This window comes from Rhodamnia argentea, chromosome 4 (genome assembly GCF_020921035.1).
Source record: "Rhodamnia argentea isolate NSW1041297 chromosome 4, ASM2092103v1, whole genome shotgun sequence".
Lineage (NCBI taxonomy): Eukaryota > Viridiplantae > Streptophyta > Magnoliopsida > Myrtales > Myrtaceae > Rhodamnia > Rhodamnia argentea.
The window spans coordinates 23,656,246-23,941,877 of record NC_063153.1 but is presented as its reverse complement, the minus strand read 5'-3'; the positions used below and the strand labels follow the sequence as shown (position 1 = coordinate 23,941,877).

General features: G+C 41.2%; 16 protein-coding genes, 5 long non-coding RNA genes, 2 other non-coding genes and 2 pseudogenes across 44 annotated transcripts; 10 read left to right on the top strand and 15 right to left on the bottom strand.

Annotated features, from left to right (window-relative positions):
- The first annotated feature begins 2,375 nt into the window (after nucleotides 1–2,375).
- LOC115728145 lies at nucleotides 2,376–7,072 on the top strand (annotated as a pseudogene).
- A 9,889-nt stretch (nucleotides 7,073–16,961) lies between these two features.
- Nucleotides 16,962–26,948, bottom strand: LOC125314585. Its single transcript, XR_007198059.1, has 3 exons — nucleotides 26,936–26,948; nucleotides 25,072–25,075; nucleotides 16,962–17,181 (listed from the first exon to the last, which is right to left on the bottom strand). It is a non-coding gene; the product is annotated as an uncharacterized LOC125314585 (long non-coding RNA).
- LOC115732646 lies at nucleotides 19,552–19,812 on the bottom strand. The gene is made up of 2 exons (XR_004014407.2): nucleotides 19,760–19,812; nucleotides 19,552–19,653 (listed from the first exon to the last, which is right to left on the bottom strand). It is a non-coding gene; the product is annotated as an uncharacterized LOC115732646 (long non-coding RNA).
- Nucleotides 26,949–29,097: 2,149 nt separating the features above from the next.
- On the top strand, nucleotides 29,098–33,860 carry LOC115728144 (annotated as a pseudogene).
- A 51,903-nt stretch (nucleotides 33,861–85,763) lies between these two features.
- On the bottom strand, nucleotides 85,764–88,700 carry LOC115740708. 3 transcript variants are annotated; one of them, XM_030674275.2, is made up of 3 exons: nucleotides 88,120–88,700; nucleotides 86,724–86,768; nucleotides 85,764–86,116 (listed from the first exon to the last, which is right to left on the bottom strand). In XM_030674275.2, exon 1 carries the CDS (start codon nucleotides 88,595–88,597, stop codon nucleotides 88,121–88,123), a length of 477 nt encoding a protein of 158 aa, XP_030530135.1. In that variant the 5' UTR covers nucleotides 88,598–88,700; the 3' UTR covers nucleotides 85,764–86,116; nucleotides 86,724–86,768; nucleotide 88,120. The 3 variants fall into 3 exon arrangements, with proteins under 3 accessions (XP_030530135.1, XP_030530134.1, XP_048133141.1); XM_030674274.2 differs by lacking the exon at nucleotides 86,724–86,768 and having other exon boundaries at nucleotides 88,120–88,698; XM_048277184.1 differs by lacking the exons at nucleotides 85,764–86,116; nucleotides 86,724–86,768 and adding an exon at nucleotides 86,161–86,701.
- Nucleotides 88,701–100,201: 11,501 nt separating this feature from the next.
- On the bottom strand, nucleotides 100,202–102,379 carry LOC115740697 (protein SODIUM POTASSIUM ROOT DEFECTIVE 2-like). 2 transcript variants are annotated; one of them, XM_048277566.1, is made up of 5 exons: nucleotides 101,988–102,379; nucleotides 101,604–101,788; nucleotides 101,080–101,359; nucleotides 100,864–100,939; nucleotides 100,202–100,635 (listed from the first exon to the last, which is right to left on the bottom strand). In XM_048277566.1, exons 3-5 carry the CDS (start codon nucleotides 101,305–101,307, stop codon nucleotides 100,502–100,504), a joined length of 438 nt encoding a protein of 145 aa, XP_048133523.1. In that variant the 5' UTR covers nucleotides 101,308–101,359; nucleotides 101,604–101,788; nucleotides 101,988–102,379; the 3' UTR covers nucleotides 100,202–100,501. The 2 variants fall into 2 exon arrangements, with proteins under 2 accessions (XP_048133523.1, XP_048133524.1); XM_048277567.1 differs by having other exon boundaries at nucleotides 101,630–101,788.
- A 10,683-nt stretch (nucleotides 102,380–113,062) lies between these two features.
- On the top strand, nucleotides 113,063–120,175 carry LOC115740628 (probable ADP-ribosylation factor GTPase-activating protein AGD14). 4 transcript variants are annotated; one of them, XM_048277265.1, is made up of 15 exons: nucleotides 113,063–113,265; nucleotides 113,718–113,766; nucleotides 113,859–113,966; nucleotides 114,676–114,737; nucleotides 114,960–115,047; nucleotides 115,127–115,188; nucleotides 115,302–115,395; nucleotides 115,583–115,993; nucleotides 116,296–116,907; nucleotides 116,995–117,153; nucleotides 117,238–117,339; nucleotides 117,446–117,526; nucleotides 118,144–118,282; nucleotides 119,116–119,161; nucleotides 119,570–120,175. In XM_048277265.1, the coding sequence occupies exons 3-15, from the start codon at nucleotides 113,868–113,870 to the stop codon at nucleotides 119,706–119,708; spliced, it is 2,094 nt and encodes a 697-aa protein (XP_048133222.1). In that variant the 5' UTR covers nucleotides 113,063–113,265; nucleotides 113,718–113,766; nucleotides 113,859–113,867; the 3' UTR covers nucleotides 119,709–120,175. The 4 variants fall into 4 exon arrangements, 3 of the variants coding, with proteins under 3 accessions (XP_048133222.1, XP_048133221.1, XP_048133220.1); XM_048277263.1 differs by lacking the exon at nucleotides 113,718–113,766 and having other exon boundaries at nucleotides 113,081–113,163; nucleotides 113,199–113,265; XM_048277264.1 differs by lacking the exon at nucleotides 113,718–113,766 and having other exon boundaries at nucleotides 113,064–113,265.
- An 87-nt stretch (nucleotides 120,176–120,262) lies between these two features.
- LOC115740627 (probable serine incorporator) lies at nucleotides 120,263–125,230 on the bottom strand. 6 transcript variants are annotated; one of them, XR_007198075.1, is made up of 13 exons: nucleotides 124,890–125,229; nucleotides 123,628–123,892; nucleotides 123,374–123,447; nucleotides 123,072–123,231; nucleotides 122,962–122,986; nucleotides 122,764–122,853; nucleotides 122,156–122,327; nucleotides 121,998–122,071; nucleotides 121,854–121,923; nucleotides 121,365–121,436; nucleotides 121,157–121,285; nucleotides 120,802–120,875; nucleotides 120,263–120,640 (listed from the first exon to the last, which is right to left on the bottom strand). XR_007198075.1 is itself a non-coding variant. In XM_030674148.2 (13 exons), exons 2-13 carry the CDS (start codon nucleotides 123,830–123,832, stop codon nucleotides 120,591–120,593), a joined length of 1,200 nt encoding a protein of 399 aa, XP_030530008.1. In that variant the 5' UTR covers nucleotides 123,833–123,892; nucleotides 124,890–125,226; the 3' UTR covers nucleotides 120,263–120,590. The 6 variants fall into 6 exon arrangements, 4 of the variants coding, with proteins under 4 accessions (XP_030530008.1, XP_048133225.1, XP_048133226.1 ...); XM_030674148.2 differs by having other exon boundaries at nucleotides 121,157–121,290; nucleotides 124,890–125,226; XM_048277268.1 differs by lacking the exon at nucleotides 124,890–125,229 and adding an exon at nucleotides 124,168–124,495 and having other exon boundaries at nucleotides 121,157–121,290; nucleotides 123,628–123,894.
- Nucleotides 125,231–131,370: 6,140 nt separating this feature from the next.
- LOC125314601 lies at nucleotides 131,371–133,194 on the top strand. Its single transcript, XR_007198079.1, has 2 exons — nucleotides 131,371–131,553; nucleotides 131,590–133,194. It is a non-coding gene; the product is annotated as an uncharacterized LOC125314601 (long non-coding RNA).
- Nucleotides 133,195–133,300: 106 nt separating this feature from the next.
- On the bottom strand, nucleotides 133,301–136,169 carry LOC115740714 (leucine-rich repeat extensin-like protein 4). 2 transcript variants are annotated; one of them, XM_048277331.1, is made up of 2 exons: nucleotides 134,269–136,169; nucleotides 133,301–134,223 (listed from the first exon to the last, which is right to left on the bottom strand). In XM_048277331.1, exons 1-2 carry the CDS (start codon nucleotides 135,779–135,781, stop codon nucleotides 133,514–133,516), a joined length of 2,223 nt encoding a protein of 740 aa, XP_048133288.1. In that variant the 5' UTR covers nucleotides 135,782–136,169; the 3' UTR covers nucleotides 133,301–133,513. The 2 variants fall into 2 exon arrangements, with proteins under 2 accessions (XP_048133288.1, XP_030530144.2); XM_030674284.2 differs by having other exon boundaries at nucleotides 133,301–135,845; nucleotides 135,883–136,169.
- A 15,109-nt stretch (nucleotides 136,170–151,278) lies between these two features.
- Nucleotides 151,279–157,254, bottom strand: LOC115740716 (WD repeat-containing protein 74). 4 transcript variants are annotated; one of them, XM_030674286.2, is made up of 12 exons: nucleotides 156,949–157,254; nucleotides 156,722–156,837; nucleotides 155,805–155,834; nucleotides 155,567–155,697; nucleotides 155,118–155,300; nucleotides 154,876–154,939; nucleotides 154,686–154,793; nucleotides 154,021–154,174; nucleotides 153,591–153,680; nucleotides 153,283–153,338; nucleotides 152,027–152,084; nucleotides 151,279–151,663 (listed from the first exon to the last, which is right to left on the bottom strand). In XM_030674286.2, the coding sequence occupies exons 1-12, from the start codon at nucleotides 157,028–157,030 to the stop codon at nucleotides 151,425–151,427; spliced, it is 1,311 nt and encodes a 436-aa protein (XP_030530146.1). In that variant the 5' UTR covers nucleotides 157,031–157,254; the 3' UTR covers nucleotides 151,279–151,424. The 4 variants fall into 4 exon arrangements, with proteins under 4 accessions (XP_030530146.1, XP_030530147.1, XP_048133879.1 ...); XM_030674287.2 differs by having other exon boundaries at nucleotides 155,118–155,297; XM_048277922.1 differs by having other exon boundaries at nucleotides 155,118–155,303; nucleotides 155,570–155,697.
- A 1,230-nt stretch (nucleotides 157,255–158,484) lies between these two features.
- Nucleotides 158,485–159,540, bottom strand: LOC115740584 (glycine-rich cell wall structural protein 1-like). The gene has a single exon (XM_030674088.1). The coding sequence runs from the start codon at nucleotides 159,538–159,540 to the stop codon at nucleotides 158,485–158,487; it is 1,056 nt and encodes a 351-aa protein (XP_030529948.1).
- Nucleotides 159,541–168,622: 9,082 nt separating this feature from the next.
- On the top strand, nucleotides 168,623–171,705 carry LOC115740717 (trihelix transcription factor ASIL2-like). 4 transcript variants are annotated; one of them, XM_048277259.1, is made up of 2 exons: nucleotides 168,623–169,939; nucleotides 171,685–171,705. In XM_048277259.1, the coding sequence occupies exon 1, from the start codon at nucleotides 168,884–168,886 to the stop codon at nucleotides 169,931–169,933; it is 1,050 nt and encodes a 349-aa protein (XP_048133216.1). In that variant the 5' UTR covers nucleotides 168,623–168,883; the 3' UTR covers nucleotides 169,934–169,939; nucleotides 171,685–171,705. The 4 variants fall into 4 exon arrangements, with proteins under 4 accessions (XP_048133216.1, XP_048133217.1, XP_048133215.1 ...); XM_048277260.1 differs by lacking the exon at nucleotides 171,685–171,705 and adding an exon at nucleotides 171,612–171,627; XM_048277258.1 differs by lacking the exon at nucleotides 171,685–171,705 and adding an exon at nucleotides 171,306–171,542.
- Nucleotides 171,706–172,460: 755 nt separating this feature from the next.
- LOC115740718 (multiprotein-bridging factor 1c) lies at nucleotides 172,461–173,169 on the top strand. Its single transcript, XM_030674291.2, has one exon. It carries the CDS (start codon nucleotides 172,537–172,539, stop codon nucleotides 172,972–172,974), a length of 438 nt encoding a protein of 145 aa, XP_030530151.1. The 5' UTR covers nucleotides 172,461–172,536; the 3' UTR covers nucleotides 172,975–173,169.
- A 327-nt stretch (nucleotides 173,170–173,496) lies between these two features.
- Nucleotides 173,497–176,518, bottom strand: LOC115740715 (FRIGIDA-like protein 4a). Its single transcript, XM_030674285.2, has 3 exons — nucleotides 175,601–176,518; nucleotides 174,438–174,613; nucleotides 173,497–174,259 (listed from the first exon to the last, which is right to left on the bottom strand). Exons 1-3 carry the CDS (start codon nucleotides 176,481–176,483, stop codon nucleotides 173,630–173,632), a joined length of 1,689 nt encoding a protein of 562 aa, XP_030530145.1. The 5' UTR covers nucleotides 176,484–176,518; the 3' UTR covers nucleotides 173,497–173,629.
- Nucleotides 176,519–184,989: 8,471 nt separating this feature from the next.
- LOC115740720 lies at nucleotides 184,990–185,530 on the bottom strand. Its single transcript, XR_004015390.1, has 2 exons — nucleotides 185,390–185,530; nucleotides 184,990–185,259 (listed from the first exon to the last, which is right to left on the bottom strand). It is a non-coding gene; the product is annotated as an uncharacterized LOC115740720 (long non-coding RNA).
- A 7,861-nt stretch (nucleotides 185,531–193,391) lies between these two features.
- On the top strand, nucleotides 193,392–197,791 carry LOC115740707 (ras-related protein RHN1-like). 4 transcript variants are annotated; one of them, XM_048277773.1, is made up of 8 exons: nucleotides 193,392–193,572; nucleotides 194,146–194,223; nucleotides 194,298–194,465; nucleotides 194,867–194,915; nucleotides 195,602–195,675; nucleotides 196,665–196,758; nucleotides 197,174–197,286; nucleotides 197,576–197,791. In XM_048277773.1, the coding sequence occupies exons 1-7, from the start codon at nucleotides 193,534–193,536 to the stop codon at nucleotides 197,266–197,268; spliced, it is 597 nt and encodes a 198-aa protein (XP_048133730.1). In that variant the 5' UTR covers nucleotides 193,392–193,533; the 3' UTR covers nucleotides 197,269–197,286; nucleotides 197,576–197,791. The 4 variants fall into 4 exon arrangements, with proteins under 4 accessions (XP_048133730.1, XP_048133728.1, XP_048133729.1 ...); XM_048277771.1 differs by having other exon boundaries at nucleotides 195,599–195,675; XM_048277772.1 differs by having other exon boundaries at nucleotides 195,599–195,675; nucleotides 197,573–197,791.
- A 7,077-nt stretch (nucleotides 197,792–204,868) lies between these two features.
- On the bottom strand, nucleotides 204,869–206,423 carry LOC115740631. The gene is made up of 2 exons (XM_048277302.1): nucleotides 206,082–206,423; nucleotides 204,869–206,049 (listed from the first exon to the last, which is right to left on the bottom strand). The coding sequence occupies exon 2, from the start codon at nucleotides 205,994–205,996 to the stop codon at nucleotides 205,217–205,219; it is 780 nt and encodes a 259-aa protein (XP_048133259.1). The 5' UTR covers nucleotides 205,997–206,049; nucleotides 206,082–206,423; the 3' UTR covers nucleotides 204,869–205,216.
- Nucleotides 206,424–206,535: 112 nt separating this feature from the next.
- On the bottom strand, nucleotides 206,536–210,832 carry LOC115740629. Its single transcript, XM_030674153.2, has 6 exons — nucleotides 210,682–210,832; nucleotides 210,398–210,530; nucleotides 209,823–209,926; nucleotides 208,806–208,950; nucleotides 208,583–208,723; nucleotides 206,536–208,466 (listed from the first exon to the last, which is right to left on the bottom strand). The coding sequence occupies exons 1-6, from the start codon at nucleotides 210,720–210,722 to the stop codon at nucleotides 206,952–206,954; spliced, it is 2,079 nt and encodes a 692-aa protein (XP_030530013.1). The 5' UTR covers nucleotides 210,723–210,832; the 3' UTR covers nucleotides 206,536–206,951.
- A 55-nt stretch (nucleotides 210,833–210,887) lies between these two features.
- Nucleotides 210,888–234,528, top strand: LOC115740630 (heat stress transcription factor C-1). The gene is made up of 3 exons (XM_030674155.2): nucleotides 210,888–210,914; nucleotides 233,237–233,489; nucleotides 233,674–234,528. Exons 2-3 carry the CDS (start codon nucleotides 233,253–233,255, stop codon nucleotides 234,418–234,420), a joined length of 984 nt encoding a protein of 327 aa, XP_030530015.1. The 5' UTR covers nucleotides 210,888–210,914; nucleotides 233,237–233,252; the 3' UTR covers nucleotides 234,421–234,528.
- On the bottom strand, nucleotides 217,722–218,433 carry LOC115740632. Its single transcript, XR_007198078.1, has 2 exons — nucleotides 218,188–218,433; nucleotides 217,722–217,961 (listed from the first exon to the last, which is right to left on the bottom strand). It is a non-coding gene; the product is annotated as an uncharacterized LOC115740632 (long non-coding RNA).
- TRNAL-AAG lies at nucleotides 219,998–220,078 on the bottom strand. Its single transcript has one exon. It is a non-coding gene; the product is annotated as a tRNA-Leu (tRNA).
- A 13,855-nt stretch (nucleotides 234,529–248,383) lies between the features above and the next one.
- On the top strand, nucleotides 248,384–248,502 carry LOC115740750. Its single transcript, XR_004015396.1, has one exon. It is a non-coding gene; the product is annotated as a 5S ribosomal RNA (ribosomal RNA).
- A 4,063-nt stretch (nucleotides 248,503–252,565) lies between these two features.
- LOC115740654 (indole-3-pyruvate monooxygenase YUCCA2) lies at nucleotides 252,566–255,305 on the top strand. Its single transcript, XM_030674190.2, has 4 exons — nucleotides 252,566–253,444; nucleotides 253,913–254,161; nucleotides 254,310–254,432; nucleotides 254,608–255,305. Exons 1-4 carry the CDS (start codon nucleotides 252,746–252,748, stop codon nucleotides 254,830–254,832), a joined length of 1,296 nt encoding a protein of 431 aa, XP_030530050.1. The 5' UTR covers nucleotides 252,566–252,745; the 3' UTR covers nucleotides 254,833–255,305.
- Nucleotides 255,306–272,308: 17,003 nt separating this feature from the next.
- LOC115740739 lies at nucleotides 272,309–273,706 on the bottom strand. The gene has a single exon (XM_030674321.2). It carries the CDS (start codon nucleotides 273,248–273,250, stop codon nucleotides 272,555–272,557), a length of 696 nt encoding a protein of 231 aa, XP_030530181.1. The 5' UTR covers nucleotides 273,251–273,706; the 3' UTR covers nucleotides 272,309–272,554.
- Nucleotides 273,707–285,632: the final 11,926 nt, after the last annotated feature.

Here is a 285,632-nt window from a genome sequence, read left to right as displayed (position 1 = left end):
CTCGGGAACGAATGGCGTAGTATACGTAAGCTAAAATATAACTATATACATATTGCATTACACACAAATTTGGGCATTCAAATTCCCCTTTTTGCTCAATATTATTTGAGTGAAACAAACTTTCACACCGCCGTTGATTTAAGAAAAATGATCGTGTGTGCTATTATTTATATCTGCTCAAGGCTAGTTTTATCTAGTTCACATAGTACCACATACAAAGAAATATCTTGACCTAATATATGGATGGAGAGAAACAAAAGAAGAAAATCTCTTGTTTGATCGAATGTTCTATCATTACTTTTCCAATCGTTATATTTCCTATACTTCCTTCTAATTTGACTGAATTTCATATTTTGGGCTCATTGACGTGATTTACCGGATCTTCAATATCCAATTTAAGATTGGATTGTAACCGTAACTACATTTGGTTGTTCCAGATTCAAGTCGGAATATGCTTGGATATGATTGAATAAGAAATTCAAGGATTTTATCATATCCTACTGTTTGGTGAACTGCGGATATAAGACATTTTGGGGATAAACAGGTGGAGGTTACTTTTTTCAGTTTTTCTCCATACCTTATATGGAGGATGCATTGCCAATCAATCTAAGCCGAACCCGATCAGACCTCTGCTTTCATACTAGTACAACTACCATCCAATTCCAGTATTCATTTTCAATGAAAACTGATCTTGATCTTCAATCTTTGTTCTGTTTTCCGAAAAAGGACATGCCGAACTATCCCGGTATATTCTCTTTTGTGGAAAATTAAAAATCTCGAAAGTTTCTTCTGTTCTGTTCATTTAATGGACACATATTTTGTTATTCCCTGATCTCCATCAGCACACTGTTCACACTCACCTCAGGGCTTCTCTTACCCATCTCTCTTTCTCACATTATATCTAGATGGTGACGCCAAATTCACTGATGAATTTCATCGAAAGGGCTCCGCACTGCTCGATCACTGGGTCGAAGCCTCGCCGGGGAAAAAAAAGGGGTGAAGAAGGTTTAAAGTGGACCATCGCGAACGTGGTCTCTCTCTAGCTGGGTGACCATCCTCGACTCACCATCTGTGATTGTGAATGTGCTTCTTGCCTGCCATGGGACGTTCGGGTGCCTCACCGTGGGAGAGCAACAAACATGGCACGCGGGGTATCGATTGTGTGCAAGTAATTGCCATGAGAATTACACGACGAAGGCGGCCTTTCTGACGTATTATATTCACAATCAGAAAAAGATTTTCCTTGTACTTTCACATTAAGAAAAGATTTTGCGTTGAAAACCCATTGACCTGGGCTGTACTGGTCATTCTTCCTAGAGAGTACGAACAGGTTTCGCTAGTTCATCACGCAGTGGCGTTTTTGTATTCGGATACTAGAAGTGGATTCATCTGTGCGGTCGAAAGCTCCCGGAGCAATGCCGGCGATGCTGGCAGTTACCTTGGAACATGTCCCGGATGAATATTTCGGCCAGGTATGTTCGCTCGCTCTTCCTCCTGTTTTTTTTTGCGGTTGATCCTTTGTTGTTTTGGGTTGTTCTATGATCAACATACGCCTGCATGTGCTTTGGGATCTAGATTTTAGCCCTTTTTTTATCCTCTTGCTGCCGCTGCTGTCTGATGTTCATCTCGATAAGTCCTCTTCCCAAGGCTTGTGCTTGCAGTGAATTTCATGTCCAAATGTTTGTCGATCCAACTTCATCGGCTGTTTCCTAAGTGATTCTTCTGATATTGCTTCCTCTGGATAGCTGCCTCGTTCCAATGCGATCTCGCCAATTTCATGGGCTCTATTATTTGAGTCACTGCCCTGTTCACGGGAGTCTGTTTTTGAGTCTGCTCCCTCCAATGTGTTCAGCTTAGCATTATATTTAGCAGATGATTGGTTGAAATGTTTGCTCAATGTTCCTCTCAAAATATTTGAATTGGATTGTCTTATTTGTCTATTTTTCACATCAGAAAAATTACACCTTTCGTTAAAAAAAAATATTAATCTTTTTCATTGCAAGAGTCGGACGTGAATCCGTCCTAAGCAAGAATTACACCTTGAAGAGTTCAGTTATGAAATGAAACGACTCTGGTTAAAGGGATGATAGATCTGAACAGTGCAATTTCTTGGATACTGTTTATATTATTGTTCCCAGGAGCACGTACCAGTTGATGTGGTTTTCAAACTACTGCAATCTTCAAGAGAGGGTCTGTCGACTGAAGAAGCACGGAGGAGGTTCCAAATTTTAGGGGGAACCAAGCTATTTGAGGAGGAGGTATCTCTTCTTACATGAAGCACATCTTCTCCCTTTTGGAAAAATTATGACTTCTTTTGCCAGAAAACGACTGACTCTGATTCGTTGCTCTTCACTTGAAAGGAAAGTAAGGTGCTGAAATTCTTAGGATTCATGTGGAATCCAATTTCTTGGGTCATTGAAAATTTGAAATGGCTGCCATCATGGCTATTGTTTTGACCAGTGGAGAGGTAACTTCTATCCCTGCTAACTTCTACTGGCAAAACACGCACAAACACACGCGTGCACATCATCCATAAACAATGACTGAACACAAAGAAAAGATGCACATGACTGAAATCGATGTCATGCAGGGTCAACTACCAGATTGGCAGGATTTTACAGGCATAATAGCCTTGCTTATCATCAATTCCACTATCAGCTTCATTGAGGAAAATAATGCAGGCAATGCTATAGCAGCACTAACAGCAAGCCTAACTCCCAAAACAAAGGTCACTCACTACCTATAAGTTGCTCAGCCCAATGCTTAGTGAGCTTAAATGTATAGGGAGCATATCGAAACTGAATCTTTTTGTTTGCTTAACTAAATTTTGAAGGTTCTTAGAGATGGAAAATGGAGCGTGCAAGAAGCAGAAATTCTGCTTCCTGGAGATGTAATCAGTATCAAGCTTGGAGATATCATCCCAGCAGATGCCTGTCTCTTGGAGGGCGACCCTCTTAAAATTGACGAATCTGCTCTAACGGGTGAACTACTGCCGGTAACCAAGATGCCTGGAGATAAAGTTTTCTCTGGGTCGACCTGCGTGCAAGGGGAACTAGAGGCTGTCGTCCTTGCTACCGGGGTTTATAACTTCTTCAGCGAGACTGATCGCCATGATGATCGCACCGACCAAGTGAGGCGTCACCAGGTTGATAGCACCAACCAAGTGGGGCACGTCCGAGAGGTACTTGTTTGAGAGTTAGTAATGTCTTGACTGAGCCAGCCACGATGTAAACATGATAAACATTAAACTATAACGACCATGCCATAATGAGTGATAAAAAGTGCTAGTTGTGAAGGGATTGCACAGAATGTTGCATGATCTTTTAAAATTAAAGTGCGCTTTGCTCATTGTCTTTCTTTTTTAGATTGTAAGAAATCAGGATGATGACTCCCATAATACTAGATTCTGGAGGCAAAGTCATGACTACATCGTTATCATAGGCCATGACCAATTAAGAAGCACATCATTTTTCAAATTTTCCATTTCTGACGTGTGACCAATGTTGACAATTTAAATCAGGTACTGGTGGCCATCGGGAACTTTTGCATATGTTCAATTGCTTTGGGAATAATTGTAGAGATATTCGTCATGTACCCAATTCAGGGCCGCAAGTACAGGGATGGCATTGACAACCTGTTGGTTCTCCTTATTGGAGGAATTCCAATTGCCATGCCAACAGTCTTGTCAGTGACAATGGCTATTGGATCACGCCGGCTGTCTGAACAAGGTGCCATTCCCAAGAGGACGACAGCCATCGAAGAGATGGGTGGGATGGATGTCCTCTGCAGTGCCAAGACTGGGACTCTAACACTCAACAAGCTTATGGTGGACAAGAACCTGATTGAGGTTAGTACTGGAAACAGAAGCTATGATAATTGAACAGACTGCAAATATCCGATATTCAGCACCGATCCTTGAGTTACAAATGTGAGGTTCGAGATACTGAGTGATTCTTAAGCTCTTGTTATTTTACATTGATTATGAAAATCAACCATCAGGTGTTTGCAATGGATGTAGACAAGGACGGGTTAATATTGCTCACTGCTAGAGCTTCCAGGGTTGAGAATCAGGATGCAATTGATGCCTGTATTATTGGAATGTTAGCTGACCCCAAGAAGGTATTTAACTTTACGGATATAAGCTTATCAAACTTTGCTTTGCATTGCTAGAGCTCATCAGACATGTCGGTGTCCTGTCATCATTTCAATGATCTTCTGGCCTAGGCAAAAAGGAAATCGAAAAAATTCATAGATTTGGCTTATCTTATTGAAAATAGCAAGGGAAACGAAAAATTTCAGCGACGGGCCTGATTATATTGGTATTGAGTGATTAAACCAGCATACTGTTTTGGACAAAAGGATCAACTGCATATAGAAGTATCCCATCTTTGAAAGGATTCATCTCAGTTTTAAAAAATGGGTAGCAAATATTACTTTCCTTGTTCCAGATTACTGAAGTGTCTCTCAGTATCTATTCTAATTTTGACATGAGATAAGTGCTCTTGTTGGTCATGAATGCTTGTGCTTGACACAGGCTAGAGCTGATATCACTGAGGTCCATTTCTTACCTTTTAATCCTGTGGACAAGCGTACTGCAATAACATACGTGGACTCTGATGGTAACTGGCATCGAATCAGCAAAGGTGCACCTGAGAAGGTATAACATTTTGCTAGCTAGGCTTCTTTCTTGTTCTGAGCCAAAATCCTACTTAAGCTTTTTATTGTATCTGCTCTTCCCACTATAAATCGCCTTTTCTGGCAACTTTTTTTTGCATATTCATGATTTAAACCTGTTTTCAAACTTCTACCAGATCATGGACCTCTGCAAGGTTGGCAAAGATGTAAAGAAGAAAGTCCATGATATCATTGATAATTTTGCGGACCGTGGTCTTCGCTCCCTAGCAGTCGCTGAACAAGTGAGATTCAAGTTTACCCAAGGGATAGCTTTTAATACTATAACTATCAGTGCATGCACTTCATGGTAATAATTCTTTTTGTACGCAGACTGTGCCAGATAAAAGCAAGGATAGCACTGGAGGACCGTGGCAATTTTTAGGCCTGTTACCTCTTTTTGATCCCATAAGGCACGATAGTGCAGAGACCATCAGGCAAGCACTTAATCTTGGAGTCAATGTGAAGATGATCACTGGAGATCAGTTAGCAATAGGCAAGGAGACAGGTCGCCGCCTAGGAATGGGGCCTAACATGTACCCCTCCTCCTCACTCCTACGCCAGCACAAGGATGAATCAATTGCTGCCCTCCCTATTGATGAGCTAATTGAGAAGGCTGATGGCTTTGCTGGCGTCTTTCCTGGTTTGAACTTGTCATATAGCACTTACTTTTGCCTGACTGACTCACATATAGAATATAATGATATAGCCGTAGGCTCCAACTTGCATGCGACTTTATATGGAAGCTCTTATCTCGTTTGATGTAACTTTCTTATCGATGTGGCTTGAAGATACTAACTGTGCTGTGCGAAATGGACAGAGCACAAGTACGAGATTGTGAATAGGCTACAAGAAAGGAAGCACATATGCGGGATGGCTGGTGATGGTGTGAATGATGCACGAGCTTTAAAGAAGGCAGACATTGGAATTGCTGCAGCGGGTGCAACTGATGCTGCCCAGGACGCGTCTGACATAGTACTCACCAAGCCAGGGCTGAGTGTGATTGTCAATGCTATCTTAACAAGCAGAGCAATCTTCCGGAGAATGAAAAGCTACACCATTTATGCAGTCTCAATTACAATCCGCATTGTGCTAGGTTTTCTGTTGCTTGCTCTTATATGGAAGTATGATTTTTCTCCTTTCATGGTGTTAATCATTGCCATATTGAATGATGGGACTATCATGACCATTTCTAAACATAGGGTGAAGCCATCTCCCATACCTGACTCCTGGAAGCTCAGGGAGATTTTGGCTACCGGCATTGTCCTTGGAACCTGCTTAGCTGTCACGACAGTCGTTTTCTTCTGGGCCGCACATAAAACGAACTTCTTCTCGGTAAGCTTATATGCCAAATCGGAAATATAATTACCAAAGGAGTCCGGCGGGACAGATGCTTCCTTTTAGACTGCGTATGTAAATTACTTGCAGCTTGGCATTTCTGCTTTGGATCAATGTTTTAACTCGTTACTTGACTACACAGGACAAATTTGGAGTGAGGTCAATTAATGACAATCCCCACGAGCTTACAGCAGCTGTCTACCTCCAAGTGAGTATTGTGAGCCAGGCACTCATCTTTGTTACTCGATCTCACGGCTGGTCATATGTTGAACGCCCAGGTCTCCTGCTTATGTCAGCCTTCGTTGTTGCACAGCTGGTAAGGAATGAAAATGTGATGGTGATAACTGATATATTATCATTGAAGAGTAACAAGTTCATGACTCATCAATCTGGTTTATGCTTATCAGATTGCGACTCTCCTAGCTGTTTATGCAAATTCGGGTTTTGCGAGGATACATGGCATCGGCTGGGGATGGGCTGGTGTTATATGGCTCTACAGCATAATCTCTTATATCCCTTTAGATATTCTTAAGTTCATGATCCGGAATGCCCTGAGTGGGCTAGGGATAATTTCCCTCAGAATAAGGTACCCTCTGCATCCGGCTTTTGATTTATAAGAAGTAAGTTGGCAAATATGAACTGGTTGGCACAGAGCTGCATACAGTTTGCCTCTCTTGCAGTCTGCAATTCGTATCGTGCTTATCACTGCATACTGTTTCCCTTCCCATGCAGACGGCTTTCACAACAAAGAAAGACTGCGGAGGAGGAGAGAGACAGGCTCAACAGGCAAGGGAACACCGCATGCTGCACGGACTCCAGCCACCTGAAATATCCAGGGCTTTCGAAAATTGCAGAATATAAGGAAATGGGCTGGCGTTGCAAGGTAGGGACCGGAAAAACCAAATTGCATTCAACATTTTGTTTATCAGCAAATCCTGATTCCTTTTCGTTTCTGTACTTGCGCAGATTTAAAGAGCTTCAAACCCTCAAGGGGCATGTTGAATCGATGGTCTAACTTAAGGGGCTCCATATCGTGACAATTCGACAGCACTACACTGTTTGATTGAGGCTGGCGAAGTTTTAGCAGATGACTGAATTTTTGTAATAGGAATTGACCATAGAGATAGAAAGGGGAACTATATGGATTGTGCTATATCCATTCTGTTTTTTTACACTAGATGCCATTAAGGTACAGGACATCAAGAAATTGCCTCAGGGTAGATCAAGGGAGAGAATTATGATGTTCTGCCAGAATGGAGTGCTGATATATTCTTCTTCTAATTTTCCTCTCGTTCCCTCGCCTTTAAATATCAATTTCTCCCCAGAATCGAGCAGAGATATTCACCTCTCATCTGTGCATGATTTTTCGCTCCGTGGTTATACCATATCTGTCAATCGGTATCCAGGTTTTTCCTAACCAGCAGGAGCTACTGATTTTGTAGTGTTTTCTTACATTGATAAAATCGAAAACAATCTACTAGAGCATCCTTCAATAACGCCAACCCACCTTGTGGACATGGTACCTAACTAATTAATCACATACGGTATTTTCTGGGATTTTAAATGCGTGATAGGTAGAGTCGGATGTTATCATTCTGTGGAATCTGCATTTCTTGAAACATGAGTATGTATATTAGTATATAGCTCGTTATCAAACTAGTTTAGAACCATTCTAATCTTCTAATCAAAAGTAGAGGCGAAGCAGGGTTGGGGTTCCGTGCCTAGCCGTAGAATGTCCGACATCTAGTCATATTTTGGAGAATGATTTTTCTGATTTTTTAAAGAGGTCATTCTCCTAAATTTAAGCATAAGATTTCCATTGACCAATTTTTTAAGCGATTCAAATGCCGAAATAAGAAAAATGTTTTCTCGGGATGAATCTTGGCTCGCGCTATTTCCAACTCTGTCTCCTAATAGTCTTGGCTCGCGCTATTTCCAACTCTTGCTCCTAACACCCCCTGTTACATTGAATTGACTACATTACGGGTCGCACTCTTGATTCAAAATTATTTCTTTCATTTTTTTTTAATTTTACTGGTAGACAAAACTTCTTACATTCCTTTCAAATAACTTTTTTCACCCTAGACGCTTCTGCTACATTCATTGCATTTCTCCATTTCCTTCATGTTTGTCTTCTTTTGAACTTATTCTCCATTATTGTAATCTGAGCAAGTGTTAGGATTGGTGTACAATAACACGAAGTAAAGATTAAAAGCAAAGAAAGAGAAATCGAGATACAAGATTTTATCTTGGTTCATTCTTAAACTAGGGTTATGTCCAGCAGAAAATTTCACTATAATTAGCACCATTCACCTCTCTTTATATTACTCAATTACAAGTGAAAAAGAGTATATTTAGTAATAGTTATTTATGAGCCCAATCCCAAACTACTAATAAAAAAAATATAGGCTTAAATTGTAAAAGCTCTTTGGTGTCCAAGAGGCACTACCCGCTTGAATCCCCCCCGCAGAGGCTTCCCTGGACCCCCGCCCGCTCGTAGTGGAGCAGGACCCATATGCTTTCTTGTCAAAGAGGAGTATGAACCACACTCTAACAACAAACACTAAATATATTAAAGTAAAGAAATGTTATTTTTATCTATAAATTATTTACTTTATTTCCTTAGATTGTCCTCATAGTGGTGAATTTTTTGACTTCGATATTGTAGTTGTATGCATTACACACAATTTACTCAATTTTAAGGTGTGGTCTCGTGTCAAGTTACCTGTCAATATCGATGCTACTTAGATTACGATTGGTTAGGAATTTTTTTAGTAATTCTCTTGTAATTTAATTATAAAAAGCTAGGGATGCATCACACAAGTGGATAATGATGTAGATGATCTTCATGTTGTAATTAATCGATTCAGTAAAAGAATCCTATCTTAAATATGTACGAGTAATTGTTTATATTAGAGCATGAGGTGCTGATGTCAAATTTTTCGCGACTCCCTATTTATCTCTTCTCTTATTATATATTTCCACCGAGTGCTTGTCCATGGGCACTCCACAATTCACCTTACTGTTTCAAATAGGTATTTTCTATTGACCCCGGAGTAAAAGCTTTGTTGATTTCATTAAAATGCACCTACTAAGAGTCCGTTTGTTGTACAGAAAACATTTTTCTCATTCTTTGGCATTCAGATCACTTAGAAAAATGAATCAACGGATAATGATTTCCTATCAAAGCTCAAATTTAGGAAAAAGATTTCTTCTTTAAAAACTCCGGTAATCATTTCCCAGGCTTGGGCCAAAAACTCTTCACTTGGGCAAGGAAATTGCAACGCTCGAGACACTTGGAAATTACCCCGTTGTTGTTAACTATTTTTCAGGCCCTTAGGCGTGGAGAGCTCGAAGTGAGCATGGATCATTGTTAAATATACAGAGTAGTGTTAACCCCTAAACTTGACCTGATATTTTTGAGGATTGTAGAAAGTGACTCTGAGGTAAGGCTTATAAGTATGTACTTTCCAGTATTAATAGTAAATAAATAAAAATGATTGTATTTGATGCGATTTCCTACTTTACTATCCCTATTGGTTTTTTTTTTTTTTGTATTTGTCTGGGAGTTGCACATTCCCCATGCGCTTAATAATAAGATAAAAATAATGGGTTCGATGACGTACATGGGATGTCGTCCTTTTTGACTCGAGACGTTTTGGCAGAGTTGTTGAGGGCCCGAAGATCGGGGCGTGACAAGACCGATTCGATGCACTAAGTTTCGAGATAACATCATTGGCAACCACCGAAAATAATAATGTACTCAACCTGTATATAGCGCACACAGTATAGTTGTACAATAGAATATGATAGAACCAGACACAAAAAAAATCCCTTTTTTTTCTTAATATTATTTGAAAGAAACAAACTTTCACACCACCATCAATTTAAGTAAAACGATCGTGTGCGCTATTATTTATGTATGTTGAGGCAAGATTCTTTTATTTAATTCATATAGTAACACCCGTAAAGAAATATCTTGACCTGATATATGGATGCAGACAAAAAAAAAAAGTCTTCTTATTTGATAGGATAGAAAAATAAAAAAAACAAGGTGGGCGAAGTAGATAGTAGAAAAGGAAAATGTGACCGTAAAGCAAAGGGGCGATTATAAGAGATAGGAGGAGGGGAAGGGGAAGGGGAAGGAAACGTTATAATAAGATAATTATTTGTTACTTAATGGGAAAAAGCCACCAAAAAGCCATAAACTATGCCCGCTGTGACACATTTATCCCAAACTTTTCTTTGTGACACAAAAAACCCTAAACTTATATGCATGTAACACATTTATCCCAAACTTGTGCTCGTGTGACACATTTATTCCAAACTTTTTGTTGTGACACTAAAAACTCCAAACTTATATTCGTGTGACACATTTACCTCAAATTTTTGAGGTAAATGTGTCACACGAATATAAGTTTAGGATTTTTGATATCACAAAAAATATTTTGGGGTAAATATGTCACACGGATATAAGTTTAGGTTTTCAATATCATAAGAAAAAGTTTGGAGTAAATGTGTGACATGAGTAAAAGTTTGGGATTTTTGGTGTCACAAAAAAAAGTTTAGGGTAAATGCGTCACGGTTGGCATAGTTCAAGGTTTTTGGTAGTTTTTTCCCTTACTTAATTGATGATTGACGGCGTAAAGATGTTCACGGCACTCTAAGGCTCCATTTGTTTCGAAAAAAATAACTTCTCGAAAAATATTTTCTGGATATTCCAGTGTTTGGGGGTGGAAAATAAGCTAATCTCGGAAAATATTTTTCCCTATGGAAAAAACTCCTTTAAAAATGAGGAAAATAGTTTCTTCTTTTTGGTCATCTTCCTTTCCATCACTCTTTCACATCTTCTTTCTTTTTAATTATTTTGTTCTTTTTTTTTATTTTCTATTTATTTTTTCAAAATTCAAATTGTCGCCAGCCTCGGTCGAGGCTAGGCTAGGTAAACCGTCACCGGCCTCGATCGAGGCTTGGCTAGACGTCGCTGGCCTAGTGCAAGGCGAGGCGAGGTGTTGCTTGCGGCCATTCGCCAGCTATCATCGTGGCCGACGGCCGAGCAAAATAGTCGTAGAAAAAAAAAAGAAATAAGGAAAAAGAAAAATATAATTAATTAAAATATAAAAAAAATAATAGTGTGCATGAAATTTTCCTCGCGTCTGGAGACTTGCACGACGACCCTCGAGATCGGGGAGTCGATATTCCTTCCGACATGCGATGGCAACGCAAAGGCCCAAGCTTTTAGCAATATTTTCTCTTTATACCTTGTCGTAATAGCGTCACATCAGCGGATACTGTCGTAATAGCATCACATCAGCGGATAGTCTCGTGATAGGGTCCCAGCTGCGGATGGTGTCGGATAATCAAAGTACCACATTTTCAAAGTATCACATTATGAAAGTCTCTTCTCCTCCAGATTCATCAAAAGAGAGGTGCGGTATTCATCAACGGTAGACCCGAAACTTCAAAAAGTCAAAGGATTGCTGACGTGGCATTTTCGCGGCATGTTCTCACGATCATATATGCATGGCGGTATGAGGCCGTGGTGCGCATGGTCTCTATGGCCATTTCTTTTGTTTTGCCCCAATTTCCCTCTCGACAGAATATATTCATCGCTGAGAGAAAATCTGCTCTGAGGTAACGTCGAACACCTTATCCCCTGTTTCCATTCGAGTAAAGCCGTGCTCTTTGACGCTACAGAGATAGAGAGAGAGCCGAACATTTTCCGTGCCGTTGCTGCGACGAATCTCGTATAAACCAGGTAATCCTCGAACCCCTTGAGGTCTGATTCATATGAGCTTGGATGGTGATCATTGGAAGGAAATAGCTTTTTTTTTTTTTTTTTTTTTTTTTGGTAAAGGGGAAGGAAATAGCTTTGTTTTTCACTTAGTCAATAAACTTTCGTGAATGGGTTTCCTGAAGGAGGAGACCCATCTTCTTGTGAAGCTCTATGTTATCCCAAAGATGAGCTTCATATCTAGCAGTCCTTCTATGCCTAAATTTTGCAGTTCAAGAAATGACAAGAATCACTCAAAAGCTTCAGATTTGACAAAAATCTAGATCTTGCCCACGAGAATGGAAGTGATCTTTGCAAAAGGGTATTTGCAAGATGAGCGCGAAATTTGTGAAAGTTATTCATGATTGACCTGGTGACTCCTCTGTAAATGAGAAGTCCTCTGTCCAAAAGTGTCGATGGACTTCTTGTGAACAGCCTGCTTGTTCTGGCAATTACTTGGCCTCTTCTTGGTCATCTCCATACCCACACACTCATTCTCAGTAGGTGAAATCTGCCATGTCGGGACTGTGACACAGCTCGATGTTGAGCTCGTGCTCATGGACAAGCTCTATGTTTTCCTGATGCATCACCTTTAGGTTCATCTCTTTTATCTTGCCAGGAGAATATTTGCTGAAAGCTTATTGCCTACAATAATCATGTGAGAGTAGACTTGCACGGTTTATTTGTACGCGAAGACGGAGGATACTCTAATCATATTAGGTTGTCATCACTCAAGAAGGCTGACCACTCTTGGCTTAGGGGTGCAAGGGCTGGTCCTTAAATTGAGATGCACGGTCTTGGCATTAAAATGCTTTGGATATACCACTTTTCATCCTGCTCAAAAAGTCAGAGGTTCCATCAAATTGAACTTTAGGAAGTAATTTTTGTGTCGTCTTAAAGTATTGAATAATGAATATGCATTCTCAGCATATTCATTTCTGTAGGTAATGAAAAATGCCTGTAAGCGAACCATGAGAAAATGCATTTGAACACCATTAAATCGATTAGGCGACTGTTGATTACGTCATTCTTCACCTGATGGATATGATGAAATCGTCCCTTCAACCTGTGATGCTAATTTGATCCTCCAATTTCTGCAGGGATCATGGTCAACTTCAACCCATTCGCCAAGACGACTCTGATTGAGAACAGGCACAATGTGGCAATCATAGTTTCACTAGCCACAGCAACACACGTGCTTTTGGACAAGCGAATCCCCCCGGGCAAGACTATCAGCGTTTGCCTGGGCAGAATCCCAGCAGCTATGCAGGTGTCCTTCCGAGCCAGGGTGATCACCGAATTGAATCTGAACAATGTTACGCACTTGGACGTCGAGCTGCTATCGACAAGCTCGAAGATCGTCTTAGGATGGGCTGAGCAGGGAGTGTTTGTTGTCCAAACCAGCAGGGCAAATCAGTTCAACAGGATGCGGTACATTAATTTTCGGTTATAGGTCTTTGTGATCATTTCTGATTTCTGATTTTTCTGATTTCTCGATGTAGGGCGATAGTGGAGGTTAAGGAAGTGGTGAGAAGGCTAGGCGACGAGTTTCGTGGCATGCGCATTCAAACGAACGGAGATGAGTGAAAGGTTCGGCAATCGCGATTCCATTCAATGTGTGCATGTAAAAATGCTAGGCTTTTTCTTCTGTTGAGTTTCCAGAATGAAATAAGTGTGAAAATTCATCGGCATTGTCGAAACTTAAGCTTTCACGCGCGTAACAATGGTGATTTCCATGCACAATCCAAAAGGCGTGATCTGTTTTGTTCTCGCAATCTCTTCTCCTTCGCAGTTTTCTTTTGCGCTGACTGTTTTGGTCTTCCTTGAATCAATTCCTTCTTCATTCCATTGTTTTATTCAATCTCTCCGCGAATTACACTTGATGTGTTTTATTATGGAACTTTGAATTGTAGGACGAGATTGAGTTGCTGTGCCCGTGCTGCATTTGTTTTGCTGGACTGGCGAATCTCGCGGTGGATCTGGTGAAGCTCCCCATCGAAGTGCTCAGTTGTTTCATCGATCATTTTTTTTCCCCCCAGTTGTTGATTTGGTTGAGGACCACAGACAACCTTCTTTCTTTTTCCAGCATTTTGAAGTTTTAGATGTTTCCCACGTTCATTGAGGGGTCTACAGATGATGAGTTGCAGTTCTGAATTTGTCTGAACACGAGTATTTCGGGCTTCATTAGCAAACAATGAAAGAGTCGATCTTGATTAGTTCGCATACGATGAAATATCATGATTCCTGATCCCTTCCGAATTTCTATGGTGAATGAGGCGTATCGTTCTTTCGGCTGAAGATTGACATAGCCTCAGTCCTCGAGATGAGTCTTCCCATCATTCCGGCTTTGTTCTCATTCCCTCGCTAATCATTTTGTTGAGTTACCGCGCGTTGTGATGCCATTTCGCTTCTCGTTCCTACAAATGTTTTCAGTATTTGTGGATGCTCTGTTTTATGTGAATGTGTCGATTGGTCAGATTACTTTTTTTTTCTGTTGACCACGTTCCTCTTGTCACTGATGGAGACCAAGGGCTTGCGCTTCCAATAAATTTCGGTGTGGTTCTGTCAGTCCACTCTCCTGCATCATATAGATATGGCAACGCCGCGAGCTCATTCAGACTCCTTTGAGAGCGACATCTTCCACTTATATGTCACTTCACTTCACTAAGTATATATTAGTTGGAAAATGTTAGATTTTCATCGACTAACCGTCCTGATGGCTCCATGAAAATGATTTCTATGCTTCAATCAGTATGTATGGGCATTGAGCTATTTACCTCACCAAGTTCGGCTACTCTTTTGCGTAACCTTTACGAGCATATGCGTGTATTGTTAAAACGATAAGATGTTTGATCATATGAACATAAAACGAAACTGATGGATATAACACACCCAAATCAAAGGAAGCTATTGTCGATCTGATGGGAGAGAATGGCCTTCATGGGTATTGATATTAACCACTCTCCTCTACAATAATTATGATGAATGTGTATTTTTTTTCTCTCTATAATTTTGTGGGAGAAGCGGAAGCGTAAGGAAAGCGTTAGCCATTCTCCACAAAAGAGGGAGTGATGAGACCAATCCTAGAGCTGCCTAATTTTAACCGTCCATCAAAGTTTAAAAATAATGATTCTTGAAGCCCAATTGAATGTAACAAATATATAATAAATATGTGCCCGTAATATATTTAATTAAATAATTAACCTGGTAGGCCGCATATTTAAGTGGATCTCGTCAAATCCAACATGTACTAGTCACCTATGAAACTAGCAGAGCTCCGGCATATATTGCTTACACCGGAATACCCCATCACATCTATACATAAATATTCTTACCGCAATCATCAGACTCCTTAAGGAGCTGGAAGAGAGAGTTGTCGCGGTCAAACATCCTGAGATAGGTACGGGTCACGAAGCGTTATTCCAATGCCCGCCTCACTCCTCAAAAGTACTATGAAAGAAAGACTCCAAATTCTAAGAAGGTATATGGTAATACAAGAGCGGGGCAAAACTCGACCACCCAAAGGGCTGATGCCATGTGGAGCGTATTCATGTAGCTAAAGTTTAACATGATGGAGAATCGAATCAAACTTCCTTTGTCTCCGTTCGCCAAAAGCGCTAGATTCAATGTATTTAAAAACAGATCCCACTGCAAGAAATTTCAAAACAGTTTGATGGTCCGCAATTTTTTTTCTAATAAACAATTAGTCCTTTGGGGAAAATTTTAACTTATGTAGTTCTTGCTTTTCCATTATCTTATCCCTTGTTTCTTTTTCTGGTCGATTGATGAGAAATTTGTAAAGAGGCCGGTAGCCAATTTTGTCCTAAACTTTTGAATTTGGCCAATTCGGTCCTAAACCATTTTAAGGTTTTTTCATGTACTCCTTCCGGACAATTGTTGCTGAAAATTCCTGAATTGGTGGTTCGGTTAGCATAGCCATTTACATGGCACAAGAAGACCGATGTGAACGATTTTATTAAATTTTTAAAAGTTTCTAAATTATTTTTTTTTCTTTTCTTGCTTTTCATTTCCTTTTCTCCCTTTTCTTTTTGCTTTCGCTTGTGGTCAGTCGCCCATTTCGCCTATGTTCGTCGACTAGGCATAGGTGAGGATTGCCCTCGCCCGGGTGAGGGAGTCGCGGCACTCGTTGACCACCCCTTACCCTTCCCACGATCGGCTAGGATTGACCACAGACGAAAAGAAAACTAAAAGGAAAAAAATATTCAAAAAATTACAAAAATCGTTCATCGCAGTGTCGACCGTGCCACGTAAGACAACCAGTGTTCACGTGTGATTTTCGACTAAAATTAGCAGGAGAGATTGTATTGGAGAATCGATAAGAGGTTTAAAACTAAATTGGCTAAATTAAAATGCTTATGAATGAATTGGTCACCATATAAAAGGTTTGGGACTTTTAGAACAATTTCCTAGGAAGCGGCCATCAATGGAAGAAAAGGAAACTTTAGTTCTCGAGCGGAATTAATATATCAAAACTTTCAACTTAAAGTTAACTACGTACCATTACTTTATTAAAGACAAAAAATGGAAATGCCATTCACCGACCGACAAATGCCTGAAGTAGTTGAAGCCTTAAAGTGGCTATTATTTTGTTTGGCTCATCAATTATCCTAACATTAATCCATCGCTTCAAAGGAACCGAAGTTTTATTGCTAGATATGTCCTTCCGAAGTAAATTTTTTCACTTCTCAAAGGCCCTTTTGGACTTGCACGTCGCTGCTGCTACAGTAACTTCTTATCGCCAAATCAACGGAGAAAATATTAGGTGCTCCGGAAGCAGAGATGGATTGGTGTTCCAGTCCATTCAACGAACGCCACGTGGCAAAACGGATCCACTGTCAGAAATTTTTCAAAACCCTCCGGCCGTTTGCTCTCCGTTATTTTTTTCCTCCGTCACTGCCTCTTTGCCCAATTTCTCTCTCTCTCTCTCTCAAATCCCTCCCCTTCACGAAAGAACGCCTCTGCTCACAAAAAATGTACTCTGCTCTCTCTCTCATCTTTGCGTCTTCCCGAAATCCTCCTCATCCGTATCCTCCGGCGTTGCCTCCGAGCCCATCGACAGTCACCGTGCTGAGTCCGTTCGTCAGTTACCGCGCCGAGTATCATTCGGCAGTCTGCCTCCGAGTCCATCAGGAAGAGAAGAGGAGAGAGAGAGAAAAGGGGGAGGGAGGCAGTAACGAAGGAGAAAAGGGGGGAAGGAGGCAGTCACGCGCCGAGTGCGTAATTTCTTGTTTTCCCTTGCTGGGTGTTTGGTTCTTCTTTTTCTGAGTAGTGATGTGGTTTCGGGAGGGATGATAGCTTCTTCTTTTTGGGCTTTCGTTGTTCTTCGTGTGTTTGCATTTAAGTTTGTTTTGGGACAATGGTGGTGCTTGCTGAGTATTCTACGTTACATTGCTTCTCCAAATTGTAAGCTTTTTTGTTTCCGGAGTACTTCATACCACTTGCATACAACCTGTTCGACAGACTGCCCGAATCAATCGTAGATAGTTAGTTCCTGTTGCATTCTATTTAGAAACGTTTTGAAGTCCAAATTGAAGTTGCATTGTTTGCGTCTTACTGTGTTTCCTGTATATGCGAACAAACTTGGACGTAAAGGGATACTGTGTGGCTGGCTGTTTATGTGTGCTTGATGATGTCAATTGGTGGTCATGTGCATTTGTTGTTCGCTGTTTCCTGTGTTTGTTTGCCCATCTGATGTTAAGCTCGCTTGGGAAAGTGTAGATGGTATCACTTGTCTAAACTGCTGGACGTGAGAAGTTCTGGTTCGAATGTAGTATGTATGTTGTAATATACGTAGTCCTTGAGGTGCACAAACATGTATAGTGAGATGGACCCGAATAATGCTTTGTGGATTTTGATTTTCCTCATCAAATTGTCATCTTTTCGAGCCTTGAACATAACAACGGCGCAATGTGAGGATTTTGATCTCATTGCGATAGTGTTCTAGTCATGTGAACATATAGACAGATGCTGCATTGATGTCAATTTTTTTTTTCATCAGATTGGGGCGTTTCAAGGCTTGAAACACCAAAAGAAACAGTTTAGGATTCCATATTGCCCACTTTCGAGCCAATTAAATTGGTAGTTGTTGGTGTTACTTATGCATTACTTGGACCTCCTCAGCTTGTATATCTACGTAAGAAAGTAACGCTTTGCATTCATTGTCGTGGGTAGTTCGTATATTTTCATGGGCGGCAAATGTTTTCCTCGATTTATTCATTTTTCGTGAATCGAATGCCGAAAAGTCAAGAAGACATTTTTTTCGAAGTTGTTTTTCGCAAAAAGAACAAAGCATAAGTTCTTTATATTGAAACAAATTCAGGGAATGCAAATCTGTTATCCCATGTCGGGATCCCATCTTATGTCAAAACATATTCAAGTAAACATACCATACGTTGCAAAGATTTTTAGAAACCAACCAAATTAAGACACTACACAAAGCCATCCTAGCTTTTTAGTTAGGTAATTTTTGTGCTTTACTGAATTGACCTTTGGGATTTGCAACAGGCTAATCAATGAAGCTACGTACATAATCCAATGCAAATCCTGTTATTACATTTTTACCATCATTTTTTTCCAGGTGAAGAGGGGGCAGCCATCCTGCCACCCCTGGTCCATCAGATCCCCCCATTATCAGGGTTTTTTTTCCCAAACTTAAAGAACTTTCGTAAAATTGCAAGAAATTGCAAGTGGGTTCTCCACAAATATCATTCAAAATAACAACTTTCGTAACACTTCACATTTAACTTAGAAGGGGTTTTCTTCAGTTGGGAAAGCAAAATTGCAAGAAATTGCAAGTGGGTTCTCGTCAAATATCATTCAAAGTAACAACTTTCGTAGCACTTCACATTCAACTCATAAGGGGTTTTCTTCAGTTGGGAAAGCAAAATTGCAAGAAATTGCAAGTGGGTTTTGGTAATAGGTGTATCCATCTTTGAATATGGGGAGGAATTCCAGGGGCAAGAGGCTCTTGCCAAAACTCTTGTCCTTGTCCTGCGAGAAGTCCGAGCCGTCCGGCGGTTCGAGTGCATGGGACGAATTCACAGGCTCCAACAGCGAGTCCGAATCAAACACGTCGCTCTTGGCCGAACTCGCGTCCTCTTGCTTTATGATCGTGGCATCCATGTTCGAAACATTCTCAAGAGTTGAGGGGATGTTAGCAGTTATCTGATGACCTACATGACAATTGGATGATTCAGGGAAGTGACACATCTCCATCAGGAATAGGGAGACAAAAAATGAACACAAAATTGCACAAGAGAATTGGGGAAATCAAGCATCTATCATGTACCCCAGCCGTTTACCGCTCGATTTCAGGGTACTGAGAAAATTAAAAACATGTCGGAGCAAATTAGAGGGTTCGCGGGGTAATGAGGGAAAAAAGTACTGAAAGCATTCTCTTTCAGATGATCATACAAACAAAAAGCTTTGAAAAGCAATCAGGCTAAACAGGTCGGCTACAACTAGATGGACAAGTTCAACACATGACAAGAATTTTCTTTCCCATGGACATTGAAGCAAGCAGATGTGAGCATCAAAGAAAACAACAAGAGTCTACAAGAACCCACAAAAAACTTGAGGTCAGAACCTTAATTGCAAAGACTGCCACCCATCAAAGAGACTTACTCATGCATTGTCGACATATTGGCACCTCATAGTAGGAGAAACCATATTAACAGTCAAACACATTCCCAAACTGGTAATGAAACCCCGAACAGGAAATCATGGTTGGTCCTTAGGGACCAACTTACCTCCTCTGTAACTTTAGGAAGTAGTTGGAGCCACTTCTCCTCAAATTTTCGGAGCAATGTCTTGGCCATGACATGAATATCGCCCTTTCAACCAGAGCACACCTGCACAAAGCCATCCATCAAACAATGACTATGAGAGAATGCTCCAGTAAATGAATAGCTTTTTTTTTTTCAAATTAGGGGCAAACAATGGAAGGATAGTTTGAACCATGAATGATACTCGGCACGGTGACTGACGAATGGACTCGGCGTGGTGACTGCCGCTGGGCTCGGAACGCCGGAGGATATGGCGGAGGCGGGTTTCGGGAAGACACAAAGACGAGAGAAAGCAGAGCAAGTTTTTCGTGAAGGGAAGGGATTTGAGAGAGGACCAGAGATGTGGGGAGGGATTTGAGAGAGAGAGAGAGGGCGAGCAGAGCTGGATTTGAAAGTGGCGCGGAGTCTTTTCCCCCCAGACCAGAGCAATCATCGGGAAGAGAAGAGGAGAGAGAGAAATGGGGGAAGAGGCAGTAACGGAGAGCAAACGGCCGGAGGGTTTTGAAAAATTTCTGACAGTGGGCCCTTTTGCCACGTGGAGTTCGTTGAATGGACTGGAGCACCACTGGAGCACCAATCCATCTATGTCCGGGAGCACCTAATATTTTCTCCTCTAGTGACAGCCTAATGATGACACTGTCGCTCCTTTGAGCTGAAAATTCATGGGTTACTGACGTGTCATGAACAATTGCATGGCTCGTTCTTCAGGTCAAAACATAGCGAGAATGAAGATCATCAGGAGTCTCCTCTACCACCTTTTATTTTGTTTGGCCCCGGTTTCCCTCTCGACAGAATATATTCATCGCTGAGAGAAAATCTGCTCTGAGGTATGGTCGACATCCCCCTGTTTTGATTCACTCTCCGTGTCAGCAGAACTTCATTTGGTTAGTTTCCATTCGAGTAAAGCAGTGCTTGTTGATGCTACAGAGATAGAGAGAGAGCCGAACATTTTCCGTGCCGTTGCTGCGACGAATCTGGTATAAACCAGGTAATCTTCGAACCCCTTGAGGTCTGATTCATAAGAGAATGGAAGTGATCTTGCAAAGGGGCATTTTCAAAATTCGAATCGTCGTCAGCGTCGGTCGAGGCCAGGCTAGGTGAACCGTCACCGGCCTAGATCGAGGCTCGGCCAGACGTCGCCGGCCTAGTGCAAGGCGAGGCAAGGCGTAGCTTGCGGCCATTCGCCGGCCATCGTCGTGGCCGATGACCGAGCAAAACAGTCATAGAAAAAAAAAAGAAATAAGAAAAAATAAAAATATAAGTAATTAAAATATTAAAAAAAATAATAGTGTGCATGAAGGAAAATCAATGTTGTCGTCTAAGTTCGTATAAACAGAAAAATAAGATTGAAAGACTAACATTTAGCCAATGAAAAAACGAGTATGTAGAAGATTGATCCGAGCCCAACGAATGTTGCTGTCTCCTTAAGACAAATTTGTCCCCTCAATTTAGACAAATTTCGTACCCGAGGACGTTGGACAATTGTCTCCCAGGATAGAACGGATCGCGTTCCTCCGAAGCGGTACTTATTCAAAAAACTCCAACGAATGTAACTTTGCGGGATTATCGCACGGAATGTATGAGGGGAAAACATGTATGCAAGATTTTGAGGAAACCGAAATGTATGATCAGAAAAAAGAAAAACGTGTCCCAAAATGGCCTATTCGAGGACTATTTATTTTTGGAAGAACGAAAAGCCACGAAGAGTCACGAAGCTTGAATTCGGGCGGTAGTTTTTCATAACCGACCGACTCCTTATGAACAATTGTATTTGTTCGTTATTCTCCGAACAATTGCAACTGTTCGTTCACGGACGAATGTCCAGAAATTTCCGAACAATTGTTCGGCAAGTGTCTATTCGGCAAAAAATAAAAGTCCGATGGGCAAAAAATAAAAATATAAAAAATGGAATATATAAACTCATCTCCCCAGCAGGCGGCGGCGACGCGCGTGTGGGGGCTAACCTAGCTTTGCATAGGTTCTCTTCCTTCCACAAAAGTGGGGTGCCCCTTGGGGCCCAAACCCATTTGCAAAGTTCCAATATATAAACTCATCTCTCATCTATCTCTTATATTATATGGGACTCCCATACTTTTCATTCACACTTAAAGGACTTAAGGGATAACATCCCCAACAATCAAATCTAATTTTCCCCGCGTGTGGATACTTGAACCCTGGAGATCAGGGAGTCGATCCTCGTTCCAGCAACGATGGCGACGCGAAGACTAAAACTTTTAGGTTGGCAACTTTTTTTTTTTTTTTTTTTTGGTGGTCATGTTGGTTTGGCAACTAGAGCCGATAGTGACACTGTCCCTTTTTTTGAGCTGCAAAAGTTAATAGGATTGGTAACGAGTCGCGACAATTGCATGGTGACGTAAGGGCGGCGTGTGCGTTCTTGCGGTCAAAACATAAGAGGGCGAGAATGATGGTCATTCTGTAGTCTCCCCTACCACCTTTTATTCATCGCTGAGAGAAAATCTGCTCTGAGGTAACGTCGAACACCTTATCCCCTGTTTTGATTCACTCTCCGTGTCAGCAGAACTTCATTTGGTTAGTTTCCATTCGAGTAAAGCCGTGCTCATTGATGCTATAGAGATAGAGAGAGCCGAACATTTTCCGTGCCGTTGCTGCGACGAATCTCGTATAAACCAGGTAATCTTCAAGGTCTGATTCATATGAGCTTGGATGGTGATGAAATAGCTTTTTTGTTTCGGGTGAAGGGGAAGGAAATAGCTTTGTTTGTCACTTAGTCAATAAACTTTCGTGAATGGGTTTCCTGAAGGAAGAGACCATCTTCTTGTGAAGCTCTATGTTTTCCCAAAGATGAGCTTCATAGCTGCCAGTCCTTCTATGCCTAAATTTTGCAGTTCAAGAAATGACAAGAATCACTCAGAAGCTTCAGATTTGACAAAAATCAAGGTCTTACCCACGAGAATGGAAGTGATCTTTGCAAAAGGGTATTTGGAAGATGAGCGCGAAATTTGTGAAAGTTATTCATGATTGACCTGGTGACTCCTCTGTAACTGAGAAGTCCTCTGTCCAAAAGTGTCGATGGACTTCCTGTGAACAGTCTGCTTGTTCTGGCAATTACTTGGCCTCTTCTTGGTCATCTCCATACCCTCACACTCATTCTCAGTAGGTGAAATCTGCCTTGTTGGGACTGTGACACAGCTCGATGTTGAGCTCGGGCTCATGGACAAGCTCTATGTTTTCCTGATGAAAGCCTATTGCCTGCAATAATCATGTGGGCGTAGACTTGCACGGTTTATTTGTAGGCGAAGACGGAGGATACTCTAATCATATTAAGTTGTCATCACTCAAGAAGACTGGCCACTCTTGGCTTACGGGTGCAAGGGCTGGTCCCAAATTGAGATGCATGGTCTTGGCATTAAAATGCTTTGGATATACCATTTTTCATCCTGCTCAAAAAGTTAGAGGTTCCATCAAATTGAACTTTAGGAATTAATTTTTGTGTCGTCTTAAAGTATTGAATAATGAATATGCATTCTCAGCATATTCATTTCTGTAGGTAATGAAAAATGCCTGTAAATGAACCATGAGAAAATGCATTTTAACACCATTGAATCTACTTGGCGACTGTTGATTACGCATTCTTCACCGGATGGATATGATGAAATCGTCCCTTCAACCTGTGATGCTAATTTGATCCTCCAGCAGGGGATCATGGTCAACTTCAACCCATTCGCCAAGACGACTCTGATTGAGAACAGGCACAATGTGGCAATCATAGTTTCGCTAGCCACAGCGACACGCGTGCTTCTGGACAAGCGAATCCCCCAGGCAAGACGATCAGCGTTTGCCCGGGCAGAATCACAGCAGCTATGCAGGTGTCCTTCCGAGCCAGGGTGGTCACCGAATTGAATCTGAACAATGTTACACACTTGGACGTCGAGCTGCTATCGACAAGCTCGAAGATCGTCTTAGGATGGGCTGAGCAGGGAATGTTTGTTGTCCAAACCAGCAGGGCAAATCAGTTCAACAGGATGCGGTACATTAATTTTCAGTTAAAGTTAGGTCACTATGATCATTTTTGATTTCTGATTTTTCTGATTTCTCGATGTAGGGCGATAGTGGAGATTAAGGAAGTGGTGAGAAGGCTACGCGACGAGTTTCATGGCATGCGCATTCAACCGCATGGAGATGAGTGAAAGGTTCGGTGATCACGATTCCATTCAATGTGTGCATGTAAAAATGCTAGGCTTTTTCTTCTGTTGAGTTTCTAGAATGAAATAAGCGTGAAAATTCATCGGCATTGTCGAAACTTTCGTCAAGCTTTCACGTGCGTAACAATGGTGATTTCCATGCACAATCAAAAGGCGTGATCTGTTTTGATATGGCAATCTCTTCTCCTTCGCAGTTTTCTTCTGCGCTTGACGGTTTTGGTCTGCCCTGAATCAATTCCTTCTTCATCCCATTGTTTTATTCAATCTCTCCGTGAATTACACTTGATGTGTTTTATTATGGAACTTTGAATTGTAGGGCGATATTGAGTTGCTGTGCCCGCGCTGCATATGTTTTGCTGGACCTGATGAAGCGCCCGCTCAAAGTGCTAAGTTGTTTCACCGATCTTTCTTTTTTTTTTTTTTCCCATTGTTGATTTGGTTTAGGACCACGGACAACCTTCTTTTTTTTCCAGCATTTTGAAGTTTTAGATATTTCCCACGTTCATCGAGGGGTGTACAGATGATTAGTATTTTGTGCTACGTTAGCAAACAATGAAAGAATAGATCTCGATTAGTTCGCATACGACGAAATATCATAATTTCCAATCCCTTCTGAATTTCTATCGTGAATGAAGCGTATCGTTTTTTCGGGTGAAGATTGACATAGCTTCAGTCCTTGAGATGAGTTTTCCCATCATTCCGGCGTTGTTCTCATTCCGTCGCTAATCATTTTGTTGATTTACCGCGCGTTCCTGCAAATGTTTTCACTCTTTGTGGATGCTCAGTTTTATGTGAATGGGTCGATTGGACAGATTACTTTTTTTTTCTCTGTTGGCCACGTTCCTCTTTTCACTGATGGGAGACCAAAGACTTGGGCTTCCAATAAATTTTGGAGAGGTTCTGTCAGTCCACTCTCCTGCATCACATAGATAATGGCAACGCCACGACCTCATTCACATTCTTTTGAGAGCGACATCTTCCACTTATATGTCACTTCACTTCACTAAGTATATATTAGTTGGAAAATGTTAGATTTTCATCGACTAACCGTCCTGATGGCTCCATGAAAATGATTTCTATGCTTCAAACAGTATGTATGGGCATTGAGGTATTTACCTCACTAAGTTCGACTACTCTTTTGGGTAACCTTTACGAGCATATGCGTGTACTGTTAAAACGATAAGATCTTTGATCATATGAATATAAAACGAAACTGATGGATATAATACACCCGAATCAAAGGAAGCTATTGTCGATCCGATGGGAGAGAATGACTTTCATGGGTATTGATATTAACCACTCTCCTCTACAATAATTGCGATGAATGTGTATTTTTTTTTTCTCTCTGTAATTTTGTGGGAGAAGCGGAAGCGTAAGGAAAACGTTAGCCATTCTCCACAAAAGAGGGAGTGACCAATCCTAGAGCTGCCTAATTTCAACCGTCCATCAAAGTTTAAAGATAAGGATTCTTGAAATCCAATTGGATGTAACAAATATATAATAAATATGTATCTGTAATATATTTAATTAAATAATTAACTCGATAGGCCGCATATTTGAGTGGATCTTGTCAAATCCAACATGTACCAGTCACCTGTGAAACTAGCAGAGCTCCGGCATACCTTGCTTACATCGGAATACCCCATCACATCTATACACAAATATTCTTACCACAATCATCAAACTCCATAAGGGGCTGAAAGAGAGAGCTGTCGCGGTCGAACATCCTAAGATAGGTATCGGTCACGAAGCGTTATTCCAATGCCCGCCTCACTCCTCAAAAGTAATATGAAAGAAAGACTCCAAATTCTAAGAAGGTATATGGTAATGCAAGAGCGGGACAAAACTCGACCACCCAAAGGGCTGATGCCATGTGGAGCTTATTCATGTAGCTTAAGTTTAACATGATGGAGAATCGAATCAAACCTCCTTTGTATCCGTTTACCAAAAGCACTAGATTCAATGTATTTAAAAACAGATCCGACTGCATGAAATTTCAAAACAGTTTGATGGTCCGCAATTTTTTTTTCTAATAAACAATTAGTCCTTTGAGGAAAATTTTAACTTATGTAGTTCTTGCTTTTCCATTATCTTATCCCTTGTTTCTTTTTCTGGTCCATTGATGAGAAATTTGTAAAGAGGCCAGTAGCCAATTTTGTTCTAAACTTTTGAATTTGACCGATTCAGTCCTAAATCTTTTAAGGTTCTCTCGCTCTCTCTCTCTCTCTCTCTCTCTCTCTCTCTCTCTCTCTCTCTCTCTCTCTCTCTCTCTCTCTCTCTCTCTCTCTCTCCTATCAAGTGGTTCAATGTTCCTTTTGCTTTTCAATTCATTTGACCATATTTTTGGTTGAAATTTTATCTGGCCATTTAGACATGTATATTGTTAGACATGCGAAATGCCTGTGGCATTGCATGACACGACATACATGCCATGACAATCTCATTTGATCCAATCATCTGATACACCAATTGCATTCATACAATGAATTAATTTTTGCAAACTTCTATGTGTGGTAATTTCTGACGTATGTACGGTTAACCTCAACAATAATTTAATGAACTTTGTCAATAATTGAGTTTATGTGAAAAGCCATGCAAGCTCGGTGGGAATCATGTGATTATGAATATGTAGTAGAGTTATAGTAACTCGGGATCGAATGGTTTAGTATACATAAGCTAAAATATAACTATATACATATTGCATTACACACAAATTTGGGCATTCAAATTCCCTTTTTTACTCAATATTATTTGAGTGAAACAAACTTTCACACCACCGTCAATTTAAGATAAATGATTATGTGTGCTATTATTTATATCTGCTCAAGGCTAGTTTTATCTAGTTCACATAGTACCACATATAAAGAAATATCTTGACCTAATATATGGATGGAGAGAAACAAAAGAAGAAAATCTCTTGTTATTTGATAGGAAAAGAAAAATGGAAAACAAGGAGGGGGAAGTACATAGTAGAAAAGGAAAATGTGACCATATAACAAAGTGGCGATTTGAGCAGTTTAATTATGTAATGGATTAAGGCTATTTAAATCTCATTCTTTTCAAACCACAAAGCCCCCAAGAAAATTTAAAAAAAAATTCAAGAATATATAATATTTTGACCGAATGTTCTATCATTACTTTTCCAATCGTTATATTTCCTATACTTCCTTCTAATTTGACTAAATTTCATATTTTGAGCTCATTGACGTGAGTTACCGGATCTTCAATATCCAATTTAAGATTGGATTGTAACCGTAACTAGATTTGGTCCTTCCGGATTCGAGTCAGAATATGATTGGATATGATTGAATAAGAAATTCAAAGATTTTATTATATCATACTGTTTGGTGAACCGCAGATATAAGACATCTTGGGGATGAACAGGCGGAGGTTACTTTTTTCAGTTTTTCTCCATACCATATGTGGAGGATGCATTACAAATCAATCTCAGCCGAACCCGATCAGACCTCTGCTTTCATACTAGTACAACTACCATCCAATTCCAGTATTCATTTTCAATGAAAACTGATCTTGATCTTCAATCTTTGTTCTGTTTTCCGAAAAAGGACATGCCGAACTATCCTGGTATATTCTCTTTTGTGGAAAATTAAAAATCTCAAAAGTTTCTTTCTGTTCTGTTCATTTAATGGACACATATTTTGTTATTCCCTGATCTCCATTAGCACACTGTTCACACTCACCTCAGGGCTTCTCTTACCCATCTCTCTTTCTCACATTAATTATATCTAGATGGTGACGCCAAATTCACTGATGAATTTCATCGAAAGGGCTCCGCACTGCTCGATCACTGGGTCGAAGCCTCACCGGGGGAAAAAAAAAGGGGTGAAGAAGGTTTAAAGTGGACCATCGCGAACGTGGTCTCTCTCTATTTCTGAGCGGCGGATCTGGGTGACCATCCTCGACTCACCATCTGTGATTGTGAATGTGCTTCTTGCCTGCCATGGGACGTTCGGGTGCCTCACCGTGGGAGAGCAACAAACATGGCACGCGGGGTATCGATTGTGTGCAAGTAATTGCCATGAGAATTACACGACGAAGGCGGCCTTTCTGACGTATTATATTCACAATCAGAAAAAGATTTTCCTTGTACTTTCACATTAAGAAAAGATTTTGCGTTGAAAACCCATTGACCTGGGCTACGCAGCCCAGAAATTACAGTTCATTCTTCCTAGATAACGCGCATCAGAGTTCAGCTATAAGAGGGAAGGAGAGAGAGGAAGTCGAAAGAGAATACGAACAGGTTTCGCTAGTTCATCGCGCAGTCGCGTTTTTTATATTCGGATACTAGAAGTGGATTTATCTGTGCGGTCGAAATCTCCCGGGGCAATGCCGGCGATGCTGGCAGTCACCTTGGAACATGTCCCGGATGAATATTTCGGCCAGGTATGTTCGCTCGCTCTTCCTCCTGTTTTTTTCTTTTCTTTTCTTTTGCGGTTGATCCTTTGTTGTTTTGGATTGTTCTATGATCAACATACGCCTGCATGTGCTTTTGGATCTAGATTTTAGCCCTTTTGTTTTTATCCTCTTGCTGCCGCTGCTGTCTGATGTTCATCTCGATAAGTCCTCTTCCCAAGGCTTGTGCTTGCAGTGAATTTCATGTCCAAATGTTTGTCGCTCCAACTTCATCGGCTGTTTCCTAAGTGATTCTTCTGATATTGCTTCCCCTGGATAGCTGCCTCGTTCCAATGCGATCTCGCCAATTTCATGGGCTTTATTATTTGAGTCACTGCCCTGTTCACGGGAGTCTGTTTTTGAGTCTGCTCCCTCCAATGTGTTCAGCTTAGCATTATATTTAGCACATGATTGGTTGAATTGTTTGCACAATGTTCCTCTCAAAATATTTGAATTGGATAGTCTTATTTGTCTATTTTTCACATCAGAAAAATTACACCTTTCGTTAAAATATATATATTAATCTTTTTCATTGCAAGAGTCAGACGTGAATCCGTCCTAAGCAAGGATTACACCTTGAAGAGTTCAGTTATGAAATGAAACGACTCTGGTTAAAGGGATGATAGATCTGAACAGTGCAATTTCTTGGATACTGTTTATATTATCGTTCCCAGGAGCACGTACCAGTTGATGTAGTTTTCAAACTACTGCAATCTTCAAGAGAGGGTCTGTCGACTGAAGAAGCACGGAGGAGGTTCCAAATTTTAGGGCCAACCAAGCTATTTGAGGAGGAGGTATCTCTTCTTACATGAAGCACATCTTCTCCCTTTTGGAAAAATTATGACTTCTTTTGCCAGAAAACGACTGACTCTTATTCGTTGCTCTTCACCTGAAACAGGAAAGTAAGGTGCTGAAATTCTTAGGATTCATGTGGAATCCAATTTCTTGGGTCATTGAAATGGCTGCCATCATGGCTGTTGTTTTGACCAGTGGAGAGGTAACTTCTATCCCTGCTAACTTCTACTGGCAAAACACGCACAAACACACGCGTGCACATCATCCATAAACAATGACTGAAAATAAAGAAAAGATGCACATGACTGAAATCGATGTCATGCAGGGTCAACTACCAGATTGGCAGGATTTTACAGGCATAATAGCCTTGCTTATCATCAATTCCACTATCAGCTTCATTGAGGAAAATAATGCAGGCAATGCTATAGCAGCACTAACGGCAAGCCTAACACCCAAAACAAAGGTCACTCACTACCTATAAGTTGCTCAGTCCAATGTTTAGTGAGCTTAAATGTATAGGGAGCATATCGAAACTGAATCTTTTTGTTTGCTTAACTAAATTTTGAAGGTTCTTAGAGATGGAAAATGGAGCGTGCAAGAAGCAGAAATTCTGCTTCCTGGAGATGTAATCAGTATCAAGCTTGGAGATATCATCCCAGCAGATGCCTGTCTCTTGGAGGGCGACCCTCTTAAAATTGACGAATCTGCTCTAACGGGTGAACTACTGCCGGTAACCAAGATGCCTGGAGATAAAGTTTTCTCTGGGTCGACCTGCGTGCAAGGGGAACTAGAGGCTGTCGTCCTTGCTACCGGAGTTTATAACTTCTTCAGCGAGACTGATCGCCATGATGATCGCACCGACCAAGTGAGGCGTCACCAGGTTGATAGCACCAACCAAGTGGGGCACGTCCGAGAGGTACTTGTCTGAGAGTTAGTAATATCTTGACTGAGTGAGCCACGATGTAAACATGACAAACATTAAAATATAACGATCATGCCATAATGAGTGATAAAAAGTGCTAGTTGTGAAGGGATTGCACAGAATGTTGCATGATCTTTTAAAATTAAAGTGCTCTTTGCTCATTGTCTTTGTTTTTTAGATTGTATGAAATTGGGATGATGACTCCCATAATACTAGATTCTGGAGGCAAAGTCATGACTACAACGTTATCATAGGCCATGACCAATTAAGAAGCACATCATGTTTCAAATTTTCCATTTCTGACGTGTGACCAATGGTGACAATTTAAATCAGGTACTGATGGCCATCGGGAACTTTTGCATATGTTCAATTGCTTTGGGAATAATTGTAGAGATATTCGTCATGTACCCAATTCAGGGCCGCAAGTACAGGGATGGCATTGACAACCTGTTGGTTCTCCTTATTGGAGGAATTCCGATTGCCATGCCAACAGTCTTGTCAGTGACAATGGCTATTGGATCACGCCGGCTGTCTGAACAAGGTGCCATTACCAAGAGGACGACAGCCATCGAAGAGATGGCTGGGATGGATGTCCTCTGCAGTGCCAAGACTGGGACTCTAACACTCAACAAGCTTACGGTGGACAAGAATCTGATTGAGGTTAGTACTGGAAACAGAAGCTATGATAATTGAACAGACTGCAAATATCCGATATTCAGCACCGATCCTTGAGTTACAAATGTGAGGTTCGAGATACTGAGTGATTCTCAAGCTCTTGTTATTTTACATTTGTTATGAAAATCAACCATCAGGTGTTTGCAGAGGATGTAGACAAGGACGGGTTAATATTGCTCGCCGCTAGAGCTTCGCGGGTTGAGAATCAGGATGCAATTGATGCCTGTATTGTTGGAATGTTAGCTGATCCCAAGAAGGTATTTAACTTTACGGATATAAGCTTATCAAACTTTGCTTTGCATTGCCAGAGCTCATCAGACATGTCGGTGTCCTGTCATCATTTCAATGATCTTCTGCCACATGGTCTAGATCTGCTTTTCCCGGAGCATCGTGTGATCTTTTGCATCATGAGAATTCCCAAAAGCCAAAGAAGAGCAAAAAGGAAATCGAAAAAATTCATAGATTTGGCTTATTTTATTGAAAATAGCAAGGGAAACGAAAAATTTCAGCTACGTGCCTGATTATATTGGTATTGAGTGATTAAACCAACATACTGTTTTGGACAAAAGGATCAACTGCGTATAGTAGTATCCCATCTTGGAATGGATTCATCTCAGTTTGAAAAAATTGGTAGCAAATATTACTTTCGTTGTTCCAGATTACTGAAGTGCGTCTCAGTGTCTATTCTAGTTTTGACATGAGATAAGTGCTCTTGTTGGTCATGAATGCTTGTGCTTGACACAGGCTAGAGCTGATATCACTGAGGTCCATTTCTTACCTTTTAATCCTGTGGACAAGCGCAGTGCTATAACATACGTGGACTCCGATGGTAACTGGCATCGAATCAGCAAAGGTGCACCTGAGAAGGTATAACATTTTGCTAGCTAGGCTTCTTTATTGTTCTGAGCCAAAATCCTACTTAAGCTTTTTATTGTATCTGCTCTTCCCACTATAAATCGCCTTTTCTGGCGACTTTTTTTTGCATATTCATGATTTAAACCTGTTTTCAAACTTCTACCAGATCATAGACCTCTGCAAGGTTGGCAAAGATGTAAAGAAGAAAGTCCATGATATCATTGATAATTTTGCGGATCGTGGTCTTCGCTCCCTAGCAGTCGCTAAACAAGTGAGATTCAAGTTTACCCAAGGGATTTCTTTTAATACTATAACTATCAGTGCATGTACTTCATGGTAATAATTCTTTTTGTACGCAGACTGTGCCAGAGAAAAGCAAGGATAGCACTGGAGGACCGTGGCAATTTTTAGGCCTGTTACCTCTTTTTGATCCCATAAGGCACGATAGTGCAGAGACCATCAGGCAAGCACTTAATCTTGGAGTCAATGTGAAGATGATTACTGGAGATCAGTTAGCTATAGGCAAGGAGACAGGTCGCCGCCTAGGAATGGGGCCTAACATGTACCCCTCCTCCTCACTGCTACGCCAGCACAAGGATGAATCAATTGCTGCCCTCCCTATTGATGAGCTAATTGAGAAGGCTGATGGCTTTGCTGGCGTCTTTCCTGGTTTGAACTTGTCATATAGCACTTACTTTTGCCTGACTGACTCACATATAGAATATAATGATATAGCCGTAGGCTCCAACTTGCAAGCGACTTTATATGGAAGCTCTTATCTCGTTTGATGTAACTTTCTTATCGAAGTGGCTTGAAGATACTAACTGCGCTGTGCCAAATGGACAGAGCACAAGTACGAGATTGTGAATAGGCTACAAGAAAGGAAGCACATATGCGGGATGACTGGTGATGGCGTGAATGATGCACGAGCATTAAAGAAGGCAGACATATTGGAATTGCTGTAGCTGGTGCAACTGATGCTGCCCAGGATGCGTCTGACATAGTACTCACCAAGCCAGGGCTGAGTGTGATTGTCAATGCTATCTTAACAAGCAGAGCAATCTTCCAGAGAATGAAAAGCTACACCATTTATGCAGTCTCAATTACAATCCGCATTGTGCTAGGTTTTCTGTTGCTTGCTCTTATATGGAAGTATGATTTTTCACCTTTCATGGTGTTAATCATTGCCATATTGAATGATGGAACTATCATGACCATTTCTAAAGATAGGGTGAAGCCATCTCCCGTACCTGACTCCTGGAAGCTCCGGGAGATTTTGGCTACCGGCATTGTCCTTGGAACCTACTTAGCTGTCACGACTGTCGTTTTCTTCTGGGCTGCACATAAAACGAACTTCTTCTCGGTAAGCTTATATGCCAAATTGGAAATATAATTGCCAAAGGAGTCCGGGGGGACAGATGCTTCCTTTTAGACTGCGTATGTAAATGACTTGCAGCTTGGCATTTCTGCTTTGGATCGATGTTTTAACTCGTTACTTGACTTCACAGGACAAATTTGGCGTGAGGTCAATTAATGACAATCCCCACGAGCTTACAGCAGCTGTCTACCTCCAAGTGAGTATTGTGAGCCAGGCACTCATCTTTGTTACTCGATCTCATGGCTGGTCATATGTTGAACGCCCAGGTCTCCTGCTTATGTCGGCCTTCGTTGTTGCACAGCTGGTAAGGAATGAAAATGTGATGGTGATAACTGATATATTATCATTGAAGAGTAACAAGTTCATGACTCATCAATCTGGTTTGTGCTTATCAGATTGCGACTCTCCTAGCTGTTTATGCAAATTGGGGTTTTGCGAGGATACATGGCATCGGCTGGGGATGAGCTGGTGTTATATGGCTCTACAGCATAATCTCTTATATCCCTGTAGATATTCTTAAGTTCATGATCCGGAATGCACTGAGTGGGCTAGGGATAATTTCCCTCAGAATAAGGTACCCTCTTCATCCGGCTTTTGATTTATAAGAAGTAAGTTGGCAAAAATGAACTGGTTTGCACAGAGCCGCATACAGTTTGCCTCTCTTGCAGTCTGCTATTCATATCGTGCTCATCACTGCATACTGTTTGCCTTCCCATGCAGACGGCTTTCACAACAAAGAAAGACCGCGGAGGAGGAGAGAGACAGGCTCAACAGGCAAGGGAACAGCGCACGCTGCACGAACTCCAGCCACCTGAAATATCCAGGGCTTTCGAAAATTGCAGAATATAAGGAAATGGGCTGGCGTTGCAAGGTAGGGACCGGAAAAACCAAATTGCATTCAACATTTTGTTTATCAGCAAATCCTGATTCCTTTTCTTTTCTGTACTTGCGCAGATTTAAAGAGCTTCAAACCCTCAAGGGGCATGTTGAATCAATGGTCTAACTTAAGGGGCTCGATATGATGACAATTCAACAACACTACACTGTTTGATTGAGGCTGGCGAAGTTTTAGCGGATGACTGAATTTTTGTAATAGGAATTGACCATAGAGATGGAAAAGGGAACTATATGGATTGTGCTATTTCCATTCTATTTTTTTACACTAGAGGCCATTAAGGTACAGGACATCAAGAAATTGCGTCAGGGTAGATCAAGGGAGAGAATTATGATGTTCTGCCAGAATGGAGTGCTGATATATTCTTCTTCTAATTTCCTCTCGTTCCCTCGCCTTTAAATATCAATTTCTCTCCAGAATCGAGCAGAGATATTCACCTCTCATCTGTGCATGATTTTTTGCTCCGTGTTTATACCATATCTGTCAATCGGTATCCAGATTTTTCCTAACCAGCAGGAGCTACTGATTTTGTAGTGTTTTCTTACATGTGATAGAATCTAAAACATCCTTCAATAACGCCAACCCACCTTGCGGACATGGTACCTAACTAATTAATCACATACGGTATTTTCTGGGATTTTAAATGCGTGATAGGTAGAGTCGGATGTTATCAATCTGTGGATTGTGCATTTCTTGAAACATGAGTATGTATAGCTCGTTATCAGACTAGTTTAGAACCATTCTAATCTTCTAATCAAAAGTAGAGGCGAAGCAGGGTTGGGGTTCCGTACCTTGCCGCAGAATATCCGACATCTAGTCATATTTTGGAGAATGATTTTTTCGATTTTTTGAAGAGGTCATTCTCCTAAATTTAAGGATAAGATTTCCATTGACCAATTTTTTTAAGCGATTCAAATGCCAAAATAAGAAAAATGTTTTCTCGGGATGAATCTTGGCTCACGCTATTTTGAACTCCGGCTCCTAACAGTCTTGGCTCACGCTGTTTCCAACTCTAGCTCCTAACACCCCCTGTCACATTGAATTGACTACATTACGGGTTGCACTCTTGATTCAAAATTATTTCTTTCATTTTTTTTAAATTTTACTGGTAGACAAAACTTCTCACATTCCTTTCAAATAACTTTTTTCACCCTAGACGCTTCTGCTACATTCATTGCATTTCTCCATTTCCTTCATGTTTGTCTTCTTCTGAACTTATTCTCCATTATTGTAATCTGAGCAAGTGTTAGGATCGGCGCACAATAACACGAAGTAAAGATTAAAAGCAAATAAAGAGAAATCGAGATACAAGATTTTATCTTGGTTCATCATTAAACTATGGCTATGTCCAGTAGAAAATTTCACTATAATTAGCACTCCTCACCTCTCTTTACATTACTTAATTACAAGTGAAAAATAATATATTTAACAATAGTTATTTATGAGCCCAAGCCCAAACTACTAATAAAAAAAAATATAGGCTTAAATTGTAAAAGCCCTCTGGTGTCCAAGAGGCACTACCCGCTTGAATCCCCCACTAGAGAGGCTTCCTCGGACCTCTGCCCGCTCAACGTGGAGCAAGACCCACATGCTTTCTTGTCAAAGAGGAGTATGAACCACACTCTAACAACAAACACTAAATATATTAAAGTAAAGAAATGTTATTTTTATCTATAAATTATTTACTTTATTTCCTTAGATTATCCTCATAGTGGTGAATTTTTCGACTTCGATATTGTAGTTGTCCGCATTATACACAATTTACTCAATTTTAAGGTGTCGTCTCGTGTCAAGTTACCTATCAATATCGATGCTACTTAGATTACGATTGGTTAGGAATTTTTTTAGTAATTCTCTTGTAATTTAATTATAAAAAGCTAGGGATGCATCACACAAGTGGATAATGATGTAGATGATCTTCATGTTGTAATTAATCGATTTAGTAAAAGAATCCAATCTTAAATATGTACAAGTAATTGTTTATATTAGAGCATGAGGTACTGATATCAAATTTTTCGCAACTCCCTATTTATCTCTTCTCTTATTATATATTTCCAACGAGTGCTTGCCCACAGGCGCTCCACAATTCACCTTAGTGTTTCAAATAGATTGTATTTTCTAATGACCCTGGAGTAAAAGCTTTGTTGCTACATAAAACATTTTTCTCATTCTTTGGCATTCGGATCACTTAGAAAAATGAATCAACGGATAATGATTTCCTATCAAAGCTTAAATTCAGGAAAAAGATCTCTTCTTTAAAAACTCCGAAAATCATTTCACAGGCTTGGGCCAAAAACGCCAAAAACTCATCACTTGGGCACGGGAATTGCAACGCTCGAGACACTTGGCAATAGAGCCAGGTCCCTAATGCCTAGGCCTAGGTCCAATGAGGCCAGACCCGCGACTCCTTTAGCTCAAGTCCATCTAAATCACTCTTGAGACCTCAGCTGCGGCATTGAGGTCCATCAAGGCTGGTCTTTTGACAACAGCCCGTGCTCGGGATGCCAAGCTCGGTAATAGTGAGGCTGAGTCTCGGGTCCTCAGCGCCCATGCCTACATCCATCGGGGCCAATTTTTTCTTTTTAAATTTTTTTTCTTTTACTTTTTCCTTCTTCCTTCATTCGTCGCCAGGTCTCGGTGACCAGCCACAATTGCTGGCTAACAAGCTTGAGGCTCGCCAGGCCTCGACGACGACCATCGACAGACTGCAGATGCAAGCCGGTGAGCTTGAGGCTTAAGCTCGTCTGTGGCCGTTGTCGGCTAGTCACGACAGAGGAGGAAGGAAGAAAGAAAAAGAAAAAGAAAGAAAAGAAATATAGAGTAAAATAAATTAAAAACTTATTAAAAAAAAGTCAATTTTAAAAAAAAATTACAAAAATTGTCCATGTTAGCCTAGCCGTGCGACGGTCGACTTTCATATTAGCAATTTTCAGCCGTCCAACACGGAAAATCAAATTAGATTCTCCTTACCGAACCTTGGAAAAGATTTTCCAATTTATTTTGAGGTCTCAACCGGACACTAAAGAAATATTGTCCTAACACAGAAGGTGCGCTCGGAAAGTGGATTAGTGCTTGTCCAGCGGAGATATATGTAGTTGAAGCCTTCAATGTGTGGCAGAACCACAAATACTATAGCTTTATGAATGATGCTAGTCATATTAAGGCTAATAAAGTTTAAATGTTATGCTATATATGTTTTGCAGTGCTAGCGATTTATGGCGTGTCTACCGCATTTCATTTTACTATTTGTAAAATAAAAATTAGATCACAATGTACATCTCAGAATACATGCGTTACTCATCCTGTAAATCTGTTTATGTCCATCCATAGCATGTTATGCAACGGATCGGTCCCTCGAGAGATCGTGGAAATCCTCTTCCCAGCCAAACTGCAGTCCCACCTCATGAGTTCAACTTATGGAAGCGACAATGAATTTTGTTTCTCTGTTGACATCTCTCTATTAAACTAAGCGAGGACGCATTGGAGCTATATCGCAAATTATTCATATCCGCAGTCATCGGTTAAGTCGAAATCGGCATGCAGTGGCAGCCGAAAGTCTAAGATGAATTCATTGGTATTGGTCTTCTGTTCTTCCCAGTCCAGGTATGCTCTTCAAAACCACCAATTTAGACAAAAATGAGCCGGCCGATGTAATTGTAAGATATCCGAAAATGGAATTAGCTACATATACAAGTGGATCAGGCTCTATTTAATGTAAATGCTGATCTCGAAATAGGTTATCATTGTACAGACATGCGTGCATTTATCTTTCACCTATGGAAATCGCCAAGAGCCAATGAGTTATGGGTCAATTAGGATATATTACTTGCTCCACACCACATCAATTCTCCGATATGAGACTTAGTTAATACAACTCACATATGTATCCTAACGATTACCTCATCTAAAGAATCAAATTCATCAAGATTTGTCCTTCCCCGTATCAACGGTACTTCTTATCGCTCTCATCACAATGGTAGCTGCTCAGGCATCAAGGCTTGAAGTTGGTTCGCCCATGAAAATTATGGACCGGTTGGTGACAAGCTCAACCGCAATGCTTAACCTTTTCTGTTTGCTCCACTATTGACACTCTCATTTTGCCAATAAGAAATTAAAAATTATAACTTTAAAAAAAAAAGGAAAAGGAAAAGGAATCCCCCGCGAGCCCATTTCTTTATACGTATTTTTGGACTGATTTTTTTCTTCAAAGTTCTCATTTCATTTTGGGCCTTTTTTGAGACAGGCTCGGATCCCCCTCTTTTGACATTCTCGTGGAGCCCACGGCCCAGACGATTATTAATGGCCCGGCCGGATACACCTTCTTTGGAGAAGCCTGGCCCGATTCATTTCTTTTTAACCCGGCCCGAAAGAGCACCTCTCCTCCTCGCTCGTCGAAGCAGAAACATCGAGGGAGCTGAAACGCCAAGCTGAGCTGGAACGCCAACAGAATCTGTTTTGGATAGAGATGAGCCTGGAGAGAAGAAGGGGGAATCAGTTACGGATCTGCAAGAAACTCCAAGCTGCAACGCTCACGGAATTTGTTTTGGATAGAGATATGATCAAAGAAAAATTTTCCAGCGAGAGAAGGGGGCGAATCCGTTACACATGCCTGTAGTTTTTGAACTCGAGAGGTTCAGTTGGAGGTTCTTTAAATAGAAAATTTTCCAGCAAGAGAACGAGAGAAAAAAACTGAGAGAAGAAGTAGAGGCTTCGAGAGCTCACGCCTTGATCGCCAGAGACCGTTGCCGATTCTCGCCGTCGATTGTAGATTGTTCCTCCATCTTCTCGATCAGGTAGGCTCTTCCGAAACTACGCGTTTACTTTGTTCTGCCAAACTGAGAACTCAGAACGTTGTGTTCAATCAACTGATTTGGGGACTACTTACATGGAATTATAGTAGATCGTTAATGAATAAGGTCGAACTAAATCTCTGCACGTAGTCCTGGATCAATAGTCATCGAAAAATTGGATTTAGAGTTCCTGCCCTGAGTTGCATATTGACTGATCGACGAAATTCCTGAGGGAAAAATTGAATCTATTTTCCTATGCAATTGCTGTTTCGAAATGAGTTGCTTGATAGTTGTTTTCGATTGAAGAACTGTGTCTGACTTTGCATTGTTCTTCGTTCTTGTGTATATTCCGGCGATGATCATGGACCACTGTATGAGCTGGAGATACCATTTTCCTTGCTGGTGATGCTAAGACTGAGTCAGATCTCTATAACTTTCGCTTAGTTTATGATTGATTGATTGACTGATGTTCATAGTAATCCGACTGTTTAGATTAGTTGTTGATTGATATAGAATGTCAGTAAATGGTTGCTCGAATTTTGTTTTGGTCGCCGAAGTTGGTTTTGTGAATCAGAGGTTCGGTGATGATCAGATCGCGATGGAAGTAGACCAATGGTTGTTGTTATCATCGACGAGGAGATGGTCGATGGCCGGAGGTGGGCGGACACATTCGGTGAAGTCTGGAAGTGGCTTTGTTCCGTGAACTTCTCAAGGAAGAAGACGATCTAGAGAAAATAGAAAAAAGGAAAGAATTAAAAAATAAAATGTAGAAAAAGAAATTAAAATAAAATGGAGTCGGGCCGAGTCAAATGGATGTCGGATCGGTGGGTAAAATGGATGTCGGATTGGTTCAGTTAGGAGTCGGGCCGGAACAAGTCCTATCAGGTCAATGAGGAGCCGGACCGGGCCTTAAGACCAGTTCAGGTTTTTGTACAACCTGGGCCTTTAGGGCCCGGGTAAAAAATCCTTTGAAAAATGGGTCGGGTCCTCTAACCTGATCCGGATAATATTCCATGAAAAAAAAAATTTAAAAATTTAAAAAAATTCCAAAAAATTCTGGAAATTAAAAAAAAAACAGAATTAAGTGTGATTAGTTTAAAAAACCAAAGTGCACTAGGGTCTACTTAATGCAGATGCCCACCTTGAAATTGATTATCATTTTACGACATTGCGATCCAAAAGGATCTTCATATATTTCTCTTCCACCTTGGGTCCTAGGATCAACTGCGATTAGTTCAAAAAACCAAAGTTATGTTCTTTGCCAACATACTGGCCTCATTGAAAGATTCATATACATCACTTGGATGATGAATCATGCATACTGTTATCTTTCCCTTATCAACGGTACTTTTGGATGTTACAAAATTCCGAATACCATGTCAGCCACTTCTTCATTTATTCTGAAAGGAGGACCAGGGTTCAGGGGACTTCCAAAGCAAATAATGCCAGTACTCTCTGTATTCCAATGATAAAGGCCATACCTCATGATATGATAAACCCACCAAAGGTTAGCATGATTTTTTGACCTATCAAATGTGGTCCTCAGCTCCTCTTCCTTTGCTCTTCCCACGTGAAATGACTTGAAGGCCTCAACCGTGACTTGCTCTTTAGACTCTCTCTCTCTCTCTCTAGACTCGCCCTCTCGATAGGTATGTGAACGGGGTATATATACTCTTCGATCTCCCTCTCCTCTCTCTCGAAATTGGCTTTTGATTACTCCAGGAGTAGGTTGTCACTTAGGAGATGGAAAATTGCAATGTAAAGAAATTTCATCATGGATGTGCAAATTTCGCGGCCCCTTACCAAGTATGAAGAGGAGGTGTTGTTTTTACTTACTACTGCCTATACATGCGAGTAAATTGAATGATGTGTTCGTGATTATGAAAATGAAACAGTTATTTATGGGATTATATAACTACCCACTATCCAAATTATGTTTCATTAAGTATTTGGGATTTATGACAGATAATAGAATAATATATCACGGAATGGGCAGTGGTGATTTGTGGGGAGAAAAATAAAGAAGAAATCATTTTCCACAAATATGTAATGGCTACCCTTGAAAAGGAGATATCCAAAATTGATGAGGTTTGAACAAACACTTCTATTGAGTTTAGCGTTGATCAAAAAATCCCGTCAGAGTTGAATGAGAACTCCGATTTTTCGTCTCTAGATGCTGTCTAGTGGCTTCTATCACCTTGATTTTGCTTGGTTTCGGTCAAATTCCCTCTCCTTCTCTCTATCATGGAATACTCACGTAATGATAATAAGATTTTCTTATGTGTTTATTTTTTATTAATTTTGGTAGAAATTGTAGTGCTGAGCGAGAAACAATGCATGTCTACCATTAAGAAGGGCCAAAAGATATATGATGAGGATGTTGAGCTCATGGCATTGATCTTCCACGTGATAGCACTCATCGGATGTTGACCTCTGCCAACACCGATTCGATGAGTCCAACCACATGGAGGATCAACGTGATGAGCTCAACATGCTCATCAGATGTCTTTTGGTCCGATAGCCATTGTCTCGCTCAGTACTCCAATTTCTACCAAAATAAATAAAAAAAATAAACACATAAGAAAATCTTGTTATCATCACACGAGTATTTCATCATAGAGAGAAAGAGGGAGAATTTGACCTAAACCAAGCAGGATCAAGGTGATGGAGGCCACCATACAGCATCTAAAGACAAAAATGTTTGGGCGTGAATTCTCCGGACAATCGAAATTCACCGGAGGATCGGAGTTCTCATTCAACTCCGATTGGATATTCCGACCAATGCTAGACTCAATAAAAGCGTCTATTGATACCTCTTTAGTCTCGGGTTTCTCAAAAGGGTAGCCATTATTCGGTGCTATATTACTCTTATAAATCTCGAAAACTGAAAGAAACATAATTTTGATAGGCATAATGTGTAGTTATATAATTTCATAAATAACTGTTTCATTTTCATAATCACGAACGCAACATTCAAAATGACTAAAGCCATGTTGAGTGCCTTTCATGGATTTATTGGATAGCAATATAGCTCAATCGTGCAAAATGACTAGAGCGGCACACTTGAAAAAAAAATTAAGAACGCAAGCAAGATATTTTTGGAAAAAAATCCCACAAGAGCTATCAGAAGGGGGAGGGAGATGGAAGCATCGATAAAGAATATATATCCATCCGCATACCTATCGAGAGGGTGAATCTAAAGAGAGAGTCGAGATAAAAGGCCTTGGCCACCTGGACAAACAAAATTTGTTTCACTACTCTTCCCTCAAGTCCTTGCCCAGCCCTCTTCTTCGTCAACTACCAATGTTCCACAATGTAATATGTTAGTTCAGAAATTTCACCATTCCTCTTAGAAAAGTTGTTTTCGAACATGAAGTATGTGCGGTTGACAAATGAAAAAGTTTGCCAAACAATTGCCTCACACCTACTTCCTGTCGATAGTCAAGACATTTGAAGCCCGTAGATTCGAAAAATTCAACATTGCGTTCACGCAAGGAAAGTGCATTTAGAGGACCAACCGGCATTTCACTGGACCAATTAAATCAGTAAAAGAAAGTGTAATTTGTGACCAATGTGCGTCAAATTTAACCATCGCATAAAAGAATAACATCCATGCGGTTTTTTTCCGGTAGGAACACTTCTCTTTTGTCCTCCAGAAATGACCCTTGTCATTGCATTTCCTACCATAGTATCGGCGCAAACTTCAAGTCCTAAAATCTGGGAGAAATCAATGCATGGATCAGTGCAAGGTGGGAAATATACGATCTATATAGTTCAAATTGTTTTACCCTGAGAACATAATCAGTAACTATGTTTCCTGGTGTTCCTTTAAAACCGATGTCTGTACCCCAACAAATTCTCAGCATAAGAACCTTTCGCAAGAATACAAGGAAAAACTGAAGGAGAATGTCCCCGAGTGAAGTAAGAAATGTTTTGGAAAAAAAAAACAGTAAGATATGTCTACCTTCATCGGAGCATCGATTTAAGGATCTGGCTTAATTTTCAAAAACTTCTCGCTTCTTAGAAGTTATGTAAGCATGTCTGCAGGTCGTGCATATGGTGGAATTCATGAAGGTGTCGATTCTCCATTCTATTATTTGGAAATTTTTACTTACCGTAGCTAGAACCAACTCCTTGACATTTTGCAGAGGAGGCCAATTTTAACTTACCATAGCTAAAACCGACTCCTTTCCCGCTCGAACTCATTTTGTGGCCATTGTATGTAACTTCTCCTGAAAACAACAAATCCGCTCCAGTACGGATGTCTATCCTCCTCTTGATCTTCTGCGGGTACTCTTCGTTGCTATCAGCATTTTTCAGAAACTTATCCAGTAAACCTTTCCTATCCTCAAACCTGAGTTTCATGAGGTCTGTTTCTTTAAGATCTCCCATAACTCCATGCAGAACCACTTTCCGCACTATCTGATATGTCCGCAGATGCTGAAGAGCAGCCCATTTGAGAGCTTCTTCATCGTCTTCTTGATTCCTACAACTAATATGAATCCTATGTGCATTTGAATAAGTCCTAGAGGCGCCTAGCTCCATTGGCTGCTTCACGAGTTATCTGTGCCGATCAAATCTCGTCTCATCACCAATATTGTCAGTTGTGGTCTTGTCTGTATAACACGTATGTGCGTCACGGTCCAGAGGTTTCCATGCTCGAAGGACCGTGATTCAAGAAGGACTACTGTCTGTCTCTTGAGTTCTCTAGAATATTCCTTGAGGCAAGCAATATTGTAAATGAAGATGTAGTCTCAGCACATTGTTTCTGAAAAAATAGATCAAAAACAAGCATTATCCTTAATTAAGGGTGAGACGTTCCCGGTCCGATCTAGTTTCCGAACGTGAAAATGGAATCAGTAAATTGTCCAATAACCGAGGAAAAGAACACGCAACAAGATCACCGATGGTGTGAAGGAACACAACATTCAACTCTACCTTTAACAGAAGTGGCACAGAACATAGCGCAGGAGAGAGTGACCACACACTTGTCGCGACCTAAAAATTATTAAATTCCTAGGCTAATGTAAGAGTTCGGAGACTTGATTACGCTAGATCACTTTAACCCCATTTCGGTACCATTTTATTTCATGAAAAAGTCATTTGAAAAGGCAACATTAATTGATTTTAACCTAAGTCACTAACAAAGGTTATCAAGTAGGTGTACAATCAACTAATTGAACAACTAGAAATCAATATAATTAAGGGAGCATGCGTCACACAAAATATATATATTTTTTCGGGTTTTTACATGAATGCATGAAAGATTATACTATATGCAATGCATGAAATTATTCTAGGATGTGATGACATGAATTAAATGCAAGACTAATCTAAACATGCACATAAAAAGTAACTCCATGACATGCAAATTAATTAAATGAATGTACAAGTGAGACCAATGGTTTAATTAAATTATCTACGTGACATGTAAATTAATTAAAACCTAGACATGCAATCTAATAAGCGATTTAAGCTAACATGCAACGTAATATGACATGACAAGAAATGATGACATGAAAAATATGACATGGCATGGATGACGTGGCAAGAATGACATGTCATGGATGACGTGGCAAGGATGACATTGCATAGATGATGCGGCAAAGATGACATGGCATAGATGAATGACCTTTTCTTATTTTCGGATGAATTTATTTCCTAAAACAGAACTATGTCAAAACAATTTTTATCTTGCATATTTTAGAGTTTAAATTGACATAAATCCTAATATATTAAAGATAAATTATTTTAAACATAAAATTCCATTTAAACATGCAATTTCTATCCTAAAATGCAATCTAACCTAAATATTTTACAAAAAAGATTGGATATGTGATTATGTATATTATGCTATTTTTAAAAGATATGCAATTTTCAAATACGGAAAGTGAACGAGTGCAAACTTTTTTAGAATTTCCAAGATTACATCACGCGACGGATATATTCTAAAAAAAAAATATGACAATCAAGCAATTCAAAACAAATTAGGAAATTGAATACGCCAATCAATTCAATAAAAAAAGTGGATATATCAATCAAGTTTTGAAAAATATTTCATGAATATTTGAATCCAATCTTTCATTGGTAATTTTACGATTAACGATTGAACTTAAATCCTTACCTAATCTAGTATTCCATCAATAACCTTCAAGATGGACTTTTTTGATCGTATAGCAAGTTGCAGGTTAGGAAAATTTTATAATCAACCTATATTTTGAAAAATATCCACTTTTATGTAAGATATGCAAATAAATGATGAAAAAAAGAAAATAATATTAAATTTAGAATAGGTAATTATACTCAAAGATCGTCTTTCCGAATTTGATTTTTTGCTCCAATCTTGTGGACCAAGCTTTGTGGATCACGTTGGCTCGGAGGATTGGATCGGCAGGGCTCACATGCACACGGATGATCATGGCGGAGGGACTTTCGAGCAGACTCGTGCATAGCCTCGGTGGTGCTCGACCAAAGAGAGTAGCTCGACCATAGCTGCGACTTTAGAGACTTCCACATTGCTCGCACCATACCAGAGATTTCTCTTTCCTTTACACATTCTCAACATTGATCAGAGAGAAAAAGAAACAGAACAAATCTCACTTCTTGGACTCACGAATCACAATTGCACAAGACAAAACAATTCTTTTTATTGTACCAATAACTCTCCAGCAAATAAAGCACCAAGAGATCTCTGGCGTAGCTTCTGATCGTGCACTCCATGGCCATGAATGTGAAGTGTGTGGACTCTCTCTCTTCTACTTTTCTCCATCTTTTTCCTTTTGTGTATTTTGCGGCTACCTCCTCTTAATGTCGCCCTCAAGAATCTTCTATCACTCTCCGTTGCCTTGAATGAATGAACCGTCTCGGCTGGTTCGTTCGATAAAAACCTGCAAAAGTAGATGGGATGCGGCGAGGACAGAGAGGCGCTGATGCTGTTGGTTGCTCATCGATTTATGGAGGAGATGCCCATGCGCATGCTGAGGCGAGAGCTACTAGTTTGGTCACCGATGTTGCGAGCTCTGCGGAGAGTCGCTGGGAAAGTGGACGCGTAGGAGGGAGCATCAGAGGGCTGGATATGTGGTGACCCAGCGAGGAAGCTTCAGTGTAGATAGCATGAATTCTTTCTTCTATAGTCGTGTACTCCCTCTCATCCATGCATGTCAGAATGGGGAGCCCCTTCTTCAAAACCTTGAGTTCTCTGAACGGAGGACCTGAAGGAAAAAAGACAGGAAGCTCTCTCCCCCGATTCTCTCTCTGCCATTCTTTCAATATTGTGCCGTGTATTGTAATTCCGAATGGTCTCCCCACTCTTCGAGAATTGCAAGCCCTCTATTTATATTCACTAATCTAGGGTTGTCTTGCAAGATCTCAAAAAATCTTATTTCCAATTTTGAATCAAAGAAAATCTTGATAATATCAAAACAATTTCTTCATTTATCCTTTAAGATTTGAATGATAATATCAAGATTGATTGATCTTAACATTTTCCAATTGGGCATTGCAATTTTCGAATGTTTAACATGCGCAATGGGCTTGGCCGAATATGTACTCTCGTGGGCTCAGTCCATATAATTCAATTAAGCTTTAGAACCTTGAATTAAATACATCCACCGCCGGTTTGATTTAAACGCAATATGCAATGCATGCTAAACTAAATTAAATACGCTATGCATGAAAACTAATTAATTATTTTTTAGTGAGAACTAAAACTAATTCTCATTTTTTATGCAGGATAAATGATTTAAAGAAAAATCAAAATTTAGGTGTTAATAATACTTCAAATTGAAACATGCACCATTCCTTCCCCAGTAAGACAGCTCGACAAGGGCTAAACTACATATGCAAAATTGGAATGGTAATAAATATATATTCAACGCTAAGCGATGACAATGACATTGATGACGAGGTCTTAACACCACTAACGTGCCAACTAGGGAAGTTATTTCCGTTGCAAAGGGCTTTCAGAACACAAAGAACGATTGCGGAAGAGCAGAGAGACAGGCTCAATGGCAAAGGGAGCGGAAAGGGCGCTGGCAGGAACGCGTGATGGGCCGACTCAAGAAGAATTTACAGGCTAGGATGATGGAATTGCAGGTAGGGACTGGGAGAAACAAATTGCACTCAACATTTTATGTACCCGAAAATGCTGATTTCATTCTCTTTCTATACTTGCCCAAGTTTAATAGATGCTGAGGTCACACGCTAGAAATAGTTTTTCTAGCCTTTGAGATTCAGACACTTGGTGCAAATAAGCTCACCTAATTCCCGTATGACATCGATCGAAAATGCTCTTCTGAGTTCCAATGCTTCTCTTTTCTTCGGAGAGACTCGCAATGCCCCGATCCCTTTTTTCACGGGCAATTGTGCGAGTTATCTATGGAATTGGCAAAGAGCAGATATAGGATCGGTGTGATGCAACACTGATCTCTTCTCGTCGTGAGAGTTTTCTAATGATTCGTCTGTTATGAATGTATTTTGCATGTCAGAGTCGACGTTCATGTATAGATCCCATTTAATTTGCGCAGTAAGAATATTATAAAGCAGTCAATTCTTGACCAACCTGCTCTTTACGCAAGTAGTATAGTTGCAAGATCAAGCCCGAGTGGCGCTTCAGAATATAAGCAATATGGCGTTAGATACAGTAGATCTGAGCAACCATATGTTGTAATCTAGTTATAATGCAGAATTTTTATAGAAATGGATGAGTCAAATAATCCAAATGGAATAATCAACAAATCGAATAGAATAGGATCAAGAATTTGCGAGATTACAGCCCATGGGTTTAATTACTTTGCAGGGGAGGGATGCGGACGAACTCATAAGGCCGGTGATAATTTCTGTTTTTTGTAGAAATTGTCAGTCAAAAGGGAAGGTGAGAATCAACATTTTCTATTGTCAACCCTAATTCTCTAAACAAAACTCCTAACTTGAGCTTTAATATCATTTTTTTTCTACAAAATCCTGCTCAACTTTCACTACAGTCCCGTATCTGCCTACGCATCCAAAAATCTCCGATAGTTTCTTCAAAAGCATTAACATCAAGATAAGTCAAAGATCCATTTTCAGAACTCGGATCTTCATCAGTACCCCCACTTTTAAATGCAAGAATAGCAACTTCCTGGTATTGATAATCTTAAAAAAAAAAAAAAAAAAACTAATGGCAAATTTGGAAGCATGGCTAGATTTGTGATGTAGAACAACTAGTGTATGATTTTTTGGAAAAATGTAATCGTCAGAAATCGGGTAGATTTCACCGATTTGAGGCTGGCGGGCTTGGATTGCGCTCAAATTTGGTCGATTGAAGTGAAACAATCTTCTGATCAATAACCACTGCTTTGTTGTGACGTACGATGGATTTTCGCATTTCGGAGTCTTTAGATAGGTTTTTGGGCAGTTTTTAATTTTAGGAAACTTAGCGAATAGATAATCACAATATTTGATTTGAATTCCGTTTGATTAGATTAGATTTCATTCGTTTAATATTATCTTTGAGTAATTTTAATTCCTAAACGTGTCCTAACTATATAATGGACGTCCGCCGTATGTAATCTTTACGTTATCATTCTATCAAATTCAGTTTATCCTTTGAAAAGAATTTCCTGTTATCTCTTCCGCTGCGTCAATTTGGGACTAGAGTGAAATTTGAGGATTTTTTTAGATCAAAAAAGTTCAGGACATAATTAGGATTGGACTTAAAATTGGGATTTCTTAGAGAATTAGCCCTCTAAAAGTGCAATGTATGGCTCATCGGAGACACATTATGATCCCAAGCTCGCGTTGATTAAGATGCAAACCAGGATGTCAAAATTTATAAGTTTCTTTTTGTAACAATTTACTTTAGTTGTTGAGATCGAGGTGTAATACACCAATTAATATAGCATCATAATCGGAAGATCTTGCTTTTTATATTGGAGATTTTTCTTTAGATTTATCATTGAGTTTCGACGTATATTATTAGGCGTTGATGCGTAGCTGCCAATCAAAGGTCGTGGGCCTGCTCCTCCGGTGTATCCTCGATCTCGAAAATCTTAGGTGATTTGCGAAGGACGGGCTCGAGCTTAAGTGAATCACTGGCCTTGATTTCCCTACTCGCATCATGTTAGGGCAAGGGTAATGTGCTAGTCCAGTGGGTAGTCGTGTACTGGATCTGCAGTCTTAAACTAAGCTTTCTTCTGAGGCTGCTTTTGAGGGAGAGAGATGGACCTCTCCCTCCCCCCTCCTCACTTTTCTTTCTTGTTTTCCTCCTCTTTTTTAAGTTTTCATTTTGTTTGTGATAATAAATTCTACTGCTGATCTTGAGTGAATTTTGAGATTAGTTCAGCCATCCATCTAGTCGATAGTCACCGATAAGGATGTTCATGACGTGGCTCCATAACATCTCCAAGATTATGTCACTCTTCTCTCCCAATTTAAATTTAGGTCAAGATTTGAGGATTTTACTCTCCCAAACTATATCTAGATAGAGATCTAAGAGTTTCCTACAGGTATTAGATCTGTGCTCTTTTAACATATTGATGTTGATGTCTCCGTATAGCGATAATGATAAGGACGTCGAACCTAGACGTGCACTGTAAGCCGGCATAAATGGAGTAGGAGATCTCAGCATGTACTCATCATTGAATCTAGTGATTGGCCATTGAAGTTTTACATTGACATATTTGTTTTGGAGTGATGAAAGTGTGCTTCTAGCTGTAGATTATGCTTTGTTATTCACTTTTTGACTTTTGTTTTGTTTAGAAGTTGTTTGGAATTTGCTAGACTTGAAAGATTGTAATTCTCGAACTATTATTATAATATGAATGCCACAAAAAAAAAAAATATTTCTTCTGCAAGTGATCTAATCCAATTTAAGGTTGAAATATCTTAATTTGTGTCTTTGCTGTAACAACAAAGGACATACACATACCTTTGTGATTGAAATATTTTATCATGAAGAGTTATCTTCTAATTTTGAAAGTAAAATGTTGAAACTTTGAAGTCTTTTGAAGCTTAAATTCTTAAGCACTCGTTTGTAAACGGAAAAATGATATGTGCACCAGAAGTCCTAAAATTTATCTCGAAATTGTAATTGAGTCCTAAAATTTTCAGAAATAACAATAAATTTTCACGAGTTTAAAGAAAAATAATGAGATTTAATGACCGTTATTATATGGGGTATATATTTTTACACTTTGTGGCTCTGTATGCTTCCTTTTTAGTTAATTGACAAAAATTTCTCTCTTCTATTCAATTTTCACCATTTAAAAAGTTAAGCAATCAATAATCTAATATTTTCTCGCTTTTGTCCTTACTGTTACATCTTGTATTCCTCCTCTTTTTATTATTTTCCCTGGACAAAAGCTTCTTGCCATTTTCACTATAAACGAACTTCTTATTAAAGTCTAACCTGGGTGGTAGAAAACAATCAATAATCCCATAAGTTCAACATGATGGAGAATCGAACCAAACTTCCTTCGTGTCCATTCACCAAAAGCGCTAGATTTAACTTATTTAAAAAGAGATCCAAATGATTTTCACGCATGAAATTTCAAAACAATTTGATGATCCGCCTTTTCTTTTGAATAATTAGGCTTTGTTTATTTCACGGAAAATATTTTCCCCAATTTTCGGTGCTTGGGAGGGGGGGCGAAAAATGAGTGATCAACGAAAATATTTTTCGATCAACAGAAAAAACCTTCTAAAACTGAGCAAAATGATAAATATTTTTTTTTGTAAAAAAAAAAGATAAATAATTAAACATTTTGAATTTTAAAAATATTTACAATATAAAAAAATTATTGTGAGGAAAATCAAATCCAATTTTCCATATTAAACGACGGAAAATATTATTTTCCAAACACTTATGTATATTTCGTGAAACAAACGGAGCCTTTGTGTAATAAGGAAAATTCTAATTACTGTGCTGGAAATAATTGCGATTAACAAAAAGAAATCAGAGAAAGTGTGGGGCTATGCTAACAAAGTGCAGTACAAATCCAATCAATACAACCAATGCTAGCAACAAGAAGTTGTATCTGAAGCCGAAATAATCCCTCAGATACTCCGCTACGGTCTCCTCTGAGTCACGCTTACTACGCATATCACCATATTGTGCAGTCACCATGCCATATGAACTCCAAGCGACCAGGAATATCCCCGTATATCACCTCCACCACGCCAGCAATTCTCTCCCGGTGAAATTAAAGTGAAATTAACCGGTGCGATCCTCGCCAAAATCAAATCTGCAAAGCAAGGTGCGAAGGCAAATTGGCAAAACTATACCATCCTGGGAATCCCAATGCCCGAGAAGGGAGTCCATATTGTGTAGAACATGCCAGTAGATGTCGCGGGAATCACTTGGTTAGGACTAACTGCTATGATCATCATTCCGAATTTCAGAAAGTATCAGATGGAGATGTAAGAACAGGTTTAAGAAGAACCAGGTTCATATCCCGTCATCGGGAATGTCATGGACCCGTAAATAACCACCTGAATAACGTATATGTAATCTCAATTGCAACCTATAAATCAACAAGGATCATTCGTGAACATTGTAAGGGATGGATCACATTCAGAGTACTCATGCCTGAGCTCATTGTGCTGTCCTGCACAATGAATCTCATTCATGGTTGCTCAATAAACAAAAACGCGATGAGATGACCGTTTAGGATTTTTTTTATGTATCATAACTTTTGGAACCAAGATCCCCTGACACGGTGAAGAGAAATCACCAATTTGGACAAAAAAGAGTCTACCGATGTAATTATAAGGTATCTGATAATGGAATTAACTACATATGTAAGTGGATCAAGCCCTATTTAATGCAAATGCCCACCTTGAAATATCATATCATTGCACGACATTGCGGTCCTAAAGGATCTACGTATATTTCTCTTCCACCTCGGATTAATAGGATCAATCGTGATTAGTTCAAAAAAAGAAAGTGATATTCTTCGCCAAAAAACATACTGAAAGAAAGCATGTTTAACGTTGATATTACCTTATCGAAAGATTTAAATATGTTGAGAATTGGGAGATGAATCGTGCATACTACTATCCTTTGGCTCTCCTCACAATGGCAGTTGCTTAGGCATCAAGGCCTGAAGTTGACTCGTCCATGAAAATCATCGACGGTTCGTGACAATCTCAACCCCAATGCTTAGCCTTTTTCGTTGCTCCACTATTGACACACGCATTTTGCCAATAAGGAATTACATATTATAAAAAAAAGTCATTTTGGGCTTTTTTATTGATGGCCCGGCTCGATACACCTTCTTTGGATAAGCCCGGCCTGTTTTGTTTCTTTTAACCCGGCCCGAAAGAGGACCTCTCCTCCTCGCTCGTCGAAGCAGGAACATGGAGAAAGCCGAAACTCCAAGATGAGCTGGGACGCAAACAGAATCTGTTTTGGATGGAGATAAGATCAATGAAAGCGAGAAGAAGGGGGAATTAGTTACAGATCTAAGAGGAACTCCAAGCTGCAACGCTCACAGAATCTGTTTTGGATAGAGATAAGATCAAATAAAATTTTCCAGCGAGAAAAGGGGGAATTAGTTACACACGCCTGGAGTTTTAAGCTCGAGAGGTTTAATTGAAATTTCTCTAAAAAGGAAAATTTCCAGCGAGAGAACGAGAGAGAAAACTGAGAGAGAAAGGGAGGAGGAAGGAGAGGTTTCGAGAGCTCACGCCTTGATCGGCAGAGATCGTTGCCAATTCTTGCCGCCGATTATCGATTGTTCCTCCATTTTTTCGATCGGGTAGGCTCTCCCAAAACTATGCGTTTACTTTGTTCTGCCAAATCGAGAACGTTGAGTTCAATCAATTGATTTAGGAATTAATCGTATGGAATTATAGTTGATCGTCGATGAATTTGGTCGAACTAAATCTTTGCACGTAGTGCTGAATCAAGAGTCGTGGTAAGATCGGATTTAGAGTTCCCGCCCTTAGTTGCATATTGACTGTTCGACGAGATTCCTTAGAGAAAAATTGAATCTATTTTTCTATGCAATCGCCGTTTCGAAATGAGTTTGATGCTTGATAGTCATTTTTGATTGAAGAACTGTGTTTGACTTTGCATTCTTCTTCATTCTCGTGTATATTCCGGCAATGATCATGGACCAATATACGAGATGGAGATACCGTTTGCCTTGCCAATCATGCTTAAAATTGAGTCAAATCTCTATAACCTTCGCTTAGTTTATGATTGATTGACTGATGTTCATAGTAATCCGACTGTTTATATTAGTTGTTGATTGATAAAACAATGCCATTCGATAATAAAATGGTTGCTGAAATTTCGTTTTGGTCGCTGGCATTGGTTTTGGGAATCAGAGGTGATGATCAGCCGGCGGGAGAAGTAAACCGGTGGTGGTTGTTATCGTCGAAGGTCGATGGTCGGAGGTGGCGGTCTGACAGAGGTCTGGAAAAGAAGATGAAAGAAATTAAAATAAAATGGAGTCAGACCGAGTCAAATGAATGTCGGATAAGCGGGTCAAATGGATGTGGGATTTGGTCAGTTAGGAGTCGGGCTGGAAGCCTGGAACAAATCCAATCGGTTCAATGAGGAGTCGGACCGGGCCTTAAGACCAGTCCAAGATTTTGTACAACCTGGGCCTTTAGGGCCTGGGTTTTCTTTGAAGAATGGGTCGGGTCTTCTGACCCGATCCGGATAATATTCCAGGAATAAAAAAATAAAATAAAATCTAAAAAATATTTAAAAAATTGAAAATTTCTAGAAAATACAAAAAAAAAAAAAAAAAAAAGAATTTAATGTGATTGGTTCAAAAAAACCAAAGTGGATCAGGCTATATTTAATGGTAATGCCATCTTGAAAAAGGTTATCATTGTACGACATTACAAGCCCAAAAGACCCACGGATATTTCTCTTCCACCTAGGGTTGTAGGATCAACTGTGATTAGTTCAAAAGACCGAAGTTATGTCCTTTGCCGACATATTGAAAGAGAGCATGTTTAATGTCTTTGATGTTACCTCATTGAAAGATTCATATATGTCGAGACTTGGACGATGAATCGTTCATACTACTATCCTCTCATCATAATGGCAGCTGCTTGGGTATCAAGGCCCGAAGTTGGCTCGTCCATGTATCGACGGGTTGGTGACAAGCTCAACCCTAATGCTTAACCTTTTCCGTTGCTCCGCCGAAAGTCCATTAGTATTATGCCCAATTAAGTCCATCACCTCCTCTATGACAAGCTGCATCGTTCACACATATACAACAGTTATTATCATCATGTGGGATTATGCAATTTAACACACAAAATTAGAGACCCCTCTTGCACCCAAACATTTTCGTCTTAAGAAGCTGTCAGAATCAAGAACCCCGGCATACCTGCAACTTGGCGAGCTCATCCACAAACTCACGTGGAAATAGGTCGGACCTTGTAGAAGATAACTAAGGAAGCACAGTCTTTCATCGCCTTTTTTTTTTTTTTTCTGAGATTCGAATGTCAATTAGCACCTCAGAATAGAAAATAGAAATACCAACAGGTGCATCAAGCATCCAAAAAGCATAAAACCCACCTGCTTGTCTTCCGAAATCCCTTCAAATAAGTCCATTGCGCATTGTCAAGCAACACGCGAACACGCAGAGATACCTGTTAATGACCTTGAGGATTAATGACAGCTCCCCCTCTCTCTCTCACTAGTTCCTTCAAACTCGCCTTCAGAGCTCCTCTCAAGACTCAAGAGTTCCTTCGGACTCGCCTTTAGAGCTTCCCCTCTTTATCTCGTTTTCAGACTCGCAACTTTCTTCGGACTCACTTTCAGAGCTCCCCCCTCTCCTCTCTCTCTCTCTCTCATTTTTAGAATCGCGACTTCCTTCAAACTCACTTTTAGAGCTCCACTCTCTCTCTCTCTCACCTTCACCCCCTCTCTCTCGCCTTTAGACTAGTGAGTTCCTTCAGACTCGCCCTCCCTCTCTCCCTCTCTATCTCTCTTGCCTTCAGACTCACGAGTTCCTTCCGACTCGCCCTCGTTGTCGCTTTGTTTCTCTTATATTGGTATCTCGATGGCTATATAAACTCTCGATATCTCACTTCTATCCTTAATTTTTTTTTTTTACTGCAATAGCTAGCCAAGAGAGGAACTCCACGTAGACCCATACTAGGTAACGAAACCGAATAGAAGGTATTTGATACTAAAGAAGAGGAGGTATTGTTTCAGGATTTTATATATTTAGATAGCCTATTTAAAAATATAAAACCCCGAAAACAATAGCTCCTCTTCTTCGATGTCGCATACCTCCTTTTCAGTATGATGGGTCAGCGTCGAGTCGCTTTCTTGGCTAGATATTACAGTAAAAAAAAATTAAGGATAGAAGTGAGATATCGAGATTTTATATAGTCGTCGGGATACCGAGTTCAATAGAGACAGCGTGATTATGAAGACGAGTATGAAGGAACTCGCGAGTCCGAAGGTGAGAGAGATAGAGGGGGAGAGAGGAGGGCGAGTCTGAAGGAGATATGAAAGAGAGAAAGAGGGGGTTGAAAGCGAGAGAGAATGGGGGTGCTTTGAAAGCAAGTTTGAAGGAACTCACGAGTCTGAAGACAAGAGAGAGGGGGAGCTCCGAAGGCGAGTCCGAAGGAGATCGCAAGTCTCGAGGGGTAGCTCTGAAAGCGAGTCTAAAGGAGCTCGCGAGTCTCGAGGGTGAGCTCTGAAGGCGAGCTTGAAGAAGCTCGCAAGGGAGAGAGGGGGAGCTGTCATAAATCCTCATCAAAACTCTCAAGGTCATTAACAGGTATTTGTGTGTGTCCACGTGTTGCTTGACAATGCACAATGGAGGATTTCGAAAGACAAGTAGGTGTGTTTTAAGCGTTTTAGATGCTTGATGCAACCGTTGGTACTTCTATTTTCTATTTTGAGGTGCTAATTGACATTCGCAACTCAGAAAAATAGGCGACGAAATACTACTTCCTGGCTGCGGGAGCGTGTGTTGTAGCTCGGTCCTACTTTCATTAAACTTGGTCAGCTAGGGGTGCATGAAATCCATCTAGAAACAAAATTTATGTTCCAAACCTATTTCTAGAATAGAAACTTGTTTGGTAACGTAATTCTATTTTTCTACTTTTGAAATAAAAAGTTGTTTCAGAAATAGATTTGAAGAAGAAATGTAAAACAAAAATTTTCTACTTTTCCGAGAAACAGAAATAGAAATCTCATTTTTTCTCAAATACCCACCGCCGCCAACCACCACCCGCCCGCCGCAGCCGGTTGCCGCAGTCGTCGGCCACCTCCGCCACCGGTTGCCGCTGCCCGGCCGCCGGCCGGTTGCCCTCTCGCCCGCCGGCCCCCGCCCGCCGGTCGCCGCATGCCAACCACCGCCGCAGCCGGTCACGCGGTCCCGGGTCGGCCGCCGCCGCCGGCCGTCGTCGGTCTCCATAGCCACCTCTCGCCGTCGGCCGACCGACACATTTTTCAGAAGTAGAAATTTTATGTCGTTATCAAACACATTTTTTTACTTAGAAACTTATCCAGAAATAGAAATTAAAAAAACTATTTATAGCCAGAAATCTATTTCTGAAACAGAATTGTTATCATTCACCCCTTTAGATGTCCGATCTATTTCCACACGAATTTGTGGATGAGCTCGCCAAGTTGCAAGTATGTCGTGGTTCTTGATTCTGATAGCTTCTTAAGTCGAAAATGTTGGGGCGCGAATTCTCCAGAGGATCAGAGTTCTCAGGTCGACACTAGACTCAACAAGGGTAGCCATTACTCATTTGAGCAAAGTGATTTCCTTTTTATTTTTTCCCCCACAAATCACCACTGCCCATTCCGTGCTATATTCCTCTATTATCTGTCATAAATCCTGAATACTTAATGAAATATAATTTAGTGTGTAGTTACATAATCACATGAATAACTGTTCTATTTTCGTAATCACGGACACATCATTCAATTCACTCGGTTATATAGGCAGTAGTAAGTAAAAACAACACCTCCTCTTCATCTCGGTCAGGAGCCGCGTTGAGTCTCTCTCACGGAGTTCTTGGGTAGCCATAGCTCAATTGTGCAAAATGACTTGAAAAAAAAATTAAGAACGAAAGCGGGATATATTTGGCAAGAAGTCCCAGAGAAGCTATTGGAAGTGAGATGTTGACAGAAAGAGGGGAGCCGAGATGTCGAGAGAGAGGGGAGGGAGATCAAAGCATCTATAGAGAATATATATCCGTCCGCATACCTAAGAGGGCGAGTAGAGAGAGAGAGAGAGAGAGTGAGAGTGAGAGCTTCGGGGAACTGTGGAATACGTGTTAGTTCAGAAATTTCACCATTCCTCTTAGAAATGCTCTTCTTCGAACATGAAGCATGAGCGGTTGACAATTGAAAAAGATTGCCAAACAATTGGCTTGTGATGAACTAAGCTAGCAATACCGCGTAAATGACACTTACGCAATTACATCACACCTACTTCCTGTAGATAGTCAAGCAAAGCCTTTTCTGTCAGGACATATGAAGCCCATCAACATCGCGTTCCTGCAAGCCCTGGTACGATTTGTCCTTTCGAGAGGAGTATAAAAGGTCATTGAAGAGCTCATAAGTTTCCGGAGGTGGCTGGAGAAATGAGACGAGAGCAGTCTTGTTAAGTATGTGGATGACTTGCCAAATAGAATTTACTCTCTGAAAGGTGGTCGTACTGTCGATACCATTTGATATATTGCACATGAAAGTCATTTAGAGGACCAACTAGCATTTTCCCTGGAGCAATTAAATCAGAAAAAGAAGGTGTAATGGCAACCAATGCGCATCAAATTTAGCCATCTCATAAAAGAATAACATCCATGTGGTTTTGTAACAGCGGTAACACTTTTCTTTTGTCCTCCAGAAATGACCCTCGTCATTGCATTTCCTATTAGGGATAAGTACAATGTGAGTGTCATAACTTGTGTACGATATTCACTTGAGTGCCATAACTTTTTTTTCGCTTATTGAGTGCCATAAATTTGAAAAAAAGATCACTTAAGTGCCATTGCCAATTTGCCCCGTTGGAAATCCTACATGTACATCAAAAAATCTGATGTGGCATCATCGGAGTAATTTTTTTGAATTTTTTAATATAAATGTGGATCTTTATTTCATTCTTTTAGTGACTTTGATTTTTTTTTTTACGTTTGCCCCTCTTGGCCCGCAAGGGTCACGGTGAGGGCCCTTGCTAGCCACCGTCGGCTAGCCCGGGGGTGAAGGCCGACTCACCCTCGGCCCGGGGGGGGAGCACATGGCAATGGCCCCGGGCGACAGCAATCGCGGCCCTCGCCCCCGGGTTAGCCAACTAAGGGAAACCGAAGGGCTTTTTTTTTTTTCCAGAAAATATTAAATAAGTAAAATAAAAATATCAAAATAACTAAAAATTTAAAAAAATTCCATAAAATATATAAAAAAAATGTAAAAAAAATCCACATGTCACTGAAAAATAAATAAATAAATTATAAAAAGTCCGCGTAAGATGATTTGCCAAAAATAGCACTCAAGTAAATGTGTTTACTCCGATATGGCACTCAAGTGAACGTCGTACAAAAGTTATGGCACTCACTATGTACTTATCCCTTTTCTATCATAGTATCGGTTCAAACTTCAAGTCCTAAAATATGGGAGAAATCAATGCATGGATCAGTGCAATGAGTGAAATATACGATCTATATAGTTCAAAAATGGTTTGTTTTACCCTGAGAGCATAATTAGTAACTATGTTTCTTCTTTCTTTTATGACTTAGGAGCTGTGCGAGATGAAAGTCTTGTTGCTTCAAAACCAATGTCTGTACCAAAACAAATTCTCAACTTAAGAAACTTTTTGCAAGAATACAAGAAAAAACTGAACGAGAATGTCCCTGAGTAAAGTAAGATATGTCTACCTTCATCAGAGCATTGATGTAAGGTTCCGGCTTAATTTTCAATGACTTCTCCCTTCTTAGAAGTTCTATGAGCATGTCTGCAGGTCGTGGATATGGTAGCATTCATAAAGATGCCGATTCTCGGTGTCTAATAGCTCTATTATTTGGAAATTTTAACTTACTGTAGCTAGAACCGACTCCCTGACAATTGCAGAGGAGGCCAATGTTTCTCTTAACCGTCGTCTAGGGAATGTGGATGTCGTACTGGCTAATGTAAGTGGCTGTCCTTTCCGGAATGAACTTGTGCATTTTGTGGCAGTTGTATGTAACTTTTCCTGAAAACTACAGTTCACAAGGAAGTTATGAGATGATTGAAGACTGGCGGAAATCCTGTATGCCATAAGAACTACAATGTTCTGGAAGATAAATTCTAGAAGAAGGTTGTTATACGTTCAGTTCCCGATCTAGCTTTCTTGTCAAAGCTTCAAGTGAGGTGGTTTTGCGAGAGCCAAGTGGTCCTAGCAGGAAGGTCATTCTGCAAACAATTTAATAAGTGTGCAATCATAACTGAAGAAGTTAGCCAAGTGATTAATCGAAATCAGGTACCTTCCAGCCTTATTATACCACCGACATCGCAAAGAACAGCAAACCTTCTCTTATGACACGGAAGGAGATGAAGTTAATTTTCTACATCCTTTAAGACAAAACAGACAATCTCTATGAAAGCCTCAAGAATGACAACACTAATAATAGAAAAAGAGATAAAAAAAAAACTCAAAATTGAATTTGCATTCCAGTCCCAAAGGAGTACCTCTAGCCAGTTGATAAACGAGTTAAGTACTGCCGGTAAAGCTGTATCGCCCACGTAAGCTTCTGCCTCGACATTAAGATACTGGAATCGAACCTCAATCGTCGGTAAATTGAGACTAACCCTGTTCTTCGAAAAATATCAATAAAACATAAATACTTGATAAACAAATAGGGCAGGAATTTGCTTATGATTTTTTCGACTTGCAATATCATCTGTTTAAACTTTGCAAAAGGAACCATCTTGAACTCTCAGCAAAGGATGAATTAGCGTCATCTCATTCTTCTAATACTAGTACACCTAACCTGTCTATCCTCCTCTTGAGCTTCTGCTGTTACTCTTCATTTACATCAGCATTCTTCAGAACTTATCCAGTAAATCTTTCCTCTCCTCAAATGCGGGTTTCGTGAGGTCTGTTTCTTTAAGATCTCCCATTACTCCATGCAGAACCACTTGCACACTATCTGATATGTCAGCAGATGATGAAGAGCAGAACATTTGAGAGCTTTTTCATCGTCTTCTCGATTCCTACTACTACTATGAATGCTATGTGCATTTGAATACGTCCTAGTGGGGCCTAGCTCCATCGGCTGCTTCACAGTCTACGGATTCAGGAATTTAGAAGACCTCAAATCATGCTTCTTGGCTTCCATTCATTTTAGTTTCTGACGTTCCAAGATAGCAGGTAGGAAACAACATTGTTTTATTTTAGTTTCTTAATGAGGCATGACTGAAAATCTTAATTGTAGTGGATACTCTGTCAGCTTTTGCATTGAATAACTTCATAAATAATTGTAATCTTGGAAAGTGAATGATGTATTTATGTTGGTAGCACCGTCCTTAAGTGGAAGTTTATCAATGTTGCTCACCACTTCATCTCCAGGGCCTTGATCAAAGTGTGTGTGGCTCTGAGGATTAGTATGTTCTGGTCGGGCTTCAAGTTCAATACAATTAGGTGCCGATTTTTACATGAGTCAGGTTTACCCTTCAGTAAATTAGTACCCTATCCCCAGGGGAAGTCAAATCTCCGCAGCCACCTTGAAAGAGAGATGTCCTGAGCCACTAGAAGATGGGGGCATACTTGCCGCTCCCAAGATTTTTTTGAAAATGTCTTTCAAATTTTGAGTTTTTTTGTGAAACAAACGCACCCTAAGAATTAGTTCTTTTATGCTAAGACCCGTAAGAAAAAGGTAATATCAAAACGCTACTACCATGGCCCCATCACACGTCTTGGATCGATAACATTCGTTCACAGAGCATAATGCTTCATTAACATCACTCAAGGAAAGGTATAAATGCAACCACGCAGCAAAAAGAGTTAATCAGCTGAGTAAAAAGTCCCACACCCGTTACGAATCCCTTTGACGGAAAGATTGGTGGTGTTTGATAAAAACTATTCTATAGCGCTTTCTACCCAAATTCTGTCCTTTTTAGAGTTCTAAAGTCTAAAGTCGCTGCCTGGTTACTTTCACTCAAATTCCAAATGTAGTGATTTGCTCCCAATCTCTTAGTACGCAAAAGCTCTTATAGAATCTCATTTATGTCACGACACCACAAGAATCAGTGAAAATCAAAATGGTAAGTTTTGTTTATAATGAAATTAATCATCTTAGCGACTCATTAATTTCGCAATTAACAGTAATTTTTTTCTTTATTCTGGCTACACGCCGTTCAAGTACCAAATAATAACAAAATTTTAAAATCCCTTTATCTGAGTCTCGCGAAATATCTAAGGAGCACGGTGAAGGATTTCCCTGGAGATTTAGAAAAATAGGAAAAGAATTAGACTCCCTAATCACAAGAGAAATCGGTCATCAAAGCCTACGATCAGAAGTTTCACGAATCATAAATGTTCTTAAAGAAGCACATAATGAATTAACAAGTATTTAGATAACAAGCTCTTTTTTGTTCTGTGTTGCAGCGGTGAGGCAATTTTCGAGCAATAATACATCACCATATATATTATCTTAGAACAAAGGTCAGATGTTATTTGAAACAAATCCAAGTGATGGGAATTGGTAGCAAATCGAACACGATCGAACTGCACACGCTCCGTATTTAACACTACCTTGTTAGCATGAAGGACAATAAAAATGTTGCGATCTAGCAATATGCATCAAACACTTGATGATGGATATACCATAGATTTATCTAGCAATATCCATCCTAGCACTTTGGAACCATTAAGCTTCCTGCTCCACCTGCTTACTATAAACTAATTTAGGAAATTAAACTTCACTACTAAGAATTAACAAGTGAAAAATAGTAAGTTATTTCAGAGTTTGACCTCACCAGCCCTCACCTCTGGCCACTCGCCAAGGTCCGACGATCGGCGAGCGGTCAATTTTGGTTGAAAATCGCTGGCATGTATATCGACGTGTCACGTAAGTACAATCAGCAACGACATAGACAATTTTAAATATTTTTCTAATTTTCTAATTTTTTTTTCTTTACTTTTTTGTCTTCCCTTGCACTTAGGACAGTGAAAGGTTGCCAGCCCTAAGTGCAGGGGAAGAAAAAAAGGTAAAAAAATAAAATAAATAAATAAAAATATCAAAATATTATTAAAAAGGTTCACATCATCGCTGGTCGTGCCATGTAAGACGGCCGACGTCCATATTAGTGATTTTTAGTCAAAATTAGCCGGTTAGACTAAATTTGCATAAATGCAAGAGGTTTAAGACTAAATTGGTCAAAAAAAAATTTAAGACTCAATTGGTACAATTGCGATAAGTTTAGGACTTTTTTTTGGTAATTCTCCCCTTTTTTGTCATATTGGTGGAGTGTATAATGTATTGACTAGTATTTAACCCTCATCGCATGTGGCGATCCTCATAGTGGTACGAATTTGTGACTTTTTGAAAGCAGCCTCAAGGAAATTACGGTAGATGAGGATCAAACTTGGGACCTCTCTCTCGTTGAGGCGAAATGGCCGGGGCGCCTAACTATTCGTTCCAACCCACGAGCAATTTGTGCACTAATCGCTCATTCACGCACAAGGAATAAAAACACTTCTTAAATCTAAAATGTACCCATACTTCTTAAATCTAAAATGCACCCCTACTAATAAGTCGACACTGTGCATTGAAATTGCATTTCGTCATTAGAAAGAGCATGAAGCAAAGAATTTCACTAAACTTATTAAAACATAATTTACAAAACAATCCATAAAGTCGAGTGATATACTGTTATCATACATCAAATATAAACGACTCATGATCTCAGCACCCAAGAGCAATTTGTGCGGTAATCACTCACTCATGGACAAGGAATAAAAACACTTCTTAGTTCTAAAATGCACCCGTACTAATAAGTCGACTCTATGCATTGAAATTGCATTTCATCATTAGAAAGAGCATGAAGCAAAGAATTTTACTAAATTCATTAAAACCCAATTAACAAAACAATCCATAAATAACACATGTGCTCCCCAAGGTGACGCATTGGGGCGGACAAATCCCTTATCCAGGAACTCATGCAGCTGCACCTTCAGCTCCTTTAGTTCCGACAACGCCATCCTACACGGAGCTTTAGAAATAGGCTCTGTTCCCGGAATTAGCTCCATCACAAACTTGATCTCCACATCCGGTGGTAGACCAAGCAACTCCCGTGGAAAAACATCGGGAAACTCACACACCACGGCGATGTCTTCCATCCTTAGCTCGTCAACGGATGTGTTAACTACGGTTGTCGGATATCCTTGACAGCCACTTTACAACAGACAAGTCGCTTCTAGCAACGAGATCAACATGGTCGATGTTCCACCTCGACTTCCGATAAACTCAAAACTAACCCCATTCAATGTGTTAAACCGAATTGCCTTACGATAGCAATCCATCATGGCTCTCCGCCATGTAAGCCAATCCATACCAACGATCACATCGAAATCATACATTTCCAATACTATCAAATCTATTCTTCCCTCACGACCACCTATTATCAACTTACAATCGGGACAACCTACTGCAGATACCGAACTATCTTTTAGCGGCGTAGATATCTTAAAAACAGTTTCCAGTGGCTCCGGACTCATCCCAATTAATTTAATGAACTGCTCAGCAACAAAAGAATGTGTGGCTCAAGGGTCAAACAACGCATATGCTACATGATCATGCAAAAAGACTGAACCCGTAATGGTCGATGAATCTTTCGCCTCTTCTCGGGTGATTGCATACACCCTTTCTTGTGCTAAGGATCGGTTCCGGTAATTCTACAGCGCATTCCCACGCGGCTGTCCTCCCTACTGCAATGACACCGGAGCTCTTCTTTACCTTTGCGGGCAATCTCTCACCCGGTGGTTCATCCGACCACAACCGAAACAGGCTCCTCCTCGAAAAGGGCACAGAGCATTTCCATGCCTCTGGTTACACAATCGAAAAACTCCGCCGAGGTTGCGCGCTAGTTTCCCCACAGCATTCCTCCAATTAGGTGGGATGGTTGGTCTTTCTCTAGACATTGGCCTCTTGCCAAACCTATGTTCATTTCTGCCAAGGTGCACAAATTGAGATCCAGATGCGACATCTCTTTCAATTCTATTTCTTTCTTTCGATCAATTGACCCTTTTCGTATAGCTCATTGTAGTCTTTCAAGCTCAACAAGCACTGCTAATCTTTTAACACGGGCTTTAGCCCATTTCTAAACCTTCTTGCCCTATATACATGGTCTTTTGCCATTCCGGATGCATACCTCTACAACTCAGAAAACTTACCTTTGTACTAGTCTACCGACATCCGGTTCTAGCATAAACGCATGAATTGAACCAATTTCTGTTCTCGAGCACGATCAGAGAAATACTTGCCATATAAAGCTTCCTCGAAGACATCCCACACCGAGACCATACCCTCGGGAAAGATCCTTCCTCGCGAGGCTTCTCACCGGGTAATGGCATTCCCCGTAACGGATACACAGCCCGGGTCACCTTATCTTCCTCATTGCATCTCAACAAGGTAAAAGCCTTCTCCAGCTCCTTAATTCACGGGGTGGCAGCCTCCGGATCACCTACTCTAGAAAACTTTGGGCGCTTAAGTTTCAAGAACTGTTCTACCAGCTTATGTATTCTTCTATTCTCATTTCCAGCCAACGGGTCTTCCTATTGAACGGCAATAGCAGCAACTTGATTCCTAACTTGCTGCCCAACGATATCACCCGAAACTTTCAATGCTTGTAGGATCCCATCCACTATGGGATCCCCTTGAGCTACTCTTCCTCTAGGAATTATGGGATTACGGTTGCTCATCTTATATGTCAATTACGGAGCCCGATTCATCCCAAGCAACACGTAATGAGAACTCGGGCGTACAACCTTAAAACCTTAAGTAACAAACACACACACACACACAGAATTCTAATCCTACCGACTATCCTATATCCCAATACTTCTTATTACTCCGGACCATGACCATATGGATAAGGCCGACATTGCTCTGATACCACCTTGAGCTAGGTTGTCACGCCCGATCCTCGGGCCAAAGAACAATCCTACCAAATCGCCTCAGGTCATTAAAGGACGACGTCCCAGGTACGTCATCGACCCATTATTTGTATTTTATTATTAAGCGCATGCAGAACGTACAACTCCCGGACATTTATAAGATCAATAGGATAGAAAAGTAGGAAATCACATCGATCGGCTCAAGAAAAGACTATTATTAACAGCGATAGATACTTCTTAACCCCGGGAGACTACGGTATACACAAGCCCACTCTTTCTAGGGCAGCTCTACGTGACCGGCAAAAAGATACGAGATCGACGGGGTTAACTCACCAACTACTCCAACTAGAGGGGTCAACATCACCCTTAGTAACTCCAATAAAAGGGGTTTCCAACAAAAGGTCGGCTCTACGACTCACATTCTATGAAATGGTCAGGGGAACCTAGGTCTTCGTCCGGGTCACAATCGGGATCCTCAACCTCCCCGTCGGGAGTATCTATGTCCATTGGGTTCCACACCTCGACCCTTGTGGTCGCAGTAGAAGGTCCATCAAACCCGCGGATAAGCCCGTAGATGAGGTTACCATGGTGGATGAACTAGGCTTTGAAGATATGACGAACCAAAAAGCTTAGCCCTTCCTCGACTCAAATGGTCGTCACATGGTGCTCCCATATCCGATCCGATCCGGGAATCAAATAGTGCATGACATTAAAGGACCGGCCTACAAGAACTACGAACCTTACAGGACGAACAACTAGCATTACGAATCCGAAAATATTCAACAAGAATAAGGGTGAAATATAAAATCTCGGTGAGTCAACGCCAAAGTTCAAACAGGACAATAACTCGCTCAAGGCAGCCTAAGTATGCGGGACAAAGTCGATGGTAGATCAATAGCGTGCGACTCTCGCAATGCTGTAGCTATCACATAACCAGGCTCAATCCAACAATCAACCACCAAATGCATGCAAGCTTATCTCGCCTTGGTTCATACATTAAACCATTCATATTATGACCATCAAAAGCATGCAAATCAAGGCACACAACCAAAGCACTCAGCACAATCCCATGCACAATGCATTACACATATTCCAATTATTAGAAGCCATTCGGCTTGGTACACTAAACAGTTGGTGTTCTTCCGGCAAGACCAGGCATCGTTCCATTACTTCGGCAACGGCGACTATTAAGACGGATGATTTCGATCGACACAACAAAGCAAACAGGCATTCATGTAAGGAGCGTCAGTCCCTCATGAGCCGCGACCGACATCCGATCAGTCCGGCGACACCGACCGTCGTGCATCTGATAAGTCGTGTTATTTCGGATAACACGGCATGAGTATATCAGGTATTCATTGCATGACCACACAAGCACCCCAAACAATCAAGTCATTTTATAACTTCGCATTAATCCAATGCATACATGATCGTGCTCAGAATTAGACTTAAGGCCATTTTCATGCTTAAAATTCAGTCCACAAGTGGCCATATGAACACACATATTATTCATTAGACTTTACATCTATAAACAGGGTAATCGGTTGTCACATCCACATGTGGATATACACAATCATGGCATATAGCAACCAGCAGATAATCACCCAACAAGAATTAATTAACAAATAAATAATTATCCCGACCACAATTAATTAATTAATCCAACAACGGTTAGTCGAAAAGTAATTACGCTTAAATTAAAGTAACTACAGTTAATCTAGTTTAACCGTGATTAACTTAAAGTAACCATGATCAAATTAAAGTAACAACGGTTACTATATCTCAACTAAGGTTAATTTAATCTAACCGTAATCGCTAAACTAACCTAACCTCGCCTACTTAATCAAACCCACGCTTAACGATAATTCACCTAAATCTTGAGCGCTTAACGCCCTAATCAAAGTTTAGGGGTTAACTCACAAACTAATCGACATTCGGCGACGACTCGAGCGCGTCTGCGACGACCACAACAACGAATGGCGTGATACGGGCATGCGACTCACGTCAATGGCGCGGTCGGTTCGAGTCGGGTCGGCATCAACTGTTTCGGGTCGAGTCGGCGGTGCATTTCGCAACGTCGGGGGTTCGAGTCGGGGGTGGTACGGCTCGGGTCGGGTCACGGGTATCTTGGATCACTCGGGCATGACCTTCAAGTAGAGGCTTGGCCGGGCTATCGCCGTAGCTAACGATGGCGGGACGCTACACCGGGGACCGGACAGAGGAGACTAGAGCTAGGGGTGAGTCGTGGGTGGCCGGTGAGGGCGACGAGCGCAGACATTTGTCCGGGGGTTTGGCCTGCCGAGTAGCTCGGGTCGACAGGTGCTCGACCGGAACGGTGGCAAGGGCGGGCGAAGCGATGACCGGAACGACGCGGCGTTGAGCTCAACGGAGGTGGTGCGGGTCGCCGGAGTTGGAAGCTAGACACGGCGTCAAGGCGAAGCACGGTGGCACGGGCCGCGTTGGCTCTCGGCTCCGTCGGGTGCAAGGGGCTTGGCCCGTAATAGGCGGCTAACGAGCGATCGACGCAGCGATTAGGCGGTGGCAAGAGCAGACGGAGGTGACGGATGGTGGTGTGTAGCCGGCGAAGGCAATGGTCGAGTGGAGGGGGGCCAAACAACAAAAGAAAAATAAAGAAGAAAGAAGTAAGAAGAGGAATAGTAGAGAGGGGGTCTTCATGGGGCAACATGAGGGGGAGAGAGAGAGAGAGAGAGAAAATTTAAAAAAAAAAAAAGGAAAACTTGAGGAGGGGACAGCCGACTGATTGGATGGGGATAAGGGGGGCCCACAAAAAAAATTTCAAGTCAACGTAATTTGACAAATGAGTTTTTGTTTTACATGCATAAAATCCAAGGGCAAAATGGTAATTTGACAAATGAGTTCCGGTGGGTCATTTGGCTCAACCGATCGAAAGCTAATTTGGGATGAGGATTCGGTCGGGGCTAGGTTCAAGAACGAATGGTCTTGGTAACGACTTAACTATTCTAGGTTGACTTTCTCTGATCGACGTCTCAAAATTATCCAATTATTGTCTCTTAAATCCTCAAAAATCCAAATTTATTTTCCATACTGGAATTCACAATTTTTCTTACGTACATCAAAACTTCAAAGCGTCACAAAAATCCTCCCACATGGCAACCATAGCTACAACTACACATCTTCTTCCCCAACAACACGAACAGCACTCGCATCCGTTGTAACCCGCCGCTCATTCCACTGCCGATTCACCTCCAATAGCCCACATCCAACAAAAATAAATGGTGGGCTTCAAAGACCTCATCGGTGCGACCATATAGGTCCAAGAATCGACAAAAATAGTGAAGAATTTTGTCCGGAATCTAGCAATAACCTCTTGAATGCAAAATCCCGAACGTCGCAAACTTCATTCACTTAATTCGCCTCCGGCAAACAACCAAATCGCCAGACTCCTTAGGGCTTTTGTTCGCCATGGAAAGAGGGCACTACTCTACCGAAAGAGGGTCGTGACTTGCAAGAATTTGGTCGAAATCGAACAAAAACTCTCATGGCCAGAATACCCCAAAATCGATTTACCCAAAAATTCTCACGAAAATCGCTCCTAATTCAATAATTCAACGCAAATCATACATTAACCACCAAGGCAGGGATTATACATGCACCGATACCAAATGTAAGACTAAACACTAGAGAAACCGACGATCACAATTCCTCAATTCATGAACGAAACTCATGAATATGGGAACGAATGTGGAAACATGGATAATAAACGAACATACCTCTTGCCATTGATGAAGGCAACAATCACGACTATGTGCGTTAAACGTCTAGTGAAAATGGGTTCTTTCTAGCCAATTGGCTCCTTTAATACTGATGGTGTGTGTGTTTCCTATCTTCTCTATTAGTATATTGTTCCCAATGTACGTTGTTCTTAAATAAGAGAAACCGACGACGAAAAACGTCGTCATATAACTGACGTAGAGGGTTTGGCTTAGATGACCCATTTAAACCGACGTCAGCCCCTTATAGATAACTATCTCCCATCAAGACGATTATTGGGCGAGACGGTTATCACGTAAAATTAATGTGTGTAATATAGCGTTGATGTAATTCAAATGTCGATATTTCATTAATGTGGGATCATAATCAATTAATTATGACATTTTTTGTAACAATTTACTTGAGTTGTTGAAATTGAGGTGTAACACATCAATTAATATAGCATGATAATTGGACGATCCTGCTTTTTATTTTGGAGATTCTTCTTTAGATTTATCATTGAGTTTCGGACGAGTATTATTAGGCGCTAATGCGTAGCTGCCAATCGAAGGTCGCGGGCTCGCTTCTCCGATGTAGCCTCGATCTCAAAAAATCTTAGGTAATTTGCAAGGGACGGGCTCAAGCTTAAGTGTATCACTGGTCTTGAGTTCCCTACTCGCATCTTGGTAGGGCAAGGGCAATATGTTAGTCCAGTGGGTAGTGTACTGGATCTGCAGTCTTAAAATAAGCTTTCTTCTAGAAAAGCAGGCGCCAGTCTGCCTTTGAGGGAGAAAGAGGGACCTCTCCCTCCCCCCTCCTCACTTTCCTTTCTTGTTTTCCTCTTCTCTTTTTGAAGTTTTCATTTTATTTGGGTGAATAAATTTCTACAGCTGATCTTAAGTAAACGTGGAGACTAATTCGGCCATCCATCCAGTCAACAGCCGCCGAGGAACACACCGAGGAGGATGTTCATCTCGTAACTCCATAAAATCTCCGAGATTAGGCCGCTTTTCTCTCCCGATTTAAATTTAGGTCAAGATTTGAGGATTTTACTCTCCCAAACTAGATCTAGATAGAGATCCGAGAGTTTCCTACACGTATTAGATTTGTGCTCTTTTAACAACCGATGTTGGTGTTTCTGCACAGCAATGGTGATGAGGACGTCGAATCTAGATGCGTATCGCAAGTCATTGCAAGTTGAGTAGAAGATCTCATCGTATACTCATCACTAAATCTAGTGATTGGCCGCCGAAGTTTTAAATTGACAGATTTATTTTGAAGTGATGAAAATGTATTTCTAGCTGCAGATTGTGCTTTGTTATCCGATTTCTTGCTTTTGTTTTGTTTAGAAGTTGTTTTGAATTTACTAGATTTGGAAGATTGTAATTTTCAAACTATTATTATAATATGAATAGCATCTTTCTTTCAACAACAAAAAAATAATAATAATAATAAGCTTTCTTCTGCATGTGATCTATCCAATTTAAGGTTGAAATATCTTAATTTGTGTCTTTGCTGTAATACCCGAGGACATACATATACCTTTGTGATTGAAATATTTTACCACAAAAAGTTGATATCTTCTAATTTCGAAAGTAAAATGTTGGAACTTTGAAGTCTTTTGAAGCTTAAATCCTTAAGCACTTCTTTGTTATATAGAAAAGGGATATGTGTACTAGAAGTCTTATAATTTATCTCAAAAGTACAATTAAGTCCTAAAACTTTCAAAAAGTGCAATAAACTTTCACGAGTCTAAAGAAAAAAAAGGGATTTAATGACGGTTATCATATGAAGTAGATATTTTTACACTCTGTGGCTCTGTACGCATCCTTTTTAGTTAATTGACAAAAACGTCTCTCTTAAATTCAATTTTCTCCATTTAAAAAGTTAAACAATCAATCATCCAATATTTTCTCGCTTATGTCCTTACCATTGCATCTTGTATTCCTCCTTTTTTTATTATTTTCCCTTGACAAAAGCTTCTTGCCATTTTCACTACAAACGAAGGGACTTCTTATTAAAGTCTAACCTGGGTGGTAGAAAAAAACCAATAATCCAATAAGTTCAACATGATGGAGAAAAAGCAAACTTCCTTCGTGTCCATTCACCAAAAGCGCTAGATTTGATGTATTTAAAAAGAGATCCAAATGATTTTCGCGCGTGAAATTTCAAAACAATTTGATGATCCGCCTTTCCTTTTGAATAATTAGCGTAATAAGGAAAATTCTAATTAATATGTCGGAAATAATCGCGATTAACAAAAAGCAATTAGAAAGTGTCGGGCTATGCTAACAAAGAGCAGTACAAAATCCAATCAATGCGACCGATGCCAGCCACAAGAAGTCGTACCTGAAGCCGAAATAATCCCTCAGCTCTGATGCTCCGCAGCCGTCTCCTCCGAGTCAAGCTTACTATGCATATCACCATGTATTGCAGTGACCATGCCACATGAAGTCCAAGCAACCAGGCATATCCGCTTATACCACCTCCACCACACCAGCAATTCTCTCCTGGTGAAATTAACCGGTGCGATCCCCATCAAAATCAAACCTGCAAAGCAAGGTGCGAAGGCAAATCGGCAAAACTATACCGTCCTAGGAATCACAATGCCTGAGAAGAGAGTCCATATCGTGCAGAACATGCCAGTGGATGTTGCGGCGATCACTTGCTTAGGACTGATTGCTATGACCATCATCCCGAAGTTCAGAAAGTATAAGATGGAGGTGAACAAGAACAGGTTTAAGAAGAACCAAGTTCATATCCCGTCATCGGGAATGTCATGGACCCGTAAATAACAACTTGAAGTAACGTATATGGAATCTCAATTGCAACCTGTAAATCAACAAGGATCATTCATGAACATTGTAAGGGATGGATCACATTCAGAGTACTCATGCCTAGGCTCATTGTGCTGTCCTGCACAATGAATCTCATTCATGGTTGCTCAATAAACAACAACACGATGAGATGACCGTTTAGGTTTTTTTTATGTATCATACCTTTTGGAATCGAGATCCCCTGACACGGTGAAGAGAAACCACCAATTTGGACAAAAATGAGTTGGCCGATGTAATTATGAGGTATCTGATGATGGAATTAACTGCATATATAAGTGGATAAAGCTCTATTTAACGCAAATGCCCACCTTGAAATAGGTTGTCCTTGTACGACATTGCGGTCCCAAAGGATCCACGTATATTTCTCTTCCACCTCGAGTTAATAGGATCAACTGTGATTAGTTCAAAAAACCAAAGTTATATTCTTTGCCAAAAAACATACCGAAGGAAAGCATATTTAACATTGATATTACCTCATCGAAAGATTTAAATACGTTGAGAATTGGGAGATGAATCGTGCATACTACTATCCTTCGGCTCTCATCACAATGACAGTTGCTCAGGCATCAAGGCCTGAAGTTGACTCGTCAATGAAAATCATCGACGGTTCGTGACATTATCAACCCCAATGCTTAGCCTTTTCCGTTAATCCATTGTTGACACTCACATTTTGCCAATAAGAAATTAAATTTCAGAAAAACCAAAAAAAAAGTCATTTTGGGCTTTTCTTTTAGACAGGCCGAGATCGCCCTCTTTTGACATTCTCGTAGAGCCCAGGGCCCAGACCATTATTAATGGCCCGGCCCGATACACCGTCTTTGGATGAGCCCGGCCCCGAAAGAGGACCTCTCTTCCTCGCTCGTTGAAGCAGGAGCATGGGGAAAGTGGAAACTCCAAGCTAAGCTGGGATGCTAACAGAATCTGTTTTGGATAGAGATAAGATCAATGAAAGCGCCCAGAGAGAAGAAGGGGGAATCAGTTACAGATCTAAGAGAAACTCCAAGCTGCAACGCTCACAGAATCTGTTTTGGATAGAGATAAGATCAAATAAAATTTTCCAGCGAGGAAAAGGGGAATCAGTTACACACGCCTGGAGTTTTAAGCTCGAGAGGTCCGTTGAAATTTCTCTAAAAAAAAATTTCAGCGACAGAACGAGAGAGAAAACTGAGAGAGAAAGGGAGGAAGAAGAACGAGAGGTTTCGAGAGCTCACGCCTTGATCGCCAGAGATCGTTGCCGATTATAGATTGTTCCTCCATCTTTTCGATCAGGTAGGCTCTCCCGAAACTATGCGTTTACTTTGTTTTGCCAAACCGAGAACGGTGAGTTCAATCAATTGATTTAGGAATTAATCGTATGAATTATAGTTGATCGTTGATGAATTAGGTCGAACTATATCTCTGCACATAGTGTTGAATCAAGAGTCATCGTAAGATCGGATTTAGAGTTCCTTCCCTCGGTTGCATATTGACTGTTCGACAAGCTTCCTTAGAGAAAAATTGAATCTATTTTTCTATGCAATTGTCGTTTCGAAATGAGTTTGATGCTTGATAGTCGTTTTCGATTGAAGAATTGTGTCCGACTTTGCATTCTTCTTCGTTCGTGTGTATATACCAACGATGATCACGGACCAATGCACACTCTGGAGATACCGTTTGCCTTGCCGGTCATGCTTAAAACTGAGTCAGATCTCTATAACCTTCGCTTAGTTCATGATTGATTGACTAATGTTCATAGTAATCTAACTGTTTAGATTAGTTGTTGATTGATAAAACAATGTCATTCATTGATAAAAATGGTTGCTGAAATTTTGTTTTGGCCGCTGGCATTGGTTTTGGGGATCAGAGGTTCGGTGACGATCGACCGGCAGTGGAAGTAGACTGGTGGTTGTTGTTATTGTCGAAGGTTGATGGTCGGAGGTTGCGGTCCGGCGGAGGTCTAGAAAAGAAGATGAAAGAAATTAAAATAAAATGGAGTTGGGCCGAGTCAAATGAATGTCGGATCAGCGGGTCAAATGGATGTCGGATTGGGTCAGTTAGGAGTCGGGCTGGAACAAATCCAATTCATTCAAAGAGGAGCCGGACCGGGCCTTAAGACCAGTCTTGGGTTTTGTACAACCTGGGCCTTTAGGACCCGGGTCAAAAATTCCTTGAAGAATGGGTCGGGTCCTCTGACCCGATCCGGATAATATTCTAGGAATAAAAAATAAAAAATAAAATCTAAAAAATCTAAAAGAAAATCGAAAAATTCTAGAAATAAGTGGGCTAGACTCTATTTAATGCAAATGCCCACCTCGAAATAGGCTATCATTGTACAATCCAAAAGGACCTTCATATATTTCTTTTCTACCTCGGGCCATAGGATATCAACTGCGATTAGTTCCAAATTTATGTTCTTTGCCGACATATTGACCTCATTGAAACATTCATATACATCACTTGGATGATGAATCATGCATGCTACTGTCCTTCCCTTATCAACGATGCTTCTTATAGCTCTCATCACAATGGCAGCTGCTTGGGCATCAAGGTCTGAAGTTGGCTCGTCCATGAAAATTATGGTTGGGTTGGTGAGCTCAACCCCAGTGCTCAACTTTTTCCGTTGCTCCACCGAAAGTCCATTAAGATTCGAAACTCGAATGAGAGCATTTCTTAACGGCGTCAGCTCAATCTCGTCCATCACCTCCTCTATGACAAGCTGCATCGTTCCCACATATGCAGCAGTTATTACCATGAGGCAAAAGCTCATGTGGGATTATGCAGTTTAACACACAGAATTAGATACACCTCCCGTGTCTCCGAGTCTGTCTCAATCGGAGCCATGCAGAATAGAGAAGGGACTCGATATGTTGATCTTTCGTTCTATGTATCGGCTGATCTTCCTACCAGCCAATAGATCGAGTAATGTAGTCTTTCCAGCACCACTAACTCCCATGAGTGCCGTCAAAACTCCTGGTCTGAAAGCTCCACTAACACCATTCAGATGTGTTAAGTCGATTCTGCTGAGGAATTTCGAATCCCTGCAAGTTCAAATTTTGCGGATAACCGTTGAACTTGGGACCAACAATTCATGTTCTTAAGGCACTGAGTCCCAAACAAAAGCATGAGTATCTCTGGGATATCAACAGGATATGGGACATTCTCCTAGGTGATGGACAACGGAGTAAACGGGAGAAGCGTTCTTTTTCTGCCTTCTCTTTCTGCCTTCTCTTTCTGCCTTCTCCATCTTCTCTAGTTTTGTGTTTTGCCTTTTGAGACTTCTTCCATCAGAACGGCCTGCAATTTCCCATATTCTGCGGGAAAAGTTCAGTGTGCTTAGAATCGCCAACTGTGAAACTTTGACCAAACCAGTAGCTCAGCTCCTAATGATTTTAGCTAGCGGTTGAGATAAGAAAGTGCTTGAGCGCTGACAACATTTAACAGATCAATGAAAAGCTCGAGTTTAAAATTGTTATTAGAAGATAAAATATGGGGACACATTTGATCATTACTCAAGATTTTGGTCGACACTTCTTTGAGTAATGGTAGATCAAGAGATCGGTGGGTCAGAGAGTTCAAAAAAGAAAGAAGAGCAATGGCTTCTTCATGCAATTGTCGTTCACAAAAGAGAAGGAAATTTTGTGGGCCCAGCGATGGTGGATGAAAGGAATAAAAGAAGAAAAAGGTAGGGTTTGCTTCCCCCCTTTTTTATGTTGAACCTGCAGAAGCCTTCGCACAAGAGAAGAAGGAAGGGGTTTTCTCATATATAATAATGAGCACCCAAAAGAAGAGTGAAAGTGAGCCGCACAAAGAAGAGAAGAACAAGCGAGAAGTAGCCGCGCGAAAAGAAAGCAAGAGACGTTTTGGTTTCTTGGTCGTGCGCAGCCGTTGCTGGGCTTGAACAGCGGACGGATTTGTGCTTCGTGAGTTATATTTTGTTATATCCAATTAAGTTGTTTATTTGTGAACACTTTGGGTTTGGGTATAATCTAGGTGCGAAAAGGTATTGAGCGATTGTAATTCGATTCTCGATTATAGTGGATTGTTCTTCTGGCTCTCCCTGGATGTAGGTACCGATATTCCGAACCACGTAATTCTAGTGTCATTTATCGTTCCTTGTTATTTCTGTGGCTTTTCGCATTGACTTATTTGCAAGATCCGGTTAGCTTCCGCACGTTATATTTACAACAATTGGTATCGAGTTTTGTTTGGGCTTTTGCTTGTCGATTATTATCTGGATATTTTGTGATTGCAATTATGTGAGTGAAAGCTGAAATTGAGAAGTTTAACGGGAGGAACAACTTTGGGTTATGGAGTCTCAAGATGGAGGCGATATTGACAACTCAAGGTTTAGCGAAAAAAGTTGATTGGCGATGACAGACTGAAAAGGATGTGGTAATGAGGAAAGCTAGAAGTTTAATCTGTTAAATTTATCGGATGAAGTGTTAATAGAGGTTGGTGAGGAGAAGGATACCGCCAATGTGGGCAAAACTCTCTATTAAGAAGGGTTTGAACAATCGCTTATACATGTTGAAAAGGATGTTCCGATTCGGATATCTTTCGTCTATCGAACCCATCTAGATGAATTTAATAAACTCATGATGGATTTGAAGAACGTCGGTAAGACACTTGATGATGAAGAAGCAGGCATGATGTTGTTAGCTTCCCTACCGAGTCATGGGAGCACTTTGCGATTATTTACGATTACCTCGGAAGAGGTAAAGTCCTCTTATTTTCTAAAGAGTGGCGAGAAAAGTTGCAAGATGACGATCTAGCGCGGGTAGGACTAGTGATTCGGGGTAGAGAGCAACAACGAGGGTCCAAGCAAAATAAGCGCCACCATAGAAAGTCCAAGGGACGCGTGAAGGCTTTGAGTGTCACGAGGAAGGGCACATCGGGAGAGATTGTCCTAAGTTGAGAAACGAAAGCGAGAAAGCCACAACTAGTGTGGCGAGTTTTGAAAGAGCACTAGTGATGCGAGAGGCTGCCGACCGCGGGTTCATCGGGAGATGAATGGGTGCTAGATTCGGGGTGTTCTTATCATATGACGCCTCATAAGAACTGGTTTACTACTTACAATGGTGGAAGATAATTGGAAGACGATGGGAAAACTCGATTACGAGGAGCATGAGAGGAGCTCAAGAAGAACCTTATTTCTCCGGGGACACTCGATGATATCGGGTGTAAGTACACCGGAAGGTGGAGTTGAAGATCTCTCGAGTGCTAATGAAAGGGAAAAAGAGTTCTCTCTATCATCTCTGGGAGAAACGTGACAGAGCTTCATCGGTGAGTCGGTTCTGAACCTCGTTTATGGCATATGCGTCTAGGGCACATGAGTGAGGCGGGTATGACGATCTTGAGTGATAGAGGGTTGTTAAAGGGTCGGAAGACAAGTAAGTTAGACTTATGTGAGCACCGTATCTTTGGGAAGCGGGATTAAGTTTGCTACGGTATTCATTCGACCAAGCAACCGGTAGAATATATTCATTCGGACGTCAGGGCCCGTCTCCGGTTCCTTGAAAGGAGGTGCTCGTTATATGCTGACATTTATCGACGACTATTCCGAAAGTATGGGTATACTTAAGCACAAATCGATGTGTTTGATCGGTTCAAGAAATTTAAGGCATTGATTGAAAGCGGTCGGATAAACAGATCAAGTGCACGAGAACCGATAACGGCATGGAGTTACGTGGTAAAGATTTTACCGAGTTCGAGAGAGAAGGGATTGTGAGACACGCACGCGGGACACCACGAGGAATGGCGTGGCGAACGGAAGAACGAGAACTTTACTTGAGCGGGCTCGGAGCATGCTTTCGCATTTGGAATAAACAAGGAATTTTGGGCGAAACATGGCATGTTACGATTAATCGATCTCCATCATCGTTGTCAGTGGAAGACTCCGGAGGAAGTATGGTCGGGGAAACCTTGATTACTCCGGATTACGAATATTCGGATGTCCGTAGCTCATGCGAGTGATGGTAAGCTTGAGCCGAGGTCGAAAAGTGCATATTTAAGGTTATGCACATGGGGTGAAAGGCTACGGGCGTGGTGCACGTCCCGGATCACCCGATTTTCTAATCGCCGAGAGATGTGATCTTGACGAGACCGCAATGCTCGACGAGAGGAGTTCGAGACACAACCAGCGAGCGACGGATCATGGTGTTAGTAGTGAGGTGGAGCTTGTGGAGACTCGGAGACCTCGGAGATAACAGATGTTCGAAGCAGAAGCAGCCGCCAAGTCGGTGATAGTGAACAACCGATACGGCCCGCAAAAAAAAAACGGCGAGACAAAAAGAGAAGGCAAATAAACCACGGACGTTATGCTTATACAGATTTTGCTTATGCTTTGATGTAGGTGATGAGGTGGAGACAGATGAGCCTTCGTCTTACTGAGGCGATGGCTAGTTCGAGTCGTCGCGGTGGCTAGGGGCTATGAGTGAAGAGATGGAATCACTCCATCGAAATCGAGACATGGGAGCTAGTTAAAGTACCCAAGAGCCGAAGATTGTCGGAAGTAAATGGGTCTACAAACGGAAAGAGGGCATTCTAGTGTCGAGGCAGCGAGATATAAGGCGAGACTTGTTGCGAAGGGGTATACCTAGCGGGAAGGCATTGACTACAATGAGGTGTTTTCTCCGTGGTAAGGCATACTTCTATTCGTGTTTTACTTGCCTTAGTTCTGCACGGGATCTCGAGTTGGAGCGGCTTGATGTGAAACGGCGTTTCTTCACGGTGAGTTGGAGGAGCAGATTTACATGAGGCGAGAGGGATTTGCTATTCGGGTAAGGAAGATCATGTTTGCTTGTTAAAGAAATCTTTATATGAGAAACAATCTCTAGACAGTGGTATAAGCGGTTTGACGCTTTCATGGCTAATCGGGACTATTCAAAGAGTCGAGATGGATAGTGTGTTTATTTCGGGAATTGGAGGACGGGTCTTTGATATATCTACCATTATATGTTGATGATATGTTGATAGCAGCGAAAAATATGTGATATTGATGTCTTGAAGAGCGATAGTCTGAGTTTGAGATGAAAGATTTAGGTCGAAAAAATATTGGGTATGGAGATTTTGCGTGACGAATAGATTATTACGTGTCCAAAAAATATATTGAGAAAATTGTTGCACGTTTTAATATGCAATCGCGAAGTACGTGAGTACGCCATTAGCGAAGCATTTTAAACTTTCGGTTAAGTTATCGCCAGAGAGGAGGAAGAGGAACATATGTCTCGTGTTCCTTATTCTAGTGCCGTGGGTAGTATTATGTATGCTATGGTATGCACTAGGCACGATATTTCACAAGTGTCGGTGTAGTTAGTCGTTATATGAAACGTCCGGGTAAAACTCATTGGGAAGGCAAAATGGATCCTCGAATATTTAAAGGGGACATCGAAGTTGGTATAGTATACCGGAGGGACAATGATGAAAGACCACAGTATGTGGATTCGATCATGCGGTGACTTGGATGAGTGCATGTCTTTAGCCGGGTGTTACGCTTGGTGCGGTTAGTTGGAAGGCGTCCTACGGGACCAACTTGGCGAGGCGGATACATGGCCTACCTTTGTAGCGAAAGAGGCGATATGGTTGCAAGGTTTGCTCATGGACTTTGGGTTAGAACAGAAAAGTGTTTATATACATGTGATAACAAGGTGCGATTTATCGACATATAATCCGGTTTATCACGAGCGAACGAAGCATATCAATATCGTACCACTTCATCCGAGATGTCTTAGCGAAGGGTAAGGTTGTTGTGAAAAAATTGCTACAAAGAAGAACCCGCGGACATGATGACTAAGCTCCTTTAGCAAGCTCAAGCTTGCTGAGCATATTAGCTCGCAGAAGGAGCGCCGTGGGGCGTTGGGAGAGCAAATGGATGATGAGCATTATTAACTTGGCTTCAAACATCGAGCCAAGGTGGAGAATTGTTAAATATGTCTCGAGTTTAAAATTGTTATTGGCACCACAAGATAAAATATGGGGACCACTTACTCAAGATTTTGGTCCGACACTTCTTTCTTGAGTAATGGTAGATCAAGAGATCACGGTGGGTCCCGAGAGTTCAAAAAAAGAAAGAAGAGCACATGGCTTCTTCATGCAATTGTCGTTCACAAAGAGAAGGAAATTTTGTGGGCCCAGCGATGGTGGATGAAAGGAATAAAAGAAGAAAAAGGTAGGGTTTGCTTCCCCCTTTTTTATGTTGAACCTGCAGAAGCCTTCGCACAAGAGAAGAAGGAAGGGGTTTTCTCATATATAATAATGAGCACCCAAAAGAAGAGTGAAAGTGAGCCGCACAAAGAAGAAGAACAAGCAGAGAAGTAGCCGCGCGAAAAGAAAGCAAAGAGACGTTTTGGTTTCTTGGTCGTGCGCGAGCTGTTGCTTGGGCTTGAACTCTGCGGACGGTTTGTGCTTCGTGAGTTATATTTTGTTATATCCAATTAAGTTGTTTATTTGTGAACACTTTGGGTTTGGGTATAATCTAGGTGCGGGAAACACGAGCGTATTGAGCGATTGTAATTCCGATTCTCCGATTATAGTGGATTGTTCTTGCTGGCTCTCCCGTGGATGTAGGTACCGATATTCGGACCGAACCACGTAATTCCTGGTGTCATTTATCGTTCCTTGTTATTTCTCGTGGCTTTTCGCATTGACTTATTTGCAAGATCCGGTTAGCTTCCGCACGTTATATTACAACAAAGCCGATCAATGCACCAAGGCTGATCCAATACCAACTTGGATCCGTGAGCAAGCCATGTGATCCGATAACAACTTGGACCTATATTGATTTCCTCGATCAATTATGCACTTTTCACAAAATTTCACAGGAGAAACTGCATATTCTTACTGTAAAAACAGTTGATGGCGTACATGACTCCAAGATTCAACAAGAATTTAATTTACTGGGGATGACGGTTTGCCTGTATATTAGCGGAGACATCCCGAATCCCATGTCAGTCACTTCTTCATTTATTCTGAAAGGAGGACCAGGGTTCATGGGGCTTCCAAAGCAAATAAAACCAATACTCTCTGTATTCCAATGATAAAGGCCACACCTCGTGATAAGATAAACCCACCGAAGGTTAGCATGATTTTTTGACCTATCAAATGGGGTCCTCAACTCCTCTTCCTTTGCTCTTCCCACGTGAAATGACTTGAAGGCCTCAACCGTGACTTGCTCTTTAGACTCTCTCTCCCTCGATCTCTCGATCTCGATCTCGATCACCCGAATCGCGCTCTCTTTCTCTCTCTCTCTCTAGACTCGCTTGCTCTCTAGACTCGCCCTCTCGATGGGTATGCGAACAGGTATGTATTCTTCGATCTCCCTCCCCTCTCTCTCGAAATTGGCTTTTGATTACTCTAAGAGCAGGTTGTTGCTTTGGAGAAGGAAAATTGCAACCTGAAGAAATTTCACCATGGATGTACAAATTTCACGGCCCCTGACCGAGTATGAAGAGGAGGTATTGTTTTTACTTACTACTGCCTATATATGCGAGTAAATTGAATGATGTGTTCGTGATTATGAAAATAAAACAATTACTTATGAGATTATATAACTACACACTATCCAAATTATGTTTCATTAAGTGTTCGAGATTTAGGATAGATAATAGAATAATATATCACGGAATGGGCAACGGTGATTTGTGGGGAGAAAAATAAAGAAGAAATCATTTTCCACAAATGAGTAATGGCTACCCTTGAAAAGGAGATATCCAAGATTGAAGAGTATGAACAAACACTTCTATTGAGTTTAGCGTTGATTAAAATATCCCATCAGAGTTGAATGAAAACTTCGATCCTCTAGTGAATTTTGATCCTCGGGAGAATTCGGGCCCAAACATTTTCGTGTTAAGACGCTGTCCAGTGGCCTCCATCACCTCGATCCTCCTTGGTTTCGGTTAGATTCAAAGAGAGAGAATCTAATCAAAACCAAGCAGGATCGAGGTGATCGAGGCCAGCAGACAACATCTTAATATGAAAATGTTTGGGCGCGAATTCTCTCGAGGATCGGAATTCACTAGAGGATCGAAGTTTTCATTCAAATCCGACGGGGATATTTTGATCAACGCTACTCAATAGAAGTGTCTGTTGATAGATACCTCGTCAATCTCGGATATCTCCTTGAAAAGGTAGCCATTATTCATTTGTGCAAAATGATTACTCTATTATCTGTTATAAATACCAAAAACTTAAAGAAACATAATTTGGATATGCATAATGTGTAGTTATATAATTTCATAAACAACTGTTTCATTTTCATAATCACGAACACATCATTCAAAATGACTATAGCCCTGTTGAGTCCCTCTCATGGATTTATTGGATAGCAATAGCTCGATTGTGCAAAATGAGTAGAGCGGCACACTTAGAAAAAAAATTAAGAATGCAAGCGAGATATATTTGGAAAGAAATCCCACAAGAGCTATCAGAAGGGGGGAGGGAGATGGAAACATCGATAAAGAATATATATCCGTCCCCATACCTATCGAGAGGGTGAATCTAAAGAGAGAGTCGAGAGAAAAGGCCTCAGCCAACTGGACAAACAAAATTTGTTTCGCTACTCTTCACTCAAGTCCTCGCCCAGCCCTCTTCTTCTTCAACTACTAATGTTCCGCCATGGAACACATGTTAGTCCAGAGATTTCACCATTCCTCATAGAAAAGTTTTTTCGAACATGAAGTAAGTATGTGCGGCTGACAATTGAAAAAGTTTGCCAAACAACTGCCTCACCTTCCTGGAGAGATTCAAGCAAAGCCTTTTCTTTGAAGCCCATGGATTCAAAAAATTCAACATCGCGTTCACGCCGGCCTTGTTACACGACTTGTCCTTCCGAGAGGAGTGTAGGGTCATCGAAGAGCTCATAAGTTTCCGGAGGTGGCTGGAGAAGTCAAACGAGAGCAATCTTGTTAAATATGTGGATGGCTTGCCAAATAGGATTTATTATCCGAAAGTTTGTCTAACTTTCGAGACCAGTTGATATATTGCGCATGAAGAGTGTATTTAGAGGACCAACCAGCATTTCCCCTGGACCAAACAAATTTATCTCATAAAGAATAATATCCATGCGTCTTTTTACCAGTAGTAACACTTTTCTTTTGTCCTTCAGGAATGTCCCTCTCATTGCATTTATCAGTGATTGGATCAGTACAAGGTGTGAAATATACGATCTATATAGTTCAAGAAAGGTTTGTTTTACCCTGAGAACATAATCAGTAACTATGTTTCCTTGTGTTCCTTTAAAATCGATGTCTGTACCACAACAAATTCTCAGCATAAGAACCTTTTCGCAAAAATACAAGGAGAATGTCCCCGAGTAAAGTAAGATATGTTTCAAACAAAACAAAACAAAAAAGTAAGTTATGTCTATCTTCATCAGAGCATTGATGTAAGGATCTGGCTTAATTTTCAATAACTTCTCCCTTCTCAGAAGTTATGTAAGCATGTCTGCCACTCGTGGATATGGTCGAATTCATGAAGACGCCATTTCCCCATGTCTAACAGCTCTAACATTTGGAAATTTTAACTTACCATAGCTAGAACCGAGTACTGACTCCTTGACATTTTCAGAGAAGGCCAGTTTTAACTTACCGCAGCTAAAATCAACTCCTTTCCAGCACGAACTCGTGCATTTTGTGGCCGTTGTATGTAACTTCTCCTGATAATTACAATTCACAAGGAAGTTATGAGATAATTGAAAACTGGCGCAAATCCTGTATACCATAAAATTTCAATGTTCTGGAAGATAAATCCTAGATGAAGGTTGTTATCCATTCAGTTCTGGATCTAGCTTTCCTATCAAAGCTTTGAGTGAGGTGGTTTTGCCAGAGCCAGGTGGTCCCTGCAGTAAGGTCATTCTGCAAACAATTTAATAAGTGTGCAATATTAATATTGTGAACTTGAAAGGGTTAAAAAAACTGAAGAATTTAGCCAAGTGATTAATCGAAATCAGGTACCTTCCAGGTCTTATTATACCACTGACATCGCAAAGAACAGCAAACCTTCTCTTATGACTCGGAAGGAGATGCAGATTTAAGACAGAAAAGACAATCTCTATGAAAGCCTCAAGAATGACAACACTGATAAGAGAAAAAGAGAAAAAAAAAACTCAAAATTGAATTTGCATTCCAATTCCAAAGGAGTACCTCCAGCCTGTTGATAAATGAGTTGAGTACTGCCAGTAAAGCTCTATCGCCCATGTAAGCTTCTGCCTCGACAATGAGATACTCGAATCGAACCTCAATTGCCAGTAATTTGAGACCAACCTTGTTCTTCGAGAGAAAAAAACATAAATACTTGATAAAAAAAATAGGGGAGGAATTTGCTCATGATTTTTCGACTTGCCATATCATCTGTTTAAACTTATTGCAAAAGAACCATCTTGAACTGTCAACAAAGAATTAGTGTCATCTCATTCTTCTAATACTGGTACACCTAACATGTCTATCCTCCTCTTGATCTTCTGCAGGTACTCTTCATTGCTATCAGCATTCTTCAGAAACTTATCCAGTGAACCTTTCCTCTCCTCAAACCCGAGTTTCATGAGGTCTGTTTCTTTAAGATCTCCCATAACTCCATGCAGAACCCCTTTCCGCACTGTCTAATATGTTGGTAGATGCAGAAGAGCAGCCCATTTGAGAGCTGCTTCATCGTCTTCTCGATTCCTACTACTACTATGAATGCTATATGCATTGGAATAAGTATTAGTGCGGCCTAGCTCCACGACTGCTTCACGGTCTACAGATTCAGGAACGTAGAACACCCCAAATCATGCATATTGGCTTCCATTCATATAGCTTCTGACGTTCCAAGATAGCAAGTAAGGAAAGAACATGGTCTTAGTTTAGTTTCTTAATGAGGCATATCTGAGAATCTTAATTGTAGTGGACAATCTGTCAGATTTTGTCTTGAATTTCATAAATAATTTTAGTCTTGGAAAGTCAATGATGTGTTTATGTTGACAGCATCGTCCTTAAGCGGAAGTTTACCGACATTGCTCACCGCTTTATCTCCAGGGCCAGGATCAAAGTGTCTGTGGTTCCGAGGATTGGTATGTTCTGGTCAGGCTTCCAGTTCAATATAACTAGGTGTCGATTTCCAAATGGGAGTCAGGTTTACACTTCAATAAACAGCCGCTCCCGGGATTTTTTGAAAACATATTTTTCAAATCTTGAATTTTCCATGAAACAAAGGCACCTTAAGAATTAGTTCTTTTGTGCTAAAAGACGTGTAAGGAAAAGGTAATATCAGAATGCTAGTACCATAGACCAACCACATGTATGGGGTCGATAACATTCGTTCACAAAGCATAATGCTCCATTCACATAAGTCTGCGAGGGTGCTCTCTGCTCTCTGAAGCCTGGAATAATGGCTTTTTTCCACCAGCTGTCACGAGAATTTTTATCCGCAACCCCAACAAAGGTAAACCAAGGACTCTTCTGGCAGTTGGCATGGGACGAGATTCTAACAGCCAAGAGCATACACCAAGTATCTAAATACCCAAGAACTGTACTTGATAGCAAAATCGACGTGGCTCTGCAGATTTACATACCCGACAACAGAACTCGACACTAATCCAAGATTCCATTACATGCTTCTCGATGCTACAGTTCAGTGACCTGTTACACATTGCCATGAACGAGCACTCCACGCCTCAAGCTGTATCGTTGCCAAAGTCACTTTATCAGCAACAGCACCCGCGTTGCGTCCCCCAAGGCGGTAATAATATCAGAGAAAGCGTCTGACTCACCAGTCAGCCTGGCCTACTTCTAGGCTATTTCCGCACCTTCGTTCGACCCGGTCAAGCAACATACACGGATCCCCTCAACCCCTTTTTTAAAGGGTCCTATCTTACCAGTCACCCTGGCCTCTGGTCAGACTTTTCCTTCATGTGACCGAACTTGCGCTTTCCAAAGGGGAAAGAAGAAGAAGCAGAAGACTCTAGTTCTCCAGTTGGTGGTGGCGCATCTATAGAGCATCCTTCAACAACAGGAACCCACCTTGCAGACATGGAACCTAAGTAATCAAGCATATATGGCATTTGCAGGGATTTTGAATGCGAAGAAGTCCAAGCGTGGTAGGAAGACTCGGATGTTATCATTCTGTGAATGCTCTATTTCTTGAAACATGAGTATGTATAACTTTGTTATCAAACTAGCTTAAAACCATCCTAATCAAAAGTAGAGGCGAAGTAATTGTGGCTTTACGCTCCTAGAGAAATAGAAAAATGACTCCGATTATCTTTACCAAATGTTAGCGCCATTGGAACAAGCCTCAGGGTTGGTTGAGGGCTAGAAGCAACATCAACGAACGCCGGCAGGACCAAGGAACAAAGCATTGTGAAACTGATAATTTACGCAACAAAGCAGTGTAACTTTCCCATATTGAATACATATTCTTAAGCTGCGACACATCAAAGCTGAGTAAGGCAGCTTCCCAAAAGCTACAGTAACTTTTGAAATGCTAAAAGTAGAGAGGTCTTTGCCAAACACTTCATAAAAGATGCAAAACCTCTTTCCACAGCTGAAACTGCTGCGCCCAAACCGTACCTCCATCCCATATGGCTTCTTAATAAGAAAGGACAAAAGAGAAACCAGAAATCATCAACTAAAGATCAATATCGAATTTGGTTCACATTTAGAACTATGTGAATTATGAAGAGCCATAGACACAAAAATAATAAGATTTTGTGAGGCAAATTGCATGGCCACTACATATTGCACGCGCCATATTGACGCAAAGTAATCTTCTACAACCGAATTTACAGAGTAGTCGTTATCTTATTATCTATACTAGCAAAAAGTTCATCAAAATATACATACCAGCATTTTTATCTCTTTTACCTGCATCAACGTGATGAAGCATCCCCAGATAAGAGGAGATAGTCAATAACATGAACCTAATAAAACATACGTCTACTACATAAATCTTGTTGGCCAATTTCTCTCAATCTCTGCTACAGGCTTCTCGACAGTCCATACACAGACCACCCGAACCGTGGAGTTTAGAGTACCACACAGCTGCAAAACATAGAAGCAAAAAAGGTCACGGTCCCGCGTCACACCTCACACAATACGAGAAAAAGAATAATTCCTATGCAATCCTCAGCCATAGAAAAATGAAGGCCCAAGGGAATTATGGTCGAAGTTTTAAATGAGTAAAAGCAGATATAAGGTCGAGAGAATGCTATTAAGGACTTTCAGCAATAAGGTAAAAGAACATGAATGGGCATCTTTCTAACAGTGCATCTCTTCTTAAGGTGATAGCCCATGATGGAGCAGACTTATGTTCTGGTGTTGAAAAATGAAGTGGAAGGAAGTGAAAGGATTTGATAAGAAGGGACTACAGAAAAATAAAGTCAAACATGAGCAAGACTTTGTAAGGCTAAAGACCACAAGTAGAGAGGAGACACACTCAAAACCTAAGGGAGACTTGAGACATGCTAAGGCTGCAACAGATAACAGCTGATTCTTTGCAAAAACATGCGCACAAGCCGATGATAGCATATTGCATTCAGCAAAAGTTTAAAAAATCAGACCATGTGAAAGCCATATGACATTCCTAGCCATAAGATTTTCTCACTCCAAATGTCATGCTGATATTAACTGTGAAGAAAAAGTTCCTTACATCGGCTTTTTTCTCTGCAGCAGGTTTTCAGCAAGAGATTCATCTCTACAGAGAGCAGATGTAGTTACGTCAAAAAGTAGAATTTATATTCAATTAGTCCATTTACCAGACAATTTACACTTACCTAACAAACTTTGTAAGGCCAGGATCTTACTACGACAAGTATTTTATAATTTACGTTTACCTAACAAACTTTGTAAGGCCAACATATGGCACTTGCAAAAGACACAGCAAGATGACCAGCTTTTGGCCAAAGCTACTCTAAAATACTGTTACACAGGCAGAAAATATCTACATTACAGGTGGGTCCAGACTTTCTTCTTACAGGTTGGTCAATTTGAAAGATAAGTAACATAAGTCCCACTCTCCATAAAGCTCATTAAAAATAACATAGGCTACAAAGGTAGACAGCTCTTATGCCTAATATTCTATAAACAATGTTTCTTTCCATTAGTTGACAATGAAAATCATAAAGAATCATATACCATCCGTATCAAGCATATACAGGAACCAATAAAGGCTAATCCCCCCCAACAGCAACAAGACAACCCTATAACTTAAACCCGAACTGGGTATCAGGTTTGACCGCAAGGTGTAATGATCAAAGTCAGCACAATGAAGGCCAATAGAACACACCTGATAACAAACCACCAAGAAGATATTCAGAGCTCATCGCGAATGCACTCACCCGTTAATGTGGCGCATGATAGCCAATGCCAACATGCCGCCACTGAACACAGTGGAATCCATGTCCAGAGTCACAAGATTAGTCAGGAAAGATCCAGCGTGTTGTCATTGACTATCGCACACCATGTGCAGCTAACATCATGGTGCGTGACAACCGCTGAATATTTTTCTCCAGTAATTAATGATGAACTCTGTTCAAAGAAACTCAACAGCCGCAACATGCCACCAGTCAACCAACATGTGCAATCTAAAATGGATTTTGATGTGAATATATAACCGTGTTTGACGGTAAAAGGGAAAAACAGAGGACGGAGGCGCACCCTGATAATTCAGCAAAGACTATGTAGAACAAAACAAAGAAACATACTTCTCGTCCTACCCACGCAAAAAAAAAATCCTTCACGGACTGTAGAAATCACCGACAGTCTGATGTTAAGAATTTGAACCCATTATTATTATCATCTCGCAAAGTACAATTTACTCACAAAATCCCATTTATAAATATCTCTGTCTTTTCTTCATTACTACTGAATTAACCAGCTTCACAGAACGGAATGGTTCATATCAAGTCACCAACTAATTAAAACAATCGAAGCAATCAAGTCGCAGCGAAGAATCTCTAAACCATCCAATCGAACTAACAAAACGAAGCGGCCCATCTTCCATCCACAAAAATTGCCAGATTAAAAACAAGAATCGAAACCCTACCCTCAAGAAGAAGCTCGCTTTCCTCCTCCGCAAGCAGGGATCTCGTCGAAATTGTTGGAGGGATACTTGGCGCTGACGCCGCCGACCTCAAAGACCAAGTTCTCGCCGCTCGACTTAATCCCGGTGATCGACCACCACCTGAAGAAGGCCCTGACCCGGATCCCCTCCAGCTTGGCGATCCGGCCCCTCACGATCTTCCCCGTGATCTTCTCCGAATAGGTGGCCAAGTAGTTGTCGGGAGGGAGCGTGAGCCTGCACGGGCCGTGGAGGTCGACGTAGAAGTCGCCGGACGTGGCGTTGATGGAGTAGGCCCGGACGTCGGCGGGCAGGAGGCCGATCGGGAAGCCGTAGGTGGTTAGCTCCGCGTGGGCCCTGGAGACGGGTCGAGTCAGGTTAGTGAGGTCGGACGACTGGGACGAGGGAGAGAGGAGGAGGAGGAGGAGAGAGAGGAGGAGGAGGAGAGGGAGAGAGGTTGTCATCGTGGTTTCTTGCTCGCGGTTTGGTTTGAGTGCGAAGCCTTCAAAAGTGTTGGCTTGAAAAACTTGCTCCTGCTCCTCTGCCAGGTCGTCTTCCTCTGGTTAAGGTGGGCTTAAAGAGGAGGAGAAGTTTCCCGGTTTGACCTGGGAATGTAGTGACGTGGCATGCATGCAAAACGGCGGCATCGCACACTGATTGCCACTTGCTATAGAGCCTCGTTTGACCCGACACAGGAACTAACGATATCTGCTATGCCCATCAGGCTAAAATTATAAATAAATAAAAAATGTCGTAAATATATAATATTTGTGGTGATTTAGCCTTAAATATTTTAATTGATTATAATTTTTAAAATGTTTAAATATTTATCGATATAGCTCATTCAATCAATTTTAGCTTGAAATCCTCAATGTGGACAATTGTCGTGGCACAACTATGGTTAACATGAATAATTTTTCATAATTTTTGCTATTTTTCTGAAATTTTTATATATTTATATTATTATTATTTTCTTTTTTTCATTCTTTCTTCACCTGTCGCCGGACCTCGGCGATGGCCAATGACTAGCCAAAGTCGATGATCTACGAGGGTCACCCCTCGCCAGAGGCCAATGTGGGCCAACCTCGTCGGTCATGGCCTTCAGCCGAGTCCATCACCAAGGAGGAAGAAGACAAGAATGATTAAAAAAAATGTAATAAAAATCTAAAAAATAACATAAATTTTAGAAATTACCCATGTTAGTACCGGTCGTTGTCCACGTTAGTGATTCCGATAAAAATTGGCTAAATGGACTAAAATGGTAAATTGTCAAAAGCTATAAAACTAATTGGCCAAATTAAAAATTTTAAGACTAAAATGGTGTACGTGTAATAGGTTTATTACTTTTTGGGGTAATTTTTATACGATGACAGGCACCTTGATTGTCAGTCAATTTTTAACTTGTCAACAAATTCATGTGTTGATCCAAACCGTCAATAACATGATACCACTTCGACCAAAAAAAAAAAAAAAACGTGATACCACTTTCTGCGTCAAAAACTGCGATTTTACCAACAAGATGGAATTTTTATATTGAAAAAATAGGAAGGGAACATGAAGTATTATTCTGATGCTTGGACCAATCCTCAATAGACTCGAATGAAAGCCTCCAAATTCTTAGGTTTCTCGGGGGATCAACTGCAAAGATTCTCTTGTCTCCGACCGGCAAGTTTGAGAGTGCAAAAAGGAACAACGCTCTGACGATCCAAGCGAAATTTTCGAATACATTTGTTCGGGCACCCCATTCTGTTGCTACGTATATAGGGTCGTTTTCTACCTCGCAATACCATTATCCACACAGAACCGCTCGAACTTGTTCGAACAGAATTCACCTCCGTTATCCGTACGAAGTACCTTGATTTTCTTGCTCAATTGGTTTTCAACCAAAACCTAAAATTCTCGAAATTTTTCAAATACATATGATTTGCTTTTAATAAAATAAATCCAGCTATATCTCGAAAAATCATCTATGAACGATACATAGTACCTGGATCCTCCAATGGATGGAATCGGAGTAAGCTCGAAAACATCACTGTGCATCGGCTCCAGAATATCTTCCGCTCTCGTATCGGTGTGTTGGAAACTAATTCGGTTCCGTTTTCTGTGAAGACAGTGTTCACAAAACCCGAAACCCATAAAGTAATCTGGTACTCCCTCTAACATTTGACTCGAAGCTAGGGTAGACAGTCCATTTTTCACTAATATGCCCTAGCCTCTGATACCACAATATGGATGTATCAAATCCATCTTCCTTTGCCTTTTCAAAGATGAACTCGCTACCAACAATCGTCGTTTCCCTGAGTAGCTTGTACAACGTTCCGTGACGGACTCATCGTGCAATCACAATAGAATCCCAAGTTATTTTGCACGAATCCTTATCACAACCAAAAGTAACCCCCGAATCAGCCATCGTACCGAGTAACAATAGGTTTCTACTCATCAAGGGTATGTGCATCACGTCCGGAAGAGTCTTCATTGTACCATTACTCATCTTTAGCTTCACCCCGCCACAACCGACAATTTGAACTGCAGTATCATCTACGAGGATGACATCTCCACCATTATATTGCTCATATTCACAAAACCGGTGTTTATGAGGCATCATGTGGTATGAAGCACCGATGTCGACGAACAAAATATCCTTGTTTAACCGTGCTATATATGCAGCAACCACATACATATGTGATGTCTCGACCTCCTTCTTCCCCTAGGATGATTCAACTTCTTTCTTAGAAACGGGCTTGTTTTTACAATATCACTTCACATGGCCCCACTCTTCACATCTCCAACACTGTACCCTCCCGTCCATACTTTTCGATCGCCCACGAGATTTGGATTTGGACCCTCTCCGATTTTGAGCATTCTCTGCTGGCCTACCTCTAGCAATCAACGCCTCTTTATCGGAATTTACTGACCCCTTTCTTTGTGTCTCCTCTAATAACAAAGCCGGATACGCACTCTCATACGACAATTCCTTGTCCCCACCATTGATTACCATAATCGGGTTATCCAATGAATCCGGCAGTGAACAAAGTAGTGTTATCGCCTTATCATCATCTTGGAACTTAGCACCGCTTGATACGAGTTGACTTATCAATGTGTTAAAGTTATACGGATGTGACGAAAACGAATTGCCCTCGTGCATCCGAAGATTATATAGTTTTTTCCTTAAGAACAACTTATTAACGAAGGACTTACTTTGGTATAGTGATTCTAATTTCAGCCTTAAATCCCTAGATGTAGATTCGCTCATCACATTCGACGGAATGGAGTCTTTGAGATAAAGCCGGATCAAACCCTTTGCTTTCGGATCGATCCGGTCCCATTCGTCAATGTCCTTTAGATCCGGCTGTTTGGAAGTTAAATCCCCTTCGTTGCCTACTTCCCCGCCTATCACTACCCCAAATGATCGCAAGAATTAGCATTTCCTTAACAATTGCCGACCAAATATCTCGATCACAAAGAAGATCCTCCATCTTCATCTTCCACAGATTGAACCGCGTCCCATCAAATTTTTCTATCCCAATTCGTGACCCTCTTAACATCTCGGATAAAACCTAATTAAAGCCGCACGACTTGTTACGATGATCTCTCGTACAAGCACAATATATATGACCTAAAAATGGATCCAAAACTTAAACCTATCCAAATCTCTTTGATCTCACAACAAACGGTCCAACTTAAATACAAGCCCAAACTCGTTGTTATTTCGAGGCGCGCGCCCTCAACCCTCACCCTCTCACCGGCGAGCGGGGAAGCCATCCGCTCACCAGGGAGCGGAACCCCCACCCACTCACGGGGCGGTGGGACCCCATTACAGGGGCGCTATCCTCGAACCCCCGCATTCCATGCGTATGGGTCACATGTCTTCGGATCATACTTCAATTTTCCTAAGCTCATGTAGGCGTGCCCGATATGAGAAACAAGGTCCCCAAAGTGTTCGTCGCCTCCAACAACGATTTCTTCTCTCAAACTTGGTAGTTGTTCAAGCACTAACCGCACTAACTGTGAAACCAGCTAGAGCCCTTAAGCATTTAATAATTGTTGTAAACCGGAACCTCAAAACTCTTTATTCCGTCGTTAAGAAACTAAAGAGCTGTGTCTCATCTCATTCTCATATGGAGTCCCCCTCCGAAATGTTTGGAGATCAGCAAATGCACTAGGTAGAGAGCACGAGGAAGAGATTTCGTCACGTCAAGCTCAATAGAGACGACGGGCGTCCGGAGGGTGGGAGGATTGATCTGCCTAGGTTGTGGCAACCCGACCAAGAAGGAGTGCATGCACTCCTGCTGCCGGACCTGCTACAAAAGTGGCGGGTTCAAGTGTCCAACTCATGTAAGGAACACGTACATTTCCACGAGGGAGCGGCGGGAACATCTGCTGCAGCGGCTTCACCGCAAGGCACCGAAACGGCAGAGGCAAGATCCCGAGAAGCCTAACAGCTCAAGCCAAGGTATATCCATACGAGCCTTCTTTTTTTTTTTTTTTTACGGTAATGCTTCGAATTAATACATAGTATGAACATAATATAAGTTATTGTTTATCTATCCGGCTTTGGATATAGTGTTTCAACGGGATATGTTCGATAAAGCCGAATATAACATAGCTAACGGGTAAATTTAAACACAAGCCTAAACTCGTTGTTGTTTTGGGGGCGTTGCCCACGAACCCTTGCCCACTCACTAACATTTAGGGTAGCCGTCCACTCACCGGGGAACGGAACCCCGATTTCGGGGGCGCCGCCCTCGAGCCCCGTCATTTCGTACGTAGGGGTCACATGTCATCGAATCATGCTTCAGTTTCCCTATACTCATGTAGGCATTCTCAATATGAGAAATAAGGGTTCCTGAAGTATCCGCCATCACCAACAATAATTTCTTCTCTTGAACTTGGTAGTTGCTCGAGCACTAACCGCACTAACTACAAAACCAACTAGAGCCCTTAAGTACCGAATAACCGTTATAAACCCGAACCTCAAAATTCTTTATTCCGTTGTTGAGAAATTAAAGAGCAGTGTCTCTCATCTAATTCTCATAAGAAGTCCCCCTCCGAAATGCCTAGAGATCGAGCGGATGTACCGGTGGAGAGCTCGGGAGGAGGCTTCGCCACGTCAAGATCGGCATAGTCGACAAGCTTCCGGAGGGTGGGAGGGGTGATTTTCCTGGGCTATGGCAACCCGGCCCAAAAGGAGTGCATGTATTCTCGCTGCCAAAACTGCTGCAAGAGCGAGGTGTTCAAGTGCCCGACCCACGTGAGGAGCTTGTACATCTCCACAATGGAGCGACGGGAGCAGTGGCTACTGCAACTTCATGGCGAGGTATCGAAATCGCAGAGACAAGTTCCCGAGAAGCCTAATAGCTTAAGCCCGGGTATATCTATACGCGCCCTCTTTTTTTTTCTTTAAAGCAATGGTCCGGATTAATACATAGTATGAACATAATATAAGTTATTGTCTATCCATCCGGCTTTTGATGTAGTGTTCTAATGTGATATGTTTGACAAAGCCGAATATAACCTAGCTAACGGGCCAACTTAAATACAAGCTCAAACTTGTTATTGTTTCAGGGGCGCCCCTCAAACCCCCGCCCGTTCACCGGCATGCGAGGCAACCATCCGCTCATCGAGGAGCGGAACCCCGATCCGCTAACCGGGCTGCGGGATCCTCGTTTCGGGAGCGCTACCTCGAGCCACCGCATTCCATGCGCATGGGTCACATGTCGTCAGATCATACTTCGCTTCCCTAAACTCATGTAGGCATGCCCGATATGAGAAACAAGGGTCCCGAAGTATTCGCTAACTCCAACAACAATTTTTTCTCTCGAACTTGATAGTTGCTCGAGCACTAACCGTAAAACCAGTTAAGGCCCTTCAGATCTGGATAACTATTATAAATCAGAACATCAAACTCTTTGTTCCGTCGTTGAGAAACTAAGGAGTTGTATCTCATCTCATTCTCATAGGAAGTCCCCCTCCGACATGTTTGGAGATTAGGCGATGCACCACGTGAAGAGCTCGAGAAGAGGCTTCGCCATGTCAACCTCGGCGGAGATGACAGGCGTCCGTAGGGTTGGAGAGGTGATCCGCCTAAGTTGTGGCAACTCAGCCAAGAAGGAGTGCATGCACTTCCACCGCCGGACCTGTTGGAAGAGCGGCGGGTTCGACGACCCTACCCACGTAAGGAGCATGTACATCTCCACGAGGGAGCAGCGGGAGCAGATACTACAGCGGCTTCACGATGAGGCACACAAACGGCAGAGGCAAGATCTTGAGAGGCCTAACGGCCTAGGTCCAGGAATATCTGTACGCGCCCTCTTTTTTTTTTTTAAAAGCAATACTTCGAATTAATACAGAGTATGAACATAATATAAGGTATTATCTATCTATCCGACTTTGATGTAGTGTTCCAATGGAATATGTTTGATAAAATCGAATATAACATAGCCAACGGGCCAATTTAAAAACAAGCCCAAGATTTCTTCTCTCGAACTTGGTAGTTTCTCGAGCACTAATCGTGGCACCAGCTAAAGCCCTCAAGTCTTGGATAATTGTTATAAACCAAAACCTCAAAACTTTTTGCTTCATCGTTGAGAAACTAAGGAGCTATGTCTCATCTCATTTTCATAAGGAATCTCCCCCGAAATGTCCGGAGATCAACGGATGCACCGGGTGGAGAGCTCCGAAGGAGGTTTCGCCACGTCGAGCTCGGCCAAGACGATAGGTATCCGAAGGGCAGTAGGGTGATCTACCTAGGCATTGGCAACCCGGCCAAAAGGAGTGCATGTACTCACGCAGCCGAAACCGCTGCAAGAGCGGCGGGTTCGAGTGCCCAATCTACGTGAGGAGCATGTACACCTCCACGAGATAGCGTAGGGAGCAGCTGCTGCAGCAGCTTTACGGTGATGCATCGAAACAGAAAAAGCAAGATCCCGAGAAGCCTAACAACTAAGGCACAAGTATATATATACACGCACTATTTATTTTTTTAAAGCAATGCTTAGGATTAATACATAGTGTGAACATAATATAATTTGTTGTTTATCTATCTGGCTATTGATGTAGTGTTCTAATGGGATATGTTCAATAAAACCGAATCTAACTTGGCTAACGAGCCAACTTAAACACAAGCCCAAACGCGTTATTATTTTGGGAGCGCTGCTCTCGAACCCCAGCCCACTCACCGAGTTACTGGGCAGCTACCTCATTGGGGAGCGGAACCCGCACCCGCTGACCGGGCAACGGGACCACCATTTCGGGAGTACTGCCCCCGAGCCCGCTCATTCAATACGCAAGGATCACATGTCGTCATATCATACTTCAATTTTCCTAAGCTCATGTAGGCATGCCCGATATGAGAAACAAGGATTCCCCGAGTACTCGCCGACTCCAAGAACGATTTCTTCTCCCGAACTTGGTAGTTGCTCGAGCACTAACCGCACTAACTATGAACCAGCTAGAGCCCTTAAGCATTTGATAACCGTTATAAAGCGGAACCTCAAAACTCCTTGTTCCGTTGTTAAGAAACTAAAGAGTTGTGTCTCATCTCATTCTCATATGGAGTCTCCCTCCGAAATGTCCGGAGATTAGCGGATGCACTAGGTAGAGAGCGGGAGGAGGAGGTTTCGTCACGTCAAGCATGGTAGAGACGACGGGCGTTCGAAGGGTGGTAGGGGTAATCTGCACGGGATGTAGCAACTCGGCCAAGAAAGAGTGCATGTACTTCTACTGCCGGACCTACTGCAAGAGCGGCGGATTCGAGTGCTCGACCTACGTGAGGAACACGTACATCTCCGGGAGGGAGCGGCGAGAGCAACCGCTGCAGCGGCTTCACCACGAGGCACCGAAACTGCAGAGGCAAGATCTTGAGAAGCCTAACAGCTCGGGCTAAAGTATATCCGTACGAGCCCTCTTTTTTTTTTTTTACAGCAATGCTTTGGATTAATACGTAGTATGAACATAATATAAGTTATTATCTATCTATCCGGTTTTGGATGTAGTGTTCCAACGGGATATGTTCGATAAAGCCGAATATAACCTGCTAACGGGTAAACTTAAACACAAGCTCAAATCCATTGTTGTTTCGGGAGCGCTGCCCTCGAACCCGTGCCCGCTCATCGATGTGCGGGGTAGCCGTTCGCTCACCGGGGAGCAGAACCCCCGAGCCCCCTCATTCCGTGCACAGGGGTCACATGTCATCGGATCATACTTCGCTTTCCCTAGGCTTATGTGAGGTTTCCCGATATAAGAAATAAGGATCTTCGAAATATTCACCAACTCCAATAACGATTTCTTCTCTCGAACTTGGTAGTTGCTCGAGCATTAACTGCATTAACTACAAAATCAGCTAGAGCCCTTATATACTGAATAACCGTTATAAACCATAACCTCAAAATTCTTTGTTCCGTAGTTGAGAAACTAAAGAGCTGCGTCTCATCTAATTCTCATAGGGAGTCCCCCTCCAAAATTTCTGGAGATCAGCAGATGCACCGGGTGGAGAGCTCGGGATGAGGCTTCACCTCGTCAAGATTGCGAGAGTCAACAAGCGTCCGAAGGGTGGGAGGGGTGATTTGCCCGGGCTGTGGCAAACCGACCCGGAAGGAGTGCATGTATTCCCGCTACCGAAACCGCTCCAAGAGCGAGGTGTTCGAGTGTTCAACCTACGTGAGGAGCACATATATCTTCACGAGGGAGCGACGGAAGCAATTGCTGCAACAACTTCACGACGAGGTACCAAAACGGCAAAAGTAAGATCTTGAGAGGCCTAATAGCTCGGGCTCGGGTATATCCGTATGCGTCTTTTTTTTTTTTAAAGCAATTCTCCGGATTAATACAAAGTATGAACATAATATAAGTTATTGTCTATCCATCCGACTTTTTATGTAGTGTTACAATGTCGGCCGAATATAACCAAGCTAACGGGCCTACTTAAACACAAGCCCAAACCCATTGTTGTTTCAGGGGCACACCCTCGAACCCTCACCTGCTCACCGGTGTGCGGGGCAACCATCCTCTTACGGAGAAACGGAACCCCCCTCGGCTAACCGAGCAACGGGACCCCCATTTTGGGAGTGCTGTCCCAAGCCATCGCATTTCATGCGAAAGGGTCACTTATCATCAAATCATACTTCAGTTTCCCTAAACTCATGTAGGCATGCCCAATATGAGAAACAAAGGTCCCCGAAGTATTCGCTAACTCCAACAACGATTTCTTCTCTCGAACTTGATAGTTGCTCGAGCACTAACTACGAAACTAGTTAGAGCCCTTCGATATTGGATAACCGTTATAAACCGTAACCTCAAAACTCTTTGTTCCGTCGTTAAGAAACTAAGGAGCTGTGTCTCATCTCATTCTCATAAGGAGCGCCCTCCAAAATGTTTGGAGATCAGCCGATGCACCAGGTGGAGAGCTCGGGAGGAGACTTTGACTCATCAACCTTGGCAGAGATGACAAGCGTCCGGAGGATTGGAGGGGTGATCTGCCTAAGCCGTGGCAACCTAGCCAAGAACGAATACATGCACTCCCGCTACCGAACCAGCTGGAAAATCAGCAGGTTCGACAGCTCTACCCACGTAAGGAGCATGTACATCTACACGAGAGAGCGGCGGGAGTAGCTGCTGCAGCAGCTTCACCGTAAGGCACGCAAACCGCAGAGACAAGATCTTCGTAGGCCTAACAGCTCGGGTCCAGGTATATCCGTACGTGCCCTCTTTTTCTTTTTTTAAAGCAATGCTCCGAATTAATATAGAGTATGAACATAATATAAGGTATTGTCTATCTATCCGACTTTTGATGTAGTGTTCCAATGGGATATGTTTGATAAAATCGAATATAACCTAAACAACGGGCCAATTTAAACATAAGCCCAAATCCGTTATTGTTTTGGGGGGCTGCCCTCGAAGCACCGCCCGCTCACCGGCGTGCGGAGCGCTTGTCCTCTCACCGAGGTGCGGAACTCCCGTTCGCTCACGGGGCAACGGAACCCCCATTTTGGGGGCACTGTCCCCGAGCCCCGCATTCCATGTACAAGGATCACATGTCGTTGGATCATAATTCAGTTTCCCTAAACCTCACGTGAGTGTGCCCGATAAAAGAAACGAGGATCCTCAAAGTATTCGCCAACTCCAACAACAATGTCTTCTCTCGAACTTGATAGTTTCTCGAGCACTAACCGCACTAACTGCGAAAGGTTCCTTCTCTCACGACAGTTATTCTATTACCACGTGTGTATGAGTTAAAATAAATGAGAAAATCATCACGATCTAATAGAATTAATCGAGCATTCTAAAAATTTTAAACAGCCATTGCCAATAAAAAGAAATGAGCGCTCCATCTAATTTCACGAAGAATAATCGTGAATGTAGTAAGACCGATTTATCGAATTGGCTTACTAACGATGAAAAAAAATCGGACTTTTTATCTTTGTATGTGAACCACTTTTTCAAATGCTTATTTGTTGCTTGTTATGTTATCTTGGAAATCAATTTCGATAGGTCAAGTGCTGTTCCCTATTCATAAAAGGCAGACGGACCCGCTATTAGCAAATGCGGGTCCAACCGCCTCTTCTTTTTTCTGCTCTTTTTTAAATCCGTCTTTCTCAAGATTGGTTTTCTTGCATTAAGGAAATCATATTTTGTTTAATCGTCCGGAAATTAACCCCCCAAAAAAAAAACTTTTTGGTTAATCCTTTACATTTCCATAGCAAAAGTCTAGGGGATGTTGAGAATTTGAGATATGTTCCGTTTGTTACGCCGAAAAATATGACATTCTTGGAGAATTGTTCACCGAAAAATCATTTTTCAAGAAAATAATAATATTTTTCGATGTTTAGCTAAAATTTAAAAATTACTATTTATCATTTGGAAAAGAAAACCTGATTTTAGTTTCCTAAATAGGCATGCACTGTCATGCCTTGATGGACTCGGGCTCGGTCTAGGCCTCTAGACGTGGGACGTCAAAGAACCCTAGGACGGCCGATGTGGTTCTTGCGCCCAGAATGCAAAGTCTTTGGCCCAAGCGTCAATGTCTAGTCATATTATTAAAAATGATTTTCAATTTTCGAAAGAGAAATTAATTTTCTAAATTTAAAAATACGCTTTCTGTTGGGCAGGAAATGTTTTTCATTGAGCCTAAAATGAGGAAAAGTAAAAAAAAATTGCAAAACAAACGGATTTTTTAAGTACGATAAATTGGGATAAGTACATCATAAATGCCATAACTTGTGTACGGCGTTCACTTGAGTGACATAACTTTCAAAATATTCACTTAAGTGTCATAACTTTTAAAAATTGTTCACTTGAGTGCCATATCGGAACAAAATTGTTCACTTGAGTGCTACAACAACTTTTCCGGTGTGCCACGTCGGCTTTCCGAGCGTGCAGCGTCATCTTTCCGGAGAGCCACATCGGCTTTTCGGTGTGCCACGTCGCCTTTCCAGCATCCACATCAACATGGTACTCAAGTGAACGATTTTTGAAAATTATGGCACTTAAGTGAACGTTTTGAAAGTTATGACACTCAAGTGAACACCGTACAAAAGTTATAATATTTCTAGTGTACTTTTCCCCGATAAATTTTATAGTATGAAGTTTGGTAGTCTTTTTACGAGTTACTCTGCACCTCATTCGGTGCAATAGGATGGACTCGTTATCAAATCGTTGTCTACACAAGAGCTCCCATTAATACGAAACATCCAATGCTCCTCGCACGAGGACGCTTGTTTTCTCTCACCAAGCAGTAGACCGACTTTTAAGATTTCTCGACATGCGAAAGTGAAACTTTTCGAAGACGGCATCTGTATCGGACTCTGTTTTTGTGATTGATAGTTCAAAATGGTAGGACGGACAAGGCAGATGAGTGACTGATGAGGATTTGGATTTGGGACCGTGCGCGAACTCGATAGCCTTGAGGGCTGGCATCGGGAGAGTCCGGACCGTTTGCTTGCCGATGAGACTCCTCCCTTGGAGTGGATCCTCCTCATCCCCGAACACCAGAAGAGCACCCGCAAGAGTTGAGCCATCACCTTATCAAGGGTGATTCCAATTTTCATAATACATATGATTTCAAGTCTGTGTGATAGAGCAATCAATCTTGCCGATCATTGTTTATTTACATCAGTACAATACCGAACACAAGAACATAAAGCCACATGAAAAGATTGGAGCAGCTTGGATTACCGAGGGAGCGCCCTACTTGCTCTGCTGCCACATTCCTCCGATACCTGTTTGTGCTCATTCCAACTGTAATATTCGTCCATGATCGCTTGTAAAGATCTCTTTTTTCTTTGTTGTGGAGCTAAAGCTCTCTGAAGATCTCAGCCGCGAATGGGTGAATCTATTGGAGCGCTTGATTTTTTTTCCATCATTTTCTGCTGTTAGCTTTCAGTTTCGGCACTCCATAACTCTGCATACTTGACCTTGGAGACACTTTCAAGAACTTCGAAAGGGATTATATCTCCAATCACCACCACCATCTTGCTGTCTAGGTCTATTTTGTAAGAGGTCACTCCTGTCATTTTTTGCCAATTAAATACTGAAAGTGAAAACCATACCAATTCGTGGTTCATCAAAAGGATTTTTCTCTCTTTTTCTCAGGGGGAGCAGAATGAAGAAACCTCAAAGTTTGTGGATATTGGTAACTCATTTGCAGTTTTGTTCATGTAGAGAGAGAGGGACAGAGAGAGCTTGAAGCTCTGAAATGAGGAAGAAATTAGGAAAAAGTAGTAAGCATCATTACCATCCATCTTTGAGATATGCTTCTCCACTCTTCTTGCACACCCATGGCAATGGATGGCCACCCTCAAAGTCACCACCTACGAAGTGTTTCACTCTTAGAAAGTCTTCAGAAACCCAGACTCAGAACCTGAGCTAAACCCTTGTTGCAAAACTCGAAGAGGAGCTCACCTACTTGCAATATTCATTAAACAAATGAAATCTGAAAGAAAGAACTGACCTTGGGCTTCAGCTGAAACGCCAGAGTCTGATGAGTCCCACCAATCAAGTCCTTGAGCCTCGTCATCTGCTTGTTGTCGCTTGTGATCAGCGGCTTGCTCTCAATGTCCTGGCCATGGACTTCCAATTGATCATCCGTGGAGCTCATGCAGAAACAAGAGCATGACCCACCGGGTGAAGAGAGGCTGAAACACTCCAAAATCTTGCCAAAACTCACCATCTTCCCCATCTCCCCCGAAAAGACAAATACCCAGAACACAAACCTGGAAGCTCGATTGATGGGTCTGTTTCAACAATTGAAAAGAACAGATCTATGGAGTGACATTAAATTTGCGTTAGGTGGTGTCAAGGCAGAACGACAGAAGAGCCGTATAGTGGAGCTGAAGGTCAAAGTTTGCTCTTGGGAAGGCCAAACGAAAAGCTGAGCAGAAGTTTGCAAAATCCAATGAAAGTCGAGAGAAGTATCAAAAACAAATCGGCTCGGTTACCTATGTAGATCAGCCGGGACAGAGGGAAGAAAAAAATACGTATAAGAACAGCTCAGATACCTAACTCAGAAGAAAAACATGGCACTGCAACCTATCAATGATTAAGTGTGGAGCTAGATTTCGTCCTGTCACGAACTGCTACAACCACTACTGCCGCCGCGAAGCAGAGTTAAGAATTCAGAAACCACCCTTGTTCTTTTAATAAGCTCGACGAAGATGAAGCTCAACAAATGGAGGAAATTTTTTCATGGGCGGGTGCCTTTTCGAGACATGTCATGTGGCGGCATGACATGATGTATGTGTGGATTGGACAAATCGAGCATGCATCGCGAACGCAGCCATTGGAAATTGAACGATTTTGCATGAGAAATAAATGGCTGTCGATCATGGAGTATCATCAAGCATGAGCATGCCGCTTCACAAACCGTCACTGTCCAAGCCACTGATAAGCTGTCAGTTGATTAACCCCGTGAATGTCCACTTATAGAAAAGATGTGCGAGGCACTACATTAGTGGACCGGATCTGACCTGCCGGTTCAATCTGGTTACGCCTCGGTCTCGCGATCCTATTTTTCTTTTTTGATCAGGAAAACGCCAATTCAAGATCAATCTCTTCGAGGAAATGGGAGCGGAGGAGGGTTTCTTGGGCGCATTAAAAGATAGAGGGAAGCTCCACGAACATTTTAGTTTATGAATCTGGTTTTGGACATTTCTGGTTTTTGGGTTAGTGGAGCACACGATGTGTGCCAAAGGGGGCGTCACTAGCAGTGTCTCAATCTTACATATGAATGGTCGGAATTAGATTATTCATCTGCAGAAACCTAAAGGACTCTTGTCCTTGCTCCCATGGAAAATTAAATTGTCATGGAGGGCTCACGAGGGATTTGCATTATTGGAACTCGTGAGCTCACTGCACAGCTTCGAATGGTGGCATGATTGATGAATTATTAAAGATGATTGTTCATCAGTGAGTTGCGTCTACGTCGACGCCACCAGAGAGAGTACGGGTCGGCGCATGTGGCGGTATGGTGAGCGGAGGGACAGACATGAACAGCTTCGGAATCTAGTGCGGGAGAATGAAGTCGAGCCAAGCACGTGCCGGGCACGTGACCTCGCTCCGGCGCGCAATGAGTCCCCCATGATGCTTCCTTTTCGTCAAAGAGGTTTATTTGATGAATGAGAGGAAATTGATGATACAATGGTTTTTGGGTAATTATTATGCCAAAGTCTGTTTTGAGCGACTACTACAAAAAAAATAAGGATTTAGCCATGGAAAATTAGCGACGAATTATTTTCGTCGATAATTTGCGACTAAACTAGCAACGAAAAAAACATTCGTCGTAATTTGTGATGAAAATAGCGACTAAAAAATTCGTCGCTAAAAAATCCAAATTCGTCGCTAAATTTTAGTGACGAAAACACATTTCGTCGCTAAATTTAGCGATGAAATTTCTTTCATCACAAAAATTTAGCGACGAAAATCTGATTCACTCACTAAATTTAGCGATAAACTTAGCTACAAAATCTCTTTTCGTCGGTAAATTTAGCGACGAAAATTCAAATTTTCATCTCTAAATTTTGCGATGCCGAATTAGCGACAAATTTTTTTTCGTGGCAAAATTCGTCTCTAAAATGTCATTTTTTTTTTTAGTGATGCACCAAAAAAAAATATTATTGTGTGGTTTGCACTTTTAAGAATATGTGGCTCATAATTATTCTCACAATTAACCAAAGACTGTTATGACAGCAAAGTCCTAAATGAAAAAGACCCCGAAGTTGATTTCAAAAGGATTAATCAAGTGGCCTTGAATTTTTAGAGCTGTGACAAATTATTTGTGACATATACTATAGTCATTCAAGGACTAGGTTGGTGGCTTTTGAGGTGAAAAAAGAAGCTCTATAACAAGCTGGGGCTTTTGCATTACGTTAGACGGGAAAAAGAAAATGCCTAACCAAACTTCCACGTGTGGAAAGTAAGTGAATAAAGATGGGCTCTATTGGATTTCGAGCCTGGTCCTAGCCCTCAAACGGTAAATGCAAGAGAGCGCTCAAGCCCGTGCTACGTCGCGTGCATAATTAATCTCTTTCGAAGATGCGAACATTCCATTCGAAGTGGCGAGACCAATCTCTCCTCGTTATGTTCGTGAACGGTGGAAGTTGAGGATCGATAGAGAGACCAAGCGCATGCCACTGAAAACACAGTAAGATTTTATTTTCACTTTTTATTTGTTCGGTATAAGAGTGAGGGGAGCCGATCAGCGTTGACGACTCAACTTTCTGAGGGGGTTAACTTACAGTAAAGTCCCTCGTGTCCGCTACTCTACTTATTTGTTTCGGTAAGAGCATCTGTAGCAAGGTGCTTAGGTAGGTTTCCGGCTATATATCAGATGATCCGGAATGTTCTGATTTGCCTTGGCATTGATCTTTCTTTTCGGAATGCAGAAGTAGCTTCCATGGCTTCTGTCTGTGTGGAAGATGAACGAGAGAATTTTGTATTGCGAATTGTTAATATTGTGAGTTATCTTGATAGTCCGGAGGGAAAAAAGAAATGAATAATCTAATTTTCTTCTCTTCATCTGTTTAAGTTGTAAATAAAATCCCTCGTGAAAGGCATTAGTCCGTGTTTCCTGTCGTCGAAAACTGGACGGTAACACGAAAGACAGCTAAAGAGAGACACCCATGTAGGGTTTGGGTCCAACAGCTCGCAGTTCTATGTAATTTGCACTCCCTCGCAGGGTGAAAATAATAGTAATTAATTTGATTGGTAAATTCCACGGATGACGTCATTGAACGGGTAATGACGTTAGATAAACAAAATATATACTAAGTTCAATAACTCGAATCAATTAATCGAATCGGTAAATGAAAGCGTGATTTGATACTTGAATACTTTAATGTTAAGTACCGGAAAAAAGAGCGCATCACATGAGAGTGAAAAAAGTCACAAAGTTATAGGGAGGAAGTTAGTGAAGTCGATGAAGATCCAAATCCAAAATTAACATTCGGATTTCGTGTTCGAGAGATTTATGGGATCATACGATAATTATCTTAAGAATTTCAGTGCAAAAAAAATTTTATATCATGAATATGGGCTTTGTTGCAATTCAGTAAAAATTTGAGATAGAAATCCTACTCTGAATTTACATTATGACATAGAGTGATAAATTAATTGGTCATTTACTTATATGATATAGAGAGATCTTTGCACACGTCACTATTGGATGAAAATTAATTGGCATGCATGATGCACAAGATAACTCTTCGATGTGACGGTCGAGTCATTGCCACACCCGTAGAAACGTCGACAATTCTGGAAATAAAATTATCTTCGGCATGCCCCGTCGAACATTAATGGGTCGTTTCACGGGTAAAAACGATTGAGATCTTGTGACTCAATAAGCCCAAGGCCTTTGGCCAATGGGTTTTGGTTCTGAGCTCTCTCGATTTCACGAACTACAGGACTTCCACGTATTCTCCGTTCCTTTCGACGCGAACGGCAACTTATGCAAGATTCATATTCATACAACGTTAGTTTCTCTTTGGTGTTCGAGCAAGGATATGATACCTGCCAATGGCAATTTGCTCCATCTTCATCGATCCAAAGGTCCATCCCCATTTTCAGGAGCACCTAAGACAAAGGTTGGTGGCGCGGTCAAGAAGTCTTGGGCCTTTTAGTTGTACGGGGTTAGCAAAATCTCTACTTCTCTCCATCGGGGTCTAAGGCGAGCTAGGCGTTACTTCTGAGCTGAAAAATCCTATTCCGTTCGACCACTTAACCCCGATTTGCAAAGTCTTTTCCTTCTCCCAATTCGCAGCAATATGTTGCATTCACATCCCGGTGCGATGAGATGGGAGTCGTAAATCGGTGCACGAGCAAAAGGTCTTACTTTCGAACTCCCTTCTTCTGTGAAATTAATCGACGTGAATTCCAGTAAAGCGATCCTTCAAGCCCGAATAGTCTCGTTATAAGAATGACATGTTAGCATGCACGTTATGCCGGCCGGACCGGGCTTGGGATCGCGGGCGGCTGCCATTTTGGTTCATGGCCTTCCGCATCGCCGGGATCATTCTCGTGATAGACCGAGTCATGGTGCGGAAATATGGCCGTGGCATTGTTAGTCCAGTTCATTTTCGCCGGTGACCGAGAGGGTAGGCCAATGAAGGAGAAGGCTAAAAAATTCCATCAATTGCAGCACAAATAAGGCATGGCAATACTTACCGATTGCAGCACAAAGATGCGTTGCATAATGGGCGCGGGATGATGAGACTGGCCGTCGTACGTACAGGTTGTACAGAACCGCAGAAACAGAAGCCGCGTGTACAAATTGATGCGGTGTCGTGTCCTCTCGCGGCATTATATCGTGGGTCCGTTCCACCTGTGTACGAAGCTGCATATGATGACGCGATCGTATATCCCAAATTGGTCGGTCCCACGGCGAACTGCATTTCGACTTCAAGATACAAATGGAATGCAAACCGCCTTTTTTTTTTTTTTTTCCTTTTTTTCAAAGAGCACATCATCAAATTAAGATAAATTACATGCAACTTCAAAATAGAACAAGTTTAAGTTATAACAGAAATCATCAAAATGAGGTTATAGGTCGCATACTCAAAAAACATACTAATCGAAATTTTTAGTAATAAACACGTATCGAGAACTCCATCTAAATGCAAACCGAGTTAGACAATGAAAATTTACTTCTTCTTTTTTTCCTTCTCTGGACAGCTCCAATTTGTTTTTTTTTTTCACGCTGGATGGGTCAAGCTCCTCCAACATAAAATTGGTCAGTTTTCCGAAGAGATCGATGGGCGCGCTCGAATTTCTTTGCCAAAGTAGGATGCAGAAAAAGGCCGGATCTATTCATTTGGGATTTTCCCGATTCTGATTTAGGATGGTCTGAACGTTATGTTCAAGAATGGAAACGAGTAGGGTATAACAGGGTGTCGGATTAGTCCAAATTCGACTTTTACGAGTTGTGAGTTTGGGAAGCGGGACACGTTTGAGTGTCAAAAACCCTATGGCTGCATTAGCATTTTTTTGTCGGGTAATGGTTTGAAATTTGTAATATCTAGTAGTGTACTTAAGAGATGTCTGAATATAATAGGGATATTATTATCCAAGAGTGCTTTGCCGAGAAAAGTAAAAAAAAGGGTCATAAATCTATTGCATTGATATATCATAAATTATTCAATTATAATTATTTTACCTTAATTGTTTTTCACATTTTTCTAATTGAGCTAATCAAAAATAATTTAAGTCGAAAATTGTTGACGTGGACATCAATCGTCCTATGTAGCACGACTGGTTAAAACATAAAGAATGCAAGTCCAGGGTGAATGATTGAATAACTAACTTGAGTTTACATTTTACAGGAACATGTAAGCGGTAAAGGAGAGGAGAGGACTCTCCCTCATGTGGGTAGCTTTCACCATTTTCGAGATTGCTCAAGAGCACCCATTTCTTTTTCGACATCATATGTGCAACCGCACTCCCACAGCGGCACATATATGGACGTTTAACATGATATTGGCCAGCGCCTGCTCCCCACGTGAACGGACCAGAAACGCCCACTTCCTTTGATGGCAACCGCATCAGTCTCATCGCAGTTCTGTCCCTTTCCGTTCCCTGTCGCGTTCAACGACTCCAGCTACGTGCTGAGCCAGGCCAAAGCTCGTATAGATAGAAGGTTCTTGCCTTCGAATGCATGTCTTGGCTTCAGCTGAGCTATCGTCTGGTTGATGCAGCGCCACCTTCTTGAGTCATGGGGAAGAGCAGCGGGCGAAGCTCTTGGTTCAGTGCCTCGAAGAGGATTTGCTGGAGGAGAGAAGAATTTGAGGAAGAAGACGGAGAAGACAAGATACATGTCCAGAGCTCGGACGAAGCAATTTGAGGACTTAGGTCGGTCTTCCCTTCATTTTTCTAGGCAACCGTTCTTGCGATCCCCAAACTCAACAGAGGTGCAGCCAAATGCGCCAAAGGCCTAGTGGGTAGAGAACTAATTGCCAGAAAACAGTACACAACACTGTACATCTTAACACTGCTTCCCCAAAAAGGTTCAGTGCAATATTTCAACGTGTTCGAGAACGGAGCAGGATAAAATAAACCGCGGGGAGCGCATGCCCTAATTTCACCACTTCGAAAAATTTAATCGCATTTATTATCTGTCGACGACAAAGAACCCGACTGCGCAAGCCGTCGAAGATGGAGGACTGTATTTAACAAAAAGAAGTAGCCAGGGGACCGAATCTCGTAGAAACCCGTAGTTTAACTATTAATGAAAAGGGAAAATTGTCACAAAAATCATAAATCTGTAGTAATTATGTCAGTTCAGTCACAATTTTTTTTTTTCAATTCACTCATAAATCTTTTATATTTGTGTCAACTCTATCCATCCCGCCAATTTTTGCCCCAAATTACCGACATTGATGTCGTCCGTCCTATGTAACACAACCGACCCGACGTGTACAATTTTTAATAGTACTTTAATATTTTTTGCAATTTTTTTCTTTTTTTCTTCTTTTTCCTTTCCTTCTTTTTCTTTTTTTTTTTCCTCCAACCAGTCATTGGACCTCGACGAGGCACATTGTCGAGTGGTCGGCAGGGGCAAGCTTCGCTCGAGGCCGGCAAGGTCGACCTGTCCGACCCTTGATTCTAGATGATCGTCGAGGTCTAGTAACTGGCTAGAAGAAGAAGAGAATAGCAGAAGGAAAAAAATAAAAATAAAAAATAATTATATAAGAAAATAAAGAATTCAAAAAAAAATATCAAAATATTATTAAAAAGTTCACGTAGCGACACGTAGGACGGCCGTCACTTATGTTAGCGATTTTAAGGTCAAAATTGATCTAATTGATTGAATTGGCACAAATATAAAAAATTTATGACTCAATCAAAAAAATATTTAAGAATGAATTAGCGCAATTGTAATAGCTTTGGAACTATTTTAATAATTCTCCCTTAAGGAAAAGATAGAGAACCATTTATGGTGAAAGCTACGTGACCCTATCAACACTAGTGTTCTCTTGTGCAGTGAAGCTAATGGGAGGTTTGTGACCGGGTAATAGCCATTATGGTTAGGTGCCTAACAAACAAAAGTTAGGACAATGACTAGCATCGATAGCATGTCTTGATGGCTACATGTTTCTTTATTCCTATGCATGTGCATAAGGTCGTAACATGGAAAACTCCATAGTCGATGCTTGGTTGAGTTTAAATATGAGAGTTTGAGCTCCGATCCTGTGGATATTTAACAAGCTCGAGACTGCAGACGTGGTTCGATCCTACTTTGATTGTGACATTTTATGAAACCGTTACTAAAAATTTAAGTCGTTAGATAAATGAATTGATTGATGCTTACATATTTTTAACACTCCCTCATAAGTAGGGTGGATTTTTGGCTTAAATTCAAATCTTGGCAATACTCAATAAGGAAGGCAAATAGAGGATTGAAGAATACTTGAACTCAACACCTCTTGTTCCGATATCATGTAAAATTTTCGTAAGGCCATTACCAACCGTTCGAAAAGTCAACTAATTAGACGAAAAAAGCGACTTTAGTATTCAACTATTTTAACACGGTAGATAAAAAATTTAGGGAAAAATTCAAAAAAGGGCCCGAAGTCCTCATGTTTTTTCAAATAAGGGCTCCAAGTGAACAACGATTCAAAAAAGGGCCCGAAGTCCTCATAGTTTCTCAAATAGGGGCCTCAAGTGAATACTGTTTCAAACAAGGGTTTGAAATGACCTTAAAATCTCAAAAAAGGGCCTGATTCAAGGGTATTTTAGTCTTTTTACTTATTTAATTTTTTCTTTTTTATTATAATTTTTGTTATCTGTTTCCACAAAAAAAAAAAAAAAGAAAGAGATAGGAAGAAGTTTACGTTCACAAGGGAGGGTCGCCCTCCCCGCCCGTGGCCGCCGCCACCACCGCCGGTGGGGGGTCGGCAGGCGCGGCGAGGCCGGCGGGGTCGCCGGGCGACCCCGCGGCCCCGCCGGTCGAGGCGAGGGCCTCCGGCCCTCTCCCGGATCTGGGTGAGGCCGGCGGTCCCCGCCCGGATCGGGGTCGGCGACCCGCCCGGGCCCCGGCGACGGCCGGCGACCCCCGGATCCGGGCGGGGACCGCCGGCCTCACCCAGATCCGGGAGAGGGCCAGAGGCCTCGCCTCGGCGGCGGGGCAGCCGGGTCGCCGGGCGGCCACAAAGGGGAGGGGCACCTCCCTTTGTGCATACTTTTTTTTTTTTTTTTTTTACAATCAAGAAAAAGAAAAAAAAAATAAAAAATTAAAATGTGAAATAACGAAAATACCCTTCAAGCCAGACCCTTTTTTGAAACATTATAATCACTTCGGGCCCTCAATTGAAACGTACTATATTACTTCAGACCATTATTTGAAACATAATTCACTTTGGGCCCTTATTTGAAAAATCAAGAGGACTTCATGCCCTTTTTTGAATTTTTCCCAAAAATTTATGAGTTTAATTGGAGTACAGCTTACATTCAAAGTTTGAACGTGCGTCGAGATTAAAAAGGATTATAAATATGTTAGGAAGAGAGAAAAATCAAGGGTTGGATTTTCTTTTAAACCAAGAGAAATATGAAATAGATGTACCCATTAGATGGATCAAGCTGACCCAAAAAAAAATAAAACAAACAAAAGATGGATCAGGTTATGCCATGCAATTACTAGGGAGCTTTGGCTTCATAAGACTGAGCCAAACTTTATAACCAAGGCTTCATTTTATTCGCGATATATAAATTGATTTGATTGTGTCTACGAAAATATTTAGATACAAGTTGTAATAGTTAAATTACTAATTATGTCTTGCGATATAAGCGATGATTTTTTTTAATAGTTTTTAAATTATTCATTTTTAGAGAAATTAATGGAGTTCAATTGTCATTTTAAATCCTATCGAAGATAAAGGCCGGATCAATTTCTACCGAGCCAAACTTAGATCGTGCGGTCCTCCGTTAGACACGTGGTCAAATCAGGGCAACTCGAGGCGAAATAGGAATACAAGGGAACGAAGTCCTTGGGGCCCACTAAAATTCATTTTTTTTTTCCTGATCTTGTGAATTAATTGCACCGCACGTTATATTCAGCAACTCAAATCACCAAATTCTTCCACCAAAAAAAAAAAATAAATTCCAACTAATCCCACCCGTTCTGCCCTTGAATAATCAATTGAAAATTCAAAGTACCACATTTGAAAATAACCTCAATTTGCAATCTTTTTCCATTTCAACATTTCGGCAAAATTACATGACATGATAGTTTGGAAGCGGAGTCAAAGCGCCGCTAAAACTCTATGGACGCCAAATTATGATTTCTAGTCGCCTATTGCGATCATCATAATCGCACCCATCTAAGGAAAATAAAATTTAAAATAAATATAAAATGAAAAATAAAAAAATTAAATGAATAAAAGCGAAAAATGAAAAAAAAACAAGAAAATAGACCAGACCAAATGAGAGCCCGTCAAAAGAGAGGGTTACACGCACGTTATGATACCGTAGCAAGATGTGCTCGATAACACCTTAACATCACCCCCTCTCTAAAAGTAAATACGAAAGCATTTTCCTATTCTCTTTCTCTCTCCATCTGGAAGGATAGAATAAAATAGACTTTTGACTGAGCTCAAAGCGGTAGTTATCCAATCCTATTGCCATATCCATTTGCAAATTCTCGAGCGAAGTTCGCATACACACTCGCGTCGCTGTGGGATCACTCTCGTGTTCTCTCTCTTTTTCGTTTGGGCGTCATCGATTTTGTATGTTACAAAGGCTACATAATCTCGTCTGTGCTCGAGATGATATATAATTTCGATTAAAATTATGTCTTTAAGAAAGATGTAATTTCTGTTTGTTTGTAAGGTGATATATGGGTAAAAGAAGCAACAAGAAGTCATTTCTGATTTCGGCTTTCTTTGTTAGGGGCGATAGCTGGATAAATGAAGTCACGATAAGATTAGGGAATAAGTTGCAGTGCAGCGGACCTATGCGCATCCAACACAAGGAGGTGGATGAATCCGAAGGAGATATGCCCTCGTAGAGAAAGAAAGAGTTTGAGAAAAAGTTTTAGAAGAGAATATGTTTCTATTGCAAGCGATGAATGATTATAAGTAAGGGGAGAGCTATCCCATTTATACACGAGGCCTATTAATTTCTATTGTCGAGTGTCTTCGATTAGATGGCGCAAATCTATCCTCTCCAACTACCGTCTACCCCTATTTCATGCAAGACTACCATCTATTTCATTAAGCACAACAATATTTTGGGCGTACAATTTCCATACCGTCCGTAAGAATCTTCTAGAATGCTCATGAGTTTGCACCTTCTAAAATTCGTTCTTCCCAAATCATGTGAAGAAGTAGCACGTGCGGTTATAGTAAACAACTCAAATCACCAAATTCTTTGAACCAAAAAAATAAAAATAAAAATCAACCCATTTCTTTTATCTAGAAACGTGGGTTGCATAGTCAATTGAAAATTCAAAGTGTGATTTTTTCATAAAAGCATGCTCTATTTTTTTTTTTACCATTCTCTCTTTTTCTCCAAAGCCGAAATTGACTTTCTGCATTTCACGATCAATCAACGCTTCCCCTTAATAAAGATGGAAAAAATAATCTTCTCTGACTCTATTTCTCTAATCCGCAATTTTTTTTGTTATCATGTCCTTATTTTCCCACAGTAAAATCCCTCCCCCAAATAATTTACAATCTTGGCATTTTGACATTTCCACGAAATTGCGGGACGAGCTAGTTTGTAATCGAGGGAGAAGTGTCAAAAAAGTCATAAATTTATTGTATTGGTGTCAATTCAATCCTAAACCTTTTTTTGGTGCCAATCTAGTCCTAGACATCTTACATTGTTGCTAATTGAGTCCTAGACCAATGAATTGAATTAGCACAAATGTAAAAGGTTTAGGACTAAATTGATACAAATGCAAAATGTTTAAGATTAAATTGACACCAAGAAAAGATTTATGACTCAATTGACATTAATATAAAATGTTTAAGACTGAACTGACACAAAAAAAAAGTTTAGAACTGAATTGGTACTAATGCAATAGGTTTATGACTTTTTTTTATACTTTTCCTTGTAAGCGGAGGTGATGTCAAAGTGCTGCTAAAATTCTTCCGATGCCAAGTTATAATTTTTGCTAAAAAATTTAATTAGGCAGAAAATAATTAAAATAAAAATCGTCGCGTGGCAAACTCAATTATTGCCACAAGCTAGGAATAATTAATGAGCCGCCATATGCGACCGTCATAATTACGCCCATCCAAGGAAAAAGAATAAAAAATTGAAAAACAGGAAAAGTGAAAATAAAAAAAATTATTAATATAAAAGCAAAAACACAGAAAGTAAAACCGGACCAGACAAGAGGCCGTCAAAAGTGGAGGGCACCATCCATGTTAGGACAGCAGACCACGCTGTGTGCGATAACACCGTAACATAACCCTCTCTAAAGATAAATGGAAAAGCCTTTTTCGTACTCTCCCTCTGTACATTTTGAGGAAGAGAAAAAAGGAGAGACTTTGGTGGAGAGCTCTGAGCTGGAGTTACCAAACCCTGTCGCGATTTCTGTGCAAATCCTCCGAGGAAGTTCGCATACACAGTTGGATTGGATCCTTCCCCGTGTTCTCTCTCCGTCGCTCGGGCGTGATCGATACTGTCTGCTGCAAAGGCTGCGCAAGTACGCACCAACTGACTAACTCTCTCTCTCTGCGCTCGAGTTTTGGTGGGTTCGTCGCGGTTTCTGATTCTTCTCGGGATCGAAGCCGGTGCGAGTTCTAATCCTCTGTTCTCGTCGGCGCTCGAACGAGTCTCGATTTCTCAGATCCGTCGTTCCCCGGACTGGATTTTGACTGGATTTTCTCGACTATTTTGATCTCGTGCTGGCTGTGTGGAGAATTCTTTGGTCTTCGTTTGCGCCCGTTTGGTGAATGGTTTGCAGGGGAGTGGTGGGGTTAGAGATCCCGGGTTGTGCGTTTGGATGTGTTATTTGCTTCAAATGAGCGGAAAAGACTCTAGCGACTAGCATTTCTGTTCCCCTGCTAGTTGTTCTATCGTCTTGAAACGTCGTTTTACTTGGTCAAAATAGTTTCTTTTTCCCGTTAGAATGCTATCCAAATTGTTGGTCCGCAGGATTGGCTGATTTGGATTCGTGTGGGAAGCCCACTTAGTTGAACAATTGGTTTGCCGGAATGAATTACTGCGTCTTCTAGTGGATTGACTTGTATTCTTGCCCTTTTTAACCGGTTGATTCTTGGATTTGGGTGCCTGTAGCTTCTAGCAATGGCAAACCGGATCAAGGAAGACGAGAAAAATGAGCGAATTATACGTGGCCTTCTCAAGCTCCCTGAGAATAGAAGATGTATTAATTGCAATAGCCTGGTATGCAGCGCATTGCTTGCTTTTGCGTTCCAGCTTTATGCCGCAATTGTCTAAGCTCATAATTTAATTCATGATCTCTGTGTTAAGACTTAAACAGAGGTTATCTTACTCTTATTAAATTGTTTTTTAAATCTCTGACTTGAACTGAGTCAGCTGCAACGTCATGAAGTAAACAAGCACACTGAAGATTATTTACCATGCGTAGTATATGGATTGAATTACTAAGCTGCCATGATCAGTTATATCTCTTATCCTTTTTTGTTGTTAACTGCGAAGCTTGCATATTTGGCTTGAAATAATTGAAAAATCTTTTTCATCATTGTATATTTACCAATCCATTGTTGGTACCTTTCTTCTTCCTGTGTTAGTTTAGATTCCAGGGTCAAGTCTGTCAATCCAGTAGACTATAATAGCACCATTACTTATGATCTTTGCAAATGATGCAGGCATCTAAACCATGACATGAATGTGATATCAGTGCTTTGCTTCGTGCTAATAATTTTTATGCCTAACTGTATTTCATTGATGCCATGAAAAAATTATTCTTCTGAAGCTATGTTGTTCGCAGATTCTTTCATAAACATGTAAACAATAGGGATGTGGTGCTACTCCATGTTAATTTGGGATTGATCATGCATATTGGAGTTTGAAATCTTATCCTGATCAAACAATGTAAAATTTATTATGGATATTCTATTTCTGCAAACAGGGACCACAGTATGTTTGCACCGGTTTCTGGACATTTGTGTGCACAACGTGTAGTGGAATACAGTAAGAGCTGATAACCTTTTTACCTTGTTGTACATTTGTCAATATTTAGCTGTTGGTTTGGAAGATTCAAACTAGTTGTGAAGAACAAACATGAATATGGTCCATGGACACATCTTGAGGCAAGAGTAAGCAAAAGATGATTCCGATAGGGGATGAATATGTTCTTACATGCATTTCACTTTCATTTGCTTAATCTGAGCTGACCACTGGCAATTACTTCAGCCGAGAGTTCACACATCGTGTAAAGTCTATATCAATGGCTAAATTCACATCGCAAGAAGTTAGTGCCCTCCAAGGAGGTGGAAATCAGGTACGTAAACATTCCTTATGCTGGACATGCAATAATGTTGCTAAGCTGTTGACATGACCGCTGCAAAATTGCCTTCCAGCGTGCGAAGGAAATCTATCTCAAGGAATGGGATCCACAGCGTAATTCTCTGCCTGATGGCAGGTATGGTATACAACCAGAAAACATATTATTCTTCTGATAAGTAGAAGGCCATGCATCCTATGGATTTGTTTTTAAGAATCTCAGTTTCCTGATTTGGGTCTCTATTTTCCCAGTAATGTCGACAGGTTGCGAGATTTTATTAAGCATGTTTATGTGGACAAAAGATACTCAGGTGATAGGAGTTATGATAAACCTCCAAGGGTGAAGGTAGGTGCAATGCTAGTTAACCTCTTGAGATATATTGATTAGGCTATTTTGATCTTGAGCTAAGTTTCTTAACTGTTTCTCCTATGAGAGCAGTTTGAATGAACCCAAACTTGTATCTACGAAGTTGTTCATCAATTGTTAACAGTACTTGATATTCTTCCCTCGTCCAAATGTGTACAATGTGCAGAGTGACAAAGAAGACTCATACCTAGGAGGTTCTCGAAGTCCTCCATATGAGGAGACGTATGATCGGCGATACAGTGATAGGTCAAGCTCCGGTGGAAGAAGTCCAGCATATGATCAAGAAAGCAGACAGTATAGTGATTACAAGAGAAGTCCTTCTCGTCCAGATATAGTCAATGATTGGCGTCGAGAAGACAGATTTGGAAATGGAAAGAAATTGGATGATCGCCGAACTTCTGATGGAGAATCAAAGATAGGAGGATCACCTGAACGACCAAAAGATCTAGATACATCTAGTCCACCTATGGTGCGACCAGTTAGGGAAATACTGGGAGATAATGTTTTGCCTCTTCGGATAGCAGAACCTCCTAAAGCCAATGGTACCAGGGCCACTGATGGCTTGGTGCAGACACAGGTGTGGCCTCTTATTATGTCTAAAAGATAAATTCTGTAGTGTTCCTGAGTCCATGACCATGGTGGATCCATAGGTGGCAAATTAACTAGAAAGCTAATAATTCGAGTCCAGAACTGAATCAAATTTTAATTTGTCCGATGCATTGCACGATCAATTCAGATGCATACCTCTAGAGAAGCCATACGTGTTTCTTTCCATTTCCTTTCTTGAATGCTCGATAATAATCTTTTAAATTTAACATACCTTCATTGTCTCGTCTTCATAGCAAAAAAGAAAAAAGTCATTATCTTGTCTGATTGCAGAGGACTGCATCTTCCAGTAGCTTGGGTTCAACAAACGGGAATGTAGCAGAAGTTAAGCCCGAGAAAGCAGTTAGCTTAATTGATTTTGATGCTGATCCTCAACCTCCTACTACAGCCGCCACACAGCCGCATCCACCTACCATGAGTCAAGCCATTTCTCCGCCGATGGCTTCTACTAGTCAGGATAATTGGGCCTCTTTTGATGTCACACCTGCAACAATTGCATCACAGCCTCCAAACGCAAGTCCCCTGGATTCTGTCATATCTCAGTTGACGACTCCAGCTCCTGCACCTGGTCAACAATCAGGAGGCCCTGGGTTAGGGGGGGCATTTGTTGTACCTGGAGGCAGCTCAGCAGTGTTACCACTGGTTGGTAGTTCAATCACTGCACCTGTAGGTAACACTCCTGTGTTGCCCTTGACTGCAGTTGCTTCCACAGTTGTGCCAGCAGGAGGTGCTTCAGTCATTGCCCCAGGATTGGTGTCAACTTCTGCTGTAAGTGGTGGCCCTGCTTTCAGTACTCCACCTCAGCAACCTACCCTATTCTCAGCAGCTGGTATGCAGACCACTCAACCATCTTCAATGCACACTCATGGAGCATCTAGCAATCAGGTTGGCTATGCTATCCGCATGAATGTTAATGTAGTTTGTTTTCAAATGCGCCACATAACCTGTTTGTCTTAATAATCATTTTCATAGTCCTGGAGTGCGTCACCTCCTGCAATGCAAGGACCTTTTAGCATGGTTTCGTCTCAAGCAATTCATGCGTCAAAACCTCCTGAACAGGTGGCTTCTGGTGTGCCTTCACAAATTGTCTCTGCTGAAGTAAAATCAAGTTCAAGAAAAGAGTTGCCTGCGGTAATTCTGCCTAAGATGGTTTATGATGCCACTTTGCTGAGTCTGCTGATTTATTTCTCACAACTAATACTGAGTTATTTTTAGGATCTTTTCACTGCAACTTATCCATCCTTTCCAGCACCAGTTATGGGGTGGCAAACTGGTCCACCTTATGCGATGGGATATATGCAATATAACACTGTCATGGTATCACAATATTTGAATATGCCTCCCAGCTTTTAAATGCCATTTCTTTTTCTTGTGTTAACATATTTCAAAAGTCTTAAAGGCACCATTTACTTTGCTGTTACAGACAATGCAAGCTTTGCCTCAGCAATCAAAATCACTGAACCCATTTGATACGAGTGAACCTTCTCGAGTTCAGACTTCAATGGTTTGTGAAACATCCAATTTACGAGTCAGTCTTTTACTGATGTTTCAAGTGAATGTCAAGGAATCTTGATGTCATAAAATAGAACATGTATTGGTGCGCTGTTTGATATTCGTGATCTTTACTTCTGAACTTTATTTGTGCTGTCTTCCTATTCATTTTCATGGAATTGTAGGGTCTGAATTGTAAATAGAAGTATGCTTGCACTATGCAGAATCATGAACATGAAAACATTACAACTTGGATGGTTTAGGGTTTTAGGGCAATTTGGTGTTCTCTCCACTATTAATTAGTATTGTTATTTTTTGGGTGGTTTTGGGGTTGAGGTAGGGTTTTAGGCCAATTTGGTTTTCTCTCCACTATTAATTAGTATTGTTATTTTTTGTGTGGTTTTGGGGTTGAGGGGGGGGCGTGTTTTGAGAAAAGAGAGGAAAGAGAGGCATTATTGCCTGTGGATGTTGCTGGTGAAGATGAAGGGTAAGCAGATTGACATGTAGCTGTTTATCACTATTAGTGCCTGACTACACTTTTTGAACCCCTTGGAATTGTTAGTCGAGATATATTGCAAAGCATTAGGTGATTTTTTTACATTTTGCTTTTTCTTGTCCTTTTCTATGCAGTTTCCCTCCATGGCACCCTTGCAGGGTGCCTTACCAAATGTCCCACCCTCTTCCAGCCTCATGCGTGCGCCCAGTCTTGGTACTCCCACGCCATCATGGATACCCCCTCCAGGAACCTATGCATCAGCATTGCCTCCAAGTAAGCGATGAAAGCAACCCCACTGGTGTAAAATTACTGACAATAAAAGGACAAGACAAGATGAGTTATGGTCTGTGTTTTCGGCAGAAGGACACTAGTAGTGTCTATTTGTGTACTGCGTTCACTTTAGTGCCAATATATATATATATATATATATATATATTTGTAACTTAAGTGCCAATTTTTTTTTAAAAATGATTATTTCAGTGCCAATTCTGATGAGTTTTGCTGGAAATCTAACATGACATTTACATGCCTCGCTGTAGCTGGACCTCGCAGAACTGGGTGAGGTTGAGCCTCGCCTAGATCTACGAGGCCGAGGCCCCACCTTGCGCCCGTGGTTGGCGGCGGTCGCTAGCCACCCCCCACCGTCGTCGGGCATTGCCGGCAATGGTCAGTGGCGGCGGCGGCGAGGGTTTGGAAGCCCTCACCGCTGCAACAGACAAATTTCCTTTTTTTATTTTTATATTTTTTAGTTATTTAGTTAATTTTTAAATTAAATTAAATTTTTTAAAAATATTTTAGCTTATTTTGTAGAAAGATATTACATGTGGCGTCGACGTGGACGCCATGTGGATTGACTTTTTTTAAAAAATCCACATAATATTAAAAAAATTAATAAAAAATGCCACGTGTGCTGTGTGGCCGGAATTGGCATTAAAGTGATCATTTTTGGCTGGAATTGGTATTCAAATGATTGTTTTTTCTTTGATTTGGCACTTAAAAGATCAAAAAAAAAAAATATTGGCACTAAAATGAGCGTCATACATTGGCACTCCTAGTGTCCTTTCTCCCAGTATTTCTGTCTGCTGATTTTTTATGTGAATCTTCAGGTGCCTACATGGGACAGCAAATGCATGGTAACGTGCCTCCTTCCAGGTGAATATCACTGATTATAGTTTTCATTGGACGCGGTTTACTTTGGTGAGATATCTATATAGTCAGGGTGTGGACCAAAATAATTCATGTGCTTTGCATGTGGTTTCTGTCATGCTTTGCCCATTCACATAGAACTGGCAATATTGCAGCATCGAAAATGGTGTGCACCTGTTTATTCTTGTGTGCTCAAGCTTATGTCACTGTTTAGTCTCTTGAGAAGCAAGTATTTTGTATGACCCCTATTGTGTTCATGGTGGGTTTAACCCCACTTGGTCAAATGCAAAATATTGTTTCATGATGCTTTGTTCCCCTAAAGCATAAAATACCTGGGAAGATTTCCCAAAAGTGTTTTAGTGGCGTGCCTTTATTAGGCTGAGTAGCTTCCACTCACTGCTTTGCTTTTGTTAGGTATCAAGGAGTAGGGGGATTTGGCATGGAGGGGGCTTCCTATGGCCCCTTGAATACGCATCAGTTAGGAACTGCCGGTTTTCAAGCACCCCATACACCGAATTCTTCGGCACCAGTCGGAGGGAACCCTTTTGGCTAGATGCAAAGAGCAAAGCTCCCTGACTTCACTCGGGCATCTCCTTGCTGCTCCTCTTCGTCTTGTCTAGTGAAAAGTTTTGGTTTCTTATTCTAATAGAGAGGCAGCTAGAGAGATATTCATTTGCATCCATTATTTTGGGGCAGCCGTCAACACAACGGATTAGTGGATGAAAAAGTCACTTGAACTTCAGCTGAAATCACGCAGGCTCAAGACGTCGCCTCCTTGATCCAAGTTTTATCTTCTTTTATGCAGCAAAGGTGTCAAATCTGTTTGTAGATTCTCGTTAGGTATTTGATGGTCCAACTCGCTTTGCTTCGGTTGTAAAATCCCTTCCTTTTCAATTTAGTTACGAGATTGTTTTCGTAAGCATCACTACGTTCTGTCGGATAACGTTCATGACACGAAGCTTGTAATGATGTATTGTGGGTTGTGTATATGTTGATATTATTGAATGATGAGTTTTGTAACCATACTGTCAAGTGTACTTCTGTCACCTACGTATTACTTCTCACCTAACCTGAAAGCACTGAGAATCTGAAAGAGACGGCGTTATGATTCAAAAGAACTTTCGATTGCGAACCCATGAATGCAATCTACGTCATCATGAATGAATCACAGATGTGAATCGTGATGCGGCTTATCATGTGTCCTTTCCATTCTTGCTTAATTCGAAACAGCAGAAAGCTTCTACAGTAACCGAAGTAGTTGGCTTCCTCACTATCACATCAGCGAATGTGAAAGCCAGGAGGCGTCTGTGGCTAACCAACTGCAGGAACGATTCAAGTCTTCTAACTCTTTCCATACGCTGCCTGAACCGTTCAGAGATGCTTCCTACACTATCCACCGAGTCATCTGGCTGCGGATTCAATTTACTCATGTGGTTCAGCTCGCTTGCCTGCTCTTCCACACGACTGGTGCTACGAGCATCCATACTGCACAAGGACAATCACTTTCCATCACTACTACTCTTTCGTGCTACTTCTTTCGCGAGATCAAGACTACAAAAGAGCTTCTGATTAAGCTGGCAATACCAACTTGGTACAACATTAGCTGATTACAAGACAGGAAGGAGCTTTCTGTATCGAGCACATACCAAAAACGCAGACTGCGACCCACTCGTTGACGATTCTGACCCAAGTGCTCGTCCATCCCACGTCAATCGTCCACCTGCATAAGAATGAGCAGAGAGAAAACATTCACTATAGTGTGATGTACCTGAAATTGCCTGTCCCCATTCAGTACTCAAATGAACTTCAGCTCTAAATGAGCATTTCGAAGACTATCATGCTTGATTTGGTTATGTCTTTTTGCCTATCAAAACTGTGTTTCCTTGGAGTAAACCATGTAGTATTTACTAAAACAGCTATTTGAAACTTTAGGGCAGAAAAACTTAAGTTTCTGTAATAGGAAAAGTAATGTCAATCTCTAGGAGGCAGCAAGGCATGTACTTCTTTATTGGGTAGTGACTGTTCCAGCCAATAAACAGCATTCCGAAGTACATCGCTCCTGTGGCAAAAACAAAATGGAAGAAGCCGTAGCCATATGGGACATCGCCGGCAGCTCTCACTTGAGTCTTCCTGAACTGCAGTTACTTAAAAATGTCATTTTGCTGAATGTTCTAGTCACGGAGATGTTTCCGCTCGTTGAAGCACAAACCTGAAAGCATTGGGAGTCGATTCCGGTTGAAAAGGTAGCAATGACAATGGCGAGGATCGCTACAATGAAGCTCTGTAGTACATAGAAGGCAGTAAGCATAGTCCTTTCATTACTCTAGACTGTAAGGGAACACAAGCTAAAAATATGGTAGAATGCACAATATTTCAGAGTCAAAGGATTCATTCATGGGTAAATCAATCATGCTACTGAAGTGCATATGATCAGTGAACTCGGCCTTTTGACAAAACAATTAGTAGGAAAACTCGATCATGTATCGAGACTGTAATGAGCATGCTGAAAAAGAAGCACAGGAGACCCCAGATAAACTGGGAAGGGTACCCAGCTCCAGGTTTTCGGAGTTCGTAACAATTGCGATGAACCTTTTCCAGGTAGCATGTAATCAAATAGATTTAGCCCCGACGTTTCTTGAGGATGTTGTTGGGTAATTAGATGCAAAAAATAGAAAAATGTCAAGAATCCTTGTATTACTATGATTGTGAGCCAGTCAGTACTGTGGGAAGCTTCAGCTTTCCTGTTGCAACTTTCTCCTGCCGGTTCACTGGAACGCAAAAGATTAGTATGGCTGTTGGCCAAAGGCAATTTAGCATGGCAGCGAAGACATGAGAATAGTACCTTCGAAGGGCACACCAGCAGATAAACACAACATAGAGTCCCATGAGACCAGGAATCAAGAAGCCAGCGTTGACCTGTTTTCACAACCAATATTAACTAATTACCTGTCTCAACATGACTATTGTTGGTGGATTTGGAAAGCGTAAGAACTGACTCACTTTAGGGTGAAGGGAGACACTGGTCATTAGTTGCAGGAGCACCAGAGTCCAAGTGATGAAGAAAATGTTAAGTAGGCAAGACCTCTCCGGTGCATACCAGATGTACATTAAAACGATCCCCACAATGCAAACAACATATGCAGTAGCCGCAAGTAATATCGCCTGGATGTGGCTGCAGGAGAAGTTTCTTAGAATAGATTGCCAGCGACACTTCACTACTCCGTTGAGCCCTTCGATTACACAACAGATATGTTCTTGATGCACACGTTAGTTAAATGCATAGGCATCCATTAGTGAAATTACCATAAAAGTTTCAAATAAACCAAGAAGCTGAGCACTTCTGCTCATGCTGCCAATGTTCGCTAGTTATGAAAAGAATTTTGCTGCCTTTGTACTCTGGCTGCAATAACAGTTCTTTGACTAGTTACTAAAGCTAAGAACCACACTTGAAGTGAGCTTTGCGTCATCTAGGATGTTTGGTAAAAAAATTTCACTTGACGCAACGTGCGCAGGAATAGGATCAGATGAAATTTTCGATCAGATGAAATTTTCGGTCAGATGCAGAAGGGTGAATTTCCCATATGCAGAGATGAATAGGACAGTCTTACCACTTCCCCGGATCTTTATCAGACTGGCAGCAACCGTTCAGCCACATGATGAAACTGATTATACTTATAAGCTGAACGAGAAGAAAAACCCTGAAAATCATGTCAGAAATCAATGAGAAAACTCCCACAGTTTTTGGCTTTAGCTCAATTGTTCTAGTATGATGTAGAGATCGTTAGTAATCCAATGACGAACAATACCCGGCACCAAAATGTGCAACCTCTCCTGCCAAATCAGAGAAACTGTGTCACCACCCTGAATGCCATAAGTTGGAGCCTTAATTAAAGGCGAGATATGCAAAGATAATCACCATAGAGCTGGATAAAGGCTGAAGGAACCAGAAAAGGGACGATAATCAAGGTAATCAAGAGGACAGTCTTGACTGACCACCACCCGGAATGCCATACATTTCTAGGCTCTTGCAACTTTGACGTGCGGACTGTTGAAAGGAACATTGTGAAGTAGAAGGTCTATTGCAGGATTAAGGAGGCAGCAATCCATGCAAACAAAGCTGGAAGACACATAAAAGATAGGAAGAAGGAGCGCCATGAAACTGTCGGCCCAATCCTAGTATGAAAGCCAACGAATGATGTGCTCATGTGTAAAGGATATGAAGCATCCCAAACTGACCCGCAAGACTCCTTCTGCGCCCAAACAATCTTGTGCACCACGGCATCCTTCTAATCCTGCAATGGTCGAAGCCTCGTTGAGCACCATTCCTCAATTATTTGAGGGCAACTACCTTGTTAGTTCTGAAAAATAGTAGCCCTGTGTTCATGTGGATGTGCTCCATCTGGTGCATGTACTTGTGCTAATCATAGAAGTATAAAGAACTTACAAATCAAAGACTACCATGGAGATCTTACTCTGCATTTCTTTGAGGGCACCGTGGCCATAATCCCGAGCAACCCAAGCCAGTATATTACAAACTAGAAACATCAAAGCATACAAATATCTGGCCATCCAAGGGTTAGAGCCATTTTGGAACTGGCCACAGCAAGACTCGGTTTTGGAATTCAAGATGGCATTCTCGGTCTCATTGCCACTGCTTCTACTCGCACTGCTATCCATATCTCCTTCACCAACGCAATGAACATCCAGAGCAATGCATACCCACTAATATCTCAGCATCTGCAGTTCAAGCACGTTAGGATTGTTTGTCAAGGGTGATCAGAAGAAACAGAATGTTCTATTAAGAGTCCACAACAAGGTCATGCCTACAGGTAGTTTTTTTCTGATTCACCCCAATTCTAAAGGGCTTAAAGATTGTCGTGAAATCGTTTCATTACCTAGCTCTCTCTTACTGCTGTGCCTAGCTGAGCACTTAGCAGTTCCCTGCGCGGCCAGTCTACATTTAATGGAATTATCAACCTTGCTAGCGGAGATTTGTCTAAAGAACCATAAATTGCCCTACAGAAAGATGAACCATCCTCCACACTCCCGGAAAGACAAACAATTAATTACCTTCCTTCCCAACCCGAGTTGTTGGAACGAACCGACTTTCTGAGTTATCCACCCAAACTAGCCAACACATACATAGTCCTCTGGACCTTGCCTAGGAAGAAGATACTTAACCGTTGTGATTTCGACGCTAATATCCTGAGAGCATCTCAACTTTTCGCACCCTCTTTCCTTGGGCTGACAGGCTATGAGATATTACATACGAGGTTTTAGTGTCTGCACCCAAAATGCAAGGACACGCAGACGTATCTTCAAAACAAAAGCAACTTCTACATTTGGGGAGGACAAAAGAGAGGAGAAGAGAAACGTAGAATGCACGGCAGGAACTTTGACAAATGGATTTGCTTAATGAATAAATCCACCAACTTTTCCTTTTTGTTCGGTATAACAGCAATCAGCAAAAGATCTTGTACCTCCAAATCCACAATGCAACATTTCATGTTTTCGTATCAGTTCCCCCTATAGAACCCATTGAAAAGAAAATCCAGAGACAATGCAATGTCACCATTTACATCATTTGCGGTGATTACAGAACAGAGAATTCCAACTGGGAACAAAAGAAAAAAGGAAAGTAGCTGAGCAAAGCAGCGAAGACGATCTGTTCTCATCCAATGTCAAACAGATTGAAAAGAACAAAATTTCGGGTCTCGAAGAAATCAAACAGTACCTGATGGTTTAAGACATTTTCGTGAAGCTTTCAAAAGATGCTGTAGAAGAAGTCCACACTCGCCTCCGGTTTCTGCAGGACAAGAACAGAGTGGCACATTTCATGTCTCTGCCATTGCTATTTGTAAAGATAGCACAAGTCCAAAGACCCCCTCAATCGTGGTTGAATGTTTGACATATGAGAGAGAGATTGAGAGAGAGACACTTTTGGATTTTTCATTTGCCCTACTTTTTTCATGCCGTCCTACTTTTTTGATGCCGTACGCATTCTGTCTTTTTGCTTTCATTTTTCCTATTCTTGGTTTCGACATCAGGTCGTGGCTCTCAAGAAGATCGCATGCAGTGTCAAACGGATTATTCTTCTTGTGAACTGAGATCTCGAGATGAACACGAGAATACTTCGATCTTCACTGAATCAGAAAGCGACTGTTTGCTTTGGCGTCACTCAAAAACTGTATAATAAGGCAAAGAGGGACTACAAGCAAAGCACATTCGATAGTCTATGGCTATCGTGATCTATAGTACTCAGGTTGACTCGTGGGTGGCACATGAGCAAGCTTTTCATTTCCTCCGTAGCTCCAGTGCTGTGATCATTCCAATAAATCCAAGAAACATCTAAATGAATCGAGTTTGACCCTCAACAGTGCTATATTCTCGCAATTCGACGAATTATGGTACGAGTTTTGGTTGTGACCTGACAAAATGAGTAGACCCGACAAATATGGAACCGGAAATACGAAAACCATCGATCAAGGATGACCGCAGTAATGATTCATGACTCAAAAGCAGAGGAAGAAAAAGTTCCCTGAGAAAAGGAACCTTCCACTCAAGTTGAGGAGCTCTACTTATATACGTAGCTCTTTGCTTTTGGCTGAGCGAAAAGCCATTGAAGGGTTGAAGCACACGCATTGCGTGGACAACTCTTTCACATGCTCTTCAATTGGAATAAAGAGGACACCAGAAGACGTCCATCAAGAACTGCGTTGAGGCTGATCCTCTCTGTCTTGGAAGAACATCCTTAGGGTGCTCATGACAATACTTTAGTTCTTCTCGAGTAGAAATTCGTTTGCTGACGTAACTTTTGGAGCAGAAATCCATTTGATTACACAACTTTAGTAGAGAGATTGAATTAATTGGAATGGCAAGAGGGACACTAAATCAAAGAACTGGGCCGCGTGGGTTGAGATTCCCACAAATCACGTATTCGAAGGACCGGATTGGAAAGGATAAGGAACGCTCCGCTTTCAAATTGCACGAGCTAGTTCGATTGATTCCAATCCTTAGAAAAGCGAAGTCCGCACATCGCGATCGTGGAGTCATGTGCAGAAGTGGCAAAACTAACTTATGATTAGAAGTTGATTTTTAAAGTAGAAGTGTTGTCATGCGTGCTCTTAATTTTTCAATGATCTCAATGACATCGTGTCCTTTCAACTTTTATACTTTAAGGTTAAAAGAGAAGAGAGAAAGGTGGAAGAGACACAGTTATGTGGGCACTTTTTGCATTGTAAATTGGGGGATTAGTGGAATGTTTGTCCAAAAAGCTTGAGGCTTCTAGCTCAAGTCTATGTTGGGTTCATGTGGATGCACATGGTCGCCATTAGTTTCTGGTTTTCTGCATCATTGTTGTACTGCAAAGAGAAAAGGAGCAGATTGTGCGGTCAGATTAGCTGAGAGTTGATTATGGATTGTGCACTTTTTTTGCTGAAAAGCAACGAGTAATCAATCTTGAGCCTAGATTTTGCGGTTGAGAATATCAGTTTTTGGCCCCGGGGAAAGTTACCATCTTGCTTTGTGAGAGCACCGAGCGAATCTTGCAGAGAATAAAGCTTGTTCACTGATCGGGTCCAGCAACTTTACTGCCATTGAAAGAGAGCAGAGCTTACTGGCCCACAATGGTACAAATGATTCATAAATTTTAGTTCGACGCGCAATATAATTTCTAAACTTTAACGTAATATGCAATGTCACCCTTAAAATTTACTCAATATTGTCTTTGAACTTTTTATACATGTTAATTATAGTCCCTCGACTATATGAGAATGTTCAGTGTTATCCTTTCATAATTCAAGTTCATAGATGACATAGAACGTTTTTGTTTAATTTGGGAGTGCATAGCACATTGGACTAAAGTTCAGATATCATTCGTGTGATTATCTCTACTAATTACTGCATTTGCAATTGTTTTTTTCTTTTGCACAGTGCGCAATGACATGCCCTGACCCGATGTTGAATTCTCCATATGAAGCCCATTATCCAATCGCCTTCCCTTGAAAACAGATTGTCCCTGGCCATGTCAAATGCCACAAGCCTGTTGATCTTTCGAGCCCATCTTTGTCCAATCCTTTTTTAGCCTACTTATTAGCCTCTCTCTGCCGAATAAAGTATAAAAAACAATTCTAAACCTATTACATTAATACCAAATCAATTCAAAACCTTTCAATTGGATCAATTCAATCCTAAATCTTTTTGCATTAGTATCAATTCAGTCCATCCAGCTAATTTTGATCGACAATCGCCGACGTGAACACCGGCGGTACCACATAGGACGGCCGAAGCCGACATGAACATATTTTATCAATATCTTTTTAATTATTTTTTTATTTTTTTCTTTTCTTTCTGAAAGTTTGGCTTTAGCTGGCAAGGCCAAGGCAAAAAGTAAGAAAAATATTGATAAAATATGTACACGCCAACGCCGGCCGTCCGACGTGCCATCACCAGTGTCCGCCTTAGTGATCTCCAATCAAAATTGGTCGGATGGACTGAATTGATAACAATGTAAGAAGGTTTAGGACTAAAATAGTCCAATTGAAAAGTTTAGGACTGAATTGGTATCAATACAATAAGTTTAAGACTTTTTTTGGTACCTTTTCTCTCTCGATCTATCGGAAAAACTCTAAGCTTTCTTTCTCTAGCCAACTTTTTGGCCGGATGCTTCACGGTGCTCCTTTGCCGCTGGCCGGTTTGCGGGTTCTCCTCGCTCCCGGCCTCTTTTCCACGCCGATCGGCTTGAAAAGGGGCTTATCTGAAGGTTACGGCTTTACGAGAAGATCGGAATGAAGATCACCACCACCAGATTTATGCTGCGGATCAGATTCCTAACTACGAAAGTGAGGCTGGCCCTTGAAAGTTATCCCCTTTGCGCGGCCCATCTCCAAGGACTTCGTTTTGAGAGAAGCCCAGTGCCGAGGTTGTCTGAAAGACTAATGATCATGATGATGCAGTGTGCATAACTCCGATCTAAGTTTACATTTTGTCCATCGCATTCTCCCCAAACTTGGAAAGTTCGCTGAACTGTCGTGAATAGGGAGTGTTATGAACATAACTGTCGATTACTAATCCTTTTTTTTTTTCCGCCAACAGAGCTTCGAAGGATCGTTTCCAGGGCTCGAGCGATCTCACCGGGCGCGCATTTGGCAACCCCGAATAATGACCGAAGTGCACAGATCCATTTACGCTCTTAAAGCGGGTCGGAAACACCGCACAAAAAACACGACGGCTCGAACTCGAACAGCGCGGCGGCGATGGAATCGAACACATTCGCTAGCAGTTGGCCTAGGGGTTATTACGTGAAGGGGGTCTGCAAGAACTTTGGCCGGCAGACTCAATTTAAGGCTTGATCCCCACTTAAGGACGCTGAATTCAAAGTCGTTGCTCATCAATGCGCGGGGACCTTTCTTGCCGTCCGTCTCATGCAAATCATTGGGCGATTGACCTGGCCTTGCCTCCGAATTTCGTGCGGATGCTTTCTCTGTTACGGCACATCTAGATTGCCTTTCCTTGAACTCATTCATCGCCAGGATGAGGATGCTCTCCACATCCACCATTTCCGCGGTAACATCGTCTTGCTATGTGAAAGGGGCAAGTTCTTAACGACTCGGTACAGGGTTTTGATTAACCATTGCTCCTCGAGTCACTCCTCAAACCTACTCAAAAAAGAAATAACGAGTTTTTCAACACGCTACTCACTCCAGAAGTAGGGAAAAGTAGCAAAAAATTTCTAAACTTATTGCATTGATACATATTCTATCTTGAACCTTTTAATTCGATCGGTTAGTCCTAAATTTTTTTGTATTTGTACCGATTCAATCTATTCGACCAATTTTAGTTGGAAATCGCCGACGGATATGCCAACCGTCCTACGTGATGCTATTGGCGCCAATGTAGATATTCTTTGATAATTTTTCGAACAATGATTTCTTTTAAAATTATTTTTTTTTTCATTCTTTTTTTGTTCTTTCACTTTGGCCGGCAAGGGTCGCGACCCTCAACCTTTGCCGTGAACTCCCTAGGCGAGGGCCTTTGAGGTCGCAAGGGCCTCACCCAGGGCAATCGCCGCCTTGCCAGCCACACATGAGGCCGTGAAGGCCCTCGCCCGGCCCTCTCGCAACCCCACGAGCCGCAGGCGAGGTGACCCTCACCTAGATCCAGCGAGGGTTGTCGATGACCCTCACTTGTCAAAGTGACATAAAAAAAAAAGAATGTAAAAAAGAAACAAATTATTCAAAAATTTTCACATAAGCATCAGTTGTGTCACATAGAATGATTGACATTCACGTCAGCGATTTCCCGCTAAAATTAGCCCGATGGATTGAATTGATACCAATGCAAAAATTTTAGAACTAAATTGATCTAATTAAAAGATTTACCGCTAAATTGGTACAATGCAATAAATGTAAGACTTTTTTTCGGTACTTTTCTTGCCAGAAGTGCCTCGACGGCCCTCCTTATTATGTTTTCCTTCGAAATCCGACAAAGGGTAGGGCCGTTTGTTAGCTGAATCCTAACGACCGATGCAAAGATTTAATACGGTTTAAGAGGTGGGTTGGGAAGTTGGGTTTGGGTGAAGATGCCTTCGTTAATTTATTGCTCCTGGAACTCGAACATCATGTGGCTAATGGGGCCCGATGAGCGGACTGTGGCAAAGACATGGCGACGGTCGCCATTAATCTACTCGTCCTAATCACGGCCTGTCCCCACGAAAGAGGCCCCCTCAAATTAAAATGGTGGAGAAAGAGATATATGAGATGGAGCGAGTCAACCGAGCTTACACAACATTATCAATGAAATACACATACATATACAACGGGGATAATTGTCCAAATTGTTCTAAAACATATTATACGACAGTTAATTTAATCCTAAATCTTTCAACCGTGTCAATTTAGTCCTTAATCTTATGACGATTTTTCAATTTAGTCATAATAAACTTTTCAATCGTGTCAATTTAGTGCTAAACCTTTTGGAGTCATGATAATTTAGTCTTAAACTTATTAGTTGGATAATTGACCGAAATGACTATATTGACAAATTGCCAAAAGGTTTAAAATTAAATTGGCAAGATTAAAACGTTAAGGACCGAATTGACAAATCGCCAAAAGGATTAAGGCTGAATTGTCTGCAGTACAGTAAGCCTAGAAAGTTTTGAAAACAAAATAAAAATTCCCCCGTATACATCACGCCGTGATGTGTAAGCCCTAACAACCCATGTGGGTGTTATCTAGAAGATGGTCCACGCCTCGTTTCATTACCCATCTCCTTTGGTGGTGGGGGCACTGCACTGGCCTGCTTCTCTTTGACACAAGAGACGGAGAGATGGCGACAAGTGCAAAGTCATATGCGTGTACTTACAAGAGTAAAGTTAAGGGTTAAAAATTGAGAGGACATAGTCGGTTGTCTTGTTCCTTTACTCTTCACATCAGCTATCTAAAGCTTAAAATGTATTCCCTTAGCTTTAGTGCGCTCAGATTGTGACCCCCAATTGTCCTGTCTCTTTTTTTTCCCCCCTTAGCCGGCTCCTACCCACATTTTTCTATGTTAGCTGTAAAAGAAACCGAGACCTGGTCGGTAGACATTGCGCATTCGATGAACACTTCTTTATCTCGAGCCCGTTATGTGCAATTTCTCTAACAAAGCGAGGGAAAACATTTCGAAATTCGTTGCCGGCCACCATTTACTAAAGAACATGTGATCATTTGGAGCTGGAACCCATGGAATGTGTTGGCCATGATCTTGGTGATCCTTCATCGTGGGAGGAGGAGAGAAAATCACTCCTGAAATCATGCAGCAAATACCCAAATGAGAGTGCATGATGAGCAGCGACATAGGCAATGATGATACATGGTCCTCCCCTTTATTACATCCGAGCCGTAGAAACTGCTCTAAATTTTATTTTTTTTTCCCGTTTCAGATGCTTTATGGGCAATTGGTATGTGTAGATAGATATCGCTCTCTCTCTTGAAATGAGATTTTTGGCGGCAACAAGAAAGGGACTTGCACAGAAACAGATGCTCCAACCTTTCCTCACATGGGTTTGTCCATCTCACGGGAAACGTAAGCAGTGGTGTCGCCAAATAAAGAGATTCTGAATTCCAGGACACATTGGCAGGACAACCAACTGGGTCAGAGCCATAGTTCTTCACCCTTCTATTTTCATCTTCGCTGGGCTGAATTAGTCAATTGAATAAGCATTGTTTAGGCATTGTTACCGAGAAAACTCATTGTGGATCGACGCTCGGCTCATCATTGCCTGGAGACTCGTGAGTTTCCGAGAGTGGTGATCACTTTCTTGAAGTGGGTCGTGTCGTCTGGCAACTGAGGATAGGTCGTTTTACGTAGTGGATGGTACGAAAACAGTGTTGTTTATGGTACCCAGTTGTGGTGGGGAGGTTTTTTTTTTTTTTTGGTCATGTTGTGGTGGGGAGGTTGATAAGTAAAGAGTGTGCCGAAAAGGAGGTGAACCGGATTGAATTTTGGTTTCCCCAGACAGCAACCGGATCTCGAGTCTTGCTAAGAATTTAAAGATGGAGGGTTGCAGGCTTGCAGCAACTCAGGTGAAAATGAAAGCAGCATCGATGACAGTTGGTGAGATCGTATCTGAGTCCCATTATTGTCCCCCACTAGCACAGTGAACAATGGTCAAAAACAAAAATCTCTTCTTTCCAGAACAAACCCACAAGAGATTTGAACACCCTCAATTCCCGCACCCAAATCATCACAGCAACACCTTAGTTAGACAGTAAAATTATGGATGAGCTTAAAGCTGCATGTTTTGAAACTTCTTTTCCAGAAAGTTGCACAAGAACTGAGACATTGATCAAAAGGGAAAGGGCCACTGGGGATATATACTAATGATGCAGAACATCGAATGCAAAAGCGGGGTTGGTTGTCCGCACAGCTTCCTTTATGGCTCGAGCTTTTTTTCTTCTTTTTTTTTCATCTTCCTTGTTCTTTTTTATTTGTTTTGAACACTTTGAAATGGCGAAAGGTAAAAAGGGTTTCAGCGAGATCAAAGGGGGGATCGACATTACACATGCCAATGGGGGGGAAAAGTGTGAGCGTGAAGGAACAGGTTTCGATTTCTAGGAATTTCAAAACCTGCATTAAGGGGTGGGGTTTGCACATGATATCAATCCCAATGTCCACTAGTTTATTCAGGTAATGACTTTGAAAAAACTTGAAAATGTTGCACCAATCAAGGGACAGGAACTTGAGAAAAGGGGGGCAATTCAGGTCCCACCAAGATCGCTTTTGAGAGGTGCCCAAAATTTATTAGGAACCAGAAAAGATGAAAAAGGAAGATGTGATCACTAATCAGCCATTGAAGGCAAATGATAAGGCAGAACGCTACTTGGAAAAAGATCCTAATTTGACCAATAGTCATCAAACAAACACCAGATGGGCTGATCCACCTTCTTGCTCATGTTCTTCTCTATCAGAACAGGTTTGTCTGAAGCAGACGAAGTATGAGAATGGTCTAAACATGACCATTCGTTCCCTAGATCTTTCAAAGGAGGAGGTGAATTCACCCAAGTAGCTAGCAATTTATTCAGCATTGGATAAAGAGCGGGAACAGATCGAAGCAAGCATAACGAAGAGAGCGTGGATGATCGATCATCAGTCTGATTGCACATATACATATACAGAGCGAGAAAAACGAACCCAATTTGGAATGGAAAGGAATGATCATTCTGGAATTCATCATCGATACAAGTAAAAATGTTCATCATGATTATACTGTAAAAATCAAGAAAAGTAAGGAAAAGAAAAATGAACAAAAGTATGATTATAAAATGAGATGAACAGCAATAACCCCCCCACAAACAACAAGCTGCACTAGCAGCAGCCCCCTGGATTTTTGAGTAAAAGCCCCCGATTGAATCGACCTCCAAATTCATCATCATCCCTATACATACACTTTTCTCTGCAACCTACTCGTTTTTCTTCCTCCGGAATTTTTATTTGACATCTCGAGATTATGCATAACAATTGCAATAAATATGGAGAGAAGAGACCATCTCCTCTTACCTCACTCTCTGTTTCTTGTCCCTTCGCCTCTTCCCTTGTGTCATCTTCAACGAAAGACCATCTTAAGTGGGGGAAATCACATCTAGAACTGCACAAGATCCCTTCTTGTCTCGATCTCATTTTCCATCTCCGGCGAGCGACGAGAATTGCCCGAATATAGAGAGAGAGGAAGGGTTTCGAATTGGAATGAAGCGCCGATGACAAGAGGAAAGAGGAAAGAGACGTCGAGAGCACGAAATAAATAGTGAAACACACTGGACTGACTGGGATTTTAATTCTTAAGTGAGGGGAAAGGTTAGAGGAGGAAAATTCTCAAAAGAATCAATAGAAGGGAGGTGGAGGCGGGGAGGCGTATGAAACTCCGACAATAGGCGGCAGTGGCCCTTTGTATACTGGTGCTGGAGGTGGCGGCAAGGGAGATGGGGGCGGGGTCTCGCACGGGATTGGTGGCGGAGGTGATTGGGATGGCGGTGGAGGGGGTGCGCTGTAATGAACTGGCGGTGGGGGTGAACTGTAATGAACTGGGGGTGGGGGTGATTGGTGATGAACTGGCGTGGGTGGAGGTGGGGACGGATATACTGTGGGTGGTGGTGGTGGAGGTGATTTATAGACTGGTGGAGGTGGTGGTGAAGGAGATGGTGGTGGCAAGTAATGGGTCGGAGGTGGGGGAGGGGGTGAATATTCAACACATGGAGGCGGAGGTGGTGGTGGAGGCTCTATACAAGGTGGTGGCGATGGAGGTGGAGGAGAATGCACAGGTGGTGGTGGTGATGGTGATGGGGGAGGTGGGGAAGGATAAGGATAGATTGGAGGGGGAGAAGAATGTGGGGGTGGTGGGGGTGAGTGAGGCGGAGGGGGCGGTGAATGCTGCGGAGGAGGCGGTGGTGGAGGCGAATTATAGTAGTAAGGAGTGGGTGTTGGTGGTGGCGGGGGTGAGTATACTGGAGGTGGCGGTGGAGGCGAGCTTGGCGGTGGCGGAGGTGGTGGCTTGGGACAGTAAATTGGCGGAGGGGATGGTGAAGGAGGCGGAGGAGGTGAGTATACAGGAGGTGGAGGCGAGTAGACAGGTGGCGGAGGTGATGGTGGTGGTGGAGAAGGCGGCGGGGGAGATGGTGGGGGGGGAGGCGGGGGAGAGTAAACAGGTGGAGGCGGTGGTGGAGGTGAATAAACCGGTGGCGGGGGCGGTGGAGGTGGGGGAGGTGAGTAAACTGGGGGTGGTGGCGACGGCGGCGGAGGCGGAGGTGAGTAAACCGGTGGGGGTGGTGGCGGAGGGGAGTAAACTGGCGGCGGCGGTGGAGGTGAATACACAGGGGGTGGTGGGGGCGGGGGCGATGGGAGAAACACCGGAGGTGAAGGCGGAGGCGGCGGGGGTAGAGAAGGCACAAAAGGAGCACACCGGAAGGCACTACAATCCACAGGCTTAGACAAGAATGACTTACATTGCGCCGGCGGCCTCTGCAACGGCCTATCCGGCAGGCAGTTTCTCCGGTCGTCAAAGTCCGGCAGCCTCAGGCACGACGGTGGTTCTCCGGTGAAGAAATTGTACGAGAAAGTGAAGTTCTCCAGCCGGGGTAACAAGCAGATGCTGCCTGGAATTTTCCCCGACAGCAAGTTGTGAGCCACATTCAGCTGCTCCAAGCTCACCATCCCCCCGACCCCATCCGGCAGCGGCCCCACCAGCTGGTTGTAGCTGAAGTCGAACACCGTCACGTTCTTGAGCCTGTCGATCTCCGTCGGCAGGCACGACCTCAACCCGTTGTTCATGAAAATGATCTCGTTGAGGTTGGCCATGTTGACCAAGCTCGAGGGGACACAGCCGTGGAACTTGTTGTTAGCGAGGACGATGACGGAGACGGGCGAGTTCCCAAAATTGTCCGGCAATTCGAAGCGGAAGCGGTTGTCGTTGATGAAGATGGCGTCCAAGTCCTTGTCGAAGAGCTCCTTGGGGACGGTCCCTTCGAACTCGTTGAACCTCAGATCCAGGAACTTGAGCGACGGCAGCTGCAGGACCACCGCGGGGAACTTGCCGGCGAAGCGGTTGTTGCTCAGATCCAACTCGAAGAGCAGCTTCAGGCGGTCGAACTTGTGGGGGACCGTGCCGCAGAAGCGGTTGGAGTTGATGTGGAACAATGCGAGGTCGGCGAGGAGGCCGAGCTCCTCCGGGAGGTAGCCGGCGATGTCGCCGTGGTTGAGGTCGATGCCGGCGACGGTGCGGATCTTGTGGTCGTCGGGGGCGGGGGCGCAGAAGACGCTCGTGTAGTTACACACGTCAGATCCGACCCAGTTGGCGGTGTAGTTGTTGGGGTCGGACAGAATGGCCTGCTTCCACGCCTGGAGGGCTATGTAGGCGCTCCGGATCCGGGGGTTCTCGAAGGAGAGGGAGGGGTCGACGGTGACGTGCTCGCCCCGGTCGCCGAACTCGTCCCTGTAGTAGAGCAGCTGGCGCTGCTTGATGTACGTGGCTTCGGCGTCGGTGAGGACGCCATGGGAGCTCAGGGGGAGGTGCTCCGAGGCGGAGGAGGAGACGCAGAGGAGGAGGAGGAGGAGGAGGGAGGAGGAGACGAGGAAGAGATGGGTCTTCTTCTTCATCTCACGTGAGGCATCTGAGAATCCAAAAAATGCCACTTTGTGTTCTTTCTCTTTCTTTCTCTCTATCTGCAGCAGCAGCAGCAGCAGCTCCTCGTCACTCCCTCTCTATCTCTCTCTCTCTAGACTGCAGCAATGGCAAATGCAGGTGCTCCAGAGGGTTCGTCTGGGCTTTCGAGATCTGGGGAGCGTTAGAGAGAGAAAGTGCGGACAAGTGTGCGAGGGGAAGAAGCAGGAGAGAGAGAGAAAGAGAAGAGAGACCGTGTGTGCGTATGGGGAGGAGAGAGAAAGGGGCAGCAGCGTGGTGGGTTTTTTCTAGGGATTTTGGAGATGCGTGTGTGAGCGAGAAGAGGAGTGCCGAGAAAATAATGCATCGAGGGACAGCTAAATCACAGCTCAAAGCCCACCAGATTCTCTCTCTCTCTCTATCTATCTCTAACTTTCTCCCCCTTTTTTTATCTTTTCAATTTCCATTTTTTTTATTAACTCGACTTCCTTCCTCTTTGATTTTTTTTTTTTTTTCCCTGGGGGGAACTTTTGTCTCTCGTGAGAAGGCGGTTTGGCTTTTATTCTTCTTCGCGAATCTTATTCCCAGATGGAGAGGGGCCCTCGTGAAAGCGAGGAGCGCCGGTGCCGCCGGATTCCGGCGACTGTTTCGTCGCTGGTGTTGGGAAAAAGCCCAGATGGCCGGTCGCCGGCGGCCGAGCAACGGTCGCGACACCAATGCGAGGCGGCTTTCACGAGACTCTCTGCCTTTGTCTTTACCCCTTTTTCAAATACCATTCGTCTTCCAGTTTTTTTTTTTATATAAAAAGAAAAATGGAATTCCGGTTCAGAGCGGTGACCGGGGCAGAGGGTTTTGTGTCCACCACCTGCGCTTTTGGCCGTTTGGATGTCGTTTTGCCGAAATCAGATAGACAGTTCTTGGACTTGGGGACTTGAATGAAAAATGCCAACCAAGTAACTATTCGTGCAATTACGAAATTGCCCCTCTTGCTCTAGGAATTAAAGCTTCTACAGTTTCGACCTATTAAAAGTATTTACCGCTCCTCCGTCCAAAAATCAGAAATTCAGTTTTTTTATTTCGCAACGCGTGGAAAAGGACGCGAATTATGGGTCCGAAATTTGTGTAATCGGTAAAAATAAAAAATAAAAATAAAAGAAGTGAAAAATAGAAAAAAATTGCATTTTTCAAGAGTTGAACAATTTTAAACGCACCGTTTAATCCTTTTATCGAGTTTGTTTGGTATTGGGAAACAAATCGGTGTTTATCCAAATTACACAAATAAGTCTTGTCCATGATAGGAGTGGGAGTCTCGATTCAAGGACTTGAGCGATGTCAAAATTACACTTCAAATCTAATCTATCTTGAAAAGGTTTTATAATTAACAAATCCCTATGATTTTCCCCTTGGTTTTCTAATGCATTTTTCATCTAATATTTTCGTAGTCTTACACTTAATGTGACATGGTAATTGTTTTTACTTGTAATAATTATTTTGATCGTGTTCGTAAAATCATAAATAAAAAAAAAACCCCTCCTCATTCATACATACGGAGTCGAACAATAGTGCCCACCATTTATTTTCAGCCTAATTCCCTAAAAAAATCCCGAATTTTAGGTTTAGTCCTCAATCTACTTCGAAATTTTGTTATCTCAAGAAAAAAAGTCATAATTTTAGATTCAGTTTCAAATCGGCCCCGAAACCTCAAACTTTGGGTACATTTTTAAAATTGCCATGAATTTTGTTTCGTCTAAAAAAAATCACAAAATTTTCAATGTATTCAAATCTGCCTCGTGGTCCAGTCCCAACTTGACATTACGTTTCCACATCAATGAAAAAATCCACATTAACAAAATAATGGGATGATAAGTACGAACCGACATGGCATTTCCACATGGATAACAAATCCACCTCAATGATCTCCAAAATGAAACCATTCTAGGATATGAAACAATGAACGGCGATTTTTGAACATAGGGCTAATTCGGAAGATTTGAGATTAGAGTAAAAATCGATGATTTTTCTTTAGATAAAAAAAAAAGGTTTGAGGTAGATTTAGGACTGAATCTAAAGTTTAGGATTTTTTTTTTAGACAAAAAAAAAGTTGGGGCAAATTTGAGACTGTGAACGTAAATTGAGATGATTTTTTATGAGACAGAAAAAAAAGAAAAGCCAGATAGATTTGAGCCTTGATTTGAAGTAGAAAGTTTTTTTTTTTTTTTTTATGGAAATACGCCATTAATTTTTGGGCTTGGTCATTGAAATTACGACAACTCGTATCCCAGTAAAAAGAAATTACCATAGATTGTTGATTAGGCCTCCAGCTAAACTTTGAGGCGTTCTGGTCAATGGTCAAACGCAGTTATATCCTATTGCCCTATAAAATTTAAAACTAAAAAGAGGTCATCATGGTCCGTGGATTATAAAATCAAAAGGCCAAAAAGCGAAATGTGCCACTTTTAAACGAAAAGCAAAAGCTCCTCCACGGTTTAAAAGCCAAACCTTTTTCATATCCCGTCGTGGAGAGTTGTCGTGCAATGGACGCGTCGATATAATATTTGCGCATGTTATAATTAGAGAGAAATCTTAGCATAATTTAAGCACGAATATATCGGAGGAAAAATGGCATAAACAGTCTTTAAATTTTGATCAAATGTACAATATGATTCCCGAACATTAGCTAATTACGCAATGCGATTCCCGAACTTTTGATACACGTTCAATTTAGTCGTTGAAATATATGAAAAATGTCTAATATTATCTCGGGTCTTGAATTAATGAAAGAATAACAATGAATATTTTCATACGGTATGAGGATTACACTGAACATGTATGAAAAGTTTAAGGGCTACATTGAGCAAATTAAAAATTTAGGATTCACATTACATATTGTGTCAAAATTCACGGGTTATTTATGTCATTCCTCTTATATCAAGTATGTAGACCGGAGGCAGCAAATATTCATTTTGCTAGTGGAAGAAAATTCAAACAAAAGAGAACCTTCGAACATGCGAGGGGGAGTAGGTGACTAAAAAGTTCTTTGCTTAAGAGAGCATCAATCTCCAATGATATATCCTCCTCTTTTTAACTTTTTTTCTCCAATCCAGGCACGTTACTTAAGTTAATCATGTCGCTTGATCCGTTAGGCGGGGCCCACTAAGCAATTAAACACAGCCTCTAAGCTATTTTTTTAATTTTTATTTTTTTGACCGAAAAACTCTAAGCTAGTTTAACGAGAGCTGTCGATTGGTGCTATTATTGTGCGCACAGACGCGCCAAATCAACCGCGGTTGAAATTATCGTGCGTGATTTTGCACGTGTCATGTGTACGTGACACCACTGCACCAATTGTGTTTCCTCTATCCATTGCATCTATTTCCAATTTTCGGCCCAATGTATATTATGTCTACACCACATAAATACCGTTGAGTAATATAATTTTTTTTTCCCCTCGATGAGCAATTTCGACGGTGGAAATAGGCTTTACTGCAACGACTTATGAGTTACGATATTTTTACGGTGCAGCAGCTTTATGTATGCTTTCGAGAAGCCGCTCCATCCAATTTTAAGGTATCGTGGATGTCCAAACGTGCAATAGGATACGAAGGTTACGACACCATGTACATTTCAACCCATTAAACCTACAATTTAGTCCCAAGTTACAACTTACAACTCCGTAGACGGACCGATGGTCTCCCCCATTGCACCATACTTTTCTCCGGGGTGTCATGTCCTCGTGTTCCTTTTGGCAAGTCATTTTCGCTAATGTATCGTGCTTTCGCTGTCCAAGAAAACGGCGTCGCACGAGGGAGCGTTTTGATTCCGTGCGGTGGGACGCAGGGCGCCGTGCTCATCGTCGCCGCACTTTTTGGGTGGTGCACCGCGTCCCCTTGCGCGTCGAACCGCACAGCGACGTGTGCCACCGTGCGCGTTCCTGTTTCATTAAGAACCAGTAAGTTTCTGGGGAAAAAAACTTGTTAATTGCTGAATTGCCGTTTCTCACAATTTTATTTATTTTTGGGTCCAGACTATTTCTCACAAATTGAAAAAGAAAAGAAAAAAGAAAAAGAAAAATTAAGCAACTTGGCTACTTGCTGCCACCAATGTGAACGATCGATCCAAACGCGCTTATGCGTAAGTTTGAAGTGGAACATGCTTTATATCCCACGCCTATTAGAATCCGGTCTCGTGTCTCTACTATTTTCAATTGAGCAAACCTACTTCTGAAAATCTTCCGACTTTAAATCATTACCAAAATACCCAAAGAAAAGCCATGCTGTAATTAAAAATATGCCGGCACTATTTGTAATTGCAAATGCATAATATTACAACTCACGTCGATGAAAACGATTGTCGAATAATAAAAAAAAAAATTACAAGATCGCTTGATGACGGGTCTTATATGCTCTTTTATATTCACGTGGTCTCCCTTCACCTATCAATTTAAGTTTTTGGATTGGACTTTCTGACATGGTATCGGAGCCGGCGTCGTCCGTAATTATGTGTCCACTCTCTATGAGTCAAATTTCATGTGCCGCTCGTAATCCGACTTAAACGTGAGAGGGAGTGTTGAAATTGTTGTTCCCGCATCGCTTGACAATGAGTCTTATATGCTCTTTATATTCACGTGCTCTCCTTTAATCCGAGCTTTTGGATTAAACTTTCTAACAAACTTTCAATTGATCGACTCGACTTATTGATCGGGGATCTTAAAATTAGCCTCATTTATTAACAGGAAAATAAGAATTGCTTTCTTATTCCTTCGAAGTACTCATTTTTTTTTACCGAAAAGTACTCAACACGACAATTTCAATAGTCAATCTCATCGATAATGATTTATTGGAACATAGAATTGAGTGCCCTTTTTCCGGAAGCTTCAACGAGAATAATGGTTCTGACCAAAAAAAAAAAGAGAGAGAGAGAGAGAGAGAGAGAATAATGGTACGCCTACTTGGGCCAAAAGACAAAAATGCGAATAAATACCCACTTTACTAATGTATGCTCGATTAGTAAATTAGTTTGGATTTATTTCCTATTAAGCCCACCCCCAACCCGCGGTCCAGGTCACAGAAAGCGCGTGGGACCTCTTGCACACGTAACCAGACAACCGTGCCAGCCGGCAGCCCAGCTGTACCGCTACACGACGACACGTGTCGGCATCAGGAGCCTCCCGTCTCGTCGTCTCTGTGACGCGACAGTGGATCAGTTGCAACGAGAGAGAGCGGGGATGGGTGGTGATGGGACCCACGTGGCATAAAGGCGACTTCATCCCCTTTGACCCACGCAGAGTGCTCGTAATTATCGCCCGCCACGTGTCCACCTCTGAAAAGTCAAATTTGCTCTATGTTTTTTTTTAAAAATCTTTTTTAACGCGCCTTTTTTTTTTTTTGTCGGAATTTCTTGAACACGATTTAGAAAACGTAAAAAAAATACCAAAGAATATTGTTATGTTAATTAGCGTTTTTGGCACTCCTTAAAACATATAATGGGAGAGAGAGCAACGATGGAGACCGGACATAAGCCAAAAAACTGGGGCGGACCACTCATAACGGCAGCTCCGTAAATTCTTATGAGACAGTATATTCGACGAAAAATAATTATATTAATATAAAATTTTTTATATGCATATTTTATAAAATGTATACGTATCAGTCGAATATGAACCATAAAAAATAATGAATTTTAAGTCGGTCTCGCGAGAAATCTAATGGTGCGGAGACTATTCGGCACATGCAATAAGTTTGCCGATTAATACCTCATACATGATACTAACAGTCGGTTCAACAATCATTTTTTTTATCTAGCGGAATGAGTTTTATCTCATAGTCAATTGTGTTACGAATATGCTGAAACGTTCGGTTAATAGGATTCTATATATATATTGGAAAACGATGGGGAAGAAATTGGAGCATCATGGGGAGCGACAAATCGGCGGCGTTTCTTTCCGTTTGCACCAATTTTCATCGGAAAGTCCGAGTCCAACTTCAGGTTTGAATGTATCTTTGTTTGCAAATCATTTGTCCCGTAATGAGAGTGAGATCAGTGTGTAATCTTCCTTCCTTGATATTAACTCAATTGGCTCGAGAACCATTCAACGGGAAAAGGACGGCACTCTTGGACTACACTCGTCCCTTTTTTTTTTTTTTTCCTCTCTCTTTATGATTACGACGGCAAGAGAAATTTTACAAAATGGCAACATCGCTCATTTATTTAATGACATTGCTAAATACAATTTATTCCTTGTCACGGGCGATAAATACTGCTCGTATATCTTTCGTTAAAGATATTGTCATTGTAACATTTCTTGAGCCGTGCAACCGGAGTTATCATCCTTTTTGTTCTCTTTGCTAATGTGATGCGAAGTTTGCTTGTGGATTTACCATCGTATGAGTTTCGTCAGTCTATGGATTGTGTATTGCCTAACGGCAACACACTTCGTGCGGAGACATTTCTTCTGCCAGCATTTTGGTAGGGCTGTAACGACGAACTCCTTAATCTCGGACCTTTTAGAATCATGGGAGGTGCGAAGCGACCGAGATCCGAGATCCTAACATTGCGATAGCGGCTGTAAAAATCCTTACAGTAACACCTAGAAGAGATTCTTAGCGTCGGCAACCCAAAAAACTTTACTTTAAAGAGGACAATATATATATATATTTTTTAATCAGCATATTTGACGAGTTCCTCCGACACCTTTAACAAAACCTTTCATAATCTAATGATCTAGCCTAACGGTTTTGCTTATGCGGAGAAGCTAAGGAAATATCCAATTCTCAGTCAATTACCCACGCCGTGTTTCTTCATTTCGAATTGTTGGGCATAGAAGCGAGAGTTCTTTCTCATAACCAGACACGATAAAGAAAACAAAAAAGAGGAGCGGCGTGAATGGACCGCCAACGCTCGCATAATTAGAGGCGCGAATAATTGAGATCAAATGATTCATACGACGCCGCTCCGACAATCGAAAGTTAAAAAAAAAAAAAAGAAAATCAGAAAAATGGAGGAGGAAAAAAAAACGGAATATTTACTGGTCAAATAGTTGAAAATCTATTTGGTCGTCCCGACCACCAACGGACCCCGGGGTGTACCGCCCACATTAAAAATTGGGTATATAATTTCTAAAACTAATCAAAAATGGGGAAAAAAAAAGGAGAAAAAGAAGGTGAGGGTGCGTGAGTATGGCAACACTTCTGCTCTAAAAATTAATTTCTACCTTGAAGTTGATTTTTTCTATTTACGAAGAGAAGTAAATTTTATTTTATTTTTTCCTTTTTCAAACAGGTCCAAAACCATTTTTGGAGCGCAAAGGAATGCTCCAAAAGTAAAAAAAAATGAAATTGTGTAAATAAATAAATTTCTGCTCAAGAAATTACGTCACCAAATAGATTTTTGCTTCAGAAATATCGTTGTACATGCCGCAAACGCGCGGGGGGTTGGTTATAACATACGACTTTGTATTATTAGGGCGCGGAAAAGAAATACGCGTGGATAGCGGAAAAAAGCGGGTGACTACTATTATTGCTGCGGTTATAATAATAAAAAAAGAATATAAAAAAAAAAAAGGATGGCGACGCAAATTACGGACAAAAATTAGGCGGAATTTAAGATTGTCATGTGATCCCCCCCACTATATGCGTCGGCAAGGGAAGGCAAGGCCTAAAGGGGAGGGGGCCCCACAGAAGAAAGGTCCGGGAGCGGGGCCCACGGCATTCCCCCGGCGCGGAGCCCTTCCCTCTATTTATGTCCCCAGAAAATTCACGGGCGCTTACGACCAAAAAAATAAATGAATAAATAAAATTTCACGGGTGCTTTCCGACCAAAAAGAAAGAGAAGAAAAATGAATAAATAAATTCACGGGTGCCTTTGAATAATACTTTATTTATCTGCGTCTTTCTCGCGTATTCTTACGATACGGATATGCGTACAACGAATGTTTTCAATAGCACAATGCCGGACCTTTTAGCAAGCGATGCGGGGACGCTTTTTGACATTTTCGATTCGCATCGTTGGTTATGTATAGTACGATAAAGACATAGATAATCGCTAGATCTTCTTCTTCTTTTTTATCGGATCGAAGATAATCGCTAGGTTCACGTGTAGGTATTCGTACGATTCGGAGTGCTAATCGATACCTCATTTTCTATAGTTTTCACCCGATTTTTACTGATTGAAGTTTTTAATAGGCGGGGTTGTCGAAAATTTTAGCTGAAATAACTCTGTCGAAAAAATCGAGATGGGATTTTTAACTCGATTTTTCGTTACGAATCCAAAATTACGGGTTCGTTTTTTAGTGACTTTTATTTTTTGACTTTCTATAAATATTACCACCCCAACGCTTTGGCTCTTTTTGTAGCTTTAAGTGCCTGAAGAACTTGCTTGATATATACCCATTTGACATGAATATCTACATATAACAAACATTTTAAAGTTTGTTTTGAATTTCGACGGGAAAGCTAAGAAATTACCATTGCTTTTTGGTAAGTCGAGATGAGCAACATTTTACTTTCGAGACGAACGATTTTCATGGGTAAATATCGCTAATGATTGCATAATTTTTGCGTATCTTACAAATGAAACACCAAGTTTTTGTGCATTTCAAATTCAAAATCTGGCTAGTTTTGCCGAAGAAATTACTTAAATGAATGCCAAGTGGCCATGATGTTACTTCTAGAAAATACTCGCATGTCCTTCATCTTACCCTCTTTTTTTTTTTAATATAAGGTCCCTTTTTTTCATGCAAATTAAATAATTAGAAAATAATTTTAAGAAAAATGGCCGCTTGTATCACTTGTAATTAGTTAATGAAAAATATTTTCATTATCATAAACAATGATACAAGAAAATTTTCGTGGATGATGGATTTCTTTTTCGCGCAATTGTTTTTTTAGAAAAATATTTTCTAATTCATTCATTTTTCGCGAAATAAATGCGCAATTAGTTGTATTATAGTCTAAGTGCATCAGTTGCAAAGGTCTTTTTTTTTTTTTTTACTCCTCTCTACTATGTACATGTGCATGCATTGCTCACGGAGAACGAACCTTGGACCCTGTACTCTCCAGTCCCATCCCCCCAATCCCTTTAGCAGCGGGGCCGCATGCCTGTTGGCATGGTCATTCTCTTTCATGACAAAGAAATTTGATACTTTTCCACTTATTTGATCAAAATTTATACAATCTTATATTTTTTTTATTCTGATTTCAAGGAGCTGTATTACATAGAGGTGTGGATAAACTAGATATGGTGATTGTGAATTTGAGGGTTACAAGTAGGTACCCTACTGTTGGGTTTGATTCATACTTTCCATCGATTGGAAAGCACCCTCGACAGGAAAGCATAAGGCTCTTGCTTCCCGGTGAGCGAAAGGCGTGGAATAAGTGAAGTTTGATACACTCTCTGTTGGGGTGTGGTTCATACTTTTCATTGACAGGAAAGCACAAAAGTCCCACTCCCCGGTGAGCGGGCGGTGGTTCGGGAGGTTGCCCCAGCACTCCGAGCCGCTAGAGGGTTTTTATAATTTGATCTCCTATTTTATTAGTAGTTTGGGCTTGTGCTCATGAATAGTTCTTGCTATATATACCCCTTTTCACTTATAATTAATGGACGTATCGGAGAAACAAGAGGTGTAAGGGAATCTTCTATTGGACGTAGCCCTAATTTAAGAGTGAACCAGGATAAAATATTTTGTCTCGATTTCTCTTTTCTTTTATAATTTACTTCGTTGTGATTGTCTGTCAAATCCTAACACCTACTACTTTACTAAGTCCTTGTAATTCCATATCAAAGTCATTGACAAGTTCAAGATGATTTTGGGGAACAATCGAGAGTGATCGAGTGTGTTTCGGACGACTCAACAATCCCACATTTTCAGTTATAAATCTATTGTACGAATGTCAATTTAGTCGTAAACCTTTTAATTTGACCAACTTAGTTACAAACCTTTGATAATTTGTCAATTCAGTTCTTCCGGCTAGTGAGGACCTGACCCTTAACGACCACAATGAAAAAGAAATGAAAAGAAAAAAGAAATAGCGATATTAACAATAAAAACTCGATTATTTTTTATTTTAAAAATTGCTATTGATAAAATAGACTACATTGACACATCGTCGAAAATTGGGGATTAAAATGATGAGATCGAAATGTTTAGAAGTGAATTGTCGTACGATATATTTATGACATTTTCATGAATTATCTCCCACTTATGTCTTCTCGAATATCATCGCATCTGGGAATAATAATAATAATAATAATAATAATAATAATAATAAAACAAGCAAGACTGGGCATGAAAAGGGTTTTCAGCTGGCCAATGAATGATTTCCCAAAGTGACAAGAGAAGAAGGTGATATGTGGTCCTAAACCAGGCCCCCCGCAACAACTGTGCCTGGGTTGTGGCCAAGATAAGTCTAAGTCGTGTAGTCCCATGTGGTTGTCTCTCAATCTTTATCAAAAGGAACTGGGTACGCTAAACGATTGGAAGATAAGATGCCCCTTTCTCTATTCATGCCCAAAGAAGGACCGTCCCTACAACTTCCTAGCAAGATTTCTAGGTATTTTCGGAACACGTTTTCGCCTTATCTCGACCCATTCTCTACTCGCGCGTCATTGTCTTTCTCCAATAAGACGAAGGGATCTATAAATGGTTCATCCGGCTCGGCGTTCCTGTCCCTCAAAGCCAATCTCTATGCCCGATTCACGTTAATATTGTTTTGGAAGAAATTAAGGTAATTCACGACCTTTGTCACATCGGAATTGCCGATCCTTTAATTGCTTCTCGACTGGTGGAATTTTAAGCGTAGGTGCAGTTGACATTTCGTGGCACCTTCGAATTTCTTTTAGACTCGAGATTTATCTAGAATTAAAAGACTATTTGGAAAGAAAAAAAAATTACCAAGTCCAAATCTAGAACGTGGAGGGAAGTTAGCTAGATCCTTGCACCGGAATTCTTCGCCAGTTGGGTCAACACTCGCAATGATTCTAACACATGTTCAGCGAATGTTGGCATTGGAATAAAAATTGTCTACGGTCAATAATCGCATCATGATTTGAGGGCACATATATATAAAGTATGTATATAAAAGATATATGGAATTATTGATCTGCTCTGTAAATGATCGGATTAGGTGAATTCTCAACATTCCAAGCCTTAAGCGTTCTGTAGTCGATCTCTTGTTGACTCTTAGATGATTCATTGAAATAACAAGTGCGTGCTAATGCAAAGATGGATTACAGCTAATGCGCATCCTTCAACCCACCATAACCTCCCTAATACCAACTTCCGGTAAGTACTCGAAATAGATTAAGGGAAATCGGCGCCTCGCACCTCGACACGCGTCGAGCCGTGAAATCTAATTCCGAAGCTGCATAATCCCTTTTTGAGATCGGAAGGCTCGTCTCAACATCTCGTCGTTTCACGTCGATATTCTGGTTTTTCGGATCCAAGAATGGTTCATACCGGTACTGGTCATCCATGTCTTTACTCGGTTTAGTAAAATTGCTCGGCAAAGCGATCGACGGTGCAATTTACCCCTATTCAAGAAGAGTTTGATCTAATAGGCTCGATCTTGATTGTAACATGCCATACCCATCTCGAAATCTAGACACAGCGTGATGGAAAATCTTCTTGCGACCTCGGACCATGTGAGGATCGTGGCATACTTGCGACTACCGGCTCGAATTCGCCTAGAGTTAGCTCGAGAGAAAAAAGAAGGAAATTAATCAAGCGAGTCACCAGCATATCACCATTGTACATGGTGTTAGCAGAAACCCTACTCTGTGCTTTTTCCGTTCGACATCTTGGTCTTGTGTTTTCCATACTCGAAGTGGAGGCACCCCCACTGCCCTAAGCGGTTGACGCTTCCCTCGTACGCTCGTTGGTAAAGGATCACTTTTGGCTTCAGGCAACAGAAGAACACAGATCAGTTACTTATCAAGATCAAGAAACAGACGACTCGGTTCAGCAGGAAGTTCTTTTTTTTTTTAACTGGTTCTGGAGATGTTAGCCCTACATGTCCTTGTGGGCAACAAGGGCATTCATGAGCTGACGCTTCCTTTTTCGGCCGCGTCACATGTTAGGCTCGATGTGGGGAAGCCCCTGGCTAGAGAGGTTTGAATCTAAGCAAAAGAAGAAAGGCGTCCGGTCCTCGAAAAATGTCGGCATGTGAGAACAAAGAGCCCTAGAATCATTGAAACGACAGCAGACTGTTCGTGGCCATGCTATATCTACCTAAGCTGCTGTTGTTATAACCCAAGTTTCAATTTGAAGTAATATGCCAGCTAGTATATTGCAAACCCTGAGAATTCTTTCTTTCCCTTTAAACTTTTGTCTTTTGCTCCTTTCTGAGCATGTGGTTCTGGCGATTACTTTGCCATTCTTACAAAGCAAAGCGACCACCTTTGTTCTTGCCGGGACAATGATGCTTCGTTAAAAGAAGGAAAATCAAATGATTGGCCTGATGGGAACATTCTTAGCAGCGATTATCAGCTAAAAGTAGTTGCCTAGAATACCCAAGGAGGTAGAGAAGAGTCAAACTCAGGAAATAATAATCACTGGGAAAAATACTTGGGTTCATTTCTATTCGTCGAGAAAAAAAGGAAGAATTAAGAGGGCAAAGTCATGTGTGGACACAGTGTTCTTGGGTGTGAAGCCAAACAGTGAACTGAGAATTTGATTCTCTCTCGTTCGAAAAATGTCGCCTTTTTTTTCTGAGGTGTTCCTGTTTGCTCTCTCCAGTCTCCATTCCCTTCTTTATGGTATCCCTTTAGTTTAGCCTCTGTAAAGCGACGACTGTCACAAGAATAGCTCAGTCTGGTCGGCGCAAAAGAGATGGACTTTAAGAGCAAAGCAAACCCTCCATGACTAAACTTGAGAGAGAGAGAGAGTAATTTTGTTGCAGTGAGTTTGAACTTGGAAGGTCCCGCAAGCTGCGTTATGCCATTAAAGCAGCTAAAAGCTGGTGAGCCCAAATCTGTGGGTCATTGGGTAAAAGCTCGAGAAATCGAACAGCGTGATTCATGTGAAAGTGTTCACATGACGGATGAAATTTGGAGAGCGTAGACAAGGAACTATTCATGCTATTAAGTATAATGTCCATTCCGAAAATATTTCTATACGTGGTACGCATACATTGATCATAAATGAGATGATAAGGTGACGGGTCCGACAGTTCGAACGGTGTCTGGTGGCGTAACACTATCTTGTAGAATTATGTGAACTAGGACGAAGTGATTCACATGTTTAAATCGGTAAGTTGAAGTTCGATTTAACGGCTGCATACTCCTTAACGAAGAGTATATATCTTCCTAATATAGTTTGATCTCGGGGTAGATTGTGTCCGTTTCAAGCAATAGAATTTGTGAAGAGATTTCAACAGTCTCGACTTTTCCACGTTTGAAACTAACCGGTATCGTGAAAATTGTGAGATTGATCTCCACTTCCGTAAGTCAATCAAATTATCAAATGGAGATGCTATCTTGATATCTGAATGCCGTGACACTCACGCTCGCAGGAATGTTTTTGCGATTTTGCCTGGCGAAGGAGATCGATCACGAACGAAGAAGCAAACAAAACGAGGCCAATAAGATGACAGGATGATTAAGACTTATTATGTATTTGACCATTTTCATTTGGGATGGTTTCATCGTTTTGGTTGGATGCTGCGGTGGTGCTGTTCAAGACCGGAACAAACTGGGATCGCAATCACGCCAGAGTCTTACCTTTTCGTCTGGTCAAAGAACGGCGGTCTGCAAGTGCAAGCGAATATGAACATGACAGGAAGTGGGCGACTTCTTGGATGATGGATACCGAAGAAAAGTGGGCACAGCTAAACAGATGCAAACTCTCACGTGGATGTTTTACGTGCGACAGCTGCAACAAAGCTGTCTTGATAAGACCTGATCAGGCATCTGGTAAATCCAAATTATATCCCTTCCCTGCTCGCCATCAAGAAATAGAACCGACTAGTCCTAAGACAAAGGGTCGAGAACCTTAACGATTCGAAGTGCCAACACCGTGGTTCCTGCTACATAATTATCACAGTGAGAGAGATGTTATTTGGACTACTCCTAGCACTAGCAATGGCCAATGGATGAGGGGCCAGGCCGGGGCAATTCGGAGGGGCCATGCCTCACCGGGTGCTCGGCAGGCCCAAGCCCAATAGTGACCATTGGGTTAAAAAAAACAAAGGCTGTAGGTGACCATTCGGCCGAAGTAAAAAAATGAAAATCAACTTCTAATCCCTATAAATGACATTTCCGGTCTTTGACTTCGCCATGGGCCAAGGAGAAAGGTTCAAATTTTAACAAGGGAAATAATTTGTTAGTTATTTTCCTAGTTTTGTCATGAATTAATCAAATTTTAACTAGTTTTTTTTTTTTTTAAAAGCCGAGCCCAGGCATAACATGCCCGAGCCCCTATTTCTAACTACTATGTTGTCACATGATACACCGCTCGTGCAATGCATATCTCAGACAAAGTATTACCCAATTCAGCTGTATCCTTGCATTGCAAGATAACGACCACTTTTGTCTACATGCAATCAAAACGAGAGTACATAATCTGCATTCTCACAACAAGATGATCATAATATTCATTCACGACATCTTATAATGCGAACTATATCTTCACAATTGCTTCAGATGGACAGATTTGAAGATGCTCTTTATGAAGAGATATTTCCGAATCATGTTACAGTGTTAGTAATTGAGACAAGATGACATGACTTGACCCTAGGGGTGAGCATGAGCCGGGTGGGTCGGATCCGGACCTAGACCCCGAAACCGACCCTGTTATAATCGGTTCCCAGTTTTTGGAACCAAGAACCGACCCCGTTTGTCTTGGAACCTGTTTTAGAACCGACCCTATTTTTCGGTCCTGTTTCGGGGTCTACCCGAGAACCTGTTTTCCTTTTTTTTTTCATCAAAATAATATGAGCATTGATGAAATGAGCAACAAAAATTGTAATACACGAAATGCAACAATCCAAAAAATAATAATAAATAATAGTATGATCCACTAAAAGCAACAAACCCCGATATAAAAAATAAAAGTTGCAATCCACCAAAAGCAACAATGATCCTCCGTAACGCTGAATTAACATAGTGCAAGTCTTTCTATCACACTTCAATTTTCGTTGTACCCATTAAAAAAGAACTGAAATTGTAGGATCCAAATAACATGCTAAAAGACACCACATTAAGCGCGGATGAACCAGCACTAGAAAAACTCAAATACCACGAGCATAAAACCAAAATCATAGTTATTTGGACACTACATTAGGGTTTCTTTTTTTTTTTTAAGTAACTAAAAACCGGTTCTAAAACCGGTCCGGATGAGTCTTCACCTAGAATCGGGAACTGGACCGGTTTCAACCGGTTCCCAAAAATTGGAACCGAAACCCGGACCTGTTTGAGCAAGAACCGATTACCGACCCTGTTTTTCGGGTGGGCCGATCCGGGTTCCGGGTAAACCCGGTCCGGTTGCACACCCCTACTTGACCCAAAGCTTTTAATAAATAACAAAACTTCTGAACGGCGCTCGCTTGGTATGTAACTTACTCATGAGTATCCAGTGGATTCACAGGGGCCGAGGATTGACCCAATCACATTACTTGTCGACTGTAAGTGCTTGCATACTATCTCCGGTCACAATGCATCATCATCAGCTAATGTCTTCACTCTTTTGATTTTCTTCTTACGGTTCAGCTTTTCGATTCCACCATTCTCTTTACCGGATGTCTTGTGATCTCTGCCTTCTTCATGTGTCTTCTTCTTCTTCTTCTTCTTCCTCTTCACTAGGAGCGTCCCATCCTCATATTGGGTTTCATCTACCCTATGCCTCTGGGCCTCATTTTCCGTCACATCTCGTGCATTTTGGACAGGTTCTGCTCAAGCATATGCACAGTGAAGATCCATCACCAAAGTAAAAGGACACGTTATGGAAATTAATGGGTAATGAAGGAAATGTGACCACTTCTTGAGACATTAGATCAAGCTCAAAATTTGAACTCCAGGATGCACGATTTAATAGAAGAAGTGCATTCTTTTTGGTTTAGCCGAGGAGTAAGAAGTACAATCAACTGTACAATTTGCGTTCTTGATCAGCTTCCCCATGATCTTTTGTGGAGACGTTTATACAAACGTATTATAGAGCAAATACTTGCCTCTCAGAATCTAGGCAACAAGCAGAACCAAAAAGATAGAGAAGGAAGATTCCAAGTCACTACAGCAAGTAATGAGGACGTTACCTTCATCAGCAAAACCAGAATCAAAGAGGACACTGTTGAGGTGCTGTTTCAAAAAGACCTGTGCGCATTGATGCATTATTAAATCAACAACCCAGTCAATGTCATAAAGATGCTATTAACACTCCAGATCGATTTGAGGTACGTCATAAAGATGCTATTGACGATCCAAACCAATTCGAGGCATAAGAAAGTCATAGAGATCACAAGATATGTCAATATGAGGTCTCAGGAATCATACAAAAACAAGACTTGTCCATATAGTGAAGTACAATAGATGGGAAACAAATTGGCAAATTAATTCAGGAAGAGAGGCTCTGAAGCCAAAGAGATGCAACAGGTGGATCGAGATTCCTCAGCTTTAGTACCAATATGTGCCTTTGTTCTAGTTAGGTCCAACAATTCCCTCATGTAATCAATTGGATCCGCCAGACAAAATTGAGCCACTGCTTCTACAGGCAAAACCAAAACAACACATCCATGCTAGTTTATTAGGGCATTCTTTAGCCATTGGACATGATGAAATCATCCCTTCAAACTGTAACTTAATTGCCCTCTTTGATTCCTATATGGCACTCTCAACTTCAGGAAATAATACCATCTTCTTCGCCTCATGAGCTTTCAGGGAATAGTCAAACTATTACTGCTTCACTCCCAGCTACAGTCGACACCCTAACCACAAAACCGTGATTTAAGTGCCCAGGAAGCGCTAACGTTCTACTCGTAGTCAAAATAACAGTGTCCGAGTCCTTGCTAAGTTCAATTTCATTCATTTTGACCTGGAGACCTCTCTCCCAATGCTGCTATGCCCTTCTAATTCTTCAAGTACAAACTTCTCCATCAATTTTGCACACAAAAAAAAAAAAAAACTTTTTCATTCAAAAAAAGTGAAAAATTAGAGGTCATGTACAGAATGAGTACTATCTTCAACATAAAAAGTTTACTACGGGTGTTTGTTTCGTAGAAAATGAATGATTTGAAAAACAAACAGAGCCTAAAAGGAGAAAAGTTCTGACAGGAATCACATTAGTATTACAAGCTCATAAATATAGAAGTATGTCCTCCATTTATAGACTGAGAATGTACACGTAATTTTTTTATGTACTTGCCTAACTAAATTTCGTAAGATACAGTATCATTCGTGTCAAAATCCACATAGTTCTTGCTGCACATTCCAGATCTTTTCCAGCAACAGACTAGCATAATTTAGTAGTAATTGCAATATCTGAAAAAAGGTCCCAAAGACAGACGTAACATACCGCAGAAAGAAGTTGTCGCGACTTCACATCCCAAAGACGCAAATAGCTATCAAGTCCTAGAAGCAAATCAAGCTTTTGACTCAGTGCGAGAGAGAGAGAGAGAGAGAGAGAGAGAGAGAGAGAGAGAGAGAGCACAGAAACAAACAAAAGCACAAACAAATTCGCTAGCCCTGACAGACTCCAACTTAAAATAAATAAATAAATCCCTACTCCAACTTAACAGCAAGTTCACACTAAAAAAGTTGGGATCTGGACTACACAACCGTTAACCCACAAAGCAGATAGCAAGCCAAAACACAGGTGCTGACCACAAGATGCTATCACTGGGAAGTCTGGATGTCTGGATATATATCGGATGCTTCCAGAACACTTCCCCAGAAAGCATCCTAGCAATTTTCCTGGCAAAGAATCCTACCATCAGTGCACTTATTGAGAAACTAAAATATTAACAGGTATCTATATGAATGACTTAGCCTTTGACAAATATTATGCCCTGACATCATAATAGTGCAAGCCCAAGCCTAACATTCAGGAAAACCAATGCTTAAGCCCGCCCTTGAAATAAATTTTGAAAGAAAGCTCGGTTAGACATGAAGGGCCCAGGTCAAATTCTTGAACCATAGGCAAAAACCCAAATTTAGCCCTTCCACATGGGCAGAATTGTCAGGCCTGTCAGGCCACGTGACCATTAGTCAGGTTTGTGTCAAATCATTACCATATGTCTAATCAGAAAAGTACCTGTGCGCATGTCAAATGATGCAAGATCTCCAGATCCATTCCCAACATAGACTGTATAACCGTCTATATCCTCAGTAACTGCTTTAATGGGAGTTTCCCGGAAATCAAACGATAAAACAGGTCTGCGCTGAGCAGAAATATCATATAGGCGGACCTGTCATCAAAGTGAAAGCCACCATATGTTATTTGAGTGACATGTTCCAAAAATAACTACAATGCACAATCATACTTCAGCAGTGTGGAAAATGCAGAGCCTTCCGTCTCGACCTACAGCTTAATTTTCATCTCATCTTAATGAGCATTGTTGGACCGGATGTAAATTAAACAAACTAAGCTTTCGGTAAAGCAAAACAGATACGCAACCAAGGAGAGCCCTCAACAAGGTGGAAATTACAGACTAACATTATCATCAACATTTTCCTTTTCTTCGTTCAGATATGCCATTTCATAAGAAAAACTTCATATATTTTCCTTGACTCTAGGTTCTTCTCTCTATATTATTCCAAAGGTATCAAAGTATTCTCATACAACATATTCTTGAAAAATTAGATCTAAGGTCAAGAAGGTATCTCGACGACAATTCCCCAGGCGTCTTGCTTCCACAATACCTTTTACAATCAGCCCCTATATTGTCAATTGAAGAATTTCAAACTTATGAAACTTACCTGACGACTATTAGTACCAGCCACGACTTTACGATGATCGTCTTTGCAAAGGAATGTTGCAGAGGTAAACCAAGTAGGCGTGAAAATTCCAAGGTTGTTCTTTGGGGGCTACACAATGCTTATAAATAAGCCACATGCTGGATGGAAAGAGACAACTGTAAGACTCATTCAGTAATGCAATAACGCTCACCGATTTTGCTGTCCACATCCTACTGCACTTGTCAAGATCCCAAATGTTAAGTTCAACCCCTTTGCTGATTTCAAAGAAAAAACATCTGTTACTTTGATGACCGAAATAAAATTTGAAAGGAAAGCATACGCATTTTAGCCAAATGATGGCCATGGCAAGCACACAAACTGGGCAACCAGTGGGATCGAAATTACAAGACTTTTTGCTGTTGTGGCTGGATTACATGAAATGAAAGCACTCACCCCCCTGCCACGGCATAATTTTCACTTCCATCCACTTTACAACACAGCACACTCCCTGCAGCACATACATTCCATTTATTTGTTGTGCTAGTGGAGACACAGTCTTCAGGTGAATCCGTAACTTCAAAGGATCTCATAACTGCATTTCCCTTGGTTGTACATGAAAGTAAAGTGCATGACCTATTGATGGAGCCAAAGGAAAACATTACGAAAATATACACGAGGATGGGAAATCAGAAAATAATCTGAAGTACATGTCAGATGAAAGCATAAACGAACAATGCAAAAACCTTATGACAAGAAAAAGAATTCCAGAAACATTTATTACCACAGATTTAAACTTAAAACGGGAGACAAGAAGACAGATGGTATTAGCTAGATAAGCATACCCAGTAAAGTTGCAATCTGACATGAATGGGACTGAAGCATAACTAACAAAAATGGCATACCTGGACCTTTCCTCTGTTCTCTCTCTTCTGAATACATGTAACCCAATAATAGGATCATCTTCAGGTTTTGTGTCAATGGCATCAGAAATTACAACTCGAGTATCCCCATTAAGAGGGTCAAGGAGCTCAATCTGTCAAATGTACTCGGAAGATACATGATCAAAATAGGGCCACTTATGCCTGGCATCATCAGGTGGAATTACAGTATATATGCAGAGAACTCCATGATGTGACTTACCTTACCACATTTTCTGGCAACTGCTAGCATCTGCAAGATCAAAAGGCAGCCCAATTAATTCTTTAAGCAACGTATCACAAGGTACAAAAGCTTTCTAAAACATGCAAACGACACAATGGGCTCCAATCTTTGTATGTAAAGATTGAGGGGATAAGCTCCTACTAGTAAAACAAAAATAAATGTGCTCAACATATGCCAAATCGGTTCCGACAGTGAGACATATTGAAAGAGCTGCAGCATATCCGATGTAATACCAAGCATGCCATTCAGTCGAATGACCGCATAAGTCAGCTATTTTTTCCTGAAGAATTGGCAATGCTTGTAATAGAAGTACTGTCAAAGCACTGGAAAAGCAATGCCTAGACTCTGCAAAACTACTAACTCATGAGACAACAAGTTGCATTCCATGACATCCTTTCTCGATAATTGCATCTCTCCGAAGTCTCATCGGAAACGCAAATGCCATCTTCCGTCAAATGCAGCTAGCTATATGATAATATCCACCTCTTCATTAAATTGAGAAGCCTAAAGCACGCCTTTCCATTGTCAATATGATCTCAATAGCTGAGAGCTTCCACCTAGCAACTAAGAACCCTTCATGGGCCCCCCATAAAAGAATTGGACAGGGATAAACGAATTGTCCAATTCTTATGTCCAGCAGTTCTTATATTGACAAGGAGCAAAAACTTAAAATAACCCATCTTAAGTGATCAAAAGTAGCTGACATAAGAAGTAAATCACGGTGCGCATAAATTTGGCTAAATGGAGGCATACATTGCACCAAACAACTACGTAGGCGTGAATAATGATTGCCAATCCACCCGAACATACTAATACGTGCGCAAAAAGTGCCGAGGCACTGAATATCAATAGTCCTGAGTAGAGCTACAACACTCACAGGTGGCAAGAATACATACAGGGTTGCGCTTGCAGCCGTCAATGGATGCGGCAAGCACGCAATTACGCGATTCCGGCTCGCCCCAGCGCTCGACCACCTTAGGAACACCTCCTTGCTTACCTCTAGCTTCAACAACTGGCATCGCCGAGCACAAACAAAGCGTTAATTACCACACTCGCCATACGCAGTGAAGAAGCGAGCTCGAGAGCAGAAGCGAGCTCTTTTAGCCGCGATTAGTAGCTTTACCTTTCACGAGACCAAGGACATCGAAGGTTAGGGCCCGAAACGGAGGGCAACCAGGGGACTCCACCGTCGTCGTGCGTGGCATGTTCTACGGGGCTATGGGGCGACCTACGCTCAGAATCTTTCGTCGATTCAATAGGAACAGAGACGACGGAGATTAAGCTAGAGTTATGGACCGCCGACTCAATGCTATCTCCAAGTTTCGCCGGCAAAATTATACGAATCAGGGTTTAGGATTCGACCCAAAAAAAAATTAGGGTTTTAAGCCTGAGGGCGATGTGCAGTTCGGACCGAGGAACCTTTGCGGGTCTCAACCTGGTCGGGTCAAACCCGAGGCAATTTTCTTTTATTTGCTCTTTTTTTTCTTTCTATTGAAAGAATCTAATTCAATTTTGACTCATTGTTCCGTCCAAAACAAAATCATGAACACGTGTGGCTTTTTATCAATTTAGCTAAATCTCAATATCAAACCGTCTTACCAATAAATATATATATCAAATCGAAAAAGTAATTCATTATCGAGCAAAAGATTACTGTATAATGAAAAAAGGAAAATTGAAATAATAGATACTAAATTTTGATCGAATGTATGATTAGCATACATGTAGATCGTTCATTTTATTGATCATATGATTAATAATTAATAACTATGAGGCAATTATGGCTTGTCTAACTTGAAATTGAACTAGATCGAAGTTCCGAAGTCAATTGCCTATGAGTAGCCTCAATACGAGCTCGTTGGAGGTTGATGATCGGCCACTAAGTGCTTTTAAGGAAAGAGAGAGCAAAGAGCTAGCGAGATGAAATAAAAAGAAGCGCGACGAGAAGGTTGGTTATCGCGAATAACGACCGTCGGTAGCTTCGACGGAGGTGGAGGCGGCATGCGAGTGTGCCGAACAAATCGACGAATAAAACTTATATGGAAAGAGCCCTTAGTTTTTTCCAGTTATACTATACTAACAAGTATCGCATTATTTTATGAGATTATGCCAATTACATTTTAAGAATTCATAGGACCCATATTGAGTCCCACTCATATTTCCAATAGGTTTTTGCACTATGATTAATTTTTTGCATCATATAATTTATAAACTAAAGTTCGATAAAATATTTTTCCCGATCCATTACTCTAACGCAACTTACACGATGATTGTACATTCTATAAAATGGATTTTCAGGTAATTTAATTTTTCGGATTATGCTACATACCTTGGCCCCAAAAAAATTCTTCACTTATTATAATCTTATTCAACAACGATAATCATCCTGTGACGAGCTCAAACAATGACAAGAATGAAATACAATGACAACTACAAAAGAAAACGAAATGGTGGAATAAGACGCACGGTTCTTGGAGACCTTTACAAGCCTTAAATGAAAATAGTGAATCAACGAGACTAGGTCTATTATAAGAAATAATTACATTTATTTTGATGCGACACAACTTCGATAAACAAAACATTTGCGAATTACAAAGTTTTGGGATAAGACAATCGTGCAAGGGCACCGAGGCCATTGACGTACGAAGACCAGTAGCCCTCATGGATTTTCCGCGAGCTGAACGGAGTCACCAAATTTGCCGATCCCACCACCAGAACCGGCTCCACCGCCGATGCCTCCTCTACCACCGCCTCCACCACCTCCTCTGCCGCCGCCGCCAATGCCAACTCCAGCATCAACCCTACCTCCTACACCCCCACCGATACCTCCATCGCCGCCACCTCCTCCCCCACCGATTCCGCCTCCTATCCATCCACCGCCGCCTATGCCGCCTCCAAATCCCCCACCAGTTCCACCACCAACTCCTCCACCAGCACCGCCTCCACCACCAATGCCACCTCCAATGCTTCCACCACCACCAATCCCGCCACCGACACCACTGCCTTTCCCAATCCCACCACCACCACCGCCTCCACCGCCGCCTCCGCCGCCAATGCCTCCCCCTCCTCCAACACCTCCACCACCACCGATGCCACCACCAATGCCACCTCCGACTCCACCGCCAATTCCTCCACCACCTCCTTTTCCAATCCCTCCACCAATTCCTCCTCCACCGCCACCGAATCCACCACCTCCTCCAGAGGCACCTCCAGCGCCTCCACCACCACCAACTCCTCCAGCGCCACCTCCACCCCCTCCAGTGCCTCCACCACTTCCTTTTCCAATTCCACCCCCTACACCTTCTCCTGCACCACCACCCCCGCCAATGCCACCACCTCCACCGCCTCCGCCACCTCCCCCGTGGTGATGATTCTTTTCCCTTTTGCGGTGTTTCTTTGTACCACCTCCACCGCCCTTCCCAACACAATCAGGCTTCTGAAGACCATGAACGCCAAGCGTCCCAGAACTAGAACTGAAACCCACTCCTTTTCCGAAGCTAAAAGAGGGTCCATAGCTAAACCCTGTCCTTCCTCCGTAACCACTGGCTGCTCTATCGATCCGACCATCATTATCGTCGAAGAACCACTTCGGCTTCTTCAACTCGTCGCTGGCCTGATTCTTCTCCCCCAGCTGCCTGCTCTCTGCACACACACACACACTGCACGCCACAAAAGCTAGAGCTAAAACCATGACAATAGATCTCACGACGGCCATCACACTTACAGGCTACCAACCACGAATCGATCTGTGAGCACGCTACCCTGTTCATGCATGGACCATGCAAAACACAATGAACGATCTGAGGGTCGTATAGGCTTTATATAGAGAGGGATCTCGTGAATATTGGACGGTCAAGTTGGTCAACTTGGCATCTCTTTTTCATGGCGAAGAGAAAGAGAATTGAATATTATGGGGTTCGAAGTTGGGACGTTCTCTCTTTTAACTTTACCAGTTGGGTCACCGCTCTGAAACTTTACATTTAATCGTACAGTTTGGCCATTCCAGCTCAGTCGCGTGATCTTCTACGTGATTATCCTATTCCTCCATTCATGATTGCTTCTGTGATCTTTCCAAAAACCTCTCTCTCTCTCTCTCTCTCTCTCTCTCTCTCGTGTCGAGTATCGAACTCAGCCTTTAATGGAAAAGACGAATGGAGAAGGCAACTACCCATGCAAGAATCTCATGCTCCATGGAAAAGCTCGGACGTGTTTCAAATTACTGCAAGTGTTGGAAATCAGGAAAGAGAATGCGCAGTTAAGGATTTGGCACACTATGCTTTAAATGCCACCAAAGCCACATTGACTTGCTTCTCGTTAAGAATCATTTATGCTTTTTTTTGTTTTTCGTTCTTTTGGTAGTAAATATTCCATAATTTGGTTTTCAAAATAGAATAGTGATTGTACTATCCTAGGACCGTGTCTTTTGTTTGATTTACCCGGAGTATGCAACAGATCATCTAGGTTCCGCGTTATATTACCAGAACTTACACTTCCGTTGCTTTTCACATGTAAAGATGATTAAAGTCCAACTTCGCCGCTGTGATTATCAACTTTAATTCAAGTTTTTAACAACTTTTCTCTAGTTAAGTTACCAGTTGATTATGCGTTGCTAACTTCTATTTGAGCCAGTTGCCGACCTTTATTTTTCTTTTTCTTTTTTTTTTTCTAATACGAACTTTTTTTTAATCTCCAACAAAAAAGGGACTTCTCATCTTTTACAAACTTTCTTTTATTTATCTTCTTACGCTTTAAATTACCAACTATTTTATGATTTTACCAACCTTTAATTGAGTGACTTATCAACAGTTCTCTGATTAAGTTGCTCACTAGTTGTGGGTAATCATCATTTATTTATTTATTTTTCTGTAAATTGCTTGCCTTTCTATCAAGTTACCGATGTTATTTGTTGCTTACCAAATTTTCAAATGTACTCGTACTTTTCCGAAATAGAGACAGGTTGATCGCCGCCTGTACGGCACTAGATTTAAGACTAGTTGTAGACGAGATAGAAAAGTTCAAATAAGGGTTAGAAGTGGATGAGATTTCTCAAAAGATGGCTCGATGTAAACATTGCCTTAAATAAGGGTTTCAATTGGCCATTTAATCTCAAATAAGGATCTAAGCTCACCAGCCGATCAAATCTCCATTGGTTAGCGAGTACATGCTAATCCAACAGCACAATTAGAGGCACAATCATCCCTGTTCATCTTCTTCGTGCTTGAGCTTGGAGGAAAGTTGTAGATCTCAAGTTCACCTCCATCTTTGGGGTGGCAATTACTCCGCTTAGGACTTATTTCTCCGATATCATGCTAGATTTTCATTACCAACTATTCTAAAAGCTTAAACTGTTAGATGAAAGCGTGGTTTAATATTTGATTACTCCAATACCTCCTTCTCCCCCTCTTTCATCTTCACCAATATCCCCGAGTATTCGAATCTCGGTGGCCACGGCCTCGTCTTCGCTGTCTATGCTACCATGGACCTCCAAACCCTGCCTAGCCAATATATGGGCCTCTTCAATGCCAACAACGTTAGTTCTTCAACCACCTCTTTGCTGTCGAGCTCGACGTTGTCCAGGACTTCAAGTTCTAGATCTAAATTTGAAGAGTGGGAAGGCGATTCAGGTGTGATTGGTTACGATTCGAGTGAGAAGATGATTAATAAGACAATTGATACTGGTTTGACGAAACCCGAGAAGCCTTGTCCTTCAACGTGGATCTGTCGCCTATTTTTTGCAATTTGTCACCTATTTTTCGCATGTTCATATATATTTGCTTCTCCGCTTCAACTGGTGTGCTCACGAGCTCTCACTACGTGATGGTCGGAGCTTTTACATAGACGGGGTAGCGAGAGATCTTGAGATTTCATCTCTGCCATCGTTACCAGGCGCGGAGAAAAAGCATCCAATACAACTCCAGCAATAGCAATCTTGGTGTTATCGATTATTCTTGCAATGTTTGCGATTTTTCAGGAGAAGTACATTATAAGTGTCATAAGTTATGTACGGCGCTTTCTTTAGTACCAAAACTTTCAAAACCATCATTAAGTGCCAAAATCGAAAAAAAAGATCACTTACGTACCAAATCGGAGAAATTCCTACCAAATAAAATACGTGGCTTTTATGTTTAAATTTATTATCTGACGTGGCAATCATTTAAAAAAAGTCTAGCCATGTGGAGTTCCAAGTGGACTTTCTAAGCTAAATAATTAATAAAAAATTATAAATTAAATAAAAAAATAAGCTAAAAACTTAAAAAATAAGAAAAAAAGGAAGAAGGGCCTTCGTTCGTGCAGCAAGGGCTGTGCAACCTCTCGCCGCGCCGTCCCACCATCGCCGGCAAGACCGGCGGGGTCGCTGAGCCCTACCAACCGCAAGCGAGGCCTCGCCAAGTTGCAGCGAGGCTCGACCTTGCCCTCATTCAGTGATGACTCTGACGTAATCGCCAAAGTTGCTACCATTGACGGTGAAGCTATCCTTTCCTCCATCGAGCTGCGAAAATGGGGGAACCAGAAGAAAAATAAAGAGCAGGCACATGAATAATAGGTCGAGAACGATAAGGAGTTAGACCTAATCATTCATTCCGAGGTAAATGCAAGATGGAAAGGGGAAAAGTCTCGAGGCTATAGAGAAACCCTAGCTGGCAAAGGCCCGAATCAAAAAACCCTATGAATTATGCGAGCGGAGGCGACGACATCAGGGAAGCAGAAGGGGAGGATGTCCCAGGGCAACTGGTTGAGCTATGTTAAGAATTGATCCATTTACCAGAAAAATCCAGAATAAACATAAAAGCATCTAGTCTTCCTACAGTAGTGGAAGGGTATAGAATTCTTTGGAGGACGTAGAAAAAAAAACTTGGAGAAAAGTAAAAAAGTATAAGTTAAGGATAAGCTTGTCTCTTTATCTCGTAGAAAGTCGGTGATAAGCCTATAAATAGGCTTAGTGATCGTCCAAATGAAAGAATGAAGAAGAAGCCAGCAGCACTCGTCTTCCTCTTGTAATACCCAAAATTATCTAATGAACATTTCTTCTGTGCCTTTATTCCCTTGCAAATTCCTGTCAAATCTTTGCCTATTTGTTCACTCCTTACCTTGAAGTGGCTTGCCTATTTGTTCGCTCCTTACCTTGAAGTGGCTGAAGAGTGCGCGCACGCGCGCGCACACACTCACTAGAAATCAATATATGCTTCCACAAAAACCAACAGTGGTATTAGAGCTACATCCAATTGGTTTTGGACGTTTGTCCTAACTATCCTCCTAAAATCACCCCATGGCTAACGTTGAGTCATCCTCATTTCCCATTCCCATTTTCGATGGCTATAACTATGACTATTGGAGCATCAAAATGATTAAGTATTTGATGGCCCAAGATTTATGGGACATCATGGAGAAAGGTTATGAGGCTCAGCTAGAAGGTGCATCTGTTCCCAAGGACCAACTGCAGAAGGATGCAAGAACATTATGCGTTATTCAACAAGCAGCCTTGGAAAGGGTTTTTCCGAGAATAATTGGAGCAAATACAGCAAAGAAAGCTTGGGAGATACTACGGGAAGAATTTCAAGGATCCGACAAGGTACGCACTATACGCTTCCAACTCTAAGAAGAGATTTTAAGAATTCTAAATTGAAAATAAATGAGACCGTTCAAGAATACTGTGGAAAACTAAAGGAACTAGTTAATCAAATGAGAGCTTATGGAGATGGAATTACCGATCGGAGGATCGTAGAGAAAATACTTGTGTCACTTACCCAAAAATACAACCCAATTGTCACAATGATAGAAGTGAACAAGGACTTATCGACCCTTTCGGTAAGTGAATTGATTGGCTCTCTAGAAGCACATGAGAAAAGACTGAAGGCACAAGATGAAGATTTAGTTGAAAGTGCCTTCCAGTCAAAAATAAACAGATGGTCTCATCAATCTAAAAATGGTGGAAAAAGCTCATGGAAAATTAAAAAAGGAGGAGAAACTTCACAAAAAGAGAAATATCCACCTTGCGGCATTTGCAAGAAAACTAATCATTTGGAGAAAGATTGTTGGCTTAGAAAGAAATCATAATGCCATTTTTGTAAAAGATATGGCCATGTAGAAAAAAGATTGTCGCTTGAAAACAAATTCTCGAGCCAACTATGCTGAAGAAAAGGAAAGAAAAGATAATACATTTTATGTTGGTCAAGCGATAAACGATAAGAAAAATGACACGTGGTACATTGATAGTGGATGTAGCAATCATATGATGGGGGATGAATCTATATTCACCGATGTAGATACATGGGTGAAAAACCAAATAAAATTGGGCAATGAGGTGTTAGTCAATGTGAAAGGAAAAAGGGACTATCGCCGTTGAAACAAATGAAGGCCCAAAATATATTCATGATGCATATCTAAAACCCAGTCTTGCACAAAATCTGCTTAGCGTGGGCCAAATTATACAATGTGGGAATTCTCTATACTTTAGTGGAGATGCTTGCATTATCTACAATAAATATAAAAATAACATTGCCTCTGTTAAAATGGAGAATAGGAAGTTTCCTATTCGATGGAACTATGTCAGAGATATGGCCATGAAAGCTCAACTTGATGAATCATGGCTATGGCATCGAAGATTTGGCCACTTCAACTTTGTTGGGCAGAAAATTCTCCATCAGAAAAAATATGATGAGAGATATTTAGCAATTTCGGAAATTTCAGATGTTTGTGAAGACTGTCTTCTAGGAAAACAACAAAGGTAGTCCTTCTGATCTGGAGGCGCATGGAGAGCTAAAAGCCATTGGAACTAATCCATACGGATGTTTGTGGTCCAATGAGAACCCGCACAGCTAGTCACAATAAATATTTCATCATATTCATCGATGACTACACAAGAATGACGTGGGTCTACTTTCTTCGGGAAAGATCGGAGGTTTTCTCTATTTTTAGAAAATTCAAGAACCGCGTCGAGAATCAAAGTTCTAAGAAGCGACAGAGGCATGGAGTACAATTCAAGGGAATTCAACAAATTTTGTGAAGACGAATGCGTTCATCGTCAAATAGCTATTGGCTATGCACTAGAACAAAATGAAGTAGCGAAAAGGAAAAATAGAACTGTTATGGAGATGGCGAGATCCATGTTAAAGGAGAAAGGTCTCCCTAACTCATTCCGGGCAAAAGCAGTCTACATGGCTGTATACATCTTAAACAGATATCCAACTAGAGCTGTTCAAAACAAAACTCTAGTTGAAGCATGGAGCGGATGGAAGCCTTCGGCGAAACATCTTAAAGTGTTTGGCTGCATATGCTACGTCCACGTCCTTGCTCAAAAGAAGAGTAAGCTAAACGAAAAGACAAAGAAAGGAATATTCCTTGGCTACGGGGATCAATTAAAAGGCTATCGCGTCTACAATCTAAGAACTAAGAAGCTCATGATCAATCGAGATGTCAAGTTTGACGAGAATGCCGCTTGGAACTAGGAGAACGAGGAGATTGAGAAGAAGTATATCACTTTGCTCGACATACCACCTGCTCGTGAGGAGTCAACAACACAAGAAGAAGGTGAAACATTAGACTCCATCACTCAAGGCGTAATACCCCCATCCTCTTTGAGAGCAATAGAAGAAGAATCTACTCCAGAATCTCCAATACTAAGGGTAAAAAACCTTAGAAAAATCTATGAAACATGCAATTTTGCTACCTTAGAACCAGAAAACTATGAAGAGGAGTCCAAAGAAGAAGTTTGGATAAAAGCAGTGGAAGAAGAGATCAAGATGATCGAGAAGAATGAAACTTGGGAGCTCGTCAATCGCCCCGAAGACAAAGAAACCATTAGCGTCAAGTGGGTCTACAAGATGAAGCTCAATGCAAATGGATCATTCCAGAAGCATAAAGCAAGGCTCGTGGCAAAAGAATATTTGCAACAATCAAGTATCGACTATACTAAAATTTTCGCTCATGTTGCTTGTCTCGATACTATTCGTGCTCTCATAGCGCTAACATCACAAAAAGAATGGAAAATCCATCAACTAGATGTGAAATCAACATTCTTAAATGAATATCTTGAAGAAGAAATTTATGTGGAACAACCACAAGGCTTTATCATCAAAGACCAAGAAGATAAAGTTCTAATGCTCAAGAAGGCCTTTTACTAGTTAAAACAGGCACCCCGAGCGTGATATGATAGAATTGATGAATACTTTACCAAGCAAGGATTCGGGAGGAGCATAAGCAAGCCAACGGTCTACATCAAGACTCAAGGTAAGTTCAATACTCTCACCGTCTCTCCGTATGTAGATGATCTCATATATACAGGCAATAATGAAAAGATGATTCAACAATTCAAAGAAGAAATGATGAAGACATTCGAGATGACTACTTAGGCTTGATGCACTACTTCCTCGGCATCGAAATCGACCAAAATAGAGGAATTCTCATTTCACAAAAGAAATATGCCGAGAACCTCCTGAAAAAATTCAAGATGGATTGCTGCAAATCAATTACAACAGCACTTGTAACAAATGAAAAACTACTAAAGAGAAATGGAGCAAAAAAATTTGATGCATCCCTCTACAGAATCCCGATTGTCAGTCTACTATATCTTACTGCCACACGACCACACATCATGTACGCGACAAGTCTACTATCACGGTTCATTCAGAGCCCGAGTCAAATTCACTTTGGAGTTGCCAAGAGAATTGTATGATACTTACGAGGAACTACGGATTATGACATTTGGTATCAGCCAAGTGCGATGGCTAAGCTCATCGGCTGCACTAACAGTGATTGGGCGGGATCTGCTAATGATAGGAGAAGCACTACTGGCTATGCATTCACATTGGGTTCCGGAATATTCTCTTGGACATCCAAAAAACGAGAGTCAGTAGCACAATCTACTGCGGGAGCCAAATATGTTGCCGTTGCTACAACTACCGGTCAAGCAATATGGCTTCGGAGAATTCTAGGAGACATTGAAGAAGCAGAGACGAAATCGACTCTAATATTTTGTGACAAGAAGTCCTCAATTGCTATGCCAAAGAATCCTGTCTTCCACGGAAGAACCAAACATATCAACGTCAAATATCACTTCATAAGATAAGTACAAAATAATGGAGAGATCGAGATCGGATATCGCAAGACCTAAGATCAAGTTGCCGACATATTCACTAAAGCACTACTGCCAGCAAAGTTCGAGGCGCTACGGAGTATGCTCGGTGTATCAAGTAAATGGATGAAGGAGGAGTGTTAAGAAGTGATCCATTTACTATAAAAATACAGAATAAACATAAAAGCATCTAGTCTTCATACGGTAGTGGAAGGGTGTAGAATTCTCTAAAGGATGTAGAAAAAAAAACTTGGAGAAAAGTCAAAAAGTACGAATTAAGGATAAACTTATCTCTTTATCTCTTGGAAAGTCGGTGATAAGCCTATAAATAGGCTTAGTGATCGTCCAAATGACAGAATGAAGAAGAAGCCAGCAGCACTCGTCCCCCTCTTGTAATACCCAAAATTATCTAATAAAGATTTCTTTTGTGCCTTTATTCCCTTGCAAATTCCTGTCAAATCTTTGCCCCATTTGCTCACTCCTTACCTTGAACTTGAAGTGACTGAAGAACATGCGCGCGCACACTCACTAGAAATCAATATACGCTTTCGCAAAAACCCACAAGCTAGCACAGGTGCGAGGGGGAGGGGGCCTCCAGCGGCGAGGCGTGCGAGCGGAGGCGACGGCGAGGCGAGCCGGGCTCTCGAGCCAAGTCCTTATTTTTATTTTTATTTTTCAGTTTTTCGCTTATTTTTCTATTTAATTTCTTCTTCTTTTTTTATTTTTTAGTTGGCACTTACATGATTTTTTTTTAAAACTCGGCACTTAAATGATTGTTTTGAAATTTTTGGCACTAAAATGAGCAACGCACACAACTTATGGTACTTTTATTATAGTTTTCTCGCGATTTTCCTTATGGCCGCCATCGTTCGAATCATCAAGCACACCGATGTGGTTGAGCAGTGGGAGCACGAAATTGGCCCGCACCGGCTCGTCTCGTTGGTGAGCTAGAGGTGAATTTGAGATTTGCAATTTTCCTCCAAGCATGAAAAAGACAAACAATAGAAAGATAGGAAAAAAAAAGAAACAAAAAAAGAAATGTCTTTGGACAAAAATGCCCTTACTCGTGCTGCCAAAATAAGCATGTGATTGCCGATAGGTAAACTTAGATCCTTGTTTGAGATCAAATGGCAATTTCAAAACATTATTTGAAGTTGAAATGACCATTTCAGTCTCTTATTTGAGACAACGTCCACTTTGAACTCTCTTTCCAGAGAACAACACATTCATACTAGGGAATTTTCTCCAAACGAGAAGAATCGGAGGGAGCAAGTTGTAGAGAGAGAGAGAGAGTTGCATAAAACTCGCAGATTGGCTTGGCTGGAAGAGAGAAATACAGAGCCGAAAAGGAGACGGGCAGCGTTGACAAGGCTGTCCAAGACAGTGAAGGTTGCTAGCGGCGAGGTAGGGTGGCGGCGAAGAAGGTTAAGTTTTGGACGGTGGGTTGTGAGAGGATGGAGTTTTTCGGAAATCTATCCAAAAGAGGTAATTACATCATTTCAGTGGATTAGATTCATGTATTTGCGATAAAGGAAACGCAGGTACGCTCCTAGTCAAGAGTTGAAAATTAAGACATATTTTCGGTGTTGACGGAAAAGATACTTTGGTATATTAGGTGGTTGTAATCTAAGTTTAATGGTATAAATGCAAAAAGGTTACGACGAAAGCGAAATTTATCTCATGTTCTTTGGAACAACAGTGAAAAAGGTTTCGGACAAACAGAAAACACAGAGAAAAATAACAGCAGAGGGAGTCCATAGGCGGCGATGCGCATTTCAAACCCCCAGCTTCTTCCTCCTGGCTCGACTGATAAACCCTAGAAACATGTGAGGGATCCATCAACGTTTCTATATCAACTCCTCCGAAGGGTTCGACCTCGCCTCGCTTGACGTCATCGAAGTCGTCTCATCCGGGTTTTGCTTGATCGAGTCGATTTAGGGTCTAGCGCTTCCTATCTCTCCGTTCACCTCCTTGTCCACCGAAACAAATGGACGATGCAGAAGGCGATCCTGGGAGCTCGTCCATGGGGGAAACCTACCGTAGCAAGCGCTTCAAAAGATCCTCTCGCGGCCAGACGCCCAACCGGCCCAACCCCGTCACCAGGCGCAACGTGCGGAGCGGCGGCGCCGGCGGCGGCGGAGGACTCAGCGATGACGACGACGGCGACGAAGGAAATTACGGTATCCACCAAAACCCTAGTTACGGCTATGATTATCAAAATGGTAACGGTAGCTTTGGCGGTAGCGGTAGACGGGCACAGGGATATGTGAGGAAGCGTGGACAGGAGAATTTGGTCCCTACTCATGATTACGAGGCGGGGTTTCCGAATCAAGCTTCGTTGAGGAGAGACTTTGCCAAGTTCACGTTGCTGGAAGTGTGGGGAGAGAGGTTTTTGCAGTTGGGTCGGAAGAGTGTGAGGTCTGAGGATTGGAGCGAGATTGCTGAGAAAGTGTCGGAGTGGGCGCGGATGGAATTCACCGAGGTAGAATGTAGGCAGCAGCTAGACGCTTTGAAGAAGAAGTATAAGAAAGAGAGGGCGAAGATGGAGCGAACAGGAACTACCTCGAGCTGGACGCACTTTAGGAAGATGGATATGCTAATGGGTATGAACATGGAAGATGGTGGGTTGGCTTGTGGTGTGGATTCAGGAGAGTTTTGCTTTGCAGATACCATGGTTTATCTGGATAAGTCGAATGCGTTTGATGAGATGAGGGATAGTCCGGGCGAGTCGGAGTCGGAGATGGATGGGGACGGGGAAGAGGATGATGACATGCCTCCACTGAGGAAGGAAGATGGAGGAGAAGGGATGAGGGTTTTGGCAGGTTCAATAGAGAGGTTTGGGGAGTTATATGAGAAGATTGAGACTAATAAGAGGGAACAGATGATGGAGTTGAAGAAGATGCAGGCAGATTTTCAGCGAGAACTGGAGTTGCAGAAGAAGGAGATTTTGGATAGAGCACAGGCTGAAATTGCAAAAATACAGGCAGGGGGCATGGACGAGGATGACGAAGATGATGATGATATCCACAGTGAATAGTCATGAGTATGTAATCTTTGTTTGTGTTTGCATCTTTCCCAATAGACTAATATGGAATTGCTTTCTAGCATCCTTTTCACTAATTCAATGCAATAACTTTAATATGCTTTATTTGTATCTAAAGCCTGATTACGGGTCGTTTTACATGAGTCGCACTTTGGGAATGTAGCTCTCGGGCTTTCTTGGAAATTGAGGAAGATTGGAGGTAACTATTTCCGTTGTGATCCTTGTTTGGAATCATCTATTACCAGGGATGATGGATAGCAAACTGTTCCGTGGTACACAGTACTTCCTAGAAGTGGATCCTCCAATCCCTTCACACTAAGGGATTTGCAATGCTAAACCTTCATCAAGCTCTCCCTACGCATAAGCTTGACCCTATGAGCTATTAAATTACTTGACTGCAAATATTTCTGATTATCATAACAGAGGATAAGTATTCAATTGTGGAAAACATGTTACCGTGAGAATATCTGTGCTCTATGTGGACCACGATATCCAATGTTTTCGCTTTCCCAAGCTTAGATAAGGAAAATATAAGAAAGTTCATGAGGTTTAAGATCACATGGAGAGAGACTTTTGTTGTGTCGTGCTTATAAATCTTTGCAGTAGTTCAATAAGCATTCTTCCATTGTTAGATTCTATATGCATCTTGATGTCGTTTCCTCCTGCTTCTTTGATCTCCCAGCTGCTATTGCTGGCATCACTTAGTCCTTCTACGGGCTTTTTGATGGTCGATACAATAGTCAAGATTTTGCATATGCTAGGCGTTGTTAGATTATGTATGAGACAATAAAGCAGAGATACAACTAGTTTCAAGGACATTGATTTCTGTCTGGAATCTTCTGGAGGACTTATTGCTGGATGGAACTTTTCTAGTTGCGTTGCAGTCTTTAGGATCTAACCGAATCACCAACTACGCTGAAGCTTAGAATTTTTCTGATCTGAAAATATTATGCAAATCATGTTGCTTACATTTGTTAAAATGAGTTTTATGTGCTTTAGAGAATTTTGATTACATACATGTCCCATCTTGTTATGTGTGAACTTAAACAAAGCCAACAAACGGGGGTACATGTACTACTTTGGGAACACCTCTCGAACACTGAAATGAAGAAGTAGAATTTATTGGGGTTAGACATACACCTTACTCTTTATCGTTTTCTGATAACTTGGTCATATTGATTTTTAGGCCTGAGGTATTGATTTTTGGCGCACTGCTGTCAGGTTGGGTTGTTTGTCTTCCTGTCAGTAGATTTAGTTAGTTATCGACTTGCTGGGTTCTAATAAGGTGGTTATTTGTTTTATATTGCGTGGTTGAGTTTATATTTTGAATAACGGAGAACATTAGAAATCCCTTTGAAGGTAACAGATGCACCATTGAGCCTGTGAACCTGACAGTTTGCCGGAACTATGTCGCTGTCTAGCGCTTGGGATAGAATAGTGCTGAGAACATACAAAGTTAAGATGCTTTTTTTAAGCGTGGAGGAGATAGGCGCTCCCTCTGGCTGATGCACTTGGCCAGAAATAGTTGAGAACCAGTGGGGAATTTTGTAGTTACTGAAAAACGGTAAGGCATTGGTCATCATTTAGGAATGTTACGCTGCAAATTGCAGAGCTTTGTAATAGTGTGTTGCTTTGATTACACCTTGTTAGTGGTGGCGGCGGCGGCGGCTAGGTTCCTCTGGCAAGTGAAATAAAGCAAAAGCAAACCCGAGTCCTAATGGGCGATACATATGGACCGGTTGCAGTCGAGCAACACCTTCAGGAGAGAGTACCTATGGGAATTACATCTTCATCTGGTGACTGATCACTTCAGTGAAACAATGGCAGAAGAACATCAAGATATGTGGATGTTCATCAAAAAACATAATGTGATTCAACCCGGTGGTTCCTCATCGACCCTGAAGTGAAGGATTCTGTTCTCCTCTAGATGTTGGGCACTGTTTTTTTCCCCCAGGTCAGACCAAGAGCTCATTGAACATGTATGCATCTGCGTGATCTCTTTTAGCCCCTCGTTGGGGTGGGTGGGTCTGTCGTTGGCATTGCTTTGCCCCTTTCTATTGCGTGAATTTTGAATTCTCTCCGAGATTCTATGCACTCGCAGATTAAAGATGATACTCTCTTTTAGAACTGGTCGGCCAAGTATGTACTGATCGATCTCAACTTCAGACAATAAATTTACCTACGCCGTCTTCGCTTTAGCTACCATAAAGAAAACTAGAACCTCACTACTTTTGAGCTTAAGCTTTTGAAAGAATGTGCCGACATCGATTATGCTTAATTTAACAAAAACAAACTCTCATTCAAAGATTGCATATGAACTTGGGGCTCAAGGGGAAAGAAAAAGTAAACCTTGGCCTTCAAGGCAAAATTGATAGTATTTGGATTCTCCACTTCCCTAGAACCTTCCAAGATAAATACCTCATTTCATTTTTTTTTTTATTCTCTTTCTACCGAAAGAAAGAAGTTTCCAGATTCTCAATTCCACTATAAAAGAACTCACCGCCTTCTTCATCATCGTTCAGCCACCCGCATTTCAAAGTGCTTCTGTGTCAGTCTCAGAGCTTCGCATACCTCAAACCATCTCCGTCTCCTCAACGATGCCGAGCCGATTCCCGGGAGCCATCACGCAGGACTGGGACACCGTCGTCCTCCACAAGTCGAAGCCCAAGTCCCAGGACCTCCGCGACCCCAAGGCCGTCAACCAGGCCCTCCGCTCCGGCGCGCCCGTCCAGACCGTCAAGAAGTTCGACGCCGGCTCCAACAAGAAGTCCTCGGCCCCGGCCATACACGCCCGAAAGCTGGACGAGGCTGCGGAGCCGGCGGCGCTCGAGAAGTTGCCCGCGGAGGTGAGGCAGGCCATACAGAAGGCGCGGCTGGAGAAGAAGATGAGCCAGGCCGAGCTGGCGAAGCAGATAAACGAGCAGCCCAAGGTGGTGCAGGAATACGAGAACGGCAAGGCAGTGCCGAACCAGGCCGTGCTCGCGAAGATGGAGCGGGTCCTGGGCGTCAAGCTCAGGGGCAAGATCGGGAAGTGATCGCGGCGGGGAATCCATGGCGTCTGAGGACGCCGTGGGTTTATGACCGCTTTAGTGGGATCGCCAAAAGGACGATGAGATTCGAATAATCGATCGGGGCGAGCGTAGTTGCAAGCTGCTTCTGTCTTCTTCAAAGGCGTCTGGAGAAGAATCTGGAATTAATATCCGACACTGTAAATAGATCTTGATCTTTCTTTTTTACCTGTTGAGTTGCTTATGGATGGAAAACATGAATGCTTTCCAACTTTCTAATTTTGATTAATGCTCTTGATCTTCCTCTTCGAATCGCGTTACGTCGCGTCACTCGACGGGTAATACCCAACTTATCTGCTAACCCATCAATTCAACACATGTTCTTTCGCTTCTCTGCGAAAACGAAAGCTTGCATGAGCAATGCGCAGGGCTCTTTGCCTCCATTTGAGGGCAAAAAAGATCTTGACCAACAATCAAACCCTTACCAATGTAACATTACCCGCATGCTGTCGGAGACTTAAAGCATGAACTCACGATGAAGTCGGAATATGACAGATAATGGTATTAACTCGTCAAATTAATCATGACAATAGACAGCCCCACAGAGATCCTTCCTAGGGGGGCATAAGAAATATGACAGCCCAAGGCTGATCATCTCTGTGATCTTTTTCTAAGCTACGCGCTACTGCCCGTAAGACGGATACTGATGCTGATGCGGGTCATAATCGTGCATACCATGACTCGCCATACCATGACTCGCCGGCGGTACATATGGAGCTGCACGATACAGACTTGCGCCGCCGCTAGCGTCCACGATGGGCGAATAGGCTAATCTGTGGATGATGGGTGAATAGGTGGCAGAGGGGGAATACTCTTGTTGAATCACGATTTGAGCTTCGGCCGGGCTGTGGGACCTCCCATAGGCCGGCGTGTATGCGGTCATGCTCGGAACTTCATAAGCGCCCTGGCCAGGATAGCTGTAAGGGGTGGAATATCTTACAGCAGAACTGAGGTGTGCAAGTGGAAGCGGGTTCCTCCGGCCAAACGACAGGCTAGGGTTAGCAAATTTCAGTGCCTTGGCTGGGCGGGAAGAAGATTGTCCATCACCGTGGCTGCTACTGGGTCCAAGGGCTCGTTTATTGGAAGGCTTGCTACCACAAGTTGAGTTTTTCTTTCTTTCCGCCTTGGCTTTCTCCAGAATGGCGGCTCTCTTCTTTAAGCTATCGAGAGAGAAGACTGACTCGAGTTTTTGGTCTTCCACGCACTTCACAACTGTTTTGATAGCGCTCAATTCGATAGTACTAGCCTCCTCCTGAAATATCAAGTCTCTCCAGGTGAAAAATGTTAACATATGAACAACAGAACTTACATGTAGAAGAAAAATATGTAATTTTATGGAAGATCGAGGCGTTCCCCTCTTTTGTTCATCAATTTCTGGTTGCGGGGTTGGTGCGGAAGGATAATAGAGAAGATCAAGAGGTTAAACCCACCGCGGAGACCATACTGTTATTGCCGCTCTTCAACACAGTCTGAGCGTTCTTTTTGGCATTGCCCAGGTACGACTTTAGAAGCGAAGCGGGAGAAAATCTGTCGGTCATGCCTGACTCAGCAGCAAAATAGACAGCCTCTACCTCTTTACCATTCTTCACCAGTTCCTCAATAATGTCTGCAAATCACCAGAAATTACTAACTCAGCACAATTTCAAACAAAAGATCCTTTCGCGCAGATGAAGCATCCAGTGGCACAGTTGTCAAGGACATACATGATGAACTCGGTATCCATCGTCACATAATTGAAATGCAGTAGAAATTCCAAGCTTTGGCCCAAAAATTCAATTTGAAAAACCTTTTGGCCTATGCAATGGAAGAAAAATATGGAACTCATGTCAGCCTTGATTTTTCCCTTCTCCTCTTTATATCCCTGCCATTCCTACAAGACATGAGCAAGTAGGAGGCAACCCGGACATGGTATTTCCACTCTCACAACATTGATAGTGCAACAGACTAACAAGTCATCCAAAGCAAGTCTTTACTTCGCTGCTCATTTTAAGGGCACTATCCTAAGATGTCATGGCAACAATCCACCAGCAGAAGTCTGCAAGAATGAGCATTCCCCATTCCAAGAAGCAGAAGAAAAATTGAATCTTTGGCTTCTTGCTAAAAGCACAACAGATTTGAGATTCACTAGCATTATGCTCTCGTGGTGATGGTGCTTATCTTTTTTCACATTTCACTATAGCTCTGAAGTCGGACACCATAGAGGAGATATTGAGCAGACAGCCTCCAATATGGGGAGACCAAACAGGCTTCCAATGGATTGTCATTCAAAGAACTTCACTATGTACGATGTCTTACAATTATGAAAAAAGCCTGTGTTTTTAGCGTTTTCAGCATATTGTTTAGCTAAAAGAACTAATCAATCGCGAAGATCTATCATTTGCCTTCATTTCCATAGCAATCCAGAAAAACGACAACTCCCACCAACATACTTAGGTACTGAGGTACGGACATAATTGCATATTGATCAGGAAAGCATCAAGAACTATCATCCCACCATTTCCTTCGAATTTCACTTGAGAAATCACAGGCATATATGCAAAGAAGGGAATGTTGAATTCCGGGTAATCTCACGAACATATGAGCACAACTATACCTGCTAATTTCTCCCCGAAATCCAGTGCCACTGCAAGCTTAGCTAAGTCTCTTCTCCGAGCGAAATCCACCACCAACTTCCTCAAGAAACCTTCGTCGAACCTCGATTTCAGCCCGAACGCCACCACCATCTGAAGGATCATGACTGCCTCCGCGGGCCCAATCGCTCCGTCGCTTTCTTCTCCCGCCTCGGCGGCGCCAGTAACGCTCTCCACCTGCTTCCTCCACGCGTCGAGGAGGGCGGCGGCTCGCTCCACCACACTCCGGGCGTACTCGGGCCGCCGCGCGTCCGCCCTCTTCGCCTCCGGAAACAGGGCCTGCACCAACAGCCCGCACGCCCACCGCTTATCGGCCACGCCCACCTTCGCGGACTTGTTCTCCAGGAACTCCTCCACCGCGTCCAGCACAAGCCGCGGCGGGTCTACCGCCTCTGCGATGGCCGCCGGCATCTCCGCTCGCAGCGACGCCGACTCCTTCCTCTTGGATACGAGGAACTTCACCAGCCCCGAGGAGTCCATCCTCCGCGCGAACGACCGCAGCGACTCGGACAAACCGCAGGCGCCGCTCGGGCTGGGGTTGTCGAGGTCGGCCAGGGCCGCGGCCTTGCGCTCCTCGACGAGCGCGACGGCGAAGGATTCGCGGTTTGGAAGCGAGGCCATTCGGCCGCAGAGGGAATCCAGGGCTTGGTGGGACGAGGAGACGAGGGATTGGAGGTCGGATTCGACGGAGTGGGACTTGTCGTCGAGGGAGCGCTGGAGGGAATGGAGGCGGTCGGAGAGGGTGGCGAAGAGGCGAGTGCAGGCGGAGAGGGCGTTCATCTGGGACTCGAGGTCGCCGACGAACTTCTGGACCCTGTCCGTGTTGATCACCAGCTCGCCCGCCATGGTCACTCTCTCACCGTCGGAATGGACAAGTGGGAAGAAGATGGCAGGGGGACGAGAGGGTTAGTCCGCAGAGCGAAGCCCTCGAACAGGCCGGGCCGCTGTTTGAACCGAAGGAGTAGCCCGGCCTGAGGCCCGTGTCGTCAACATCAGAAGATGGGCAATGCCACTCAGGCCCTCTCCTCTTCTCCTCCTTCTTTGTCTTCTTCTGGGTGGAACAGCTGGAACTTTCGAGCTTTTGTCAAGAAAAGCACTGTAATTTGCTTGAAAAGGACGTTGCGTTTCTAACCCTCTCGAGCTTCTCCTCTTGTTCGATTCATATCCCCACCACCCCACCCCACCCCACCCCCAAAAAAAGGGAAAAAAAGAGTAAGCATCTCCATGTTTATGGCAGACTCGAGCATCTGATGAAGAACACTAGATCGAGCTCGCCAATTGAAAGTGAAAACCGATTCCGTAACACCGCGCGACGATAGTGTCACGGCCTACAGATTAGTTTCTTAGCTTAAACATCGAAACTAGCTTGCGGGTCGCATTGAGCATGGCTTCATCGGTTAACCTTAGAAGCCTAGTTGACCCCAACACCACTCAGTTTATGCTGATTCTTTGCACACTTATTCGCACCTTTTCCTGGGACTTTGATTCCCTTTTGGTACAACCTTGGCTTTGTCTGTCGTGTGACAGAATATGAGTCACTGCATTCGTGCACCCATTTGCTAACTTGAGTAAACGGATTTGCAGTTATGAGAGACCACTCGGAAAGACAGCATCAACCCATCTCTCGAAACCTCCACTGCTCATCCATTCCTTGGCTCGCGCGCCCTCATTTCCGGGACAAAATAACCTTGTGGTTGATGGAGAACTCATCATATAAGCTCTCCTCGAACCATTTATGATGATTGAGCCTATCCAAGCGACCTCGCTCAACTATGAGGTAGTCTAGTATGACGCGATCAAGTGAAAGTAGTGCCAACATCTGTGATTTGCTTTCCCTTCCTTTCTGTGGTAGCTAGGCCTACCATGGAAACTGCTCGCGATCACAACACAGATCGAGTATGACATACGTCGTGTTGAACTTATAAAAAGTCAATACTAAAGATATCTAGACTTCTTCTTCTGGTCTCGGATTCCTGATTGTCGCGAGGTTTTATGTTCTGTTTTTAGGTACCTGTGGCCAATTTGAGTACTAATTCGTCGTGAATCTTATGATCACAATACCATCTACCCGTTGTTAATTGGACCTCTTACATGAATTTAGTTCGTTGGATTCATGAACGGAGATCCAACACAATCAGATAAGAGAGACATGATCTTCATGACATGATCACAAGCTAGTATGCACTCACAGAATATAGTCCCGTCTACAATATTTTGAGAGAGGGCTACATAAATTACACGGCCAAAACAGTATCAACATGAAAAATCAGACAAGGAGAAAAAGATCCAAAGACCACTTTCAAGTCACCACTCTCTTCTTGGAGAGGATCCTGGACGCCGGATCGGCAAACCTCACCGAGAAAGACCTCGACTGGTTCTCGGGCTCGTCCCACGCGATCCCCTGGTCGAAGTTCTGCAAGTAGTTGTAGAAATCGTAGGGGACAGGAGGCTCGGCCTGCGTCTTGCTCCTCTCCTTCAGGAGCCTCATCCACAGCTCCCTCCACCTCTGCCTCGCATGACTAGATCCGCTCGGCGGTGCCGCCGCCGCCGAGGCGGCCGAAGAAGACGTGCTGCTCCCTCCGCGCGAGGAACGGCGGAGGCGGTCGGATTCGCCATCGAAGCTGCCCGAGCTGCACTTGCACCAGCTTCTGATGTCCATTGGAGCGAGGCACGGGAGGGGGGGAGGAGGTTCTTTTGCTATGTGTTGTGCGGGGAGGCGGTGGCTCAGCATTTGGGGGTTGGAAATGCAATGATTGATAGGTAGATGTACAGGTTTTCAGCACCTGAAGTTGGGTCCATGCCCAACTAGGCATTGCCCTTTTGTAGTACCTGTTGTTGATGTTGAGTGTCTATGTTGGCTTTAGTGCTAATCTCACTTTCAGTATTGAAGTCATCAGTCGGTTGCTCCAAGAAATCCACTTGCTTAACATCGTTTCAAAAAAGCGATCATCTGTGCTAATCTCAATTATATTTTATTAGTCTTTATTAGTGAAGTTATGTCAATCTTGTACCCTGCTTAAAGATGTATATGTTTTTTCATGCCAAGGAAAATGATTCAAGTCCTTTTTAATTTGACACGGAATGTACGATTTTATAGAACGAAGAATATTCGTTTACTGTTAAAAAAAAGGTCGGTATTCTCTTCACTGGACAATTGTTAAAGTTCAGGAAAGTTTTCAGTAGCGCCAAGAAGTGGGGTCGGAGCTATTTACTCAAAAGGGCCTTCAGAGTGGATTTTATTTCAAATATGACGTTGAAGTTGATCTAACTTGGTCTTGAATCATCCCCAGCTCACCGGTCATCAAAATTTTCATGGGCTAACGAGCTCGTGAATCTCAACCGGCACTTTTCAAGTCATGATCGGAGGCATTTTTGTTAGGGGTGAGCGGTTCAAGAGTCGGTATAAGTTCCATCTAGAACATGGAACCTACATATTGAAATCGATTCTCTAGTTTTTGGAACCTAGAACCTACCCTACATATCTTGAAACCTGGAACTTACCCTATTACAGTTTTTAGAGTCGGTTCTAAGGTTTACCTATCTTCCACCTTTATTATTGATTGAATGATTGCAACGAATTATTTCCTCTAATGACCACTATTTACTACTATAATCTACCGATCACAACTTATATTTAGACACACTAAGAATATGAAATATTAACAAAGTAAAAGTTTCATTCATGGATATCGCATGAAATGAAAGCTCATAATAGTGGTTTCATATTATACACCCATTATCAGATGATATAGAAAACGGCGGGATCACGGAAAGACATAGAACAAGAAAAACAAAAACACTTGTTCCGGGTTCTAGGTTCTCAATTTTTGGAACTTGGAACCTACCCAAGATATCTTAAACATAAAATCGATCCAATTCTCAAGTTCCCGGTTCTACTTCGGAACCATGCTCACCCCAAATTTTCGTCTCGAGACATGTTTTCCTTTTTTTTTTTTCGTTAATCTCTATTTTTGTTCCCTTTTTTCCATTTTTGCAACCCTCCCGAACGAACCCCAAAAACTAAACAGGTGCTCCCTTGAAGCTGATTAACGCAGAGTGGATCTTGAAGTGGTAAATTTCAAATCCCATCAACTTAAACTGGACCCCTGAATTGGCACGTACGTAACATTAGAAAAGGTTAGAAAATCAGTGGAAAGTTAATCGGAATTGCATCGGCCACAGAGAAAAGGTTTTATTCCAGCCCACTTTTTTTTGCCGGATTATGAGGATCGGTTGATGCGGTCCATGCTCAAACACGTGAATCGAATAATTTTAATCGTTCCTCGCTATTTCCTTTTCCCTCTCCTTTTCCAATTTGTATCTTCTATTGAAAGATTTTCCATCGTCCTTCTCTTCTCTTTCTCTTGTGGTCGAGAAAAAGTGGTACGTTTTATAAAGCTGCGTTCCTCGATTCACATTGGATCTCAACTAGACGAACGTGGATGTAATATATTTGCAGCAATTGATTTTGTCTGAAACGAACAGAGTGGTGCAAGCCCATCCATATCACCCGGGGTGACCGGTGCCAAGTGGATCGATTCAATTTCTCTTTTCTTTTCTTTTTTGTTTTTAAAAGATGAGACAATGCCAATCCACACTTAGCGGTTGAACACGGATGAAGAAATCCAGACACAAGCAACGAGCAAGACAGACGCCAGCCATGTTCCATCCTTGTCAAGCAAAAACCCTTTGAAAACAGAAAAGCTTCCACGGAATGTTCAGCTCCATTTCTTGCCAACCCTTCACGGAACCATCAATTTGACGCCACGGAAAAGATATTCCAATGCCATCGCCGTCAATTAGATTTCCCCATTGAGAGCACCCACCCTTTTGCTCTTTTTGTGGCCGAAAGGTTGTTGTTCAAGATGCCGTACATAAAGCATGTCTTTTCGATTTGCACGAATCGTGGAACGTAGACAACACGTCTTGAAAGGTCGATGGGTCGTGAAATCGAACCTCATGATGGGGGCTACTGTTCTATCATTATCCCCCAATGAAGCCAGGATCAATGCCACTATTGGATGGGAAAGAGGTATTCAGCATCGATTCTGCGTACTAGCTGCTCCATGGGGGTCACCGTGTCTTGTGATGGTCATGTGGCCGTGGAAGGCACGAGAGGTGAAAGTGAAGGCGACCGTCATTGTCGAAACGATGCTCGTGATAGCTCAAAATGAGTCTTTACCAACGTCGTGGAGAGATTAGCCCTCGTTGCCTGGCATCGTGGCAGTTGCGACGCGAAGGAAAGAGACAATCAATTTTACTGCAGAGAAATTCTCCGACAAGAATGACCGATGACTTGTTAACCATTATCGTGTTGGAGGCCTCGGGAACTTACGCGGCAGCTCGAGCTATACGGTCTTAAACGCCTGCTAAGATAAAGGAGGATTCTCCATATGTTGAGTCGTGGTCAAGACAAGGGAGAATAACACCGGGAGTACCAAAAGTTATGTATGACGCTCACTTTAGTACAAAAAAAATTCTCTCGAATCATTTGAGTGCTAATTTTTCGAAAAACAATCACTTTCTTATGTCATATTAATTCTACTTATGGTGAACTCATGTCAAAAAACTCGACCAATTCTTAAAGTAGATTATATAAGAACTCAACCAATTCTTAAAGTAGGTTATATAAGAGCCAAGGCATTTCTCATCATATTCGACTTAGCATAAATCCCATAATATAGAGACATGCCATGAAAACCTTCCGGCCAACTGCCTCCAGAAATTATCCACGCGGCGTCTGGCCATCGACGCCCGTCCCAGGAGGCATGCCGAAGCGGACGGCTCGTGGCTATTGGCTGAAAGGATTATATTGAAATTTCGTGTAAATATTTAAGACTACATTGGGGAAATCGAAAAGTTTACTATTAAATTAACATATGCACGGTAAGTTTTGAATTGAATTGATAATTTTCTCTTTAGAAGACCTTTACGATACGGAGTCCCGGCAAATGCCACAATGTGAATTGGATGAATTGCGCTCCATTGATCTAATCATTCACTAAAATGGTAATTCGAAAGCAACATTTAATATTTCTGAAAATTGAGATATCATCGTCCATCAGAAACCTGCATGATCATTGCATGTGCAATTCACATGATAACAATCCATGATCGATTATGATCATTATTAGTATTTGAGCTTTCTGTACGAGCGAAAATTGATTATTGGCGAAGGCTGGATTATTGGTGAAGTAGCGAAGTAGCTCTAGATCTTTCATATATAGTTTTAAAGCATATTCATAAACCACAGCTAAATTGAACACTGAGGACGCGGAAGCATTAAGGCTGATTGTCAAGAATCAGGCAAGCAAGATGAATACTACAAGTGAGTCTCAATCGAACATATAACTTACGGCCACAAACTCAACCAGTTGCCTCACACAGGATTCAAAGAGCTAAGGGTACCTTGGAAAGACAAATGTGCGGTTGCGACTTATACGAGAAAGTATTAGGTGGTCCTGGAGCTTCACGTCGGCTATAATTCCATCCCCTCATTACGAGCCACGTGTACTCAGACAAAATTAAACAGTGGCAATGTGGAAGCTGCCGGTGCGAATCTCAACCGATGAAAACGAGGAAAAATCTGAATTAACGGATGTATGTCGGACCAGTCGACCGGAAAAAGCCATTTTCAACCGACGGAGTTATTTTCCGTCTCGACGAAATCCTCGCCTCTTATATAGACAGAGGGCGCGAGCGCAAACCTTAAAAGTACGGGAGACGGCACTACCATCTCTCCATAGAGACGTTCACACAACTTTCCATCCACGCAAAGTCTTGACGCAGCCCGCTACATCGAAATGACAGGAACAATCGACGAGGATGAAGTAAAACTGGTGTTTGTTGAGGGTGGGCTGAGGGGAAGGAGCCCGGAGCGACGATGACTTTCTACTTTCCAACTAAATATAGTACTGTCTGCACAAACTAATCCAATATACTTAGTGTATCATCACTTGATTAAGATTTTCGTACGGGTTATAGAAAAGTGTTCAACCGGGTGCTTTTCTCACTATGTTTAGAAATTGAGCAAGCTTTTAGCGTAAGCCAAAGATTCTAACTAATTTGTTAACACGTCTTTGATATGGGCTTTAGGGCTTTTGCATTAGAAGGCCCAATTACACCTCATTAATTGGACAAATGCCCTGAAATGGGCCTCATGTCTCCTAACGAGGCCCAATGAAATTTCTCAAACTCAGTCAATCCAAAAACTTACAAAAGCCCAGGTACTACGAACAAGGACTAATGGGGTGTTTGTTCCCGAGAAATGTCACGACACGGGAAAAGAATCTCTCTGAAAATCATCTTTAAGGAAAATGCTGTCGCCTTTTCAAATTAGAAAATCTATTTTCATTATTTTAAGCATGAAATTTTCTTTCATCGTCAATGATTTTCAGCCAAACCAAATGCGTAACAGTCCAAAATACTAATATACAATTTTTTTTTTCACGCAAATAATCACACCAAAGAGTACAAAGAGCAAACAATATGAAACAAAAGGAACTAATGATTTCATAAGGATATAAACACACATGAACTTGTGAGGTCCAATGCCTATGGGAAGTAGGGTGAGCAAATCGGACTGAGAACCGCCCCGACCGGTGGTCCGGTTCTCGGTTCTAAAGTGTGGCGGTCCGGTTCCTGGTTCTCAAAAATTGGAACAGGTGGTCATGCGGTCGGGTTCCCGATTCTAGGGTTATAAGATCGAACCAAATCGCTCAATGTCCCCGGCCTCGCTCAATCCCTCTTGCTTGAGTTGCAACGTTGCGTCCCTCATTGCTCAACGCCCCCGACGGCATTTGCTGTTGACTTTGCAATCTTTTGGCTGGTGAAAGGAAGGCAATCTTCTTTATTCTGTTCATATGCTTGATCGTTAGCCTTTTGTTGTGAATGAATTATTCCTTTGGTTCTCTTTTCCACTTTGGGACAGGGAAAGGGAAAAGAGCAGTGGACAGCAGGTTCACATTGCCTTTTTTGATTCAGGCAGTCTTGGGTTCTTAGCTCTTAACCGGTTCCACTGGATCGCCCAGAAACCGGATTGGACCAATCAGTCCGGTTCTCGGGACTGTCGATTCGATTCCCAATTCCAGAGATTTGGGAATCCGACCACCGATTCGGTTTCTAATTTTTAAGATGAATCAAAACGCATTTGATATCTGCATAAAATTTTAGTTCCTATGACATAAATGCATTTCAGAATCGTACATAATTTTTGTTCTCGGAAACAATTTCTCTTCCTAATTTTTTTCATTTAAGTCAAATAATTATGTCTTGTCACTACAAAATCAACATATATAGCATCACTAATAAAATGAATACAAATGATACATAATCTATAATTAGTCTATTTATGTCGTGAAGTATAAAGACATATGCAATATCCTTGAAAAAGAACATAAGTTCAATTGGCAATTTGCACTTGAATTTTTGCCACGAATTTGCATTTAAACACTTCTATATTTAACCAAAAAATATACCTGTTTGTATTATTGAAACACTTCTATATTTAACCAAATCATGGCATATTTATTTCTTATAATTTGTTAAGAATGCAACACAAATCTAGAGATTTTTTTAAAAAAATATCATTTTTTATTTTTAAAAGAAAAGTATTTGTTATTTTTTTCTAAAAATATATAATTTTCAAAATTTAATTTAATTTAATTTATTTTATTATTATCAAAAAATTATTATTTTTATTAGTAAAAATTATTTTTATTATATTTTATAAAAGCATTTTTTTATTTTCTTGTCCTTCTTCTCCGACAATCGACGGCGATTGACGGAGGACGATGGCAAGGTGGCGGCGGATGAAACAAAATGAGAGTCTTCTCACTTTGTTAGTATTGTTTCCTAAAAGTGATTCTAGAACTAAGAATCAACTTCTTCTTCTTTTTTTAATTCTCGTTTATGCTCCACATGTGTTTCTAGGAATAGAATAAAAAATCTTGAGGATCATAATCATTTACGTTACCGAACAGGTTTCTCATTCTTTTCTATTTCGAAAAACAGAATTAGAGTATCAGAATTGTTGCCAAACGAGCCCTTACATGTTTGGCCTTCTAATGGGTAATGACCCGCAAACATGTAAATACTGCCGAGGACTATTTTATACGAGGTGGGTTTCCCATGGATATTTCTCTTGGATGGCGTACTTTAGACAATTACATTCAAAATCTGTGAATTAAGCAATTTAAGGTGTGAATTTAGCGTCGCCAATTTTCTGCTCGAACATGAACAGATTGCCACTATATTTGATAAGCACGTGACGTGACCATAGAATGAATCAACCAAAATTTTATGCAGTCCCCACCCACCCCCTTAAGAAAATCGAGAACGCTGCAACAAGGAATTAGCAAAAATTGGCTTGATAATTTAATTTCTCAGAGACATAACTTTAGGTACAAGGACATCCAGAGCACCCAAAAATCGGTCACAACGCCGCTGCGAATTCAACCTAATGGAGGTCCATCACAGGGAAGAAAATCAACCAAAGAATCGGCTCGGACAGTTGGGATCGACCGAATCGCCGCCGCACGTAAGAGGAGCTAGTGCAAGAGATACGTCATCGCAAGGGCAAGTAACAGGAGGATGTACGCGATACCTTGATCAATCGCCTCCCCTGCATTCAGGAGAGAGAAGCAAGATGAGGCACAACCCGGTCTACTGATCTCGAAAGCAGAGAATTGATCACGAAACAGACCATTTCGTTGCCTAAAAGAATAGGGAGAGGAAAGGGTGCTTTCGCATACCATTGTTGGAAGGAGCTTCCGGCGCGGGCGACGGAGCCACAGCCTGTCCATGGCCGAGCTGAACAAGAGTCAAGAACACGAACCCCACGATGACCGGTAGGAAGCAGGATCTCATCGCGTTCATTTTGCCGCGAATGCTCTGGAGCAGAATTGTAAGATGAGGGACGGAGATCAGATTGACGAGCGAGATGGGAAAAGAGGGTGGTGGGACGGACGATTTGCAGACGCAGGGGTTGGGATCTTTAAGTGCCTTTTATATGACGCAGGTGGGTCAATCTGCAGTTTCCAGGAAAGCGAGAGAAAACACGTCGTGAACACCGAGTTTAGGTTTTTGACTCGGGGTGGCGGAGAGGCGGCGGCTTCTTTCACTCGGGACGGCCCCCCTCGGGGTGGACGATAGCGACCCATGCGCTGCCTCGTGGCAAATTGGCGTCCCGCTTTTGACCGATGGTGGGAACTTAACGACTCTTCAATTTGGTCAAACTTTCAACGCGCGTCTTTCCTTGAGAGTTTCCATTCGGCAAGCCTCTCCACCTTCCTCTCGCGTTTCTCCAGATTCTAGAACACGTCGAGCGTCCCGTGGGACGGGACAGAACTCGTCCCGGCCATAACCACTGACTGCTGCATCGAAAGATTTCAGATAGGGCGGAATTTCAGCTGGAAACAAATGGGTCCCACTTAACCTCGCCAGTGAAAAGTACAAAAAAAAAAGTCATAAACATTTTACATTGACATCAATTTAGTCTTAAACCTTTTATTGGTACCTATTTAGTCCTAAATTTTTTATATTTATATCAATTGAATCCATTCAACCAATTTTTTCTGAAATTCCACGACGTGGACGCCGGTTGTCCCACGTAGCATAGCCGGCGCTGATGTGTATATTTTCAAATATTTTTATATTTTTATTTTTTATCTTACTTTTTTTTTTTATTGACGAGGGCCACGACGCCCTTGCTAGGGACCGGCAGGAGCCGGCAAGGGTCAGCCAACGACCCTCACCAACCCTCAATAAAAAAAAAGTGTGCGAAAAAGAAAAAGAAAAAAAATATCAAAAAAATTTATTGCAAATATAAAATTACACTAAATTTTTTGTAAAATATTCACGTTAGTACCGGTCGTGCCACGTAGAACATCCGACGTCCACGTTAGCGATTTTCGGCTAAAATTGGTTAAATCGACTCAATTGACATAAATGCAAGAGGCTCAAAACTAAATTAGCACCAATAAAAGATTTAAGACTTAATTGACATAAATATAATAAATTTATGACTTTTTTTTTTACACTTTTTCAAAGTTCGCCTTCGTCCGATCTGATCGCGTCTAGCCAATCGCGACCACGTGATCGAGTCAAAGTAAGTGGTCGAAGCCCAATTTTTGGCTTTGGTTTTTCCACATAAAGGGCACTGCTTTCTTGGGTAATCATATAAAGGTCATAAGCGGATGGTTGCTGAGCCGACATCCATGCAATTTCAACCGTGCCACGTGAATCGAAGAAAATAGAGAAGACACACCGGTTGTTGTCGTTCTATCCAGGTTTGAGTCCGATTGGAATCGAAGTACCCGAAGAAGGAACTGAACTCGGGTTTAGGGATTGCGATTGCGAGAGAATCCATCACCCCATCTAGGGAGATCAAACCTCTGCGAGTTTACAATCCACGGCATCCAAATTGAAAAGCATGGAGTACGAACCAATCAAGATGATGTAGCGCAGGCGTAAAGCCGGTTCATGCAAGGCCTCGTGTGAAAAATTAACCCTTATACAAAATCATCCGCGACGGGGAATCGACCTCGTGTGGGATGGGACTCGATCTTTAAAGTGTTAAAACTAAGTAAGGAACTTTCAGTCAAAGCGAAAATTGAGATGCGTTTGATTAAAGTAGTTTTTTTGAGCGAGAATCGCTTCCCCGACGAATGGACGCCCTTAGTTGAAAAGCCAAAAGAAGCAGCAGACTTCGCCCCTGTGCTCACAGGACAGGAGGAGATTGACAAATCAAAAGCACTTTATGCCAAAGCTTTACTTTGCCCCCACCGTCTCTCTCTCCTTCGTTCGCTTCCTTCTGCCGCTACATCATTCCGCAACCGCACATATTCTTACCTTTTCCATACCCTTTACTTCACACCCCACCTCCATATAAGAACAGATATTTGTTCGCTCGCGCATCAGCTAAAGGTTTTGCATCATCGATATGTGCTGCCCGAACGTTCCGGATTTCGCCCTCGGGGACCCGACTCGGCGCTCGAGATGGCGGGTTTCGCCGGCTACAGGCATTGGTTCGACGGTCGATGCAGATGCTCTGACCAGGGAGGCGGCGCGCGAGGCCAACAACCGGGGCGGCGCCGTGAAGCGGTGCGTGTGCTCGCCCACGAGCCACGCGGGGTCTTTCCGGTGCAGGCTCCATATTGCGGAGTATGAGTGGAAAAGAAAGTGTGCGCACTGATTACATGTACGTCTCGTCGTGAATAGAGAATATTGAAAGACAACGATGTGTAGGGGGCATTGAAGGTGAAGAGGTAGGTGGTCATCAATATCATCATCTTGCTTTATCTTTGTCAACTCAATGATGAATGTTGCGAGGTAAGGAGTCTCGATCTAGTCTAGTCCATTCGTTTTTTTTTTTTTTTTTTTGACCTTTTCTTTTCCAATTTACTTTTATATATATTAGAGCCATAGGAAAAGGAATGGTTGTTCTTATCTAGTACATCTTATCTAAATTCCTAGTTTATTAGCCCAAAAGAGGTCACCTCATTTTAACCGCTATGGTCCCAGCAGAGGTGAGTAAGTCTGTTGGTCAACAGGGCTGGTAACCCGAGGAATCGATTGGGTGAATAAAAAAGTTTTTATATAAAATGGATCTTTTAAGAAGAACTAATTCTTCTTCCAATAATTCTATATACGAGTTTTCTCAAACTGAAGATCCTTTGCATAGATAAGAAATAACCATTGAAGATTTCAATAAATCCATAAAAAATTGGAAAATTCTAAAGGTTAAATATGACCAAATCTACGTAGAATCAAAGTTTCGTAAGATCTTCAAATCAAATGATTACATAATTACGACGGAAGAATTAGACATCCCTCTCTCTTCTTCGTATTCTTTGATACATCTTTTTTTTTTTGGGGTAAGGAGATTCCTATTCTTTGATACATCTTTTGAATAAAGAATCTTTAAAAAAACATATCAGAAGTATAATTATCTTCATTTTGGAATGGTTCAAATAGGGATTAAGCCACTCCTCAAGGAAGGTTTGAATACTTTACTTCTTGTTTTAAGAGATGCAAGACTCTTGAGATATGAAGATTCTATACTCGTAGAAACGAGTCTCTCCAATGGTCCCATTCATTTTGATTGTTACCCAAATTTGTTCTATATCTTTTAAAGACGAGAATATTCTCAAATCTCTTGTCTTACAAATCAAAACTCATAACTATAGTGTAGCTGAGGGATCAATACCTCTCTCTCATCTACAAAGTTCATTACAAGGCCATGTCCTCTGCTTTTGATATCCATACTTTGAATAATGCTCCTAAAGGAAAAACCCTCCTTTTACAAACTGATATTTTGAGATCTAATGCCATAATTCCAAAATCCATTAGTTGGAATGATGCGGTTATTCCAGAACAATGGGAAATAGAAAATCCAATCCCTAAATTGTTGTTCAAAATAATGATCCAACCAATATCATCCAACATCCAGAGGGAAGGGTAACCATCCAATTCTCTTGCCAATCTTTTGATATCAAGTCAAGGCCATCCTTCGGCGCCTCTTCTTCGCGAAGATTTGTGGATCTTCATCCAAATCTACCTCCTGTCATTATTTTGCCAATAAGCGGTCAAGGTAGTATCAATATGCCCGCACAGAGACCTCCTAGTCCGAGTGCTCCACCTTTGAATTTGAGTGGCATCGAAACCGGTTCAGGAATTTCTAGACCTGTTTACCATCAAAGACATAATCCAGGATCTCCCGAACCCACTCAATCCCAAATGGAAGATGATGGTTCAGAATGCAATGTGACGTATCGAGAATGCTTTGTTTTGGAAAAAGATTTTGTACCCGATCAGATTTTTCTAAACAAAGAATTCAATTCCATAGAAAATACTGATTTTGTAATTGGTTTTTTGATAAATTCAAAACTCAAACCAAAAAGATCAAAGAAAAATATTATGAATTCCTTGACCAAATTGGAGCTCATATGTTTTTCTTCGATTGGTTTGAAGAATGTTTTCTCAAACATAAAGATGTATTTGTTTTAGATGAACGATATAAGTGGCAATTAGATGATGGCCAAGTCATTGAATCTAATCATCCACCTCTTCGAAAGATAAAAATTGCTCATCGAAATTGTGAAATTCTAGCTTCTCCTTTCAAGATCCCATCTGAAACTGAAGACTAAGGAATCCAGAAAATTTTGGAGCAAAATAACTTCACCGATCAACATATCCATACCATAGGAGTCCAGCTAGATAGGATCGATTCATCCATTAGTGGTGCTTCTACTTCTATATCTCCAATCCAGCCTACTCCACCCATTTTGAATACTTTGCAAACTCCTCCATTTAAACCTTTTGAAATGCCAAGAAAGTTTAGTAAAGAATTTACTAAAGCTTTACAAGAAAAAAGGGAAAAAATTAAACAAGAGAAAAAACCCGAAAGACCTTTAATATTAGATACCCCTAGGGTCGATAAACCATCTACCTAGGAAAGCTAACTTCATGTTTTGGATAAAGAAGAAACTCATGAATTAAATAGGATAATTTGGAAAGAGCCTCAGAAATTGTATTACTCGAGAGCTACTCCTCCCTACATCATTTCCGAAGAAAGCTTCCAAAGAGTCCAAAACAAATACTCTGCAGATGCCATCTACGAATGGAATATAGATGGAACTTCCGAACAAAACCTCATAAAGGTTCTCAATCAAATGGCCATGTTGGCTACCACTTACAAAACTCTTCCGGATACTACCGATCGACAAATAGCATTCATGATAATTGCCGGGTTTTCTGGTCAATTAAAAGGATGGTGGGATAATTATCTCACAAATGAACAAAGACACCAAATCCTCAATGCGGTTAAGGTCGATGACAATGGCCAAACTATAATTGATGATTATGGTCAAATGGTCCAAGACGCTGTTAGTACTCTTATATATTCCATATCCCAACATTTCATAGGTGATCCTTTCATAATCAAAGATCAAAATCAAGACCTCCTTTCCAATATGAAATGCCGTTCCTTGGGTGAATTCGGGGAATACAAAGATATTTTCCTTCAGTGAGTCCTTTTCGGACCAGATTGCCATCAACTATTCTGGAAAGAGAAATTCCTTGCAGGATTACCTACCCTAATGGGAAATCAAGTTCGAGATAAGATAAGAGAGCAATATGGAGAACAGATTCCATTTGATCTACTTACTTATGGAGAACTTGTTGCATATGTGTATGAGACAGGAATCAAATTGTGCAACAACATTAAGCTGCAGAAGCAGATTAAGAAAGAAAAGTCACTTAACAATAAAGGATTGGGTCATTATATATTTATATAAGTGCTGGCGATTGGTCTTCATGAGTCAAAATTCTAGCCATGAACTCATATAAGCTGATCCGGGATTGTGAATGCCAAGAGACAAGCATAAAAAAAAGACCTAATCTTATTGTATTAGTACTGATTCAATTATAAACCTTTTAATTGTGTCAATTTAGTCATAAATATTTTGCATTTGTACCAATTAAGTCCATCCAGTCAATTTTGACCCGAAATTACCGACATGTACCCCGATCGTCTCATGTGGCACGGCCGGTCTTGACATGAATTTTTATTTATTTATTTTGTTAATGATTTTCTTGGTTTTATTATTTTCTTTGCTCTTTTTTTTTATATTAAGGGCTGGCGACCCTCGCCAACACAAGGTGAGGGTGTCGCGACCCTCGCCGGCTACGGGCGAGGGCCGCAATGCCGTTGCTTAGAGCTACGTGAGACCATGACGCCCAAATCCGGCAACACATGCGACCCTTGCCCAGTGTTGACAAGGGTCCCTAGGCCTCGCCTTTGATCGGCAGTGGTCGGTCGACGACCCTTGCTGACCTTCAGTAAAAATAAATAAAGAAAAAAAATAAACATAAAAATTATTTTTAAAAAAGTCCACATTAACGTCACCTATGCCATGCAAGATGGCCGACTTCCACGTTAGTCAACGATTTTCAGCCAAAAATTAATCAAATGGACTCAATTGGTGCAATTACAAAATGTTTAAGACTAATTTGGTATAATTAAAAGGTTTAAGATTGAATTGACACCGATATAATAAGTTTAGAATTTCTCGACACTTCACCCGAAATCGGAACTAGTTCCTCTGCCGTCACTCGTCACGTTCGATTTGCGTTTGTTTTTCTTGCGACGTATCGTGGACGATCAGTGTAAAACTTTTCATCCACGCGGATGGAGAGAGAGACTCTTCAAGGTGGGATTAAGCATGATCCTAGGATCAGGCCCAGCCTGATTGGTCCGAACCTAGCCGAAGATGAATTTTTTTTAAATGAAGGGAATGCGCGGACAAGAAGTTAGGCATGCGGAGAGGTTGGTCAAACTCGTCCAGCGGTCAATCGCGGTCTCCATAAGTTCACCATTTCAGGAAATACTCAAACAAAAGATTAAGTGGTTAGCTTCGTAAGGAATTAAGATCAAACTCAAAAACAAAAACAAAAACAAAAACCAAAAACCAAGACACAAGGTCACACTCACGATGTCGAATGTGAATGTCGCTCGAACGGGGTCGATGTGCACTAATAATGAAGGTGAGGGAGGACCATTTTCTCTGAAAAATCCTTTTTTTTTTTAGTCCATACTCAGAATAATCTTTAGAGTAGATTTTGACTTAAGTAAGATTACGAAGGAGCCAACTTAGTCTTAAAACATGAGAAAATTTGTCTAGACGTTGTCAGCCCAAGCAAGGGCAACCTCTCCCGAGGCCAGCGAGGAAGGCCCTCGCCTAAGGCCGGCAGAGGGAAGAAGGGAAGGAAAAATAAATAAATAAAAAGTAAAGGAAAACAAAAATTAGTCAAACGAACTCAATTGGCAAAACGCGAACATATTTAGGATTAAATTGATAAAATTAAAAAGTTTAGGACTGAATTGACAAAATTGCAATATGTTTAGGACTTTTTGGACAATTTTCCTTTGAAAACACACCCCGAACCATATCTTCACCGGCCGATGAGCACATGCGTTTCACGCAAGACTTTTGACCTAAATAGTATCATATGTAGTTTACATCTCTGGCGAGTACAACATAGCCCGAACCAGTCTTTTTACTAACATCACACGAGGTTGACAAAAGTAAAAGGGATAATAGCACAAATAGTTCTTGAATTTTTGTCCAATAAATAACGTAGTGGATTTATTTAATGTGGTCCATAAACTTTTGATTAATATTCAATATAGTCCTTAAATTATATAAAAATATCCAACGTTATCTTTTCATTAATTGAATCTCGAGACGACATTTAATATTTTTATATACTTTAGAAATTAAGTTAAATATATATTAAAAGTTTAAATATCACGTGACACAAATTAAAAGATCAAGACGGAATTGCATAATTAGCCGAAGTTAAAGGACACTTTCCATCATTTTTTTCAAAATAAAGCTACGCGTCTTCCCAGAAATACCATTCAACAAGAAGAAAACAAAAAAAAGGGCCAATAGGAGCATCAGCCCGACACAACCCAAACTTACCAGTCCACCGCAAACTACCATTCCTGCGCTGCGATCGAACGCTATTGCCACTCCATCTTCAGGTTCTTATCCCCAGAGATCGTCGCTCTTCCCCGCGTAAGCTTTGCGTGGATTTAGCAATCTTCGGGCGTGACTCATCGCTAATGCCGCATTAGCTTCTTCGTTATCTCCATTGTCGGTCTACATCTCTCACGGCTTTCCATTTTTCCTTTGTCGTTCAAAAAAGCAAGGGAGAGGAACCCTTTTTCGGTTTCTTCACGGACTCTTGATCGCCCTTCGTTTTCAATTCAATCTGGAAGTCTTCGCTTTCTGGAGTTCTCCATTAAGGGTTTTCAGTTCGTGCCTGAGCGGGTGTGCCTGGGACTGGGAGTGAGATTAAAGAGAGAGAGATTGGATCGAGGGAGAGAGGGATGGCCCGAGCAGGGAACAAGAACATACAAGCCAAGCTGGTGGGTATGTCTTTCCCTTTTCTTGTTTTCGTCTATGTTATGTGTCGATGATTCTGTCGAAGTCTGAATTTAGGAGGTGGAATTTTAGTGTGCTGCTACTGTATGTTGCATAGGGTTTGATGTGCCGCATGCTTTTCGATAGAACTCCCATAATATTTGCGATCTGTGATGATGTTGAGCCTGTCGAATGATTCTTAATTAAGCTCGAGCTGCCGCATATTCCTGCATGGTGGATTGCTTGGATAGGAAGCCAATTCTCGGAGTACAAGCACCATCGCTAAAAATTTGCCAACAGTATCCAAAAAAGGAACGTGCTTGCTAGCGATTTGTTGTTGGAAGTTGGTGTTTAGTAGGTTGCAGCCTTTCATATTAGCAATGTTGAGTTGCTACTTCCCATCTGGAATTTCGCCTGGTAAAGAAAGATGGCTCTGAGAAGGGCTTACTTGAATCTGTTTCTCATACATACAATGAACTCCTTGCAGGAAATAAGCTTCGACTGCTGCTTATTTATTGACAATGCGGAAAATAGGAAGAAAGTTGTGGATTAATGACGATACATAACTCTTGTCTTAGGTACTTCTCGGGGACATGGGAGCTGGAAAAACGAGTCTGGTACTGAGATTTGTCAAAGGCCAATTCCATGAGTACCAGGTACATTACATCTGTTCCACCATGCTTCCAAAAAAATTCACTGCATTGCAGCCTCTGACTGGAGTGAGTTGCAGGAATCCACTATCGGCGCAGCCTTCTTTACTCAGGTCTTGTCACTGAACGAAGCGACCGTGAAGTTTGATATATGGGATACTGCTGGGCAGGAAAGATATCACAGCTTGGCTCCAATGTACTATCGAGGTGCTGCTGCGGCTGTCGTTGTCTATGACCTTACTAGCATGGTATTAATGTCTAAGTTTGATACAACGTTTTTATTTGTGCTTTGTATGTTTGTTTATAGGGATAGAAGCAGGGTTCTATCATTTAGTTTTTAGATGAATTAGCTTAGGTCTTGCTTTGATATTGTTGAATGCCATGTAATTACGTGATCTTCTTAGAGGTAGTTGTTTTCTGGTGAAGAAAACTTGCTATAGAATAATGGTGATGGAAAATATAAGTGAACTTTGGGCAAGTCCTGTATTGAACATAATAGTCCTTAGGAGAGCTCATATATTTGCTTCAATGAAGTACCTCAGATGGAAAGGCTTGTTGTAGAACTTATCCTCCCCTGAGACCTTTTCGTTTACTGGTTGGTAGCAAGAGATCATCTTAACCAATTCAAGTTCTTTTTCCATGGCTTCAGGACTCATTTCAACGGGCCAAAAAATGGGTTCAAGAATTGCAGAGACAAGGTAACATTCAAATTATTTGAGCTATTTGAGCTCTTGGTATTGTCTTTTGTTCAATAATTGGAGAGCAGGTTGGTGCTTGTATATAGGGTCAAAATAGTAGACATTCTGAAGCATAGGATTCTCTAAGCTGAGGTTAAAACGTCATTGGATTTTTTTTCTTATGTCGAAGTAGTTATGCCTTCGATTTCTGTTTTCCTTTTCCAAGATTCGGCGGGCTTCATTCATTTTGATATTTACTCTATACCATGCATCTTCCGTTTTACTATGCTTTGAAGTTAAGTCCATCAAACGGTTGCATCTGTACTTTTCATCCTTTAATGCCTATGCATGAGGAGCACATTTTATTTATAGTAAATAGTACTTTAACGAGGTGTCTTAGACAATGTGTGTCGGGATTTCGTTCATTCATTTCCTTTCGATCGACGAGATTTTCCTATTTCAGATTAATGGTGAAGTTTCAAACAAGTTCAACATATAATTTCATTAATCTGTAGATTTTATGTGTTCTGTTTTTATTAGCGCTATATCATGCCAACCATACGGCAGATATTGCAACTCAACCTAAACAAAATCAGTGAGAACTAAGACCTTAAATTTATTCTCTATCTCGGGGAATGTGTTTCAGTAGTTTTTACAAATTGTACTGCGGTGTTATGTGAATAATCTTGGTTCTGATATGACAACAGGGAATCCCAAGTTAATAATGTTCCTGGTGGCAAACAAGGCAGACCTGAATGAGAAGAGGCAAGTGCATAATGAGGTATGTGGAATATGCAACCATCTTTTGCCATAGACCTTTTCTGATAAGGAAACAGAGTGAATGAACATCAGGATTCTTGACACTTGCTCTTTTTTTTCGTTGGCACCCAACATATTATGACACTACTCTTCTTTCGTTTGCTTTTTCCTGGCAGTGAAGGCTGCCTTCATTTTCACCTAGAGGATGACATATTTATCCCTACTGTAGTTGTCTAAATGTGTCTTGCGCATTTACCTTAGATAAGAGAAGATAAGATTATCTCTCTTACTTTTGAATCCCACTATTGGCAGTGGCAAGTATCAGTTTTCGTGATGTAAGAAGCCAATCACTTCCTTCCAGTATGCCTGCAATAAAAACTGATCAAAACATATTCTATAGCTGATGCTCATGGAGATTTTGACTCCCATCAACAACTATGACATTCATAAAAATTGTGGAGGGGCAGAATTTCTATGTTCCACACTGTCCTTTTTAGTCCTTTTTCAGTCCTTTTTCCCTATACATTTTTATATATTTTATTTTTATATAATTATTTCTTTTCCTCCAATCGGTCTTGCTTTTATTTTATTTATTTTTGGGTTTATCGACCGCCGACCCCAACTAGTTTTGGATAAAGGTGATGTTGATGTTGATGTTGATTAGCACCTTCAGCTTAAATCAAAAGGAACCTCCCTAGGGCTCTCAATCCTCAGTGGCTGTGTATAGACTTTCACAGTTCCTTGGCTTTATCACAGTATCATATCTCAGCCCACCATACAGACTTTTCAGCCTTGCTTACCTCCACTGTGCTTTGACCAAAAAAAGCTTCTACTCTTATTCTGGAGTTTTCTGTGTTCCTCTTCAAAATACAATTATGAGCTGCATGTGACTTTACCATTGACATGGATGTAACTGCAATCTACTTTCCTGATGTCATGCATGCATATATGCATGGCAATATCTTATTTCTCTCTATTCCAATGATTACTCAAATGATATATCTATTTCAGGAAGGCGAGCAATATGCTAAGGAAAATGGTTTGTCTTTTCTTGAAACATCAGCAAAGACTGCACAGAATGTCAATGAGCTTTTCTATGAGATAGGTAATTTCATGGCTTTAAATGTAATTTTTTCAGTTTGACAAGGCAGATGTTTTATTTTGGCTGGCTGAGCTTACTGCTCGTGTGAAACTGGATATATTTGTCAATTAGGCTGGCCTGTTTATCAAGTGGATAGAGATTGAAAACCTCAAATGTCTTTCAGCTAGTTTTTCTGCATTCCTATATTCCCTGATAGAACCGAAAGCTGGAAGTTTAGATATAAGCAATTTGGAGCTGCTCAAAACTTTTCCCCTCCTTTTTTCCCTCGAGTGTTGAATTTGCCCAAAAGTATTGCATTTAAGATAACTGTGCTCCAGATGTAGCTCTATTTTGGTGGGTTGCATGGTCTGACTGATTTATCTCTTGAGGATCTTAGCCCCAATAAGCTTCAATTTATTGTGCAAATGACTTTGTGCAGCAAAGAGAGTTGCAAAAGCTACTCCTTCACGACCGACTGGAATGAAGCTGCAGAGACAAGAAAGTCGAAGAAGCTTATTTTGTTGCTCGGTGTGATTCCAGCGCTTGGTCTTTGTAAGTACTTACCTCCATGGTTCTTTTACTGAGAAGATGGGTTAGTTGAAGTTCGTACGCAATACCTATTGATGAAAAGTTACTCATAAGTCGGTGGGGTTCGAAAGTGAACTATCATAGCATATCATTTGTTCTGTTTGGAGATTTAGACAGCCATACATATTGTTTGTTAGCTTCGGCGTTCTCGCCATAGTAAATATCTTGAATCTTCCATACATCCTATATGCACCATTTTTTTGCTGAAATCGGACTTATCCTGTGCATAACTCTTGCTTTTGTCTTTGGTAAGGAAATCGCTGAGAATGGCTGTGGTGCACTTACCTCTTGCGGTCGTCGATGTTGAAGATGGAACCTCATTCAGACTCTGGCTCGTGAATACTCTTCATATGTACACAGTATTTCACTGAACAAAACCTTTCTCTTACAACTTCAATTGTATCACATTCTCCTTCATGTGGAAATGGTTATGGAAACTCATAAGCAATGACAAATGTTGCTCTGAAAATGATCATTGTCATTAACCTTTTTCCGGCATTTTTAAGCTTCTTGTTGTATGGTGGATCCCTGTTGCTTTACACTGATTTGGGGGAAGGAGTGAAAAAGCCGTGGAAAAGTTACTTATCTCGTATACTGGTACCAGTACCAATTTTTTATATAAAACATGTATAAGAGGAAAAGTGTGTCGAAAATCCTAAAATTTGTCACGAAAATGTAATCAAGTCCTAAAACTTAAGAAAGTGCAATTGAGTCTTGGAATTTCAAAAAGTACAATCAGGTCTTAAAACTTTCAAAATTTGAAAGTTCTAAGACTTAATTGTACTTTCGTGATAGTTTTAAAATTTGATTGTACTTTCTTGACAAGATTTAGGATTTGATTTCTCTTTTTGAAAGTTTTTGGATTCAATTGCATTTTCATGATAAGTTTTAAGATTTTTGATGCATTTATTCCCGTGTATTATGCAAATTTTCATACACAAAATTATAAGTCAAATGGGTAATTTTTTTTTTTTTTTTTGGTATGAATGAGAGAATAGCAATTGCTACACGTCAAATAGGTAAGTTATTAATCATGTGTGAATTCTTATTTCTCTACATTTCACTTGGAGAAATTACTAAAAGCCAATACTTTCAACCTTACTTTTATATATGGATAATTACCATCCAGAGGGAGAACTAAACAGCATCATTACTTTTTTTCTTTCTAATGAAAAGTTACTAATGCATAAGAATATGTATACATACTTACATTTTTTTCAAGTCAAAAAACAACGATGAATAAGCTATGAAGTACAGGTACTTCGACCACAAAAAAAAAAGTACAATTACGTTTTTTTCTACGTGAGAAAAACTTATTAATACATAAAAAGAACGAGCTGCGAATTACTTTTCATCGTGAAGGGTTTTTACTGCACTTATTAGCAATAACCCATCTAATTTAATGCACGAATTTAATCCACATAAGAATTAAACTTCTAGGTATAATCTAGCAAATCAATGACCAACTTGGGCCCGTGAAGGCAACCACTTAATTCAATGTAAGGCTCTTACTTCTGAGACAATAGATGTTGTTTTACTATTGACATGAGAAACAGCCAACGACCTCGGTCAAATCACAGAGTCAACTTCTTTTTGTCGTATCGTATTTTTCTTTTTTGGATGTTTAAACTTCATATTTCTTACCACAATATGCGAAAAGAGCTCCGTTCGAAGCACGAGCGAATCCATTTTGAATTGGTAAATCTCAAATCTATGAATACCCTCATAATTTAAAGATCAAGCAAAACCTCGAGCCTTACTCTGATTGATCGGCCCCGAAGATGAACTATATTTGCGCTTGGTGGTATGGTAAAACCGACCGGAATTACATCATTTTATTTCATGAATTCCCGATAATTTTCTTGTGCACGAGAGGGGAAAAGAAGATGAATTTCTTTTGCAGACAATCATGCACCCAGAAGCAAATGGAATACCGGAAACATGAGGCTTGGTCTGAAAGACTGTATTCAGAAAATAATTGGTACAGGCTCATTGAACATTTGCAAGTGTCATTGCCAACATTAGTCAAATAAAACCAAATGGATACCAAAAGATCAGGCAGGGGTCGATGCAGGGGAGCAGTTGGAATCCAAAGAGAGGAATCGATCATTATCGCAGGGGGACAAACAAGTTATATTTCTCGGCTTCAGTGCGTTGGAACCAACAAAGCCATGACAAACAGTAATTCCAACACAGGCCAACGCATACGAGACCGAGACAAAAGTAAAGTAAAAGCACTGTCTCTGCTAATTTATAAAGAGAGACATCAGCAAAAGGAAAAAAAAAAGCAGCAAGTAATCACAAAAGGGCCAAAACAGGACAGTTTCAGCCAGTACAAGGGTGGCCTAGGTGGGCGTGCCCAATGTGCATGCATTGCCTGCAAAGAAAGAAAGCCGCGAAAGCTTACCCTCCATTGATCATCACTTGGTGATGCACATAACACCCAACTCCAAAAAGCTGTAGAATAAACCAAATTTTCCAGCATATTTCTACTTTTTTTTTTTTTGGTTTGTTTTTGGGGGGGTGGGGGTTAATGCACTAGACTAAGTAAACTACCATGAAGGAGAAGTAGATGGGGCTCCTGTGGATGAGAATGAGAGGCCGCTGTTGCTATGTGCATGAGAATCGATCCCCAATGTGCGCAGAGACCCTGCATCTCTCAATGGAACAGAGCAGGTCTGAGCGGGGATTTTCTTCACCGGGGTAGAGTGGAGGAGCGTTGAGACTTTGTCGAGATGATGGTTCTGCCTCTTCCGTGTCCTTGTCATCGTCACCGGAAGAAGCCCCGGCCTCTAACCTCGACCGGCGACGAGTCAGGGGATTCCCCGCATGGAGTGTTTGCTATTCGATTCGGGCGGTTCACGTCATTGTGGTAGATCGGGTTCGATATGTACACCAAATTTTCGGATGCATTCCCGTCGTTGTAACTTATTCGCACAGGAAAGTGCTCAGCACGCTGCGCCCTGCCGTTGACAACCGTGTTTATGGATAACTAAACGGCAGGTCCACTAGGGAGAAAAGTGAGTTGGCCTATTGCAAACGCTAGTGCCCTATGACAAGTACTTTGCATGCACAATCCAATGTGTGAAAAGGACAATCATTGTCTTTGTATTATGATGCACGTATTGTTGGAATTGACGAATACTTTAGAGATCTTTGTTTCTCATACGAGACACACCCACGTGAGCTTAGGAAAACCGAAATATAAACCAACGACATGTGACCCATGCACACGGAATGACGGGGGTCCCGCTGCCCTTGTTCTGATTCCGTTTAGGATATAACTCATCACGTGTAAGTTGTGTTAGAAAAGTTTCATATTGAAAAATTAGTGTGATGTAAAGCAATTAATATATCCTAATTGATAATTCAATGGTTTAAGATTTTGAGTGAATGAGGACCAACCGGATATGTTGATGGGCTCGGACTTGAACTGCCTCCTAGCACGCTTCCAATATTTTGTGGCGATGCAGGGAAAGAATCTCTGCACCCGAGGACAACGTCGTGCCGAGCCCAAGCTGTGTCGGGCTGAAATGGAGGGGCTGTTGTTTGTTCACGAGGGAGGAAGCGGAACTATTTTCGGGTCTTCATTGTACTCAGGCCTTCCGACTAGTTGTGGACAAGAATTAATGACCGTGACAGCTTTTACAGGATACGTACTACCTTGGGGTCAGACGTTAACGTGGAATGGCAGCCCCGCTGGCCATTACGCAAGAGTCGGCGAGTCCCGCTACCTTGGGGTTAGACATTTAGTGTGGTACGGTTGACGTTGACGTGGAATGACAGCCCCGTTGGCCACTACACAAGGGTCGGTGATTCCCACTAGCCCCTAAGCAAGGGCCGTGAAGCCCTCGCTAGATCCAGAGAGGACCATGACCTTTACCCACAGCCGGCAAGGGTTGTCGACCCAGTTAAAAAAAAATGAAAAGAAACAAAAATCAATAATTTTTTTTATTTTTTAAAATTTTCAAAATGGTCCACATCAACACCGACCGCGTCACGTAAGACGGTTGATGTTGATTGGATAGCCATTTCGGTGATTTCTAGTCAAAATTAGCTGAAATGCCTACATTCGTAAATCGTGAAAAAAATTATGACTAAATTGGTCTTGTAAAAAGGTTTATGATTAACTTTGCAAATCGTCAAAATGTTTAGATCTAAATTAGTACATATGAAAGTTTTAAAAATGATTTGCGGCTTAAGAAGTTACTAGTCTCATATAACTGGTGTTGATTATAGGTATATAACGAGAAAGGTTCGTGTTCATAACAAAACTTGCTACACGTCAAATGGATAACTTACTAATCATGTATGAATTCTTGTTTCCCATCTTTACTTGGAGAAAGCACTAATAACTATTTTGTTCAATCTTACTTTTGTACGTGGATAATTACTATCTACGCGGAGAAATAAACACACGCCATCTTTACTTTCTTTCTAATGAAAAGTTGCCAATGCATATAAGAATATTACTAGTCTCTGTTAGATACTCGCACTCATCTTATTACTCTTCTTCTACACAGAGAAAAATTGTGACTTCAATCTAAAAATATAAAAAACATACTTTTTCAAAATTTCAAAAAATTATAATAGATTATAGGAAAATTTTCAAACAAGGGCATGAAGTGCTCTTATTTTCTCAAAATGATTTGAGAAAATGACAGTATGACAATATAACAAAGCAATCTCAACCGCAAGGGCAATAGGATACCTGGAGTGCCAATATTTGTGTGCGGTGTTCATTTTGGTACCAATATTTTATTTGGATCCTTTAAGTTCCAAATTGGAGAAAAAACGACCACTTAAGTGTCAATTTCGGCAAAAAATAATCACTTAAGTGCCAATTTCGGTCAAACATTACACGTGGCATTTTTTGTTAACTTTTTAATATTATGTGGAATTTTTTTTTTTAAAAAAAAGAGTTAGTCAACTTGGCGTTCATATGGCAAATTTTTTTAAAAAAATTCAGTTCACGTGGATGCCCCATGGAATTATTTTTGTAATAATAATAATAATAATAATAAAGGAAAATTGCTAGGTTGCAACGGCGAGGGCTCCACACCACCCCCGCCCACCAATGTCGACAATGGATGGGGGATGGCTAGCGACCCCCGTAGGCTGCAGGCGAGGCTTTGCCAGGTCGGCGAGGCCTCACATAGCCACGGCGAGGCCGCACCTTGCGGAACCGGGCGAGGTGTAGCCTCATCCGGATCTACGACGGTGACACCTTGCCAATCGTGGCGCGGCCTTGCCGGCTATTCGGCAACCCCTATCGGCCATCACCCACCCTTGTCGGCAATGGCCGATGATGGTGGGCAAGAACGACGAGGGCTTCAAAGCCCTCACCGCTACAACAAAGTTTTTTTTTTTTTTAAATTAGCTTATGTTTTAGTTTTTTAATTTTTTTTAACTTTTGGCTTTTTTGTTATTGCTAACTTGGATACTCCGACGAGCCACGTAGATGCCATGTCGATTTTCCGCGAAACTCACTTGGAGTTGACACTGAAATAATTATTTTTCAAAAAAAATTAGCACTTAAGTGATCCAAAAAAAATATTGGCACTAAGGTGAGCGTCGTATACAAATATTGACACTTCATGTGTCCTTTTGCCCAACTACAAGTGTTATAAATGGCAAAAAATATATATAGCAATCATGACGAGACCCACATCTGATTTTATACCCGACATTCTACCGTTATCTTGTCACCTTGTCATGTTAACGGGATCCTTTCTCAAATAACGGTCTGAATTGGCCAAATCATCTTAGAGAAGGACTTTTGGCCGGCTGTGAGCATGTGACTATTCCGGCCATCGAAGAATGAGTATTTTAATCAAAAAATTATAGGTATATATATTTTAATTTTTCTGATTGTTTTACTTTTTTTTTTCCTTTTTTTTTATTTCTTCCTTTTTCCTACCCCGACTATTGCCATGCCTTGTCGATGGCTAGTTAGGTTGTCGGCTCCAATGAGAGTAGCCCTCACCCTCGCCCTCACCAGCCTAGGGGAAGCGGCCCTCACCCGAGTCCAACGGCCTCCACCGGCCATCAATGAGGCTCGGCGATGACCAGTGGAGGGAAAAGAAAAAAGGAAAAGGAAAAAGAAACTAAAAGAAAAGAAAGAAAGGAAGAAAGAAAGATCGAAAAAAAATAACTCAAAAAAGTAAAGGATGAAAATGTCATTCGACCGGCGAGATCAAGCTCTTTAGGCTCTTTTTTGTAATTTTCTCTAAATTGTACGTCAAATCGTTGGTACTAGGTATGTCTAGGAATTTTCTTATGATTTTTTTTTTCTAATTAAGCTGCCTCTTCTTATAATGGCAACAAAAAGAGCGCTATTCTCATGTTTTAAGGACGAGAAATGGACTACAAAATCCCTTTTAGAGAGGTAAACCTCGAATCCGTAAAAACCCATTTAACTTGATGATCAAACGGGGACTCGAGGCTAAACCTAAACGATTGGCCCCGAGCGAGTATAGGGCTATTCGTATTTTTGTTATCTTGGAAAATCGATTGACGAAACTATCATTCCCTTTTACAAATTCATGATAAACTTCCGTTTACATAACGAAAAAATGTTCGTGTTCGGGTATGATCACTTATCTCGTTTGAACATCCACATTCAAATTAGCATATCACCTTTATTTCTTGTAAGTAAATTTGCAAGTGTTTATCCCAACAAGAAAATTCTAAATAAGGACATGAAATGCCATTATTTTTTCAAATAAACACTTCAAAGTGAATCCTTTTTTTCAAGTAAAGCTGTTAAGCGGTCATGAAAGTTTCAAATAAGGACCTGACGCAGGCCAGTCAAGGGTTTTTCCATCCAAAGATGATTTTAATTCTAAATTATTTTGTCATTTCTTATTTCTTATTTCTTTTCTTTTCTTTGTCGTGGCCAACGAGGGATCGGCGACCCTCGCCGGCCATGGGCAAGGGTCGAGTTTTCTAGGGCGGCCTCGCCCAACCCCTCTGTGCATGCCCACCGACGAAAAGAAATGAAAAGAAAAGAAAATAGAGAAGAAAAAGGAAAAACGGATAAGAAATCAAATAAAAGAAATACGAAAATTTCCTTTGACCAACTTGAAGATCCAGCCTTTTTTAGATCGGCATAACTATTTTAGGCCTTTATTTGAAACAAGATCCTACTTCAGATCCTTATTCCTAGTTTTGAATTTTCCCTTTCCAACGTTACTCGAGTAAAGAATGGATACCAACAAAGATCACCGTCGATGCAGGGGAGCAGTTGGAATCCAAAGAGGGGACCCGATTGTCATCGCAAGGGACAAAAGCCTCGCGGGTGGGCAAGTTCCATTTCTCGGCTCCAGTGCGTCGGAACCAACAAAGCCATGAAAAACAGCGAGACGATCCCTTCTTTTTCTAGCCCAAGTTCGTTCTTTTTTTTAACTCCATCGCAGTTCCACGTGCCAACTTTCGTAAATCCCAACACGGGGCCAACAAGCAATGGACAAGAAAGCCTGCTTCGTGCTTCCTACCTCTGCTAAGATACGAAGCTGGACGACGTACCACCAGCTTTCCAAAAACACCCACACATAACAGACCAGAACCAAAGTAGAGTCAAAGCACTGCCTCTGCTAATTTATGGAAGAGATATCTTACAAAGGAAAAGAGAAGGAGGAGCAAGCAATCACTACAAGGGGAAAAAGAAGTAAAAAAAAAAAACAGAACAGTTTCAGTCAGTACAAGCGTGGCTTTAGGTGGGCGAGCCCAATGTGCATGCCTGCAAAGATACCAAAGTAGCGAAAAACCACCCTCCATTGATCATCACTTGCTCCCGCACATGACACACAACTCCAAAAAGTTGCAGAACCGAGCAGATTTTCTAGCATATTTCTACATTGTTTTTGCAGAAAATGCAGTAAACCAAACTAAACTACCATGAAGGAGAAGTAGATGGGGTTCCTGTGGATGAGAATGAGAGGCCGTTGTTGCTGTGTGTATGAGAATCGCTCCCTGATGTGCACAGAGACCCTGCATCTCCCAATGGAACAGAGCAGGCCTGAGCGGGAAGTTTCTTCATTGGGGTCAGTGGAGGAGTGACGGGACTCTGTCGAGATGATGGTTCTGCCTCTTCCGAGTCCTCGTCATCGTCACCGGAGGAAGGCCCGGCCTCTAACCTCGACGGCGACGAGTCGGGAGTCTCAAATGGAGTGCTCACTGGTCGATTCTGGTGGTTCATGTTATTGTCGTAGATGGGGTTCGATATGTACACCAAATGTTCCGATGCATTCCCGTGGTTGTAACTTCCTCGCACGGGAAAGTCCTCGACATGCTGCGTCAGGCTAACGGAGGCGAAACTCGGAGAAGAACCTGTGGCGAGACCGATTTGGCGGGGACTCAGCTTCGGCTCTGTTCGGCTTAAGTCGCGGGTAACTGCGGGGAACAGGAGGCTCCGGGGGGCGTCGAGGACGCCATGCGCGTAGAAGCTGCTGAGAAGAGAAGCGCGTGGCAGAGGATAGGAAGAGGGGCTAGCGGCGGGAGGGGCGGGGGCCAGGGCGTCGGAGGTGGCGGCGGTTTTCTGGAGCCTGCGCCGGCGAAGCAGAAGGGAGCAGTAGAGCTCGGCTAGAAGAACCAGGACAAGGCCCAACACGATGGCGAGGCTTCCTGCCATTACCAGTGTAGCTCCCATAATTACCTGCGTCGTCCCCTTCATTTCTCTCTCTCTCTCTCTTCTCCAAGAGTATGTGTGCTAGTGTAGAGAAGAGTGGCTTGGATGCTATTTGGAGAGAGAGAGAGAGATTTTATGGAGGGTATAGTGGGATAAGGAGTTGATTTTGGCGGGAAAGTGGCTCTGGGTCCTTGAAGGGGAAAAGAGGATTTGGGGAAGCGAACCTTGCATGGCGTTGGACCTGACCTCTGGAATGTTTAGGCACTTCACTCTAGAGGCTCCTGGTTTCTGACGCTGCTTCTCGCTGGGGGGTTCTCTGACAACGCGGTGTTACTTGGGCACGCTCTTCGTCTCAACAAGTCAAGACATCATAATAAAATGCAGCAGAAAAAGACTAGCAGGCCTTGTACGACAGACACACAAATAACCACAATAACATGAGCATCGCAACTGATACTCCACTTCAGCACGACCTGGCCGTGCTATATCCTCCGTTGCTAAAAACGACAAAGAAGAACAAACAAATGAATGCTAGACTACTGAACTCGCTTTGTGAGGGTGAGACTCCGGTACAGTTGCAACACTGGCACAATCAACTCTACGTCGATCCTGTATATATCAATCAGCAGAACATAGTCCCATATCATGAGATCCTACGGAAACGCTACCACAGCATCATTTTCCCTCAACACTCGGGTTCGTGGAATAACTGAAAGGTAGGTCACTAAGGAGAAAAGTGAGTTCGCCTCTTGCAAATCCAAATGCTTTAAGATTTAAGTACAATCCAATGTGTTAAAAGAATCTCGTGGAGGCACTTTGCTCGATGGTACTCGGCGTGTAAACTTGCTGATGATATCTTTGTGCAGTGGTAGAACACACTGGGTGGCGATGTAGGCAGCGAGTCTTCGCACCCCGGGACAGTGTCCAGCTAGAGAGTATCATTCTGCTGACGTAACCAAGGACAGTGTGTCATAGTAGAGAGTATGCCTATGGATCTGCTTTAACTTCCTCTTAAGGCTGCAAGTCGAGCTGCCAAATCATCATAATCTGGCAAGTTCGGGTGCACGTGCCGAGCCGGGTTGGGTCTGTCAGGCTGAAATGAAGTGGCACGAGCAAAAACCTTGGCTGGCTCTGATGGGGCTGTTCTTTGTTCACGCGGGAGGGACACTGATCGTGGAGGAAGTGAAACAATTTCCGAATCCTCATCGTACTTAGGCCTGTTACTATCAACTGGGGATCCACCAATATCAGTTCCCGAACCATGGGCATGACGGCTTCTACTCTTTCTTCTCACTTTTCCAGGTTCATGGGCAGAAGGTTTCTTACTGTAGTGCATCAACAGCTTGTCAATGATCCTTTCCTCCTCATCTTTCTGGTCACATTCATCATCAAACAGTATCTGCAGGCCACGTCTTGAATCATCTTTTCTCCTACTCCTCGATGGTCTTCTTCCAGTATGAGCATCCTCGTAATTAATCTCGTCATGAGCAGATCGTGATTTTGAATGTTTCCTCCTAACGGATTTTGGTTTTGGGATGGGATAACCAGGCATGTTATCTTGGTCAGGGAACAGTTTATTATCACCATGACTTGTCACTCTTGCAGGCCCAACGTCCTTTCGCCGATCATCAGGACAATCTAAACGGACTTTCTGAAAAAATGGACCAGGAATTTCGGTTTTAGGTGTCGAAGGAACTTTCGAGCCTTCAAAAATAGACTCCGAGTTGGATCCATACTTGCCATCCTTCGGAGGTTTACCATTTGGCTTAACATAAGGAGGTGGCAGGGGACTTTTGCAGTAGGGCCTTTCTATTTCTTCTCCCTTGGCCTTTCTCAATGAGTTAGCAGCATGGTCTTCATTGCCATTATTGTCATTCACAGATGGGGCACCCTTAACATCAGTCTTTATGTAGGTTCCGGCAGAATTAGGCAGTGTGCCTTGATTCCAGTGGAGTGAAACATCCCTGTGCTCCCTTTCTAGAACAGTTCTCTCCCTTCTGTTGTGGTGCTTCAATCCACCATCAGTGTCTTTATATCCTCTTTCATGAGATGAAGCGCCGGATTTCATTGGTTCTCGGCTACTATCCTCCTCAATTTTGTAAGAGCCGTGACCAACCCTTCCTCGTGGAGTACCATTACTGTCCTTATGCCGTCTTCCATGAGATGAAGCAACGGATTTAACTTGTTTCAAGCTAGTACCCTCCTCAGTTTCATAAGAGGCTAGACCAGGCCTTCCTTGTTGGGTAACATGATCATCTTTCCTCGAGATAACAACGTCCTTGGACTCATTCCACTTGTTGCTGGTTGATTCAAGCTTTGGTTGAGGATTGAGGCCATTTCTTCTAAAGCCATTGGCTTCCATATTATTGCGGGATCTCTGCCCTTCATCCACTTCTTCAAAACTTTGCTTTGGGGGGAAATTCAGCTTCTCTCCTTTTAAAGGTATATACTTGGCATTCGTTAATTTAGAATAATCAGTAGCATGGGAAAGAAGTCCGTGATCTTTAGGTTGTTCCTGCAAGAAGCACAAATAGAGTCAGGATATGAATAGATGCATTTAGAGAATATCTCATAGCTTTTCATGTAAGCATAATCTAACACTCGAATACAACAAAATGCTCAAGAGCTTACCTGGACAGTCAAAGAGGTTCTGGACATTTGTTGTTGAAAAGCCCTTGAATCCCACCTTATTGAAAACTCTGATGCTATGTCTTGCATTAGCTTAACTTTCTTTTCCAGTGTAGAAGGGTTTCCAGATAATTTATTGGAAAACTGAGAGTATTTCAGGTAATTAGTGACATTGTAAAGCTGCACATTAATAGCTTAGCAAGCATCACCTGAGTTTAGGGAGTACCTCTTGATTTATGAAACAGTCCAAGGAATTTTCGTATCTCTTTTGGAAAATGTTCCTAAGGTCACGCAACTCTGGCAAATCAGAAATTCTTGCAGCAGCAAACATCAGCGAGGATACAGCTTCTCGACATTCCTCTGGGCATTCACTGAAAAGAACAATGCATTAAATGATTACTTATCTTACCTTAAAATGCTTCAGTCTAGTGTAGAACATTAAGAACTGTATTTGGTCAGAAGAGTAAGAAGTAAAACACTAAAGCTCAAGCGGAGATTATAATCCGGTACTTCACGACAAAGCATTTAACTGGCAACAATAAGGTTTTTATTGTCGCTATCCCAGTGGTAAGATTTGACATCACGGAAATCGTCGCCCTTTTTGTCTTGTGCTTATCAGATATTTTACTTTCTAGAGTTTCAGTTGATAGAAGAATGCTTTTTCTCAACAATGATGTTCGAAAGCTAGGAAGAAATATAGAGAGGAGAAAGAAATCTTTCACGGCCAAACACCACCAGTAACTGCAATGCAATACCTGGAAAAAAAGAAATGCCAAGTTCATATACCACGTACTTCTTAAAGGTATGGGCGTTCATCAGAATGCTTGCTTCAGAAAGAGCAACAGCATCTGGGCAGACGCATCAGCAAATTGCCACATAGCAACAGCAGAGTTGCTCGTTAGCATCCCTAACTGGTGTCATTTTCACTTGCATGTTCCGTGAGACCGAGCAACTTAATTATTGCAATCCATGTTCCAAGTGACATGGTTGCAGAGGATTAAGAAACCACTATGAGGATTTAGGGACCAAGATTATTTATGGAATGTGCTGGAAAATGGCGATTTAAAGTTCTCCAGACTCTCTACTTTATATGTCCTCCCAATTGAAAAGACCCGCATCTCTATTCCACGGGGAGAGCAAGGATAGTCGGGTTAATGAGCTATGGACTGCAATTCTTCTTAAAAAGATGGAAGTATTTGCATCAATTATTCGCTAACGATATCCTTGGAGCTGAAGGCCATACCTCTGTTTTTGGATTGTTGACATGTGCTTCAACAAGAACTCACAACAAAGCTCGACAAAATCATAGCATGATGAGAGTGTCAATTCAACCAGAAGTCCTTCGGCCTGTTCCAGAATTTACCACAGAAGATTACTTGCTTAAGGACCACGCACAATATATAGTTGGAGCTACCGAATATACCCATGTTAGGCACAATAGCAAAAGCCATCAGACATTTTCCACTCGAGAGCTATGGCAAAATCAAGCGTTGTCCATTTCAAATTCTCTTATTTCTACCTATGAATGCAACCGCATTTCTTGCAATTTTTGCAACTCAAAATAACTGAACATGATGATAGCGATTCGATTTTTTCCCCTCCCGTTCCATTTGTAAAAGCAAAGAAGATTCAAAAAAAGATTCAAATGTCCAAAAAGTCCGCAAAAATCGCCATCTCCTCGCAGCATTCACGCCGTCCTTTTTTTCTTTTACCGGCGACTACCATATCATCAACAAAAGAGAAACGAAGCTACTCCAAACCATACCCCCCAAAAGGACCGAGATCACAGCATCGAGAGCAATGTACGAGTCAAATTACCCGTCCGTAAGCGTTGATATCGAGGCCATTAACGAGGAGATCGGCCATATCCTTCTTCAGGAACTTCTGTGTCGCCTGCCTCTTCCTCCGTATGACATAGATCCTCGACTGCGTCATCTTAATCAACGATTTACTGGCAAAACAAGCACCAGAAAAATCACGGCCCCGAACACCGAAACGAACAACGCGACCAGGACGCTCCGAACAACAGTAGCTCCCACGCGCAAACCAAACCGAAAAAAGAAAAAAGCACGCGCAGAGAAGGAAGAGATCTGAGAGCTAACCACTTGGAGGCAAAGCCGCGACCGAGCAAGCCGTCCAGCATCGTTCCGACTCTCCTCGGCGAGCGATGATCGCTCGCTCGCTCGCTCGCTCGGGGCGACTCGGGCAACAGCGACTCAGTAATGCATCGTGCTTCGGGGGAGATCGAGTTCGGCCACGCGAGAGAGAGAGAGAGAGACTGAAAATGCACTGTAACGCCTAACACGCAGAGAGAGAGAGAGAGAGAGAGAGAGAAGATGACAGTGAGCAGACACTTTTTCAAAAAACTGGCCTCAACTCACCTCGGTGAGTGGGAGCTGGAAGTTACGATAATGGCCTCGGGACCTTTTTCTCGTCGTTTGACACGGATAGAGGGGGAAGTATTCTGTTCCGTGCATTGCCATTATCCAATCCCCGTCTTCTTATTTTTTACAAAATCCTTTTATTAAAATATACTTAGCAAAGTATTTTTGGATAATCAAGATCATTTGATATTACGGGTAAATCTTCACCCATTAACTCAATCTGTATAGCAAATCGCTCAAGTCGAGGACTACGACATCGAGAGAATGAAGAAAGAAATAACCTTTCGAATCCGAACCTCGATCGTAATAAATTCAATCGAGGTCTTATGGAAATGTAAGCTCTTCACTCGAATCCAACGCTCGATCAACCCTTGTAGCAACATATTATTCGATGGACTTAAACACGAGATTGTTAAGACAAATTCGAGAAGGAGTCCTTATGATTCTCTATTGAAAAGAAGCGATTGAAAAAAAAAAAAAAAACTCAACCTAAAACGTAGATGAGCAATCCAGAAACGGAAAAATAAATGTGCACGGCAATGGCCGTTTGGCTACTCGAACCTTTCGACCCTAGCCGTTGTCCCTGTCTAGAAGCAAGCTGTAGCTCCCCTTCTATGTGTTCATACCATATGTTCCCTCGACACGCGGCGATCAATGAGTGGCCCGGGCGAGGCCATCTGACTTTTTTTTTTTTTGCCTAGGTAACGTCAGCGCGAAACATATGCCGGGGATTAATACGACGAGCGGAAGGGCAGTATGGGAAAAGGACAGAAAAGCCGGGGCCCCGGTTATCGGGTAGAGAGAAAGGAATAGTAGCCGTTGGATGTGGGGACTTTCGTCGGGTCAAACGGGGGAGTGGACGGTGATGCGGGTGGGAACCGTCGAATGATGGGAGGAATCGGACGGGAAGGGATTCTCTTGAGCTGGACCGCATAACTCGGTAGTGCTAATCAAGTTGGGGTCGGGTGGGGTGGGGTTCGGTCTACTTCGGTCTTTAATTAAGTTTTAATTACTTCGGCTACCCATTATTAAGAGAGTGGTGCGTGGATAAATTTAAAGAATTAAAATCATGCTTGATTAAATCATTCCGAAAAATTCGGCATTTATCCACGTTCTGCGCATTGCTGCCCTTTTTTTTTTATTTATTATTATTCAATAGCAAACTTAAAGCAAGTAAAATATTCAAAGCGAGATTCGAAGATGCTTTTATTTCGTTTTGGTTCTCGCGTTTCGATACTTTTCGTGACTTCCAAATGCACGGAATTAATAATTTCTTGCTTTGAGAATATATGGAAGTTTTTAGCTTTTTTACGTGCGGCGAGCTGAATCTAGCCATCTATTGCTAGATAATATTACGGCACGTCATGTTACATCCAAATACAAGACACGAAATCGAAAAGCAACGGCGACCGAACTATAACTCTATTTAAATTTTCCGTTGAATCTCTTTCTTCATTTTATGTTTTTAAAAAATTGTACAAGTAAAGGTTAGTTGAGTAGTCACTAATCAGACACAAACAATTATGAATCATCCACCACTTTCTTCACCATTTCCTCCACTTTCCATAACCACCAACTAAATACTGAAAAAGGAAAGAAAACGATCCACCCACCCAATTTTCTCCTCAACTGCTAAATTCTACACACACATATATAATTACAATCCTTATAAAAAAAAAAGATACATTTTTCTTCGTACTACCCACTGCATATCCGCGTGATTGAAATATTAGCTAAAATCCTTATGAAAAGATTATTTTTTTTTTTGCCGTGCTTAATCACGCTAACCGCGTGCGTGTAATAATGATGCTAATTAAACACGAAGCATTTCTCGAAGAATCGTTCCGGAAACAATATGAGTACACTGCGAGATGTGAACAATTATTTGGACATAAATTTGAAACTGTAGTTAGCTCGTGCACAATCCGACATACATTCTTTCTTTTATCCACCGGTCTGGGTCGCATTAATTTTCTCATGGCCACTTCTAGAAAAAAATAATCTAAAATTTTAATTTCATTAATAGCGAATTTTATTTTATTTTTTTTTATGTAGTTAGTCGTTGTAGGTGGTAAGAGTATCGATTTCTCGGTAAACAGGGGGAAGAAAAACCTTCGACCACGAAGAATCTTATGAAGTATTTGCATTTTAATGTAACTAAATTTGGTGTAAAATTGTTCTTAGTAATTTTTTCTTAGATAGCAAGACCCAAATCCAGAACTTAGCCCTATCATGGGAACTGACAAGGTCATTTGGACTGGGAATAAATCTGGTTCTTACTCGATCAAGAGTGGCTACAACAGAGTCCACACAGCAACAACACCCAGCCATCATCATCATACCAGCCTCCCAAATCCTTATGGAACTTGATTTGGCAATGTCACACCCACCCCAAGATCAAGTTTTCCTTATGGAGTATATGTTCCAATGCGCTTCCCACAAAGGAAAATCTATATATGAGGAAAATGCTACCTGATCCACTATGCTCGATATGTCATCAAGCGTCGGAAACATTGGAACATCTGTTTATGCTCTATGTCTGGACAAAAGAGATTTGGTCAACCCCTGAACTAAGCATAGACCTATCTCCTCATAAGCTCACCAGAATCGACAAATGGTTTCTCGACATCCTAACCTCAGACGATGCCAAGCCATTGTTGGAGCTGCTTGCCGGGACTCTGTGGCAGATTTGGAAAGAACGCAACTCCATCGTCTTCCAAGGACGAAGATCGAGGCCTCACGAAATCATGGACCGAGCAGCTGCGGAACTTTTACATTTGTCTCAATTCTACCCAAAACTTTTGCTTTTATCTCAATTCTACCGGTTTAGTACCAAAAAAACCCTCAACTTTAGCATATGTCCAAATTATAACCAAAAATCTTTTTTTTGCCTCATAAAAAACCTCCAACTGTTACTTTTGTCCTAATTCTACCACCGTTAGCATTCCGTCTATAATCACCATTAGTTAATCTTACGTGGCATTTTCACGTTGTTAATGAATTACATCTCAACAAAGTTGACACGAAAAAACTCCTGAACTTCTGTTCTGTTGTTTGCTTCCTCTACATATTACCGGGAGATACAAAGTTATTCGCGATGGCACGTTTCGTATTCTCTTCGGTATTCAGCAATCCAAAAAAGTCTAGAAATGGAAATATTTGGACTAATGATCTAAAATCTCGTCATTCCCGAAACCTACTGTTTCTAAATTTTGAAGATTCATTTGTAAGTTCGGTGAGAAAATTTGAGCCACGTGGGATTAACTAACAATAATTATGGACGGAAGGCCGACAGTGGTAGAATTGGGATAAAAGTAAAAATTGACAGTTTTTTATGAGATAAAAAAAAGTTTTGGATATAATTGGGACAATTGTTAAAGTGGAGTGCTTTTTTTAGGTATTAAACTGGTAGAATTGGGCTAAAAGTAAAAGTTGAAGATTTTTTATGATAAATCTTTTTTTAGATATAATTATCACAAATATTAAAGTCGAAGGTTTTTTTGTTGGTTGGGGGGGGAGGGGTTGTGTACTATGCCTATGCCTTTTTTCTTATATAGCAAGACGACAACCTAGGCAAGACCCAAATCCGGACAGTAATGTCAGCTTTTAGAAAGTTGGAGAAATAACTGTCTTTCCACCTATTAATCTAATTATTTCTTGGACTGTCTTTGAATTTTTCCAAGGTTGGTTTTCTATTCTCAATTATTTTTGTTTGATTAAGTTTTTATTTTCTCTAATTGTTTGTTTTAGTTCGTCCCATTTCAGTTGAACTTGTTACAAAAGATCGAATAGGATAATATGCAATCATATGTTGTAATTTCTGAATTCTAAATGATTAGATTCTTCTTCTTTTTGTTCAAACATTAGTCTAGATTCTAATGCAAAATTATTTGAAGATCGGTCTCTAATTTCATGTCCACTGCTAGAGGCATTGAAAAGTGAGGTTGTAACTAGGGGTGATCGGCTCAAATTGGGCCGATTCCCACCCTAGGACCGGTGATCGGATCAGAACAACAAGTTACCCGTTCATGGAATGGGGAACCCGTTGCCTCATTCCCAATTTCTGTTTCTTGTACTTTTGAGTATCTTGGCATATCTTTTATTAGAAACTTCTTCGGTTCACTTTTATGAGAAGAATGGGTAATAAGAATACGATTATAGTTTTTATTTTGTGATAATAACAAATAGACGATCTGGTCATGGTGGGTGGGTCCACACCTAGATTTGGGAACCGAATCAATATTCACCGGTTCCAATTTTTAGGAAAGAACCGAATTGGTTCGGAATGGGTCAGGCGATTATCGATTCAATCCCCTTTTTTTGCTCACTCCTAATTGTAACTGCACATGCATCAGAAAAATTGAATTCTCAAAAGAGACTACTATTGGAAATGCCAGTAATTTGAAATAAACCACATAAACATTATAAGTGGCTCATTTAATAACAATTAAACTAAAAATTATTAGTTTTAGAGAACCACTATATATTTTTCACTACGAAAGTTGAGTGAAGAAAGCAATTTATTCTTTTTTTTTTCCTATATCGAAAGTAATTATCAGCAAATGGCAAATAGAACAAACATTATGTTTTTGAAAACCCATAAGGCTACAGGGATCTTTGTATTCTGGAGATTGATAGAAAGAAGCATGGCTGTGTCTAGTTGTCTCGACAAGGATCTAATAAAATGAGATGAAATGTCCTTCATGTGGTGGTGAATGTAGTATCCCATCAAATTTTTGGTGCCCTCAAGATAAGACTGAAAAATAAGTAGAATATTCAATTAACTTAAAAAATTGAAAAGAAAAACCCTAGATCTTGCGGTGGTGGCCGCCGCCACGATTGCCGTGAGCGTAGACGGTGACCACCAGCTCTCTACGTCGATCGAGCATAATCAAGTTCCAAGTTATTCGAGAACTACCTAAATGTAGGAGATGTTTGTCGTCTCCACCAATGCATGTATGAACGCCATCTCGGCCGCCTTCATTAGGAGGGCAAGATTAGCCGAATCCACCGGAGGGTTTAAGAAGAGCAGGGCCGTCGAGAGTGGCAGATTTGGGTGTCTAGACAGAGGGGTTTTGTTGGAAAAATTTGATTGGGGTGAACAACAAAATAAGACTTTGAGGCATGAGAGCAATGTCTTTAATAAATTATTTACCATTTAACGTTGCTAATGGTTACCGATAAAGAACATCCAGAATATAACAAAGTCTCAAGCGAGAATATTAGATAGGAATTCTAATATTTCTTTGAGAACTCTAAAAAAGGAAACAATTGAAAAGAATGTTGTATCTCTTTTAAAAGAATGTTCGTAATATATATAGAGTAACAAAAACCTTTGTGAACAGACATGTTATTCCGAAAACATCATAATTCACGTCTGAAAAGCATCAAACTTTTTGTATTTGAAAACTATTAAATTCGGACGCAACTCTTCATGTCCGAAAACTATTAATTTGGACGCAACTTTTCATGTCCGAAAATTGCCAATTCGGAAACAATTATTAATGTCCGAAAACTACCATGTCTTAAAAATCGCAACCTTTCAAAAGTTGTAAGAATACTGAATAACTATTAGGCACAAATACTCCAACTTGAATAGTCGCACTGTTTCGCTAGGATACAATAATTAATTTATTATTATTATTTTTAAAAAAGGACGATTCCACATATCGAGGTCGGAATGGGATCAGGAAATAAGTGCTAATTGCGCCTAATAATAGCGCACCCACGTTCGGATATTGTGGGGTTTAACTCACCTATCCATTTCTCTATTTGAGATACTATAATAACCTTCTAACTAATAAAGTATCTTGCACTCTCCCGTTTTTCCTATGTGAAATTTTGAAAAGGCACTTTTGATTTATTTAACAAATAAACAACTACAGGTTTTGGCCAAGACTAAGGAGGAAGTTGCGGTGAAGCGAATTTCGCACCATTCCATATGGGGCATTAAGGAGTAGAGGACGACAGTTCATCGTACCGATATTATAACATAGAATGTAACGTTTATTCAGAATAAAACCATGTTTATAAGTATGGCCAAGAAAAGCTTCATACAAAACGATTGACAAAATCGAAATGTCTATGTCAAGATTGAATATCCTGTCACATCCAGTAAGCCATGAACATGAATTTTTAGAGCAAATTCTTCAACGCAAAGATGGGTAAAAAAGGAAAACTTGGAAGTAAAGATAAGAAATAAAAATAGGACCAAACCTAATAAATTCGAAGGACAAGACCGATGAAACATAGGGTGAAAAATACACCTTTTCCATAACGGAACTCCCTACAACCCTAGAGTGGGAACGATTAATGATCGAGGATTAAGCAGTCGCTTAATGCTTGTAAGGAGAAAAGAAGCGTGGTCCTTAATTTTGAATCGTCACTCAAGTTTTGAACCGTTGAACAATCTCGAGGGGGCAAATTCCGTCTACGACACAAGATCGAGCGCGTTTCTATCGAAAGTATATGCCATCTATCGTGAGTTGGTATGGACGATTTCAGGAAGGATGCAAATTAAGGTGGGTTGAGATCTGCGCTGCTTCTGATTTCGTGCGATGTTTGCTTTTTCATGGCAGGGTAGATCATAAGCCCCGTGAACTCATCGGGTCGGTTCACCATTTGGGCCTTAGATTAAGCAGTTTCCTGGAAAAATGGATGGTTTGCCAGATAAAACTGTTGCGGTTTCATCGTGGATGACGGATCCAGTTACAAATGCCAATACATCCATCCACCGGTTAATGAACACGCGAAAAGCCAAAGAACACGCGTAAACCCAAAGCTCCTTCGCATCACCAGAAACACCTCAGGAAACTAATGAGGAAATGGAACAAGTAGTTCTCACGGTCGAGCAGCTCGCGCCGGACCAGCCGCTCCAGGACGACGCTCTGGGGCAGCAGGTCGCTGTAGTACAAGATGGTGGTCACGGAGGCGGCGGGCTCACCGATGAGCGAGGTCGCTAGCCTGACCAGTGATCGGAACATCAAAGTCGTTAGAGACTGCAAAAAAGGAAGAACACCCAAAAACCAACAGAAGCAAACGAATAAAAACACACTTTTCAACAGGTGCCGCCTTCTCGCTCGTGCACGATTCGAAACTCAAAATTACTGGAAACCAAAAACCCATCATTTGTACCAAAAGCTCAATGAGCTGATGACATATTTTTCATGATTCACACAATTGAAACAGACGTCTGAGTAAAGATCAAAGAATGTTTGTACATACCATGGCTGGATTGGAGAGCAGGCCCAGAAAGAGATGTTAGGTATGGAGTCTGCAGAGAGAGAGAGAGAGAGAGAGAGATTTAGAAGGATGGTGATGAGTACTTTGACCTTGACTCTATGTATGGATCTTCAGCGGTTGTTCAGACCAACCCGTCCATGGATACATCATCCATTTAGGAGACAACTGCACTTCAAACGAATGCTGAAGAAGTAGCTCACAATAAATAAATAAAAAAATGCTGCTTGTTGGCTGAAAAACCAAAAAAAAAAAGACCATATGCCGTATCGGGCGCCATTCGTTCGATTTCGTACATGCGTCGAGCGTATCGCATGCCGGTCGTTTCGAATCTTTACGTGTTTCCTCAATAGCTAGGACATGGGGCGATGGTCGATCCGAACTCTTCTCGACCCTATTTCATGCGGGATCTCGCCGTTACTCGAATTAGTTATTTCTATTGCCAATTGATATGCTAACAAGACTGCGATTTCAAAGGCAAAGGCGTCGGTGGGTCGACAAGAAGGAGAGTTTGATAAGAAAGACGGGGGGGCTGGGTAGGACCCGACGCAGAACAAAAAGGAAAAAACTCTTGTTGTCAATCAGCTTGCTGGTAGTTGATGAAGATTCAAGAACCTTTTTGCATATGGGTCGGCTTTAATTGGCTAGCAACCTCTCTGCGTTGACCGCACGGCCGGGGCGACAGTGAGCCGACCTGGCCACGGCCTCGGACGCCTCGTCGGAGGTAGGGAGTTCTGTTTGCAGCATTCGGCTCAGCCGCCAGTCAATTGGCGAGAGCTATAGGTTTGTGTTAATTCTGTCGAAGGATAAGCTCATACAGGGGAGTTCTGCTTCAAGGTAAACGTAATTAGGGGTGTGCAAATTGGACCGGACCGGCCGGGTTTGTCCAATCCTTGAGGGGGGCGGTCCAGTCCCCGGTCCCAATATATGGGACCGATGACCAAGCGGTCCGACTTCCGGTTCCATGATGGATGGGACCGGACTGGACCACCCGAAAAACACACACGCACACATATAGAAGAATTAGAAAAGTTTAACTTCAAACAAAACAATACAATGATTAAAAAAAAAAATCAGTTAACTACTAAAAAGTTTGTTATCCATATTCATGAGGACTCATGTAAAATGGCTTTCTTTTTTGCATTTTTTGTATCGGGCTAGCTATGTTGTACCACCTAGATTTTTGTCTTCTGTTTTTTCACAAATTGTTCCAGATTTTTGTTCTTGGCATTCATAATGACTTGATTCTCAGAAACAAAGCATGTCATATTCGCAAGGGAGCATATTTAGTGGAGTAAAATTGTAAGAGTTGGTAAATATCCATGTTATCCATTTGGTGATTGAATATGGTTGGATTCATAGAAGCAATGATCCCTCTCGACTTTTTTTTTTTTACCAAATCCCTCTAGAGCTTGAGTACCATTGAAACAGCTTAGCTTTAATTGAGGTATTCCCTTGTCCTCCGATGTAATAGTTTGTCCAAAAAAAGAGTTTTTCATTAGCATAATTAGTCGTTGATCATTAGACTCATTAGCCAGGCATGTATTCCAACGGTTGCGGCTAGTGTTAGCGGTCCCACTGGGACCGGACCCCGGTCCTAAAAATTTGGCTACTCAAATTACAGGAACCGGACTAGGCTAGACCATGCACACCTCTAAACATAAGTGAAAAGACCAATTTTTTAGAAGCTCAATCAAAAGTTGAATTTTTCAAGCACATGCCCGCTTGAAAAATAAAAATAAAAATTAGCTGAATAAATTACAAAAATACAAGACATTAAAAAGAAGAACTTGAGTGTTGAGAGTGGGATTTGAACCCACGCCCTTTCGGACCAGAACCTTAATCTGGCGCCTTAGACCAACTCGGCCATCTCAACATTTATGTCTACATTGGTCTTCGACTGAATATTAATACCAAAGATATGCAAACACGACCATACCAATAACAATTATCATTGTCAGTAGACCTGCATGATGATGACTATGATCGTCATTAAGATTTCATTAATGAGTTCCCCTTAGTCTTTTTTCACTAAACACGTCGTTAAGGAAAATAGATATGACTCTAACGCTAATAATCCAGCAGTCTGGGCAACTCGTACAATGATAAGCAATTCCATGGGCCTAATTTGAAAGGAAAAGATCATCTTGACTAGCTGCTCTACGCAAAAGTGACTATCGGTTCAAATATAGGCCCAATTGCTTTTGACTATACATGGGTTTAGCCCCACCTGTCATTTTCTTCTGCGGGGGTTCATGATTGTGCTTAGTTTTTATAGATAACGATACAGATGATCTCTTAACTTTAGCTTAGTGCATAATATCGTCATTAAACTTGTAATATGTTCAACGTGATCCTTGAACTTTGGGTACATGTTCAATTTTGTCCATAAACCGTATAAAAACATGTAATGTTGTCCTTGAATTAATGGAAGATCGGTATTGAACATTTTCATACAGTTTATGAACTAAATTGAACATATAACAAAATTCTAGAGACTGCGTTAAACAAATTAAAAATTCAAGGACGACATCACGTATTAAGATAAAATTAAACCAAAGTTCGATATATCTCGTATCATTTACCCTACTTTTTACTCCTTTCATGTAATTATGAAAACATCGAGAGCGCCCGACGGTATGTAGCAACATTAGCAAGTCCAAACAGGACATAGAATTAGCAAGAGCCCATGAACTAAAAGCATCCCTCTATGGGCATCAACAGCAAAGCAATAAAAGGGAGCACATGCTTTGATTTGACGAGTGTACGGAGTCGGAATCGGACCACTAGGGTCGTTAAGATCGAGCTAGGTGGGACGCAAGCGTGCTTACCAACGAGGCATGGGCCATGATAAGGTTTTCTCTAAACTCGGTCCGGCCCGTTGAAACCGTGAAGCAAATCAAGCGGCAGATTGGATCGCAAAAGCCCAAAAACGAAACGTCCTTCCTTCAAATTCGGCTTCCCACCCCTACTCAAGCCCTTAGGGTTCTTGTTTGCTTTGAAGCTTCCATTATGAATGCCCAAACTTAAGCATGTTGAAAGAGAACTATCTTTATGACCAAAAAAAAAAAAAAAAAGAAGAAGAATCTACGTTCTGCTTGCAGCCAATACAACCACAACATAACTTGCACGAGATACATAGTTGATGGCGTTCTTCCCAACATATTTTCTCCAAAAGTGTCATCCTAGCAGTAATCAACGAAAATTGGACGACGGTTGAATTGGCCACGGTCGGTCTAGAATCACCGTCACCCGATATTTTGGAACGGCTCGGAAAAATTTCAGTAAGTATCCGGAATTAGATATTTCTTCAGGCTATCCGATATTCTACCATCATTTAAAAGTGAACATTTGGACGCGGAACCTATTAATACCAATCTATAATTTCACATCACAAAAGGCTACGATGCCTTTTCTCCTCAAAAGCACTTTCAAATGCCATTAATCTTGCAAAAAAACGCGATTCATTTAGGGACGGATCCGACGACCAATATAAAGGCACTATCGAGATCACCCCGTTACACCATCCGAGCTCACAATCAAACCGAATCGATGCATAACCAGGAATGACCACTAAGTCCCGCGTTTCGCCCTAACCCTCGAAGCCGACATGGTCGCGACCCCATCCCTTTCTCGCCAATTAGTCGCCCACACCATCCCCTCCTCTCTATTGTCAACATCAAAGACATATTCACACGATCTTACAGCATCGGAGCTTATTTCGGACACATCACGGGGTCAAGTACTCGTGGGCATGACCCACCCACATGATGATGCACTTGAACAAAACCTCCTCCTCCAATCAAATCGCTACTCTCGGTTCGACAAGGCACGTGGCTAGGAATAGCAAAACCCTTTTGCGGCATCATATCAGTCCCACGCTTTTTTTTTTTTTTTGGGTTCTTGTCTACTATTGGTAAACTGGTTGTTTTTTTACTATTATTGGGATATTCGCTTTTTTCCTGCTCTGGAAAAGTCCACATTCCCGGAAAGTCCGACACTTTCGAGGTGATCGAGGTTGTCGAGATTGGTGCCCTGCCCCGTCATGGTAACGTCACGATCTCTGGATCGAACGGCGCACCGCTCGAGAATTTAGAAACGCGCTGCTTTGATCAAAATCCAGTGGGAGGCCCAACGGAATATTCCCCTCTTTCGGTCTTTGGATTCTCTGCGCATCTTGTCCCAACACGGAATGTGAACCGTATATTTTTAATTTATTCAATATAATTCATAAAATTTTTATACAAGTTCCTTTTTATTCATAGACTATACATGAAAAATATATATAATGATGTTCTTCTATAAATTAGAGTTTATGAACAATATTGAACATTTTCATACAATCTGAGCACCGAACCGAACATGTACCAAAAGTTCGGAGATCACTGAACGACATTGCATATATTGGGTTAAAGTTCTAGGATCACATTGAATAAATTAAAAGTTCATGAACGATATTGCATATTGGGTTAAAATTCACGACCACGTTGAATAAATTTAAAGGTCAATGTCGTATTGAGTCATACACATTTTGCATCTGCATCAATTCAGTCCATATGATCAATATTGATTGAAAATCGCCGACATGGACCTAGTAAAGAAGAAAAATACAAAAAAATATATATTAAAATATTATTAAAATTGTCAACAACATTGAATATTTTTGCATATAGCCTAGAGGCTTGAACATGTATCAAAAGTTCAAAGACCATATCGAACAAGTTAACATTTCAAAGGTGACATTGAATATTGGGTTAAAATTTCGGGATCACATTAAACAAATTCAAAGTTTCGAAATCATATTGCATATTAGGTGAAAGTTCAATAACAATTTGTGTTATTTACCCATAGTACGAGGGTTCTCCAAAATATGAAGGTATAGCCATATAGCCACATGCTAAGCTTGCTTCGAGGAGGTCAATAGACTCATTCGGTAAATCGACATGGCAACATAGCTAACCGGCCTTTAGCGACGGTTGCTCCTTCAATTCAAAATCACCCTCTCATCCTAGAAAACATGAAGAAATCTAGACTCTCCTAATCCTGATTAAGGAGATGTTTAACCCGAATTAATTCTAGATTTGCAGCGGGGCATCCAGCAGATTCTCGTAAGTCGGCTCGAGGCCCAAATCACCTCAGTCGAGTCAACACTTTCCCTTACTGATTAGACCTCATAATCCCACGGCTAAATCTAGCGCAAGATCGACCTAAAATGATTTCATCTTCGGTCGCTTTCTGACTTTGGATTCTTTTCCCCCTTTCTCATACATTCTTTTGTCCATTTTGGCTCTTCCCTTATGCGCTTGTCCTTACCACGTCCGTGCAAACCAATCACGTTACCAAGAATGGACAAGAACGGTGGTGCATTTGCCTCACATCAGAGGGAAATTAGATGGTGACAAGTTCCTCAGCAATCACAAAATCGCGAAATTAGTTAAAGGAGTCGGGTTATGTTTGTTAGGAAAAACATGGCCTCGCGAACCATCATTGGATGACGGAGGATCGACGCAGAATCTTAGGTAGCTCGGCCACTAATAGCTACAACTACAAGCGAAATGTGAGCAGCAAACTCGCTATTTTTGCTTTCGAGTGCACGGTCATAACAGAAACGTCCCCAAGTGCTAGTATTCACTCGATATCTCCCGTTGATAATTTAGACGAATAAGAGAGAATGTACTGCCATAACTCTAATAGGGATTTCGAAAAAGAACACAACTACCCCGATCTCTTTTGCCTCTGTTATTAGTTGTCTCATCAAGATTGAAACAAATCGAATTCAGTCACGAAATTTGCTTGATCGAGTTAACAATAGGTTGGTATTTTGAAAATTCGAGTCAAGAGGAAATACGATAATACGGCCAAAAAAAGAAAACATAAACAATGGTAGCATTCAAAAGTCGCGTCATGACATGAATCCACAGGATCCGGTGGTTAGAGTCGTTGCTCTAAGTTTGTTTATCAAACGCACTCAACGACTGTCGTAAGATTACCGACTCAACGAAAATGGGACAAAGTAAGTATCAATTAGAAAATTCGAGGGAAATATGGCAAAGATTTAGAAGGGTCTCGAAATCATATGGGAAGTGGGAATGGAGCAAGAAATTCGGCACGAATCAATGACGTCGGCGATTGTCCGAAATACGGCGACGGTCCAAATTTTAGATCTTAAAGTATGATGCTAGAAGATGCTTGCTTGCAATGTCGTGACTTCGGGGAGCATGAAAAGACACGCATAAAAGGGTCGTTGAAATGGGTTTTACCACTTTTGGTGATGCCCCAATTTAGCCGTCTCTCGATTTTTCGCTCAACGGCCGAGGTCTGTCTGAATGTTAGCTCCGCTGTCGAAGAAGTTGGAGTTTGGGAGATTGGTGATTCTGGTTTGCTTGAAGAACGAGCTGAAGATAAGTGCGTTGCGATGCGAAAATTGAACTAGACTTTGGAACTCGGCTGTGAGGATTAGACGCACAAACGTAACGAAATAGAGATTAAACGCAAGAAATAAAAGTCGAAACAGAAGGTTTATCTCGATTCACCTTAAATTAGGGCTACATCCGAAGAAAATTTTACCTGTAATTAGCACACACACCTCTATATTAGAATTTTCAATTACAAAAGAAAAAGATGATGTATAACAATAACTATTCATGGACCCGAGTTCAAATTATCAAAAAAATACGAGCACAAGTTACAAAAGTCCTTTAGCGTCCCGAGGGCACTTGCCCCGCAACATCGGCCAAAGCAGTCTCTCCGAACCCTCGCCTACTACTTTTTTGTCGAATGAGAGTATGAATCACACCCCGACATTAACGAGGAAAATTCAAAGTTGTTTATAAAATACAGTAATTGAACCATTAATTTGAGTATTGCAAAAAAAATAAAAAAAACCATCAATTTGGACCAAAACTAAAAACGGACCTCTCAAATAGGAAATCATTGTACTTGGCATCATAGAGAATCGAACTTATGTCGTGCACTCGATCCTGTGTATCAAAATTTAGTGACTACGACCTAATGGGGTGGCGACACCCTTTATCAGGTGAGTGGGCTCCCGGCTTGAAGGGTCAGTTATACGCTTTCCTTGTTTAGGAGCTCGAAACAGGCTCGTTTGGTTGGAAACCTGGAAATGACCAACCGGTGACATTTTCTAATGGACTCAACATGGGCTCGTGTCGTGACCGCGGATGTGATAATCATCAATGGCCCCCATCGCCACGGCACCTAATCAATGGTCGGGAATGAATTTCGCCAGACTTTGGAATCGCGTCGTTTGTGTCCTCGCCACGCACGATGAAAAGAGTCACGAGTTATCGTTGTCGTTTCGGCGTCGAAGGAGGATAAACGAAGACGGGGTCGTATTGATCCGAAATCGCTTTTCCATTGAACCAAAGCCAAATCAATAAGAGAAACCAATAAAGAAAAAGGAGGGGAAAAGACATTCTCGAATTTGATTGGCTTCGATTCAGCATACGTGGGGCGATGCAATTGGACAATCCTAAGCGAGAAGGGTGGCAATCTCATGATGAAGAAGCCGTCGCTACTCCTCTCGGGGTCGATGTCTTTCCAGTTGTCGCAATTCAAGTAGCAAGCGATGATAATGCAAAGTAGGTCCCCATATTTGGAGGTCCCAATTGACATTCCCTATTTGTTCATCCCATTTAGAAATAATTTTAAATGAGGGTCGAAGTGTCCTTATTTTTTTAAATAAAGATTTGAAGTGCTTTAATTATATTTTCGTCATTTTCTCTCTCTTTTTCCCTTTTTTCTTTTTCCCTCGCCGGCCTCAAGGGTGGCCTTGTCGCCTAGCCCTTGTAGGCCTTCCCTTGCCATGGCAAGGGCCGCCCTTAGCTCGCTTAGGTGATGCCATTGAGGACATCCCTCGACTTGGAAGTGAGGGTCGAGCGACATTGGCGAGAGCCGCCCTCACCTCGCTTTGTGCAAGCTAGGCCGGCTCTCGCCAATGTTAGACTGTCGCCCGAGATTGGCCATAGGTGAGAACAAAGGGCAAAGAAAAAGGAAAAACGAAAAAAAGGGGAAAACATAAAATAAAAAAGAGAAAATAAAAAAAAATAAACGAAGAAAATACCCTTGGTCTAGCCATTATTCGAGACAAAACCCACTTCAGGTGTGCATTTCAAGTCCTTATTTAAAATTTTCACTTTCATTTATTATCGTTTTCACCATATAAATTAGAAAATTATTTCATTACTTCTCTCATTCATCGAAACAAAAAAAAGTATTTTATGCTCATTAATAATTATTGTGCAATCATAAATGGATTTTAATGATTAATTTTGAAAAAAAAATTCTTTCTTTTCCTCCTTGCAAAAAATTTAAAGTCCTTTCAGACAGCGCTCCTTCCTTTCCAATTTTCATTTTTCTTCCCTCGTTTTCCATGGAAAGGACGAACGCTAATTTGTATATCCTCGCCGTATATCTTCATTTTCTTGAAAAGGATGCTCAGCCTACGAGAACTGTTTACAAGAAGGCGTGAGGACTTCTTAGGTTATTGAGGCATTGGATTCTCGCCCACGTTTGCGTTACTCGAGCTGGCATTTTAACTTTTGCTCAATCGACCCAGTAAATATTAAGATGCTATTAATAAAGCTAAGTCTAAGATGAAATATTGGCAACAAAAACTTCAAAAATCAAAAGCCACGGATGCTATTACAAATCAGGACATTTACTATAAAACAGCCGACAAGTAGCGAGGAGACAACCACGGATTGTGTTCGACCTAAAAAAAAAAAACACCCGCGGATTCTCGAGGGCCGTTCAAATATTTGCTCCCCATGTCCCCAGCAGTAGCACCCAAAAAAAAAACTATTTAATCAGAATTACAGAAAAAAGCGTGGTCCCACACGTGGCCGATTCAACCACCGACACGTGTGCCCACTGATGGCCTAGCCAACGCACCCAGGAATCCTTGGTCTAAAAGCGAAATCGAATAGGGGCATATCGAATTCGGATCTATGCAGACGCGTCACCGTTCGGGAACTGAACGCGCCATTGGGGCGCGTGAAAACTCCCCCTCTGCCTCGGGGGAAAAAGGAAAATCATAGGAAAATAAAATAAAATTAGTGTTGGAAAAATTAAGAAAGAAGGAGATTTGGCAAAAAAAAGTGACAGGGAGGAGGCTGGCGACCAACCACTGAAGTTGAGATATAAAAGAAGGGCTGAACTTGAACTAAAATTTCTCGATGGAAATCGATTAAGCGCGTTGAGAAAGTAAAAAGTTTACAAGACACGAATGAAAATCTTCTCTAACCGAAGAAAAGTGTTAGAATTCAGAAATCTAATTTAATTCGAATTTTAAATATTGACGGGTTTTCTAAATCAATTGTATCAATGTGGCTCCAATGATCAACGAATTTGTTTGGACCTTATATCGAGCTAACTTTGTAAGTTAAGGGCACGTATGATAACACTTTTGGAAGTAAATTTCCGCTTCAGAAGTGCTTCTGGAATAAAAATTCGTTTGGTAATGTAACTTCTGAAATAGAAATCCGTTTGGTAAAAAAATTTACTTTTAAAAGAAATTTTCACTTTTGAAGTTGTTTTTCTCCCAATTTGAGAAATTTAAAAAAAATAGCTTCTTCAACTCAAGAAGTACTTCTCGCATCACCCTCTTTTTTATTATGCCATCACCCTCTTTTCGATCATACCTATCTCTCGCTAATCTCGCTACCGCAAACCATTGCCGACCTCCATCGATCGCCGCCCATGACCACCGCCAACCGTCGATCATCGTTTGTCCCCGCCCAACGCAAACCTCCATCGGCCGCCACACACGGACCACCCCCGGTAGCCAACCATCGCCAACCTCTTTCGACCGCTGCCCATTATCCCCCGCAATCACCGACCGCCGCCGCTACCTACCACCGCCAACCTCCACCAATCATCGCCAATCACTACCCACCGCCAACCTTTGCCGATCGCGATTGACGCCCACCGCCGATCTTCGCCGGCCGCGACCGTCGCCAACCACCTCGCCCCGCCGCCAACCATCAACCACCGCACCGGCCGCCACAGCCGAGTCATTGTCTCCAATTGCCGAAGTAAAAAAATAAATAATAATTTTTTAAAAAAATATATTTTTTAAGAAATTTTTCGGCCGCCGATAATAATATTTCAGAAGTAGAAAATTTCAACTGTTACCAAGCGAATTTCTCCGATCATAAATAATTTATGAAGTAGAAGTAGAAAAATCAATTTATGCTTTCGAGAAAAAGTAGAAGAATCAACTTCTGACTAGAAATTAATTTTGGAAGCAGAAGTATTACCACGTGCGCCCTAAGTGTGAGGTCATGACTTGATTTTGGCCATTAGCTTCTTCGCGTTGAGGTCTCGATTTTGGACCTAATGTCAACTTAAAGTGACGTCATATTGCGTAACCGAAGAGAAAAAAAAACAAGAGTTTTCTTACGTATGAGCCAGACTATTTGGTGATTCCTCGTTGGTTGGTCGTGACAAAGTCGTCCGATCACAATTTCTTCTTTTTGACCAAAAAATTGTCTCATTCATAGTCTTTTTTTTTTTTTTGGTCGAAATCTCATTCATAGTCGGGCATGCAAATATTAAGCACATAGGTTTATGTGTCTCGTTCGATTTGTCTCCTATGCAACGTGCAACCATGCAATCTGCCCCACTACGGTACAATATTCATATTAACATTTAGCTCTTATTATCCTTAAAATGTGTATGCACCAAATTAATCCAAAAATTTTAAACTATTAGCATGCAATGCGGATTGTCTTTGATATCCCGATAATACTCTCCTCAAGCGAAGGCCAATCTGCTAACGAATGTCTCAAGCTTAGATCCCAATGTGCGAGGCACGGGGAATAGAGGATTACACGAATCCGAGGGATCTAAAGAAGGGAACCAATAAATGGGTGAGAGGAATGTCCGAAGTCAAACTCAAAACCTTCGATACAAATACCAACCGGAAAATACCCACAACCATTTAATCTAATTGTCAAAAAAGTAATAAATCTGTTACGCTTTTGCCGATTTAGCTCCAATTTTTTTTGATTTTGTCAATTGAGTCTCAAGAGTTTATCATACGTGGTGCAGCCAATAAAGAACAAAATAAAAAATTTGAAAAAAATGTTAAAACACTGTTAAAAATTGTCCACATTGACGTCGTCCGTACCTCGTCGGATGGTCGACTTTCTACGCCTATGATTTCCAACTGGAATTGACCCGATGGACTCAATCGGCAAAACGTCAAAAAGTTTAGAATTCGGTTTGTAAAATTAAAATTTATACAACTGAATTGACAAAAGTGCAAGGACAAATTTTAAATAAGGGTTTAAAATGCCATCATTTTCTCAAATAAGACAATGAAGTGTACTTTGTTTCAAATAAAAACTTGAAGTGCCCTCATCATTTTAAAGAAGGGTCTAACCACGAGCATTTTTTAGATTTACTGTTTTTTTTTTCTTTTCTCCCCTTTTCTTCTTTCTTTTTCATTTTTTCCCCTTACTTCTACTTTGTGACCGGTCTCAAGTGATGGCTGGCCATCATTGAGGCCGACGAGTGCAGCCTTCGCCTGGCCCGGGCGAGGCCCTCATCGACCTTGAGGGTGGCCTCGCCCAACCCTTATAGGTGGCTGGCTATCACCTAAGACCGGCCACCGGTGAGAGGGGGAAAAAGAACAAAAGAAATGGCAAAACAGAAAAGAAAAAAGGAAAAAAATAAAAGAAAAGTAAATGATGAAAATGCTCTTGATCGGGCATTTTATTTAGAATTTTTTCAAAGTGCCGTAAATTTAGGACTTTTTGGATAATCTTTCCCTAAGCGTTTAAAGCCACGTGATGCGTACATGAGAAGACATTGAGCATTATCTCCGCATAACATCATCACGCTAATGGAATGAATCACTATTTTAGTGCTAACAAGGTGGAGTACACACATCAAAAGTTGCCCCCCCCCTTTCCCTTTTATCGTCTTAATATCCAACTTAGACTAAACTAAAAAGACATCTTCTTCCACCCATTTAGGGTGCACAAAATAATACTTTTGAAAGTGGATTTCTGCTCCGGATGGGTGGAAGAAGATGTCTTTTTAGTCGTTTGGTAATTTAACTTCCGAAGTTGAAATCCGTTTGGTAAAAAAATTTACTTCTGAAAGAAATTTTTACTTTTAAAGTGAATTTTCTCTTCTGAAATTATTTCTCCCAATTTGAAAAGTTAAAAAAAGTTACTTCTCAATTCAAGAAGTACTTCTCGCATTTCCTCTTTTCATCATGCCATCATCCTCTTTTTTACCTCGCCCGTCTTCGCCGCCACCCACCATTGACCACTACCCACCACCACCCATCGCCACCCGCGACCACCGTCAACCGCCGACCATCGCTCGTCACCACCCACCTCAAACCTCCGTTGACCACCGCCCACCGGCCGCCCCCGCCGCTAACCACCATCGACCGCCACCCGTGACCGCTGTTGCCAATCGATGACCGCCGACCGCCACCGACCAATGCCACCATCGCCCACCGCCGCCCTTCACCACCAACGGCCGCCCCTTGCCGCCAACCACCATTGTGACCACCACTGTTGAGTCGCCATCTCCGGCTACCGAAGTAAAAAATAAATAATAATTTCTTATTTTTAAAAAGTAAATAATATTTTTGATAATAAAAATTATTTTTAAAATTTTAAAAAGTTTTAAAATAAAGTTTTAGATTTTTTTCGATTGTCGAAAATAATTTTTCATAGATGATTTCAGAAGTAGAAATTTCTAACCAAACGAATTTTTCTAATCAGAAATCAACTTCTAGTCAGAAGTTGATTTCTGAAGTAAAAGTATTGCCATGTGTGCCCTTAACTTCCAAATACCACAAATTAATTGACCTAATACTAAAAAAAAAACTCAAATTTTAGCATTTGTGGTAATTATATCCAATTTTTTTGTCTCATTAAAAACCTTCCACTTTTACTTTTGTCCCAATTCTATTTGTCTAATATCCAAAAATATCTTCAACTTTAGCATTTGTCCCAATTATATTTTAAAAAAATTTATCTCGTAAAAAACACTAAATTTTACTTTTATCCTAATTCTATTGCCGCTAGCCTTTCATTCATAATCACTGTTAGTTAATCCTATGTGGCTCGAATTTTCTCGTTGAACTTACCAATGAATCTTCGAAATTTAGAAACAATAGGTTTTAGGGACGGCGACATTTTAGGTAGTTTATCCGAATATCTCTATATCTAGCCGTTCTTTAGGCTGTTGAATGTAGAAAATAATATGTAACGCGCCATCTTGAGTGACTAAGTATCTTCCGGCAATATGTAGAGGAAGCAAAAAATAAAAGAGAAGTTCGAAATTTTTTCATGTCGCCTTTGCTGAGGTGTAATTCATTAATGACGTGAAAATGTCACGTAAGATTAACTAATAGTGATTATAGACGAAATGCTAATAGTGGTAGAATCGGAACAAAAATAAAAGTTAGATATTTTTTACGAGACAAAATTTTTTTTGGATATAATATGGGACATATGCTAAAGTTGAGGGTTTTTTTGATAGTAGGCCGATAGAATTTGGGCAAAATTAAAAGTTTGGAATAGAATTGGGACAAAAATAAAAATTGAAGGCTTTTTATGAGATAAATTTTTTTTTTGGATATAATTGTTACAAATGTTAATGTTGGAGATTTTTTTGGATACTGAGCCCAAATTAATTTCCCATACTAAAGTCATCACATCCGTGGTCCAACAGGGCGACAACTAATAATCAATGTCCACGTGGATTTAACAAAGTCCGCATGTAGAAACCTTTTTTATAGTAACCACGTAGGACCTCCACCACTCCACAACTCACGAGATGGGATTCTAGGGCTTGTGCCCCTTTTGCTTTCCGACTATCATAATTCGATTTCTCGTTTTGGAATGGCAACGTGGGAGTGGCTTGGCCGCGGCTACTAATCAATGTCCACGTGGTTTAATTTAAGCCGTTAGCTAGGCGACACCGTTCGGATCTCTCATTGGAAATAGGAAGCTCCACCCCTCGGACACCGCATCATCGACTCGCGTGCCTGTTTTTTTTCAACGAAGGGGATGATGGGTCGCAGGAGTTCCAACTCCAAGGAGCCTCTTCGATGCGCGACGTGTGATTTTCGTGAATAGATTAGTCATTTGGGGGATGTGAAGGCATCCTCGTCATAAGAAATACCCACCATCCATCACGGATCTAACTGATGAAATAAACTAATATAAAGGTATTAAAATATTATTTCGCATTCCTTGTATAATTATGTGATTTCTCTTCATTTATTAATCAAATTCCACGTATCACTCATGAATTAGAGTGATATCAGATTGTGATAAGTATTGAATTGGAACGATCGATGAATAACAAAACGAGTGATTAGTAACCTTTAAGTTCACGAATAGTACGAGAAGTAAAAATGACAATCTTGTGCTTTGACCAATTTGCATATTAGTAATGGTCTCATTTACATTTACACAGTCATCCCGAGGGCATACTTTGTTCGACCTGCAACACCAAAAAGTATTAAAAATTTCAGAAGGTGCTTTAATAATTATATACAAATTTTTAACTATGGCCCCTAGAAAATTTCCAAATTTTTTTAACCCTCCACCGTCTGTCAAGTTCCTGTTTTCCCATCTGGAACGATGATGACGATTGAGATCAACGACCCTCGTCCCGCGCGTGTGGGAAGAAGTAGAACCACCTGCTCTCGTAAATATCCAAGAGCCTCTTGGGGCCTCTGACCGACTGACACGTAAGATGACGAACGAGGAGGAGGGAGGGGGGACCCACCCTAGTGGCCCCCGCCCCTCCTCCCCCACCATCACGATTCGTGCCACGATAGCGATAAGCTGTCTCGGTGCCACTGTCAGTTCCCGTGTCTTTGCCTATTTTGCTTCACATGTATATAAATGGAAGTCTTATCTAGTCCTTTGAATTTAGCACTGGCCCAAAAAAAAGTTCGCTGAGCTTTTGCAATTCTCTCTGAACCCCAGAAGAAGCACTCCCTCCTCAACCCCCATTTCACAAGCAGAGAGAGAGAGGGTCTCCGAGTAATGTATACTGGCGTGCATGGGATGGAGGCGGCGGCTGCCAACGGCAACGCCGTCGCGCCGTTCGTCATGAAGACCTACCAGATGGTCAGCGACCCGACGACGGACGGCCTCATCTCCTGGGGCAAGGCCAACAACAGCTTCATCGTTGTCGACCCCCTCGACTTCTCCCAGCGCCTCTTGCCCGCCTACTTCAAGCACAACAACTTCTCCAGCTTCGTCCGCCAACTCAACACCTATGTAAGCCTCGCCATATCGTCAACGATTTGTCGGATCAATAACATGTGTTTGAAGAGTGTATCGATTCTTGTTGAAGTAGCATGATTATGCGGCCGATGGGTGTCGCTTTGGAAATTATTGGCTCACAAACTCTGAATCATACAGTGGTGGGACTGATTTCTTTCTGTGATTTTTATCTTGCCAGGGTTTCAGGAAGGTCGATCCGGACCGATGGGAGTTCGCGAACCAGTGGTTCCTCCGCGGCCAGAGGCATCTGCTGAGGAACATCGTGCGGAGGAAGCACAACAAGGGGGCCTGCTCGCAGCCCAAGGGTGGCGACGCCGACATGGACGAAGAGGAGCTCGTTGGCGAGATAGCGAGGCTGAGGCAAGAGCAGAGAGCCCTGGAGGAGGAGGTTCAAGGCATGAGCAAGCGCTTGGAGGCCACGGAGCGGCGCCCTCAGCAGATGATGGCCTTCCTCTACAAGGTCATCGAAGACCCGGAGCTGCTCCCTCGGATGATGGTGGAGCGGGACAGGAGCAAGCGATTGGCGTTGGCGAGCGGCGAGAAGAGGCGGCGTCTCATGATCTCGTCCTCCACGATGTCGTCGTCCTCGTCGTCGAGCATGGGGGTCTCGAGCTCCATCAAGAGCGAGGACGACGACGAGGGCGCCAACTTCGGGGTCATCTCCTCGCCCGAGGTCGAGGAGAATCTGGACATCGGCCGTTTTTCCGACTTCGCCGCCGTGCTTCCGGCTTCGTCGCCTTCGGCTTGGGTCGATGGTGGGATCGGCAGGCATATGGCCCTCTCGCCGCCCTACGACGACGCGAGTGGATACGGTGGGATGGCGAACAATCAATTCGGGTACTTTGCGGAAATGGCGCTGGCCGGAGGAGAGGCCGGCCCGCCGACGCCGCCTTATCCGTTTTCCCTTTTGGGTGGTGGCTTTTAGTTGCCTTGTCGCGAAAATCGTATTTTCATCTCATCCCTTGTATTAATTTCCTTCTATTTTATTTCCATTTCCCCTTTTTGGTTAATAATTTCCCTCTTGTAAACACCCCGCCCCCCAAAAAAAGAAAAACAAAAAAAAAAGGAACTTACGATCAATTACATGATGAATTTACTAATTCCGGTGGGTCAGTAAAGTTAGGTGATTCTATTCTAGGAAAGTGATGATCTTTTCTAAGTAAGAATAAGCATAACTACAATTAGAAGCAAGAATCTAGGAACTGTGTACTTGGAGTGACGTTGAATGTTAGGAAGCTTTAGGGTTTTCTTCCCTTTCTTTTAATGTTTGGCTATTGAATTGCTCATTGAATCGACCCCCCCTTTGAGCGACACAAAAAACCTAACTTTGTGGTTATTTTGCAGATAAGTGAATTCTCGATCTAGTGCTGATTTTCAAGCCCCATTTTAATTGGTCTATAATCTTATGTGACCACATCTAATCGAAATTGCGTATCGTTCCATTACTTGCAGTTGTTAATCCATTCATATGGAAAGATACGTTATATGTTTGAAATACATGTTTGAGGTGGTTAAGACGTACTTGACCCTAAAAAAAAAAGGCGTTAAGACATTATTTACTGAACACATAATTTAAAACGAGATTAATTTTTGTAGTTGAATCTTAACCCGGTCTCAATCTGAATATGGATCAAAACCCCTACCCCTCTCTCTCTCTCTCTCTCTCTCTCGTTTTTGCTTTGCTGAACAAAATTAATCAATGGGGCAAATTCGTCAGAAGTAGTAGCGAAGTCAAATTTTCAGGCAAAATTTTGCCAAAGCTTTGGGGATTGACTTTTGAGCGGCCCCAAAAAATCAATTTTGGCATACTCAAATCCGATAAATGCATGGACCCTTTTCTATTTTCCTTTCTTTTTTTTTTTGTCCTTTTTTGAGGTAGGCTTCGTAGTTGAGCATCACTAGGAAAGCTACGGATAAACTACTTTTCCTCAGAAAAAGATAGAAAACGGAAGAATAGAGGTGGCGAACAGGAGAGGACCGAAAAACGCAGGTGGGACGAAAAAGGAAAGAAAACGTCCGTTTGGAGCCTCCTCTTGGGGACAAACACGAACTCTCCGTCGGAACCGCCCATTCGGGGATCGAAGCGGCCCATCCGTAACTACTGTAAGGCCATCACCTATCGACCCTCTGCGACAAGCATGCATTAAAAATTGATCCAGCCATGAGACACCCATGCATTGAATCATGTCAAAATGTGATTTATACTCTTCGTCGATAGAAAAGAAAAGATGAGTCTTGCTCTTCAGTGAACGGGCAAGGAGTTCGAAAGAGTCGCCGAAGCGGAGATCTAAAAAAGGCAACACTTTTAGTATAATGATAGAGGGCTTTTATAATTTAAGTTAATATTTTTTTTGGTTGATAATTTAGACTTAAATTCATGAACAGCCATCGATAACAGAGTTGAGTCACTCCCCGTTGGGTTAAATTATTAGCTAAGAATCTATGGGGGCAAGGCTTTAGCTAAAATTATGGCTTTTGACCATTGGCGAGCCGAGAGAGCAAGAGAGAGAGGGGGTTACCAGCTGCGCGGGGCCCTCTTTTCGTCGAGGGGTCGGGATCGAAGGTGACGGAGGAGGGATGGGAAGAGGGGAGCGATCACGTGGGGCCTACGCGACGCGTGTCGGGAGGATAGCGGGGCTTGTGCGGGGCCCACTGTACTGGCCAATCCCAATTGTACATACCGATAGACGAAAGTAAAAGTAAGCAAATCTATTTGCATTATCGTGCCCCACAAATATAATATATATATATATAGGTGTGGGGACAAAAGCATCCGGTCTTTTTCGCTTTTTCTCCCTTTGGGGGGACCGATCCCACGTGTAGGGCGGCCACGTGGGGGCTATCTCGTGATTGGTACACGTGTCGACTTCCCAATGCATCGCCCCCCGCCCCCTTTCTTTGTGTCCTCATCCCAAGTGTTCCCACTGGCCCTCCCCAAATGCGTCCGGTCCGGTCCGAACCGCCCGCTATCGCGATGTGCTCAGCCCAGCGCAACCGCATCGTTCTCTTTTACAGATCGAATGCCACGCCCCGTCCGTCGTCCGGTGCGTGCCGTTCGAACTCTCGGGCCGTACCCAAGTCGGCGCCACCCGCGCCGATCGAATCCTTTTGAATCTTAGGAAAATCCGAGATGGATAAAAACCCCGATGGTGTTATGTTACCCACATCGATAGTGATATGAGACGCATTGCCGCCGTTGCACAAGAGAGGGTTCCCTTTTCGGGTCGAGCCTGGGGCAGCTCGTACATGGTGTGATATTTGTATCAAAGGAGGATTTGCTTCGTCCGTGCACCATTGAGCACCTAACAAAGAAGGGGCATTACTAGAGCGGGACATTGAACATCTATGCGATCGCTATTAAGATTCGGCGCACAATTAAAATGAAGTAAAATGTGGCGAGAAAGATACATTGACACACAACATATTTATCCCGATTCACCCTTAAACTAGAGTTACGTCTAGTAAATAATTTTATTATAATTAACACATACTATTTCTCTCACTACATCATCCAATTACAAACGAAAAAGAATACACACACACACACTATAGCTATTTACGAGCCTAAATCTAAACTACTAATAAAAAAAAAGGACTTAAACTATAAAAGCTTTCTGGTGTCTATAAGGCACTTTCCTATTGAGGCATCCCACTAAGGCGGTTCTTTCGGATCCCACCTACTCAGCGTGGAATGAGATTTACGTGCTTTTTTATCTTTTGAAAATATGAACCACACCTTAATAATCACATAGATTCGACATGGGCCCGTCCCTCCCAAATATGCCTCCCACATAATTAATTAATTCATTCTTTTACGTTTATCATGACTATATTGGGCATGAGTGACGAAGACTATACTCCACTTTTTTTTTTCCCCAAATTTCGATTTTTTTTTTTTGGGTCGAACTGAAATTTCGATTTATTAGTGGGGAAAGTGGTGGGGGGGAAGGAAAGAGAGGCGTTGAGAGGAGGGAGAAAAGGGTGTCTGACACCTGTCCCCGATGCTCCCGACGAGGAAGTCCATCGATTAGGGAGTGGTAAATCCGGACCATGCGCTTAAGGCCCAATGTTTGTCCTTTTCAATCTTTTATTTTCTTTTTCCCTCCTCCTTAATTTGATTTTGTTGTTGGGGTTTGATTAAATTATCAAGGCGTGGTCGAGAGACGACCCACGTATGTTGACCTCTCGTATTCGGCATTGATTGCATAAAGAAAAAAGAACTTTGCCTTTTCAAATTGCGTATACACGTGACTAGACCAGCCTAAGTAGTCGTAGCACGTGAGCGGGCGAGGGGGTTGCGAGCGCGACGTGTGGACGGATCGTTCGAATCGGGACGGGATCTTAATTTCTTTTTACCTTTTCTTTTCCCCCATCCATCCTCTGCGTGAAATGTTATTTTGATAGAATGTGTAATGTGTAATGCGGCCTCTTCATTTGTCTAGTACGATCCCCGAAATTTACCCTAACATGCAACGTGGTCACTCGATTTTTAATTTGTTCAATTTGATCAACGAACTTTCGGTACGTATTCAATTTAATCCCTGAACTATATGAAAAAGTTCAAAAAACCGTCTTTTCCATATGATTCAAGTTTAGGGACAACGTCGGATATTTTCATAAAGCGCGGGGGCTAAATTGAATGTATACAGAAAATCTAGAGACCGTAATGGACAAATTAAAAGTCCAAAGACCACATTGAACAAATGAAAAAGTTTGGGGATCACATTACATATTTGATCAAAATTCGGTGACTGTTTATGCTATGTTACCAAATACTAACGAACCCGAGAATTCATAGACTTTGCGATCTGTCGAGCCAAATCCGACGGTCGTCTTAGCGAATCCTATGTGTTTTTGTCTGTCCCCTGCGGAGCCTCGAGTCCAATGATACAGACATTTACCTTACATCTAATATGTGCCTAAGTATATAAAATAACGTGTTTTGCCGTTATGGATGGAAAGTTAACACATCATGCTAACTGCTTTTGACTTGAGTGAAACTGTCATACAGACAATTACATATTTTTCCCCTTTTTTTTTCTGGTTTAAGCTGACAAAAAAATTGGTTTTTGTTTTTATTTCTCATCCATTATATCTGTTTATGTCGTGTTGCAATAAAAATAATCATTCACCTTTCGGAACCTGCGCCCTCGAACATCATTCAGATCCAATCGGGCTTTCGGGCCCATCAAGGGCAACCGCACCGAGCCCATTAATCAACCCGTTGCTGGTTGCCACGTGGCGCGACCAGTAGGTAGAAAATGGTGAAGATCTACTGCTTGCGCCTGGATCAGGTAGATTTCACGTGAGAATCACGTGATCAAACGGATAATTTAGAAGATATGGTAAGGAGTTAAGGTTACTCGCGCACTACTCAAGTTGGCCTAGCAGATTACCCTGATTTAACTTAATTTTTTTTTTTTTTGTTTTCAAGATTTAGTAGCTTGTGCGTCTATTGCGATAATTTTTTTTTTTCTACGCTAATATAAGTATGTGTTTAATGATAAAAATAAAGTGGAAAAATTGCTGAATGATTGCGTACGGCAAGTTTCGAGCTCGGCTAAAATTTTATTTAATATAGTTGATTTGAGCTTGAACTCAAGCTTGAGAATCATGCTTGCTTAAAATAGTTTTACATATTCGAGTCGAGTCGAAAGGAATAGAACGAAAGTCGGTCCAAAATTGGACATCCTTGAACGGGCCACGTTCGTGGATCAATTTAGAGAGGACTAGGAGTGTGCCCACTGCCCAGCAACTCTCTCATGGGCCGAATGGCTGCAAGTGACTGGTACGGCCCATTACCACTACAAATCAAATCCACAATTCCAGAGCCCCAAAATGCAAAATGAACTATTACTTTTTCCATTTTGGGTGGTAGGTCAATGGAAAATCTTCGTTAATTAAAAAAAAATTAAGACTTTATATGCTAACTTATAATCCCAAAACTTAGGTTGAGTTTGGGAAGGTTTTCTTTTCCTAAAAATGGTTGTTTATATTGTTTACAAAATAAATAAGCAAAAAAAAAAAAAATTTATTCATTCACGAAAATATTTGGATATAAATTATTGTCGATAGTCAAATTCTTTTTAAGCGACTAATTATTTCAAGCGATATAAATGGTCAACTTTTCGAAAATCATTCATTTTGTCGCGACACAAACGTAGCCTCAAAGGAAATCAAAATCGGTCCAGTGTCTTGTCTTTGCCTAGACATCACACGACTTTTCCTTTTCTTTAGCATCATGTAATCAAACCACAGGATCGATTCTTCGGAAATCTTTTGCTTATTCTTGAAAAAAGGTCATTCTTTTAGTGGGAATAAAATTATACCGAAAATCGCCTTTCCATATTAGTGTCCTTTTTGTTTTGCTGCTTGGAATCTTAAGGACAAGATCACAGAAAATCTCAACGATTCCACCAGACAAATGGGGGAAGTGGTGGGCCTACACCTACTGTTCAATTTGCGGCCATATTTAAAAAGCCCACATGCTTTAGACAAATTCCATGGGCCTCCCTTGCCATTATTCGCTACCAATATTTAATAGGAGAAGTAAAAAAAAAAAAATCTTAAGTGTATTAGTGTCAATTTAGTCCTAAATCGTTCAAACATGCCAATTTCTTCATAAACCTTTTGTTTTTGTTCTAATCGAGTCTATCCGGCCAACTTTGATCGGAAATCATCGATGTGCATACAATTGTTCCGACATGACGTGATCGGACCCGACGTGGATTTTTTTTAAATAAATTTCTTCAAAAAAATTATAATTTTCAATTCTTTTTATTTTTTCTTTAATTTTGGCCAATGAGTGCTGCCTTGTCTGCTGCCTCGGCTGTGTCCGATGAGGCTATGATGGCCTTGGGTGAGGCCATTGCAACTGCGGCTACGCAGCAAAGGCCCTCACCCAAGGCCTTGGTGCCATGCGCCGGCTCTCAGCGAAGTGGTCCTCGCCTAGATTTGACAAGGGCTTATAGGCTTGATCGTCCAAAATGAAAGAAAAAAATGTAAAAATAATTAAAAATTCAATTAACAAAGTATTAATAAATGTACATGTTAGCGCCAATCACGCCACATCAAACAACCAATGACCATGTAAACTATTTCCGTCCAAAATTGATCGGATAGACTCAATTGACACAAATGCAAAAGGTTTATCACAATTGAGAGGTTTATGACTAAATTGACACCAATATAATAGGTTTATGGCCGTTTTTGGTACTTCTCACAATATTTAATTCAAGTACATATAAAATCACCAAGAATAGCACAAATTAGCTTACAAATTTGCACTCAATCTGAAGTCCCACAAAAGAACTTGCATTTGTGGATTGGATGATGGATAAATCAGCAAGCCGTCGCCCTTTCCTAAAGGTAAAGGAGCGGGCACAGTGAACTGTAATTGTGAAAATGTTGGAAGATCCGGCCAAAGAAGGTGATAGCCAGTTGCCATTGCCCCGAAGCAATTGGATGCGACATGGTCAATCAATAGAAATACTCCAATGCTCCGTTTTGTTAAACGTCCTGTAATGACCTGCTTCTTGGCTTAATGCTTGTCTACCCGTTTAATGATCATGATCCTACAATTCCCCATTGTTCTTAATCTTATTGTGGGGATAGTAATGTCTACCACACCTGACAATTTTCTTATTTTTGTTTCTTTCTTTTGTTTTAAATAGATCAAGGGAGTCCCATACTTTTATCTTCGACATGATAGCCGATTAGGTAAGTAGGGCGCCTTCTGGTTACATTTATTTATTTATTTGTTTGTTTTTATTTTTATTTTTGTTTATTTGAACGTCTCTTTATTAAATATAATGTTCGGGTACACCTAGTCATTTCCAATCATTACTTATGCTTTCTTTGTTTTATTGCTCCCGGATGCTTTTAACTCATATTTCTAAAATATATGTCAACTAATTAAAGGAATAAAATAAACAAAAGCAACACGTTTACATATTTTGATGACGTTAAGACCAGAAACTATTCATATGTCTTGCTTCAAGACAATAACATTGCTGTTTAGCAAAGTCTACTTAGTAAAAGACAAGTAAAACTTCCCCTCCACAAATCTACAATTAGAGATTAATGGAATTACTTTTTTATTATGAAAAATAAAAAAATTTCCCCTCAAGATAGTAGATGATGTTGATAATTTTTTTTTTGTAAAATTACCAAAAATATCCTAAACCCAGTGTACATGTATCAATTCAGTCCTAAATATTTCAATTGTGCCAATTAAGTCATAGTTTTTTTTATTTTTTATATTTTTTCAATTGAGTTTATCCGGCTAATTTTGGCAGTAGCTTGCTAACGTGGATGCCGGCCGTTCTATGTGGCATGGACAGCGTTGACATGAATATTTTATAAACAACATTTTAATAATTTTTGATTTTATGATTTATTTTTGTTCTTTTATTCTCTTTATACTTTTCTGGGACTGAGACCAACAAGGACCACCAGCCAACCCTCACTGGCCACAGGCGAGGGCGGGGACACCCTCGCCGGATCTGGGCGAGAGAGATTACTGATGAGGACGTGTGTATCTGAGGAGCATACATTAATTTGACACTATTTAGGTTGTGTTAGTGAAGTGTAAGTGCCGAGAAAACTCACTAGAGAGCAGCAAGGGTCATTTAATTCAGTAAAGCTGTAGTTAGATATTTGGTTTTAGGTGGGTCAACCTGGATTTCAGAAGTTTAATTACGATCTATGCGTGTGCATATGGGCCTGCGTGTCCCTTCATTTGCTTTTGTTCTTATTCTTTTTAGGTATGCACTCTCGAGTTTGTCCATGGAATGTGGGTGCAGCATATGGATTAGCAACAACCTAATATTTAAATTTGATACCCAGATATTGGAAGCTCCTTTTTCTATATTTTAAAGACTATATGATGAGAATCCGATGAACTTTTGCCGAGACTTCTTCTTGGGGTTTCGTCAATTCTGATCATCCTCAGCACGAGCTCAAGAATTTTAATTTGGAGGTTATTGTTACAACATCTAACTCAATATTTCAATCTTACTTAGGTACCTCGTTATATGTCCAACTTAAAAGTTTAAGTCCATAGACGAAAGGAGACCACGTGCATATAAAGAGTATATGAACTACTTAGACAAGGGATGTGGAGTGAATTTGGGTCCGGCTAGGTATATAAATGGAATCAAGTTATGGGCTCCCTCTTGGATCTCCCCGTCACCGACACTGTGGATTTCTGCAGTACTTCCCCCAACAGTGGTATGTATGAGAGGCTGATTGGTAGGCTCCCAATGTGTATTAGTATCCTAGACTAAGCGACGGATCTTCGCGAGCGTGGAGTGTGACTTGCCATCACTGTTTGGCCTAGGAAGAGACCCTGGGTGAAAGGCGTGTTCTTGGGTGAAAGACAGTTCTGGCTGGTTGGCGACGGTTGGAGATTCGAGTTGAAACAGGCGAATAACAGACTTGGACTGGGGGAGCTAGCGCAATGTGGTAGAGACTCGAGTGGTCCGAAAAAAGAAGTTAACAGATTGAATGTATATAGCTAACAAAATCAATTGATAATACGTAGACGGTCCATAACTCGGTAGCTCAAATTCTCGATCCAAATGTGGGCTTACCTTTGGATCTCCCCGTTACGAAGGTGTCGAGCTTCTTCGGTGTTTTCTCCAACGCCACGGCTTCGCAATGTCAACTCTCGTGTCCCACCAAATTTCCCTATAAACGCATCTGTTTCCATGTGTATTCTCAGTACCACTCCGTAAACTATTGTACAAAGGAAATAATGCAAAAGTCTGGAATAGCACAAGATCCTTCCAGGAAGATGAAGTCATGCCATCTTCGTTGACGCCAACGCAAAACACTTTAGCAATAAGCTAAACTACAATTATACCGTCCACCAAGTTGACATTGCCTCAATTGTGCTCTCTTCCGAGTCCGAAAGGTTCAATTGATGAAAAGCGAGACCCAAAGTGTTATAATAAGCTGAAACTTTGACAAGAAACCCATCTTGTAGGTGGTCCCCTTCATCCATGCATAAAATTCTCCACTAATCTCGTGAATTAAGTAAGACACGAGCCAAAACAGTATATGTATTCTTCACATCGACTCGGGTTAAATTGGATCACCCCAATTCAATAGTTGCATTATTTGAGTAATGCTAGAGATATTAAGAGTTCATCTAGCAAATTAGTTTACTAAATGACGTAACGATCTGTTGGTAATTATTTAAGCGAGTTGGCCCACTCAAGCAACCGCCGGGAATTTGTGACATTTAGCCTAGTTAGCAACTTTAATATACCGAGTTTTAGTTATCTACCATGACTCAGATTATTTTGATTAACCCATTTGAAAAACTATATGAATGATTCGTTTTTCATTATATCGTGCATATGTTTGCTAACATGACTAAAATTCGTACAACCTTATGTAAACTCTACTTTTATTCAGAATATTACACGTATTTAAGCGAAAATATATCTGTACAACAAAGTTGGAACAACTCGCCATAAGTTCCTAAGGAGGGTAAAAAAAGATGATAAGATCTTGCCTTCTCATATACTCCCAATTAGGGATGTGTAGGTTCTCGAGTGGATAGGGTATTCGCTCTATCTAGAATCTACTCTATAGGCATTGGCTTCAATTTCAAAACCTAAGACCTATCTTATATGCTGATGGAACTCGAATCTAGAACCTGAAGGTTCGAGGGCATATTAATTCTGTTATTTATTTATTTATTTAAATTTTGGAACCTAGAACCTATCTTATAGACCTTTGTAACCACCTCGAAACCTAGAACTCGAAAGGTTCCAGGGCATATTATATTTTATTAAATCTTTTCTACTGAATAAAGAGTTATAGCAGATTCAATTATTAACACATTAAATATTCAACGCATAACATAAAAGTGTAACATGGCAAAATGCTTGCTCATGTCTAATGGTAACATTATTCCAAAACGATAATGACGTCGAAGTAAAAGACAACAAAACAAACCTAACTTATACCTATATAAATGAGTTTGCCCGGAAACCCATCCCACTCTCCCGAGAGCATGAACTAATAGTTTCGTTGTAGTCGTAGCCAAGCTCGTCGCACACGCACATGGAGATTTGTTTCTTCCTCATGAGGTTGGAGATTGCTGATCAATTACGACTTTCACACTTTTAAAAGTTAAATTACTACTAAAAGAGATAACTAAACATATATATATATATATATATATATATATATATATATATATATATATTTACTAAGGAAATAATATACAAGGTGACCTCCATCGTTTTACAAGGTATCCAGGACACTGTATAGCACGGGTACGAGTACGTGGTGGTATGACCACATACCATAGAACCTACCTTTTGAACTCATCAGGTTTGAAAACCCACCTTGTGAAGTCTACTAACCATTTTGAAACCTATTCATGTTGAGATGTGGTTTATACTCCTCATCGATAGGAAGACACGGGAGTCCCGCTCCCTAGTGAATGGGTGGGGGCATGCGGGGGAGGGAGGAGGAGGGGAGGCGCTCCGGCAGGGGTCTCCGGGGGCAGCACTCTCGAAATGCCAGATGGTTTTTATAGTATGAGCTTCTATCTTATCAGCAGTTTGAGTTTGGATTTATGAATAGCTGTTATTATGTATAATCACTTTTTCTTGTAATTGAGAGTTGTAACAGAGAGGTGAGATGTGTTAATTATATTAAAATTCTTTGTTGGATGTATCTCTTGTTTAAGGGTGAAACACGATAAATCTTGTGTCTCGATTTCTCTTTCTTGTGTTTACTCTTTACTTCGTTGTGTTTGTGTATATAATCCTAACAATCCGACTATACCAATTTTGGAGGTCGCACGTTCTACAGGCTTCTCATGCGCTCTCTTATTTGCAATTAGACAACCTAAGTCAACGAGCATTATAAACAATGAAAGATTAGATGAGGCGCAACACCATATTGTCTTACACGACACAGAAAAAAGAAAAAGCTGGAGCATGTGCATATTTATATTGAGACAATGCATGCTAGTGTGTGCAAATGCTCCTAGTCGCATAAGATCTGTAGTCTGCTAGATTTGGACATAATCCTACAACAAAAGTAGCTTGACCATCGCCTTTGTCTCTAAACTTGGAGAGCATTCTCCGTTTTGCCTTTTCTAGTAAGTGAAAGAGCACTAAGTTTTCTAATGTTCGTAGCCCTCTGCTATTGGCAGATGCAAAAACAAACTGAACTGCAAATGAGAAACTTTGTTTTGCACTTTTACTTTGGTTTTGCGTCTCTAGTCAGCGATGGATAGATACCATTAATCTTCGTATACTTTCCTTTTGCAGACTATCTGTCGCCACGAATGCGCATCATCCATCTCGTTTACATGCATCAGGTAAAGTTTTGCTCCATGGCGAATCGAGAACTTGAGGTTATGGGGTCGAGACAAAGTTTTTCTTTTCGAACTGCCATACACAAATTTTCATTTTTGCAAGTTTTTTGCCTCTATAGTTAAGGAAATTTCTTTTGCCCAGCTAGCTAAGGGAGCAGGTGCCCACCGCCAGCTTCCTATTTCCGCGGGCGGTTTTATCCACAAAGGTAGAGAGCGTGGGCTCTCAGATTAGTCTAAGCGGGAGATGCCGTGATTCGAACACGAGATGTGCTACAATCGGACTATATGCTCGACCATCGGTCATCCTCTTAAGCTTTCTTATTTTTGTTTCCATTAAACAGGTAGAAACAATAGCCTTCGCATAAGCAATGTAGGAATAATAGATCCATCTCCTGATGCAACGAAATAAGTTGGTATCAAAATCAACTTATGCATCACCATTTGACCTTGCTTGTGAATTTTTTGCGCAAATTGAATACCCTTTTCATTTTGAGGAGCTGAGCGAGTCTTTGTCATATTAATGAAGGGCTCTCTCTTTTTCGGTTAATCCTCATTTCTCCGAATGATACATGAAGCACATAATTTCAAACTCAAATATTTAGTATGCTGATCTTGCAGGAGATTATCTATACTAATCCTACGCATAATTTCTTCTACAATCATACCTACGAATTCCATAACATAAAAAGCTTGAGGGGGTCTATGGTTAAATTATAAACTTATGATTGGTAAAATGTAAATACTTGAAGATGATGGGCGTATGTTGCAACTGGCCCAAACTCTTGCTTTTTTGCCCTTTCAAGCCCCTCTCTCTCTCTTGCAAAACACATCATGCACACATCTCGTCACTGTTCTCTTTGTTAGAAAGTCCAACCAAAAAGCTTAAGTTTTTGGGAAGCTTTTGGGTTGGACTTTGTAATATGATATCAGAGCTAGTGTTATTCCTTTCAGCATACGTGGCCCCCCCTCATTAGTCAATTTCCACGCGTCGCTTGTAATCCAATTTGCATGTGAGAGGGGGTGTTGGAGTTGTTATTGTCCGACATCGGTTATGTGAATAAGTCTTGTATACTCTTTTTATTCATATGGTCTCCCTCCACCTATCGGTTTAAGCTTTTGGGTTGGATTTTCTAACACTCTCAAAGTTCTTCGCTAATCATGTATGAAACATGCCGCACAAGAATCACATAAACCAATCTTCTCTCTTTTTCATGGGAAGCTACTTTAACTCTTCACCAACCAAAAGCTCATACCTTTCATCGTAGTGAACCCTTCATTATACACTAATCATCGACCTAACTTTCAAGCACCGCAACACAAAAAAAAGGGGTGGGGGGGAATAAGATCGAGGAGAAAAAGATATCATTTTGAAGGAAGAAATTGGGGAGAAAAAGCTTAACCATGAAGGATTTTGCATCCCCTCAAAGCATTTGCAATCACGCATGCATTATTAGGAAAAAATGTTAGGGTACGGTTCATACTCCCCAATGACAAGAAAATACGTACTGATAATAGTGGGATCCTTTATTGGACGTAGTCCTAGTTTAAGGGTGAAACATGATAAAAATATTGTGTCTCGATTTCTCTTTCTCATTATGCTTTATTTCGTTATGATTATGCGCCGAATCCTAATACACAAATTAATCTTCCAAGTAAAAGTATCGCACTTAATTTGTCCATGGGATTTAGATACCTTTTACATATGTAGTCGCCCTTCATCGACTAGTTCAAGTTTTCGAATCAGACAATTTAACACGACATTAAAGTCAGGTCCTGTTTTAGTTTATCTTGCGTGTGCGGCCCCCTATTCGTCAAACTCGATACCCTGTTCTAATCCGGCTTGCACGTGGAATGGGGGTATCAACGTGTCTTACATCACTCGCTTGCGGGGTTCATATGTTCTTCATAGATTCTGTCTTCGTCCACTCGTCAACTCAAGTTTTTGGGGTTGGACATTCAAAGGATTCGAAATACTGTATCCTAAAATGATGAGTGATGTTTATAACAGGGGAAGATGGCATCCATCAAGTCCATTCATTTGTTTATGATGATCTCTTTATTCCATATGCTTCTGGAGCCCCTAGCTTTCATGTTCGCAATGGCCACGATCGACGGTGGAAATGTTCTCAGACTATCAATCACTGGGCGAACAGTTAACTTTAATATGACGCTTCGTGTGTACTCTAAGTCCATAACCCCCACCACTAGAAGTTGACTGCCAAACATTCCCACCTTGATTCGACACATCCAATCATGCGAAACTCTTTTTCATGGTATCGACTTCGTGAGAATCAGTGCCGAAACCATCAGTCAACCACGATTCGGGAGACATACGTACGACATTCACGGAATCATTGTGCCGAGATTAGTGGATGAAAGTTAGGGTTTGAGATGCAATAGTTATTAGCGAAAACGAATAGGTAGAAACAGAGCTGAGAGTCTGCTGCAAAACATCTGCTTCGCATGTGTTCCTAGGTGCAGGAGAATATCTTGTCTTATATCTCAAACGTAGTAAAAGAGGAAAGGAACAATACAAGTGCTAGGGTGCGATCATACCAGCACTAATGCACCGGATCCCATCAGAACTTCGAAGTTAAGCGTGCTTGGGCGAGAGTAGTACTAGGATAGGTGACCTCATGGGAAGTCCTCGTGTCGCATCCCTCATTTACGTTTTACCTTACAAAAAAAAAAACAATACAAGTGCTATAGTTTTTGTGCGGCGTTTACTTGAATGTCATAAATTTTTTTTTCACTTAGGTGCCACATTGTTTTTTTAAATTGTTCACTTCAGTGCCATTGGTGATTTGTCTCGGCGAAAAATTAGACGTGGCATTATTCTAATAAATAATGTCTGACGCGGTTCGTAGGCAAGATGAAATCAGCAAATGAGAAGTTAAACGACATCGTGTAATTATGGTACTTTTAGTGCTCATTGATTTTTTTTTTCCATGACTCATGGTCACTAGACTGAAAGGGACTCCTCACGACCGAAAGGGACTCCTCACATTCTGTCCCATCATAGAATATTCGAAGCATAAAGTTTCGTTTCTCTAGGGAGCGGAAAGTAGGGGGAATACATAATGTGTTTGGAAGAGCCAAGAGATTCTACTTGGTTTTTATAACAAAAACAAGAAATTACAGTGAAAGGAGGACATATTCTCCAAAGTTGGTGGAGACGTACTTGGCGGCTTTTTCCACCTCCGGAGGAAGTGGGGTGGGCAGTGCGAGTGGAACGTATTAGAGTTTCCTTGGCCTAAAATCAGGGTCCTCTGGGTTCCCATTTCTTCCCCCCACGCATTATTGCCAACCTAATTTTGGAGGATCCGTATCACATTTGGAACGACATGAGATATTGCAAGTTACACCATTGTACAAGGATCTTACTTTCGCACATTGACAAAATACTTCACGTACTCGTTTCTTTGTATAATTGGGCTAATCGAACACGCACATATGCTTGGTAGAATCACATCTTTGAATCTTTCGCATGCATGCAATGAAGCTGTTCGCAATGATCCCCTCGATTCGTTAGGTCAAGTTTTCGAAAGGAGTGCTTCAAAGACGGAGTTAAGCCAACTTCAAGGCTTTTTCTATATTGGTCAATGGTTTTTCATGGATGTTTGGGATTTGAGTTAGGTTATACATGTCACATACTCCTTTTGATGGAATTTTTCACGAGAAAAACAAGATAGCTATACCTCCATCTCAAGAAAATTATCTAAGCAATACTAAACCTACTGACATGGTGGCGTGTCACCTAAATCGATCGGAGATGATTGGACCACCGCATCGGCGACTTCTAGCAAAATTTGGCCGAAAGAACTACATTTAGATTTCGCATAAATTTTTAAGGTTAAAATCGGTTGGAAGGACTATATTGAAATTTCACGAAAAAAATTTAGGATTAAACTGGTAAAAAAGTATAGGTCCGAATTGACATTTATATAATAGGTTAAGACCGATTGGACAAATTCCCCTATTTTCAAGTCTAAGGAAGAGTTAATTTGCATGGAAAGTGCTACCACAATATAGAAATGGCATGCATACAGAGGGAAGTTTATTGCTAGTCTTTTTGGAAAATCAAAAGTATACATCAACCAACCTCTTCATCAAATTGAAAAATTTAACGTCGCAGGAGTTCTGATGTACCGTTGCACTCGTTATATTTACTAAACGATGTATTTGCATTATAAATGCCTATCGCTAAAATGCACTTACTGTAAACAGTTCTAAAATTAACTTGAAACTTTTCAAAGAGTCTACATACTTTTAATAGGACTGAATTTATTTCTTTCGATTCCTTAGGAGTAGCCCCGTATCGAAAACTCGACCTAATAAGGAGCGGGTTAATATAACGGATTAAATGGGTCAAGTTATATAAGTTAACCACTCCATCCCTCGTAAATTTCCCAATTAGGGACTGTACTCTCCTAATCACATCTTTAAGTTTTTAACTTTAATCACTTTTCGTGTTCCACTTCATGTGTAAACGCTAACTCCATGCCAAGGAATTCAGAGAGCTAGTGTTGAGAAACGCGATCGATTTATAGTACTTTCTAACTAATCATGCTCATAAGCAATCCTTCCCTCACTTTATTTGTTAGTTACTAATTTTCGAAACCATTCACCTTTCTCCGGCGTTCTGTCTTTGTTGATATAGTTTGGTGAATCCTCGTTTCCATCAAAGAATTCCAAGGTACAAAGGCTACGTGGTCAAAAAGCACATTGACGAATCGATCGGTTTGGAACTATCCAGTGGAATGGTGGGAGAAAATATTAGGTGCTCCTAGAGTGCCACGTCATTTTTAAGTCAGGCCATACAAAATTTGACATGTGTCATACGGGCCCACTTTTCAGATTATTCACAGCTCCTCTTTTCACTCACTTTTTTTTTTTAAACACCCCTCACCGCCCATCGCGCTTCCCTCTGTTTCTCCGTTTCTTTCTCTTATCTCTTCTTGCAAAAGAAACCGCCAGAAAAGACAATAAAGAAGGAAACGCCATGGCTCCGAGACGGGGAAAACGTCTAACGGAATCCGCTACCGCGGCGTCCAGAAAAGGCCCTGGGCCCGCTACGCCGCCGAGATCCGGGACCTCGACAAGAAGACCCGGGTGTAGCTCGGCACCTTCGACACCGCTGAGGAGGCCGCGCGTGCCTACAACGCCGCCGCCCTCGAGTTCCGCGGCGCCAACGCCAAGACCAACTTCCCCTCCTCCGCCGAGCTGATCTCCTCCTCCCGGTGCCCCAGCCAGGGCACCTCCCTCGATGAGGTCTCCCCCCGCCGCCAGCCGTCGCGGCCCTCGGCGCCCGCGGTGGCAGAGTACGGCAGGCCGGGGTGCGGAAAATTGCTCTTCAATCTCAACCTCCCCCACTAGGTGGCTTGATTTTCCCGTTTAGATCGGTGAATCGGGACGGTGAATTTTTGGATTTTTTTTTTTTGTTTCATCAGTTTGTTGAGAAGTTACTCTCAGCCCGCCGCGAGATCTCTCTTGTTCATCCGCCGCCGCCGCCGCCGCCGCCACCCGCATCCACCTCCCCCTCAACCAGACATTTGACCCCTGCCTCCGCCTTGTCGTTGTCGTTGTCGCCGCCGCCGTATCTTCGCCGCCCGTGATCTCGGCAGCTCAGCCCGCGGCTCCGTCGCCATCGGCTGCAGACTGGCGCCAGGCCGCTTTAGCTGCGACTCGGCTACGGTTGAGGGGCGTCCTTTCTTTTCTTTTTTTTTGGTGGATTCTAGAGAGAGAAACGGAGAAAGCGAGAGAAGCGTGATCGGGGTGAGGGGTGTTTAGGGAAAAAAAATTGAGTGAAAAGAGGAGGTGCGAATAATCTGAAAAGTGGGCCCTTGCATGACACGTGTCGAATTTTGTATGGTCTGACTTAAAGATGACGTGGCACTCTAGAGCACCTAATATTTCCAGGTGGAATGGGGCTTGCCACTTGTAACGCAAGGCTTTGCTTCTCTTCAAATATAATTCTCTCTCCTTGCTGGAAACCAAAGAATTCGGGGGACCATCGTCTTCCCAATTCAAGGTCACCCCCACCCTTAAGAAAACCCTAAGACGAGAAAAAGAAAAGATCTGCATCTTGAACACTAAATAGTTGACCTTCCAATTCCATCTTCGCCATCCGATTTTATAAGTAGTTTCCTCCCATCAATAATAAGATTCTAAGCATTAACAAGGGACATGCTTTCTTGACAATATCGTTAGGGACGGTACAATCTCAACCGTAAATTCGCAAATCATCATTATCATGTGTTTAGCATAAAACATTAATTGATTGGGAGATTGTGTGATCAGAAATAACCGTGACACTGTCAGGCTAACAGCTTCCTTAGCTATATTCTAGTCATTGTTAAGAAAAAGCAGAATGGAGGGAAAAAAGAAAAAGAAAAAGGTATGCTCCTCCTATTTTTTTCTTCTTTCAATTGACTATCTTTTGGCCAAAGAATGTTGTTCTTTCAGAGTCTCTTAGCTACATTGTTGGTGTCGCCGTGTTCAAGACGATGGTGGTTGTTGGTTCATGTTAGTTATTGCTACAATGGAGAGATGCCCCACTAATTATACGAATCACTTAACACTAACCTAACTCGTATATCTATATAGTTGAAAACCCTATTCACCTCCATCCTCAGTCACTTCTCTCTGTCTCTCTAGTTCTTGGCTTCTTAGGTCCTTACACGTTTCGATTGAATTGAGAGGAGAGGATAAGACTCAACAAGAAATTCCAAGAACAAAATGCCCCCATAACATGTCTCGATTGCCTTAGGCGACAAAGAAATCTTCGTCTCCTAATCTCACTACAAGTGTAGAGTGTGCATGAGTTTCCCACATCACGCTTCCTCCTCCAATCATTGCTGAAGCATAGTAGTGATCTCTCCTATATCTACACCCTTTGATTGGTATGTCACTTCGCATGTCAATGGACCATCTTCGAGAAGTGGAAGGTAAGCGAGTTCAAGATCCTCTTCTAGCTAGCAGGAAGAAACCTGCAACCTGCGTTCCTGGGCCTATCATAGTCGGCGCTGGTCCGTCGGGGCTTGCCACCGCCGCTTGCCTCAAAGAACAAGGCGTGCTGAGCCTGATCCTGGAAAGGACTGATTGCATAGGTTCTTTGTGGCAACACAAGACCTACGACCGTCTTCGCCTTCACCTTCCCAAGCAATTCTGCGAGCTCCCCCTCATGCCATTCCCAAAAGACTTCCCAACCTACCCGACGAAGCAACAATTCCTCGCCTACTTGGATTCGTACACGAGACGCTTCGACCTGAGGCTGGTTTTCAATCAAACAGTCACGAGCGCGGAGTTCGATCAAAGTTCGCAGTGCTGGCGGGTCAAGAGCTTGGGCCTCAAGGGTGAAGAGACTGAATACTCGAGCCAGTGGCTCATTGTGGCAACCGGGGAAAATGCCGAGGAGCTCGTGCCCCAATTCGAAGGGATGAGCGACTTTGGAGGGCCGATTCTGCACACGAGCTCTTACAAGAGTGGCGAGATGTTTTGCAGGAAGAAAGTATTGGTAATCGGATGCGGGAATTCGGGCATGGAAGTGAGCTTGGATCTTTGCAATTTCAATGCTCGTCCATCTCTTGCTGTTAGAGATTCGGTAAGCACTGATCCGGCTCTCTGTTCCATTGAGAAACCTAGCAGATTTATAAAGGAGGCATCACTTTAGCCATTGCTGTTTATCCTTGCAATTTATAAGCTCTGGATAGAAACAGATTAGGTTTTCAAATTAGTGTTCTTTCAGTCGCTGACATATCATCTTGAGGTCTACAATTCTCAACAATCAGACGATCCTTAAAGTGTGGTATGATCTTACATTAAACAAGTGCGTTTTAATACGCCTTCACAAACTTTCTTGAAGTTTGTTTTGCATGCGCAAGATGGACCGCATGGCTCAGGGAAAAAAAAGGGTTCAGCTTTAAGAGGTTGCAGTAAAGCTAGGGTGTCAAATAAATGTAAATATCCGGGGGCCGTGCCCGAGATCTTTTCACAAGCGCATCATAATATATACGTGATCTCGTCTTTATGGACCATTCGTTTAGTGACTTTTCCTTTCTGGAGTTTGCAGGTGCACGTCTTGCCTCAAGAGATGCTCGGAAGGTCGACTTTTGGCTTGTCCATGTGGTTGCTCAAGTGGCTGCCCATCGGCCTAGTGGATTGGTTCCTGCTGCTAATGTCGTATTTTATCCTCGGCGACACCGCTAGCTACGGCCTCAACCGCCCGAAGGTCGGCCCTCTCCAGCTCAAGAGCATGTCAGGCAAGACGCCGGTGTTGGACGTGGGCACGCTCAAGAAAATCAAGAGTGGAGATATTAAGGTCGCATTCCCCGCTTCTTTCTATCTCTATCATCCTCAAAAGTCCTAATTAGTATCTGTAACCAGCATTCATTCGCAATATGTAACGCTGCTTTCGATAAGGGACGCAAAGAAAGATCATTGAAGAGGCGCGGGCTGCAATTGTGTAGGTTTTCCGTGGAATAAAGAGAATACGACACCACGCCGTGGATTTCGTTGATGGGAAATCGGAGACCTTCGATGCTATTATCCTCGCGACGGGTTATAGAAGTAATGTACCCTCATGGTTGAAGGTCAGTACCGGCTCTCTCTCTCTGTCTTTCTCTTTTCCTTTCTTTTCCCTCGAATCGGATTAATATCCACAAATAGCAAATCAAAATCTAGAAATTCCAGGAACTATTCCCCCTTACAAGAATGATAAAAGACCACTTAAAGAACAAATTTATTTCTCTTTTTGTGCCATAATAGGAGGCAGATATGTTCTCTGAGGAAGATGGGTACCCAAAGAAGCCATTCCCAAACGGATGGAAAGGCAAGAACGGGCTGTACTCGGTTGGATTCACCAAGCGCGGCCTCCTCGGTGCTTCCATGGATGCCAGAAGCATTTCTCAAGACATTGAGCAATCGAGAAATTTAGATGGGGAAGGAAGGCATTTCAAGGCTTTGTCTCTTGCAACGCCTCTACATCCATGAACAAATTGCAGTTATAGATCAAGTGATTTCATTAATTAGGATGGGCAGCAGCAAGGTAGTACTGATTTCAATGGCAACTAAAAAAAAAAAAAAAGAAGGAGAGAGAGTGAATGGTAGAATTTTGCAAGAATTGATTAAGTTAGTGACATGAAGGTCATTTTCTTTTGTGGCCGGATATGTGAATATGAAGGGGATTTCCAAAGAAGAAGAAGAAGAAGAAGAAGAAGAAGAAGTAGTAGTGAAGAATCAAAATTCTCAAATTCGTATATGTGTAAATTGTTGTAAGTTTACTATCCTTTGTGTAGTTAGATATAGTCATCATTGATGGGAGTGTAGGCTTGGGTGTTAGTGCTAGAAACATCTGTAGAAGTTGAATTAGATGGTTGTTCTTGCTTAAGTATTTTTTTTTCCCTTCCTCAGGGCATATTGGAGCAATGTATATACAGCAATGTCCATTTATATTGATGATCTTATTTGGAACAATATTGGTCTTTTTAATCAACATGTGCCCGTTAATTCCGGTGCCAGGATTAACTATTTCTGTACGTTTGAAATAACACGAAAGCTAACAGGGTCCGGCAAATTCAATGTCAAGTGCGAGAGAACAAAATTAAAGTGCAATCAACAAGAATTATATGGACACCAGAGATATACTTACGTGGTCCGATAAGAGATTTGGTACCTACTTCACTAGGAGAACCAACGGCTAAGAAGATCACGACGAATCCATAGAATTATGGAGTTTACAACCACTCAATATTTTCGTGTCTTTCAACCCTAAATTACACTCAAAAGATTCTCAACTGCGTTTACTTAGAATCTCTCCCGTTGTTCTTATCAATAAAATTCACAGAGAGAAACAAAACATTCTGATGGAATCTCTAAGTATAAAATCAAGGAGGATACATGTCATTTCGATTGAACCGAGAGCCCACACTAGGGAATATTTCATTTTTATATGTACTCGTGTGGCTTGCCGACTCAAACTTGGAAACTCTGATTATCGTATTAGTTTTATCTTCTTAATCCAAGAACAAGCCCCACCATGGACCTCATCGAATTTTTCTCGAACATAAAATCCAAGTCAGGCGACACCCGAAATACAGGCGGGACTTCTATCGGGTCCTGACTTTGATCAACCACCATAAACATAAGAGAAAATTACTATAAATTTTTTTTTAAATCTACTTCAATTGTGCCAATTCATTCCTAAACATTTTTTTTTATTTTGTTAATGGAGTCATAAACCTTTTGCATTTGTGCCAAATCAGTCGCTTCGGACGTGAACAATTTTATTGTATTTTAACATTTTTTCGAATTACTTTTATTACTTTTTTTTTCTTCCTCCCTTCTTAGAAAAGAGAAAGAAAAGACAAAAAAAAAAAAATAAAAATAATTCAAAAATATTAAAATATTACAAAATAATTGGTCAAATCAGCACCGACTGAATGTACTGAATTGGCATAAAAGAAAAAGGTTTACGATTTTATTTAAAAAAAAATTTGTGACTGAATTTACAAGATCATTTTGGTCAATACCTTTAGGGACCCAACCACATATATCATCTTTTGATGGAACAAAACGAGAGAAAGCGTCATTCGGACGGAAGGCGAGGAAAAAAGCAATTACGAGTCAGGAAAACGGTCCCAAAGGAGTCCGTGGCCCCCAGATAATTTCAGCACTAACTTACGTATAAGCCAAGGACTGTCATTCACCGTTCATGTAAAATTCACTTTGTACTTCGGAAAAAAAAAATCCACTTTGTGCATTCTACTAACAAGAGAGATCCTTTGATTCCGAGTGCTTTAGATTTAACGGTACTTCCGTAACGCAAGATACGAGCGCATAGGGCCGAGTATCTGAAGACGGGGAAAAAAAATTAAAAAGTTCTATATCTATTGCTCTCATGCCAACTAAGTTCTAAATCTTTAAATAATTTACCAATTGATTTCTTCATCCAATCTTGGCCGGAATTTGCTGATATGGGCGCCGGCCGTCCTACGTGTCATGGTTAGCGCCGATGTGGATGTTTTTTGTAATATTAATCAAATAAAAAAAATTATGATTTTTTGTCTCTTTTTTTTTCCTTTCATTATGGTCGGCAAGGGTCGCTGCCCTTGCGGCCTTACTGGCCACAGATGAGGGGTGAGGCTTTCGCCACCGGCGAGCTCCCTGGTGACAATAAAAAGAAAAGGAAAAGATAAAAAGAAAAATAAAGAATAAAATTAAAAAAAAAAAATAAAAAAATTGTCCATGTTAGCGTCAGTCATGCCATGTAGGGCGATCACGTCCACGTCAGTGATTTTCAATCAAAATTGGTAAAAAGAACTCAATTGGCAAATTGACAAAAGGATTAGAGCTAATTGGATAAATTGAAAACTGAATTGACATAAATATAGTAGGTTTAGAAAATTTTTAGTCATTTTTCCACTTGGAGAGCAATGTACCACCCTACAAGTCTAATTAACCAGTCAAGTTCAGGGCTATATTCTGCAAGTGACCTTGATTTAGAGTAGCTTGCATACATTTGATGGGGATATGAAAAATCAAGTTTTGAGTTCTTGAGCCGAAAGTCTCCTTACATCCGTATCTACTGCGCCAACCGCGGACGTTCACATTTAGGGGATTTGCATCTAACCAATTTGTCCCATCATCAGTGTTTTTATCTTCGTTTATTTCATGAAAAATGAATAATTTAAAAAATATTTTCCTAAAAATGATTGCTTGTATTGCTTCAAATAATTATTTAATTAAAAATGTTCTCATTTTCGACAACAACTTTTGGCTTAACATTTACGTGAATAACAATTTTTTTTATTAATTTGATTTTGTAAACGAAACAAGTAATCAGTTTCAGAAGAATATTTTTCAAATCATTTATTTCTCGCGAAACAAACAGACCCTTAAATTTGAAATACAATGAAAGAAAGAAATTGCTCAAAACCCTAGGAAATTTTTTGCAATACATATAGGCTCATTGCAAAAATTATCGAGTCAGTTCACAAATTTGGCGGACATATAAAAATTCTAATCCAAGTAGCAGCTTCCTTTCAACTATTCGTTCCGTCCTTTCAATCTTTTTCACTAATTATTTTTTTTATAAGTGACGTGGAAAAAGTGCAATCAAGTTCTAAAACTTATCAATTATTGCAATCGAGTCTTTTCATTACTTCCATCCAACTTGGCTAATGAGAAATACTGACGTAGTTTTTTTATTATTATTTCTCTATCCTATATGGTGATAACGTCGGTTTGATAAAACAAATTTGATTTTTAATACAAATTATTTTTAAATGAAATAAGACAAATAAGATAATTAAAAAAAGAGTTGAGAGACCCGGCGGCCTGCTGGCGATGGTAGGGCGACGACGATGTGTGATTTCTCATCCCCCCTTTCTTTAATTTAGCTTTTTCTTGGTCTAATATAAATGAAACTTGCATTAAAAATTAGATTTGGACCAAACGACATCGTTTTAGTCTTATGTTTCATGTTTTTCGGCCACGTCAGCATTTTTAATTAGCCAAGTTGGATGGAATTAATAGAAGGCTCTATTGCACCAATATGACAAGTTTTAGAATTTGATTGTATTTTTTTTGTAAATTTTATGACTCAATTGCACTTTTTTGACAAGTTTTAAGATTTCTTGTGAACTTATCTTTTTTATTATTATCCTCATCTCTTTCTACTTTTGCTTTTAATTATTTCATTTTTCGATTCTCATAAAAACTTTCATATTATTGACGTCTCATCTTCTAATTACACCATGTGATACAAAATTGAAATCATTGCAAGTTGAAAAATAATGAGCCTACCATCAGCTATGAAAGCATATTCGATTTTGTACATGTTAAATAGGATTTATACAGAAATAAAAGTATGAAGAAACTAGGTTTTTGAATCATTTAAATTTTCGGGAAGTGTGTCATGCTGTTTTGAAATTTAAGATTTTTCTTCTGTTCTTAATTAGTTCCTACAAAACTCATTTGGACCCGGAAGATTAAAAAAGTAGATTTTCAAAAGCAAGTCAATCCAATCTGCACCACAAATTGCACTAATTGATGTGACGGTGCACTTGTGCACGAACGGAGAGCTTTTAAAATACGAACGCAAAGGCTCCTACCGAGAATTTTCCGGAGATTTTAAACACAGAGTTTTCAAAGAGTGTGGTTACAACATTTTGTCAAAGTTAATTTTAAATGATCTTTGAAAATGCACAATTTTTCGACTGAAATAAGGATCTTGCTAATGAGTATCTTAGCGACACTTGTTCAGTGATTAATTAAGAATTTGTTTGTGTGGTTTTCAATACATTAATCGTCCTTGTATTATGCGATCAATAATTTAAACACCATATAATATAACACTTGAAATAATTGGCCTTTTCAAATCGTTCAAGTCTCTAATTTCAAAATGTGTTGATGCAATGTTTGTTTTTTCTACATTTAATTAACTTAATTAGTTCTCTATGGATACTTGCGAGCAAGGTCCTTATTAGAGAATGTCATAAAGTCGTGTAGAAGTTATTTGTTATATGGTGAAAGGCAGAAGGAAATAAGAAAGCTGAGGCCAAGTAGCAAATATAACTCCCTTAAAGGACAATATTACATGGATGATTCTTTCATACATTCGCAGTGTAAAAAACATCATATAAATAGGATTTAGGATGATAACGCGTACATAGTTTTTAATCATTGTAAATAAATTCATTTCACTAAAAAGTGTTTCAATTTCATTATTGTCTATATAAAAATTATTTCACACTGGAAATATAACTTATACATATATGCGTGCATGAAAAAGTACCAAAAAAGTCTTAAACCTATTGCATTAGTAATAATTCAATTATAAACTTTTCAATTGGACCAATTTAGTCATAAACATTTTACATTTGTGCCAATTCAATTCATTTGATCAATTTTTTACCAAAAAAACTAACGTTGACACAAGCCATCCTACATGACACAACCAACGCCGGCACCGTCGTGGACATTTTTTTTAATGATATTTTATTAACTTTTTTGAAAATTTCATAATTTTTATTTTTTTTTCCTTTTTATTTATTATTTTCTCTTTTTTCTTTCATTTGGCCGGCGAGGGTTGAAGGAAAAAAAAGACAGTAAAAATTCATTTTTTTAAAAAAATTGTAAAAATATGCTACATTAGCACCAGCTGTGCCATGTAGAATGGCCGGCATTGACGTTAGTAATTTTCGATCAAAATTAATCGAATGGACTGAATTTGTATAAATGCCAAAAATTTATGACTAAATTGGTTCAATTGAAATGTTTAGGACTGAATTGATATTAATGCAATAGTTTAGGACTAAACTAGCTTTAACTGTTTAGGAGGGGATTTCCCCTCAATAAAACACATAAAAAACTGTACAATACATACAACTTTTCACGAAGGCTAAAGGATATCCTCTTTTTATAAGAAGGCACATCAGCAGTGAAATAGGTTATTTTCATAGACGCTGTTGTTGACAAGCGTGCATTCGAAATTGATAGAGAGTGGTCATAATTGACGATACAATGCTGCAAAAAGCTGGCACCTTCTTTGAATAATTTCGTGCGCATTGTTGACATTTTAAAAAGAAAAACACACACCATGTCCTTCTCCATATCACTATTAAATTTCTTTTAGAATGAGTTGATATACACACCTTTCACAAATCAAATCGTTTTCTATTGACTAAGATAGTTGACTTATTAAGTTGATCGAAATGGCTGGACAGTGTATAATTGCATTGGTTTGGCTAATACAGCTAAATTAGAGAGGTGAAGGACGTTTGTTGTTGGGAGTTATATCCCTACCAAAGTCAAGTATCGCGAATCATTGGATTGGCTTGAGAATAGATGAAAGCAACCGCAGAATAGGAAGGGAGAGAGAGAGAGAGAGAAAGAGGGAGACCATCAACATCAAAGAGCTTCTACTTGGAAAATCCCGTTATTTAGGTCCATAAAAGGGTCCTACTAATTATTGCCTGCCCCATAAGATATCTCTTGGGTCCATGGCTTCATCCCACTGACACTAATTTCTTCCTCATATTTCAACGACTCTTTTTTCTTTTTTTTTTGGATTTCGCCTAGGCTCGCTCACGAAACTTCGGCAATACGACGGAAAACCGTCAATCAGATATCTCAAAACACCATTAACTTTTACTAATTGATGTGTATTTACGGCAAAAGAAGTACGTAATTTCATATGGCCTAAAGTTTGTCGGTGAAAAATAGAATGGTCTGCAAAAGACTTTAAGTTATCATCCTATTTAAAATGCTATCACATGATGATTTCGTGGGGTTATGTTGTTTCAATGTGCTTACCACCGGGGGTATTCAAAAGTCCCACGTGAATGCTCATGAATAGCGGATGGATCACACATGTGATTTAGGAAACTACTCAGTCTCGACTCAAGAAAGCAAGTTGGAGCTTAAAACAAGCTGTGTCTATCAAAGTAGACGCCACCTCCACCGCTTGAAATCATAGAAAATGTCCCACGAGCGACCGAGATAAGAATTCTTGGTTCATTTCTTGAAAACGCCTAGCTGTCCCATGATATAGAAAGAAACCTCCCCCTTCTCTCTCTCTCTCTCTCTCTCTCTCTCTCTCTCTCTCTCTTAGCCCTACAAAAGATGTGAGGCTGCATCATGGTCCAGAGGCACGTGACCGTCCTCCAGCGCCATTACATGTCGAAGCCCTGGCTCTGCATTGGCCTCGAGGGCCTAAGGCACGCACGCATATGGCGTTCATGCTCATCCCTAGCTCGCCTCTGGTCCATCCCCGATTACGTTGATGGATTTACAGGAGGTGGCTTTTATGAATTGTGGTCCGCCGAGAGAATTTATTAGGGTTCATACGGCCAGTCATACCAATCTTGGGGTTTTCTATAATTCCTGCATTGGACCATTCCCTGCTGCGGCAGATTAAATGCGTCGACTCGTGGAGCTTGACATCCAGATCAACGATGGTGAACTCTTTATATTCTCTCTGTATATTCTTTTTGTTGGATGTCGGCAAGTCAGTGACACGATATAGCTCTAGGGTTTTTCTTTTCCCCGCTTAAGATCACCAGGGTCATGAAGTAACTGCCCATTAAGGAAACAAACATGTTTATGCAGATTAATAAATGCAAGATTGACTATTGTAATTTACAGTTCTATGGGATTGGTCTAATAATGTAAGATAAAAAGCGTCATAATTAATCTAATATGAGGCTGGCTTGTGTGGATCGAGTAAAGACCGACTTACAATGAGAGGGATTGTCGTTGAAAACTCTATAAATAATATTCAAGTCTCTTAACTAACCCTAATGCATAAATAACCTCACATAAGGAATAATTACAGATCGTAATTTGTGAGGGGCAGTTTCATTAAGCCTGTGATACGGACCGTAATAAAGGAGAAGCACTTAACCTCTAGATCGTCACTATTCCGCATCAAGAACAATAGATTGTAAATGCGCAAATCCCTTTTTTTCTCTATTATTATGTTCTAAATTCTAATTATGGTGACCTTGGGTTATTATTTTTGCAGCTTATATGTTTTCCACCGACATTGATAAGGAGCTAATGATCTTAGCATGAATTGGCATTTCTTTAATCATGTTTGGACACATCTAACAAGTAGGTGGTCTTGAAGACTGACCAACTATTGAAGTAACAATCACCATATAATTGAAACCACACGAGATTTGGACGGAAAAATTATAAAAAAAAAAATCCTAAACCTATTGCAATTGTGTCAATTCAGTCCTATTTTTTTTTTTTTTTGCCAATTAAGTTCTAAATCTTTTATACTTTTACTAATTTAGTTTACTTTACCAGTTGGTACTGACGTAATCAATTATTAATTTTATTATTTTATTTCTTCCTACTCCTACTATGGCCAGCAATAAAAAAAAAATTATATAAGTTGTCCACGTCGCCATTGGCCGAAAAAATGGACTGAATTGACACAATTACAAAAGGTTTAGAACTCCAATTGGCAAATATATATATATATATATATATATTTAGGACTGAATTGTAATAAGCTTAGGACTTTTTCTGTAATTATCCCGATTTGGTCTTGTATCATCGTCATCAAGATCTTTTGGAACTGATCCCGCTCTAAAATTCGGTTGTGACAAGTAATCAACATGGTGATGTCTAATTCCATGAAGTAAAGTCGATTGAGGAAATGATGGGATTTTCTTATTGATAAATTTAGGTTTTTTAATAAGTAGTTTTTTTTTTTGTCACTTTTGCCAAGTGAGATCATCAAAAAAGCCTAATTCCGAGCTCATCAACGCATTCATAGGATCTATCCTATCCTAAAAAATTTAAGCCAATGAGTTTTTGTTCTAACTATGATAAATTAACTGATCAACCTTACATCAACATGTCTTTCTATTTACCAAAAAAAAAAAAACATGTCTTTCTTACGCCTAGCATCTTGATAAGTGCACCTCAACAAGATCAATGTCATATTAATGAGGCACAACACCCCTTCTTAGAATTTTCCCGCTCGTATATTTCTCTATTTTTCGAGGGTGTCATGTTAATGTGGTGATGTTTCCACGGTATTTTTTATGGGGAAAATTACCAAAATAGTCCTAAACCTATTGCAATTGTGTCAATTTAGTCTTGAATTTTTATTTTTGCCAATTGAGTCCTAACCTTTTATATTTGTGCCAATTCAGTCCATTTAGATGGCCGACACTAACGTTGATTTTTTTAAATATTTTTAGAATTTTTTTAGTTATTATTAATCTTTTTACTGTTTTTTTATTGTTAGGGTTGGAAAGAGGTCGCCGACCACCGGGCCATGGTTGCGAGTCCTTGCCAATTGAGGCGATAGTCGCAAGACTTAGTCGGCAGCCTCCCGCCCGCCCTAACAAAAACAAAATAAAAAAAGGAAAAATTTATAAATGTCCAGCAAATTGTTTATCAATGACCGAAGAATATGACATATTTGATGCACTTGCTAATACAAGTACATTTGATAATATAATTGGCTAGTTGTTCTCGCGGAACCCCCCCTTAAAGTCTTCCTTTTATACCACTTAGTAAAGGGAATGAAGGGCTGATACATCTTTAAAAAATAATTAAAAAAACTCAAGAAAAATTAACATTATTGAAAGTTGTCCACGCCAATATCGGCGACGTCACATCAGCGTCGAACGGTTGAATGGATTGAATTGATATAAAGTAACAGGTTTAAAACTCAATTGGTAAAAAAAAAAAAAGTTTAAAATTGAATTGCACATTTGTAATAGGGTTAGGACTTTTTTTTGGTAATTTTCTCATTTTTCAAGTGCAAGCGCAAATACGAAGGGGATTGCTAATAAATACAATAGATATGTAAGTTATAAGTCGTTTACTAATAGCTTACTCTCTCTTCACACGGTCGGCTTTACCCCCAAGGGGTTGGCTAAACGATTAAGCACTTGGCGGTTCAGATAAGGTAAATTTTGTGTTCGAATCACGACACCTCCCACTTAGATAACCTTAAAGAGGCATTCGCATTGCTTAATGACTCGAGTCTTATTTAGTACATATTGGTAATGTGTCTTGCCTGCTATTCGTGGGATTAGTTCTCTTGCGTCCACCGGCTAATCAGAATCTACAAAACTTCTACATGTGGAGGGAAGCCAACTTTGTAATGCTTTTGAAGGCGAGGCTAGTACGTGGTCAAACAACTTTTGTTTATCTTTGAGCTAAATAGGGGAAGCATTCTGTAATTCAACCAAGAATGGGAAAACGACGAAGGCGTAAGTTCAAAGAGGAAGTGCAACTTTATCACATGGTGTTGAAAAGGGCAACTCATGCAGGCGCGTGATTCTTCAACAGGCATGAAGATGACTACTCCTTATAGCCACAGAGAGAGAGAGAGAGAGAGAGAGAGAGAGAGAGAGAGAGAGCATCACCAGTTCGGAAGATTCACCATACACTTGGGATTCTAATTGTGCAAAACATTCAACATGAACCCCAACAAAAAAATAAGGTGACATAGATCCTGTTAGGATTAGACAAACAATCACAATCAAATACAGAGTAAATGCGAGAAAGAGAAATTGATACGCGAGATTTATTCTAATTCACCGATTCATCCTTAAACTAAGGTTACATTCAAATTCCACTATATTAGCACTTCCCGCCATTCTAATAGAACTCTCAATTACAAGAAAAAGAATTTATAATATAACAGTAACTATTCATGAGCCCAAACCCAAATTACCAATAAAATTATCACTCGAACTATAAAAGCTCTTTGATGTCCCGAGGACGCCGCCTCCTCAGCCTCTCGTGTTTTTCTGTAGATGGGGAGTATGAACCACACCTTTATAGATCCTTGAGCTGCTTATACTTTAGCTGTCAGAAACCGTCCTGTAATCCATCATGCAAGCAAAAGTTGTTATATAACAATATAGTGTTAATGCGTTTGGCAATGTCGCGAGACGGTATAGAGTGGTTATACACAAAACAGGCGATTCAAGGACCAATCTATCTACCGAGGGTATTTTAGTGCGGCTTTGCCCCGTACCTCGATGACCTTTCCTTGTCGACCTTTGGACCACCCACTTTGGCCACTCGTCCTTCATCAATCATATGAATATCTTACGCTCCACCTGTTGCGGACACTCTCATAAAAGCTCGGCGAAGATACTCTTCTCTTTCTCTTTTCCTTTCTCTCCTCTCGTGCAACCGACATCAGATCTAGCTCTTAGAGTGCAAGAATCATTAGTGCTGCGGAGCAAAAAAAGAGAGGGCGAGATGATCTGATATGCAACTTATAGGGTATAGTGGTTTTAGATCTTTATCGGTCCCCGAAGCTTCGGTCTGGAATCTCACAGAAATGCATTTCTTTGTGGGGGGGGGTTGGTGGTGGGGTTTTAAATGTTCTGATTCAGATGGGGGTAGAAGAGGGATTTTAAGTACTTCAAAACGATCAAGTTTGAAACTTTATGCAAATGAAATCCGGTATAAAAGTAAAGTCCCCCTTCTTTTTTTCTGCATTTCTGATGGGAGCAAACTTCCACCCACCAACCATGTTTACTTGGTGATCATCTATACGAGGGAAAAGTATAAAAAAAAAAAAAGAGTCATAAACCTATTATGTTGATACTAATTCAGTGTTAAACCTTTTAATTGGATCGATTCAGTTCTAATTCTTTTTGCATTGGTTCCAACTGAGTCCGTCGGGCTAATTTTGCTCGGAAATTGCTGATATGGAGAGCCGTTTGTCCTACATGTCACGGCGGTTGCCGACGTAGACATTTTTAATATTATTTTAACGACAATTTAAATTTTATAATATATTTTTTTCTTTTTTGGACTTTGGTTTTTTGCTGTTGGCCAAGGCCGACCACCCTCATCGGCCAATGAGAGAGAGAGAGAGAGAGAGAGAGAGAGAGAGAGAGAGAGAGAGAGAGAGAGAGAGAGAGAGAGAGAGAGAGAGAGCCCTAAAAAGAAAAATAAATATCAAAAAAGAAAGATGATATTAAAAGTTGTCCACATTAGCGTCAATCGTGTCACGTAGGACAGTTGGCTTTCACATTAGTGATTTTTGGCAAAATTGGCCAAATGACCTCAATTTGTACCAATGCTAAAATATTTAGAACTGAATTGGTCCAATTAAAAGATTTATAAATAAATTAGTGCTAATGCAATAGGTTTATGATTTTTTTTTTAACTTTTTCCCTCTATGAAGATAACCTTACTAACTACAGATGCGAACGATGTCCATGTTTGTAATCCATCAATCGTAACATCGATCGATCGAAGGAATTCGTCCTATCGGGAGCGGGCGAGACGGTGGAAGAATCCAATCGCCCCGATTAATACTCACCTACTCGGAAGTAGTTAAGCCTGCTACTCGGAAGGCCACAAATCAATGTGTATCGTACCCACCTGCTCAATCATTACTAAAAATTCAACCATCTCAGGGAAAGCATCCTGTGATCAGCACCGAAAATTTTTTAGGGAAAGCATCCTGTGATTGATGGAAAGAGACTTCGACCGCACAAAGGATTTTGGATTGATTTCTCGGGCCGTAATTGTCCTTTACCTGCTGGAATTTCAAAGGAATCTTCTCTTGCGAATGTACTTCACAGAACGTCGCGATTCAAGTCCATATGGGGAAGAAGACTTTTGAGGCCTTTGCACGGCCGCTCGCTAATCTCAGATGGGTTCATCGTCATGTCGTGATCCATTTTCAGTACTCTAGGATCCGTCGGCACCAAAATCTCCTCCCATTAGAGCTCGCCATTCCCACATCGATTGGAAAAAACTAAAGTTCTCTTTCTCTGAACCGTCTAGTCCATCTCCTTCACCTTTGTCAGGACTTGTTCTACGTGCAAGCTGTGTTGTGTTGGTGATGAAATCTCATTGGATTTGAATTGAGAGACTTTCTCAAGAAAACGGGCCATCAGAAGACGAATATTCGAATATGAATCTTGGCGTCCCTTCCTTTTGAAGGAAAACTGTTTCCAGTGTTTTGCGTCTTTCTGGTGTATGGATATCGGGAAACTAATCGATCTGCTAAAAACGTTTTTCATCGCGCTTAAATTGGAGGAAAATAACTTCCTTTCTAATAAGAAGGAAACCACTTTCCCTAAACTACCAAACAAATTAAAACTGACAATTTTTCTAGAAAATGTATTTCACGGAAAATAACTTCTTTTATCATGAAACTTTCAGGGAACAAATTCACTCTTGAGTCCAATAGCTATTGATGATCAACTTGATTGATTAATATTTTTATCCTATCATGTCGTGTTGCTAGCCCAATTAGCACTTACACCTGATTGCAAATTTTACTGATCTGTTTAAATTGAATTTTACTTTTTACTTGATATGAATCACGTGGCTTGTGTATTTTGACATTTTTTTAAAAAAAATCTAAAGTTCCTGAAAGCTTCACATGACACAAATGCTGATATTGACTACACTAATTAATTTTTTTCATAATTTTTCGAATTTGTGTAACATTTCAAATTTTGTTGTTAGAACAGAAAAGTCCATTTTGCTCAATTTTTTTTAATGTAATCAAGCAATCTTTATAGCTATACAAAGAGACCACATCAGCAGATCTCATCGATTGTGCCATTAATTGCATTACTTGTTGAGCTTAAGAAAATAATTGTTTATAGATGGAAGAGAAGGGAATGCTGTCATGCCCATGATGATAACAGGTAATGTTTTTCCCTAATAAGTTTGCGAGGATCCCCCAATTTTTCCAGGCGATTGTCATCATCCACTGTTGAACAGGGAGACCGGAGTAATCAAAGCGATAGTCCGATTTTCGATTCAGCTTAACGTTTATTCATCAATTTACCATCATGTAGATCCGGCGACACTAATTAAGAACTTAAAAATGAGGCAATCTTTTTTCTTAAACCAAAAGCAAAGGGGACAAGGACAACTGAATACACTTATAAGTGTCCTGACCCCAAAAAACCAAAAAAAAAAAAAAAACGAAAAGGATGAGAAATCAAACTTAATGATTTTTTCCTTACCAAAAAAAAAAAAACTTAATGATTTTTCTCAAAGATAAAGAGAATTTAATGGGCTCTTCATGCAATAGGCCTCACATTAGTAATAGTCCTCAAATGTTGAACACCAGTTCTGTCGGGCTTTAGGCCCGTTGTCTATAATTCTGGGCCCATCTTTTTCTGCATACATATTATATGTATAGTGTCGAAGAAAAAGTCTACAGATTAAAAAATACACATAAAAATTAAATTAGAAAATGGAGAAAATCAAACGGAAAAAACAATAAAGCGGCATTTTTAAAATGTGATCCCTGAACTTTGGCCTTATATGAAATGTGATCCCTGAACTTTAGCTTAATATTCAATGTGGTCCTTAAAATTTTGGTACATGTTCAATGTAGTCCATGAACTATAGGAAAATATTCAATATAGCCATTCCATTAATTTAATATGAGGGATAACAGTGAACATCTTCACATAATCTATAGACTAAATTGAAAGCGCATCAAAAGTTTAGCGATCACATTGAACAAATTAAAAATTCATGGAGATTATATTTCATATTCGACCAAACTTCAGGGATAATTTCATTTTCACAACCAATTTTTTTTGGTCAAAATTTTCACAACCAATTGAGTCAATCAAAATTTGACCAACCCATTTTATTGTTTCCCTTTCTTTTCCTCCAAAATAAAGTGTATATAGGCAAATACATTGGCATTTGCAACAAATATTATTAGCAAATACAACATAGATATTTATATAGGTACAACATCTAGTCTTACCATGATAATGACGTTAAAGCATGATAGATTGTTACGTAATTACACACATTAATAATAATATGTACCTTGGAGGCTTCAATCCAATATCATTTTCAATACGGTGAAACCCCAAATTGGATTTGATGGGGATAACTATCCAAAAAGTCTTAAACATACGGTACGACGGCCAATTCGGTCATATGTTTTTCAAATTTTGGTTAATCGAGTCCTAAATCATTTGATCATTTGTCAATATAGTCTTTTTGGCTAAAATTTGTTGGAAATCACTGGCGTGGTTAACGATCACCAGCCATTCAATGTGGCCGCCACTCATCCCGCATGGCATAATAAACGCTAACATAAGTGATTTCTACAATTTCCTTAAAATTTTCTGAATTTTTTATTTTCTCTTCTTTTTTTTTCACTAATCACTTCCGAAAAAGAGCCGACAAGGTTGAGGCCATGGCAATCCCCATTGGCCCTTCCAGGGAAAGAACAATGAAAACAAAAAGAAAGCAAAAAAGAAAAGAACTAAAATAAAATGTTTAAATATTTAAAAACTACAAAAATCATCCATGTCAATATCTACTATGCCACATAAGACGGTAATCGGCCACGTTAGTAATTTTTTATCAATATTTGCCAAAACGTCGACAATGATAAATTGTCAAAACATCTAGCACTAAATAGACCAAATTGAAAATTTTAGAAATGAATTAATCGTCGTACAATAGGTTTAGGATTTTTTGGACAATTATCCCGCATTTTGTGGATCGGCCGATTGAATGATCCAAATGCATTTAAATATCTGAACTCTACGGATGTGATAATTTATCCTAAGCATATAGACATTGCTTTAGTTATATGTATAGTTTGTAATCGTTCTTCAAAGAGAATTATAAAAAAAAATCTTAAATTTATTGCAATTATATCAATTCAGTCATAATCCTTTTTTTTTTTTTTGGTCAATTGAGCTCTAAACTTTTTACACTTGTGCCAATTTTGGCTGAAAGTCGTTGAGATGGCGCTATCAACGTTGACATTGCCATGTTTAATTACATTTTTATATTTGTTAATTTTTTTCTTCTTCCTTTTCTTTTTCCTTTTCTTTTTTTCTTACTTTTTTCTTCTAGCCGGTTGCTGAAGCTCGGCGACCCGCTAGAGGTGAGGGCTGGCGAGTTCGACCTCGTTGATGCTAGCCAAGGCTGGCCTTGTTAATGGTCGGGCAAGGGTCGCCCTCGCAGGATCTCCACCTTGCCGGGAGTGGATGACACCGGCCTCACCGTCACTTGGGTGAGGCTTGCTCTTGCCAAATTAGGTGAGGGTGAGCCTCGGCTAGCCCCTAGTGCGATCGACCTTGCTGGCCCTTGCCTCTCTTGCAGGTCATCGAAGAAGGGAAAAAAAATAAAAAGAAAACAACAAATAAAAAATTAGAGAAAATTTTAAAATATTATAAAAAATTGCAACATCGGCGTTGACAGCGCCACGTCGCCGACTTTTAGCCCCGCATGAACCGAATCGGCACAAATGCAAAAATTTTAGGACTGAATTGGCCAAAAAAAAAAAGATTTATGACAGAATTGATGTAATTACAATAGATTTAGGATTTTTTTTTTCCCTGTGCTTTGTATCTAGTAGAACAATGTCTTATGGACATTCCAAAAGTGCCTTAGATGGAACCCATACTCTCTCACATTGATAGGTGATCCTGGATACATAAACCTAAAAATCCTTGTCCTGACCCGTCGAAGTGGAATTGAACATTCCTCACACAAACGATCGAACTTCAGTGGAAGGGTGAGCCTCAGTGGACCTAGCTTGGTGAGCCGGACCAAGAAGGAAGCAGATTATCGAGCTGGGCTTGCCAATCCGCTCTTACGATCTGAAGAGCTGTCATGCCCATGATTAGCTCTCTATCATGGATTTGATTGATGTATGGTCAATTCTCGAAAAATTTAATTATAAATTATAAAAAAATTACCTACATTAGTATCGATTATGCCACTTAGGATGGCCGGCAAGCACATAGACAATTTTCGACAAATATTAGCCGGAATGACAACATGGATAAATTGTCAAAATAATAAATTGATTAAATTGAAAAGTTTAGAACCGAATTGGCTGCCGTAAAATAGATTTATGATTTTTTGGATAATTATCCCGGATTTGGTGAGCCGACGGATTGAATGATCCAAATGCATTTAAATATGTTTGCTATACGAACGTGACAATTTACCCTAAGCATAGAGACATTGCTTTAGCCATTTGTATAGTCCGTAATTGTGCTTTATAACCAGTAGAACGACATAAAATATTAGTTAGGTCAGTCTTGCTACATAGGCAATAGGACACTCCATTCAGCGTTCACCACGTGTTTGAATGACTAGCCATTCTGGTCATGTCTTTGTCTTCTTCACCGTTTCTTCCCTTCCTTTTTTTTTCTCTTTATTTTCCTTTGGCCAATGACCCACAGGCCAGGGTTGCTCTTGTCAGATTGGCGAGGGGGATGACGAAAAATCAATGAGTGGAGCTACAATGGAGAAGAAGGAGCCGCCGGTGAAGAAGTGATTGGATAGTCAGGTGGTGTTGAAGGCGTTAGTGGAGTTGGTGGCAGAGCTGCTGACGATGTGGAAGGAGACGTTGCCTGCGCGGAGAAGGAGTAGAAGCAAACAGGAGGGGGAGGAGGAGAGACAAGATATGAAACGTTGGCCTCACTTGGACATGAGCCGATCAATGAGGGGAGTGTTCTATCGCCATACCTGACAAGACAGACCACCAAATATTTCGTGGAAGAACAAGTTTTTAGGGACATTCCAAAAGTGTCTTAGATGGACTCCCTCAAATTGATAGGTGATCCTGGATACATAATCCTACAAAATTTCCTTGTCCTGGCCCGTCAAAATGGTATTAAACATTTCTCACAGAAACGATCGAACCTCAGCGGACCCAGCTGGGTGAGCCGTGCCAAGAAAGGAAGCAGATCACCGAGCATGACTTGCCCGTTTGCACTTAGGATCTGAAGGGCTGTCATGCCCACGATTAGCTCTATCATGGATTTGATTAATGTATGGTAGCTTTTCAAATCTACGTACACATACGCTACGAGCGAATACGTTGGTCCACATTGGCGGCATAGCAAAGAGAGACAATTTGAAATTTGTCGCAACTAGCTTTTTCATTACCTGGTCAATCCATTCCGATTTATTGCAGTATGGTTTTCACCAAATCATGCAGTAAAATGCCGCATCTTATTGCATGTGTAGAATTACAATGTACAACCACATTCAGGAGAAAAGACTCCGGAAAGAATATGAGGACATGGGATTTCCCCACCAGGAATTGATGCTAGCTGTTGAGGAGAATGTGTCAACCTCAAGTGAGAGAGCCATGGCAACAAACACTGCCGACCCCAGTTCATTTCCCCTTTCTCCACCATCTCACCACATCTTCCGATGTAACCGAAAGGGGAAAAGCTGAGAAACTTCATCTGCTGCGGCCTCGGCTCGCATGAGCCGTCGGCATCAGCGCCCCGAAGAACTCGTCGTACATCTCGGTGAAGAACTTGTCGACGATCTCGAGATAGGCCGGGCAAGTGAGGAGGGAGTAATAGTGAAGGACCTCCTCAACGTCAAGCACGTGATCAATGTTGCTCATGTCCATCCTCTCCAGCTCCTTCAGCTTCTGCGCAATCAAGCCGCTCCTCGCCTCCCTCGCGCTTTTGGAACATGACGAGCCCTCTCTCCTCCTGTCATGGGAAGAGCTGCTTCTCACCATCTTCTTGCCCGGCCATTCTCTCCTCTCTCTGTGGTCGTTCTTCGACGGAGTGGTCGGCTTGGACATCGAAAACTTGGTAGGAGGATTCTCTTCCCAGCGGGTTGCCTTTTCTTGAACCCTGTCCATGAACACGGCGGCGGCCCTGTCCATGCTTCTCTTCTTTGCCTTGTGCTGGTTGCCCTTGTCGGAGTCCCTTCGGCCTGTGAAGTCGGTGTAGAATCGGTCCAAGTCCTTGGAGGGAGGAGGGTACACGCTGCTGCCATTGGCATTGTTATAAGGGTCGACGCAGGGGCTCGGCGTCTTGGGCAGCTTTTGGTAATTGCCGCAGGAGAGGAAGGAAGTGAAGCTCTCTATGGTTCTCCGGAAGAACTTCTTGGTGTTGGAAAGGGAGCTCCTGAGCAGCATATTATCGCCGTTGCCTACCTACGATCTTTCCTTTGCGCCTGCAAGAAAACTAGAAAGGAAAAGGAGGATAGAGAGATTCTCCAATCTGCCCTATCTCTCTCTGTCTCTCTTTGATGTGATCTTTAGCTGGTGGTGAAGGCCTGAAGGGTTTCTTTATAGGGACAAAAATGAAAGAAGTTCTTACATCTCCTCCTTTGGCTTCCACTTCATTTTTGGTTGTTTTGCGTTTGTCTTCACACGCTCCTCCTCCTCTTCTCCTTCTTCTTCTCTTCTTTTCGTCCCCACTTCATCAATAATTTCTCCCGCCCATACGAATGGAGAGTGGAAAAGGTTGTGACCGTTTGATCAGAAAAATGGAGAAAGGCTTTCTTTACTTCCACTTTGGAGGATGGAGTTGGTGTGTAGCCCCTTTAGGAGAAAAAGAGGGGAGCGGATGCTGCTGGTGGGTGGTTGAATTGAATCTCTCAGACTACTACTTTTTGTTCACCTCTTTCTCTCTCACTTTTTTTTTTTTCTTTTCATTGCTTTTGTTAATTCGATTTCCTAATGTACATAATACCTACATTATGAGAATTATTGGAGATAAATTGGCGGTAGGAGTGCGCGAGAAAACCTGCGTGCCCTGTGAAACCAGCATGATCGGGTAGGTTCCACCGTTCCATATTTTGAAATTTCGAAATCGGAGAGTATAAGATTGATTCCTGCGTAGGGTAAATTTCCGCATATCCTGAAATCAGAATACCCCTAGTCCGTAGGGAGGTCGATCCTTTGTGTAATTCTTATGTGACAAACGTTCCTACCCAAGTTAAGGAAGGAAAAGCTAAGACTGTAGGACAACTAGAGGCAACAATAAGAACCGACTAATCTCCATGATGCAAGAGTGCCGTGAGGCGAAAGTCAATGAAAAGATAGCACATTTCTTTCTAATGGTGATATCTGTGGACTGAAATTAGCACCTTTTTTTATTTTTTATTTTGCCTTTGCCAAATAGCAAAATCAATCCAGACCATTTCAAGGGATTTTAATTTGTATTCGTAACCTTTTGATCCTATCAGAAAAGTACTCAACTTTTCGAACTTGCTTTAAACCTATGCCCGGTCCTGCAATCCTTCCAAAATTCCGATTTTGCCCCTAAAGAAAGAAGATTATCTTGGTTTATTATTCAAGAAAGTATATTTAAAGGAGAATAATTAACTGTATGCGTGGTACAAGGGAGGATATTTGTCAGGCTTCATATCAGTCGAATTTCTTTTTTTATTATTAAAAATTTTTTCGAATCGTTCAGTATGAAGAGAAAAAGGCAAAATCGAGTTCTTCAAAACGATTGTAGTCTTAATTTCAATACTACAAATACTTAAGGCGGGAAATGGAAAAAGAAAGATATTGAAGGACAGTATTCAGAGGTAGTCCAGTGTTGGGATAGATCTAATAAGATTTGGAAAGATGGGGAATTTTTTTTTTTTTTTGGGTGATAACCTAGAAAAGTGATGATAAAAAAAAAGATTTTTGAGAAGGTGTAATAGTATAACGGTACAATCTCAATCGCACGTGTTATGAATAGCAAGAAATATATAGCAATCACGGCGGGACCCACCTCCGATATTATGACTACTGATTCACCGTCCTATTGTCATACCGTTATGCTAACAAAACTCTAGGAAAATTAGAAGATGAGAAAATGTGAGGAATTTCCATGGCTAGTCAGCCTTCCTCTCCAGTCAATGCGCACGGTCGATTGGCATTCCCCAAAGCCAAAGAATCAAAAGCAAATTGAGCAACACAATTCAATCACAACAGAAATGACACGCAAAATGAGATTAGAGAAATCTCCAACAGATGATGAGCATCTGGTCCACACTGACTAGTTAGGTTTATGTTTTTTCGAGAATCGACAGGAACACGAGCTACGAAAATGGGTGATCAATTGCGATTGTGTGACTGCCCACCCCGCATCATAATCCAATCATCCCGCAAATCACGCAGCCCCTGAAGCTGCACTAACTGGATTGGACGGACTCCAAGAAATTCGATTGCCTGGACCAAGACCTAATGCAGCTGGAATATTAAAAAGAAGGTAAAGAAAGGTTCGCTTTTGAAAAGCCTGTAATTTGATAAAGTTTCATTCTCTGACGATAGTGGCATGTTTTCCTCCTTTGTCTTCCTCCTTTTTTCCGAGCCTATAGCTTCCGTTCATAAACATTGGGTTTCTGATGATCGGCCGTCGAACGTTGAAAGTCGTAGAACTATCCTTGAAGAATGAAAATGTGCTTGTAACTGCAGGATGTACTTTGTTATTTGCTTTCTCGTATTTGCATTTTTCTACAGTTATTTGAGATTTGTTGAGCTTGAAACCCTTTTGTGTACTTCTCGAGTTTTCTCGAGTTGATTAATGAATGGAATGTATCTTTCAGTAAAAGAAAAAACAATTTTTTTGGCCATCTTTGGCATGAGAATAAGTTTACCTCCTCCTTCATATGACCTAGGACCAATTATTCATTAAGGCAATGTGATTGGGATGTAAGGAGAGATCGAGCGATGGGGAAGGGGAGAAGTGAAAAGATAGGGGATAGAAGTGGCGATCGCACCGTGGAGTCCGATGATGGGCTAGCCGGAGATCGTGGAGTCAAGAGATGTAGTTCGAGGGTAGGCAAAGGAGAGGGAGGGAGTTTGAGAATAGAACGAGTGTCTAGAGTTATTTCTTATTAGTCGGTGTTGGATCGTCGAGTGGGGCAAATCAAACTGTGCCGATAACATGGAAATTGGAGTTCAGATCGGTAGATGGAAATGGTACCTCGCTTGGAGACTCTACATGGCTGGATCTACATTCACCGAATAATAAGTAACGGATGGTAATTTTATGAGATCCCGTGGATAATTACTAGCATGATAACCGTATTGTATGAGACAAAGAGGACTTTTTATCCCGAAGGGATCGCAATTCTTTTTCCCTTCTCAAATGTCATTAATTGATCATTTTCTGAGTACTCCAATTATAAACAAGAATAATTCCATTCTATCTATCATGTACTTCGATGCTAAAATTACTTGTTTTTAGTAATTTTCTACTACCTTACCAAATATAATATATTCTTGAATCACTTTTATCTTTTTCAAATAATTTGTGTTCATTAATAATTATATCAATGGCGCGTTTCGTTTGGGGGAAAACTCCATGATAATGAAAAATGCTTTATGAAAAATCATTTTTCCCGAAAATGGTTAGTTTCCTATGTTTGGTCATATGTGACTAAAAACCTTTTTTGGTGTTTGGATATCAGTTGGAAAATGATTTTCAATTTCATGTTTTTATCTAAGGCAAAAAAAAATTGAATTTTTAAATATTTTATTGATTTCTTTTCTTTTTTTCCTTCTTTCTCGTGGCACCGACCACGGGCGAAGACTAGCTCGCTCAAGGCCGGCAAGCCGAGCCTTGAGCTCGCTAGAGGTCGGCAACTTAGCAAGGCCTCAAACTCGCCGACCTGGCGAGGCTCAAGCTTGCTGGCCTTGGGCGAGGCTCGTCCTCGCTTGTGGCCGATAGTCATGGGCGGCCACCGGTCGAGGAACAAGCAAAAAGAAGTTCAAAATATTAAAACATAAAAATAAAAAATAAAAAATCATTATTATTAGATTAATATGTTGAAATATTATAAAATTTGAGAGGTGCAATTCATGAATGTGTTTTCATTAGATTTAAGAATTCACTTTTTAATTTTATACATGAATATTTTACTGATCGGAAAGTGTTTTCGGTTGACCGGTCATTTTCGACAAACTGAATGGGTGCAAGTTCAAAAAATTAATTTTCAAAAAACACTTGCGCACCTAAGACGTTTTTGTAAATATCTTAAATGTTAATTATTTCCATGGTGTATACTCTTTTTTTTGTTTGGGGGGTGTTTATGTACGCGGAACACGTGTACCGCAGATACAGGGAGCCAATGGGCAGCTAGTGATCCCGACCGGAGAACCGCTCGATCTAACCCGACCGTGACACTTCTCGTGATGAATATGTATTTGGCCATTGATGGTTCGCCACGTGTCAGATGTTTGGAACTTGTCTCTCTCCGAAGCGGGAAGCGCGCGGGTGATTTGGCGGCTCCAGCAAGTCTCGCGACCTCGTGCTCCCTAAGATTACTTCCCCACCCAGAGTTCCCCCACGTGTTCGAATGTGAGAAGGTCATGTCGTGCGAACGGAGACAGCGAATTGGAGTGTCCGAACAGCACAAAATTTCCAATAATTTTTTTTATTTCAATTATTAGCATAAATTACCTTATTAACTTATTCTTTATTGAGGATCTGAAATCTTATAATTTGGTCTAGTTCATCTATGCCTGCAAAAGAAGAGAAAATAAGAAGGAAGTTGTACCATCATAGGGACTTACCGACCGAGAAAATTCTCCCGATGAATTGTTGGGTACCGCAGAGATTTAATATCTCAATAAATATGAATAATTTAATATTTTATTTGATAATGTCGTTTCTTATTAGACAATGCCGCTTACACGTGATAAAATATTATGTACCACAATGATATCATGTCGGCCGTGCTAGCGTCCATTGATGGTGCAACACGTGTCGCGAGCGAACCAACCTTGCAAAAAAATTTCAAGTTTCCCCTCTCTCTCTCCGTTACTTTTTCCCCCTCTCTCTAGCACTTGCTTTTCTTCTTCCTCTTGCGTCCACGATGACTCGAGCTCGACCTCAAACCCAGAGCTTGGGGTAGCCTTGGCCGCTCGAGTTTCAAGCTCAGCCTCAAGCTCGTGGCAATGGCCCGTTGAGCTTCAAGATCGTGGCCATGGTGGCCCAAGCTTTGAACTCCCGTCCATGGCCACTAACCGCAATGGCCACGAAGTTCGAGCTTGAGCCCAAAGTTGCTAGCTTGAACTCGAACTACCAGCATCCATGGCCGCTTGAGCACGAGGTCACGACCATGGTTGCCATATGTCGAGCTTGTAGCCATAGCCAACCAAGCTTTGACATCTTTGCGCCATGGCGTAACTTGAGCTCAAGTTCGCGGAAGCCATGGCCGCTAGAGCTTCAAACATGTGGCTATGGATGCTCAAGGGGGAAAAAGCAACGAAGAAGATGAGGAAAAAAGTGCGTACCCGAGAGAGGGCCTAATGCCAAAAAAAAACCTCCAATTTTAGCATTTGTGACAATTATATCCATTTTTTTTTTGTTTCATAAAAAATCCTCAACTTTTACTTTTATCTCAATTCTACGGGTCTAATATCCAAAAAACCTCTAACTTTAGCATCTGTTCCAATTATAACTATTTTTTTTGTCTCATGAAAAACCTCAACTTTTACTTTTATCTTAATTTTACCATCGTCAGTCTTCCGTCCATAATCACCATTAGTTAATTCTACATAGCTCGAGTTTTCTCGCTGAACTTATCAATGAATCTTTGAAACTTAGAAATAGTGGGTTTCGGGGACGACGAGGTTTTAGATCGTTAGTCCAAATATCTCCATGTATGACCGTTTTTTGGGCTGCTGAGTCTTGAGAAGATACGAAATGTGCCATCTTGAATGACTCTATATCTCTCGACAATATATAGGGGAAGCAAACTACATAAGAGAAGTTCATGAGTTTTTTCATATCGGCTTTACTGAGATGTAATTCATTAACAACGTGAAAATGCCACATAGGATTAACTAATAGTGATTATGGACGGAAGGCTAACAATGGTAGAATTGAGACAAAAGTAACAATTAGAAGTTTTTTATGAGACAAAAAAGAGTTTTGGATATAATTGGGATATATGCTAAAATTGAGGATTTTTTTTTTGTACTAGCCTAGTATAATTGGGATAAAAGCAAAATTTTGGGATAAAATTGGAACAAATGTAAAAGTTGAAAGTTTTTTATGATATAAAAAAAAAATTGGGTAGAATTGTTGCAAATACTAAAGTTAGAGGTTTTTTTGGATATTGGGCCCGAGAGAGAGAGAGAGAGAGAGAAAAAGAGAGGAAGCTTGAAAATTTTCTTCACGGTGGGCCCGCATGCGACACGTGTCGTATCCTCAATGGACTCTGCACGAATGACGTGGTACCACTATGGCACGCAATACTTTCTCGTAGTTTTGAGCACTTGTTAATTTGACCTCTCCTTATTTTGTAAGTTTGGACACCCCTAAAATTTTCAAACGGTAAATTGGCCTCTATCAAACTTAACAAGTCCGAAACATGAAAAAAAAAAAAAAAGAGAGAGAGAAAGGAACCATCGGGGATGTAGGCTGCGTTTGGAAAGGCTTTCGGGAAAAGCTTTTGGGAAAATGCAAATATCTTTGGTCCGAAAGGATTTGGTGAAATGCAAAAATTGTTTGGTAAACCGTAATTAAAAAGTACCTCGAAAAGAAAGTTTGGGAAAATGCTGTTTGGTAAACGTAAATTAGCAAATGCTTTTGGCTGAGTATTTTAGTATTTTTTTTAATGATTTCTACATAATTTTTATTTGTTTCCTTTTATTTTTATTTTTATTTTTCTTTTTTGTCCTTCCCCAACCCCTCCCCTACCTCCGGCCGGTCCGACAATCGCCCCGGGGGGCGGCCGGCAAGGCCGAGCCTCGTCCGGTCGTGGCGGGGCTCGACCTCGCCGCCGCCGCCACCGCCGCCCGGTCGACCTCGCAAGCCCCGATTCTCGCCTACTAGATAAAAGTGAGGATAAATTCTCCGTCCGTTGAGAGAAAAAGCCACCGACTAAAACAAAAGGTGGTGGAATCTACATTACGTTACGTGAACCAACGTGAGACAGCAAGAAGATGATATTATGCGCACCCGCCGCATTAAGCACCATAGTTCAAAGATTGTTAACCTCAACCCAAGAAGAAGCCAAAACATGAACATGGTGGTTCCATTAACGGGGTGAAGTGCGGGCTGAGTGAGGGCGAAGTGCAGAACCCGGGCGAGGCAGCTGACCAACAGCATGGAGGTGTTCTTCTTCCCCTTCGTTGGAGGAGGCCACCGGATCCCCATGATTGACGTTGCTCGCCTCTTCACCTCCCACGGCGTCAAGTCCACCATTGTTACCGCCCCTAACAACGCCCTCTCCTTCCGGTGCTCCGTCACCCGCGACCAAGACTCGGGTCGGCCCATCTCCATCCACCCCCTCGACTTGTCCCCTCGATCCGAGCCGCCCGACTCCGACATGTCCACCGCCCCCTTTACCGACACCTCCATGCTCTAGGAGCCCCTCAAGCTCTTGCTCGTTGCGAGACGACTCGATTGCATCGTTGTTGACGCGTTCCATAGCTGGTCGGCTGCCTCGCTTGGGTTTTGCGTCGACCTCGCAGATCTGCGCGAAGAACCTAGATCCGATCATCACGGAGGGCCGCCTCGCCTAGGTTTCGCGCCGGCGACCCATATCTGTGCCGAGGACCCGGGGGGAGGGCGGCCTTGCCTGGGTTTCGCATTGGCGGGGCGACCGGCCCTCGCTTGGGTCGTGTGGCCCCTCGTGGCGATCGTGCAAGCCCGGGCGAGGTCGCTGGGTTACAAGACAACATCGGCCCCCCTCCGGTCGGTCGCCGTCCCCTCCCAGCCACTTCGGCCATGGTGTAAGCGAAGAAGATGATGAACAATGACAAACAAGGCCAAAAACGGACAATCAAAAAATAGATGAGGATAGTTTCGGAAGAATATTTTTTACTTACCCAATACTATTGCTTGCTGAAAATGTTGAAATGCCAAGCCAGGCTTCAAGCTGCCTTGGGCTTTCAGCCTTGTGAAGGCTCACTTTGAGCCAAAGATATTTTCAAAAATTTTACCAAACACCTAATCCTTGGCCCAAAGGACTTTGGGTGTCTAAGGACCTGCATGGTAACCATTCTCATTCCGATCCAGAAAAACCGATTCTGGTTCAAATGAATTTTTTGATTCTTTTACTGAATGAGTTTTAGAAAATCAGAATGTGTTTGATAACTACACAAAATTTATGTTTCAAAAAAATGATTCTTTCCCTATTTTTTTCATTTAAGTCAAATAACTATGCAATTAATTTATAAAATTTCATCCTAAATTAAAGACTAATTTTCAATGCACACTTAAATAATTTAAAATACATTATTTTTTAGCATGTCATGAATGAAATACAAATTTTAATACATGATGTTTAAAGTTCTTTAAATGTTGCATTTTGTAAATGCATAGAAACATCTTGTGACGCACAACTACCAGTATGCATGTTGGATGCCCTCATCCTCCGCAATATTCTTTGTAGGAGAGTGAAATCTATGAAATTTATGAAATTTAGGCCCAACATTATGAAAATAAGGTCAAACTAGCATAATCTAAGCTTTTCCTATTTTTTAGGATTTTCTAAATTTTTTGTTATTTTTTTAAAAAATTATTTTTTATTTTTATTTTATTTTATTTTTATTAGGTAGAGGGGAAAAAATGACGAGAAAATTACAAGGAAAAAGTGAGAGATGTGAGACTTCGTTCTATTTGCTATTTTCAAAAGTCATTCTTTTTCCAAAAGCAACTTTTTTTTTATTCTGGATTTTACTCTAAAACTGATTCTGATTCTTCAAAACTAATTCCGGAAACAGAATCAGAATCAGAATTATTTACGTTACCAAATAGCATTCTCATTTTTTACTGTTCTGAGATGAGAATCAGAGAATGAAAATGGTTACCATGCATGCCCTAAAGCTACTTGGGAAAGTGGTTCCCAAACGTAGCCGTAATTGGTTTGCCTGTGGACTGTTGTACATAGGCTAAGAAAGCATCAGGGATTAAGTTGGTAAAGCGCACGAATCATGATGCTCGTATGATGAAAAATAGAGTGACGGACCCAAATCACTTAATAAATTAAATTTTAGGGCAAGTAATTTCAATATTTGAAGATCCACAATGGAATTGAAGACATCATCGAATTTTAGAACGGTACGTATAGTTTCTCTTGTGTTTGAATAGTATTTCGCCGTGTTACCCCACCACCAGGAGAAAGAGCTTAACTCTACTATCGTCGTTCGTCGAACTTGGGATTTTGCTCGCATCTTACTTGATTCACGAGATGAATTGAGTACTCAACCGAGACTATGATTAAAAGCGATACAAACTCAAATTGAATTACGAAAATGAATTTTGAAAAATATTTTTCTAAAAATAATCACATGCATCGCTTATGAAAATGAATAAGTGAAAAATATTCTCATCGTCCACCAAAAGATTGAAACAGAAATAGTTATCGATAATGAAAACATTTTTCATCGACTGATTATTTCAATCGGTCGAAGTGATGATTTTTAGGAAAATATTTTCCAACTCGTTCATTTTTTTCCCGAAACAAACTTAACCGCCCATATCTATTATTGTCCTTTTTCTCCTAGATAATGAAAATATCCGAATCTTTTGTTCAACTAATCTCCATAAATCGTGGCAAAATACTTCATAGTATATTGGTTTTTTTTATAACAAAAAAGTTCATCTATTGCCGAATGCATGTGCGCTAGCCTGTCTTTCTTTTATTTCGGTAGAGCACATTTGCACTAGTCCAATGTTCAGATTGACCTTCCAATTTTGTGCTATCTGAATTCTGCCTAGGTTGGCCAGTAAAAAAAAAAAAAAATCTCTACATAGGTGCCACGAGTAGTAAGGGCCTAGGGTTACCAGCCCCCTATATATTATCTCTAACTTTTTTAAAAAATTAAATTTTTTTCATAAGCGGCTTAGGAAAATTGCAATGTGGCACATCCTTTTCATTATTAAAGACAGCCCAAAATTGATAATCAAACTCGGCACGGGGGAACTGAACTAGTTTTGAGTCGATTCGAAGCATTTAGGACCAAGAACAAAAAGCTAGTTCTGCGAGAATCGAATGTGGAACGTAAATAAATGACATCGTTTTAATGGAGCGACCCAGTTACACATCCCGAATAATAATGTCTCGAACATGACTAGCAACTTCGGGCACGTGATTTTGTTCATATTGCGCCGTGCGGAAACAATCCGAACATAACGCCACATGATGTACTTAATTGACATAAAGATGCCAATTGACGTGTTTTAATAGTAATTAAGTATTTTCATTGATAGAATACAAACTCGATTATTATTATTATTTTTTTTGCTTAGAGTGATACAAAACTCAACTAACTAACCAACCATCTCTAACATTAGGGCTAGCCGTTATCGACAAGATCTACTTGTTATTCGCATCACAAAGGGTCGAACCCATTTACGCACGCATAATAAAACAAGCCGTTGGCGGGTTGGAGTGCTCCGACCCGTTTACCGACCCTTGCATTCAAGCCGGCGTATTTGCTTCCTCCATAGACCTAAAAAAAAAAAAAAAAATTCCCCCAATCGATTCTCCCTTCGAATTTGGCGGACCAGATGTTGGATCGTGGCCGGCTAGTAAAGACTCCAGATTAACACTAATCAATCTTTGCTTAGTAGAAAGGTGGAGTGGATTAGCAAGCCCTAAACTAAAGAAACCTTCGACAGAGCCCAGGCGACCCTAGAGAATGCACGTGACGTCGTCCTTTACTTGTCTGCATATGGACACGAAGAAGAGAGAGAGAGAGAGAGAAACAGGGTATTCTCGAGGCCCAAGAGAATGCAGAAGCCATTTAATGAAAAGAACCAGAAACAGAGCATCGGCAGAGATTGCACAAGGGAGGCTCGAGAACCCAAAAGAATGCGACCATTAATGAATGGGAACGAAAGCTAAGCCCTCCCCTACCTCGCTCCATTAGAGCCACCACCCACCTAAAAAGCCCCTGCCTCTCTGAGCTGCCACTCACCGCAGGCAACAGACATTCTTTAATTTGCATTCCCATCTGGGCAAAAAACAAAAAAAAAAATCATTTTTTCTCCCTCCGCTTTGTAATTAATTCAAAAGGGTCGTCCTAGATTCCCACGTAAAAATCAAAATCGTTAAGAAAAATTTTAAAAAGAAAGAAAGGAAGAAAAACCTTCACTGCTTACGTTGCATCAAAAGGACAGGACAGAGAGGAGGCACGGCAGTGCAACAGAAACGACCTTCTATTATGTGTTCATGCTATATTGCTGTCGCTGCTCAGACGCTCGCAGTGAAAGAAAACTACATTCCGTTAAGAGCCCCACTACGTCCCTACTGCCTGCTCTGCTTCCTCAGAGTCTCTGTTTTGTGCCCATTACCTATTTTTGTGGCCCCTCTTTGACTTTTCTTTTCTTTTCTTTTCTTTTCCTCATCTTTTCCCCTGTTTTTTCACTTTCTTTTTGGCCTTTTCCTCGTTCCATTGTGTCTTATCTTTCATTGCAGATTTTTTCGAAACGGACGTATCGATGGTTTTTCGTTTCTCTTCCTCAAAGATCTCTTTTTTCCGGGGACGTTTCTGCAGGAGTTCTTGTGAAGAATGTTTAATCTTCCAGTAGTAGTCGCTAGACTGACATTAGTTTCGGGGATGTCAAGATTAAACTTGCTAACTATTTGTGCAGTTGAATCAAAGTATATTTACGGGAGTTAAAATAAGAAAGGACAAGCACGGCAAGCGATCTATATCTGTTTACAGTATCTATTAAATAAGCTTGATACCGGTGAACTCCGAGATGTGGATCAAGGGATCGAATCGAATCTCCAGATGGTTATCTTCGCATGAATTATTGGATAGAATCATCATGTGTGGTTGATTTTGGATTGAAATATAAGAGTTTGATTTCCTTTTTACTCCAAGGGTAAATACAGAGTTGGAAAGTCATTCCTGAAGTCACTCATGGTAATAATAAGTGTCCTAAATGTATCTAAAACAGTACATTTTCACATGCTTTGAAGACTTGTTTGAAAACTCAAAGCGAAAAAAGGAGTGCACATGAAAGTCAAATGTACTAATTTCACAACATTTGTTTATGCTCCATAAGCATCACAATATTGTCAGAGTCGGCCAAAAAAAAAGGGGGGGAGGTTTTGGGACAAAAAAAAATAACATTGTAGAAACAAATATATTATAAAAAAAAGGGAAAAAATAAAAATAAAAATTGGATTCAAAAACTAAGTGGAACTTTTGAACTAGGAAGAGTTTTTTTTGTATTGGGGACCTTTTGACCCACATGCATTTTCACTTCCCTCTTCCCCACACGGAATACCTGTGCCCAATCATGGATACACCCTTCTTGATACAATGCAAAAAAAAAAAAAAAAAAGGACTACAGAAACTAAAAAAAAAAAAAAAGAAATATGCTTTTCAGACATAATCTGATTGTCTGTTAGTGGGGGTGTCTAGTGGTGAAGACAAAAAGGTTCTGCATTATTGAAAAATGATGGAAAATGCAGGGAAACCTCACTATCTTACAAAAGCCAAAACTCTGCTCGATGCTAAGTGCTGTACCGAAAGCGGTTGCGCTAATAAATGAGGGTTTAGCTTCGCAATGCTACAAAAATTAGACACACCTAACACCAAA

What these genes read in the sequence shown, in the direction of transcription:
- LOC115740584 (XM_030674088.1), bottom strand. Translation starts at nt 159,540, where the DNA reads ATGGCCGTCGTGAGATCTATTGTCATGGTTTTAGCTCTAGCTTTTGTG.
- LOC115740630 (XM_030674155.2), top strand. Translation starts at nt 233,253, where the DNA reads ATGTATACTGGCGTGCATGGGATGGAGGCGGCGGCTGCCAACGGCAAC. An exon ending in TCCGCCAACTCAACACCTAT is followed by an intron (nt 233,490 to 233,673) that starts GTAAGCCTCGCC and finishes TTATCTTGCCAG; the next exon opens with GGTTTCAGGAAGGTCGATCC.
- LOC115740628 (XM_048277265.1), top strand. Translation starts at nt 113,868, where the DNA reads ATGGCAAACCGGATCAAGGAAGACGAGAAAAATGAGCGAATTATACGT. An exon ending in ATAAACCTCCAAGGGTGAAG is followed by an intron (nt 115,396 to 115,582) that starts GTAGGTGCAATG and finishes TACAATGTGCAG; the next exon opens with AGTGACAAAGAAGACTCATA. An exon ending in ATGGAGCATCTAGCAATCAG is followed by an intron (nt 116,908 to 116,994) that starts GTTGGCTATGCT and finishes TCATTTTCATAG; the next exon opens with TCCTGGAGTGCGTCACCTCC.
- LOC115740739 (XM_030674321.2), bottom strand. Translation starts at nt 273,250, where the DNA reads ATGCTGCTCAGGAGCTCCCTTTCCAACACCAAGAAGTTCTTCCGGAGA.
- LOC115740629 (XM_030674153.2), bottom strand. Translation starts at nt 210,722, where the DNA reads ATGCTGGACGGCTTGCTCGGTCGCGGCTTTGCCTCCAAGTG. An exon ending in CGCGGCTTTGCCTCCAAGTG is followed by an intron (nt 210,531 to 210,681) that starts GTTAGCTCTCAG and finishes TTGTTTTGCCAG; the next exon opens with TAAATCGTTGATTAAGATGA. An exon ending in GAACCTCTTTGACTGTCCAG is followed by an intron (nt 208,467 to 208,582) that starts GTAAGCTCTTGA and finishes TGCTTCTTGCAG; the next exon opens with GAACAACCTAAAGATCACGG.
- LOC115740714 (XM_030674284.2), bottom strand. Translation starts at nt 135,781, where the DNA reads ATGAAGAAGAAGACCCATCTCTTCCTCGTCTCCTCCTCCCTCCTCCTC.
- LOC115740631 (XM_048277302.1), bottom strand. Translation starts at nt 205,996, where the DNA reads ATGAAGGGGACGACGCAGGTAATTATGGGAGCTACACTGGTAATGGCA.
- LOC115740716 (XM_030674286.2), bottom strand. Translation starts at nt 157,030, where the DNA reads ATGCCACGCACGACGACGGTGGAGTCCCCTGGTTGCCCTCCGTTTCGG. An exon ending in TGTCCTTGGTCTCGTGAAAG is followed by an intron (nt 156,838 to 156,948) that starts GTAAAGCTACTA and finishes CGGCGATGCCAG; the next exon opens with TTGTTGAAGCTAGAGGTAAG. An exon ending in AATTATGCCGTGGCAGGGGG is followed by an intron (nt 154,940 to 155,117) that starts GTGAGTGCTTTC and finishes CTTTGAAATCAG; the next exon opens with CAAAGGGGTTGAACTTAACA.
- LOC115740717 (XM_048277259.1), top strand. Translation starts at nt 168,884, where the DNA reads ATGGACGATGCAGAAGGCGATCCTGGGAGCTCGTCCATGGGGGAAACC.
- LOC115740697 (XM_048277566.1), bottom strand. Translation starts at nt 101,307, where the DNA reads ATGGGGAAGATGGTGAGTTTTGGCAAGATTTTGGAGTGTTTCAGCCTC. An exon ending in CGTTTCAGCTGAAGCCCAAG is followed by an intron (nt 100,940 to 101,079) that starts GTCAGTTCTTTC and finishes AACACTTCGTAG; the next exon opens with GTGGTGACTTTGAGGGTGGC. An exon ending in GCATATCTCAAAGATGGATG is followed by an intron (nt 100,636 to 100,863) that starts GTAATGATGCTT and finishes AAAAAATGACAG; the next exon opens with GAGTGACCTCTTACAAAATA.
- LOC115740707 (XM_048277771.1), top strand. Translation starts at nt 193,534, where the DNA reads ATGGCCCGAGCAGGGAACAAGAACATACAAGCCAAGCTG. An exon ending in AGAGGCAAGTGCATAATGAG is followed by an intron (nt 195,676 to 196,664) that starts GTATGTGGAATA and finishes TATCTATTTCAG; the next exon opens with GAAGGCGAGCAATATGCTAA. An exon ending in TGAGCTTTTCTATGAGATAG is followed by an intron (nt 196,759 to 197,173) that starts GTAATTTCATGG and finishes GACTTTGTGCAG; the next exon opens with CAAAGAGAGTTGCAAAAGCT.
- LOC115740654 (XM_030674190.2), top strand. Translation starts at nt 252,746, where the DNA reads ATGTCACTTCGCATGTCAATGGACCATCTTCGAGAAGTGGAAGGTAAG. An exon ending in TCAAGAGTGGAGATATTAAG is followed by an intron (nt 254,162 to 254,309) that starts GTCGCATTCCCC and finishes GCAATTGTGTAG; the next exon opens with GTTTTCCGTGGAATAAAGAG. An exon ending in ATGTACCCTCATGGTTGAAG is followed by an intron (nt 254,433 to 254,607) that starts GTCAGTACCGGC and finishes GTGCCATAATAG; the next exon opens with GAGGCAGATATGTTCTCTGA.
- LOC115740627 (XM_030674148.2), bottom strand. Translation starts at nt 123,832, where the DNA reads ATGGATAGCAGTGCGAGTAGAAGCAGTGGCAATGAGACCGAGAATGCC. An exon ending in GTGTCTCCCTTCACCCTAAA is followed by an intron (nt 122,072 to 122,155) that starts GTGAGTCAGTTC and finishes TTGTGAAAACAG; the next exon opens with GTCAACGCTGGCTTCTTGAT. An exon ending in TGCTGGTGTGCCCTTCGAAG is followed by an intron (nt 121,924 to 121,997) that starts GTACTATTCTCA and finishes TTTGCGTTCCAG; the next exon opens with TGAACCGGCAGGAGAAAGTT.
- LOC115740715 (XM_030674285.2), bottom strand. Translation starts at nt 176,483, where the DNA reads ATGGCGGGCGAGCTGGTGATCAACACGGACAGGGTCCAGAAGTTCGTC. An exon ending in TTTCGGGGAGAAATTAGCAG is followed by an intron (nt 174,614 to 175,600) that starts GTATAGTTGTGC and finishes GGTGATTTGCAG; the next exon opens with ACATTATTGAGGAACTGGTG. An exon ending in ATAACAGTATGGTCTCCGCG is followed by an intron (nt 174,260 to 174,437) that starts GTGGGTTTAACC and finishes TTGATATTTCAG; the next exon opens with GAGGAGGCTAGTACTATCGA.
- LOC115740708 (XM_030674275.2), bottom strand. Translation starts at nt 88,597, where the DNA reads ATGACAACCTCTCTCCCTCTCCTCCTCCTCCTCTCTCTCCTCCTCCTC.
- LOC115740718 (XM_030674291.2), top strand. Translation starts at nt 172,537, where the DNA reads ATGCCGAGCCGATTCCCGGGAGCCATCACGCAGGACTGGGACACCGTC.